Consider the following 288,358-nt stretch of genomic DNA (forward strand, 5'->3'; position numbering starts at 1 on the left):
ATTTCTGAAAGGAAGAAAATTGTTAAATTAAACTATGTATGTGATCGCTGTCTGTCAACAAATCATTCTAATAATTGCCCCAGTTCTTTTTTCTGTATAAACTGCAAAAACAAAACTATTAACGCAATGCATAATATTTTATTTACTATGTGAAGATAAATATATTACTAATCAAAAAATAAATTCTCCTGCAGCGAGCGAAGCGTCTGAGTCATTAGTGACCTTGGCTTCCAAAAGCGACTCTATTAGCAAAGGATTGCTTAATACCGCTATGATTTTTATTCATGGTCCAAAGGGGAGAGTAAATCTTCGCTGCGCTTTTGATTCAGCTTCAGAAAATAATTATTTAACTTTGAAGGCAGCAGATAAGTTAGGATTAAATAAAATAAAAATCAACTCCACCGTACAAGGTCTAAATAATTATCTTTCAAGAATTAATCATTTTGAAAAGGCAGCTGTTTCGAACTTTGATGATACATTTCACTTGAATGAAGTTGACTTTTTCCTCACTCCAGAGATAATAAAAATACATCCTTCAAAAAAGATAAATATTTCATAACTTACAATTCCTACAGGTTGTATTCCTGCGGATCAAGATTTTAATCATCCTTCAGAGATTTCTTGCTTGTTAGGAAGTGAACTCTTTTTTCGATATTTTTGGTCCAAAACAAATAAAATTGCCTAAATGTAACTTCAGATTAGTAGAATCTAAATTTGGATTTATTGTCTCAAGATCGTATAATGATGAATCTTGCTATCCAAATCATTGTTTCCTTTCAAAGGGTTTAAGTAACTTAGATGACACCGTACGCTCTTTTTGGGATACGGAAAATATTTCCGAAGTGCAAACTAAATTTAACGATGAACTTTCATACTGTGAAGATCATTTTGAATGAAAGCACATAAGGAAACCTTGTGGTAGATATTCTGTTTCGCTACCATTCAAACAAAATATCGAAGAAAATGAAAATTTAGGGGATTCTAGAACCATTGCGTCTAAACGCCTTGATCAATTCTGGAGACGTCTAGACCGTGATAACAAATTAAAAGTTCTTTACACAAAATTTATTGAAGAATATCTTTCTTTAGATCATATGGAAGAAGTTTTGGAATTAGATGAAATAAAATTTGACGATGAATTCTTTCTTCCACACCACGGTGTACTTAGATCTGGAAATCGCGCGCGTCCCTTAAGAGTAGTTTTCAATGGCTCACAAAAAACTAATCTAAAGATCTCCCTTAATGATGTTCTGAGTAAAGGAGGTACAATTCAAGAAGACTTATTTTCTATAATGCTTCGTGCGCGTAAACATCGATATTTCTTTAGCTGTGACATATGCCACATGTTTAGACAAATTGAAATAAATCCCCGACAGAGACATTTTCAAAAGGTTCCAAACCAACCAGTTTAAATTTATAAATTGAAAACGGTCACTTATGGAACAATATCCGCATGTTACCTGTCTACGTGAGTTCTAAAGCAACTTGCAATTAGGGATTGCAATACCGGTATTTTGAGCCATTTGTACAATTTCGTAATACCGGTATTCACAAGTTTAAATACCGTTTTTTCGGTATTTACTAGAAATTTTTAAAATTGTCTTCACTATATATTCAAGGATCCCCAACATAGCAAAATAGTATACGTTTTTATTTTTATATCTCCCTGACGGGCGAAATTAATTAGCTAATTAATGGCTTAATTAATTGCTTAAATTTAAATTAACGAAACATGGATTATCCCTGACTGAAGATATTGTATCCATAACGACTGATGGAGCAACAGTTATGAAAAAAGTTGGAAAGTTGATTGGTGCAAATCAGCAATTGTGCTATGCTTATGGAATTCAATTAGGAGTAATAGATGTATTACATCAAAAAAATAAAAGAACAGAAGAATCCAAATACTGTGGATATAGAAACTTCGGATTCCAACTTTGAAGAGAGTAACAGTGAGAGTGATATTGACAATGAAGATAATAATAATGTAATTGTTGAAGAAGATATTACTAATGAGGATGAAATATTAACCGATCAAGAATTGCTTCCTATAATTTATAAAGTTCGAAAAATTGTTAAAAAAGGACAAAATACTATAAATAATGACAACCCCTATAAAAATTGACACATTACTAAAATATATACTAACTGAAAATAAAACAGAATATATGTTAATATTAGATTCTAAAACACGTTGCAACAGTTCACTCCTAATGATGGAACGATTTTTGAAACTGAGAAATCCAATCCAACCAATAATCAACTTAAACCTGTAAATTAATTTTTCAGCTAGTGAATTCGACTTAATATCCAGAACTGCATCAGCTTTACTTCCAATAAAAGTGGCTGTTGAGGCATTATGTCGGGGAGATTCTAATTTATTAACAGCTAGTGCAACAATAAATTTCATGTTGTAGTCACTGAAAGAACAACACACATGACTATCTGAAGAATTATATATTACATTGAAAAATCGCACAGAAGAAAGGCATATCGAAATAGGAAATGTCTTATGGTATTTACATAATTATAATGATTTTAAAAATGAAAATGAAAAAGAAGAAAAGAAAATAACCAATTCAAATCTGATTAAGTTTATAGTAAATTTTCTAAAAATTTTTTACCCACAAACCTATCCACATTCAGAAGAATTCGGTTCAGTTATCGAAGATTATGATGACACTAATGCCGATAGTAGAAAGGAATTGTCTCTTGAACAAAAATTAGAATTAGAGATAAATAAAAGAAATTTCAACGAACCAAAATACAATACAGAAATCAGCTATATCCGAAACCATCCGACGAGAAATCGATTTATTTGAAGATGAGTGATTTAGAGGTAAATACTTGGAAAAAATATATCGCGTATTGCTAACAGCACCACCAACTAGCGTAGATGCCGAAAGAGCGTTTTCGACAGATGGTAATTTTTGCACAAAATTACTTTTATTATTAGGCTTAATGACGGTATTATTAGGCTTAATTAGGCTTAATGACAGTGCAATTGATGCATTATGTTTTTTAAGATCACATTTAAAAAATTTGTAACAGTACCACAGACTGAATAGTAATATTTACACTTTTTTTGTGATTTAAATAAATAAGATGTTCCTTTACTTTTTTATGATTCTTTATATAATGTTATAATTTATAGGTTAAAAATTATTTTTTGTGATATTTACGCTCTCTAATAAAACTGGCAAATAAAACAAAAAAAAAACCCTGTGTTTTCTTTCTTTTTCTAAAATTTCTAATACCGGTATTAAAACCGGTCAACTTCAAATCTTGTACATGCTTGATTTTGGAAAATTTGGAAGACAGATTACCTAAATAATTTACAAGAAAGGAGCAAATGGAAATTTACATAAATAATGTTGAAATAGGCACTCTTGTTTTAGTTAAAAATGAATCCCTTCCAGGTACCAAATGGATCACAGGTAGAATGTTTACCAAATGGATTACAGACGTTTTTCCTTGGAAAGATAATAAAATTAGAGTTGTGAATATTAAACTTCCTGATAGAAAAATAATTAAAAGAACTATCAGAGATGTTTGTATTTTATCTACTGTATAAAAAATGTGCTAATTATTAATTATCATTCTTGTATTACATATATATTAGTATATTTGGGAATTTTGAAAAAAAAATAGTTCCAAAATGTCCACCAAAGGGCGCCTTTTAAGGAAAAACATTAAATTTAACACAATAAACTATAAAAACGGAATACAGAAACAATATTAACAATCCAAAACAAGAATTATTAGTAATAAAATGTAAAACCGAAAAAAGGTGTCAATTCAAGGAAAAAAATGTCGAGATTTTCATGCTTGTGAAGAAGAGGAAACTTTATTCAAAACAGGTTAGGGTAAGAAAAGTTTGCAGTCGTTGTCATGTTTTATATTGATGTTTCCGGCTGTAATGATGACGATATCTTGTTGCGACATTGAATGACTTAAAGAACTCCAAAACGCTTCATGTGCGAAGCATCACAACTGATCAGGTTACGATCTGCTGTTAAACACACTGTCCATCGACTTGAAATTTTGCAGGTGAATGAGAGTGGTCACATGGAGCACCTTTCCTTAAATCATCCTGGACTAACAACTGCTCCTAATCTGTTCTTGCTTCTGAAAAAAGAATTGTATCCCGCCCCCTCAAACAGCGTACTGATTTTTTCTTTATGATCTTGGTATTTTTAGTTCATTAAAGAGTATTAACTCTTTAAACCACTCCAACCACCTTTCTACAATTTTGGGGGGTAAAGTTTCGTCCCACTTGATTCTCTTTTCCCAAAGTTCTTGGATGAGGCACTTGATTCTAATAGTAAAGGGCGTAAGTAACCCAAGTGGGTCAAATATTTTTCCGATTGCTTGCAAAAGGGATCTTTTAGTAATTTCATTGGCAGAAATAAATTCCAATAAACCTGTTGTATCCAGAGTGAGGCAATCATCTCCAGTCTGCCAAGCCATACCTAGAACTTTTGTCTTGTTACTTCCCCTTCCTAAGAAGACGGAAGTGTCAACGGGATAAATGTCAAAACTCTCTGCTACCCACTGACTCATCAAGGTAGAATCGTTGCTGATCCATTTTCTCATTTCCATTCCCGCTTCCTTCATAACATTCTTAGCTTGGCAAGAAATAAGATCTTCTTCTCGAGTGTCTTGACCCGTAATCCAGTCATCTACATACATAAATGAATCTAGATGTTTTACAGTGGTAGGATTCTTTTCTCTATATTTTTTTATGTGATGTTTCACTGTAGCTGCAAGAAGAAACGGGCTAGCATTTATGCCAAAAATCACTCGGCTCAAACGATAAACTTCAAGAACTGGTTTTTTCTCAGTGCGAGGATTATTGAATGTCCATAAGAAACGCACTGCATCCTTATATTTATCCGTGACGCAAATTTGAAGAAAAGCTTGGCGAATGTCTTGAGATATTGCTATTTTGTTGAACTTAGAATTAATTAACACGTCTAGAAGGTTTGGATATAAATTGGGACCCGGCCACAAACAATCATTCAAAGAGAGCTCGTTAGCTTGATGAGATGTAGCATCAAATACTATGCGTGTAGAAGTTATGACCCTGCTTTCTTTTTCACTACTTGATGAGGCAGATAATAAATTGGTTTATCTTTACACAGTCAGAAGTATCTACTTTTTCTATTATTCCGTGGTTTAGATAGTCCTGAATAATTCCCTCATATTTTGAATGAAGATTCGTATCTTTCAGTAACCTCCTCCATAAATTTTGAAATCGTTCTTTAGCTACAATGAGATTATCAGATAACTCTTTAATATGTTTACGGAAAGGTAATTCTACAATGTACCTGCCGTTGTTGTACTGCACGGTATCATTAAATATTTTTAAAGCCTGATCTTCATGAATGCATGGATCATCTCTTATACCTAACGATTCAAGACTAAAAAATGGTTTTAATGTGTCTCCTACAGAATTACCGTTCAGAAGAAAACACGATCCTAAAACATCGTTAGTTTTTGCTTCTTCTAGTCGTCCACTCGCAATCCAACCAAATTCTGTTTCTCTAAATTATAATTCCTCATTCACTCTGTAACATTATCTTTCATTATTCTAAAGAAAACATCCGCATTCAATAAAGCAAGAATCTCTTTTACCGCGAACAACTGAGGGTCAGATAATTCCAAAAATTTAGGAATTTTCATTTCCGAAATATCTAAAGTAGCGTTAGGAATAAGACCTGTTATTATTTCTGTTACAAGAAACTCAATATTTTCCATAAAACTTCCATTTTTATTTGAAATTAGAGTGTTCAGCTTTCCTTTTAAATTTTGTCTTGTTGAATTAAGCCCGGAAACTAAAGTTTGTATTTTTTCTAGTTTAAATCCAAGAATTTCGTTCATTTTCCTACTCAAAATATTCATGTTTGACGCCGAATCAAAAATGCAAGTACATTTTATTAATGCGCCTTCTTTAATCTGCAAGAAGATATTTCCGATTGCCAATAAAACACTTCTTTTTTTGACGAGACAAGCTATTTAACGCTGTGCTACAGAGTGCCGAAGGATTTTTGTTCTCCTGCGAGTGTTCTGTTTCTTTACTTTTTATTTCTGACTCATCGCAAGAAGTGGTCGGATTGTTTAGATTATCCGAAACATAAGGCTTTCGTTTCTCGTTTACCTCTCTGAAACAGATCGTTTTAGAATGCTTCGGACCACAATTGCATACGTATTTAGAATTGCACTAATTCTTTTTATGGTTTTTACGGAAACATAATTCACATAATTTATGCAACCTTACTAAACCAAATCTTTTTTTGTGGAGTTAATTCAAGGAATTTTATACATCGATTTACCGGATGTCGATTTTTTTTTTTCACAACAAATTGGACAGCTTTTATTTTCATCATTTTGTTTAACAAGCAGAGTTTTAGTTTTTGTCGAAAAATTAAAGAGATTTTTTTCATGAATGGTTTCGTTTCAACTGCACAATTTCTGATTACGGATAAAAGTACGGCTTCTCTTTGTTCTAAATATGTAATGAATTGTTCGAATGTAGGAACATCTTTTGCTTTAATTCAAAATTCTTTCGAGATTCTCTATCTTATTTCTTCAGAATAATATTAATTAAGAAAATATCAAATAAATCATTTTGTTCACATTTAGCACTTTTAAAGCTCGCAGGTTTCTTTGAATACAATCAATCATTTGGAGATTTCTCTAGGATTTTCATGTTCTATTTTCTTAAAATCTAATATTGACTGAACATGAATATCAATAATTAATCTTTTATTATCATATTGCGATTCCAGGGCTTCATATAAAGAAGGTAAAGGTATCAAATGAAGATGCAAATTCTTTGACTTCATTAGAAAGACAAGAATTCGAATAGTATAGTTTCTGTGACTGCGTCAATTGTTCATCCGATGTAATCAAATCATCGAATTGACTTTTAAAGTTACTAAACTGTTCGTAGTTTCCGGAAAATGTGGGAAATATTATCGGTGGAATTTTTATTGGTATATTCAAACATTCAGTTCCGTTTTTGAAAGCTGTAGTCACAGAAGGAGGTTTTCAAGTAGAATTAATTAAAGTTTTAATTCTTCCCTCCAAATCCTCGAGGCGAACATCACATTGCTCCAATTCTTCTTCTAGAGCTGTTAATTCAGCTGTATTAGCATCATCCAGTTCTAAATAAATTTCTTCTCTTTCTTGTCAATATTTTGCTGCAGCTGGTCGATTTTTTTCAGTTTTAAGTTCGTTAAGCTTGTGCCTTTTGACACTTTATCGGCAAAGTTTTCAATTCATGTAATAATTCTTTTAGGGAAGTTTTTGCTTTGTTTAATTTGATTATAGTATCTATGGTCGTCTTATGATCGACTGGACCAGAAAATGGTCTGGGTTAAAATCCAGTGTCCATTTCATAAATTAACGACGGACCAGTGTTGTCTTTTTCTAAATTTTTTATCGAGAACACACAAGACAACATAAAAACATTAATATAGATGACAATAATTTTTGTTATTGTGGGTTTCGATTTATACTTTGCACTGTGATTACCCACGTCAGTTATTGCCGAAATCCGTACGGCGTCTGCTGATGCATCTTTTCTTTACACTCGTGATCACATGACCGGTCGGGAGCGGGAATGCGCCAACAGTTATGAGAAATTAAAGGAGGTTTTACTCACATTATCGCATTTTGTCCAATCGATAAAGACATTCTATGCCTTTGTGCTTACTATATTTCATATTCAAAATGAGAAGTTATATAACAAATAAATAATTGATCCCTATCAGAGTACAAATTAAGAAAAAATGCGAAAGGATTGAAAGTGAGCCTATAAAGAGAACCAGAAAGGTTTTAATTTATGACAGCACTGCTGTTCTTCAAATTGATGGTTTGAAATTGATATAATATGCCATTTTATAAAAGCATAACTTCCATACTTTGGGCTTTCTCTAAGTCATTTATGGCATTTCAAAACAATCCCTTTAGCAATTATCCCTTACTTATAAATAATTTCAACACCATTAACTTCATGTAGCTGTATTTCAAGTTTAAGAAACGACTTTTTTTTTTTTAAGTGACCATAATAAAATATATTTTTGTGTTCGAAATAATTGAATTAAACAAATGAGTCAAGAAGAAATATGGCAAACGCTGATGAAACACAATAGCTTTTCATTAATGAAAGTTGTTATATTTCAATAAAGTAAAGAACTGATAGTTCAAATGTTAGTTATCTAAAATATAGAAGATATGATAATTGTTTCAATATAGGTATAATATTTTATGATAAGAAATATCATTCATTCTTGATTTTCTTCATATGTTTTTGTATAAATTCATTGGAAAAACATTCATCTCTTATAAAACATAATGTGGAAATTATTCAGATTGTATTAAAACTTAACATTCAAAATGGTCATTAAATATTCAAGAATGTATTAAAAATCATATCAAAGTTCGCCAAATCTCACTCTTATAGATAACATTTAAAATGCTGTAACTTCTTCCAGAACTAATTCTTATCAGTAACACAACCGGCTTTAGAAAGGCCATCGATTTGCAGTTTTATGATCGATACGGGAATGTCCTGTATGAAAAAATCATACAGTCGTGTAAAACATGAAATTTCTGTAAATTCATGGGGTGAAATTATCAGACGATTACAGTGATTTGTCTCGCATACGAGGAAATAAACATTTAATTCTAGTGAAATAAAGAGAAGAATGTTAATTCAGATATTTCATCATCATAAATATAAACTTATGCAGTTATTTTAACCAGATGGCATCTCCTTTGAATCGTCCTTTATTTCTGTACTTTAAATTCCTAAACTTGCTTTTACTCTATTGATCTGATTAAAATATTCATGAAATCTGTTTGAAACCGAAGTGTAATATCTTTATTATATAAAAATGACATTTCAGCTTAATGAATTTAATGTGTGATTGACAACCGCATGAAAATAAAATTTCTTCTTTCATATAAAGGTTAATAAATTCCTTTGTTTAAAACGCCATTTTCATTAATTTTTTTGTAAATGATATAAATTTTCACTTAAAAAAATCGGAACCAATGCCTTTTATTCACAATAAAAATTTCTGAGTAGTATTGAAATAATAATTCCGAATCAACCATAGAAGCGGATTCGAAAATATTTTGAGAAGTAATGAAATGCTCAAATTTCCGATAAAAAATCGTATATTAGTTGGAATTTGAAAATAAACGTTCATGCGAATGATCTGTCTAAATTATGTTTTGTGAATTCTTTGAAATCTCAATGAAATATATGCACTTTTTGCTTTTAACAATCTGAGATTTACTTAATATATGGTCCTTTGTGGGTTGGCTCTTTTCAGACGGAGTTTGAAGCAAACGAAATTAATTATAACTTAAGAACTACTGCTAATTTTGGAACGAAATTTGATATACATATAGGAAAAGGCACACCGGGTCGATTTATTGAAAAATCTCGATTTCCATAATGGGAAAATTCAGAGATACTAACTAATTAGCTAGATTAATCAGTTTTTCGATTTAAATAAATACTTCTTGAGTAATTTCCATTTACATCCATTTTGTGAAGATACGATAATAAATAACAAAATTACAGAGGTGTTCCATTATTTTTGTTGATGACTATACACGGAAAAATACAAGACAAACATTTTACTATTGATATTTTTACACAGTGGCAGTTGTATGAAAATTTAATTTTTTAAAAACTTTTTATTTTCCACATAAGTCAAAGCGTTTTCCTACAATTGCCTATCCTATTGTAATTGGAAATATAAGTTAAGGCATTAAAATGCTTGTCACACTTTTTTTTGAACATTCTGCGTACTAAATAGCCTTTATACTTATAAATTAAGTACAAATGTATTTCTTTAACAACAGGTGCTAAACATTGTTTTAATTTTAAACACTTGTTATAGAATTTATATAATTAAGGAAAAGTATTACCATCATTATTTAAATTTGAGATTCAAAATAGATACGATTAACAAATTATTCAAACGTAAATTTAATATAAAAAATTTAATTAAAGAATTTTTTGTTTAATTCATTCTATACGAGTTCATAAAAGTCTAAGTTTCGTATTTCAATTCAAAAATTTTTGTAAAGCACTGAAACTAAATTCATACCCCCCCCCCCCTTATTTTTCAATTTTCGTGTTAATAGCATTTCAAAAACTTTGGAAAATCTTAATTCAAAGATTAATTAAGACAATAATTCATGATAAATTATTTTTACCATTTTTATTGTTAAAATAGGCCTTTGTATTGTTGCAGGAGGAACCAAGGGGGTGAAGGCCACATCCCGGTAATAATTTTGTTAAACTTTAAATTAAAAGCCCTTTCATAATATATAAAAATATCTCATTGCAAGATCATAGACTATCAACAACTAAATATAGCTGTGATTTGAAGAATGATTGTACCATGGATTTTTTTTGGCTCAAAATTAACATTATTGATACCTATCACATTCTTTATGCAAGATGTAAACAAATGTAAAAAATAACAACACAAAATTGAAATTTTCAGATGCGCATTGAAGATTGAAACTTAGAATTTATATGAAATTGAATCTGATTATATAATACATTGGTGGTCTCTAAACGTTAAAGCACGGCTTTGTTTTTCTAAGCTCACCCACCATTAAGAAAACTTACACAAAAAAAAGTTACCATTTTTATTTCAAAGAAACGAATACTTATATAGGAGAGGAAGAAAATGTGCAAAAATCTAACCGTAATTTTGTGTGTAGGTTCTGTACATGGTTGTTAGTCGTCGTTATTGACAGTTTCGTTTAGAACACCGAGGAGTGTTTAGCAATGTACAGGTGAAGTAGTTAGCCCGATTCATAAAGGTGGCGGTCAGTCGAAAGGATAGAAATGGAATTGTCACAAGTTGTTGCTAGACGTCTCAACATGTCTCGTAGTGTGGTCAAACAGCTATGGGATCAGTTTCAATCCGAGGATTCTGTGTCTAGAAGTCATGTTTCAGGCTGATCATAAGTTACAACACCTTCGGTAGACCATTATTTAGCTCTTTTGGCCAAAAAGGAGGGAAAAAACTACTGTGTCTCAGCTTATGGCAGATTATTTCGTGACAACAGGGACAAGAATCACCGCTACTAAGTGAGAAGATGTCTTCACAATACAGGTCTGTATGCAAAACGATTAGCTATGTGCGTCTCCCCTTGAAGTCCAGATTCACACGGGTCAGTGATATAGGTCGTCAGATAATCTGGAAGGTACAACGCACCGGATACAACCAATCTCACCAACCACAGTTGCAGAAGCGGTGGAAAAATGGTGTGACCACCCTCTCGGTGGATGTGTTCCATGGAGGAACTTTGAATGATGTGAAATATTGAGATGAGATCCCTGATCCATATGTCCGCTGCTATAGGTAATGATTTTTTTTTGATGGACGACCGCACCGAGCTCGGCTTATTGAGGGCCATGGTATGGAGCAAATGAAATGGCCAGCTAGATGCCTAAACCTGAATCCGATAGAGCATCTACTTTGGGAGACAGGCTGCTGCTTGCAAGTCTTTCTCCAAGGTCGTTAGATGAACTTGAACAAGGATTACTCCATGTCTGGTCTTCGCTTTCCATTTCGGTGGCCGACAATTTAATTCTCAAGGTGAAAAATCGATGACGTCAATGCATTGCAGCTGGGGTGGACATTATCATTAGAACTTATTTTTATAATATATTAACGACATTTTTCTAAATAAAATTGTGATGTACTGCTTTTTCCAAGAATGTTCTCTTCCAATAGTGCATTCATTTTTTTTTGTTGTAAATCATGCTTGTATAAAACTTAAGAAAGTTTCTATATTGCACATTTCCTCCATTGTACCTTAACTTTGAGGTCAGTGTACAGGGTGAGGAAAACCTTCTTACTCACTCGAATTATTTTAGATTTCCCTAAAACAAATAACTGCATTATTCAAAATCATAAATCCCGAGAAATCTTTGAATATGCTTAAAAGATTACTAACTAAAATGCCAGGGATGCGATATCCATTCCTTCAATAATAAGCGAATTCGGTATTCATGCAGGTACACTGAATATAGCGCATCAAGAAAGGAGCATCAGATTGAAATGAAATTGAATGCGCATAATGATGCAGAGAATCACTTGATCCCCAAACACAGGTAATTAAAAATAGAGTATGTACAATTAGTCAAATACAGTGCAAATTTAATATATTCTCTTGCAGAAAAACCAATATTCAGCTAAATGCAATGCTGATGTTTTCTTTTTTAAAATTTTTAGTGGTATTCAGTTGGTATATTTATATATATTATCCTCTATATCAAGTTTGAAAAAAAAAAAAAAAATGGCGTATTTCATCCATACGAAGTTTATTTACTAAAAATACTCATGTTCCTCATATTATTGGTAAAACTAATACAAATTTTAATATAATGCTTCAATACTACTGTGCTGCATATACTAAAAATTTTTATATAATTAGAATGAAAAACTGTGTATTTTATATGCAAAAAAATTCACAAGAAAATTTAGGATTAAAAAAAATATTATCTTTCTGAATATAATCATTTTTTATGGAAATGTACATAAGTGTTGTTCATAACTTATAAAATCACTAACTCGCTTTCTGTAAAACAAGGAGAAGGAAAATCATTTTCTTCTTTAGTTTCTAGAAGATTTCCTAAATGCCTTCGTTAACAAACCTTCTAAGTAAAATGTGAAATGAAATACATTTATTACATAGTTGAAAATCAAAGACAGTTTATCCACTCATTCTAAAAAAAATGTGCACATCTGAAAGTATGCAGATACTTTTTATCATCTACTGAAAGTCATGAGTACATAACAAACTGTCTGTAATAATTTCAAATGTTTTTATCAATAGGAAATTGTTTCTCAACCTTAATTAAAAAAATATTTTTAAAAATGTAGATATTTAATGCAAATTTTTATCTTAACATCTTTATATAATCTTTTTTTTTTAAATTGAATTACTACTCTAAGTTGTGCGTAATGTATCTTGTAAATCTAATCTCAGCTGCTGTGTTACTCCACATAAACATATAATCTAAACATTGTTGTATAATATTCATACAGCAAGTTAGGAGTTTTTTCTTTTTCTTTTTTACACAAACACCCAATAATGACACATCAATGATGACGGAACTTTATTTTTCAATTTGGATTTCAAGAACTATGAACAGCTACCATTTTTTAAGGGGACTTGGTACCCTAAAGTGGATAAAAATGCCGATTTTGTGTTCAAAAATATTTTTTTCTGAAATCATGTCTACTATAAAACAAAACAAATTTTATTCAAATTTTTTGAAACTTTTTTCTGCGAAATCAAAAAGTCAACTTAATGGAATTAGGCATTGAATTATAAAAATATCAATTAGAAATTTTTAAAAAAAATTATAAAAGTGAAAAAATCCAATTTTTCAAAATATTACAATATTTTTTTTTGACTAAGCTATTTTAAATATCATTAGAAAAATTTGTACAAACAGCAAAAGCGAAAATATCAAATTTTCAAAAAATGACAAAAGTTTTTGAGTAAAAAATTTTTTTCTCCAAAACTAACACTAACACTAAACGAATACTAAATATCAAAAATTGGATTCCTAATTCCATTAAGTTCATTTAGGATTCTTTAAAAAAAAAAAAAAAAGTGATCAACAAATATTGCAAATTGAACACCAAGAAGTATTAAAAACTTAATTAAAAATTTTAATTTATGAGTTTACATTTTATTACAACAAAACAGAGCAGATTTTGTGAAAATTTTAGAAAAAAACTGGCGAACCAAGTTTTCTGAGAATCACAATAATCAAATAATTCTTTTCTGTGAAATAAGTAATATCAACTTTTTTGATAGCATTTTAAAAATATTTTTTTTTAAACACCAAAAGTAAAAAAAATCCAATTTTTCAAAACATTTTTGAAACACACCAACATTTTTGTCCCCAAAATTAACAATGAAAAAAGAGTACATATCCAAAACTAACAATAAACAAACACTAGATATCCAAAACTGGGTTCTGTTTGCCATTAAGTTCATTTAGAAGATTCTTTTTAAAAAATCGATTAATAAATATTGAAAATTAAATGACAAGAAGCATTAAAAGCTCAATTAAAAATTCAAATTTTAAATTTCTGAACAGAAAAATAAAAATATTTTAAAAATTTAAATTTCTGAGTTTGCATTTAATTACAACAAAATAAAGCAGATTTTGTTAAAACTGTAAAACTGGGGAATCAAGTTCCCTAAATCACATTAATCAAATAATTCTTTTCTGTGAAATAAGTAATATCAACTTTGTAGATCGATTTTTAAAAATATTAATTTTTTTTGAATAGCAAAAATGAAGGGGGAAAAAAAAAAAAAAAAAAAAAAAAAGACAATCCAACTTAGAAAAAATTATTAACATTTTTGCCATCAAGTTCATGTAGAGGATTCTTTATATATAAAAAAAATCGATTATCAAATATTGAAAACTGAATGACAAGAAGCATTAAAAGCTCAATAAAGAAATTAAATTTTAAATTTCTGAGTTTGCATTTAATTACAGCAAAACAACATAGATTTTGTGAAAATTGTAGAAAGAAACTGGGGAACCAAGTTTTCTAAATCGCAATAATCAAATAATTCTTTTCTGTGAAACATCAACTATGTTGACAGAGTTAAAAAAATAAATAAAAAATAAATAAATAAAAAAATAAATAAATAAAAATAAACAACAAAAATGAAAAAAAATCCAAATTTTCAAAAAAATTTGTCTTCAAAACTAACAATAAGCAAACACTAGATATCCAAAATTGAATTCTGAATGCCATTAAGTTCATTTAGAGGATTCCTTTATATATACACACATATATATATATATATAAATGTATCAACCAATATTGAAAATTGAATGAGAAGAACCATTAAAAGCTCAATTAAAAAAAATTAAATTTTAAATTTTTGTCCAGGAAAAAATATTTTTAAAATTTACATTACATTTAATTACAGCAAAACAAGTAGATTTTGTGAAAATCGTAGAAAAAAAACTAGGAAACCAAGTTTCCTGAATCACAATAATTATATAATCCTTTTTTGTAAAATAAGTAATATCAACTTTGCTGACAGAGTTTTAAAAATATATATATATTTTTTTAAACAGCAGAAGCTAAAAATCTAACTTTTCAAAAAGTCACTAACATTTTTGCCTCCAAAACTAACAATAAACAAACACTAGATATCCAAAATTGGGTTCTTAATGGCATTAGGTTCATTTAGAGGATTCTTTTAAAAAAATCGATGAACAAATTTTGAAAATTGAATGACAAGAACCATTAAAAGCTCACTTAAAAAAAAAAAAATTAAATTTATAATTTCTGAACAGGAAAAATTATTTTTAAAATTTAAATTTCTGAGTTTACATTTTATGACAACAAGACAAAATAGATTGAGAAAATTGTAGAAAAAAATTTGGGGTACTAAGTTCCTTTAATCACAATAATCAAATATTTTTTTCTGTGAAAGCAGAAAAATAAATAGAATTAGGCATCGATTCTCAAAAATATTAATTAGAGAAATTTTTAAAAATATCAAAAGTGAAAAAATCCCAAAATTTTTTTAACTAACATTTTTTTTCCTTCAAAATTAACACTAACAGTAAATGAACAATAGATATCCAAAAGCGGATGCCTTATTCCATTAGAGGTACTTAAAAAAAAAGCATTTAAAAATACCCTGGTAATTTTTTTATAAAAATTTAATAAATTTTGAACTTTAAATTTCTTAAATATTTTTCCTGTTCAGAAATTTAAATTTCGGAAATCAACATTTAACGACAGCAAATAAATTTGGGGTACCAAGTTCCCTTAATTACAATACTAATACAATACAGCTATTAATTGTCCGTCATGGTTGTCCGAATTGAAATTCTCCATAAGTGAGAAGTCACCTGGGGACCTCAATCACCTTGGGACCTCCATCGCCTGTGAAAAGAGTTTTTAAAAATTAAAAAAGAATTCACACTAAAACCTAAACAAGAATTTTATAAGTTTTCATTAACCATTTTTTTTTTTTAAAGCAAGCATTTTTTTAACTACAGATATCATTTTACGATGCATGAATATATATATATATATATATATATATATATATATATATATATATATATATATATATATATATATATATATATATATATATATTCACTCTTACAAATATAAATGCCTAAAAGAGGATATTTATTAATTATAAAATTTGATTACAATATAATCATTACAAATAATATAAAATAAATAAATACTCATAATTATAAACAAGTATCATTAACAATTTGAAAAGGAAGCTGCTAATCACAATTTTAAGCAATGAAAGAAATCTACAGTAATGGGACCTCTCCCTCTCTTTTTCAAAGAAAACAAACAGGAAAAATATAATTAACTAAAAGATGATTTGAAAGTGCTTGTCAGTGGAAAGATTCCTGGTTTTGATGGGCGTGAAATGAAAGATTTTACAAGAGATTTAAATAGAACTCCTCTAAAAGGAAAATACATATCATGATTACTTAGAGGATAACTCACATATTTAGAAAAGTTTAAACAAATTGTTCAACTGCAGAAGAATTATTCCTTGTAGATTATCTAAACTTGAGTGGGGTTTAACAGATGAATCTCATAATATCTTTTACAAAGATAAAATTAACAATGGTACATGATTCATCATTTATATATTTAAAACTTTGCAGAATCTACAAGCCGGGCCGGATCAAGCCATCTAGGTTCCTGCAGATAATGTAAATCTCGGAGACCTTTTTCCTATCAAAACCAAATTATTTATTAACGATTTTAATTTATCTTCATATACAAAGTTTTAAGTAGCAAATTTTGACAATGTGAAATATTAAAACACTTAATGGCAGGTCACTTTCTAAGAAGTTGGTTTCAGTATATAGCATGCAGAACTGAATTTAAACAAAATAGAAGAGGAGAAAAGACAATCTCAACTTTTCTCAACACATTTGAGCAATAATTAAAAACAGGACTGGGAATTTTTTGAAATCATAAACCACAAATATTTTTTTTAGAATTGTAAAATAACATAACATAAAACTTGCAGATGTTATTTAATTAAGTATATGACAAAAATAATATTGTGAAACTAAATCAATATATTATCCTAATTAGAATAAGTTTAAGTGCAAAATATACTGAAAAAAACACACACCTGGAATGCTTTTTAGTACTTACTTTACCTGTATATTAATTTGGCCCTGCCTACCACAGAAATAAGAATGCAGTTCATCCTTTTACTCATGACTCTAAATCATGCAAAGCACAATCAAAAGAAAGGGATGATCAAAATATATTAGCTAAATTTGTCAGTGATATTTAAATTAACAAATATTTTATTTTTTTGTTTAGATCCTGAAAATCCATGACTTTTTCTATATTATAATTTGAAATTAAATAAATTTTTTAAAAGTAACTTTTTAACGTTTTTATTATATTCATGCTTTGTGTTATTACAAATTTTACAGAAGTTGAATAAAAACAAAATATGGAATTATAACTAAAGTTTACATAGTAGAAATTTTATTTCACTATTTCAATGCCAAGTTAAATCAAAATTACATATTTTAAATATAAAAAAATATTTTATTGTGAAGTGATTTTCAGCTTACTTTCCCTACCACAGGCTCCAGTCTACCTCCCCAAAAATACCAACCAGGTGAAATTCGTCCTGGCACAGCTTAATTTAGGACTATACCACTGAAGAGTTTAGTCTTGTGAAAGAAAGGATTGTGGTACTTCGATTATCACAATAAAACGAGCAAAAAATGAAAAATTACAAAAGTATTAAAAAAAAAATTGAGAAAAAATAAATTTCATAAAGTAACTTTAATGTTTAATAAAAATGGTAGTTTCAAAACAATAATTCCAAAAGTTTTATAAAACTTAATTGGGAAAAGGATTGTAAAATGAATTGGCAAAATAGGCTGAAAAGTAATCAAATATAAGTTTCAGATTTTCATAATGACATTTTGTTGCAAGTTAAAGTTTTTAAAATTCAGAAACCTTTCACCTTTTTAGGAAGCATGTGCATTTAATAAATCAATTTGAAACTTACAATCAGTTCTCCCATACAATCTCCTGCGCCATGGTCAAATGGATCTTGTGCAGATGTCTGGCGAAGTTCTCCTTCACCCGGAAACGCTTCTCGCAAAACATGCAACGCATGATGTTGCCTTCAAAGCGCCCCACTGCATGATCATTCACACAGTAGATCATGCAGTGCCGTATATAGCAAAACTCGCATCCATACGGCTTCTTCTCCCTAGTCAGGCCTGTAATGATACAATAATCAAGAAAAACATATTAATTTTTTAAAACAGAAATGAAACTTAGATACATATTCAATATCTGAGTAATGTAATGTAATAATGAGTATTCAATATCTGAGTAACTTTTGTAAAATTTATTGGCATTTCTTCGTTGATAATTCTGGATTTTATGCAAATACAAATAAAACCACTGTTAATTACAACCTGTAATCGCAACTTCTGAACAGTTAATGTTCCTCAACGAAACATCAACAAGAAGGAAATTATCAGCAAAAGTTAAGCGAGACACACAACACTGAATAGTTCGAATTTTGTGATCACAAAATCATTCGTTGAGTGCGGAAGATAATAAATCACTTAATTGTCCTGTTAAAAAGTGCAAAAGCGATTCTTGACCATAAAAAAAAGAAATAAAAAAAAATCACAGATTGATTTTCTCTATGTTCCCCATTTTATCATTTATAAACTGCTTTTCTTGTTTTTATCATTTGCCTTATGATTTCACGAGAAAGAATAACTTCGACTGTTAATACAAATATTAAAATGTTTTTTTATTTCTCTTGTTATCAATAAATTAGGTATAAAAATTATCATAATAAGGGAAAATAAACTTGATTATAAATGACGACAATCCAGCAAAAATTAGATCAGGATAAAAACTACGAATTTCGTAGAAAAAAATGCAGAATTTTATCAAATTGATAAACACTGAAGAGGATTACCTTTTAAAGTACAAAATGTTCATATAATTCTAGTGCATAATTTTTTTTTCACGGAGTAAAATATTTTCCAACTTTTTAAGCATAAAATTCCAGTATCGTATTAAAAATTAGTCCCGCAGATATGAAAAGACGCGAATATTGACTGAGACCACTTACCAATACCTTCCAAGAAATGAAATTTATTTTAGTAACTTGTACTTCCGGATTCATGTTCCAATTCCAAAGACAAAGAATGATAGTGATAATAATGTTGCTAGTACATACCTATAAACTTTATAATAATATTAACTTCATGCATATTTTGCAAAGCTTGTTCAAAATGTTTTCCATCATAAAAGATCAGATAAATCCCTGTAGGATCCCTTAGGCAAGATAAGTCGTGACCTCTTTCCAACCTCCAAAACCACATATTTAATAAAAAGACATTTAATAGATCAATATTATATATGAAATGAAACAACTAATATTTCAGGACAGTTAATTTCAGTATCCTGCAATCAAAATTATGCTTTAAAACAATTTTAAATAACTAAAAGAATCACAAAAGCTTTTAATACAATTTAAATACACGTTGATTATGAGATTCGATATTTTTTAGAAAATAAAAATAATCATTTTTTAATTATAAAATAACATAATATAAAAATAGCAAAAAGTATATAAGAAAATTATCAATAAAAAGTTTTCAGAAATTTAATCCACTAAAATGAACCCCTGTTTCGTAAATAAATAACTTCTCTGAAATGTTCATTCTAAAAGATTACCTGGAGTTCAATACAGTTGAAAGAAAAATTGGTAATAATGAAATTCATGAAAGATAGAAATAAATACTTCCTAGAATTACATAGAGATTTCAATCATTATTTTAATGATTCTTTAGAAAGGAGTCTTTTTGTAATCAATAATATATATATATATATATATATATATATATATATATATATATATATATATATATATATATATAAGTATCTCGATAGTTTTTAACTGTTTTTTAAATCAATTGGATAATCCAGATTTTTATGAATGAAATTTGTCCTTTTCAACGTTCTCAACATTTAGCAACAAGTCTCTTCGACACCTTCATACTCTATGCACCTAATTCCGCAAACAATTTTGGAAAGTTTTCAAACTCTCTTAAAATTTTAGTTAGTCTTCCTTTATCGGTGCAGAATCTTTCAATTAATAATGCATGTAAGAAAAAGGTTCACATGGATACTACTTTGTCATGTCCAATTGAATTGTTCGCAACATGTAGGTTACAACTACCTAAATTTATAAACGATGTTGAAAATTCTTTGGGTATTTTAACATTCAATAAGTAATTAAAAATAATTAAAAAAAAACCCTTCTGATCTATTGATGGACCATTAATTGAAATAGAAAAAGCTTTTATCAAATACAATTTTTTCGTACAATCATGAGTCCCAGAGAATGTCTTCGGGTATGGAATGATCCATGAAAGCTGATGCCACATATTTGGTTTCAATCTCCGTCTTATTTTTTCATTCCAAAATAGAATGTGTAAATCCATTTACTTCATCTGCAAAGATTTCTTGAATACTTCACCAAACTTTATATTATACACATTAAGATGAATCAGATTTTTAAACACCTTTAGTCAACAGAACAATGGTAAATGAAATTAAGATCACACAGGAAAACTTTCTGGCAACCGTGTTGTCTGAAAACATTTCTCGGAAAACTACGAAATCCTCCAGCAAGAGTTATAAGAATAATACCTCTCCAAATTCTTCAAAAGTCATTTCACTTCTGTCTCTAAGCATCCTAAAGACATAATGAATGGCGTAATAGTATTCCTAATTGCTCAGTCTGTTGAAGATTCTCAAGCACTTAGGGTGGTAATCCAGCCACACTATAGTCTATTTCACCCTAACTTGGCAGTATTATAAAAGGCCGAAAATGTGACGCTATGCGCTGGTAAAGAGTTCCCCATCAATTTTGACTTTAAGTTAGCTAAAATGCGCAGAAATTTATCAAATAATATCATAAATTATAGAAATCCTTTTTTTATCAGTATACATTTAAAATTATTCTCAAGTTAGAAGTGTTTATCTGTTAAGTATTTTGTAAATAAAGCGAACGAATAAAACGAAATGGTTGACATAATGAATTCCACTTTGGCTAGAACCGGTCTTCAAGGTCAAACAGTTGGTGCGTTTTTCTTGTACGTTTCCGCCAACTTTGCTTCATTCAGTTCGCAACCGTTATTATCATAACTCGTATTTTTTTATTCTCGCCTTTTTACCAGCTGATATTTTTGATACTGTTAATTACATTAGTAGTTATTATTTTGATTGTTGAATATTTATTCAATTCGTCATTTCTATTCACTGCTGAAATGTCTGAAAAAGTGTTATCACCGAATGCGCTGTACACACCTTCAAGACAAGGGAGACCAACAAAAAGTGCAGCACGCAGAAACATGTTAAATGTTTATTCTTGACTCCGAGAAGAAAACCCTCAAGATTCTATCAATCAAATCGTCGATAAAATTTGGCATCTTACAGGTGTTTCGCAAGGAACAGTTTTCCGTTTGAAAAAAGAAATAAAGGCATCCAGTCCTTTAAGTATCCATGGAAAGAAACGACCAGGCTAAGTAGGTAAACATTCAAGTTTTTGTAAAATATGATGATTTTACATTATCCTGTATTTGACGAAAAATCCATACATTTTTTTCGGAGAAATGATATCCCAATATTACATAAAGTTTTAAAAGATGTAAACGATGATACAGATATCGTTTCGAAAAACATTAGCCGAGCTATGCTTTACAGAATATTGAAAGATTTGGGGTTTTCCTTTGAAAAACGATGAAACGAAATGAAATAACTTTAATGATTTATTAAAATAATGTATCAATAATATTGAACAAAATAAGGAAAAAAAATTTATTCTCTGATTTAAAATGATAATAAAGTTAATAAATATTTACTATTTGGCGAAAAAATTTGCGAGATAAAGTTTCGCCAGCGATCTGCATTTCTAGTAACTTTGTAGTTTAAAGTAACCCAGTTCCCCTGACGACGACAGTGATTCGGCATGCCTAGAATATACTCTATAGCCAAGTTAGGGTGAAACAGAGTATATACACAGAGCAAGGATTGGTGACTGACAGCGTTTCAATATTAAAACATTTTTCCTGTTGGTGAAATCCCAAAGCAAAGCGAAGTTTCAAATTGCTTTTCACTTCGCTCCCCAAATGTAATGGGCGTACATTTCACTATTTTTCAAGAATCCAATGAAAAATTAAAGTACTTTTTCTTGGCCCTGAATACAGCAAAATGAAATCAAGGACTTTCAAGAACAGTGATAAACCTAGTTCAATGAATCAATTAAATTTAAGTTGACCGAAATCGTGTTAACCTGTTAATCACGATGTTCATCAAATTCGAACGCAAGTGTCATGAAATGTACGCAGTCGTATTAAAATTTGAATTCTAGCAGAAAAATTGCAAAGCATATGCTTTCCTCATGAATCGAAGGATCATCGATATAAAAATGTCCACCATAACATTGCCGATACAAATGGAATGTTTAATTCTCCATCTCTAAAAACCAAAATGGTCATCGTGGCAGTGGCGGTTTTCTGAAAAGGTGTTGGGAGCGGTCGTCTTGAGATCTACGGGTCTCAAAATCTATTCGACATACGCATATCACAGTTAAGGAAACGACAAATTTCTACATAGTAGTATTGTTCAGAAATCCCCCCCCCCGCCCGTTATTTTATCTTAAAAAAGTAAAGGAATGACTGAAAAGAGCCAAAAGAAACTTAAGACAGAAATGTGAACTAACGAAAATATGGCAAATAATAATTTCAAAAGCAGTGATATTTAGGAAGTTTCTCATATAAAAATGATAAAAAAGTAAAAAGTGATATAATTAAATTAACAAGCATAGAAAGATTAGCAATCAGTACCTTATCTATCCAATGAAAGGGAAAAATTTTAAGTAAAATCATTTACACCGATCGTCAGTTTTTGGTATTCGTAGTGAAATTTCTCTTATTCGTTAGAATCAATGTTGCCAATATTGAGGAGATTATCTGTGTTTGCAAAATTTTGTCCTTTTTTTTTGTTTTGTGTTCATTTCTTTTATTAAACACTTCAAAAGTATCATTTTAATGTTATTTAATCTTCCATTTTTATTCACTAAAATTTTGTTTAGTTTCATTATATTATTTAACATTATAATTTCTATCATTATGGTTTATAAATATTTAACTTAGCATTATTTTCCAGAAAAGATGTTAATAGACCGAATTTAGGATACCAATATATTACATGAAACACTTCAGTTTAAACACAATATGTTGGAATTCACTAGTTTGTTTTGCATTTTATATTAGATAATATAATAACATTACAGTACCTTATCAATGAGAGAAAAAAGAAAAACTCATCTTTATAGAACAACTCTAATGAAATGTCCCTATATAAGGAATCATCACCGTTATTTTTAAACTAGTGACAGATTTAAAACCGAGGCAATGTCCCCTACTTTAATAAATTGGTCAAATTAAGTATAGATTATAACACATTTTTAACTTAATCAACATATTAAGATTTATTTTAATAACTTAGTCCAAATGCACATGTCCTTTTATTATTATTATTATGACTCATGGCTGTTTGGCATCCACATCTATATACAATTTGTAAAGCAAATGCTTGGTGACTAAAAATATTGTTAACAAAGTGAATATAATGAAATAGATAGGAACCTAACCAGTTGCGCCTGATGACTAATCTGACAATGTGCAAATATTTTAAATTCATAGAAAATGTATTTTTTACAAGTTTATTTGGCAACAAGGCTAATAACATTTTTTAACAGACCTACCTTTTCCCCCCTCCCACATACTAGTGGCCGAGTCGGAAATACGAAACTATTTTCAATCACAGTAATTTTTCACGAAATCTTCAATAGAAAAATAAATAATAGCTAGAACTTAGGATCAAAATCTAATATCTTTTTGAAATCAGTACCCAATCCAAGAACAAAAAGACATCTCTCATCTTTTTCTAAATCATTAAAAGAACAACTTTGCTGCCTCTTTCGATCATTCGTAAAAAGACTATTACTTTTTCCCTCGTCATAATTATATTCTGCAATATAATTTGCCAAACAATGGTAAATTCCACCTTAAATTATTTATGTATCCTAAAATCAGTCTATTAACGTATTTTTGTGATAGAGAAAGTAAGATTAAACAATCATTTTTTGAACGTAATGGTAGAAATGAAAATGCTACATAACAAAAAAACTAAATTTCCCAGGAGGGGATGCGCGACAGTACACATTAAATGCATTAAAATGATACTTTTGAGATGGAAATAAATAAATAAAAAATTTTTTTAATGGAATATTCTTAATGGAAAATTTTACGTACACAGAAGAAGATATTGAAAAACATTAAACTATCAATTTTCTTGCTTTTAACCGGGAGAACTTCATAATCTAATTCCTGTACTAAGTCAATATCAATATGTCAGAAAGAAAGTTCATTTAAATATGGCTAACTCATTTTATTTTGCAAATAGTTCTTGATGGGGTTTAGAACAGAAAATGATATACCTCCTGTTGCATTACAAATTGGTATGGATTTTCACTAGATTTTAATTTGAATGAAATTAAATAAGAAGTATTTAAAGAATTCTCCAAAAAATATCTAACTGCCATTTTTATAACTGTATTTAGAATGTTTCACCTATTTAGAAAAATGCTGTAATAATATTTCCATGATATTCTACAATAATTCTAATTTTAGTGATCTTACATTATTGAAATAGAAATATCCCACTTGAAACAGGACATGTAATAGGAAAGAAGACAAACAAATAGTTAAAAAAAAAAAAAAAAAAAAAAAAAAAAGGTCTTCATACATAATGAATTCTACCAAACACAAAAATTAAAAAGTGAAGTTAGTATATATATGTTCTTGCTAAGTGAAAGCACTCTCATATTATTGCTTATAGCTTTATTTAAATTAAATAAAAATTTTATAGCCTGTAAATTTTTCAAAATGTCAAAAAAGTTTTTCCGACAGCAAATTTTATTTTGTAGGATGCATAATTTCTACTAAATGACGAATGGTTTAAAGGCTTTTTTTAAAAAAAATCTTTAGCTATGGTTTTGCTAACATTTACCAAACAAGAGCTATTGAAAACGGTAATTTATTTCTAAAATTACACTCACAATTAGGAATTCAAGAATATTATTGATAGGCATTAAAGTAAGATGAGCGGATGTTATTGCTAGTTATGATCCAGCTCGGGCGAAAAAAAAAAAAAAAAAAAAAACAGTTGATAAAAAAAATACTTTATATTTATAGTAAATATCTTCTCAAATGCTCCTCTGTTATGATCACCTATTGCGCCAAATTCTCTTTTACCATAATAAATAAAGTTATTATAAAGCTACTTGAAACTTTCCCATAGTCATTAACATTTGATATACTGTCTCCAACAGAGACATATGTATCTTTTCTTCCAAGCTGTAAATAAATTCTTTTTCTAGACACTCACACCGGAATTTTATAATTTTTTTTATCAATATCTTGTAGTTTCGGACTATCAGAAACGACGGCCACTATCCTGACGATAGATCAATGATATAAGTGAACGGAAAATCACTAAAATGAAACTGAAATAACAAAAACAAACAAAAGAATGTTAAAAAGGATACGAAAAAAAAGGCCTCCCTTAAGGAGGGTTAATCTTTTTCACTTACTTTCAAAATTGCGAGCAGTTATTTCATTTCATTCCAGATATTACCCAATTGGATGAAAGAAAAGAATACAGCCTTAATTTATCCCTTCCAGAGCTGAACTTCGATCCCAAAGCACTGCCAAATCCTGTTATTTTCTACGAGCATCACTCGGATTGTGAACAATTTTCGGCAGGATTACGCAAAATCCTATGAATTCGAAACTTTTGCACTACAGCCGTATGCAAAATTAGCACATGGCATGCAGCATTGTCAGCATGCGCACCCCTCCCCAACAAAAACTGTAATGGAGATCTGATTCGATGATACCAAGAATGATAAAATTCGCTTCCGAACAGGCTAAAAACCTTGGAAAAGTGTCATATCTATAAATGACGATCACACCTTTGTCGAAGAGCAGAATCCTTTCAATAGCTGCTTCAATGCTGATTATTAATTTATTAATATAATTTTTAGAAATTACTAAATACCCCTGCTTTGAAATCTTTTATTAGTCTGGCTTGTCCATATCACTAATGAATCTTTCTCTCTCCCATTTACCATTTATGCCTTTTACAAGCTAAATTAAGTACTTACGACGAATCGCGGACTCGAAATTTAAAGTCTCATGCTATAAAAATTAATATTTAAAAAGTATTAATGACAGATTTAGCTTAATTATGCATTTAGAATTTAAACCCAATTTGTAGAGAAAATGATTACAACCAAAGAAGCTTGAATATAACATTTCCGAAATTAAAAATAGTAATTCCAAAATGTATATGAATATTAAGTATTAAGGATTATAAGAGCATTTAATGCAGAATATTCCACTACGTTAAAAGTTTCAAAGCAGGCTTTCAATTAAGGCAAATAGTAAATACATGCACATGGGTACTATCATAGGTCACTAAAATTTCATAAATTTATAATGAAAAATGATATGACATAATTAACTTCATATTAGTTTTGAAGCCAAAACATATAAAAAACGCATTTAAAAATCCTGGAAGAAGCTTTAGGAGATTTTAAAATCCACATAAGTCTTCTACCAAAATTTTGAAATGCGTTTTTTATATTTTTTAATATCAAAAAGGCGATATTGAAATGCATTATCTAAAAAATCATTTAAATTACAAATACAGGAAATTTCAGAGCCTAATAAGGGCTCCCCTATACTACTTGCTTTCAATTATTTTAAGGACAATAAAGTTTTTAAAGATTATAAATTCTTTAAATTCATTGAGAAATGCCAAAAAATTAACATATCTCCTGTGTACAGTAGACTTGCTTATTTTTTATTAAAAAAAATCAAAGAAGAATTAAAAGTCTAAATTCAAATAAATTAACTTCATTTCCCTTTATATATAAATTGTAATCGGGTTAATTAATTGAGCTGTTTAATTTCTTTTTCAGTTACTCCAAATTTTTCATTATTATATCGGTCCAAAAGAAAAATAGAAAATTGTATCAGTCTTAATGTACTAATCTTACAATTATTTTTTCACCAGGTTTTGTGATATTTGTATTATTTCATTTACAGGGTATTCTTTACCAAGTTCATTTTTTGTACATTGTAATTTTGAAAGAATCTGAGGCCTTGAGCTTTTACAAGATGCCAGTATTTAATAATTTTTAGAATGAAGAATAATTAATTTTTTAATTTAGAAGAGAAAAATTTTTAAGACTGAAAATTCTTTAGGTTATCATTTTTAGAAGTCTTCATTATGAATGATTCCTTTTGCATTGCAAACAGTTTCAAAACTAACAGTAACATTCCTCTAATATATTTAAATAGTTCAAAATTAGTAAATAAATTAGATCAAAATCTCTATTGTGTAGAAAATGAATATTATATAAATCCTTACATAAACCAGCTAAAGTGATGATATCAGCATCATGATAATCATCACAAAGTTTAATCATATAATCTCTGAAAGACTGCATTACATTTCATTTTTATAAAGTTTCTTAAGATCCAAAAAATATTTGAGAGTGTTTATATTCATTAAAAAAGCATATATCCTGTATATAGAAGACTTGCTTATTTTTCATGAATATCCTTTTTATTTTAAGGCTTATGACCCATTCAAACACTCTTTAGCTCTATACCATAATTTCAAAAGCTATGTACACTTTATTAAGCTCTACATCAAAAAATCTTAATTTCATCATAACTCCACAATCAGTTATTTTTTTCTATATGTATAACAACAAAATCAGAAGTGAGATTATTTTGATGTTTAAAAATTTCATTCCAATCAAAAGATTCATCGAGTGTTTCCATTGTATTTTCACTCATATTTTGATATTAAAATTCTAAGCAACTTTGTCTTTAAATTCTTTGATCAAACGTTCAGTGAGACTAGGACTTTCAGAAGCTTCCATTGAGTTGATATCACTCATTTACTTAGAAAATAAACTTTTAAAGTGAATACATAACTTTTTCCATTAAAGTCAGCCATCCTCCATAAACCTCTATCCAATTACAAAGCTGATCTAGTTTACAAATTATTATTCATTGATACTGTTTCTGTTTAACATTCTTTGTGCTATAATACGAGTATAGATTTAAAAAAAAATAGATATTTTATGAAATGTTATATTTTCTGTGAATAATTAATTAAAAATTTATTAAGATCTATTTTATTTGTAATTGCAAAATTACAAAAATCACATTCCTTATGCCTATTTTATATGAAAAAATTATGCATTTCTTTACAAGATTAATTATACAATAATCAACCTGTATATCTAAGATTTAGAATTTTATTGATACATTCCAAAATATTCATCTTTAATTTAAATGGATAAATTTTTATAAACATACAGAAAAATTAATACCAAAATATAAAAATGCATAAATAGTATTTGTGATATAATAAAGATAAATTTATTTATAATAGTAAATGCTATTTTTTTTGCACATTATGTATTACCCATCAAAATATTGCACTATAAAAATGAAATGTAATAAAATGAAGTCTTTCATGGATCATATGATTAAAATTTGTGATGATTATCATAATGCTGATGTAGTCACTTTAACTAAATTATGTAAGAATTTATATAATATTCATTTTCTATACAATAGAGATTTTGATCAAATTTATTTTCTAATTATGAACTATTTAGATACATCAGAGGATATAACTGAATATGATGAAACTATGCAAAATGCAAAACAAATTATTTGTAATGAAGAAGTCTTCTAAATTCAAAAAGTGTTTACCTTTAAAAAATGAAATGGAAGCACTAAAAAAGCTCAACACCAGAGGTTCTCACAAAATTACATATTTCAAAAAATTAAATCAATTTGAAACTGATAAGAAAATATTTTGTAAATGAAATAAAATGAATACCCACAAAAAATAGAGAAAAAAACATAAGAGTTAATTGATGAAGGGAAAGATTTTACTATTTTTCAACCTGACCAATGTAATAAAAAATTTGGGATAACCAAAACAGAAACTTAGCAACTCTATAAATTATCTGTACTACAATTTATGTATAAAGGAAACGTAGATTTTGGGAGCCGGCATCCTGGTATAGGGGTAGCGCACCTTCCCCGTGATCTGAGCATTCCGGATTCGAGCATGGTTGTTCTTCTGTGAGGGATGTGAATGTGCTCCCTGTAAAAAGGGGTTGTGAAAGCGAATGTGATGCAGGAAGTAACTAACTCGTACTCTTGGCCCTAATTGGTGCTACTGAAAAACAAGAGACGCTCACTCGGCTTAAATTGTGGACAGATAACTATCAATGGGTTTGTAAAGTTCCCATAAGTCACAACACAACAACAGATTTTGGGAATATAAATGAAGTTAATTTATTTGAATTTAGACTTTAATTTTTTGTAAAAAAACAACTATGTATGCTTATTTTTTTCACATTTTTTTTTCAATTAAAATTTTTTTAATGTCCTTGTTGGAAGCAAGTAGCATATGGATACCTTATAACACATTATAATTTCATATATTTGTAATGAAAAAATGATATTTAAATAATTTAATACATTATATTTTTTATACCAAAACATATAAAAATTTTGGTAGAAGGAGATTTTACATGTTTGGCTAATAAATAAATAAACCAAAATATGAAAAGACTGAATAAAGCTTCTTTCATGATTTTTACATGTTTTATTTTTAAAGAGATATACGAGTTATTTAACATTTTTCATTACAAATATATGCAAGTTTAATGTCCCATAAGGGTACCAATACACTACTTACAATATTCACTTGATGAAATATATCCAACAGGTACAATATGGAGATAGCAGAGCAAGACAAATAGCAATATTCAAAAGCACTGTTAACAACTGTAATTTAGAATTATTAAGAATAATACTTTATTCTTTATCATTATTGGCTTAAATAAAATTGCTGCAGTATTGGTCCTGCTTCTGGCATAATTATATGTCTCAGAAAACATGCAGGGAAAGCAAGGTTAAAACAATCATACTGTAGAAAATGATAAAACTCAATGTTTAAAAGGTTTAACACAAATTAAAATTTCCGTGGTAAATAATAATTTAAAATTATCATTTATTAAACATGAATTTGCAATCTTTTATCCCAGTTTGAAGAAATGCCATAAATTTAAATAAAATGACCTTTATTTTTTAAAAAAATTTAATAGGCCATATTAAAATTTTCTAAAATATTAAGCAGATTACATTTAATGTTAAAGAAATAGATATTACATATGAATTTTCCTTCTTAATTTGTATCATATAAAGTTACCCTATTCAAATTTATAATACCAATTTAATAATGTAATTTTTTCACATATTAGTAATTTTTATTATCAGACATGACACAGGCTTGGAATCAGAAAATCTGAATTTCTTAAAATAATGAACCAAGCCAAACATAAAAATCAAGAAGCAAAATATTATTAATTAAATAAAAAATGAATATTATATATATATATATATATAGTAATAAAAACAAGTTAATAGGAAAAAATGAAAATAAAAAAAGAATCCGGCCTGAAGACTTTCTGAAGTTTCACCCTCAGGCTTTTAGTTTGAATAAGAAATCATTTTTAGCTGCAATTCCAAAATTATTTAGTTTCATTTCCAAAATATTTCTAATTTTAGATATGGTTTCTATGCATGAGATATCAAAAATATTTTAGAATTATTACATAAAAGATAATTAATGAATCTCGAGAATGATAAAATTCAATTCTGAAAATGCAAAAATCTGTTCTGTAGATATGTACCATGTCTGTTTCAGCTGCAGGTTCTTTATAATACATGTTTTACATTTCATCTATGTATCATGGGTTGAAGTTTAGAAAATCTGGCCAATATGGTTATCTTCAAGAAAAAGCCACCTGCACATTAAATAAAATTCCATATCCACAAAAAAAAAAAAAAAAAAAAAAAAATCTTTTAGATTAATTTTTATGAATAATTTACCATTAAAAATATACATACAAGTTATAGTAAAATAAAGTTTGCATTTTGTCGAATTTATAGTCGGAAACAAATTCAAAAACATACGATTTTGAAATATTACCAATTATAATATTTTAAGAGCTATTTTCCAAATATAATAAAAATTAAAATATGTATTATTCTCTTTGCCATTCATGTAGTTGAGATTTTTTTTATCAGTTTTGTTTTGTTTAACAATTTTGTTATTTGCTTTCACTAAGTTTTATACTAAATTGACTTTTCCACTCACTCATGTAATGATATAATTGACTTTTCCACTCACTCATGTAATGATATACCCCTTGATATCTATAATTATTTTCACATCTCATTTTGCTTAAGAAAGTGAAAAACTATATTCACTTTATTTGAAGACACTAAACACTGTATTCTGTTTCAATACCAAAACAATCTGTAATTTTATTTATAAGAGAAATTTCTATTACTTCAACAGATAAATGCTTTAATAATATAAACCATCGTATTATATATTCTAATGAACAATGTATTAAGAATAAGCAGCTTTTAAAATATCAATAAATAAAAGAAATATTGATAAATCTGAAAAATTTCTAAAAGGACAAATATTTTTTAGGTAGAAGCAAATTTACATACACAATAATTCAATATCAATACTAATGAAAATGTAATTTTTCAACAGTTTTGAATGTACTGATATGATATGATGATTTTGAAAAGGTTAGAAGCAAATAATCAGAAGTAACCAGCCAGATTAGAATATAAATGTCAAAATACAATATTTAGGTTTTACTTATTATTTAATTAATAGATTATAACAAAAAAATTAAAGAATTTAAATTATTTAAACACAGTTCATAATTCAAATAAGATTTTAATTGGTGATTTTAGAATCTATAAAAGTATATTTACTTTTCACAACAATGTAAAATCTTTTATTGACTTCATTGAAAAATAAGAAATAGTAGCATATTTCAATAACCATCAGGCAAAAATTGATATTAACCTAATTTTTAAGAATGCAATTTCTATATAAAACTACTATTCATAACTTGTATCTTAAATAGTTTATAACTGAATAAAATAAGATTTCATGACTTAGGTCATTTTGCTCAAAAAGGTGACAAAAGCTTTTTTCTGAAGTTCCTCAATCAAAATAGTGAACAATATAAAAACACAAACTGTACTTTTTCTTCATTTCAAACAACCTCATTCAGGCTTTAATACATATATGCCGCAATCTAAATTATGTCCATAATTTCCTTATTAAAACCAAAATTTTTATAAGCAATCGATTCGTCGATCGATTAATGACCGCCATTTTACTTTTCAAGTAGAGTGTAGCTATACAAACAAATGTATCGAATAGTTACATAATTAATTCGAACTCTTTCAAGTTCTAAAACACGTAATGCCTAATATATTTTATAAAATATACAATCCTTACTCAGAATTTTTACATATCGACCAAGAATGATACACTACAATCTAGGATTGCTGTTTAACAGCTGGTATACAAACATCCATATTTAACTAAAAGTCAAGAAAATATACGAAGACCAAGAGCGTTACTTAAAAAAAAAAGCAGTACTGCACCATATCCATTGAATTCATAGGGAACAAACAGAACGAAAATTAAAACAATCTATATGAAATTAAAGACAGATTACACTAACCCATCGGCTTTTGAACGAAAAGGACTTTATCCAGAACTTTCGGCATCTTCGATATAATCAAATCTTCTTTGATACTCTCAAATTTTCTTGGATGCTTTCAAATATTCTCAATTCTCCTTTGAAATTCAATTTCAAATTACATACTTCAATCAACAACGAAATTACGAAGATAAAAATCAATGACCAGTCCTCTCAGTAAGAGGTTTGACAAGGAACAATCTCGGAACCAAAACAACACACTGCTTACATATTCATTCTCAAAACATATGTATTTCAGAACCACCTATCGGTAAAATTCGGAGTCTCTCGGATCAGTAATTGTAAAGAGTTATAAATAAATGAGCCAACCACAGATAAAATACAAAGTCATGTGATGGTATATGACCAATAGAATGCTAGGGATAGGTGTGCAGAGTATGTTCGGAACTAATCGTTCTGTTCTGTCAGCGCAGAAAAGTTTTCTACGAACGCCGCCATTTTGTTGAAGACGAAGGGTATCGGAGAATTCTGTTGTCATAATTATGAGTAAGATTTTGGCCTAGTCGCGTATTGATGACCGCTTTGGGAGATAGTGTAGTAAAACGTGATAGTGGATATTTTGTGTTCGTGAGTTATTTTTGTGAAGGATGGTAGACCCGTAGTTGAATCGGACATGCTATGCACAGACATACGTGATGGAGATCGGAGGGAATCTTATTCGGATTAGTATTTACACAACCTGAGTAGTGCCGCGGTATGTAACTTGGAGGAGCCATCGCAATGATTATTAGCCTTGTGTGCCTTTACTATGGAATTGAACATCGAAGACCACTGGCACTCATTGTGGCCGCTAGTGTGGTTAAGATTTAACTGCACATTAACTTCCGTTTTCTTAGTATCCTGACAATCTTCGCCATTTGTGAATTTCACTGGAGTTAGTACGTTTGAAGTTAGGCTTAGAGTCAACATGGCTGACCACTTGGTTGATGGACCGCCGAATAAGCGAACTAAACTAAGTGAGAATGCTATAACCGATAATTCAGGTAAAGTATGATGAGCGTAAAAATGCGCTGTATTATTTTCTGGTTAAATCTCATCCATCGCATTATTAAAATAATGTCCTGATCATGTTTCTGAAGATTTTTATTTGTTTGTTTACATCTCTCTTCCTACTTTTTTTGCATGATGCGTTCATACTAATACAGCTTTTTTAATGTGGAAATATAATGCATTTGGCCTGAGAAATTCATAGATGATTTAATTTACAGAGAAACATGAGTTTTGCCTATCAGTTTAGTATTTTCATTATTTTTACTAAGGTTTGCGCTTTCGTTTCATTAACAGCGAAAGCGCAATTCTTAGAAATAAATGTATAGCGACGTGAATTATGTTAAGAAAATCGGCAATCAGATAAAGTTAGTTTCCAAACCAGATTTGAAATATAACATACTGAAGTTAAGGTCATAGAATTAATGATATTCTCTTTGATATTTATTTTTCTGTTAGCAAAGTAATCAAGAATAGTACCATCCAATTTTGTATTAATCCATAGTAATACTAAACAGATTCATATTCTCTATGTATATGTTTGTGTAATGCATTAAAACGTGCAGAATTTTCCGAATGAATATCGTGTAGAACTTCATGTAATATTTATTAAGATTGTAGATCTATGTAATGTAAGTTTTTAGCTTTTTATTCAATGTTATCTTTTTAGCTGTTAGCTTTTTATTCAATGTTTTGTTCTCTGTTATCAACGGATTTGTGTAAATATCTTCAAAAATTGTAAAAATTTTTGCACTGTCATGCTGTTATTTGACAGTTATCATTGATATTGTTATAGAATTAAACAAGTGTAAGTATGGCTATTCTATGACATAAAAAATTATTTGTAAGAAGTGAAATTATGAATGGACATCTCTGCTCATTTTATAAGGTATCAATATGTTTGAAGTTAGAAAGATGCTGCAAATGATGAAATTTTATGAATAGGACTTGATGTTACATTTAACATGAAATCTAATAATTATATTGCATAGTATGCTGAGCTTAGTTTTTGGCTGCAATTATTAAGAAGCTTGTCTCTTGCTAAAAGCAAAAAATTGCAATGTGTTTATAGGGTCATGCTTTTTTTTTATTATAAAATTAAAGTGTCTATATTAAAATGTCACAAAACCTTTAATATATCAAATATCTTCATCAGATATTTTCTTCAAATTGTAATTTTGGATAATCGTTCATTTATATTTACATAATAAAGCAGCCTGCAGACCATAACTATGATATTCCTTAGTTTTTTTGTTTTTTTTTTCGTATTGTGTAGTTGAATTTAAATTTTAGTAACATAAACTGTAAGGAATCATTAACTATTTAAAATCATTATTCTTCCATTAAAATTTTTGACAGTTGTATTAAAAAAGATTTAGATTCTTCATTTAAATTCCGAGAAGAAGAATTATCAAAGATTTGTAATACTTTTTGAGTTAGTGTGAGTTATAATTTATTGAATACCACTGACCGACTTAATGATGCATTGCGCATTAGTAATTTTTAAGTTTCTTAGTTTTCATTTGTATTAGTAACTGGCATTAATAATTAGAAACATTTTACTCTATATATTTTATTCTGTGTACATTCAAAACTGTTATTAAGTGCTAAATGAAAGTAATAATGTGGGTTCTTTCTTCTTGAAAAGATAAATATAACATTCATTTTAAAAAAAAATATCATGCAAATGTTTTAAAATTTTATTGGGATTTTATTTTTTTCTTTTATATAGGTAATAAAATTTTCCATATTTTGCAATTTTTTTTCTAAGAACATATTTTTTAATAATTTTCAAGTTACGAAACAAGTTATATGTTTACATATGTCTTTTAAATATATGAATATGAATGAGATTATACCTATAATCATTCCATGGTATAGGCACTAGAACATTTAAGTATTTTAAAAGAAGCTGCGACCTTTTTGTTTAGTGTCAACATTTAAAATATTAAATAATGATACCTAGTTTTATAAATTTAAACAGCCTAATTCTGTCACACATTAATTTTTTAACTACTTTTATCAGAAATGTTTAATTCTGTTGTATATTTTTATCATAAAATTTCTTCCAGAAAATTTAAAAATAATTTTTGACATTGTTATAGAATATGTAAAAACTGCTTTAATGTTCAAAATTTTAATAGGTTAGTGCTTTTTATCCTTTCATTGAATTAAAAAAAAAATGAGTTCAAGGTGAGGTACCTTGCATGTTGGGAAAAAACATAGAAGATATGAATTTGATTTTATATTTTTAAATGGATAAGTGTTTTAAGTTTAAATTTAACTTAAAAATATTTATTTTCTAAATATTTCTTGTAATTTGAAAACAAGTACAGTGGGATGTTAAATTTGCTTATTTCTTAAGAATTATTTTTAAATGGTGATTTCTGAAATTGATGCTTTGTACTTCCCTTCCTTATACAGCATCAAGAAGCAATGAATTATCATAAAAGTGGAGTGCTGCAAATTGTAATGCAAATACCTGAAGTAATGAAAATTGTATTATTTGAGAAACTGTTTAGGATAATGAAATAAAGGGCTGATTGCAGTTTAATTATAATCATAGTTGACAGTGATTGGAAAAACTGAATTGGACTAAACATTTTGACAATACAGTATTTTGTAATGACTTCAAAAATTTGAATTTTATGGGAATGGAGGTTTTTATAATTATTAGAATTTCATGCAAATATGAAATAAATCACAAATGCTAATATCATAAAACTGGCATAGTAAATAAAATACATATAATGGTAGACATAATAAATAAAATATATATAATGTTGGACGTAATAAATAATATCTATATAATGATGGACATAATAAATATATATATATAATTATTAGAATTTCATGCAAATAGGAATTAAACCACAAATACTAATATCATAAAACTGGCATAGTAAATAAAAAACACATAATAGTAGACATAATAAATAAAAAATATATATAATGGTGGACATAATAAATAAAATACACATAATTAATTTACAGACATAAGTAACATTTCAGCTATAAATATCAGATACATTGTATTATTTGGTATGTAAATTATGTAAAAATGTTCTTTAGAAACATTTAATGGCATACTTCATATAAATTAAACAATATCTGTTCATTATCTGAATATTTTCATTACTTAAAAAAACAAAGATATTACACCAGAAAAACTGTAAATAACAGGTATAGGAAAAATTATATAAATTGTAACTTACCTATTTCTATTTGACGTACCGTCATCTTTCCAAAGAAATATTAGTTGGAAATATGCTGAAAATAAATTTCAAGGAAGTTGTTAAGAATAACTTTCAAAAAGTAATTCTCATTTAAAAAATAACATTACACTTTGAAATTGAATTACTCATATTGAAAATATAGTATTTTAAATATAAGTGTGCGGAAGGTTGTGCTTGTAGTAACAATTATGTGTAGCTGTTAATACATTGCCACACTTAACCCTTTGAAGTGCACAAACATAAATTTTCTGAATTTTTAAAAATTATGTAATTAATTTAGATACTTAGGGTCTGGGGAAAAGAGAAAGTACCTTTAAAAAATTTATATTGGATTGTACCACGAGGGTGGTGGTGGTTTCACTGGAGTACCACTGCGCACTTACGACATATTCTTATGAATAAATACTTTTCAATTCATTTTGTAACATAATTATTCATTATTTTTAGATAGAAATACTAAAACATACAATATTATCAATGGAAACTATGTATACAATCTTAAATATGAAAAAAAAAAATTATAAAAGAAAAATAAACAATTTTAATAACAAATAATTCTTAAATAAAGCTAACAATGGCAAGTTCTTTACGTGGCATTTAGACTTTAAATACAATCAACATTATATTCAAGTTATGAAGAAACATAATATTCAAATTAACCAGTTAAAAATTAAGAAATTTATATTATATTAGAAAATATATTTAACATCCCCATAATATGATTGCTTGCTAATACAAGAAGAATGCAAATGAAAAGTGAAATTTCAACCATCCTATTCCTATAAAACGTACTCAAACGTAAATAAATTCTTCACCCACAAAACACATGGCAAAACCCTCATAAATTATCAGCCACTTGACTAAGGGAGTCAGAAGAAGGAAAACAGATTTGTTTCCCTAAAGTGTTTCGAGTGGTAGAGAATCTCATGGTGAAGGTGGTATGTCTCTAAAACCACCTAAAAAAATGTCAAGTATGAAGAATTTTTCTTTTGTGATTTGATTTGAAAAAATTGTATGTTGTAGACAGCTTTCATACAACAAATTTATGAATGCATTTTGAGTTTATTTTTGCTTCCTGGGAAAAAAAAAAAAAAAAATGAAAGTATTGAGAAAAAGCAGTAAAAAAATAACATGGTTTGTTTTTGCCCAAGAGGGATATTAACTAGTGTGCTGACATCTACAGGCATTTATTAAAGTTAGAATATTATTTTAGAGCCTTTGGTTTCAATTAGAAATCGCTGCGTTTTTAGAAAGTGGTAGTTTCACTGTGGTACCACTGCGTGTCAAAGGGACATGCTTTTCTTGGACATGCTTTTTGATGGAAATTTGCACTGTTACCAAACCCATGTCTGATTACATGTTCAAGAATTGCTCTTGTAAATTATGGGAACTTTGCTGCTATTACTGATATGTTATCATTTTGGTTAAAAACGTTGAATAATTATTTGTACATTTTAGGATTCTATTTCGATTAAAATGTCTAGATATAAAATATCTATTTCATACTAGTATATAAAATGTTCAGTGCTTACAATGTCAGCGTCTTTAGTAAAAATGGACAAAGTAATTTTGCAAAGTTTTGTAATTTGATTTGTTAAAAAATGATCTGCTTTTGTTACACATGATTGTAAAGCAATGAAATAAATTTCAATAAACATATTCAAATTTAAAATATCTTGCAGCTATTCAGAAATTTGTGACAGTTTATTGTATCTTATTAGAAACTCGTTACATTTTTTAAAAAACAATTCAAAATGGTTACTTAAATATAATTTTACATTTATGGAAGAGGTGGAACTTTTTTTTCTGTTCAAATTTTCATCTTTATATAATTATTTGTAGGGTCTTCCCTTCCTCCCTTTACTGTAAAATTTTACGTTATTTATGAAAAACTAATAGAGGATAAAAAAATTTTCTCGTGAAAAGTTTCTATATCTACTGAATTTTAAAAGTAATCGAAGAAATATTTTTTAATGCTATTACTCATATTTTGATAGATCGCATTTATAAATTTAAAAAAAATCAAATGATCTGTAAAATATTAAAAAAAAGTTAAAGTATAAACAGTTGAAGTGCTATTCTACTGTTGGGGTGCAACTAGAATTTTTTCAGATCAAAATAATATAAATGGCTTAAAGATTCACTTGATTATTATTTACTGGATTGGTTGATTTAAAAATATTTATGAAACTAAATTTTATGGCAAAATAGTTTTTAGATTATATGAATACTATTTTTTATAATGAACTGGCTTGTTCAAATCTGGTTTTTTGAAGCATAAAGTAAAATGTAAGGCAAAAATAAAGCCTAATTTAGTGAAAATTAAATTAAAAATATCTATAGCTAGAAAAAATTCCTATAATTGGTAATTAATTTTCTGGAAGCCAAATTAAAAGTATTTAAATAAAAAAAAAACCTTAATAAAATCATTTAAATAAAAAAGTATGTAAATTTAAGTAATAATTTAAATAAAAATGTATGAAATAAAAAAACTATCTTATTGGTATTCTTTACTCCTTTATTAAGGAAAGTCCATGATTATCATATTCAGTATGCTAATTTCAGCCTTCTATATTTTGGCATGCATTACACTGCTTTAGTTTTGATTGCATATTTGTAAGCATTTATATTAGTAAAAAAATATATATGTTATAGAACTATATCATTACATTGATAGTGTTCTAACTATAAATAATGAATCAAAACTTGAATATTGATTAGAATTTTTTTTTCATTGTTACAAATAGCCATTCTAACTTATTTACAAAGATTGAGGGGGGGGGAGGTTAATTAAAATAATTCTTTGAATATTGAAAGAGACTCTAGAAATTATTTAAAAAAATGATTAGGAAATAAGCAAAATAAACTAACAAAATTAGTTCTAATGAATAATGATACTTATTTTCTAAATTGAGTTATGCATTCTAGGTTTCATCTGCTAGAAAATTCTGATTAATTTATTTTACTGTTCTTGGTAAAATTCGCTTTTATTAGTATTTATATTGCTTTTATTTTAATTTTCCACAATTGTTTTTTTTTTATTCCTTTAATAAAGAATTGCATTATGGACATAAATCTTTTTCAGATTTTATTAGTTTGGAAATTAAACAAAGCTTCCAAGTATAAAATCTTTTCAATAAATGACAGAGGAACATAATTATAAACTTTTATTTAAATAAGACATACTAATATCTTTTTTAATTCAAGGGATGCATCTAGTTTTGGATATTAAATAAAATAAAATTAACTTGCGTAAGTAAGTAACTTAAAAAATACTTAAATAATTAGTTTGACTTAATATTTGCATTGTTCATATGCTCGATGCTTCAAAACCTTTTTTTGTCCTAAGGTAACTTTTAAAAGTTTTATTGTATTCTTCTATTAAAGAATCGTCAATCTGCTTGCCAATTATTGGTATAAATGGATAAAAAATGACTAACAAATTGTAGAAAGCATTTTACAGCAAGAAATATAAAATATTCTTTGAATGGCAGAAAGTTAAGCACAGACTTTGGGTAAGTTAAACTTATTGTCATAGTTTATTTTTATCAGCTTTGCCTATTAAATGGGATGTATGTCTTATTATCTTTTTGAGTGGAAGTACTTGAAGGACATACTTTATAACTGATGTACACTAATGACAGTTATAACACTTCAGATGTGATCGAAAAGTTGAAAAATCCCAAATTTGTTTTTGCTTATAGAAAATTGAAATTATCTTATCTCTTCCCTAATTAGAATTTTAATTTTTAGAAAACACAATCCTGAAGGTTATAAATATTTTTTTTTCATAGGCTTTAAAAGAAATTGCATGATACAAACTTAAAGTTGACTTTAAAAATTCCATTTTTTTTTTTTTTTGATAATTAAAGAACAAAAGTGAATAAATATAAAGATTTTGGTCTTGACTAGTACTTTAACTTGAAATTTTTATTTCCTGTGTAAAATTATAAGAGAATCTAAATTAAAACTTAGAATACTTAAGCACATGCTTAATATTAAGTTTTTGTTTATATTAAAGCAAATAAACTTTACAATATGCATATTGAATTACTTAATATTCTCCTTTGTATTGATTGAATACAAGAATCGACTTAAATTTTATGTATAAAAGATTAAAACAGATTTTATTTAAAAGAAAGCTGTAACAATTTCTAAATATATTAGATGCAAAAAATTTGCATGAATTTTTTTAAAAAAATGTTTTAGTCTATTTATAAAAATACTGAGACATGGAGATTCTGCTGGAATTGAGTAATACATTTAAACTTGAACCCTAAAAAACTCAATTTCAGGAAAACTTGTTTGCCAGTCACAACTTAAATTTGAAAACCTTTTAAAGCAATGCTAAACTTCTTTATGTAATTACAAAAAAAATAAGTTACTCAACTAAAAAAATCAACCTATTTGGCAGTGGTTTGAATCTGAATAAACAACCCATTTTAATTCATAATAAATACCAGCGGAAAGAAGATACAAAACTGTCATGATTAGTAAAATAAAGATTTAAAAATGTCTCAACTTTGTGTGAATACTTAGGAATGAAAGTTTTTGTTGAACGTATTTAGTTTTTTTCCCACTACTTTTTTTTTTTCGTGTGTGTGTTAATTTTAATTTTATAAACTCAGATTGGCAGTTCATAAAAGCTGCATTTTGAAATAATTTAAAATTTGAGAAAATTTCAGCAGCCATATAATACATATTGGCAGCTTTTATTTTGAAAATTGTATTCATAAAATTTAAGTAACAATTTTATGGCAGCAATTAATTGACATATGCATAACAAAATTTTATGACAGCTAAATAATACAAGAAATTACAGATTGAGTATACTTTTTTTAGTTGGTTGTGTTAAATCAATATTTTAATTCAAGGGTTAAAAATTGATCAAAGTAAGATGCGAAGCATTCAAAAAATTGGAACAAGTATTTAAAACTAAAACCGATTATTATTAAGTATACTGTAGTAAAACACTTGTTAATCTTTATCTAATTTATCTTCATGAAGTCTAAAAGAGGTGGCACTAAAGACTGCTTCCTTAATCACTAATTATCCTGTTTTTCTTTTAAAATATAACAAGAAATTTTTGCTCTGATTATGGTGCATATTTTTACTAGTCTTTCTCTGACCACAGTATGATATTCCAAACTTTCGTATTTTCAGTCTGTTGATTAAAAAAAGTGGGAAGGGGGGGGGATCACCACTATCGCCGCATTAACAAATTCTAAATTACTCTCTTCTCCAAACATATAAAACAGTTCTAATCAATATTCTGGAATTTGCTTGAGTGTAATTAATTTGTTTCATTACATATAAGTTTTATTTCCTAACCTAAAGGATGAAATGATATTTTGATGCCTGTAATATTTTGGTATAAACTGATTAAAAATAAGGTGTAACTAATGTTGTTCCACACTTTTTGCCCAAAATTTTAAACCTATTAGTTATGAAAATATCTTTAAAATTTCACACGCGTTAAATCTAAATATAGGCTGTAAAGTACGAAAATGAATTTAATCTGAAACATTTTATCACTGAATTAAAATATCATAGCATATTAAGTGTTAATTTATGAACAATTCTTTTAAAAACTTTTGAAACACATATTAGGTTTGTGCCTGTAAATATACATTTATTATGTTGCATTTTCAATTTAAACAGTGGTTAGGAGTTAATATTCATAATTATTAAACGCATAATTATATAACGCATCTATTTAAGACATTCTTGACTAAATATCACTGCATGTCTGTTAATTTTTGGCATCTTATTTCACCTCAAATAATTCATAAACGTAATTAAACTGATAAAATAACATACAAAAAAAAAACCGCCATTTGGAAATTTTTTACTTTAAGCAAAAGTTAAATAAAAAAATAAAATCGAAATTTGAATTATGTTTTAGAAAAATTGAATATTAATTCGTTCATATTTCTATATGGCAAAAAATAACGAGAATTTGTTGTAAGGTTATTGATTGAAAATTTTGTTGAAGCACTTTGATCTCTCCTAAATGGTGATTTTTAATTGCTCATTTTGTAGGTATCGGCAATAACAATGTTCAATTCGCGCGTTCTGACAAAGCAATTCGCCGTCAAAAGGTTAAATTTTGCTGAAAAATTAAGCTTAAGATAAACATGTTTCTTTTGGAAGTTCATAGGTTAATGTCTTTAAATTTTTAGATCCAGTTTCCCGCGATATTTTTTTAATGCGCCATTATATTTTTAACCGAAATTATTAGCATAAATCAGTAATCGTTAATTTGCCATCTGTTATTTGGTGGTGCCAACGATGTGCTTCGTGCACGGTGTTGGGGTGGAATGCCGTACCAAATGTTATTTGGTGGTGGTGGATAATATCACAATTGAAAATTTTGAAACATTTTTAAAACTGATTGGAAAAAATTGATTAAATATTTTTGGCAGTTCGATTTTACTACGAAGTGACGTCATTACAATAGCAAAATCTCCGTTTGTTTGGTTGTGGATTCACTTATCTTTTCTCAAATAATCTTGGTGGAAACGCGTTTCCACATTCATATGCGATACGCTGTTTGTATGAATTTCGTATCGTTTCGGAAGATACTCCGATAAGTAGGATATATTCTACTTACTGTAAGAATACGCAAGACACTTGTTGTGGACCAAAAATTGATTATATTGTTCAGGAATTTATTCTTACTGGTAATAGTTTTTTCAGTGTTAACCCTGTTTAAAATGTCTAAACTCGCCAATATATTATCCGATCAGTTATAGAAAACAGTGAAGCGACAAAAATTTTTCGTCTTTAATAGGGGCAATGTCTTATAAACTGCAGTAACCCATCTTTTACACTTCAAATTAAAAGAAGTTTTTTTTTTTTTCAGATAAAAATTATATTTGATTTAAAATAGAGCACATCAAGAAAAGTGATATTCATTATTCAACAGCTTAAAGTATTTGTTTTTTATAACACAGGGAAAGTATGCGGCGATAGGATAATGGCTACAAAACGGTATATTCAGAAAAAATAATTCTCTAATAAAATCACTCTAAAATAATGAGAGTAAAAACTTCGTTTTAATATATTTAATACGATTTAATATATAATATTTTAGAGATATGTGGTATTTCATATATCTTGAAAATACTTTTCATTTAAATTTAACTTCTGAAAATATATTACCCCCTCCCTCCCATAAATAAAATTTAAAATTTGCGTAATATTTATAAATAATTACAGTATAAAATATCATGTCTAAGCAGTGACATGAGTTTTATTTATGCACACCTAATGTGAAAGAATATGTCTTAAGAAATATACGTAAAACTTTTTATAACCCATTAAACTTTATAACGGTATCTCGTTTACATTTTTTAAGGTTAATTTATGAGGTTTCGACTTGATAAACCTATACACATTACGTATTTTTGGAATCGGTGAAATGTCCCCTATTTTTAAGGGGCTTTCAGATCCATAATAAATATTTATACAGAATGAAAAAGGCAGTTGTCGTTTCCTACGTGTATAAGTAATCCAACGTTGATTTGCGTGCATCACTTATTCATCAAATCATTCAAATTTTTCGAAATTATCCATGTCCTACCTTCTTCTACGGATAAAATATTTGCGTAAAATTTTCACTTCTGCATATATTCAGCAGTGGTTGGCATCAGGTTTGGTTCTGCCAAGCGGACATCCACGAAGGAGACGGAATATACTGGGGGGGGGGGCGGCCTCAACAAAACGCTGGATTACTTGTATAATCCTTTTCTATCGCATATTGGTAACTTGCCTTTAAGAAAAATGGAGAAGCCGTAGCACGTGAATTGTGGCAGCTGAAATACACCACACTTAGTTTATGTAGAATGATATATTCAGTGTTTGTTTTTGCGATGTAAAACCGTGAAAATGAAATGTATCTGAAACATATTTTTTGCCGTGAATTTTACTGATGAATTAATTAAAAGTGCGCCTATTCGTTAAATTATCTTTGATTTACGATTCTTTTTGTGCGAAAATTTCTGGTATGAAACAGCTAGTTTAGAAAATGAGTAAAATTAATAATACAGCTGGGTTTCTCAAACTATAGTTTCATGACCCACTTGTAATACATTATAGTATTTCTGGTCATATAATTTTTACACAAAAATGTAAATGAATATAAAATGATGCTTCTTTTAACACCTTGATTAATTTTTATTATTCAGGTGTATACTTCGTATCTTCGGTCGGGGTGATGCTGCGTTGTGGTTATTCAGGTTATGCCCGTTATGGTTTTGGGGTAAATACCTTTCTGAAAACTTAAATAACGGAATCTGCTTTCTATTTTGGACGCTGTGCTAAATAATATTTCAATTCACGAAAAAAAGATAATCTTTTAGACATTTCATGTGACAGAAATCTCATGAATCAGTTCAAGAAAGATAACTCAGAAGAAAAGAATGTATGTATATTTCCAAGAAAATCTAATTTTTAGTGTATGTGAGCATGTTATATTTTTACGAGTTGGACTTTCAACCAAGCTATTATTTAAAAAAAATTATACATGACATGATTACAACTTGCTGACTTACGCTTGAAATTAATGAAAACAAAACCCGACATATCTAAATTGGTTACCAAAAATCAGGCTTATTCGTTGAAGCAAAGCCTAATCAATAATAAATAATAATATTTGCTGTTATGCATTATTATTAACCGCTAATTACTACAATATATATTTTAATTCAATGTAAAAATTTCATTTTCGGATAGAACAGATTAATATAAGTTTTAAATGTTTTATTCTTTGATTATAAACACCTCATTGAGAATGTATTGATTTTTGATTCTTATTTATGTGGTGAAAAATTAAAAGTTTGAGAAACTTTGTATTATAGGATAAGTGTGCGTCTTGAATTAAATGGCCCGATAGCAGTTTCGCCTCTAGAACCGAATCTGTTGGGCATCATTTCATAATATTCACTTTCTTGGTTGAAACGCCATTTATTTCAATTTTTTTTTCCCTCTCTCGAATTGCCTGGCGTGGTTTAAAAAGCAGGAACCACAAAATTTCATCAGCTTGCACTTTAATATTTTAATAAATTGCAAATATTATGGATTTTGAGTTCAACTAAAATTGTTCAAACGGAGATAAAACGTTAAAGATTGAAATGTAAATGCTGGATTGCAGAGGATAATTCAAGACCTGATGCATTTATATATGCACCTTTATGATATATCACCTGATTCAAAGAAAATTCGCGTAGTAATCATTTTCTATCTCAAATGAGCTGCAAAGAGGCACTGTTATTTTTCTCGAACAAATTGCTGGTAATGATTACCAAAGTACTTTCTACCTTTATTATTTGTCAAGAATAATTGCAATATCGGTTGTATGTTCATTGCTAATATATCTTGAAGTTAGGACTCAAGTATATAATACGGTTATAACGATTTAATGCGAAAACACTAAAACTTTCAAAGATTAAAGACAAAACTGATGTGAACAGTATACGAACGGCCACAATGTTAGCATAACTTGACTTTTCAATTTCAGTTCAATCTTGAGGATCTGAATGAAATGTATTCTAAAGGAGTCTTCATAGCTGTCATGAATTGTTTTGTTACTATTTTAGCACTCTAAAATATGTTTAATCATTCTGTGTCTGAAAGATATTTCTTCCTCAGTAATAGTTTAACTTTTCGTTTAACAAGAAACGCCACCTATCTCAGTTTCCGGAATTTTACAAGAGGAAGAATAAGCTGCATTTTTCAAATTTGATATAAACTATCGGCCTCAAGTTTATATCAGATGTGCGTGTATGGAAGGTATTTTCAGAAATATTCATTATTAAATACAGAGAAAAAAAACTTTTTTTTTTGTAGTGAAATTTGAAAAATTGAAATAGGTGATGGTGTTTATTAAGCGATAATCTGCTGAACGTGAGTAATATCTTAAAGGTTTTCAAGTGAATGAAGTTTCCCTGATTAACGGTTAGATTAATATTTAAACACCGAGAAATTCAGAATATTTCCGTTTCTAATTTGGAAGAATACAAGTTTTGTTGGAGTGATTTCTTTATTTCTGTTCTACTAGTAAGGAATATGTACAGCTCAATTTGGGACATAAAACTAAGTTCCACCAAACTAAGTTCCGTTACTTTAAATCATATCTCAATAATGAATTTCATTAAGTTGAAATATTTTTTTCCGGAGAATTTCTAGTAGAAATTGAACAGGCCAGAAATAAAATAAATATGCAGAAATTCGTCAGTTCTACCTCCATTCTGTTTTATTTTATTGCAGTTGTTGCATAAAAGAACAAAGATTTACGTAGTCAAAAGTAATTTGCACATTAAAAAAAAAACATTTCGTTTTAAGATATAGGAAAATTCCCGTTAAACCTTCATCCTTGAAAATGGATATAGTCATTTCGAGAGGGTTGAAATGACTTGTTTCAGAATGAATTTTTTTATAGACAGTTTAACTAGTAAAAATTTAATTCTTTAGCTTAAAGAAAATCAAATTCCCTATTTTCTCGTATTAATGCAATATAGTACATTTTTACAGTATACCTTATTAAAAAAATTGCTAAGGAGAAAGCTATAACCATTCCAGTTTCGTACTTAAAAACAAATAACGCGCGTGATCATATAATATATTAGAAAGAAAGAATTCGCAAATACGTTTTAAGTCTCCCCCCCCCCAGTTTTTTTTTTTTTTTTTGCAAGTACTTGAAATAAATAATTATATTCAGGACTAATTTTACGGAACATAGTAAAATCGTCTTTCATCTTCAAATTTAACATAAACATCGTTTTTAAAGGGCGTTTTTTCGGATATACCTGATGGCTTGGATAAGATTCGGATATTAAGAACCGTTCTGGTTCCTCTAATTAAACATTCTGAGTCCCGCTTGCCCAGATTTACAATATTTATCTAACTATATTTATGAAACAGAGCACTAATTAAGCATTTAAAAATAATCTGAAAAAATTTAGTACTTACCAAGAAAAAAATCCCACCAGATGGTTGTTTGAAGGAAGGATGTCAACAGACTACTGATTCCTCAATAATCAGGGTGGAAGTCGAAGCGAACTTTATCAAGTGATGTAGATCTCAGTTCTGGAAGAAAGAATATTTAGTTTTAGAATCGTTTATAATTTATTAATGATCGGTCTCTATCGTCCACTTCTTCAAATTTTCGGTAGGTGCGGCTATTGTATGCTTCGCATTAGGTGCAGAGTTTTTTTTTTTTTAATCCAATGTGTTTTAATATTTATAATTAAATGCCTAATATACATTATGTTTTAGCGTATTTTACTTCTGCAGTGTCGTAAAAGCATTCTGGAAATTTGCTAATCGTTCTCATCGCTGGAACTTCGTAGAAACCATCGTTAATCTACTGAAATTCGACTTCACATTGGAACGCTCCCCTTTCAGTGCTGTTGAAATCAAATGGACGGGAGATCCCGACAACGCCATCATTTGTTTTGTGCACTTCCATTTTATAGTTTAGTGAAATTGCACGATATTGTTTCTTACTTTAGCGAAAGCATTGTGCTTATTCAAAGATATATATAAATGAGACAAAAAAATAATTTTATTGAAATGAAGTTAAAATAAAAAGGCAATAAGTAAAAATATGTATTCTTTCGATATATACCCACATGCTTCATTTGGATGTATGTGCAAAAATCATGTATGCATCCAGAATCTTGTATGTTGCATCGATTAACGATATTTCGGATAATTTTTTATTGCTTACTATATATTCATTCATATGGTATATTCATTACTTAAATATTCATTTCAAACTGCTTTCTAACTAAATACAACAATTAAGGATTATAAATATATTAGTAGATATATAATATAGACACCTAAATAAAATATAAAATGACTCGTGAATGGCAGCAAAATGACTCGTTCCTTGTACCCATGCGCGAACAAAAACGAATGCCTTGCTTCGAGTGTTCGAGATTGATTCTGGTGAAAAACACTTGCAATTGCTGGAAGATCCAATTCGAATGTTCGACGCTTGTTATAGAAGTTCATGGGTCAAATTCCCGACACGTTACAAACTGTCATGTACCCAAAGATGGAAGAGTTTGATGCATCGTGTAGCGTCACCATTACACTATGCTGTGGCTTCACACAACTTTTCTTGCAAAATTATGTACGCTGTTCAATAAAGAATAATCATTAATTAATAAAAATAAATGCCAGTATTTATTTTCCAAATTTTGATGGTTCTCTGAATACTCAACATTACATTCGATGGGCTTATCCCTCCCCCTCTAGTTTTCAAACACTTGCTGGGAGCTATCTTTTAACAGGTCCTTCCAAATAACATCTGAAGTTTTTATCATTCTCTCTGATGATGAAAAAAAAAATTTTTTTTTCTTTTTTCTTCCGAAAGAGTTTCTTCATATCCAAGAAAAGAAGGGGAGAGAGGAAATTGAATGGTGCTAAATCAGTGCTAAAGATGATGGGAGTTATTCCTGACGTTTTTGAGGGATACTCAACAACATCATCAATATAGGGCCTAACGTTATGGTGTAACATTCATCATGTTTTTAAATGCGGTTTTTCACAATGTATTCTCACTATATATAGAGCTAAGTTTATGAATAGACTTGAAGGGAAAATTTTGATATCTTCATTTCATAAGGAATGTGGGGGGGGCGACTTTATATTCGAAACAAACGTGTCGGAAAATTTAATTGAAAATTGACATAAATTATGTTTTTGATTGAAAAAGAAAATATATAGAAAAAAGTAACTCTGTTAAATCATCAACATTTCCAACTTCATTAATCTAATTTACAATTTTTTTAAACAATTGAAGGAATAAAAAGTAGATATTACCTAAAGTTGACGCATGATTTCTTAATTTTATCACTTTCTAATTCGTCAAAGTGCGTGTTATCCATTTACCATTTTATTGTAATTGTTCAATAAACTACCTTACTTACACTTACAGAGAATATCCATTCTCCAATAGCTAATTTCTTATTAAAAATAAACATGCAACTCCAAATGGATAAAAAATGCATTAAATCCTATAAATTTTATTTTATCTTGCTTCAGTGTTAACCGTTAAAACTATTACGAAATTAAACTTTTATACATTCCCTGACTAAATTGTAAGTTTACTAACATTAAAAAAAAATTCTTTTACTATCAAAATTGATCAAGTTATATAGCCTTGAATATTCATTTAAACCAATTAACGATCGCCTCGAGTTAAGGGGGGGGGGGGTCCGTTGATTGGATTATTTTTCTTACTGCAGCCGTAGATATGGTCTCAAATATTGATATTCAAAGCTTCATGCCTTTGTCAGAGTTAGCTGCAAAGCAGTGGATATTGATTTTGTTTAATATAGCGAGAACGTTTAATTAAATTTTGCTAAAAAGATCGCTAGTCTATAAAAATTCAGATTTAATAATTTTTGGAGCAGTGCATTTAATAACTGAAACAACATAAAATATATTTTATGTCATTTAAAGCTTTTTATGCATTGAAATTATATGAAGAGTGTCCCAAAAAAGTGTATTTATTCCTTAATATTCCTTAAATATTGCGTCTATGCATATTCTTCCAATTAGAGTTTCATTAAATATGATGGGCAGTTACATCGATACACTTTAGCCTTCGCGGAAGTTAGTGATAAAAATTAAAAAAAAATACGTATTCATAATATAAAAATGGCAATTAGTAAAATTTTCTTTCCCTCATCTACACATACTCAAAGTTTCCCGCTTCTGTCAACAAAATTTGCTGAGATATTAAAAGGCAAGTTAGACAACTCATTCCTACCTTAGATGGATGTTTGAACACGATTCCTTGTTATCATTTTCAGCGTTAATAGATGTATTAAAAGGTTCCTACTAAGGTAGGTACAAAAGGTTATTAAAAGGGCGGAATTATAATGCATTTATTAATTTGCATTAAATTTTGAATAATGGTCAAATATATTTATTGAAGTGTTTTAAAAAACATCCAAAATGAACATCTTCGACATCTATTGGAAGTTATATTCATTTAATATTTGCTTGGCGTGAGAATTACAGTCCGCATTTCTAAACTTTTCTCGTTACTGAAATGCATCATTTCATAGAAAGTCGCACATAAGCAAAGAATTTTTCTTTTTTGTGTAGAATTGCACTACTTCTCTGCGATACTTTAAATCTTACATTTGTCTTTCTTTTAAAGTGAACTTGCAATGGTCTACCAAAGTGCACTATTATAATTTTTTTTTCAAATCATGATGATTGAATAAAATGCTAGTAGATAAATATTAGCATATAACAGGCTTTCTGTATTGATAAAATGTGCATTTCTAAAATAAACGTTTCCGTCTTAACTTGTGATAAATTTAGAAGTATGTATAATGTGTAAATTTTGTTGATGGATGCATGAAATTTTGCAAGCGCATAGATGAATGCAAAACAAACATTTTACTAATTGATCATTTTACATTAGGAAAGCCATATAGAAATGACTTTTAACTTTTTATTATCAACTCCACAGATGCCAATCTTTTTTCACACCATTGTCTTCTTAATGAAACTTAATATAATTAAACTCAAACTATAATTACTAAGTCCCGTTTGAAAGCAACACTTAATTAATCTCGATTAATTAATAGTGTTTAATAGGGATTAATCTCGTAATTTTGAACCCCGGTCATAAGACGAGGACGACACCTGATTGACACTCCAGACTTCCACACCACACCAACGGGTGAACCTTTGGCCCATGACGTCAGATTTAATGTGTACTGAGCCTGTATACACGGCGGATCTTAAGAGTGGAATCGGGTTTCGAACCTGGAGCCCTCCGGACCTGAGAACGAGATCTTATCACTAGGACACAGCGGCTTTTAATAAATGGAGCATGTGTCTATGTGTAATATTCAAGAAAATAAGCATTTGTTCCTTTTTTTTTCCTTAATGCATATGCACATCTTCAAAATTTTTGAAATTAGTTATCTGGCTACCATTACAGTGAACACCCTGTTTATTAAAGCGTAAGTTTTTGATTATTTATGAATACTTCCTCATTTATATGCAATTTAATGAATTACAGCCATATATCTTGATCTAAATCGCCACATTTGTTTCAGTTCCTCATATACTATTTTTGTTTCGGGATTAACTCTTCGCTTACTATGAATGTATCTGACGCGCATCGAATTACTGAATTTTTTGTTTTAAATCTACAATTAAGTATTTTAAAAATCACTTAGAAACGTTTCAATATATTATTCAATATTTTATTGTCGGAATTAAAATAAAAATGAATGCTCAAAATAAAATGTCTCATGTAATTAATTTATAGGTCAAGAAGTTAATTGAATTTTCTCGTATTTCTGCAAATAAATAAATAAAATAAAAATGAGTTTATTAATCGAATAAATAAGATAGAATCAAAAGGATTATGTGTGCTTATTTCAATCAGGGTGCGTCGCGTCATTAAAAATTGCTTATTTTTTATGGTCCTTATATAAGGTCCTTAAAAGTTCTTATCTTTCTTTCTGAAGATAAAATAAAATTTTCGGCAAGTTATATTTGTCCTAGTATAGGAATAAATTTTCTTTGTTTTGTCTCAACGTTGAATGAGAAGTACTGACCATAGAAAAAGGATGAGATGCTGGTTGCTGATTCATTTGCATTAATGAGTTCAAAGGTTGAAAAAAAAAGTTCTTCCTTATGATAGTATATATGTATGTATGCATGCATGCATGCATACATAGAGAAAAAATCTCTTTCATTGGCTCAACTCTTTTTTTTTTTTTTTTAAATGATCTTCTTTGCTTGCACTAATAAGGGGAAAAAAGGAGGGGGGGGATAATGTTTTGGCTGGAAATACGTTTTTAAAGTTGGTTTAATTGTGACTTAAGCACATTGTTGCACTTTTGCTCCGTGGTTACTTCTTTGCAGAATTTGTGTTATATTTTGCAAAGAAATAAAAAAATTATTTAAATAATTTATCAGTAAATTATTTAAATATTTTTTTCTGCGTGTAATTTTAATGTAAAAGTTGTATTTTTTTTAAATATGCCGAAAAAATGAGTACTCAATTCACTGTGGACATACAAAAGTGAATACACTGAACGGTTGAAGGTTTCCAAAAATAATTATAAAAAGGAATTTGCATGGTGCTCTAAAGAATTTGACATTTCTAATGTGGGAAAAGCAGCTGTAAAAACACGTATGATAAACACAGATGACTCATCTAAACTAGCTTCAATAAATTTTAATCTTACCCTAAACTTAGCTTATAATTACTATTCCAAATTATGATGTGGAGGTGCTCGTGACCACTTTGTCACACCACGGAACTCCGAAACATCACGATGTTACCGATTTTATTTTAATCATCTATTTTCTGTGCTATAATTCAAATTTGAATACTATTGACCTTTTCTTATGGATTCTGTTCAGAAAATTAAACTCTTTCATAATCTATCGTTTCTATATTTTTGACACTACTTTGCTTTTTAAAAATATTTATAAATACTGAATACAATATTTTTAAATCAATGTTAACCTGGGGAGATGCGCGTTGGGCACCTTAGATCCTAGGGCTTTAAATATAATACAAATCGGGTTACCAGTGGAAAAATTTCATTTTCATAGAAACAGCATCCTAGGCGACTTGGAAGCTGATTACAGATATTTGAGAAATTTCCCTCATTTTCTCATATTAGGAAAAAGATGAAGCGCAATGCATACGTTTGCCTTTCATTACTGGACGGCTTAGGAGGTGGTAAATAAGTTTTATTTCGTATTTCAATTTGAATAAATTTGCATTTCTGAAATAAATGTCACCATCTAAATTTGGAAATCATATTTCTGCGAATTTTGTAGAAGCAGCGGCATGAAACTTAATGCTTACAGGTGCATTTAAGGAAATATTTTACTTATTGGTCTTTTTTCTTTACGAAAATTTAACGTTTCATATTATCAACATCTACAGAAACTGAAGCATTTTTTATATTTTCCTATCTTATTTAAAGAAACTTAGCAACTGAAAGTGTCCCTACTGCAATATTTAAGGAAATAAATGATGAAATAGGATACCCTTTGTGTATATTAAAATATTAGCTAGCAAATTTAATTATCAAAGCATATTTCCCCTATTGTTTGATGCATTACGAATATTATAATATTAAAATGGAATCCAAATAAACATTATTAGATTTAAGCTAATAATTTGAATAAACCCAATCATGTCTTGTCCTTGAAAATCGTTCTATTAATATATATGTATATATATAAAATATAAATTTTATTATAGACACAAAGAATCGAGCTGATTTCTTTTCTGTACACACACACACACACACTGCGTTGCCGAATGGCAGACCCTTTTGAATTTTTAATTTCGATTTATTTCACTACGGGAGGCATTTTATTTGAAAGAAGCAATGACAAAACTGACGTCCGTTTACATCGCGACTCCAGAGCAAGAGAGACCGAGATTTTTCCCCTACGGTGGTTCTACTATGAGATTTTGATAGAGATTTCTTTGATACGTGTAGTCTTAGGAAATGAAAATTTAGGTATCTTTAAAAGAATGTGGTAAGCATTAAGGATTTTTATCCCTTCATTCGGAGCGTGAGAAAATGCTGAAATGAGCAGTTTTGTAGAGCATTTGTGGAATAAAGGAAATAAAAAAAGTAGAAATGGGATCAGAAAATAAGAAACTATTTTAGAATGAAGTTAATATGGGCTAAATTAGGATAACAATGTGAAAATTTAGATTATTCACACACACACACCTGACAGGGATTTTTTTGACATGTGCCGATTTAGAAAAGGGAATCTTAGGTATTTTTGAAACAACTGCGTAGGCGACAAAGTTATTTATTCCTTTGCTTGCGAGGGAAACAAAGAAAAGGCAATTTTTAGAGCGCGTGTTGGCAATAATTAAAAAAAAAAAGTAGGATTTGAATCAGAAAGCAAGAGAAAATTTTAGAATGAAGTAACATGGACTAATTTAGGATAAAAGATAGGAAATTAAAATTAAACTAAGCAATATATGCTAGTCGTTTAACTACTCTTTCCCCAAACAGATTTAAAAATAAATTAAAAATGATTTGAAAAAGAATAAAAGAAAGATTGTTCTGCTAATTGTCTGCTATAAATGTATTTTTGTGAAAGGAATTTTGAGTTAATTTTATTGATAAAGAATCGAGAATATCAGCATCAGCAGCCTATTCAAATTATAACCTATTTTTGGAGCACAAAGGTATAAAGAAATTGCTGCCTAGTGGCATAAAGAAAAGACAGAATCTGATTCGTCATTTTTTTTACGAAAAAATAAATTTCTCTTAAAAAAAAAAGGATATTGCTAAAATTGAATGCAATGCTATTGAACTCAACAAGCTGATTAAACCAGAGGATTTCCACTGCTAAAAAATCTAATGATTTGCGAAAAATTATTAATGAGAAAATTGAACAGATGATAGAGTTAATGAAATTTCTAAAAAGAAACGGAAACTTTTTTTTTTTTAAATTTCAGATTTACTTGTATTTGTAACCTTTTTTTCTGTTAAGTAATTGAAATGTTAAACGAAATATCAATGTAATATTTTTTATTCTTAATATAGACTGTAATGTAAATAAAGCATTTCAGATGTGGATTGAATTCCAATGCTTGAATTACATTTTCATAAGAAACTTGCAGAAAAACATTTTAAATAACTGAGCTTTAATGTCCATGAAAAATATGCGGTAGTTACTGCTGTTATTCTGTTTCTATTTTTTAAAAACTGAATAGTATTTTTGGTTATTTAGTGAATTTCGTCGTAACTTAGTTCCATAATCAAAACTACTATGTTAACGTTGGTCCTTGATTTTTTTTTTCTCAAAATAGCTTATAAACTGCTTATTTTTTTTAAATAAAATGTGACTACTCACCCTGTCTATACTTTGCATTGAAATATAGATTATATTATGAAATTATATATAAAATAATATAATTATACATTAAAAAAATTCCAAGATTTACGAATGCTCTGTTAAGCACATTTATCGAAATTTCAGTATTTATTAGGTTCGAATGATAGCCCTGCGATTTTACGCACGACTTAACGAGGAGAAGAGCGCGCGCATGTCGGAAAAGATTTCTTCCTCCGCGAGCGAATGGAAGCGGGGGCCCTTTGATGGCTGTGATTAAATACGAGACCGGTTAAGACGCGCATGCGTCTTCTTTGAAAGCATAATTTTTGCAGAAGTTGGCGTCTTTTCACGGCTTCCTTAGCTACGTCTGGAAGGCTAGTGAGTCGCGGTGTTTTGAATTCTGACTGAATGGCGATGCTTAAAGAAGGATCGACTGCCGAAGGATTGGGAATGGTGAGTTTGTATATTTAGATGTATGTATACAATCATCTGCGTTACGTTCCTGAATTCTGAATTGAATTTCGAGTATAAAATGTGTGAATTTCGTAATGGAATGTATCAAAACTCCAAACCTAGAATGTTATGTACTCTTACATTAGGGTTAGTTTAAACAGATTTGTTTACCTAAGAATTTCAATCTGTGTGTTCATAATGTATTAAAATGTATAGAGGAAGTAGATTTTATATAGTATCGACTATAAGGTTTTATAAATATTTGCTCTTGCTATTATTTGGTAGTGTGCATTTTATGATAATTCTAGGCATACGTGATTGCATTATATCAAAATAAATGAATGTATTATCTTTTGAGTAAATGAAACAACACATGATCTTTATATCTGCTTTCCGTTTTAAGATATTCTAGAGAATTTGTATTTATCAAAGTACAGATTAATTTTATTAGGTTTTAGCAAACTAAACACACCTATTTTTTATACTAATACTTTAATTAATAATTAGATTTATAGAACCTCACAATATTTTGGAAACATAAAAAGATTGATATATTGTATTTACTGCATCGTGTAAAAACAGTGTGAAAGAACCTTTTGTGATTAATTGATCAGATGCTAAATAAATGCCTTTTATTTCTTTTTTAGAAATATTTTAATCTAGAAGAATTTGTTTTAACTGTAGCTATGTAATCATATGTTTATGATAAAGCTAAAATTTTCTTTACATCTATTAAATTAGTGCAAATTAAGGAAGCATATATAAAGAAATTAAAGAACAAATTTAGGGTTTGCTGAAAAGTTTTTTGAGTGTTTAGTTTACATCTGATCAAATGTTAAAACTTTCTATACTTTTTTGATCAGCATGAAATGGGAAAAGGGGAGAGGACTCAGTTTTTTTTTTTTTTTTTGCATTTTCAATAATGAAAATGTTATCTGATTCTTGTTAAACTATAGCTTCAAGAATAAAATTTATATCCAATTAATACACTATTCTAAGCTCAGTCTTCTTAAAGGCATTATACTCATTTCTTACAAATTAACATAGCCTTGCTGAGGATGAAATATATTGATGCTTTTTATTAATGAAAATTTTTTCTCTCTAAAATCTTTTACTTCAAGGTTCTTTATATAAAAAAAATTAAGTATTTAGATCATTATATTCTAAAAACATTATAAAGATTATAATTATTGCTTAGCAAATCAACTGTTGATGACTATATATGAAAAACATAAAAGTAAAAATATATTTATTAACATTTGATAAAATGCTGACTGGCACATAAATTATAAATATATGAAACACAAAATCTTATCTAATATTAATTAAAATTGAAATATCAGTTTAATAAATTTTTTAAAAAATCTTGTCGCTTCTTAAAAAAATTAGACTTTAGGAAATGATTTTTAGGCTGATTTTTTTTCTTCTTTTGAGTTATTGATACATTAAAAAAATTATTATAGATGTAAAATGAACATTGTCGATGGTAGCTCCGAGGTAAATAATGATTTAAATTATATGCTAATATTTTCAGTCAATAGAAATGGCAATGCTAATGATAAAATTTTTTCTATATATTAAACATTATTTATAATAAAAAAATGAACTATTTTTCATTATGTATTCTCTAAAACTATCTTTGTTTTTCATAGTGAGTAAAATTTTGAAAATCTGTTCAGTAGTTGAAATTCTGTAACATATACATGATGGTCTTCACTTTTATTTATATAGATTTCATTTATCTTTCTCAATAAAATTATAATGTTATAGATAAAAGTCAGAAAAACACAGTATGCCTGTAATTTAATCTTGAAATGGTGTTTAAATTTTGGCGGTAATTTCTAGTAAAATGTTTTATACATAATGAAGGGAAGTTGATGCCTAGTACAGTTTTCAATCAAATATTAATACTTTAGCAGTTTATACTGGATATTTAGACTGTTTTTATTGGTACTTTTTTTTTCTTGATTTTCTCTATCTCCCTGATTGTAATTAGTATTTAAATTGTATATATTTATTAGGTTTAGATAAAGGTATAATGAAAAGTTTTTAGAATATGGTTTTTATAAACTACATCTTTTAATTTAGAAAAATACAAAATTGAAAAAAAATTTAATTAGTTCATTTCTTTCAATAATAAGACAAATTTAAAAATAAAATGGACTTATAAAATTTAGGTTATCAAATTGAATAAATTATTTTATGGATGTTAAATTTCTTTTTCTGATTTACATATTTAACTGTCAATCAATTCACTTGTTTTATTACAGTATTAAACTTTAGTTAAGGTAGCCATTGCAAAACATCAGTATTTTATAGTAGACCGTTTGTTTCAAAACTTGCATCTAAGGTGAATGTCGATTAAGTTTCTTGATTGATCTTTTAATTTCTGAAATTGTCACCACATTCTAAGATTTACAAGTGCTAAAAAAAAAAAAAAACTTTGACCCATGAAATTATTTGGTTAAAGTAAGTTATGCAAAATTATCATTCTCAAATCAACTTAAAATCAAAATTATCAACTTAAATCAAGCAACTTGTTCATGTCTGGAAAGGGGGAAAAAAAATTGTGGGAGCTACAAAATTATTTAAATAAAAAAAAGGAAGCATTTATTTATAACTATAAGATTAAATAATTTTTAGTGGCTCCTAGCTATGACCATAGAAGAAGTGACAAAAAATCGCCAGCGAGAATTTCAAAGCAGAGTTAAAAGTTACAGCTATTAGACTCTTAAAGGATTGGCTAGCCTGTATAATCTAAAGGTTAAAGTAAAAAGTTTGAAATTAGGTGGTAGAAAGAGGAATGGTTTTAAAAATGCCAATAATTTGAATGAAATATGCTAATTTTGTCTGCAAATGAAATACATAGATCTAAAAATTTAACATCAGTTTTGATTTACTGTTTGGCCAATTTATTTTTTATTACTAGAAGTTACCGCATTGTTTGTAATTATTACTTTAATTTTTTGAGCATCAATATTAATTTGTAATGAAAGGTGTGCAATGATTTTTTTTAATATTTGAAAAACGAGAATTAATTTTAATTATAATGGTTTTCAATTAGCTAATGTCTTGCAAAAAAAAAAACATATTGTGTGTAGAGCAGGTACATAATAAATCTAAAATAGCCCCTCCATCTCTTCATGTTAGTGAAAAATGTGAACAGTGTATTAAAGTAAAAAGTATCAGTGAAAAGTTATTACTCATTGTTGAAATATGAGATATTCTGAAATAGTTTAATTTTTAAGTACTAGCAATCATTTTTAATGGGCTGCTCTCAAAAAGTTGAGTAATAGAATGAAGGAGGAATAAATTTTGTTATATAATTTTTGATAGCAAGTCGTAACTTTTTTCAAAATTGCATTTTAGTTTCTCTTTTTGTTTTCCATTAAAAAAAAAAAGTCGGATTTTTCAATTTTTTTCCTGTTAACCTGTAATCTTCTAATTGAGCCACATTAAAAGTTATTTCCTTGAATACTGAAATATTTTTACTTGTACATCTTGAATATTTCCAGTTGTTTAGTTTCGGATAATTTTTTTCAACTACATATATACTTTCCATATTAACCAATTAATGTTCAGCTTCAGGCTTAAATCTCAGTAAATTTTTTTTTAAAATGATTTGGAAAATTTATCAAAATTATAACTGAAATAAAATAAAATTTGCCAGATATTGTAAATTTTTATAGAAAGACTGGGGAAAAGCCTTTTTTGTAGAAGAATATTTTTTGATAAATGTTAAAAAGATTTATATAATATAGTAATATATCAAAAATAAAAGATTACTTCCAACTTCTTTTGCTCTTGCCTTCTCGAAAATAAATCAAATTAAGAAACAAACAAAAAATCAAAGTAAAGTAAAGTTTTAAAATGTGTTTATGAGTGGTATATGCCAACTAAAAATTTGTTTAAGTGTTTAGAAAAATATATGGATTTACTAGACATTCTCATTTATTTTCCCTTCCTGCTAAAGTAATTAGTTCCTTCTATTTAAGCCTCTACTGGCCAATATTGTACACACACTGAAATGAGGTGCAACATCTCATTTCTTCACTACATCAATTCCACCTTTCAGTCCATTGCTGTTATATGCTACAAAGGGAACAAGCAATCCTCATTTCTTTAATTCTCTATTAAACGTTGGTTATCCATGGTTATTCTTATAATCAATTTAATTGCCTTTAAGCTTTTTTACTTTTAAGAGTGAGAATAAATATTTTTGGTATCAATAGTAACCCCCCCCCCCCCCTTCTCTGGCAGCACAATTACTATCTGACTGATTGCTATACCTAAAATTGCAACCCTTTTTTCATTTTTATATATGGTATTTGAACTCAAAACTGATGTTCCATCTTTCCTATCCCATTCGCAATCTGGTAACATATTTGGGTGCAAATTTAGAAGCTTGTTTCTTAGAGTCAACTCAATAATTTAATCTAATAAAATGGGTACGAGAAGTATCAAAATATGGAGGACATCAAAATATGTTTTATTTTTACATATACAGTGGCTTTAAAAAGTGTACATACACTTGACAAATTTTAAGAAAATATTGCTGTATTACTGAAAACTAATATTTCAGAGTGAGAATTTTTATAATTGTTTCTTTACAAAACTTAATTAACTATTTTAAATTCAAGCTTTTCTTTTGTAAAATTAGTAATAAAAAGAATTTTTCTAATCAAGTTTAGGTTACAACAAGCCCTTCTAGAACAAGATAAAGGCTTTTATAGATTTGCAATTAATTAACAAAAAAAAAAAAAGTGATTCTACTTTAATAAAACTGGAACTTTTGGAATAATGTGGCCTGCAAGTATCTAATAATCGAATGGACAAGTTTTCATCCAAATATTGGAAAGGTCAAAATGTTGTGGGGAGATTCTCATTATACAATCAAATGCTCATACTTTAAAGAAAATTTTTCTGAAGTAAAAATATTGAGGTTTAAATATGTTGCAAATTACTTGGTTTCAGATGAATAGAAAAAACTGAAATGGAGTAGAGAATTTTCAAAACAAAAAATAACTTATATATACAGAATTCCCATTATAAATATGTTGGAAAAATGGACAAGCAAAGATTACAATCATTAAAATGGTTGAAAGCATAAGAAATGGGGGAAAGAATGCATTGCAGATAAATTAATTAAAAGGATGAAAATTGAAGAGATGATGGAAATCTGTTACTAGTTGAAAAGGCAGAGAATTGGAGAGTTTCATTGTACAGCAGAATGAAATAGTTTTAGGAATATAGGCTTTAATGGAGTAATTTAAAATGTAAATTTACAATATTTTAAATCGCACTATTTCCGGTTCATTTGTTTGAAATGTAAATAATTTCTGATATTGTACATACCTATAGTATTTTTCCTTTAAAAATGCAAGCATTAGTCATTAGCAAGTTTAGAAATTTTTATAGAATTAACATGTCTTTTAATGAAATTTATTTCAGCTGAAATGTGTTTATTTTTGAATTCAACACTCTTTCTTAGTTTTGTGTGAATTTAGCATCTAGTAGTAGTTGTATGATAGTAGGTAATGGTAAGGGGTGCTTGCACTATGATTTCAAAACCCATTTTGAGCTACAATTTTTAGCTTATGAAATAACAAATGAATAAACAAGTATCCTTAGTGCTCATCCCTAAAGCATTTCGAAGTAACGAAGTATTTGAACATTAATAGTGCAAATGTTTTATTTAAATTTATTTGTATTTTTTATATCTAATGTAATTTTATTTGTATTTTTTATATCTAATGTAATTTTACTGCCCTTGAATTTCCTAAAAAGGGTCGTTGAACCCTTCTCTTCCTTCAATAAGAGTGGGGACCCTGTTGTATTTAAGAATAATTTAAATTTCAACATAAAAATTAAATAATTTATTCTTCTTTGTTAATTGGATCCTTCCAAACTGTAGAAATTGCTGAAAAAATTATGAAAATATTTTTAATTGTAGAGTATCTAAAAAATTCTTAAAAGTCCTTTGAAAGGAAATTTTGCTTGCTTATTGTTAGCTTTTGTACTATTTGGAGCAAAAATAATTTTTTTCTTCAATGGAAGCAAAAAAAAAAAAAAAAAAAAAAAATCCGCAAACAAAACTAATATATATAAATTTGATAAAATGAGTTTTAAACAGTTGACTTTTATGACCTAGTTACATTTAAAAGGGAGGGGGAGGGAATGGACATCAAAATAAAAGAAATTCAAAGGTAAATTGGAATTTTAATCCCATTCATAATTTAATTACTAAAAAATGTCTCATCTGATATTAATAGTTTAATCTGCTTTTTATTTTTTTTTAGTACCTCATTTTTGCTTCGATCTCAAGGTTTTTAATAAAATTCCTAAATTTTACTACATTAATTAAAACATGCTTTTGAAAAACTTTTTTCCAAGTATATTATACATATTAGTCTTAAAAATACTTTTAGTTTTCTTAGAATTTTGTGATCAATTTTTCTTAAATTTAGTTCCAAATGGTGTATTAGTTCCGTATTTAATCAAAACTAAGTAATCAGTTATTTGATAATAAATTATCAGATATTAAAGTTATTAACACTTTTGCCGTCCTGTCCTGTCCGAGAAAATTTCTCCCTACCGGTCCTCTGTTTTTTCTTGCATTAGAACAAACAAAAATAAAAACTCAAACAAGAAAACATTTTCAAGCGTTTAGTGTTTTAAGCGTTTAAAACATAGAGAAACACCTGAAGCATTACGGCTGCACTGCAGAAGTTTCACTTGAACGGGCTAAATACATTACTGACGATGAAGAGGTTAAATTGTCATTTGGAAAATATAACTGAAAAGAATTTCAGAACTTAAGGGCATCCAGAAGCGAGTGAAAAACAGATTAAAAAATTCATCTTTATAAACCAAAAACAAGACAAATGCATGCATATTCCTTTTTTTTATTAGGTTTAAAAAAAGAAATTAAAAGAATCTTTTCATATATATATTGTAATTGATTGTTTCAAAAGAACTAAACTTTTTTAAACACCGAAAGACTTATTATTTATATATTTTATAAAGAATTTAAAAAAATTAATTTTGGACTTTGATAAAAATAAAAATATTAGTGAATTTTCATGCAAAGGAAACAGAATAAAATTCTGGCAGCAGTTATATAATTCAGAAAGTTAATATTTTGCATTCTGAAAAATAATTGGTTGTATTATTGTTCATGAATGAGTGTTTTGAGAACAGCATTTTCCCCACCTAATTAAGTATTCAGTATATACAATTATAACCAACATTCCAAATTAAATGTTTGAAATTATTGCTGAAAGTTTTCTTGAAATTTGTTAAAAATGTGAACTAATTGATATATTGAAACATCTTAACAGTTATCATCCTCGTTTCCCAAGTAAAATTAGCCACTTGGGAGTGGTTTGCAGTTCGGAGCAATTTTTATTTTCGAAAGACAAAATCTTCCTTAAACAATAAAACAAGATCTAATTCATTATTTATGAAATGCTGAATTTTGAGATTTTTTTTAATTCTTTAATTGAAGGTAACTGATTTTTTTTTGAAAAAAAAAGGCAATTTTTGCTTTTATCTTTTTTTTTTTGTGTGTGATAATGTTTTCAGTTTTGTTTTTAATCCTTATTTGATCTATGACAGGTTTCAGAGGAATAGGTTGTGACACTAATCTTTTTCTAAAGCTGTTGAATTTATTTTTTTTATTAATAATCTCGCACAATTGAAAGTTTTTATTTTTTGTTTATTTGCTATTATCATATCAACAAATAGTTCTATATTCTGTCAATTTTTTTTTCTTTTTACGTTGGGAAAAGGATAGTTGATTTCGATTTGATTACTAATATTTTTGTTCATATTTATGGGTTCCCTTTCTTCTTAATATAAATTCTGTTATTCTGTAGATTTATGGCATATGAAAGCAATACCTTAGAGAGACAAATTGAAATTTTCTAAATAATCTTGTCACTAAAATTATGGCTCTGTGTGATTAGCTAAAAAGCGTATAAAATGCATGCTTTTTCTTCTTTACAGCAAAGTGCTAAACACTTGTGTACAAACTATAAAAATAAAAATTTAGCGCTTGTGGCTTTACAGCATTGCTCTGTGGCTCAAATTTTATCAGGAAGGAGGGATGATAACTTTTTTTGGAGAGTGTGCAAGAAAGTTTCAGATAAAATACTTCTGCTGTCTCGTGAGTTGTTGACCATATTAAGCCAATTCTTTAAATACATTGTGTGATTGATGATTCACTTTGCCTTTTTATGCATTTAATGTTCTTAAGTTAGTAAAATAATGTTTATATTTTTTAAAAGTTTTGAAAGAATAATTTCTTAGTTGAAACTATAGTAGGCAAGTGATAATCTGTGTTTTATGGAAAATGTATTTCTTTTAGAAAAGGAAATTGCTGGAATTGAATATAAAATTAATATACTTGTTCAAGAAGCCAGATTTCTTTACTATCAAAATCTAATGAGCTGGAAAAAACTGTCATTGAGAAAACTGGACAAATAGAAAGTTTAGTAAAAATGCCTTTAGAAAAATTATATACTTATTTAATAACAATTAGCATATTTTTTATACTCAAGCTTTATTTACTTATGTTTTCAGTCAGTCCATTATTCCCCCTTCCTTCCCCAAAGAAATTGAAATGTTATTGGAGTAGCAGTATTATAATTTTTCTGAATATTGACTGTAGTACAATAGGATTTTTAGAATTACAATAAGTGTTTTAATAAAATTTCAAGCAAACTTACAATAAGAAACATTTTAAATAATTTAGTTTCAGTGTTGGTTAAACATATTCAGTAATTATTAATGGTATTTTGTATTTAAAATTGGATACTTAAATCATTACATAACACATAGGTCTATAATCAAAAATATTAGTTCATTTCCCCCCCCCCCTCTAAAGTCTGATAAAGTACTTATTTTTTAAGATAAAATTTGACTACGACCGTGCTATATTAATTTGTATAAATAGTGCAGGTCTTTTTTTTTTTTTTTTTTTTTTTTTTTTGTTAATCCTTTGACAGAAGTCTTATTGAAAAATGACCTCATGTTCCTATATTTTTAAGATAATAATAAAATTTATATTGGTTAAATTTTTCAGTGCTAAAATTAAATAAAAGCAGCATCTTAAATGTGCAGCTGAAAATAGTATCTTAAATTGAATTTAGGCGTTCCATTTATTGATTGAAAATATAATTGAATTTTAAATTCACTTTTTTGATGAATAGATGTAAACCATAATAAATTAAATATTGTAGTGCAGAAAAGAGTTTAGGCCTAGATAGGGAGCTTTTAAATCAAGTTTTGAAAAGTTTGAGAATACATACATCAGAATTGGTGTTAATAAGTAAAAGTGACAGATAGGAACTGGAAAAATTGACAAAGATAATTCAAGAAACAACTGTCAGTCGTGCATTGTTTTTTTACTGTAGATATTTGAAAAGTAAATGCAGTAAAAATACATAACTGTAAAATTAGGAATTTCTGGATTTGATTCAATTATTTTTTTAAAAGTATTTCTTAGTTTTCAAGTTTTAAAACATATACTAGAAATTAGAAACGGGAGAAAATATCCTTTACGATATCATAATTATGGCCGATATAGAATCAAATTTCTGATTTAAAATAGATTAAAACTTTTAGATACTTATAATAAGATATATTTGACCAAAATACTAGCAAGAAAAGCTTAATTGCTGGTGTTTCGTTTTTAGTTGAACAAAACGAACATCCGTAAAAACAATAGTCTGTATGAAAGTTACCGATTCATAATAGTTACTTTTTAGATAAATATAAAACATAAAAAAGAAATTATCGAGTCAAAATCAGATTTAAAAATTGTTTTCAATTACTTATAATAGGAAGAAATATACTTATCCAAAATACTCGCAAGGAAAATGTAAGTAAACGTTTATCTATTTTTGTTGTGACTGTATGACATAGAAACAAAAGTCAGGTGTCTAAATTTCCTGTCTTTCAAAATGAGATGAATTGTAATTCTTATACTTAATATAAATATTAAATGAAAAATATTTACCTGGGTAGCTCAAATCTTGAGGTTATTATTCGGCACACAAAATGATGGTTCGCAAACTTTTGAGGCGCTGGAAGAGTTTGAGATGATGGTTGCAGTTAAGTAATTTAAGGTCACAATAATCAATCAGATGGTTGCAATTAATCACACATGGGATTAATAATTATATTATATTTCGAAAAAATTAATGCAAAATTTTCTGTTAGGGCAGCAGCTAAATTTTAGTGGGAAAAAAGGGAAAACCATTTATTTTTGTTAGAAAAATTGAAATATCTTATTTGTTTTTAAATTATCACGAATATAGCAATTTATTTGCGATTTGAAATTATGATTATTTTAATTTTTAACATCTTGAAAAGCAATGCGAGGAACAAATCTTTAAAGAAAGCCAATGATTTATTTTTAAATAAAAATTTAATTTCTTTTTATCAGCTTTGATATTTCTACAAATGAATGAATGAATGAAACCTGTATGATCTGTAATTTTAATTATGGAATTAGATTGAAACTTTTATCGAGAGCAATTCGGTATCTGCCCATCACTTTTCTATGCTGTCTTCATTTAGTGACGCTTTTACCTCTTTAATGCTGTCTTATTATGAGTCCAATGAGAGACACATTTGGTGCCGTATAGCCAGAGTTTATGTCGTTACGTCAGGTAATGGAGTTCGTGCTTTTCTTGAAATCACGCAGCATGAGTGTTTGTATATGAATGTAGAGGGCGCTTGTGGTCTGGACTTCATAAATACCTTAAACCTTCGTTTTCGCCCGATTTTCTTTTGATTGCTGCCTACGAAAATCCTTCAGATCGCAGCCTCCTTGCCTTGAAAACTTTACCTCATATGCGATGCGCGGTTAAAGGATAATAAATGCTTTTGGAGAAATAAAATTTTATTATAAAATTTGTATTCGTAAATTTTCTTTTACATTAGTGTCGCAAAACATTATTTATTGATAATTAATATTTGAAAATGCGTAGTTTAATACAATGTATTCGCATTTTTACGAACTCGTGCGAACTGACAATTTTTTAAAAGTTCAATAATACATGCAGATTTGTTTATGCCCCCCCCCCCCCGTGTGTGTTAGAATAAATTCAGTTTAAAGAAATATTCAGATCCCCTGGCTCACAGAATTCCTGTCAATGTTATGGCTAAGATTCTTTCTGTTTTCATTTTTATCCTCATATTATTTAGTGAGGAAAAAAAATTTCTCTAAGTTAATTTATTAATATATTGAATCATATACATTTTTTAGATTTGCTATAACAAAAGTTTGCAGAGCATATGATATAAGGGGTGAGAAAATTAGAAATTATTATTGAATAGAACATGAATTCAATTTTAAACTGAACTTTTAACTTCTTAATGTCTAGCAATTTTTTAAGAAATAAAAAAAATGGTTTCTAACTTATATTGAGTGATTAATAAAAGTAATCTAACTTATCACCTTTATTGCATAGTGAAACAGTTTATAACTGGTTTGGAGTGATAAAAATTTTTTATGCGTCTCCAGTTTAGATATATGCTGATTAATTTTTTGCACCACTTTCCTGTTATGATGTTTGTATAAATGCCTCATAAATTAAAAAAATAATTTATAAAATTTAAGGATAAAATGGTGTATAATGATTTGAGGGAAGAAGGCACAGTCAATCTAAGTACAACTTGGGGGAGGGGAATCCTCTTGGCAAGCTGGAAGGCAAAGGTCTATTACATCTAAGTTACTATCAGGCAACAATAATTGTTAATGTTAGAAAAAGTCCCAACATTTGGGCTTGAAAAATCTCTTTTTAGCCCCTAACTTCTGAGATATTGCAGTTATCAAAAAAAAACTTTAAATATAAAAGTTGTTCGTCTTAATTTGATGCTAATTGGACTAATTTTTCAATCTTCTATATTAGAAAAGTTAATGCAAAAAGAAAATTTCACCCTCCATTATATCCACCCTTTTTGAGTTAGATGAGTTATTTACAAACTTGTTTAAGATTTTACATTTTGGACAACATATTCCAAGCCAGTTAAAATCCAAACAAAATTACTCTAGTTATCCTATTAACATGATGACATTGGCAAAGCATTATATAAACTTTTGAACGAAGGGTGTTCAAAAGTTTATATTCTGTTTTGGGTTTATAAGGGTTTTTTTTCTAGGGACCATGATCGATGAAGAACTGAAGAAATTTTTCTGAAGTCTTGTCTTGAGAACAATTGCAGTAGGTAGTCTTACTACAGGATTCTACCTATTAATAATAATACAAACAACTGAGAGAAGGAAATAAGTGTGTATCAGTGTATTTTAATGGATATTTAATGCATGAAGTGTAATTTATACCGAAAGGAATTCAGTATAGCACATTCCAGTTTAATTTCAAAATTCAAGAATTGCAGCTTATTATGCAGAAAATAATTATTCAAAATTATAACTTCAAGTAATAATGTTTAGGAAAACAAACCACTTTTTTTTCTGAATACAGTAAAACCTTTTCTTTTGAGAAAGCCTTTATATTTATAAATGTACAGTTTATATCTCAAAATTGAATGTTAAGCATTTTAATTATCAGTTTACATTATCAACTCTTAGCATAAAAATATCAAATGTAGTTATTAATAAAAAACAGTTATAATGATTTAAATAATGTAAAATTATCTTTAAGATGTAATTACTGATAAATTGCAATGCACAGGTATGTTTATGTGGTGCCTTCAAAGAACCTACAGGAATTCAGCATCAGAAACATTTGTCTGCAAAAAACTTCATATGCCGTGGCTTCAGTGTATGGAGGGAGGGGAGATTTAATTTTGGCTCCCCTTATATTTTATCTGAATTTTAATTATTGAATATCAGTAATGTAAAGTTTTATATTTAAAGGGAAAAAAAAAAAAACATTGGATTTTGACAACAAAATGCAGTCTTGGGAGTATATTTGTATATGAATGAAAAATTCTAAATTTTTTATTTTAGGTATTTATTTTAATCTCAAGTGTATATATGATCATGAATGAAGTAAATTTAGAAAAAAAGTCAATATAGGATAATTTTTTTTTGTCACTGCAAATGTGAAAATAAAAAGTACTAAAATTTGTTATTTTAAATATAAAATGGTTATAGTTCTGAGAAATTTGGCAGTTTTAATTTCTTTTTAAATGAATTCCATAAAATTTTGTAAATGAAAAATACATATTAGTAAATAAACAATTCATTGACTGTTGTGTTAAAAACCTTACTATAGATTTCACATTTTTTAGATAGATTTACATAAATTTAAATCTTGAATAAAAATATTTACTGAAGAAAATACTGTATGAAGCTAAATGTAAATAAATAGCTTAATGTTAATGAAGATATTTCTAAACATATAATATTTATTAAAAACTGCAGAGCTGAATAATTTTGGAAAATCTGATTATGATAGTCCTGGCTGAATTAATTTACTGAATGCATAATTTTTTTGAACTATTCTTTTATCCCCCAAAAAAGAAAATTTTAAATGCTTTTTTTAACTTAATTATTTTATTTAATTTTACAAATACATTTAAAGGATTTCACAGAAATCATTAATTTATTGAATTGTCTTATTTGTTGAGGAACTTATTTTAATTTTTACCTTGTTTGTATAGCTATTCTATATTTCATAGGAAATAGTTAATTATAAATATGCATGTATCTAGAGAAATTGTGCACAGAGCAAACACTGGAACAGTGCCATACGTTTTAAATTTGCAGTCTACATATTCTTCCCTTCCATCTCCTGAAATGTTCGTCAGGAAAATTTAGATTGATATTGTAATATATATATATGATTTACATATTGTTGTTGACATTTAGCGACCAACTGGTTTGACCTATCAAATTGTTTTGATATTATTATTGAGCTTATTTAAATTTTTGTATTTAAAAAGTATTATTTACTGCAAGGAAAAAAGTAACTGGAAAATAAATAAAAAATATAAAAGGGAGGGGGGGGGGGGTTATTGATTAAATTATTTTTCAAAGTAAATTTTGATACATAAATTAAATGAAAATGTACTGAATGTTTTGCTGTGAATGATAATGAATTCAGTCATATAACTAGGGGGGGGACCCTTTTTAAATGAAGTATAATATTTTATTTTCTAAATTCTGTTCAAGAATAAGTTTAATTTACAATAATTGTACTCTAGTTAACGAATAAATTATGTATTTAAACAATTATAATACATTGTTGAATTGCAAATTATTGTGAATGGTTTTGTCCTAAAACCAGGCCAGTTTACCAGCTTATGAAATATATAGTTAAATCTATAAAATAGAAGAAAAAAAATCACAATTTATTTTTATAAAAAATATATTGCATGCCATATATAATTCTGAAAATAAATTATCATTGCTCAAGTGCAAGAGAGAACCTGTAGAATTCATTAACTTTATAACAGGTAAAGAATTAAATTCTCGGTGAAAAAAAATGTCTGATGTATATATAAAGATTTTTTTAGCTATAAAGTCGCATGTTTTTTATGGTTATTGTAACAATTGCATTTATTGAATTATAAACTACATATTTAATCTTACTAATATCATATATAAATAACATAAATTAATAGCTACAGATATTTAAACTCATTAAGAAATGAATCGATATTTCCTAAAAAGTGAGCATCTAAAAGTATACGTGGAAGTTTCTCCTAAATAAATCATGTATTCTTAGTAAATATTGCATGAAAAAGTCTTAATACTGAAATCAAGGTATACATGAGTGTTGAGTCTAAAATCATAAGGAGAAAGAAAAAAATACAATCCTAATATTTATGAAAAATAAAAATATTTCTTTTCATAGGTTAAGCATATTTCAAAATTCTTAGTTATCCAAGGTATAATGATGTTATTCAACATTTAAAAGAAAGTTTCAACCATTTTATAAAATAGGTTCAGTTTAAACCCGCATAATGAAAAGTACTATTGCAAATCATGTCTAAAAATATTTTGAAGAAAATTACATGTAAAAATTGTTTTGATACTATAAATAATTTCAGACGTTACCACCAGTTTTGCTTATTTTTTAATTAACATTCTTATGAAAGCTATGAAAATGTCAGATTCTGCACTTCGTTATATATTTGGGCAAAATTTGGTAAATTGAAATTAGTCTTGTCCTACCGTGCACCAAAGGAAAGACAGGCAGCAGATGCACACATTAGCTATTAGTGGGTGTAACTGTACATTGTGTAATGGGTTTTAAGTACGAATGGTATTCTACCAAAACTGCTTCATGAGGAGATAACTTAAAAATATTAAAAACAAATTTTATTTAAAAAGAACTTAACTAGAACTTAAAGTGATTTGTATATATTTTATCAAATAAATAAATATTTCATTTTATGTAATAAATGAAAAAAACTACATTAAATATATGTAATATAATTTTGCAGATGCGTTACCAAAAAGAAGACGGAATAAATTTCAGTTTATTTTTCCTCAGGAAGACACGATTTATATAATGAAATGACTGGTAAAAAAAGCGAAAAGCATTTAAAATTTTTTCTTTATAGCTTTTATTAACCTTGCTGTTCTCTTCGGGCCTGTATGACCCGAAATAAAATTTATACCTTCGTAAAAATATATAGTACAGGGATGTTTTCATGAAACTTCTTGAGATCTTTGGTAAATAATATAAATATGTATTCCTAGAGCAGGTGTGGCGAACCTTTATGGATCAACGTGCCATTTTTTCTAAAGAAATTAGTAATGAGGTATAGACATGCCGTCAAATGATTTTGACTTGTGATTATTGGGAAAATAATAAAACTAAATACTAACAACTCTTTATTTACCACGAAAAAATAAATTTTGCACTGTATAAAGTAAAGGTTTTAGTATACGTGTAATTCAAATTAAAGTAACATTAGTGTGACTTCTTTTGTTGCAGATTAGATTATAACTTATATTAGGATTGCAAGATGTTACTTTTCGCAGAATGCATGCTGAATTTGAGTCATCTGCCAAACAGTTTCTAAGAGAGTCTTTAATGTTATTCATCTCTGAAATTTATGACTCGTAGGTATAGATAGATGAAAATATGGTTAAAATAGCATGAGCCAGCTTCTCCAAGCAGTTAAATGTGTCTGGAATCGAATTCCATGTTTCCAAGATTTCGTTACTGGCATTTTTACGTATATTGCTTGTTAATTTTTCTGTTTCAATCAATTCCAATTTTTTCCTTGTTTCAATAAATTTTTGAATTCATATTGAACTAGACTGGAAATCAATCAGTTGCATTTCAAATTCTTCAATTTGCAACTAATCGAATTGAGACAAGTTCAGTTTATTAAATAAAATCACATCAGGGTACATAATAAACTTGAGCGTTTCCGATAATTTTTTTAACTGAGAAATCTGGCTGAAAATTCCTTGATTGATTCTTTCAATAACTTTTTCTTCGTCTGGTTTCTCAAGTACATCTAAATCTTTTGATATATAATATATTCAAATTTAGGAAGTACTTGTAGTTTTTTTTTAAAAAAAATATCGTTCCTAAAACATGCAATCTAGCGTCAAAAGCGCGAATGAAATCCATCGTGATGATAATTGTTTTATTTGTGCCTTGAAGCTTTACGTTCAATTCATTGAGCTATTGGCACATGTCTGTAAAAAACATCAATTTTGAGAGCCACATAACATCCAACAACTGTGGATATTGTTCAGTTTCTCCCACATTTTGCAGAAAAGTCTGATTTCTTCCAAGCAATCAACAAAACTTGGAAGTACGTTCTCGCGGCTCAACCAGAGAACATAGTTACACATTAGTAAGCCATTATATACCGAGTTGACTTCATCCAATGAAGCCTCAAATTTTCGCTTATTTAAAGCCTGCGACGATATGAGGTTGACTATTTTTGACTAACGCCATTGCATTATCAAGAGATGTTAAACACTCTTAGAACACAAGGCTTGTTAGTGAATAATGGAGTGGAGTTCAAGAATCGAATGTCGCACGTCTTTTTGAAATAAACTAATGAAACCATTTTTTCCCCCACCATATTTGGGGCGCCATCAATTACTGAAATAATTCTTTTCAAATTAATTTCTTTCTCAGCTAGCGAATTTTTAATAGCCGTACAAATATATGTGCCCTTTTTTAAATGGAATGGGAAACCCGCATTTGTTTGTAATACTTCATATTGAACTTTGTTGTTTTGAACTAAAATGCAAACCGTTTTGATCTGCGGCGTGCCCGAAATATTGCGCTCCGTGCCATCAATGGCACGCGTGCCAGTGGTTCGCCATCCCTGTCCTAGAGGGATTTCGGTTAATTCTTATTTCGAAGGAACTTTTTTCAATTTATACCTAATGTATCGTTCGGGTCAATATGACCTAATGCTAAAAATCAGTTATTTTTACTATACATGTTCACTTTTATTTGGAATAATTCAAAAGAAAAAAAAACAAACAATAGTTTTGTAATTTATCCGTTTTCGAAACCTGTTTCGTTGATGTATGCGTTTGGTCACATGACTAGAGAGCGCATGCGCAAGTCCAAAAGTTGATACTATTGGCAGGGGACCAATTTCTTTGCTCTCATTGCAACGTTTCTTTCTTTCTTTTTTTTTCCTGCTTATTTCACTTTCTGATATTACTGTAAAAGAATTGTGCCTGCGAATGTGAGGGGGGGGGATGGCGAATCGCAGAAATTTGAGTCATGCTGATATAGCTAAAATAATAGAAGCTTCTGACTGCGAAGAAGTATCGGAATATGATAAGCATACAAGTAACGAAATTGAAAGCTCTAACAACGATTTTGATCGCGATTTTCAACAAATGAACTATAAAGGGAGTGTTCTGTCCATGAATCGTGAAATAAAGTGGAAGTTGAATCCGCTGCCACATTCTTCTCAATGAACAGCTGCTAATATTATAAAAACTATTCCAGGGGTCACAAGATATGCAACGGCAAGAATATCAGACGTAAAATGTGCATTTGTGTTGAAATTCAATTCTACAATTGAAAACGAAATCATAAATATGACTAATATTGAAGGAGAAAGGGTTTATGGAAAAAAGTGGAAAAATATTGAAAGTAAAACTTTTCACACATATATTGGATTATTAGTGTTAGCTGGTGTTTATAAATCATATCGAAAATCAACAAAAAGCTTATGGAATAAAGAAACTGGCAGAAATATATTTCGTGTGACAATGTCCCTCGAAACTTTTCCCACCATATCGAGAGTTATTCGTTTTGACAATAAATCCACTCGTCAAGAAAGAGGAAATTTGGATAAATTAGCTACAGTGAGAGATATTTGGGAAAAGTGGATAGAAATTCTACCAAAATTATGTAATTCGATTGAAAATATTACTGTAGATGAACAATTAGTAGAATTTCGTGGCCTGTGTCCTTTCAAACAGTATATAACACGTAAGCCATCTAAATATGAGATCAAAATATGGACTTTATGTGACAGTAAAACTTCGTATGTACTGCAAACACAAATTTTCACTGGAAAAGAACAAGGGTCAAAGCCAGAGAAAAATCAGAGAATGTGAGTATTGCTCCGAATACTTATGGGTATTCGGAGCACAATATTACATGTGATAATTTTTTCACATCTTACAACTTAGGACAACTTTTTCTAAAAGGGAAAATGACTATACTTGGCACCATTAGGAAAAAATAAATAAATCGTAACTTTCTGAACAAATGCCAAACAAAGAAGTTCACAGTTCATTATTTTATTTTACAGAAGACACAATAGTTGTAAACTACATCTCAAAAAAGAACATGTTATTCTTATGAGCATCATGACAAAGAAGTTAGCATTAGACCTGACAAAAAGAACCATTAATGATCTTAGATTATAATTCAACTAAAGGGGCTGTGGATTCTCTTGATCAACTTTTAAACACATACACTTGTAAAAGAAAAACAAATCGCTGGCCCATGATAATATTCTATAACATGCTTGATATTTCTGCGTACAATGCATTTGTTCTATGGACTTCAATACATAGTGAATGGAACGAAAACAAATTGACTAAACGAAGGCTATTTTTGGAAGAACTGGAAAAATCGTTCATTTTTCCACACATTGAAGCAAGGCCTACCAAGAAGTGAGGATTCAATGAAAATAGCGGAATGAATACAGAGAAAAGGGGAAAAGTACCATCGTGATCTGCTGAGAATACTTCATTGTGTGTCAAATGTGTCAGGTGCAAGCTCTGTCCGTGAAGCAATGACAGTAAAACTAATATATTATGCTGCAATTGTAAGAATCGCATTTACAAGTCTCGTGTAAAATATTATTGTTCAAATTGTAAATAAAAGTAAGTTTCAATTTCCAATATTTTTTGTTATTTTTATAGCTGCTTTATATTATTAGATCTATTTTTAAACTTATATTACTATTGTTTAAACTGTTTCTTAAATGGTACCTATCAATTACTGCAAGAAAGGTTAGTTTTCCGAGTTGGGTCATGTTGACTTGAATGATACATTCATGAAAATACGAACAGAACAGCAGGGTTAAGGGATATCATTGTCACATGTCGATTTAGGAATGGGAAGCTTGGGTATCTTTGAAAAAAAATGCGTGGGCATTAGGAATTTTATTTTACTCGGAATATGAAAATCTGAAATGGTTTTCAATTTTTTACAGCACGTGTAGAAATAAAAAGTGGGGTTTGGATCCAGAAATGAGAGAGAATTGGACCATATTTTATTATAGAATAAAATATTATTTATTATATATATAGTTTAAGAATTAGGATTGCAATTAAATCAAGAAATATCATTACTTACATTAATTTTTATCTATTGAAATTGAATATTGACAATCTGTAATAAATTCTCTTTATATTTCACCGAAAAAATAACTTTCTTCCTGCTTTTTTACTATGCTCTTTGAAAAGAGGAATAAGTCTTTATTCTTAATGATTTGTCACTGATTTTGAATCTCGCTGTTCATGACTGTTTCTATAAAAGAAAAGTATTTGATTAAAGGAAAAATATATAATTTTGTAAAAGGAAAAAATGCAGCAATTTTGATTTACTTTTTTTTTTTCTTCTTATATTTGGTTTGACTTTGGTTAGGAAAATAAGTAGGAAAAATTAAGCCTCAGATTTGTATTTGCTTTGTTGACATTTATATCTGTTTTGTATTTTGGCTTTAAGTGATTTTAATCAAAAACAATATATTGGCATTGTTTTTTTTAAAAATGTTATTTTAATGTCTTTATCAGTGTGAAAGGCAAACTTCCATTTTACCCTTCTCTTTATCCTTCCAATTACTAAAACTTCCATTTACATCTCTTCCATTTTACCCCTTTTGGATTCTTGTAGAATATATGTTCTTTCTGGTAAATGATGGATAATATTTAATAAAAACATATGTTGAATGTCTCTTCTCCTTTCTAGATCTTCCATTTGGACTCTGGGATCTAGAAAATTCCTTACCTGAAGAGCTAATGGGGTCAGGCGGACTTGATCCGTCCGATATGCCAAGTCAAACATCGCAGACATCAACTCAACAAAACCTTTTGAATGGAACTGGTGATAGTGTTCCAGTAGAGAGCAATGCTGTTGGCAGTGCAACTACTCAGAGGCATCAGCAGCTCTCTCAGTTACTACAAACAAAGCCAAATGTTTCTCATAGTACTGTACCAACACCTTCATCTCATAGTGGGATACCCACAACTCAAAGGATACCAAGCCCTAGTGTGTCTTTAGCTTCGATGACTGCTGTGAAAAGTCCTCATGCAAATAATTTGACACCTCCTAATACCACTGTAAATAAAACTGGTACTGTTGTTTCATCTTCTACCCACATAAGTGTTAGTGATGGTAGTGCAGCTATCACAAATATTTCAAATAGTATAGCCAATAGTTTAAGTAATACATCTGGAAATTTGGGTATGAACAATAATATGTTGTTGATGCAGAATAAAGGAAGTGCTATCGGTTCTCAAAGTAATCTGGTGTCTCTCCCCACATCAGTGGCAGGGAACAGTACTGGGAATAATTCCCAGCTTCATCCACCACTTGCTGTTGTGCAACCTCCTCAGGTAAATCAACAGACTAACACATCACTTATCAATGGTAGTCATATGCCCCTTGGAAATACTAGCTCATTAAATTTAAACCGAGGGGTTAATCCATCTGTCTCGTCAGCTGTGACTCATAGTACTGTGATTGCACCGCATTCTCCTCATCAGAACATTTTAGGACATCCATCATTAAGTAATCAAGGTGCTAATTTAAAGGTACTCCAATTTTCTTTCTTATTGTTTTTAAAATGTATTATAAATTGTAAATATAAACGAACCTTGCTAGTGAACCATACTAATAAATCATTGTGTAATTAATAAAATATTTGGTTTTGTCTAATTGCACTTTTTAATTTTGATATGGTTTTTATAAATTTAAAATTGTTGTTAATATCTAATAAGTTATCTAAAAATATAAATTTTTTTTCTTAAATATTTTTGCTAGTACTTGTCAAAATTTAATCTCAAAATAATTTGTTGTTAATCTATAAAAAGAGTCTTTTGACACATAGTAATGAAGAACAGGAAATGTCTGTGTTGATTATATATCAAGAGGCTTTGGAACTATGATAACCAAAATAAAAAAGAGCTTTAACTTTGAATACTGACCTTGTGCAATTTCTGTGTAGACACTGTGGAATTGCTGTACACCTGCCTTTTTAAGTTTTTAGCTGCTAATTTAAACAATATTGTGCATAATATTAAAATTTTTTAGAATCTAATATTGTCTTTTAAATGCTTTTAATTTTCAAATGAAATATGAGGAGGGGATTGTCTCTTTTTGTATTAGGTGGAAATTTTTAAGACAATTTTATCCTTAATTAATGCATTCCATCTATTCAGCTCTATTATTGTATATTTTTTATCCCCAGATGTTTTTAATTGAAGAATCCTGCTGAATATCACTAACAAAAATGTTAAAAATTATTTTTTTCCGCTTTTAAAAAAGATTTCACAGATTACAAAGAAAAAAAAAAAAAAAAAACTACAAATAAGTTTTTTTTAATTGTAAACAAATTTGATTTTTATTTTTTTAGCAATCCAGATTTTTAAATTTTTTTACTTATTAAATGAAAACTTTGAAATTTTGAAAGTGCTACCTTTTAAACTCTAATATTCTGCACGATTTTTATTTGGGGTTGTGACTCCCATTAAAGAAGTCCCAGATAAAACATAAATTACTTCAAGGAATATTTCTTAAGGGGAAAAAAAATTAATTTCGCTAAATAATGCTGTTGCACATAAATGCTTAAGTATAAATTAACTTTTTTCAATATCAGAACAATTTGTTACTGTATTGGAACCTGAAATCTTACTTTCGAGCTTTAAAAGACTGGAATGTTTTCTGATTGCTCATGTGAATTGGGATAGGCAAGATACAATCACAATAATTTAAAGTGATAAAAACTTGTTCATATCTACATCAAGCTGAAAGTTTTTGATATTTTTGCTAAGAATTGACAAAAATAGATTTTTTCCTATAATTTGAATAAATAGCCATGCATATTATGTATAGATAATTTAGCATTTTTTCCAATGCTTCTTGCTTTCTTTGCATCATCTGAATGTACAGTAGTTGTAGGGAAAGAGGCAAATGTATGATTTTGACTGCATGATTGCAAGCCAAATTTCATTTATCTAAGTCATTGAATTTTTGAGTTATTGCGTTTCCTTACATATAAACGGTTTATTGTTGGCAGATTTGGTCCAAGAAGTAGTACATATTTACATTTTGTTAAAATTATGTACTAAATTTCATGTACATTTGCTTTTTTGCATAACTTTTTGACTTGTCATTCACGTGCATTTTAGCCAACGAAGCAAATTTCCATTTGACAGATTTTTCCTGAATTTTTATAGAAAACCACAGACTTTAATGTTCAGAATACACCAAATTTTATTTCTCTCTGTGTTTTCAAATTATACTGTTCTCAAAGATACAAATACAATTTTAAAAATGTTTTTTTGGACTCTGGGAGGTTTGAAACATAGGGATTCGTCAAAATCTCAATGTCAAATTTTTGGTCTATTAAAATGCTTTTTCTGTATGCAAGAAAATAAAAAAATTAATAAATTATTAAAGTATTCAAAATTAATGAAGGATAAAATATGGAAGTGGTACAAATATGTATCACTTTATAGTGAAGATTTAAGTTAACAATGACTTTACAATTGCAATTTGTCTGCCACTAATGTTAAGTATGAAATTGTAAAATTATAGTTTGAAACCTTTTTTTTTTTTTTTTTTTACATTTAATGAAATTAGACAATCTGCTATCAGATGTATCTGTAAATAACACATTAATTTTTTTGACAGGAAAATATTTCTAGCTTTCAGTTGCTAGCTTCTAATAGGATTCTAATTTGAAAATTTTCTGAAGAAGCATTTAAATAAATATTTTTCAAAGAAAAAAAGTGTTTTGTAATTTCTTGAGGTTGGTGAGTGAAATAAATGGGGCCTTTGCTTTTACAGATTGCAGTGCACAAAGTAAATTATGTATATGTATTTGGTTTACAATGTTTTGAATATATGATTCAAGAATTAGAGATGTAATGAAAATAATTCCTTTTCTTGCTTATCTTGAATAAAAAGTTTTCTATTATAATGAAATACTAGTTGAAGGTTAATTATTTATGAAATTTAATTTCTAGAATGCCTTATTTTTTAAAAAATTGTTAATGAATGGAGGGGAAGAGGGAGTAATTCAAACATCAATTTTAATTACACAGGAAAATAAGTGGGACTATCTTAAAAATTAATTAAATGTTTTAATGTCAATTCTCTTGAGTTCAGTGAATGGTTGTTTTTTGGTAGCTGGAGTAAGTAATCATCATCAAATAATCTAGTATGGTTCACTTAATATAGTAACTTATATAGCAAATATGTGAATGTTAGTAGGCATTTTTCTGGCACATATGGGAAAAGAATGCAAGTGAATACTTCAAAATGTAAAAATAATTTGATAAAATTTTTACATGTAGAAAATTAAGCATGTTGAAGACCTTTGATAAATTGTGAAGAATGGTGTGTGATCAGGAATATGAAAAACTAAATGATGAATAACTTTTAAGATTTAGAAGTCGCTAAAAGTGTCTTGTTAAAAATCTGTAATCTGGCGATTTGATTAGTTTAGAGATTGGCAACAAGTAAGACAATGAAACAAAAGAAAGATTTATTTTAATCAGTGATTTGGGGACAATTACTTAGTAATAATTGCTATAAGAAATGGACAACTTGTCGGTGAATATCATTTACAGTAGCTACAGAAATTTCACTATTCAGATATATCATAGGTGATTGGCTGAATAAAAGATGGTTCTGTGAAGGAAACCTTTGCATTTTCTTCCATTAACGCAGACTAAATCTACCAGGTCAAAGTAATGCAGACTTCATTGTAATAGAAGTGCCATAGGCTGAAACTGTTTCTCATTTCTGGTTATTCCCATTTTTGTTTGAAAAATGATTGTAATCTGATAGGAGCAAAAGATGCACAATAAACCAAAAACATATGATAGATGTGGTATAAAAATGGTGGGAAGATATGATTTGCATTTTCTTAAATTACCACATTTTTATGTAGTTTTTTTTATTTGTGCAGTTATAAATACTGAAATTATAGAAATTAGGTTTTTAGTTCTTTATTCTGGTGCTTGATTAGCAATAACTTCCTTCTCATGGACAATAATATACGTCTCCATCATTCTGTATTAGTAACAAATTGTATTGAGGTAATCCAGCGAATTAAGCAGTCCACAGAGTTCACAGTTTAAGTTTCCAAAATTAAATCTGACAGTAGTGTAGGATGTATTTGAACATATTGTATCTTTGCAATACCTACCTATCGTCCTCAAGGCATTGTTCATAATGACTGTGCTTTCATACTAGTACTACTTAATTGTTTAACATGTTGTCAGATAAAAAGTTGGTGTAACAACTTTTTCCTATTCCAATTTGCATCACATTTATTGTAGTCGAATTTATTTGCTGAAATGGGTAATCTATATTTTGGAGATAAGTCAGGGTTGACAAAATTTGATCTTGTGCAAGTTTCATATTTTTAGATATAAAATCATTCAAATTATACCAGTGTTTAGTTGCTCTTTTCATCTTTTCCATCAGAAAATGAATTTCAAAAAATTATTCTAGGAATCATTTTGTACTTCCAGAATAACTTAAAAACAGTTTTTCTATTGAATATTATGATCAGCCAAATGTTAGCTCAAATTTCAATTTCTTCAAATATTTGATAGGTTGTTTTGAGTATTGTGCTGGGATTTTTCATATTTTTGTGAGGAAAAGAGCATATTTGAGTATACCCATCTAATTCTTGTTAAATTATTTTTTAATTAATTAAATCTTTATTATAATAAATTCCTGTTATTGGAATGAGTCAAATATTTGATTCTTATGCTATGTATCTGGACGCCAAACAGCAAAGTTGCTTGCAGACATTTTCCCCAGATTTAATTTTTTCACACTTATTTCTTCTAGAATCTTCAATAATTATTTGGAAATTGATCCTGATTTGAGACATTTTAATAAAGCTTTATGAATTATTTTTAAATTAAAATTTTTATTTATTAATTTAGTAATTTTTTTTAATTCAAGGGTTAACAAATATTTTAAGATAAAAATCAAATTTACAGATGCTTTTTCTTGTAAAAGTGCCACAAATAGGGAAAATTTAGGATTGCTTATTCCATACTAAGAGGTTATGCCCCGTCCTATCTCTCATGCTATGTTGTGTTACTGAAGAAATACTTGTGAAAGAATTAACATTATAATAGCCATGATGTATAGATTCTATATTGTATTTATGTACTGTAACTATGCTTTAAATTTAATATTTTTAATAATATTAATTTCTCCTATTTATTTAATCAACCTTTCAGAGTTGTAAAAGTTTCTGCGATTTGGATTTAATTATATTTTAGATTTTTTATATATTAAGGTAAAATTCTTGCCTCTAACAGGAAATATGTAGTTTTTTGTAACTTATGGATTAAAGTATTTCACTTCTTCCTTATTAATGATCTTTTCTCATATGAGGGAAAAAAATTCACTTACCCTTTCTTATTTAATTATTTCTTATAAACCTTAAAATTAAAGATTAAACGAAATAACAATTTTTAATTATGATAAATAAGAACAATTAAACCCATTGTTCAGTACTTTTTAACTGAATTTTCTCTCTGTGCTGACACTTAGCCTATTGGTAACTAGTGTTGATATATTTATATTTAGTGTAAAGTATTATTAATTTTATGAAATATACTCCTTAATATCACCCTCTTAATTTTAAAAATGCATTAAAGCTAGGTTATTCAAGCTTATATGTGCATCATTAAATCTCCTCCACAAGCATATTCCATTACAAAACAAACATGAGTCTGAAAATGAAAAACAAATTTTATTACAATCATGTTCATCAAATAAAATTTGTCTTATAAACTCAAAAATTATTAAAAAAAGTAGAATTTTAATGAATTAAAAATTTTTTATTATACCGACCATAATCTCCATGTATAGTTACGAACTGTTAATTCAGACTAAATTTTCAATCTTTACTTTTCTTTTGAGACAGTTCCGAAGCATTTAATTTGGAATTATAGAAATAAGGTTGGAAATACTATCACTTATGAGTATTTAAACAAACTTCTTATTATTAAATTTCTTACCTGTGTTTATATATATAATTTGGTTTTAATTTGGAAATTCAGAGATGCTACTGATCTTTACTGTTTCTGTTGTATTTCCCCTGTGATTATTCAAAGGTATTTTAACGGAATATTCATCATTTAATACTGCTAAATTTTCTACCTATTAATTATTTTTTTAATGTGAATGCATGGAGTTGGCTTATATCATTGCAGAAGTGCTTAAGATTAGAACTATATCTGTCCACCCACTCTCCTTTCTCTAAATTCCTTGAGTTATGAAAGGTACGAAAATGCTTCGAAGTATTCATATGGACGAACTTGAGGTAGATTTAGTGTGGGTTTTCAAACTTTTGCTTTATAAAAATTAGCTCCATTGCCAATTTTCACATCCTTTATTGAAAAATTTTCTAAATAAAGGAAAAAATTTCAATTTTTTTTGTACCAGTTTTGTTATCTGTTTACTTGATAGAAGCTGGATAAATGGGATTCTGTCTTTTTTTTCATTTCAATTTAAAACTTTTGAAAATAGTTTCTTTTAGAATTATTAGAAAATTATGGAGTTTTTCCATTTTGTTTATACTTAGCTTATATTTGCTTATTTTTAAAAACAGGGTGAAATTTCTTCAGCTAAGTATTATTTGAATAATTTTTATAAAAATTTCAGAAAATTTTTGTGACATGAGTCTTTAAAAAAAAAATTTTTTTTAGTAGTTGTATTTCCAATGCTTTGCGAGTTTTGGTAATTATTATTATCCAATAATATTAAATGTTAAGAGAATTAAGATATTGTGCAAAACCATCATAATGACTCTTACATAAAATTTGAGAACTCCATTTAAGGTTTTGGCAAGGTCATCTATGTTTTTAAGTGGTTTATGTCAATTTCATTAAAATTTTCTTTGGTTATTTGTTATTATAAGTTTTTTTAGTAACCTTTTCTATAATATAATATTTAATCCTTAGAAGCCTGATTTTCCAAATTAAAAAAAAATATCAATTGTTTATTGCAGTAGTCAGATAAAAGGTGAAAATTATTTTAAAAATAATCAAAATGCGTATTTTATATATTTGGAAAAAAAATGAGAAAGCAAGTATAAATTTTGATACTTTAGGCATTAAGGCCATAAATATGTCACACTAACTGTTAATGTACTTAGTCATGAAATAATGTGAAACATTGTTTGTTATCACATAAAGAAACTTTACATTTCTTGCAAATCTAAGAGGTAAGTTTTCTACAAATCTTATATTTACCTTTATATCTCAAGTCCATAAATACTTTTTCATGCCCAACATGATCCTAATGTAGGTCAGTTGAGGTTAGGACTTGTACACTTGACTGTGGCCTTTTGAGGGGTTCTGGGGTCTCTTTTCATCAAGTATAGGTACTTGGTCTTCTCCTTTTAATTTCTGAATAATTTTGATGCCAGCCAGCTCGGTTGTAAAATCGGCTAACTTCATCTAAGTCAGGGTCAGTGGAAAAATTTGTGGTGTTATCTTGATCTTCTAGCTCCATCTGATGCTCTCTTAGACTCAAATAATAATCAATGTCGTCATCATTTTCACTGGTCTCATCCTCTGAAATATCACCATTTTTCTAGTTGTCGCAAAACTGCTTCGATATCATTCGGCTTCATTTTTGATAAATATCTGTAAATAGTCAAAGGAAATGTAATTCCGACACCAAATCCATCAGAGAGACAACAAATGCAATATAAATAAAAAAATATTATTAGCCAAAGAACAGACGGGTAGGTTTCATAAATCCTGGACTACCTGAAGTATCAAAATTGATACTCATAAAAATAGTAAGATTTTCTTCATGCTAAACAGGCCTTTTGCTAAAAAATGTTATCATAGTAAAAATTAGATACTCACCTACCTCAAAAATATTTTTATTTGTCGAAAGAATGAAATGCACTAAAGTTTTATTCCACTAAACTTTTTCTGAAAATATGTAACTCGTTTAATATGGTGGGAAAACAAAATGACATATTATTTGAACAATTTTGATGGCTGAAGTTTTTTTTTTTTTTTTTTTAAAGTGTTGTTTAAAAGAACATTATGCAATGGTAACATACATACAACCAAATCTTAAAAACAAACTAATTGTAAGTGTACAATTCGATTTAAAAGTCCACTATCAAATTTGAAACTTGCAGCATTTGAAGGTTAAATAGGTAAGTGGGTAATCCTTTTTCAGTAGTTGAGGGGTTGCTATTAATAAATTCATGTATTTTTATTATATATTTTGACATATGTAAAATATCATGTGAAAACTGAAGCAGTCAATGTAAGTTTAAAATTGACTCAAAGTATAGAGATCCAAATACAAAAGCCTAAATATTTGAAGTCATATTTTTTCTACTTTTTTATTCTATAATTTCATACAATATAAGCATTCTCTTATTTAATGTTATTATTATGATTAAACAAATTTTATGTAGCAAATGAATAATTTAAACTTATTTATTTCTTGCTTTGAACAAAGTAAAATTTAGGTATTGTTGCCTTGTTCTATTTTTTCATTGTATCTATATTTAAACTATTATTAAGTATTAGAATTGATTTGGAGTTTTTTAATTGCATCATATTGATTGAGCGGAAAGTCCCCCCCCCTTCCATTTTAATAGTATTAGAATGTAATAATTTTAAGGGAGGACTTTATTGGGAGTTAATTGTTTCGCATAACAGAAGGAACTTTTTGTTTTAATGAATATTCAAGGCGTAAAGAGTGTTTTCTGTTCAGCAGTATCCATTCTTTTCTGGTAGCTGGTTTGAAATAGAAGTTTAGTATTTAACAGAAGTGCGCATACATAAAATGGGACCCCTTTGAATTTTATTATTTTGAATTTTTTTGATATTTATAACTGTTTAGGATTTCAGTTAGATTATGTATCTATAGAGAAGTTGTTTGGTTAATTATTAAATGTCAAATTTTATGCAGCAATTAACAGATTATTTTTTAAGGATGTAAACTGTACCAGTATAACACCCTCGTAACCCCAGTGAAGAATTCATTTTCAAGCTCAACACTGATATAATTGGAGGGGAGTAGGGGTTCAAGGTTTCATTCTGTTTGCCATGATTCCAACTTACAATGAAATAAAATTGTTCCAGCCTCAGGTAGTTGAAAAGCATCCTATGAATAGCTCATTATTTTATGCATGCCTTCTTTCATCTCTTCAAAGGTCTTTTTTTTTGTTGTATACATTAACTGAATTTAGCTCTTATATTACCTAATTTTTCTCATTCAGTTTAGTTGATAACAATTCTTAACAATTTATTATCCATTTCAAAGCACTAATTATGTTTTTTACTGATTGATAGGAATATTCATTAAATAGAAATTTGATCTTCTAAACCTAAGTCCTATTCCACGTTGAGTCTAGTTTTTTCAAATACTACTTACATGATTAATTTTTATTATGATGATATATTGACCAGCATTCAGAACATAGAACAACATCATGGGAATACTGTAAAATATCTTGTGCTAATTGCATAGGCTTGCACACAAAATTCTAGTGACTTGAATTTGGGAATTTTCAAGATAATTCAATATATCAAAATATTTATCAAAATATTAAATTGAAGGAAGGGAATTTTCATTTTTGCCTCCAAGAAGTTCCATTTTAATTCTGGAGATTAAGAGTTGAAGAAAACCAGTTAGATTTCTTCAATACTACTGATTTTTTCTACAATCTTACACCCTTTGGTAATGACATCTAGGGTACCTGCCCCACTCTAATTATGCAACTGATATAGTTTTAACTTGGATTTGAGAATGTGCGACTTAATGAAAGTTTTTTTACCCTTTAAACTTTTATATTTTCAGAGGTTTTATATAGACAGAGAATAAGGTGGGGCCATTTTTGTTTTAAAAAATTAACTGCATTTTGCATGATTTACATGAAATATTAGCTAGGAAATTTATAAGACCTATTTATCGAAAACAAATGAAATGAGGCAAAGATGATGGGTCAAGCTGAAAGCTTGATCACTTTTATCTAATTCAGGTGTTTTATCTCTTAAACAATGACATTAATGTTAGCTGGACATATACATGTATTTTGTTATAGAAATGGTATTATTTATTAATGTTAAATGGTCATATTTTGTGTTTAATAAAAAAATGAGAAATTTTTCAGTAGCTAGTTTTTAAAAATAATTGATCTGCTCTTTATAAAACTACCAGAACTCCAAATTATGCTTGCTTTAAAAGTTTTGTTATTAATTTGGGTGGAAGAGGAATATCATGCTAAAATGAAATATAATTAATTTCTAATTGTGCAGCATGCCAAAATTTGACCTTATAAAATATGAAACCCAAAATTCTATACTCTTAATTTACAAGTTTGGGCATTTAAGAAGAGTAATATTAAGGTCATAAAAAGTGGTTCTCTGCCAAGTTCTTAAACATTTATAAATAATAAAGACTTTTAATATTCCAATGAAATTTTGAATAGATTAAATGAATGTTATTGGATCATGAATAGTAATTCTAGTGACCCTGTCTGTAATATAATAACAAAAAGTGACATTTCAGTTGGGAGCTGTCCTTTGCAAATGTATGAAAAAGGGGATGCTTTCTTTATAAACCTAACTGCCTTCTGTTTATAACTGTTTAGAAATTTTATGATGTTTACCTTGCTATATGTAAGATTTGCTATTCCCATATTCATTCATTTAATCATTTTCTTCAATGTTTCCAGCTAGTTTATTTAATGTGTTAGAGGCATTTCAGAAGGTATATCTCTTAACTTGTGAAAGATTTTTGTAACTGGCAAGATTATATTCATTGATTTAGCTTCTTTACAAACAAAAGGATGCATTTATAATCTGTAAAGTCCTTAAAATTGCAAAAAATGTCATCGTATTTTCATATTGTTTGTAACCTGTTAATTCTTGCAACACTAAATGTTTATGAATATATTGGATATTTGGAAGATAAAATTTTAATTGGTGCTATTTTATTTTTCACTGTACTTGTTATTTTACTTCTTTTACTCTTTCTTTTTTATATATATCTATTTTATTATGCTTATTCTTTGCAAGGAGGGTTTTTTCCTATTCATTTTGTTAATGAGAGCAGCTTTCATGCTGCATTTTGCTATAATATGGAAAATCAATGTCCTGAATTCAGATGAAATTTTTCTATTTTTCTCATAACTTAAAATCACTTTCTCAGCGATTTAAAATTTTCTTTCATTCTTCTTTCATTCTTATTTATCTTTTATGTGATTCCCAATATTACTTGGGATGAAAATATTTCATGTTTTTCATAACTTATCTTTCATAGAATCTTCATAAAACCTTTCTTATATTTCAGTATCTGGGAGAAAAATTTGAAGTACTTGGAATAGATTATAATAACGTAACAGGTTATAGTTAGCGTTATTGATAGCTATGTAATGTAAATATCTTATGCCAGAAAGTAAAAATGCATTTAAATTTGACTCTTAATAGAATGCTTATATACTTTTAAATAAATGCAGTTGAAAATATTTTCGCATTATATAAAGAGTTTTTGTTTATTGTACACCATGAGTATTTTTATTTATAATTTCAAGGAGAATATCAGTTGTACTAAATGATTTTTAAAAACTATTATAAGCTATTTTGTTTTAGATAGTTAAAAATAATTTTAAAGAATGATAATAAAGATTTAGTTAAATAATACAAGTAGCAATTTACTGCAAATGAATTTAAAATATAATCAATATTTTCATTAAATTAAGAGGACAACACTAAAAATAAAAATTTTTATATGCAGAAATCTAATTTTTATTTATAAAAAAATAAATCTTTAAACTGTCACGAAACCTTAATTAAGTTTTATTTTACTTCATAGTATCATTTTACATGTTTTGAAAAAACATCTGTTAACTAGTTGGGATATCTTTAGTGTATTAACTATCTATCCCTTTGCTTTTTAATATATTAAACTTATTTGATGAAAAGATTTTGTTCTGTAATAATTTTGAAACTCTTAAATGTTAAAATGCATATTTAAATATTTACATGTTGATATTCCTCCAAATGTATTGATTTCCTGACAGTAGAAATTGTCATTTTGTCGAAAATGTCTAAATTTGCTGCTTATGAAGAATTGGAAATAAAAGCGACATGTAATAAAATGAATAAAAGTAACTGTATAAAATGTGGCTTTTATATTTATATGGCTTCTGGTTTACTGGACAATCTTCAGATTACTCTCTTTAACTCTACCATTACTAGGCTACTTTTAATCCTTTCTCTACTTATATGGTCCAACTGACTATGCAAATTCTATCTTGGCAAGATGGTTTCTGTTTCAAATGAGGGGTACAAGATGTAAAATGAGTTATAACCAAGTATATCCTTGCTTCACATCCTGCAACCCTTGTTTGAAACAGAAACCGACCTGCCAGAATGAAATTACCACGGCCAACTGGGCCGAGTTGGTTGTGAAAGGGGTTTAAAGTCAGTTTAGATTCATTCTGTTTCTGCTTTTATTACATATTTCATTAACGTTATTTTACAGTGTACACATTCTAATGTAAGCTCAGAAATAGATAAAGAGGGGACAGCTTTCACTACAGATAAAAATATTGAAAATAGAATGAACTTAGATGTATTATATATATATATATATATATATATATATATATATATATATATATATATATATATATGTAAATCATATTTGTGAAAAAAAGTATAAGCAATAATTTGAAAAGGATGCAGTTTGGTTAAATGCCTTGATTTGTAGGAAAACTGGTATTTCATATTTGGTCTTCGGCAAAAATATATTGCATTTCATTTCTTTCCTGTAGTATTGTTTGTATTGTCTGCAAATGAGGGAAATTTTTTATGATCCATTCAGGTATTTTCATGGAATTGCAGAGTATTTATTTCTGCTTGCAGAAAATGTCTAAGGTAGACTTAGAAAGGTGTCAGACTTGCAGTCTAGCAAATAATGTATAAGAAAGTCTTCCAGTTTAATTTTTATATTTCCAAAATAAATTAGAAACTGCGAGGGTAAGATTAGATAATTACAAAGATAGGTGAGCAAGATTAAACATTCAGTTTAACCTGATTCTTTCAGAAAATAGTTAAAAAACGAAATTTTATTTCTTTTTTTCCCTACATGAAAAATAATCAAAGTATGATTAAGCAGAACCATGCTGTTTAAAAAAAAAAGTTTAATCCTTAACAACTGAATTCAAAACAAGTTTGGAGATTTTAAATCCTTGAAAGATAAGTTTGATTTTCTCCATAGATATAGAATTGGGACCTAACCATATGTAAATTGAGGTACCAAGATCTAGTGCTATTCAGATTTGAAGACAAAAAATTCAATGAAATTGAGATGCTTGCATTTTGGAAATATTGCCAGCTAAGTTTGAAAATACTTTGCATATGAAAATTTTTTCTGTATTTCAAAATATTTATCAGTGCAAACAGTGATTTCGCTTATAAAAGAAAATAAATTTCCTTTCAGTTTTAGAATTACTTAATTTCATCTTAGATCAGTTTTAAAATGAGTAACTGCAGACTAGATGTCATCTGAAGTAGAGAAAGGTGGTTGTAAAGCAGAAAAGCCAAGCGTTTTTTTGGGGGAAAGTATTAATTTTTCTGTTGTCCTTGTACTTATTCATACTGTTTTTCCAAAATAAATTTCTTTCTATTAAAAAAATGAATGCTTTTTTTTTTTTTTTTTCAATTTATATTAAACTTTGTTGAAATTTAACTTTTGCACTTGTATCTTGAGTTATTTTAGTCGACTTCATGTACCATTACATTTCAAAGCATGATTAAAACCTAGCGAAATCTTGGTTAGTAATGAATTGTTATTTAACAAAAGATACTAAGTAAAACAGAGAAAAATCTTTTAAACACCAACTGAAACTTAATCTCATCAAATTTGGGTTGGCAGGGGAAATTATTTGAAGACTCATTTGTTCATGAAGATCTCCACCCTTATACCTATCTTTTCAACTCATGTTTTACAATTTATGAAATGCATTTGATATTTTAGGTATTTCTTAATTTGAAATAAACAAAATATTTTCCAGAAAGATTTTTTTCCTCCTGTATAAAATTAATATCTGCTTTTAACTGAAAAGCTAAAATGAAACAATCATTTCATAATTGATCAATCTATTTGTTTCGAAGCATATTGGAAGTACTTAAACTATGTATATTTCTATGTGTGCAAGAAAATAATTCATTTTTTAAAAGTATTACTCATACTCCAATATTGTATATATATATTTAGGGATATGGTTATGGTCTTTAGGGATGAAGGGGTGTTTTCTCTTGATATGGTTTTGGGATATGGTTTCTTGATATGGTTTTGGAACATTTTTATGGAAATAATTTATTACAAACGCATTTGAAAACACAAATGATTAAATACCAACAAAAATGTTTCATTTGTATGAACATAATTCGAAATGAGACACGTCTGCTACTTCACAAAGCATTTAATAAAATGTAAACAATATCTGATTTCATAGCAATATATTTAAATGTAGACACATTTTATTGTTTACTACTTTCAAAATATTGGATGAACTTTTCTTACATGATTGTATGAAATTATTATTTTTTTCAATATCAGAGTAACAAAAACAGAATTATAGTCAATGGTAACTTATCTTTTCTTTCCTTATGCAATAATGTATAAAGATGAAGTATTACATCCATGAAAGCGTCAAAATATAAATTTCAAGGAAGAAAGGATTGTTTTAAATGATAGCTGATCTGTCTGTTCCTGTGCAAGTGACCGTACAATGTATTTTTCAATATTCTGAATTTAGGATCGAGGATTAATTAAAAAAAATTATATTAAATAAAATAAAATTGAAATTGAGAAACAAGTTAATATGAATGCTTTTCTTTTGCAGAGATTAACAAATCTTGAATTAGGTCCAAGAAGCTTTGGATATACAATATCAGTTTATGTCCCTCTTGTCTGAATCTTTCTATTTAATCATAATTAGTTTAAATATATTAATATACCATTTGAAGCAACTCGAGGCCCATATTGGGATGGACCACTTTATTTTGTACTATTGTTTGATAATCTGGATAATTTTGTCAACACCCCTTCTTCTAATTTCTGCTTCTACCAGGATGACCTTTGTTGTCAGATTTGGCATGTGCCAAAGCACACATAAATCATCATAAATCATACATCATAAATCAACATAAACATAAATCATAATAAACAGATCATTTGTAGAATTGAGTTTTGAACTTCTGATCCTCGGTTTCAGAAGCTTTGGTAAATTAAAATCATAGTGAATTTTTGAAGTTAGTGCATCTGTTTTGAAAATATTTGTCATTTCTACATTAGCAACACATGACATTTTATCAGTCTGAAATGCATATATTTTTTTAGTTCTTAAATCAAATCTACTGTGATGACCTCTTAAGCAAAAAAAAAAAAAAAAAACACCCGTTATAAGAGGTATACATTGAGGTTCCGAAGTCTGTTGTCTATGCTTTGTTACTATAAGAATTTCTTTTAAAGTATTTTTATTGTTGCATAGTTGGTAATGCAACTACCAATGGTTAGGGAATCGGAAGTTTCATTTAAAGAGGCTTATAGTACTATCATTTACATATTTAATTTAACTTTTTGCCACAAGTTTTAATTTTTCCAAGTATTTTTCATTGGGTTTGACATGAATGCTCATTTCTACTTTGTAACATTTAACAATTTCATTATTAAATAATTTAAAGACACTTGTTACAAATTTTTATCTTGCTGAGTAGAGCAACTCGTTGGATTTAATGTTCCATTTAGATAGTAGAGGAGGCTGTTGTAATCTTGAACTATGGTAGAATGATGTTTGATGTAATACTCCCTTTCCAAATTTCAAACATCTCACCTGTTGGAAAGCATTTCATCAAACTAGGCAATGCTGTTCCTGCTGAATGAAAGTAATATTTTCATGCAGTGGCCAATTATGATAAAATTAAATTGTTATTTAGATTTATAATTGAAAAATTGGATCTTAACTTAGAATAGTGTAATGCTTCTGTGCTGCCATGCTTTGATTGATAAATAATATTTAAAGTTAATTCATTGTTTCAAATGCAGATTCAATACAAGGCATGTAATAACTATGATTGCTAGAGATACAGTATACCATAAAAAATTAGCAAATGAAATAATTTTTGAGATTTATTTTTGTTACGCTTTTCTAAACTGATATAAAATGAAATTCTTTTAGAAAAAGTATGTATTTCCAGCAGCTAAGTGTTAAAGGGCGACAAACTGTACCTTTTCTTTAAAGTTGGCAAAATATGAATTGTATTTTTTTAGAATTAGTTTTCTGTTGTCAAAATAAATGCAAGATTTTCATTTAAAATTTGGGAGAAGAAGTTACAATTAACTCATTTCCTGTGAGGAGCATATACTTACAACTACAAAAATGATTTTTCTAGTAATTTGAATTGTCTGTATTCATTAATTCTAATTTTTCAATTCTTTGCCAACATTTTATGCCTGCTGACATAATTCATATGTTTTAAATGGAATAAGAGTTCGTCATCAGACAGTAAATTAATGACCATACTACACAAGCATTTACCTTGACTTTTAGCTTATCTTTAACTTAGTGAGATATTTTTAGTATTAGTTATGATCATCCTTCACATATACCACCATTGGATTGAAATGCATTTCTTATAAGAATTTCAAAACATTTTGAAGTATCAAATCTCATGTTTCAGTGTGTGTTCAAAATGTCATTCCATTTATGCATCGGAATATTTTCAATATTAAAGGCATTTCCTTTAGAAGTAAGCAAACTCTTAAGACACTATAGGGATACCCCTATAGGAATTTGAAGTCAAACTAACATAATGACAAATGTTATAGGTAGTAGCTTCATTGAGCACAACTTTTTCTGATGCTAGGGTGGGTTAAACACTGGAGGGGGGGGGTGTTCTGAAGAAATCGTGTTATGAGCTTGTAAATTTTTCAGATATATTGTTTTAAATTCACATATTTTAATTCATAATAACTATTTTTATTTAGCAATAATTTCATTGTATAATTTCTCTATCTTAATTGCTTTGTTGATTAGTTATACATTAATTTTTGTTAATAATTAATATATTTTGAAATCAATAAATTTATTTATATCTGTTATTCACATATATAAATATTTGTTAAGTATTAGAGATATAACTTGCTATTCATTGTATAAAAAAAGGCTTTTTTTAGTAAAATTTTGATTATAATTGTCAAACAATAAATATTATATTCACCAAGTTATTAAGAAAAAAATGATAATCAGTGCAATTCTATAAATACTGAAATATGATAAAGTAAGAATGATAAAAAGAATTGCAAGATTTAAATTTTCAAATTATCATAATTGGTGCATATTTTTTCTTTTCCCGTTGTTCTTCTTAAAGGGCCACTGTCTAAAACAAATAATTTTATTTTTCCTTTTATTAGTTATCCAAATGTTTTAGAACTATAAAATTATGAAAAAAAAAAGGTGTTCATAAAATACTTTATAGTGAATGGAAGATTGAAAACAAATTTGGATCATTTTGAAATTTATTCAGATTATTAGTGTGTGTGTGTGGGGGGGGGGAGAGAATAAGTGATGCTCGATTGTCTTGTTCAACTTGTAAATGAATATATTTTCAGATACTTAAAACTTTAAGGTGAAATTAATTTAACATCTCACAAGGGGCATTTTATTTACTCTGAGTGAGTGAAATTACATGATTTAATGGCTTGTTTCAAAGGCAGCATTAAAAAATGTTGCATTAATTTAAATATTTATTTTAAACTGAAAGTTTCTCATATGAGTTTGATATTTTTATCGCTTAGCATTAGGGCATAATTAACAAACCAACCTAAGGGTGATCTCCAACACCTTAACATTTTTATTAACATTTAAATAACATTTTTATTACATTTAATTGTTTTTTCTGCTTTGTAATTCTAAATAGGTAGGCAGATAAAATGGATATAGATTTATTTATATATTATAATACTTGGTATCATCAATGGAAAAAGGGGTGTTAGAATTTTTTTTCCTTGGTAAAGGGACTACTAGACCAGAGAAGATTGGGAATTTCTGGCCTAGAACCAAATATACACTTGCACATTACATGCTTACATGTTTTAACCGAATTTTCAAACTTTGCCATAATAATGTTTGCAACAATGAAATCTGCAATTTTTAAATATGTTTATTTGAAAAAATGAGTAAACAAGTGATTTTGCTCTAAAGTTTTTATATGCTCTTTATTTCAATAGTGGGCCTTCATAAGAAACCTATAAATGCTAATTGTCCTTACACTGGAAAAGTGGTAAATGATAGCAAAATCAATGCATAGATTTTAAAATGTGGACTAAAACAGAAATAAATTAAAAATTGATGCTGAATATTAACTGGGTGCAGGTTCATAAGGCCATAGGTGATTAATGGTGATATCTTATGCTCTTATAATTATTGGAGACATAGTTGCTCAGAATGAAGGAATTGATTTTCTTTCCATTATTTTAAAGATATGGTCTTAGACTTAGGCCTTATTTTTTATTATGAAGGATTTAAGTTTTATTTTCTAATTGCTTTGTGCAATTTTAAGAATAAAAAGGTGATATTTTTCATTTGTATTACTTATGTATTTGACTTCTAATCTTATAGTATCTCAAAAAATGAAGTTGTTTATAGTTAAGTAAGTCCAGAGCTGGGAAAAAATAGGATACACATAAGAGTGTACCAGTCTGTCCCTAGTATTCTACAAAAGTAACCTGCATGCAAAGGGCTAAAAGTATAAATCTTCTACAATCATTTTCACTAGTTATTTCAATTTTTTCTACTGAAACTTTTATTTAGATTACTTTAAAGTTCATGATATAGGTATACTAGCATAGTAAAAATAACTAAAATTAATTAAAAAATAAATTTCATATTTATAGAATATTACAAATCTAAATTGCAAGCATATGAATTTTACAATTTACTTATTTTTTTATTGATCACTTGTATGGTTTCTTCAATGGAATTACAATCTTTGCTAGCATGTTGAAAGCAGTGAATAATGGAATTATTTCTGTCTCTGTATCTCAGAATATTGAAACTTTCATTTCAGAGAGTATTAATGTTTGATGTTTAAAATAATTTTCTATTAAAGCACATAAGTCATTCTTAAGTGCATTATGAGGATATTTAGAACTTTTTAACCAAGAGTAATGGTATGCTCCAATATTTTGGTGCGAGTTATTGATTATAGAAGAATTAATTTAGTGGAAAGTTCTGAGCAATTGAATTTGCTGAATTGTGTGTGTGTGTATTGTGCCAGATTTAGTAGGTATTTTTATTTATAAAAAATACCATATTCATTAAATCTGTGTTGTTAAAAAGAATTTTTTTCTCCTTCTTGGTTTTCATTATGATGTGCCTAAGCTAAACTAATTTTACTATCAATTCATTAAAGATATAGAACATTTACATTAATTCCTTGTAAATTCTTTGATTTTCTTTAATTTTGAATATAGTAATAATAATGTTCGTGCATGTTTTGAAATTTTGGCTCCAGTTATTTTTCATTTCATTTCATTTCATTTTTTTCTATTTTTTTTTATTATTACAGGCTCCTGGTGTAACACCATTAGGCCAAGCAAATAATGCCCCCTTTCATGTCTACAATGCTGTATCAGCATCACAAATAGGATTGCCATCTTCCATATCTTCCATCTCTATAAGTGGGCAGCGACAAGCAGTTACAAGTATTGCACTGAATGTACCTCCTAGATATACCACTCCAGTAGATTCAAATTTAGGAAATGTAAGCGTTTTATTTTCATTTTAAAAATTTTTTCTTGCATTACACATTTTAGATTACATTCTCATGACACTCAATTGCTTTAGTATTTGAAGGCCAAATATTTCATAATAAATAAGGCTGTAAATCTTGTTTTAAAAGGATACAATTTTACAAATTTCAAAAGGAATATTTATTGGAAATTCCATATTCAAATTATTGTTCATTTTGTATTCAATTAATTTAAGACTTTCAAATTTAAAGTCGTTAAAAAATATTATTTTAAATTTGTGTTATCTTTTTACTTCTTGAATTTCATTTATGTTGTTTAATTATGAACCTGTAACTTTATAAAAGGACTGTGTATATTGAATCATTCCTTTTTAACACTCTTCTAAGTGTTTAATTAAAACATTTTTTTTTTTTAATGTTGCAACACTATTTTATTCTTTAAGGCATACACTTGAATAAGAGGTTAAACATAACCTTCAACAGCTACAATTGAAATTTACGGAGTTATGGTTTTATATAGTGAAAAATTATGAAATTACTTCTTCCTGAATCCTAACTCGCAGCAATGTTGGTGGTAGTGGCAGTTTTTTTAGCATGGTTAAAAAAAAATATATATAAAAAAATAAAGCAGAATTTTTTCCCAGCATGAATATGAAAAGAATAACTTGCAAGAAAAAAAGAAATTTTACATCATCATACTTTGGTTATAAGGTCCTTATGGTTTTCAATATGAAACCATAACCTTTGAACGGGATCACACTGATTTCTTTACAGTTCAGAATGAAAATTAAATTAAGGGTGCTTTAAATCATGCAATTCATGTCCATACAATCAAAATATAGGTTTAATCCAGATTTCTTTTCCTGTGATATCATGTCTTTTTTGTAAATTTAGGACATTTATATACATACACTCAAAAAAGTACTCAGTGGAAGCTCACTTAAAACGAAATATGGTCTAACAGCACCAACTGGACAAGACCTTACTTTCACATTTTCAAACTCTCCCCCATATTCTTATTTAGTGACCCACATGCTCAAAGAAGTGAATGCATTTTTATAAGAGAAAGTAAAGTAGGGTTGTTCTGATACTCAATTTTGATGTATCAGGTACAAGTTAATACTGATACTCAATTGCACCTGATAGTTTCATCTGACGCATACACTCCCATACACATCATTAATAAGATATTATGCTTCTTAGTATGAAAAGCATATAGTTATAGTTGCCAAAAATTTCTTTTTCAGTGGAAACACACTTCTAAAACTAATTAAGTACTATGACTGAGAAATTTATAGCAAAGTTAACTGGGTATGACGAAATATTTCAATGTGAAACACATTGAAAATAAATTGATTACCCAGTTAACAGGTTAATTGTTTAAATCAGTTCCCATTCTTCATACTGTACTCTAATAATGAATTATGTAAGTAAAAATAATAAATTATGTGAATGAATTTTACTGAATGCTTAGTGATTCAAAATTTAAATTGCTTAATGCCTTAAATTAAGAGATGATTAACAGCTTAGTTTAGGGAAGATTCTAAGTAATGAAAAGACTATAGTGTAAAAGAACGGTTAAGCTATATTTTGAGTATATGGATACATTAAATAATTGTTGCCGATATAGGTAAGCAGCCAAGACAATTTTAAAACAACTAAATAAAAACCTTTTTTCGAGAAATATTAGGGTCAGATTTTAACAAAAAATAAGATGTACCCAATGAAGTTAAGGGAAAGTCTTTTTAAGTAGTGTCATTTTTCAGTGCAGAATGTTGAGTATTCATATTTGAACCTAACTTTTTATAAAACTTGTTACTTTTTAAATACACCAAGACACTATTTAACTGAGCAGAATAATGCATCTTGTTACTTTTTATTTTTATCAACATCGATTGGCACTGATTTTGAAATTAAAATCAAAACTGTTTTTGTGGTTGAACGTTTCAAATACTGGATACAAACACATAGATTAACTCTAAAAATGAAATATTGATGCATTTAGTTTTATTAATTCTGAAGCTAGAATTTATAAATAAATGTATATTGAAATAATTTGTGCATAAAAAGTTAAATGCATCTTTGTATGATTTCAGTTTCATTTTTCTGAATAATCATTTTAATATTTTATTTCTACAAGGCCTTTCATGTTTTCTTCTTGGAATTAATTTTTATTCATAATGATTCATTTTGGCATTAATCGCGTTTTTAAGCGGAAATTTTATTCTGTTTTTGATTTTTTTTATTGCTTAAGAGCTCCGTATTATCCATGCTATAATTTCTTAATAGAACAATTACAATATAACTAGAAATCAGCTGATTACTGTTTTTAATACTGTTTATGCATAATTTGGTGGCAGTCTATCTATTATATGTGCTAATTTTTTTAACTAATTGCAATAATTGAGTTCTTTTATGGAAGTATAAATATATCTAATGTTCTTAAGTGTGATTGTAAATAAAAATATAATCTTATTTCACTTCAGAAACTCATTATTTAAATTTTTTTTATTAAACTGCTAAATTAGTTCGGTTATAATTTGTAATACTATTTTCCCTCCATTTCTTTATTTTGTTTGTGTCACATAATCATTAATATAAATCAATATCTTATTTTTCCATAATTTCTTTTCTACAGTCAGTGCCACAAATGTCAGTTTCTAACCATCCTGTTACGCAAAGTCCTGGTCAGCAGAGCTCACCAGGCACAGTTAGTGTAGCTCCATCTGTTGGAGCACCTGCACCTACTGCTGATCCTGAAAAGCGAAAACTTATTCAGCAACAACTTGTTCTGCTTCTTCATGCTCATAAGTGTCAGAGGCGTGAAAATCAGTCAAATGGAGAAGTGAGACAGTGCTCTTTACCTCATTGTCGGACTATGAAACATGTGCTTAGTCACATGACAACATGCCAAGCTGGAAAATCTTGTGGTGTACCCCATTGTTCTTCTTCTCGTCAGATAATATCTCATTGGAAGAATTGTACCCGTAGCGATTGTCCTGTATGCTTGCCATTAAAACAAGCATCTGATCGTAGGCAGCAGCAAGCAGGTTAGTTCAGTTTATTATGGTATTTTCCCCATTATTTTGTTTCTCTTGTTTTGTAATATATATTTAAGGACATGGATTCATGCATTTAAAAATCTTCAGCAGCTGCTGTTCAGACAAGTCAGTCAGGTCAAGTTCCAGCACCAGCTGACATGCAACGGGCCTATGCAGCACTTGGACTTCCATTTAATGCTGGCAATGGCAGTGCAAACATTAATCCTGTGATACAACGGAGTCAAACTGTTTCTGTTCCTCATGGTAATAATCTCTCTTTTATTGTTTAAATTAAAAATAAAATTTGTCTTGAAATATAACTGAGACATTGTTTCTTTACTGTTTTCTTGTACGTTTTTTTTTTTCTTTTTCTTTTCTCCTGACTACAATAAAGGAATTTTGCATCCACCCAAAATGTTAAATACTTCTGTAATGATCTATTTCATTAAATTATTCATAAGGAATTTCTTTTAAAAGAGTTCAAAACTAAACATTTATTAAAGACCTACTGATAGATTGAGATACACATCATGACTTACATTTCTACAATATTATTTTTTAGTTCCAAAATATCTGCCTATTGCCTTATTGCTGCATACATTCTCTCCCTAATAACAATAAATTGAAAACTATCCTGCTTTTGTCAATTACAAATACAATATAATTCGGCCATCTTAATCTCTCAGTTAGATAAAATATTAATATAATATTGAGAAAAAAATGCAACATTAAAAATACAGTTCTGTCCATCCTGTATGAAACTTATGTGAATTAAAACAGGAACCTCAGTTCGATTTGATAATTCAAAATTTTCAGCAAAATTCATCACTGATTTATGAAATGTGTTGCAATTCTCAAGATGAAAGCATACAAAAATACTACAAAAGGGGAGGGGTAATCACTTTTCATTATTGATATTATTATTTAGATAATATCATTGATATTATTAACAGTTGCCATTATTGACATAATATCAATAATGGTAAGTGATTTTTTGTGTGTGTGTGTGTGTTTTTCTCTTGGAACTTGTTGCAAAGAGGCTTAAGGTGATTAAGGTGAGGTGATTAAGATGCAAAGTAGCAAATAGGTTCAGGCCTGGTGAGATTGAGTACAGAAGTTTTTGCCTCTTTCTTTCTGGAACTTTATTCACTGGACATTTGAAGCACATTGATATATGATAATGAGAACAGAAGAAAAGAAGAAGTCGGAACTATATTTCTTCATAGTAGGAAACCAATAAAGTTCCTTGAATTTGGACACATCCTTCATTAATTACATGAAGTAGCTTGTTACCTTTAAAAGCATAATTCTGAACTTTTTGTTTTTCTTTTGTTCAGTTTTTAATTTTTTTAAAAATCATTATAAACTCCTTCAAATTATCATCTGCATGCTACATCATAAGAACTTTGTCCTCAGCACTCAACCTGAGACAAACCTCTGATTTATTTTCTATCAGGTTATCTAGTGTATCTTAAAATTGAAGTTCTGCTGACTGAATCAGTATGAGACACAGAGGCGGCGGCAGAGATTTGCCGGCGGGGAGGCTAGACAAAGCCGACAGGGGGACAAGCACAATATATCTCATTTGACTTCAAAATAACTCATAATAATTAATTTTACATTTAATTAAAGAAAATCAAGTATTGTTTAGCTTATTTTTTATTTAGATTCCGATCCTTTCTTTGATTGTTAAAATTTTACAAAGGAATTTGTAAAAAAATGTTCTCTGTTTCTTTTAATGATCATCAAAAAATCGTCAACATTTGAGTCTATTTCTTTATAAGACTGTTGAGATTTAATTTCTATGAGATCTAAAATTAGAAAAAAATATGTTATATTCCTCTAGATTGCTGAATATATATAGAAAACACATATTACGCCAGAATGACGTGTCATGCTAAATGAACAAATGCATGCTGTTATTTTATATCAGAAGCTATATAAAAAAGAGTTCAAAGGAAAAGTTTTTTAAAAGGCGACGAGTCTGATCTAAAATAATAAATAAAAAATATTCGATGTTTTCACCAAAAATCGATTTTTCAGCGTAGTTCCCCCTACCTAAAATATTTGTTAAATCAGGATTGCAGCAACGAGCAGGAATTCAGATGTTTTTCGAATCCGAAGATAATAAGTGCGCTACAAAAATACAATAAATTACATTTAACACAACAAAAAATTTACCATAGTTCTGACACGATCAATATAGAACGCTGAAAAGATTTAATAATGCCGTTTCTTAAGAGTACTGGAGAAAATATTTTGTAAATATATGTATAAATTTACTATTTTACGTAAGATATGAAAAATATTCTTATGAAAAATGGGTTGCTTAAACATTAGATCCCCCATGTATTTATTTTTCAATATATATTTAGGTTTAAAAAACCAGTGAATTTTATTAAGAAACAATTAGATTTTGAATATGAATTCACCTATCTTCATTTTTAGGCATGCGTTCTTATGGTTAAGTACTTTTTAAATCATTGCAAGCTAATATTCCTCAAAGTGAGTTTTGTCCCCTCAATTGCATGCATTGCCTTTTCTTAACCCATTTGTATACAATGACGAGTCTGATTCGCTATGGAATTACTAAATTTTTAATCTGCAATTTAGGAGTAATTTAAAATACAAAAATCACTTGAAAACGCATCATTACCTCAAATGCCCTTATATTATTCTAGGGATTAAAATAACAATTACCCCATTTTTTTTGTCGTCAGTTGTAGTCGGTAATACCTCTTTTGTGTAATAATTGTAATTTGATAAATTAGATTGCGAAAGAAAACAGATATTTTACTGTAAATAAACCTAATTTGCAATTGTACAATTTACTTACTTCAGTAATTGATAATCAAGCCACATAATTTCGCTACAGTAAAGTAACTTTCTTTTAGCATGCATATGCGCAACCGTGTAAAAAAAAAAGTGTTTGTTGAAATTTAGCTATTAATTAGATTTTAGTCTGGCAATTCTCATAGTGAAATGAATAAAATAAATTTACCAATTCATTACCGAGGAAGTAACAATTAGATGACAATTAACGACGTTTTGATAATAATGATGAATTATGGAAAACAATTCTATCGTCCTATTCATGAATAATATAAAAACTTCAATTTCTCTAATTATTCCACTGGCAGGTAATCGAAGTGCTCGATGAAAATAATTTTTCCCATAATCTTTGATGAAATCTTAGCTGAAGGGGAAAAGATTAGTCGAGAAAAATGTGACGTCTTATTCACTTGCCAGCTTATTGATTATTGTGCTAAATATAATATAAAGTATAAGCTGAATGAACATTATAACATTTAAATCAGATGACTGAGAATTTGGATTTAACGTCATCGACATTCATTGCGTTGAAGTCTTAGTCGACCGATCAAAATATTTTGGCAAAATGCAACATATTTTATGTTTTATTCGCATGTCACCTTGTCGGATATATATTGCCAAAAGTAATAAAAAAAAGCTTGATGAACGATATTTGAATCAAATGTCTGAAAATCTGCTGATATAGTTTTTGACATTCATCACATTCAGTTCACAGTGGGCCGCCTTAAAATTGTCGGCAGAATGCGGTATCGTATTCAGTAGGATATATTGCCAAAACAAGTGTAAATTATAAGTTAAATGAACGACAATTCAATCAAATGTCTGAAAATCTGCAGGCTTAACGTCTTAGACACTCACCGCATTGATTTCATAGTCGGCGGGTTAAAAATTGCCAACAAAATGAGCCTATCACCTTGTCGATATCTAATTCATTTGTTAGCTTGTCGGTTATATATCAAAAGTACAAATTATGAGCTGAATGAACGACATTTGAATCAGATGCCTGAAAATCTGCCAACTTAAGATCTTCGACATCCATTGCATTCAGTTCTTAGTTGGTCTATCAAAAATTGTCCGCGAAATACGTCATATTATTGACCTACCACTCTATCGATTATTTTGTCAAATATAGTCAAAACACTTTAATCGTTACTTGGATATTTCGACTGTTTACAATATATTAACTTCAGGGCAGTTTTTAAATAATCATATTCGATAATGCGCATCTCTCTACAACCATTCTGAAGTGGTGAACATTTTTACCGACGAAACTTTGAATCTCCCGTCAACAGGGGGGGGGGGGGCATGACACTGTCGACAGGGGGCAATTGCCCCCCTGCTACCGCCGCCTCTGATGAGACATTTTAGAGCTAGGTCTATGACGAATTTCAAAATCAAATTCTTGAATGAAGAGACTCATGCGAGCAATCTGGAAGTCACTTAAGTTGTTTTGCATTCGTGTAATATAAAGCTTGGCATTCAGTTACCATTGTGAAACTGATGTCTAGCAAAAATTGTGCAAGTCGTTCTATTATCCATACAATTGCCATTAACTCCATTTGCTTGAATGACATTTTCAACTCTGTAGTCGTTTTATTTACAAACTAAATGCTATTTGTTATTTCCTAGTGGAAGTAGCTCCACACAATAATCGATATATACTTCAGTATTTATGCAGGATTGGAGAACCAAAATCGTTTGATTTCTTTATTCATGTTTTAAGTTTTCGTGGCTCTTCCTAAACTTTCTCCCATTTAAAAATTTCATTGTTTTTTTTTTATAAAACTGTCTTTCTTTAATGGCATAATTTGGAATAAATCTCCTAAAGAAATTTGTTAATTCAAGAAATCTCCGAACGTCACATATATGTTTTGATTGAAGAAATTTAGATATAGCTTCTAGTTTTTTGGATCCTGGCATGATTCCTTATTTTTAATGATAAATCCTAGATATTGTATTTGTTTTCCAAATTCCTGTTTGGATAATTTCAAAGTTAAATATATACAAAGTAATCCTCCGAATATTTCAGTTCGTTTTTCTATCACCTCTTCTCTAATATTTGCAAGGAACAAGCATTTCGTTCAAGTAGCCAATTGAAGGTACATCAAACGTTGAAACTCGATTGGAACATTTGTTAAGTGAAAAATAGTTCTCTTTAATTGTTTTGTTTCATTAGGTGTTATGATAATAATTTTTTTCTTTATCTTTTCTCCTAACAGTATATGTAAATACCCATGTGCAAAATCCAGAATTGTGAGAAAGTTACAACCGTATAATTGCTTCAATAAATTATCAGTTTTAGGTAATGGACATTTATTTTTTATAATCTGACTATTAAGACTTTTACAGTCAATATTTAACTTGCTCTCACCAGGTTTCTTCTTAACCAGTGACAGGAATAAAGTCCATTTTCTCTCCATTCTTTTACAAATTCTTTAACTCTTCAACTGGCTGGAACGTAGAAAGTCGCTCCAACGAGTCTCTTGAAAACCGGCTGGAACGTTGAAAATTGCTTTCTGAAAAGTGCTTTAAAATCGGCTGGTCCTTAGGAAGTTGTTTTCCGGAAACTGCTTTAAAACCGGCTCCGACGTAGAAAGTCGTCGATGCTTTCCTCCTTAAATATAATAAACGAGGTGGGTTATCGGCTTGTTAAGGTTATTTTGTGGTTTTCACTGAACTTAGGTGGTCCCTCCAACTATTCAAATGAAATCCCGAAGAGGAGAAATAACGTTCTACATAAGAATTCGCGATTTCAGGATCGATTGGTGATATGAGCTGTATATTTCATTATTGATTTGAATATTTCATTGTTTCAACGCAAATTTAATATCCAAGTAAAAACTATTATATTTATTAAAAGGCAGGGAATACCTCATTTTCTATAACGGTTAGTGATTGTGATTAGTTCGCAAAAAGGGGTTTAGATTTTCTGTACTTGGTTGAGGAAATATTAAAAAAGTACGTTTGAACTTTTAATAATACATTTTTTTAAAATGTAGTAAAATATAAAAAATACTTATATAAATTTTCAAAATTTACTTTCATTTCAATTATTAATGTGGTGCCAGGTATCTCACTTCCCGCCATTGAGCGACGCCTCTGACCTCACTTCCCACCACTAAGCGGTGCCACTGGTGGAGGAATCAAGATCGACGTTCAGTTGACGCCTAGACGAGGCGAGATGATTACGATGTGTTTAAAAAGACAAAGACGAAATATTATGGCGTATTGTAAAAAAAAAAGGCGAACTTGCATGTTATCGTCGAACTTGATTATCCATTCCATTCTGTAAATTAGTCATCATCATTTGTTCATCATTTACTTAATTTTATTGTCATCCATTAAATTCTAAATTATCATCTGGACTTGTTATTGCTAGGCCATCACACCCCCACATTAAGATAGACAAATATTTATTTATAAATGTAATCTTAACTATTGCTTAAGTTTTGTATATAGATTTCCCCCAATAATTCATTACGTAATGAAAGACAAATTTGAAAATCTTTGAATCTAATTATTTATTTTTTACTTTTTTAGAGTGAACTTTGGTAAAAGCGTTTTTAATTATTTTTATAAACCATTTTATTTAAAGTATCTTGATAAAAGTAGTTGCTATTGTTCTTTTTCATTGTTTAATTTTTTTCATTATATTTTAATACAAGCATTATTTACTGCTTTTTGCATATCATCTTTCTTTTTTTTTTTTAATCAGACAGGGGGGGGGGGGAAATCCTTTCTATAAGAATAAAAAATATTTTTGTAGAAATTAGATTTTTAAAATGTATAATTATATTATAAATATATATTTGAATCTATATAAAAAAGCCGTATTCAAATGGAAAGACGTTTTGTTATTTGTGTAGGGCTGCGAAAAGCGCAACTGATAAAAAAAATTACATAGTAATAATAAAGACTATTAAAAAAAGTTCAGCATATGAAAGAAAGAAAATATATTTAATAAAATGGGAAACTATTATGGAAAAAAATTATTCATATTGAACAAAATTGGATGATGAGAAAATTTAATTGACATTGCATTGAAGAATGGAATGAATAATGTATCTGTGCAATTATAATTATTGCCTTGCATTAAAACAGTATTAGCTATTTAATGAAAATAAATAAATGTGTTAAAGGCTGATACAATTGCTAACTTTTTGAACTTATCACAACTTAACGTTGTGAATTCAGAACTTCATAATGAGAACTGATTTATGTATATATACTTTAAAAATGAATGCCCTTATAAATGGAAGTTACTTTCGAATAGGTGATACAATTTTCTATGTATGTGCTGCATAGTTGCTGATGAACTGTAGCATATAAATATTTTAAAATGTCTTCTAGAAGAAATTTTAAGTGTAATGTAATTTATAATGATAATAAATATAACACATAGAGTACTGCATAAAATCTGATTATATTTTACTAGAAATATTTATAAAAAATAATTAAATGATTATTAAACGTTTTTTTTATCAGAAATAGTTTGTATACTTTTTTTTGTAAAGTGACAAAAATAGAAAATTATTGCCGAATTCCATGTAGCATTACCGCATTCTTAAAAATTAGAATATTAGCATAAAACTATAAATACTGAAAAAAAAATTTAAGTAATGGCTCAAAATATAGCAAAACTCTTTTATGAAATTTATAAAAAGACATAAATTCAGTATTTAAAAGATAAATGAGCTTATGTGGAGGTTTACAAAATTTCACCCATTACAATTACATGTAAGGCAATTTAAATAACAGATTTCGTATGATATATATGAAAGCATTCAAAACGTTTCTATTTTTACTATCTACTGTCTACTCTCAATAAAGACATAATAGAATCATTCCTATTTATTTGTAATAATGTCGAAGATTTGGCTCCATGTGGTGTAAATGTATAATATTCTGTTTTATTACTGCCATGGTTCATTTATCATTTTACTGTGCAAAATGTTTTAAGAGAAACTTCCCACAGATTATCACGAGTAATTTTTTTTTTTTATCTATGGATCTCGGTTCCATTCAATTGTTAGTATTTGGTAATAAAGTGCATGTAGTTTTTCAACTTGTTCGCATTGTTAATAGAAATCGAATTTTTATTTACGATCAAATTAAGCAGCAAACTGTCGGCAAGTTTAGTGCTAAAAGTTGTCCAGGTTATGTTACAAAGAGAATCGTCACATCTGTCGACAACAGCCTATTCAAGAAAAATTTGTGTCGCAAGATGGGTTGTATAGAACATGTGCCAGGCATATTGTACAACAGAAGTACGAATCTCGCATTGATAGGATGGATATGATGGATATTCTCTTTTGCTTGGCATTCAGCAAGACACAAATAAATGCTTCTTATCAGGCTGGGATCCAAAACGGTAATTTATCACTTCTGAAAGTTCTATTCTATTTATAGAATAAATGTGTGCATTGTGGCAAAAAACTATGGAAAAAAGTATTTTGAGCTTTGATCTACAAATTTATTATATTGAAGTATATTCTTTCATACAACATTTAAAGACGACTTCTTAATATATTTAATAATAATTCATGACTGAAAAGTAAAATAAAAAATTCTATTTCCTTTTTCACTAATATTAAGCAATTATTTTTTATGCACTTTCTAAGGCCAGCCCTAAATGGGCGAACTTTAAAGAATGTTCATGAATGCTTGATCCTGCAATTGAGCTTTAACTGAAGTATAACAAAACTTTTAACAAAAGCAAACCCCTGAAACATACTCAACATTAAAAAATAAGGTCGATTCTTATCTTGATATCAACAATGAAAAAAAAAAAAAATAGGTTGAACGGATAGAAGCAACAAGGAAGACGATTTAATTTCACTTCATAATGAATTATATTGATGTAAAATATACTTAAATATGAATTAATATAAATATTTAAAATTAATAATTTAGGAATATATTGGTTCTTGGTTTTTTTTAAAAACTATTTGTAAAGCTATTTTTGTCTTGATAAGAAAATAAAGTTGCAGATGATATGAAGATTTTAACATCATGAGACTACAACGAGTCTTCTGTGACTAAACTTCCAATAAATTGCTGCTTTTGCACACCAACCTTATTCTCCGACCCATCTTTGCCAATTAATTCTATAATGTTAAAAATTCATACTCCTCATTGTTTTTCTATTTGCTTTTTGTTTTATATATATATATATATATATATATAATATTAACTAATAACGTGTTCAAATTATCTCTGATTTTGCATAACCTTCTTAATATGTAACGGTATTGTTAAGCCACTTTTTTTCCCATCCAATCCAAGCCACTCCCGTCCTATTTTTATGATCGGAGGATAAGACCCTTTAAATGAAGAACTCTGCTTACCCTCCGCACACTGGCAAAACCATTTAGATTCATTAAAAATTTGTAGCAAGGATTTTTATTGTTGCAATGAAATAAAAAAAATTATTTTCTAAGCGTTGCTAAAGTATGATTAAAACATACTTACTCTAGATTGTTTTTCTTTAATTCTATTATACATTCATCTTTTGAAATTCACATGCAGTGGAATAATTTATAAATATTGTCTATGAAATTTATTCGAATTGTTCAGACATGAAGTGCATGAAAGCAACGCTCTGAAAGGGGTAATTCTTGATTGCTAGATACATGCAGATAAATCTCATTTTTATCTACAAGATTCCTCAAATTTTCGCACAAAAAAAAAATCATAATATTGCAACTTAATAAAATGGCTACAATCGAAATTTTGATTTCACTGAGGGAATTAAATGGAGGAAAGGTTAATTGTAATATTTGTATGAAGAGAAATGCATGGATTTATGAAAATATTTCTGATGCTGACTATGAGTCATTTTTACGAAAATTTGCGATAAGTTTATAAATGATATAAAAAATTGTTATTTAAAATATTCACTTACTAAAAAAAGAATGATAATTTTGATCAGAAATAAGCTTTGTGAGTAACATGTTTTCTTATTTCAGCATTTAAATGAACTTTAAAAACTTATTATCATGAATTAACTTATTATTTAAATTATTTCAAAATAGGATAATAAGTCAAAAATATTCAAGTTGCTAATATTTTTATAAAATATTACTATTGTATACTATATACCTTACAATATTACTATATTAACAAAAGATTGTTTTAATATTTTCAGAACTTAAAACAAGAATCTGAAACAAACAAACAAACAAAAAAAAAGCTCCTACAAATTTTTTTATTCGAATATTTTTAATAACAGATTATATTTTTTCGAAATCGAAGTAATATTTTTATTATTACCGTATTATTAAATAATATTTTTTATAATCTGTTTTAATCAGAGAACTATATATTCTTTCATTATATATATCATGCTATTTTTATTTCAAATACTAAATATACGACGCTTAAAATTAAAAATTAGAAGAAATTGGAAGTAAAATTTTCTGAATGTAAGTAAAAAGAATGTATTATATTTGTAATGCATTTTGATGAAGGAAAATTTCTCCAAATCATTTAATAAATAAATTTTTCTATCGCTCATGAAAATTTATAAAATCATATTACGCGATTTATTTTTTTGATTTTTGATTTTTATTTATTTTGACAAATTCTATTTTCTGCAAATACCTTAGACTGAAAGAACTGGTTGAAAAACGCAAGGCAATTCCCTATGCTAACAGATTTATTACTTGATTGATTTCTCAGTACTATTCAAAATCCCCTGTGTTTAGGGGGAGGTGACTGTCGAGACGCGTGAAAGTTTACCCACTGTTGTTAATGGTCGGGGTGAAGAAAAAACATACCAAGCCGGTTTACGAACGTTCTGCATATTATTTTTTTTTCAGTAAATTGTGTTCCATCTTTTTCTTGACTGCGGCCGTTTTAAGAACACCCTGAAGCTAGATAGCCGGTGCTCGATGGGTTAACAGGAGTTCTTTCAGAGGCATTCTTCTTATTTGGTTTCAACATATGGACTTCAACTTCTTTTTTATACATTTGTATTTAATTGGTCCAACTTAGTTCATAAATGGTCAATGTGGAACAATTTCTACATTAAATCAATAGCTGAACCAATTTTTCCACCCCTTTACTTTCAATATTGGAATCAATTTTAATTCATACAAAGTTATGGGAACTGTCCTAAAAATTACTTGAACTGCAAGAAGAACTTGTGGGTTTTCTTTTAACATCAACATGTGAACATGACTTGAAAACCTCAACTCTGTCAATATATTTATCTTTGACATTTTTGTCTCCCTCATTCGAAAAAGGAATGCTTGTTTTTCCATTTTAAACTTCTGATAAGCAACCACTCCCTTTAGAAAAATTTTCAATTATAATTGATCCATTGCCGATAAGCTGTACTTCAGAACTGACAAGATTAACAGTAATTTTCTCTAATTTAGTGTTTTCAGAAACTTTCAAAGTTATTCGATTTATTTTTTCATCAGTTTGGAAATTATTGAATAGAACATATCTATCATATTCATTGGGAAATCCTTTTCTTATTCTGGTATAAGCAGTATTGGGAAAAGCAAGCCATGTTCATCTGTTAAGATTTGCTGGTTTCGCATTATCGAGGACCACATTATGTGCTTACACATTGCCTTTTACATCATCAATTTCAGTATTGGCATTAATCCTGCCTATAGAGGTCACTGCATGTATACTTTGATTTCCAAAATCCGGAATGAATACATTTAGTCAATGTAATTCATTGACCGCGGGTTTGGATTTCAGTTTTAAGTTTCTGAGCAATAGAAATCCTTAGAATACAGCAGGAACTCTCTGTATTAATCAAAGCCCACACTTCATTTTCTGTTATTGTGCTATATACATTCACTATTAAAAATAAGTATAAAACTATTCTGCTTTTGTCAATTACAAATACATTTACGATCATATTTAATACAGTGTGCATTTTACATTCACTCAAAATGATGAAGATATTTAAATTACGAAAAAGGTTATAAAATTAAAGCAGTTATTTCTTATAAAGTATTTTCTAAACTTTTATTACTAAGTTAGGTTATCAGAAAATTCTTTCTAAGAATAATGAACTAGAATTGACTTTTATTTCAGATGTTATCAATTCATTTACATATTTAGGTATTCCAAGCCATCAATTAAAGACTTTCTGGGATTCTGTTTTGTCAAATGTGTTTCTGCAATTTTGTTACAAATTCATTTTCTTTCCACCTTTCTCTCCCCCTCCCTTGCATTATTTTTATCAAGTCACCGTGCCTCTAAACTTCATCCCTTTTCTGTAATTAAACTGTTAACTATTATGATACAAATTCATTCTTAATAATACATTTTTTTTCAGTTCTCTTAAAAATTCTAAAAAGGTTGCATATGCATATTTAGAAACTATTACGATGGGGCGAAACACATGCAGCAAGTTTGAAGTCTTCTCTTTAAAATCCACATGCATTTCTTGGGCACAGTTTACTATAAATAATGCAGCAGTCATATAAAGTTACAATATAATTTGAAGTTTGAACCGCGGAAATTTTGACTTTATAGTTACCCAATGTAATTCATATGAAAAATGTTTAACTCCTGAGTGTTCTAGCTCCAACTTTTTAAAAGATAACTTTGAATGCTTATTCATAACTCTTTTTCTATCCCATATAAGCAGAATTGTGGCTGAAGACAGGGAAGGCACTTTGAATTTTTTAAACTTCATTTTATTCTCTCCTGGGAGGTATTATTTATGTACAAGCAGCGCTGACAAAACACATCCGCACACAGCGTGGCATATAAGCGAAAGAGAGCGTAAAAAGAGGGGTAAATACTTTTCCCAGTGTTTAAATACTATGAGATACCGATAGGGATTTCTTACACGTGCCGATTCAGATAAGGGGAATACAGGTATCTTTTAGGAGAATTTGTTTAGTTTATCAATTTTTTATCCCTTCACTCGGAGCCTAGGAACCGCTGACGAAAGTATTTTTACACAACTTTCTGTTGCATCAGTTAAATAGGAAAAGTGGAATGGTATCAGGAAATAAGAGAATATTTTAGAATGAAGTTAATATGTGCTAAAAATTATGAAATTTAGTAAGTTTAAATTAGATTTTAATATATATATATAACATTGTATTTTTAAAATGAATTTGTTTACTTTTCAAGAAACTAGATATTAAAATATTTTCTAAGATTGTTTAATGATCAATGAGTAATAAGTATATTTGTGCTTATATATTTAGAACCAAACGACTATCTTTCAAATTTTTAAAAAATGAAAAAAGAATGAGATAAATTTTTTTATTTAAAAAATGTTTAGTATTTTTTTTTTTTTTTGTCTGTAGTATTTTTTTTCATCATTGTTCTTTAGATATATTATAGTAGTTCTTGTATATATATTTGTTCTTAATATTTTCTTCCATCTTTAATTCCCTTCCAGTAAATGAACAAACTCAGTGTTCTCCACAAAGCTTAAACCACATCCAGACACCACAATCTGCTCCACCAAATCAACAACCTCAAGTTCAGCTGAGGCCTCTCATACAGAATAGTAATACCGGAACAATTGCTAATGCTGCTGCACAAAGTTTCATTATAGGCGATAATCTTCAATCTAAAGTAAAAGCCACGAATGCTGCATTATTGAATTCTGCACCAAACCAGGTAGCTCCTATTGTTACAGGGGTAATTCCAGACAATCCAACAACTTCAAAGGATTGGCATCAATCGGTAACTCAGGATTTACGGCACCATTTAGTCCAAAAAATGTAAGCATCTCAAAATGATTTTAAATTCATATGTAGATATAGAAATACTTTTGAGTTTTTTACGATATTGTAACTAAAAACTTATTTTCTCATTTATTGCACAAACATTAAACAAATTTGTAACTCAACAATTAATATCTTCAACCCTTCTTTTGGATAAGTTGCCCAACAACCAGATTGAACATTCAATAACTGATGCATGTTTATTTATTGAATCTTTGCATTTAATGTTTTTAGTTCTTGAAAATATTTTGTGATTTTTACATTCAGTTTGACAAAATCAAAAGAATTCTTACTGTATATTTTTATCCAAGGCATGCAAATTGTACTATTTTCGTTGTGCATTTTGTGTGGATGTTATAATTAATGCAGATAATGTATCTAATCTAGTGTTGCTAGTACAATTTATAACCTATGTTTATGTGAGAACTCCCTACCGTATCTGGGTTTTCCTACAGTTCTTCATGGGAAGTGATAACTTGTGATAAACAAATGTTCTTTTCCTTTATTAACCAAAGAATTGTTTCACTCTCAACTTAGATTATTCTGTGACATTTTTTTCATGTATATCTATATTTTTTAATTTGTAATTTTTCTTGCAGAGTACAAGCCATATTTCCGACGACTGATATATCAGCATTGCAAGACAAACGGATGATTAATCTAGTCGCTTATGCCAGAAAAGTTGAGGGTGATATGTATGAAGCTGCAAATAGTAGGGTATGTGTGTTTCAACTAAAATATAATATATATTTGGAATATCTAGTTATGATTTTCATTATCACACTGATTAAGCATTATATGGCAACTGTCTTTGTTCTGCTGATATAAAAGTATCATCATTTTTCTTTTCTTCCCCTCTCTCTTGAGAAAGTTTTATATTAACAACATAAATATGATAGGCCAAAATTTAACTATCTATATGAATAAAATTACAAATTATTTAAAGTTATGGTTTCTATGAATTTTTAAATGATTACAATACATCACTAAAATTAATTTTTTCATAGTTACTGCTAAGATTCATCAATAAAGGGGCGATGGATTGTTTTTTTTTTTTTTTAAATTGTTTGTTCAGCTTACTGTTGTCTAGATTGTTGGATTTAAAAAGAGGGGGGGGGGGCTGCACAAAGGGGTCCGATTGAAAATTTTTTGCTGCAGATTTTTGAATCCTTAGTTTTAGCATGTTTACTTATGCCATTTGTAATTAAATTTCGTAATGGTTGATGAGTATTCTTTTGCAAAATGTAAAAGAAAACTGTTACCTTTTGAGTTGCTTCTAATTCTTGTTTTGAATAAAAAAAGAGAAAGAGGTTTTTATTTTTGCTTAGTTATTTAAATTTAAAAGGGATATTATAGTAAAACTTTTCTAAGCCCAAATATTATTAATATCTCTTTACTGTGTGGCTGAGGTAACTTTGTTCAGGTTTTCTCCAATTTCAGTTGATGTTTATTTTATGCCTTCTAACAGCTGTTTTAATATATGTATTATTTTTTTCAATTCTTACAATTTTTTAATACCTAGAATTTTCTTTTCTATATTAGGAAGAATATTACCAGTTGCTTGCTGAAAAAATTTATAAAATTCAAAAAGAGCTGGAAGAAAAACGCCAGAAAAGAAAAGAGATGCAAATGCAACAACAAGTAGGGCCTGGGCTAGGACCTATTCTCAGTAATAATTCTTCAGCTGCCACACCAAGTAGGTTGCAAGCAGTTTTATTGTTATATTACTATTTTTGTGCATACATTTTTTATTCTTCATTGAATAATTGACAGTTGAGACTAAGTTAATACAAGTGACATTGAATATTGAAATCTTGTGAGCGTAAAGCTTCTTATTCTTATTTTGGATAGTAAAACATTTGTTTATTGTTGGCAAGCTAAAAATGTCACAAAATTTCTGAACTTAAATTGTTGCTGTCATAGAAGAAAAACCTTATTGCTAATTTTGAATTCTTATTAAAATGACCCTATTCTTGAAATTCATATAAATCTTGAAAAAAAAAAAAAATTTAACTTTGATTGAATGTCACTATTTTGATAATCAGTTTACACCACATTGCAGGAAAAATACTTTGCTTAAAGAAGGAGAAATGCTAATACTGTAGTAGTTTGTTTGCTTTTATATAGTGCTATTTAGTGTGTGTGCCCAAAGACTAAATAGCAATAGTATAAGGAATAGGAACAACTGGTTTAAATTCTTAATTTCTGATTGAAAATGTGTTTCATTGTTTTATTACATAATTAAAATATGCCCAATAATCATATGTTCTGTCATTCATTTCAGAAATTCTAGATAAATGACAAACGTTAGGATTAAAAAGTAAATTATCATTTGATTTTGTTGGGTAATTAACTTAATTTAGGCTTGCTTAATATAAAGTTGCCAAGATAAGCCTTTTTTTCCTCCCCCCCCCCCCATGTTGAGAATGGCTGCTTATATCGGCCATGATCTCAGATTTTCTTCGAATCCCCTTTCAGTTCATGCAAAATAGAACAATTCAAAGATCTACTTCATTAGTGTTAATGGTAAAATTAAAAAGGGAGGGAAAAAAAAAAAAAAAAGGGCATCTGATTTTTGATTACACTCCTGCACTTTGAAGTCCGTTTCATTATATGCCATTACAGTGGAACTCAATTTCACTGAAATCTGATTATTATGCTTATTAGTTTATATTTGAATTTTCAAATCATATGCGTTACCAACAAAGTTAATGTTTGTTATTATTTTCAGAACTTCCTCTTACAGGTGCAATATCACTAACACATTTGCCAAGTCTTAATGTACCTGGTAGTCAACAAAGAATGCCTCCACCCAATATAACTGTTCCTCCAAATACTGCAGCAAGAGGCCCTGAACTCTTTTCCTCTCCTGGATCTCAATTATCAAACTCTATAAACGCCAATATTAACATGAATATAAATCAAAGTCAGTTCAGTCCTGCACAGGCTCGACGGAGTCCTCTTCCTCCTGTTAGTTTGCAACAGCAGCAGTTGTCCCAGGCGCATTTTAACAGCATAAATACTTCTGTGACAACAATTGCAGGTGCTCCTGTAGATTCATCAGTTATGCCTTCGACACCAAGTGGAATTTCAGTATCTCAATTCAATTCATCTCTTCAACAAAATCATTCTCAGATGTCAGATGGCTTTAAAACCAGGCAAATGGCTGTAAGTTAAATTTTCCAAATTGTATTTCAAAATGTGGAGTGAATTAAAACTGAAAGCAAATATTACTCTTTGCATATGAATTAAAACATCCCTTCTCTTTGAAAATGAACTTCATCCTAAAGTGACAATAGTTTCTGTTCATTTAAAATTATTATTATTATTTGTAAAACCCTTTCTATAGGTAATTTTATTTATAATTAGATATTTTGGTGATGAGAAAAGAAGTCTTGAAAAATAGCAAATAATTTGTATTTAAAAATGAAAGAAATTATTTTCATATACATTGATGGGAATTTAATTCTAAAGATAAATCATATGGGCAATCTATTGTATTTAGAATAATAAGGAAAATATGAAACAGTCGTTCGGCCTCAACTACTGAACAGATTTCAATAATTTTGATTGCATGTGGAAAACTCATAACCTCTAGATATGTCATCAGTGGTCTCTTGCCCTGTATTACCCTGCATTTTTGTAAGCAACCGGAAAAACAAAACTTCATAATATATTTTCTGTGGGTAAATCTTGCGACAGAGTTCGCCACTTGCAACTATTGAACCTGTTTCGATCATTTTGATTTCATATTAAAACTCATGATCCCTAAATATGGGATCAAGGCCATTTATCATTCGCTGCTCTTCCCATCGGTAAATATCGAAAACGCTAAATTCCATTGAGCACACTTTGTAGGAAAATCCTGTGAGTGTTCACCAGCTCCAACCACTAAAATGATTGCAGAAAAGTCGCATCACTTAATGAATGTTCATGACCCCTTGATACATCACCAACGGTCGCTGAATCCTTTCCTTTCCGAGAGATTTTGAACAATCCTTAGCCTTAACAATTTGATGATTTTGCCACTTTTAACTATAGCTAACCAGTCGGAATGCTTTATCATTACTGTGCGGCTATTACGTAAATTACAGTAACTATTCTTTTATACCTTTGTTGCAATTAGTTAAAAAAGTTGGCTGCCATGAATAAATTAATCTTACTAACCTAGGTTCTTTGGCCACCATATAAATGACAGTATTATAGTTATGATAAATTTTGAAGAAATAAATTTCAAAAGGAAATTATTGCATAATAATCGTAGAACATTCTAACTGGTTAGCTACGCTTGCAAAGTGGCGACATTGTTCCAATTGTTGAGTTTGGGAGCTGTAGGTTTTATTTTGCAATATCTCTGAGAAATGTATGTATAGTAGACAGTAAACACTTGATAATATATCGAAGTATCATAAACTGACATACAAAATAAAAATTGGCAAAATTTACTTTGCATATTTCAGATATTTTATTTAGTAATTGTGATAACTCTCTATCTGCAGCTTTCCAAATACAGAATGAGCAGTGAAATAACGTCTTTTGAAATTTCTCTAGGAAATGGGGGAGAAAGGTACCATTGATTTGAAGGGAAATTCATATGTACATTGATAGCATATATTTAATTAGAAATAAAAATTGGAGGAATTGGTACTGTGTGTATTTAGTTCTTTTGTTTTCTCAGTTATTTTAAATGTCTTTAGCTTTTAAAAAGATAATAAATATTTTATTTTAATTTGAAAATTGAAGTAATTTCTTTACCTTTCAAATATTTCATAATATTTTCTTCTTCCGGTTTCTCAGTTCTTTTATCCACTGAAGTTTTAGCTCCAAAGCAGTATGTTTCACATTTTTTCCCTTGCAATCTCACTTTAATGAGGCGGAGATTCTCAGTTAATTTATTAATTATCTGTTCCTGCACTGGAACACTTTCCTACACACTTTTGAACTAATAATAGTCTTGAGGTAGAGTGACATAATCCTGCTCATGAGTGAAATGTCGGGTAGTTTTGTTTTAACCAATCTTTCTGAGTCATCATTCAGCTAACTAAAATTACGTTGTAAGTGTGTAATCCGTGTGGCATTTTCAGAGAGTTCTTTGTCGAAAGTGAGAAACTGCACCATTAGTCAATCCACAGGCTATCCCAGGGATGCGCAAACTTTTTCGGTCGCGGGCCAAACAATCGGGGGGAAAAAAAAAATGTTTGGCGGACCAAGATAAATTTTTCTAAAATTTTAAAAACAATATACAAATATTACAATTTAAATATGTTAATGGGATGAGTAAAATTGCGATTTCATTTTTCAAAGTTCCTTATATTGAGGTTCGAAGTGAGATGTACTGATTCTAAGGAACGAGGGAGGCTAAATGCTCATCTATCAGTCTACTTCTGAAGTAAATTTTTCAAAGGTTCATAGTTGAAGACACTTGTTCACATATATAAGATGAAAACAAACATAGCACTGATTTTCTGGGCGTAAGATATTAAATTTAGGAAACTTCCTTTCTGTAATGATATGTAAAATTCTAACTTTGGCATATTTAGAAACAACTGCTTCAGATGATAGTTAGATTGCAACTCAATTAATTCAAGCTATAAATCTGACCTCACTGCTTCACAATTTACGTTGAAAGGCATGGTAAAAATATATAAAATATCGTTCAGATATACCAGATATCGTCGATAGATTGATTTTTCCCTTGCATCTTGACATTCAATTTGCTCATATAATAAAGAAGATCTATGAAAAATGCGTACACGTACTGAAGAAAATCTCGAAATTTCCAGTGAGTAAGCCCACGAGATTGTATAATATTTACAAGCTTCATGACTGCATCAATCACGGGTTTCATATTCAATGCAGATTTACATAGAGAATCTTGAAATTTACAATGTAGAAAAAACAACATTGTTCCCGGGAAAGTTTTGATTAAAGAGTCCAAGAAATCCAATTTTTTTTTCATGTCATATTTGGTACTCCATCGGTCGTAATATTACATATATTTGTTATAGACAATTTCAAAGTTAAAAGCCCTTCCTGAAATTCATGAAAAATATGGCATCCCTTTGTAGTTCCCTTTTAAGAACGCATGCACGCCAGTTCCTCGGTAATTTCAAAGTTCTCATCAACACCTCTTATAAATAATACTAATTGAGCAGTATCATTTATATCTGTGCTTTCATCCATAGTTATGGAGCAAAATTTAAACTGGCCAATCTTCGACTCTAATTGTGATGTCAAATTTTTATCGATGACTTCGATTTTAGAAGTCACCTTTTTTCGAGATAAGCTTACAGTCTCAGAATTATTTTTCTTGTCTGGACATAAAACATCACAAACTCGGAGCATGCATTGTTTAACAAACTCCCCATCACTGAGAGCTTTATTATTTTTAGCAATATTGTTTGCTGCAATGTAATTTGCATGTGTAGCTGCTTCTTGGATATTGCTGCTTCCCTTATTGAAAATTTTTTGTCGGCCTGATAATTATTTACAAAGACTTGTTGCATTTTGTTTTCTTTCATATTCGGACATTGTTTCGCAATTTAAATTCTTATGCTTAGATGTAAACTGATGGGAAATGTTATATTCTTTGAAGACTGCTACAGCTTCATTGCAGATGAGACACACTGGTTTATCTTTTACAACTGTAAAAAATATTTCGAGGTTCATTCATCATTAAAAGCACGGCACTCTGAATTAACTTTACATTTTTAGTAGCCATTTTGGGGTTGAAATATTTTACGAATAACCCAAACAAGCACTAGCTACGGTATACTTTTAATAATTTCACCACTATTCACAATGATGCTGTATGTCCGCTGTCTTTCCATACGTAATCAATAATATTAGAACTCGCATCAAAAGAAAAAGCCACTGGCTGGAGCTTAAAATGCGCACATTTGAGGTCTAATTCACCTATATTGGATTCCCATATGTCTGCTCCCCGAGAAAGAGATAACGCTTGTTGGCACCAATCTACAGCTATAACTGACAAAGAACTTCCTCTTTTAACACTTCGCCGAATGAAAGATGTTTGTGCTTGCTATTTCCGTCGATTTATGTTTTGTAGAACAAAAGTAGAGAAAGTAAAAAGATTACCAGTCCTTTTTAAAAAAAAAGGAATAAAAAATTAATATTTAATCAAAATAGAAAAGGAGATCAATATGTAATATATAAATATATATTCCTTTTAATTTGCCTCGGAGGCGTTTAGTTGAATCGCATGTTGAAGCTAATTCAACATTCGTATTATTGATACAACCAACTAATATTAATTGTGCCAGCTCATCGCTTTTTCTAAAAGCTTTAGAGTTGCTTTCAAAGCTTCCCTGCTGTTCTGTTGAAGCAGCGATTCCTGGATCGTTAGGCCTAACACGATCGCTTTTCATCAGATCCAGAACATCGTAATGCATAAGCAAAAATTCTACCTGTCGCTTCCATTTCGTCCAGTTTTTGGAACTTCCCTAATTTTTCAATTTGTGTCTACTATAAATGTTTTTTGAAAAGAAAACGAACAAATACAATTAAACTTCCTTTCACACTTGGACTTTCGTGAAATAGCGAATCTAAGCCGACATTGAATTCAATTAACTAGCACAGTTTCATAGCTCTGAGCCCATAACCTATAATTGTACGTCTATTAAATTCCTTATTATAAAGCAAATATTTTAGAAGCCATTCAGATGAATATTCAACTCACAAAATAGAATAGAATGAACAGCTGTCAGGCGAACATATTTATTGTTCTAACATAAGAAGTTACAGTTACGAAAAAGGTATATGTGCGTATTTAACTGTTATAATGGTTACTTATAACTCTTATTAGTTTGTGATATTCTGTATGATGTATTACTAATAAGAATACAGTCAGAGCACGAATTTAATTTGTGATATTATGTGATGGATTTATAATTTTTTATGTGATCTGTTATAATTATATAACAATATTATAAGTCCCATGCCTTAAGTATTTTTGAACACATTAGTTTTGTGAATTGTCAACATGCAGACTGCGTCATTTTTTATTCATATTCTTTAATTTTGGTCAGCAAAAATAATATTAAATACCCCATCGTTATATGAAGTATTTATTAAATTCTTTTGAATGAATGTTTTAAATTGAATATTTATTTTCATATCCTGTATTAATTTTATTTCACAATTTAGTTGTACTTTGGGACTTTGTACTTTTGTTGGGATTTTTTTTAAAGAGGAAATGGGCCACCAGTGGTTAAACTTTAAGAAATGTTGATCAAAATAAGGATTTTCTGTGCATTATGATTTTTTTTTTTAATATTGACCTTATATGTTAATAGTGTAATTCTGAATTTTGCTATATGAACGGAAATGACCCTTTATTTGTTGATATTGCAGATGTCTCAACAGCACCAGCCTCAAGCTTCTAGGTTATTAAGTCAAAATAATCAAGGTCAATTAATAATGACACCTAATATAAATGCCCAGGTACGTTGAATTATAGTTTGTTCTTTTGTTGCATGTTGAATTTCCTTTTAGGGATATACTAATTTATAATTTCTTTTAAAGATACATTTGATAAATCAGCAACAGCAGCAGCAGCAGCAACAACAGCAGCAGCAGCAGCAGCAGCAACAACAACAGCAGCAGCAACAACAACAACAACAACAACAACAGCAGCAGCAGCAACAACAACAACAACAGCAGCAGCAGCAGCAACAACAACAACAGCAGCAGCCACCACCTCCTCCTCCTCCTCCTCCACCGCCACCGCCACCACAACAGCAATCAATACAACAATCTAATCAAAATCAAGTACCTCAAGGGGCTCAGCAACAGAATCAAGCCCATGTGAATCAGTTAATACCAAAATCACAACCTGGTCTTTCACCTCAAATGTCCTCTATTCCAAATGGAACCCAAATACCCCAATCTTCGACTCCTCAACCACAGTCCCTACAGACACCAGTTCAACAGCCACCCAGAGCTGCTTCAGTGCCTGGAACACATCCTCAAACACCATCCACACCACAACCTCCTCCCCCTCCTCCTCCTCCTCCAGTAGTACAAACTCAAATGCAAAATCATAGTCAAGCTCAGTCTTCTAAACCTACAGTACTTAATGTTGAAGATAGTAATGAAGATTTTAAATCTGTTATGTCTGTCTCTCAAGAGGGTGTTTCTTCTGTTAGCCAAATTGATACACAGCAAAATACCCCTGTATCATCAACCTCAGATCAAGGGTCAGTTCAAACTGGAGGTAAAGTTTTTTCATTTGCTTCTGAAAAGTCTACTGGAGAAAACAGCAATAGTGAAAAAATGGAAATAGAAAGTGACAAAAATTCGGGTGGAAAGCAGGAACCCATTGTTGATGTGAAGCCAAGTGGTAAACCTGTTAACCAAGATGCTAGTATGGATGTTAAAGAGTCAGCTGAAGATGGTTTTTCTGCTAACTCCTCAATCAAAGAAGAGCAAACTGTTGTAAAAGAGGAAATTGCAAGTCCTGCTCCAGTTCCAAGTGTAGGAGAAAACTGTGTAGACACCAAACCAGATTCATCTAGTGAATCAACTCAGCCTTCCAAGCATAAGCCAAATAAGAAAAGTAAGTTCTACAGAGAAATATGCTGTTCATCATGTTACAAAAATATTCAGAACTTTCAAATATATAAGTGGTCAATTATAGTTTTTATATACCATCAGCAATTCTTTATACTCAAATAAAAAGACATGTTGCTTATTTGAATTTATGTGCTTTTTTTAAAAAAAATCTTTTCAGTTTAAAAATTTCATGGCCGTCCTAAATTTATGAATAGTTAAAATTTTACCTTGTAGTGGAATAACAATGTTTTTTTTTTCAATTTTTTTTTTCCCATTTTTGTTTCTTAATACTTGTAATTTTTTTGTTATCTTGAAATAATTGTTGAAAGAAAGAGCAATTTTTAAAAATTTAGACAAAATGACAAGTTTTTATGTAAATGGGTTTATTTACTAGTTTAATGATGACAGCTGAGTTGAGTTTTGATTTTCTGGTGTTTGGTGATGTTTTTACTTAAAAAAAGAATACAGGAATATAAAACACCATAATAATTTTGTTTTCTGATTTCTTAGCATATTTTTTATATTATCCTTTTTTTGCACATGTGTTACAATCTGTAATAGAACTCCATTCATATGTTTCTCCCCTGTACCATGTTTATTCATCTTGAGAATATTGGACCCTTCTAAGATTTTGTTGTGATTTTTCATTTGGTTTTCTGAAATCATGTTATTGCACATAATATTGATAAGTTTCATTAAAATAGTACAAACATAATGGAACTTTAATTTTATGCTTTTTAAAAATAACTTGCTGTTATGTGAATTTTTAAAGCTGTTTCTTATGATAATAGGATAGTTGAGTGTATTATATTTAGCTAAATTAGCCCTTGTGCTACTAAACCAAACCAAACTAAAATTCAAAATGATTTATATTTATGTATTGTAATAATGCTGTTGTTTCTTATTGTTTAACATTTCATATAATCTGTAAGAAGTAAAGAAACTCATTTTTTAAGCGTTATTATTGTACTTTAGTTTTTAAACCTGATGAGCTGCGCCAAGCTCTGATGCCGACATTAGAAAAGCTGTATAAGCAAGACCCAGAATCACTTCCATTTCGGCGACCTGTTGATCCTCAACTTTTGCTGATTCCTGTAAATATGAATTTTTTTGTATTAATTTATTTTTATGTAGGGTATAAATTAATTCTGATTAAGTTATGAAACATGTCACAATCAGGTATAAGAAGAGATTTTATTTGTTGAACATATTTTAACAGAGTTAATATGATTAAGTTTGTTTTTAAATGATAGAATTAATTTTATAAAATATATTTTTATGATGAATATTCATATTATTTGTTTAAATTGAAACTGCATGTAAATGTGTATATTGCATAAATGTATACCTAGTGTGCAAGATTGAATATTTAAATTAAAAAGAAAGTACTGTATTGAGAGATCTTGGGCTTAGTTTGTGTCACAGCTAAGTCCTAACCTCTGTACTTGAAATTCCTGGTAATGATAAATTTTTAAAAATTGTGGAAAATACTGTGTCATGTCATTTAAATAAGAGCAAAAGGTGACAGGCAGCTGTAAACATGTACATGCTCATTTTATTGATATCATTTGATTTATTAATTGTTGTTTCTTAATAATTTATAACTGCTTCATTTGCTAATTAGAAATCCAGAAATCTGGCAAAGTTTCTGATCATTAGTTATTTTTCAGCTGATATTGATAATTTATATGCCAGGTATACATTTGAGATAATTTTGCAATAAAGCACACACACACATAAATGTGACGTGCATGTTACCAGTTATGTAAGATTAAAAATTATAATTAAAATTTAATTTCAGTGTAATGATTGTTAGTTTTTATTTTAATATTGTTTACTGATTCATGTTTTTTATTCATGTGTAAAAGTTGTATGATAATAAATGAAATATTGAGTTCATAGAATTTTGAAAAACTGCTTATCTCTTGGGGGGGGGGAGAAATAAAAAGTTGTTTTGTATTTAATATTAAAATGTTCTTGTGAAATTATTTTAATGTGGAGAAATACCATTGAAAATTATTTATCTTAAATTCTTTTAACACTGCTTATAGTCACTATGTACTTGAAAGAAAATAATAATAATAATTAAAAAAAAAACATTTATTTTTTTTCCCATTGTTTTCCGGCATGTCCCAGTAAACATTCAGTTTCAGCGCTGCCTTTTGTTTTAAATAATGCCTAAGTAAAATATATACTTACTTCTGATGGGCAGGAGATGATCAAACTTTATAATGCAGCTTATAAGTGAATCTCAAATCTAATATGGTACTTTAAATCTTTAATTTTTACATGTTGCAAAATATAAATTTGCTGTTTTGTAAGTTTCTGTGAATATAAAAGTTTAAATAAATTTTGTGCGGTTTGAGTAAAATAATGTTCGAAATTTGTATTTTCATTTTGAAAAAGTATATTTTGAATTTGTAATTGAGTTTCTTAAATTTTTTAGCCTATTGTGTGGATGGCAGTTTGTTTTATTATATGGTTCTTTTTTTTCCCCCCAATCATCCAGAGGAATATTTTTAAAAAAAGTGTTTAGGATGTAACAGATTTATATTTTGTAGTTTAGATATTTTTATATGCAATTTTCATAATACCTTTAAACCTTAACTCGTCTGTTTCCTGATGGAAATAATTTCTTAATTTATCTAACTTATTTTCATAAAATATTTACATTTTGTCTATGTTTTTGTTGTTAAGCATAAAGTTAGGTATTGTAACTAACTTTTCTTACTCAGATTTTTTAATATATTTTAATTGGACCCATTGGGCATATATATTATTCTTTAATTCTTTTTTTCATTTCTTCTAACTTGTTTAGCTGAATTATTTAAAATCTGTTATACTCTAAATTTATACATGTAACAACGTTTTTTATGTGTGTGTGCACTACTAACTATTGTATTTTAAATTATATATTAAGCACATAGTTACAATACTATTTATTATTAGCTTACTTTTATTTAAAGGCCCGTTATGGTGCATGTTTTCTATTATTTCTTGGCATTTAGAGTCTTATTTTCTCTTTGTGTAGTTGCTAACAATTGTTTGTTAACTGACTGTTGTTTTTGGAAAGCTTATAAAGTCCTTAAGTTTTAAACACATGGAAATTTGATGAAGACTAACCAAGTATAAGTCTTCCTTTATGTTATTGTGATTCAGAGAATTCTAAGAATAAAACATTGTTTGAACAAATTGTCTTTATAAGCTATCCAAAATAGCTGGGAATTTTCTCATTTACCTCCCTATAACCACATTATAGTTTGCTGCTTGAATAACTTAGTAATATTGCTTGATAATGAATGCATAATAGCAATATCCTTCCATTCACTGTCTGCAGTCCTAATATATTTACATAATGGATAAATTTCGCTTAATTATATTTTGTTTTTATGATGTGTAGGGATTTCAGTAATTATCAAAAAATCTTATATTTATAAGTAATTCACTTACTTATTAACAATTTTGATTTCAAATATTTATCTCTTTTAAAGAACAGCTTTAAATAAACTATTCAAGGTTAGATTTTGAGTAATTACCTTGAAATAGTATACTTTAAATCTTGTAATTATTATAAGAGTGTTGTTTAAGAATTATTTTAAAAATGCATTTTGCTACATGCAAGAAACATGGATGTAGCTTTGAAAGGAAGGTATAGCTATTCTTACAGTGCATTAGCACTTAAGATATAGCATCCATGTTTTATAAATCTATATCCAAATTATGGTCTCTCCTCTACTAGACTAAAGGCAAAGAGTCAGCATCAAATGTCAAAAGACAAGACACAATGGTACGAAAACAGCCTTTATACATCTAATTCATGGGAGTATTAGCTTTTTATAAAAACACTATTCAGGTTCTGTTTATTAATTTTCTTTTTAATTGATTTTTTTTCTCAATTTTTTTCAGTGAATTCTAAACCCTTCATATTTATTTGAAATGCTTTGTTGAATACTTTTTTTTCCCTTCCTTTTTTTCTTTTCTTTTCTTTTCTTTTTTTTTTTATTTACTTGTTATGCTTTGCATCTTAATTAAATCCTCTTTGTACCTGAAAACATTTCCTATTTCCCTTCTTTTTCTTTCTTTCTTTTTTATATATTGAGTTTTGCAGTTTTTCTTATGTTATATTATAATTATTGAAATTCTTTTCATTATGTATTTGCTGCATGTATAGTATTATTTAATCTTTTATGTATTTCTTTTATAAAGTTGTCTTAATAAACTGTATAATAGTTTTATGATGATATATTTACTGTGAGATTGTTCATGATATAAATGTATATCTTTCCTTTTAATCTAATTGTTTAACTTACTGTTAAATTTCAGAATAGCACTATTAAAACTGATTGTGGCATGTTTGTTGTTTCTTTGACTTATTTGTTAAATTGTGTAATCTCTTTCTCTCTCTCTTTCTTTCTTTCTCTTTCTCTTATTTAACATTTCTGACAATTACTTTCTGATCTTAATAAACTTTCACATAATTTTTTTAACCCATTTTTCTTGCATGGAGTTATGCGAATGAATTTATACAATTATCATTCTTTGCTTATTTAGTTTTTTTAGTTAATTGTTTTTCTCTGTTAACTTATTTATTGTGCATTTATTGTTATGCATTGTTTGTATGGCATGAAAATAATATATATATATATATATATATATATATATATATATATATATATATATATATATATATATATATATATATATATATATATATAAGAACTTCATAATTGTGTTGGCTGTTAAATGTTCTGGTTATATGATATAAGAAGTAAAAAATAGCAAATGATAAATGTAATTTCAAGTTCAAACAATCAATTGCCTTTTCCTAATATGAGCATTCTGCTTCATCACAATCATGAAAGCAGGACTTAAATTGAACAAATTAGTTTTGATTAAAACCTTTTTAAATGTCAACAGGACTTTAAATATTCACTTTATCATTTATGTTTCGTTGGGTTATTGGTAATAGATAATCTATTTTCTTCATATCGTATCCTGCTCTTGGAATCGTCTCTGTTCTTGTCCTCTCAATCATATTAAATTAAGGTAAAATAAATAAAAATATCATCCTATTACCAGCTAAATATTCATTATTACCAGCTAAATATTTATCATATTTTGTGTTATTTTGCATATATTTTCCTAGCATGGCTTCTGTATTTGCATTTTTATCAAATATATTTTTATGCTGCCTTTACCAGTCATAATTTGATGAATGCTATGCATGTGTATGTGATCTATATTGATACTTTTTTATACCAACGTGTGTATGAGTAGAAGTTTTAAGTGCTTCTATATCATGTACATTCATTTAATGAAAGGTGATGGGAAAGGTGATTAATGATGGGAGTTTTTTTTTCTTCACTAAATGATTATATGTTGAGCTCCCCCCCCCCCAAAGTCTTATTTGCAGATGAAATTAACTTTATAAGGTGCATAAAAAAATATTTTAAAATATATTTAATTTAAATTGGTAAGCGAAATAAATTGTTATTCCTATTATTTTTCATCAGACAGCAATAGAGAAGTAATTTTTAAACAAATTTTCGTTATCTTTTGTTTTGTGTTATTGAAAAGGTTTGGGCTGAACCTGCTTAGAATAAATCTGTATTATCAATATTTCTGGTAGTAATGTTTATTGATTTCTGCATAAAAATTTCTTTCCTCTGATTGTTTTGATTTTATGAATTGGATGGATTCTTGAAAGTCTTAGTAAACATCGAAGGATTGCTTTATGTTTTAATTTCCAAACATTATAATCTATGTGAAGATTTTTCTGTTTCTCTTTTTACCTTTGAATTGAACTGCTTGATCCTTTATTGTACTATTTTGTTTTATTTTTCCCAGAGACTTCATCTGTAGTGATTGTTGTTGTATATAGATAAGTATGAGCAATTTGTAGGTACATGAATACACATTTTGGGTTTTTTGATAAAATTGAAAAGTTTCAAGTTATTTTACTTCTTTTGAAATCAAATATGACATATTACTATGGAAACGCAGGTTGTTGCGTTTTTGGCAAGCATTTATTTTTATCGTTTTTCAAATTGAGAATTCTTTTACTTTCTTTTTATCTAAAAAAAAAAAAAAAGTCTTTTGTATGAATTTTTATATCTCAAGTACCTTTTGTATGAATTTATTCTTTTTATTGTTTATTTAAGTATACTTATTTTGCGTCTGGGTGATTATATTCGGCATATTTCATTCTTTCATGAAGTTCAGCTTTTTATTTCCCAAGACTGTGTCATGTCTGTTAAATGCCTTCATGGAGAGGCGAAAGTGACTGACACTGATTCTCAATTATTTAATAGCAATAATTTAGGTGTTAAAACAAATTTCAGAACTAAGAGATACTTGAAATGTTATTTGCTTACAATTTCGTATAATTTTTTTTATTTGATTGGTTTGTGAAAATTGGCATGATGTAATATGTATCATAAAATTCAAAACTCTAATAATACTTTACAAATGCGTTGATAGAGGGTGGCGATAGAGCTGGGATGACAAGGATATCGGAAAAATTGGGAAATTTTATCAGTCTGAAAAAAGCAAGGATAAGATAGGATTTTTTTTTTTTAAATATCAAAAAATCAATAAAAATTGACGATATTATGACATTTCGCGTCAGCATGCGTGCAATCGGCGATTTTGCACTCTCATTTCTCTACAGCCGAGAAAGTGTGAGGAATTCACGAGCCAAATATGAAAAATATAAAGAGAAGAAGCAACAAGAAGGAAAGAAATCCCGCGAAAAAATTTGAAAAAAGAAATTATAAAGTATTTAAAATAAAAATAAAATTCCATTCAAAATTAAAGTTTTAAGAGTAAAGAAAAAAATTGCATGCCTCATACTCTTACAAAGAAGCTTTACAGGATTAATTGTTTTCAAACAAGTATTTTTTTATTAATGCTTTAGTAATTGATCTTTTAATTTTGAGACTAATAATTGATTATTATTTTGTATTTTGTGCGTTTCAAGTGTAATAGGCAGGCAGTAGTTATTATTGGATTTATTATTTATAAATTAGTATAGTTTTTTTTTTTGTCATAATAAATGGAATTAAAGAAAATTTTATTCAAATATAAGGGCAAAGGTTTTTGATTAGAACAATTAATTTCTCATAATTTGTTGAAGAAAAAGGATTTTAAGCAATATTTTGGCAGTGTGTAAATCTGTACTAATGTATTATTTGGCACATAAATTTACACTATTTTTGTATTTATACAATGCCATTGTTATTCTGGTACTAATGCAAAGAAAAGTAATTAATTATTGAACTGTTTCAAGTTTCCCTCAAAAATCGTAATAATCTTTACTGTTAACATGATCTCACTTGTATTGCAAAAAGCAGTTTTAAAGTTTCTTAGAATTCTTATTCAATTTTAAAAGCTCAATAATTTGTTAAAATTTCGAGTATATATAAAGAAATGTAATATACTGTTTTAATTGTTTATATAGAATGTCCCGTTCCTTTTTTTTTTATAAATTTCATAAAAATAGTATTAAATAACTGATAAAAATGTTTTTAATAATGTATGTTGCACGCATACAATGATTCTTAATAGGGAGAAAGAAAACCAGGAAATCAATATAATTAGTAGGTGTAAATGAGGGAAATGCTGCGAAGTTGGGGAAATTTTTTCACATTTTCTTTAGTCCTGCTATATGCAGTACATACTTGCTTTATTATCAAGATAGCTTATAAATTTTAGAAAAGTTCTACTATAAAGTGCTTGCTTAAACCTTTATAAAAAAGTTTATTCTGAAATCAGAAAAAGGTTATTATTATTTGGAATGGGTAATTATATAGCTCTAATATTAATATTCTAATTTTAGTAGATATTTAACTATACCTCTGACGTTTCATGCAGGCTAGACTGATATTAACTAGTATTATAATGTGTTTTACTAATTGCTTGATTTACATAAGCCTTTTGTGGTCGATGGTTATTTCAATCATCTGAAAATTGATATTATTTTTCAGTGTTTTGCATCTCTCTCTCTCTTTCTCTCTCTCTGTTTTTAAAATTTTAAATTGATTTCTGTAGATCCCTTCCGAATTATAATACGACTTGGTTTTGCTCTTAACGATTAATTTACTGTCAATTTTTGAATGGTTTGTGTAAGATAGTCTTGCTTTTCCGTAAATGTCAAAGTTTTATGTAGATAATCTGAAATTAAAAATATTAGTATTTTTTTTCCCACAAGATCATTAGTTGTCTTGTTTCCATAAAGCTTTTGAATGCTATCGGTTTCTGAACTCCTGTCATTTCCCCCTTCCCCTCTTTTCTCTTTACAGTTTCTGCTTAGCTGTAAAAATTTAGACTTTTAAATTTCATTTAACAATTGTAATTCTATATAATCATGTAATTTCAAATCTGGTTATTTCTCTAAATATTTTTACTTAGAGAAATGAATTAAAATTAATTAAAAATTGCTAAATTAATTGGGTTCATACTTTACATCAGTGTGGGAAAAGAAATTAATTTGTATTCTTTTAATGGGGTAATATAATTGCAAAAGCAAGAGTTTATCATTATGTAACCTATAAAACGTTGAAAATAGTTTTTTTTTCCTCTCTTTTGTTGTATTTGTTCCACCTTATTGATGTCAAATTCAATTTTAAATTTATAAAAGTCTTCATTGAAACTATCTTCGATTCTGTTTGATCATTATTTTATAAGAACTTTAAAGGAAAAATTTGAAAAACTCATTTATTTATTTAAACAAATTCTTTAAAAAAAATTGAAATACATCATGCTTAAATGCAGAATTAATTTACAAACAGCCTTTTCGATGATAGTAAACTAAATTTTTTAGAGTAAAAGTTTCTTTTTATTTAACAAATGCTTCATTAAAATGTTACTAAATATGAGATGGAGGTGCATTAAAATTTTATTTCCTTTCCTTCATGTTTTCCTACTTGCCATTTTAAATAACTTATGCCATCATTTTAGGATTATTTTGATATTATAAAAAGGCCAATGGATTTATCGACAATTAAACGGAAATTAGACACTGGACAGTATCAAGATCCTTGGCAGTATGTTGATGATGTATGGTTAATGTTTGATAATGCGTGGTTATATAACAGGAAAACATCTAAAGTGTACAGGCATTGTTCAAAGGTGAGTGGTACAGGTTTTTGTGTTAATTGAATCTTAAGCTCTTTGAGTTTCATTTGAAACTTAGGTTTGGGGATTATTTTGAAGAATTTGTTGAAATAAATTTTTCTTTTTACGTATGTTTAGCTTGCTGAAGTATTTGAACAGGAGATAGACCCTGTAATGCAGTCATTAGGTTATTGTTGTGGTCGAAAATATGTCTTCCAACCTCAAGTTTTATGTTGTTATGGAAAGCAGTTATGTACTATTCCTAGGGATGCTAAATATTGGAGTTACCAAAATAGGTATGTATGTTTTAGCATTTCTATTTACAATGCTTTTCTTTTTCAGTCAGTGTATTCAGTTCTTTGTATCATTAATGACTATTTTAAAAATGTTATTTAAATACCCAGTTTTAATCTGTAGTCTTTGTTACTGCAAAAATTAATGACACTTTAAAAAAATTGTTTGCTTGAAATATTTTATGATAAATCAATTTTGAAACTACATTTATGTATGGTGAGTACTTGTGATGAAATAATGTATTGAAATATTTTTTTGGAATTTTTTTTGTGGTCAGATATTTGATGTCTGTACTCCAATTTTTGTTTTCTTCTGTTTATTTGCATCATTTCTTTTAAGGTGTCATAAGATTTTGAGTAATTGGATATATATGAAACTTGGTACATTTTTATATATTCCAACAATATATATTTCTGGTAATGAAAATTAATCTTCCCTCTAGTGACAATTTTTTAAATTTTAAGTCATATTTAAAGATAAGATTTGAATTCCTTGAGTTAGAAAGTTTTGAGATTGTTTTCTTGGTGAAATAGTACAATTTTTTTGCTGGAAAAAAAGTGAAAGAAATTATTTACTTAGTAAATATATTCTGACATGTGGCTTTTCATCCATTTTTGAAATATCCATATATGATTATCCATGTTTTTGAATCTCAAAATATTTTTTTTAAAGAATATCCACTCACATAATGGACGAAATGTTTTAATACCAATGAACAAAGACTGGCTTGTGTGTGTGAAAAAATTTACCAAGTACAGATATCTATTTATGAAATTATAATTGCATGTGTAAGTGTCCCGCTGTAGGTAAAATCCTTTGAAAATAATGTTATTTTATTATTTGTCTTTTTTCGGTTATTTTACTGATTGTCCACAGAATTTGATTTTCTGCTATTTATGCAATACTTGATTTTGCAGATTATCGGAAGTTTAGTGCTTTTAATAGAAATGACACATATTCATGCATTTTATGGCATAAATTCTATTTTGTTTCTCCTTTCATTTGAAAAGTGCACGCTCTCTACTTGTGAAATACTCATGTGGTGAAAATTATAAATGATTTGAATTTTTATTGGTTAGTGTTATAGTTGTAATTATCTTTACTAATATTAAGTCTTTAATTGTTTTTTGTTATATATTCTTTTTTCTCTTTGCCTATAGGTATACTTACTGTCTGAAATGTTTTTCTGAAATACCGGGAGATACTGTTACACTTGGCGATGACCCATCTCAGCCTCCTACGTAAGTTTATTTCTTTCTTCTATATATGCATAACGCTCAATAATAATCTTGTCAATCTTAAATGGTTTTCCTAAAATGATTGGCAGTTATAAATCTTATATTAGTTGGAATATGACCAATTATTTTCAGGGTGCGTAGTGTGCTTAATTTAAAAGTGCTTAAATTTGAAAACTATTTTTAAGCACCTTAAAAGTGCTTAGTTTTTTTGGGGGAAAAAAAGTCCTGAAAAGGGTTTAATTATTTTGAGAAGTGCAAAGAAGATATTCCGTTTTGTTTTCGCAGACGGTGAATACGATAAATCGAAAGCAGTCATAGATCTTTGTTCACTGGATACATCATAAAAGAAAACCGACGAAAGGAAAGCATTTGGAGAAGGGATACAGGAGTTTCATCCCATGTTAAGATAATGCTTAATGAACTTTTTTTTTTTTTTTTCGCTCCTTTTGTTCAACAGTGGGCACCGGCATATATTGGAATGGTTATTCCGAAAGAATGAAATACGAAATATGCCAAACTGGTTGCAACTCGAAAAAAGTTTGAACTTCTTTTACAATTAGTGTTTTAAATAGTGAATAATTTATTTTAGATATGCCTGGTGACATTTGTTCAACACACTACGACGACCGATCGACGAAAAATAAGAATACAGTATGGCGCGTAAAAGAAATGGATACATCAGAGATGGAAGAAGTTGTTCTAAAAGTTTCCTTGAAAGATCTGATTACCATGAAGTATCATTAGACATTCAATCAATCATCATTCTCGTTTATATATTGCTTCGAGCGATCTTTCGAACGACTACGAAACGGATATTACTGTATGATTATTTATTGCTATTGTAATTACTTTAGTCGACTACGTAAAATCCATTGAGGTGAAATTTTAATTTTTCAATCATTTATTTTCTTTTTACATGTCCCCATTCCTTTGTAAATTATAATTTGTTGAACCAATCTTGACAAATGTTAGTTTTTATTTTTTTAAAAATTCTTCTAGTTCTAATATTTAAAATTTAAAAGAAATTTTAAAAAAATTAAGAAACCTTTATGATTTAGATTATATCATTCTTAAAAGTTTTTTTCCCCCCTCTCTTTTTGTAACTTACACGATTTTTGGTTTCGCAGCAAAATGTTTCTAAGATTCTACAAGTTTAAAAAAATGTATTTGAACTGGAGTGGATGAATAAAAAGTATTTTATTAACGATTGGAAATTTGAACAAGATATGTAAATATATATAGGGAGAATGTGAACTAATAGTAGGAATTGAATGAATTAGGCAAGTCACGTTTTGTGTGCAATTTTTTAAAAAATTGTACACATAATTAATTAAAAATTATTAAGAGGTAGAAGTTATTTAATTATATTTTTTCTAATTTTTTTTAAAAAAAATTAATTTTGAATTTAAAATTATTCTGATAAATATGTCAGCATTATATAGTATTAATATATTATGTTGTCTGAACTAATATGTAACTGATTATAGTTTTTTGTATAAATAGTATAAATCTCCCTCCCTCCCAATATCTTAACGATTGGAAATTTGAACAAGATATGTAAATATATATAGGGAGAATGTGAACTAATAGTAGGAATTGAATGAATTAGGCAAGTCACGTTTTGTGTGCAATTTTTTAAAAAATTGTACACATAATTAATTAAAAATTATTAAGAGGTAGAAGTTATTTAATTATATTTTTTCTAATTTTTTTTAAAAAAAATTAATTTTAAATTTAAAATTATTCTGATAAATATGTCAGCATTATATAGTATTAATATATTATGTTGTCTGAACTAATATGTAACTGATTATAGTTTTTTGTATAAATAGTATAAATCTCCCTCCCTCCCAATATCTTTTGAAAATAATTTTATAAACTCATTTTTGTTGAATTTACCAAATTTGAAAAGTTGTTTTTAATCAAAAATTAAATAAAATTTAAAAATAGATATTTTTAAAAAATGTTCTATAAAAACTGCAATTTATTATAAGACAAAAAAAAAAAAAATCGTATGAGTAGAAAATTCTTATGTATTCATGCAAGTACGAAAGTGCTTAATTTTTTTCACTAAGGTGCTTAGTTTTTGCATCCATTTCACACTACGCACCCTGTTTTGATTTACACATGTTTTGAGAATTAAGTGCTACATTTGATTTATCAATATTGTTTCATTTTTTTCAGATTAACTACATATTAGCAGGTTTTTAAGATTAAAAGCCTGAAAAGTATTCATTATATTTGTAATGTTTTGCATTATTCTACTGTATGAATGTTACAGTAACTTGTTACTACTCTGCTGAATACCATTTGTTATTATCTTCTATTTTTGAATTCTTATTTTGGGAAATAAATTCTAAGTTTTATATGTTTAGATAAATGATATTTTTAGTATTTTCAAAATGGCGGAATTCTTGTGTATTTCTTAGTATTAAAAACTTACATCATAGTCCTTTCTACCACCTTTGGATTTTTGGCTATATTTATTTTATGAACAATGTGGCTTAACTCTCGTTCTTAGCTCGCAGTTTGAATAGTAGTAGTAATAACTCGTAGTAACAAGAATAAACTCCACTTACGACAAACAAAACATTTATTAATAAGACATTATAATCTCGCACGCAAACAGTTGTTGTTACAAGTGAGTAAAAAGTAAAAACGATTCGAAGTTGATGCCACATTATTTATATAGTCAAGATCATTTCAGTTCCAGTTTACTTCAGTTCAGTGATTCATACAGTAGCGCCGCCAAAAACAATACTTACCTTTGAAGCATTGTTTGTTAGAGAATTATTTGTTTTGAATTAGTCTTTAATATATTGAAATCTCTCCTGTTATTCTTTTGTTGTTTGTTATATTCTTGCACTATAATTAATTACTTGCAAAATTAAGTATCTTTTGAATGATTAAAATGATACACAGATAAATGATACAGAACATGGCTTACATACTATGTTTTTATTTTTTAAAGACTATTTGGTATTACAATTCAAAACGTATAATTTTGCCTCTTGATGCATTGTAGTAGAACAGTGTTTCCCAAACTTTTGACATATGTGTACCTTTTCTATATTTTTCTTAACGCTGAGTACCCTTCCTCAAAAAAAAGGGGGGGGGCGGGGGTTCATTTTAATAATAATCAAAAATATATTTAATAATAATTACAACTCGAAAAAGCAGACATCCACTAAATATAAGTCTTTAAATATTTAATAGAAATCTACAAATTTCTACATCGATATATATTTTCTCCGCCGAGTTCTAATCTTTTTTTATCGCGCTCAATGATGGACAGATAGACATAACGCGAAAAATGTGTTCTACAAACGCGGGGAAATTTCAAATGGGGACATTCGTCAAAATTGCGAGATCGAAAATTCGTTGATTGGACAGATTATGTATTTATTTATATTGTATTTAAAAAATTCGATAGCCTTTTAAAATTTTAACTCAGTTTTGTTGACATTTAATTAATCATCAAACTTTGTCTAATTTTTTAATATGGTTTTCTGTTGGATTAATTTTTCATTCATGTTATTTGAGCAGCTTTATTTTTAATTTAATGGATTTATTTTAATTAATAACATATTTAATTAATATTTCTTAAATTTATAGTCAGCTAGTTTTTATTTTTACTGGTTAATTAATAAATATGTATATCGGTGGGTTTGTTAGCATCATTCGAATTAGATCTAAAATGCACGATTCACATTCTGGTCAGTTACACAGTATGAACTCGGGATTATCAAGTGGAAAAAGTTAAATGCTTCGTCAGTATTTTTCACATTATTACAATCAAAATTCTAAATATAACATTCATTTTAAATTTGCTTTTTTACATCTGTAATTTTTTTTTTTTATCAAAGTTTGTTGTGCAGGATTACAGTTCATTGGGATTGCAGGCCCTATCGTCTGTAAATCAAGAAGGGTGAGACTGTGGAACATTGAAATTCAGCTTAATAGTTAAGAGATGAGCTTAATAATTTAGATATGGAAAGTTTATAATCAAAGGATTTTAGTTAATATGATTATTGTTATTTAATTATTGATATTATTATGATCAACAATTTATTTGATTATAATTTATTCTGTAAGTAATTATTCGAAGAATGCGTGAGGTATGATTATAATACTGGCTAGTTGAGGTAGCTGTGGACATTAGAGGATGAGAGTTTAGTGGAGTCTGCGCTTCTTTGTTTTGTCATATGTCATAAATTGGTAGATTTTCTAGGGCTTGGTACTCGGTGTTATTTAACGATTAATAAAAGACTTATGCTTATTTCCGGATAAAAAATTTGATTGGAAGAATGACGAGAGCAACAGTAATTACAGTATTTCTGTGGAAGTATCTGGCATAGGTTATTATCCTGAGTGTTTTGTTTTTTTAGTGCAATAATTCTCTTAAAATTGGATTTCGCAGTGGCGGTCCGTATCGGACAGGCATACATTAAGATGGGTGTGTGATATGATAAATAAATTAGAACCTTACTGTCGAGAGATAGGCCTGAGTTTCTACATTTTTTTGAATATTACTTTCTAAAGACTATAGTCTTTTATTGAACGTTGTGTTTTGAGAAATTTAAAAGTCATTCAGGAACAAGCTGTTGATGTACAGCACAGTAAGCTTTGGTGGCGAGTAGCATTCTGTAGATATTAGCATTTGAATACTTTTTGGGATAAAATCGTATTTACGGGATATAAAGATAAAGAACTAGCAAAGGTCATTTCTGGAATAATACTGCTCCCCCCCCCGACATTTTGTGAAACAGCCCCCCCCCCTCCAAAAAAATTCCGTATCTGTGTGGTGCAATACTTGAAATGAAAATATCTATAGTCATATAAAGACACTTTGGAAACTGATAAATACTATTGATAAATTTAAACTGAGCTGTAACTGTTCTAAAAAAAGCGATTGTATATTTTCATTATTATAAATACTAAGAGAATGTGGTTCATGTCATCTTATGTGATTTTCTATTTTTTGATAACTTTTAATGATAGGGGTATGCAGTTTTTTAAAATAATGTTAAAGTTAATGATTTGAAATTTTCTTTTTTTACTGGTGAAGTAGTATAAAAATGTAAAAAAGTGTAACTTTCTTTCATTTTGATTGTTGTGCTACTTAATTAACATAGTCATAGTCTCATTTCGTATCTTATTTAGAACACATTTGCAGTCTACTAATCTCCAATAGGTAAAAATATTAACATGCATTTCAGCCTTTCAACCAACCCAGTAGATGAGTTCCAATTAATTTTTTTTAATTTTTCTTAGGATTATCAAAAAGGATCAGTTTGTGGAAATGAAGAACGATCATTTGGAACAAGAACCGTAAGTAAAAATTATGTAAAAGGGAAAACTGCTTATTAAATAAAATATGCTGAGTTTATAAAGTTCTATCTGTATAGCAGTAATTTAATGTTTTGTTGACCTGCTATCTGTATAGCGTAATTTGATATTTTGTTGGCCTACTATCTGTATAGCGGTAATTTGGTGCTTTGTTGACCTGCTATCGGTATAGCAGTAATTTAATGTTTTGTTGACCTGCTATCTGTATAGCGTAATTTGATATTTTGTTGGCCTACTATCTGTATAGCGGTAATTTGGTGCTTTGTTGACCTGCTATCTGTATAGCAGTAATTTAATGTTTTGTTGACCTGCTATCTGTATAGCAGTAATTTAATGTTTTGTTGACCTGCTGCTGCTACTAAATGTAAATGTTCTTTCAAATGTGTTAGTGTATTATTTGAGACAGTGATGTGTCATGTAATAAATTCTTTCATTATTATATAAATATTAGCCCATAAAAATAAATTGCATTGAAGTATAATTTCATGCTCATGACCTTAGCACAAGAGGGTTGTTACTTTTTCTGATATAAAATTTTGATATTGAAAATAATTTTGATATTATATTTGTGTTTTTTTTTCATTTAATTTTGAAAACAATTTATTATTTTCTCTTCTAGTATGGTAGAGTGCACAGATTGTGGTCGAAAATTACATCAAATCTGTGTTCTCCATTTTGAAGTAATCTGGCCTGAAGGGTAGGAATATATTTTGATTTAAAACTTTGTTAATTATCCTTTGTAAAATGTATATTTCTTCAATTGTTACATAATTTATTGTCATTTTACTTTTCTTAAATTATTTATAAAGTTTATATTTTATAGAGTTTAATTTTTACTTGGTTTTCTTGAAACTGTAGGTTTACTTGTGATAATTGTCTGAAAAGTAAAGGAAAAAAGAAGAAAGAAAACAAATTCACTTCGAAAAGTAAGTGATGCTATGCTTTTAAAGTTTTTGATAAATCAATTGTGATATCTAGTTTCTTAAACATGAGCTGCTAGCATTATCTCAGCTAGCATGATTTTATTACTTGCAATCTCTTCCTTTTGTTGATCACCGTTTGGCTTCTGACAAACTTTATTGCTTAATGTACATTTTTTGCATAACCAAGAAAATTATCAGAAGAGTACTTATTTTTCTAATCAGATTTTTTATAGAGTATATAAAGAGAGTTCTTACATTTTTGTGTAACAGTTTTGAGCAGTTTAGTTGAAAAAGAAATGCAGGATAAATTTCAATTTATTACTTTTGACTCATTTATCAAAGTTTATTTCTTATATAGTACAATTATATAAAATGTCCATTACAATGAAGGACCAATATCAGCCATTAGAGCTGTTTAATTACAGACCTCCACCTCCCTGAAATTATAAGAGCTTGTTTTTCCATTTTTAAACCTATTTGGGTATTTCTCTGTATTAAGGTTTGTCAAAGAATGAATGAATAGTGGCAAATATTCGACAAAACAAAGGAATATAATAAAAATGAAGAAAGAAAGCAGGAAATGATTATTTCGTACCAGGTTTTCAAGTTGTTGTATGGAGGTCAGCCCTAGAAGGAATCAAAATTCAATTGTCAACGAAAAATTGAAGGCGAAAATGTAAGATTGGTCAGATGACTGGGAGTGGTTTGGGAATTCTTGAAGAATTCAGGGGATAATCGAAAACTTATACTAAAACGAATTTTTTGATGATAATGAAATACCATAGCAGTCAGTGAAAAATGGTCATTTACTAATAATCAGAAACGGTGGTCAATTGTATTTCTGACCACTCACTTAGCTGTAGGATGTTTACTGTTAAATTTGCAAGGACCAAAATTTTGTCTATGTTGGATCATTAGCGGCATAGAAAAGTTCTTTCAAGTACTGCTGCCATGCATTTAGTTTATGATTAATTCTACCTCAAATTGTGCTGACCAGTTTGAATCTACTAAGCAGTTAATTACTTATCTTACTTTTATATTCTATTTATATGATTTTAAATTTTTTTTCTCCTTCACTGCAATTCTTTGTGTAATTTATGGTATTACAATTATAGTCTGATGGAATTTTCATTTTTTTTTATTCATCATTTTTAAATCGAGTCCTTGCCTTAAAATGATAGCGATTAGTTGATTCTTAATGATATTAATTGTAAAACTTTTTAAATATGCACCAATTTTTGTATTTAATTCATCACTGTAGAAGGCAAGTAGGAAATGGGTAGTAGGTGTAGGTAGGCCCTCTTCCAACTTCCACTACTGTTTCTCTGCCTCGAGATTTTTTTCCACCAAGTGTCTATATTGATGGCAGTCGATATAGAAACATGTTTGTTGGGGACGAACCATTTCGAACAGGAAGAATTCGACGGGAGTCCGGAGCGCGTTTTATTTTTAAACCAGTTTGTAGCGGTAAAAGAGCTGGTGATAATTTGTATTCTCACTGTTGTCACAATTGCTCATACGCTTGACTTCTTTTATAAATATTAGCCTTTTTTTTCTGGTTAAAATTAATTTCTATTCTCTTATTTATTATTTCTTGTCTTATATCTTGATATTTTTAAGATTTAGAATATTAAAATCACAAGCACATAAAATTATGCATGATGTTGTAGAGATTTGCTTGAGGAAGCTGCAGTGAAATCGTTGAAGGTTCCTCTTCCGGAACCTACAAAAAGAGCTTCTCGAGCAACTGGAATTTTGTAATTAATAATTAAGTTTCAGCCATGTTGACAAATTAAACTCATTGGAGAAAGGAGTCGCCGAGAAAATATTGCATTTGATGAGTTTTCGCTGGACGGAATGCACGAATAAAGGGAAATTGTTAATTAAAATACCAGATAATTGCACATTAAAATACCCTATATTGGCATAATTATCTGCGAAAAATGAGACAATATAAAAAAAAAATTGGATGCCACACAGTGTTAGTGGAGAAAACGTAGGTCAGCAGTATGAGTTATGATTAATTATACTATCATTTTTATGCTAAACTGAGTTAGCCGACGTTTACTTCTGAGTAGTTGTATCTGAATAGGTTTGAAACAGGTTCATTAACTTATCATAATGCATATCAAATTTCTAGTAGATGTACTTAACTAGTAAATGTGCCTATCTACATGGGCTGTTACCATGTTAACAATATCTAGGATCTGATTATAAATCACATTCACATTGGAAGAGTACCTAAGAAATCGAAGGAAAAAATTGTAGTACATTTTAGATGTAAATATATAATAGTATTAAAAATTTTGATTCTTTACAGTAGGATCTTCTCTGCCTGTAATGTTTGCAAACACTGAAAACAAAACTAATTGCAAAATTCATCTGGAACAAATAGTAATCCACTAATACACAATTTTTGATGCTAATTAAAATAATCCTGAAAAAAAAATATTAGCAATAACATGCAAATTTAGGGAGAATATTATGAATCAGTAGACTTCAGCTCATTAATCTTTGCTATATTCCCTTATTAGAAATTTTAAATAAATTTGAAGTTTACAAACCCACGAGTAATTTATTCTTTTTTTTTCTTGCCTTTCTCCATCTTACAAATTTTTGCTTACTAATCTTTGTTTTTTTGCAGTGGGGTCTTTTCTATACATGATGTTCACACACATTGAAAAATAATCACAAATCTTTTTGATTTGGTAAAATAATAAGTATTTGGTAAGCATTTGATCAATAATATTAATATAATATGGCAGGAACAATGGCAATGGCACCAGATTATTATTAGAATAAGAATTTAGTCAACTTATTTCTGTTTTTCGCACTTTTTAATATATATACTTCCTACAACTTTTTTGAATTCTATATAATTATCATTCTCCATTTCTTTTGTTTCTTGAAAAGATATTTCAGACGAGCATTTATCAATTTTATTGTAATTAATTAATTTCAAATAAAAAATTGTGATTAATAATGGATTAAATTCTTACTCTAATAATGCCAATCTGGTGCCATTATTCCTGCCATATTATATTAGTATTATTGATCAAAGGTTTACCAAATACTTATTATTTTACCAAATGTTGCTTACTATAACAAAAAAATTTGTGATTAATAATGAATATGTATTTGTATTATTTTAATATTTAATATATATAAAATCAAGAGAAAACATAATAAAGATTTCTCTTTAGTTCCTTTGAAAGATTCCATTTTACCTTTTTATTATATCTATTATATATTTATTTTCAACTTAATGACAATTATAATAAAATATATTATTTGCATCTTCAAAATTTTCATATTCACTTATATCACAATGTTTAAAGTTTGGTTTATTCAGATTATGTATGGGGTTTTCAAAAATAAAAACTATAAAGCCAGCATATGATATTGGAGTTTTTATGAAATTTATTATTATTATTTTGTCCATATAAAGGGTTCTTAGGTGAATGGACTGATGAACTGGGATATAAATATATGATATCTAGAATATCTGCAGGAAGCATAGATTATGAATATATATTGAATGATGGAACTGTAAAATCATTCAAAATGTCTGATGAGAGTGAAACAAAACTTGGTTTCAAAGAACGAATTAATGTTATTACAGGAGAAATAGATTGTATAGATGGGGAAATAAATCAGTGATGAAACTATGATCAACTATGAAAAGGTGATAATATTAAAGTAAATAAAACCAATAGAAGGTATGATTTTGATAGAAGAATGTTAGATGATTTTAATACTGTACCACTTGGATATTGAAACTTATTTATAAAAATAATTTTTAAAAAAAAATAAATGGACGATTTTTAGGTGATGTTAGAACTCTAAATTATACAAATCATGAAAAAAAAAATTATTTAACCTATCTTTGTCAAGATTTGTATAATCTGTATGACACATATAATTGTGATCATACCAAAAAGTTATTATCCGAAAGTTTTCAAAGAATGACTGAATTAATTGAAAATGAAGATATTAAATTAAGTGGATTCGGTATGTCATATCAAGTTCATAAAAATCTATTTTGCTGGTGAAAAATTCTGTTGATTTTAATTTATCAAAGTGTGTTAGTAATCTTGAATGATGTGATTATATTCTATACATTAATTTCATGTACTGATTTTGAAAACTGAAAATGCAAAACCATTAAAAAAATGTTTCTAAATAAGTTCAATTTCTTAGGCTCTGTGGAAACTATTCCATTCAGAAAAATAAATGAACTTGAAATTTATATAAAATATTCTGTAAATCAAATAAAACAAATAATCATGGAATATTTTGAAAAAACAATTGTAAAATTAAAAGATAAAAATCAGAATTTTAATATTTTTTTACCAGAAAGGTGTAATAAAAAATTAAAGGAAAAAGAAATAAAACAACTCAATGAAGTTACTGTCTTGAAATTTAAAGGAAAAAAGATTGTGGAAAATCAAATGTAGCCCATTTGTTTTGAATTCTTTTGCTGATCTCTCTTTATTATTATTATTTTTATTATTATTTAGTCAGTTGAAAACTGATAATTTCTTTATTTGTATTTGTCTGTAATTGTATTAAATTTGTATTTATATTAAATTGATCCTTTTAAGCTTTTTTTTCAATGATTTGTCTTATAAACCATCCTTTCAATTTTCCGTATTTATATACAATGAAACCATATTAATTGAAGTCATTTGGATCTCATTCATTCTTAAAAGTATTGAAATTGCCTTGGAAATTAAAGAATTGAAAGGCATTAGATTCTTAGATAATTGAAGACATTTAGGTCTCATTAATTCCTAAAATTAATAAATTTGTCTTATAAATTAAAGAATTTGAGAGGCTTCGTGCACAGCATATGGGTGTCCTTATAGAAATCTAAAATTCACTGTAAATTATCTCTAAAATCATATAATATATATATATATATATTTGAGCCAAAAACCCTTTTTAAAAAACTGAATTTTTCAATTCTTTTCCCTGATTTTTTTTAGGGTTTGTGTCTCAAATGTGAGATGTTTAATGATATTTTATATAATTTAGTGAATATTGTAAATTTTAGTCTCCTATAAAAACACCATATGCTGCTTTTTATGTAATGAAATTCAACAAGAATATGTAGGCATGCTTTATTATATTATTTGAAAAAAATCTACATTTTTAAAGATATATATTAGGCACATATAAATACAAACAAAATTACATATCTAAAAACAATCTTATTCTAATTAAAAGAAGGGGGGAAAAACTACATACATAAAACAAGAGTTGAGTTGTAAAGGAATCGCTAAATTTGGAAAAATATTCACCTACTCCATCTCATAGTTTTCAATAATACTTATTTGTAAGTAAGTATACATAGTTGCATCAGTACTTATTCTTGAGTTGTTTAAACCGTCAGTTCTTGACTATCAGTTTTGATAGGAATTATGACTTCAATGAAGTTATTTTCATTTCGCTCTTCCAGAAATACATCACTTGCATATTCACATGCTGTAATCAATTCTGACTCCATTGTTGACAAAGCCACACGTTTTTGCTTATTGCTTCTCCAATCAACATTTTCAATAGGTTTAAGAAAATATCCACTGCAAGATTTTGCATCCATTGAAATACTTCAACTCGCATCTGTACAAGCTTTCAGTGTACAGGTGTTGAGTGGAAATTTTAAACAATGATCCAGGGCTCCTTTTAGATATCTTAGAATTGTAAGAACTGTCCAATGAATTTCTCTAGAGTCTTTATTATACTGCAATAATTTATGCTTTATTATACTGCAACGTATGTAATGTTGGGTCGAATTGGAGTTTCAAGGTGCACTATGGATCCTATAGCCTCCTGATAGTTCTTCGGTGGTAAGATCTTAATCATCATGGTGATCTAAACTTGTACTCCCCATAATGCCAAGTGTTTTCATTGGATTACAGACAATCATATTAGATTTTTCTGTTATTTTCTTTATATAGTTTCTCTGAGATAAGATTATACTTTCTTGATTTCCGCTCCTAAAAATATATCTGAATCCATGTTCTCTAACTTCTATTTCTTTCTTCATACTGTCAATAACTTTGTCATTTCTGTTGAACCTGCGGTTACTGAAAAATCATCAACATATATTCTTATGTAAATATATTCGTTACCTTCTTTTTTGGTATACACAGAAAGATCAGATTTTATTATTATTTTTTTTTTTCATTCCTGCTTGAGTTAGAATTTCTCCGAGCTTATTGTACTGGCATCTGCCAAATTGTGGCAAGCCATGTACTTCATTTAATTTTGAATACTTTGTTGTTTTTTGGCTCATAGCCCCCTTGATGATTCCATATATAATTCTTCATTTAAGATTCCATTCATTTGTTCACTTTTTTTGTTTTGAGGTTTCTCCACTTCTTTTCATACATTATGTATTGTTACAAATGAGTTGATTTCCTCGTCCATGACATCTTTCCATTTGAATTTATCATGTGAAATAATTACATCATATGTTTCTGAAATAATATCATTGGCGCTATAGAATTCACAATCTTTATATTTTGAAGGCAATCTTCTTTCTCCCTCTCTCTAACAGGTCTGTTTGAACCACTCTGATTCCTATTTTCTTCACTATCAGTTATTTGTTTGTTTTCTGTAGAAATTGCGCTGTCTATTTGTTCTTTAATAACAGGCTCCTGAGTTGCTAGTTCATTTACCCTCTTATTTTCTATATTATCCTATTTGTACTCGGTTTGCTAATAATTATTCATTGTCTTCAACAATTCCTTTGAGTCATAACTATTTTTGGTTTCATTGAATATCATCTGAAATGTTTCATGAATTTGTTTTTCTGCTGTATCATATATCCTATAACATTTTCTGTTTCTGAGTAGCCAACTAACAGTCCATTCTTTGGTTTTGACTGCAGTTTGTCTTTTGTTATTAAGTACTTCATAGAATGCTGTACAACCAAAAGATTTTAGATGTCATACACAGGATTTCTTCTTGTTCCGCAGCTCCTTAGGTGCTTATCATTACTTTTAGTAAATGTCATATTGTAAATATACTTTGCTGTTGCAACAGCTTTGGCCCAAAACTTGAAAGGAGTCCACAGTCTATCAAGAGAGTTCTTGCATTTTCTAATAAAGTACTATTGGCCCTTTCGCCTCATTACTCTTTGGTGAATAATAAACTTTTTTTGTGTGTTTGTGCTTTATTCTTTTTTCTTATTGATTAATGTTACTATGAATAAATTTTAATCCATTGCCCCTTCTTTTTCTTTATACTGTTGAATTCATTTTCTTTCTTATTTATTTTTTATACTACATTGGAAACTTCATCATTGGAATTTATAAATTCAAGAAATATCTTCTAGTAAATTTGTCAACGAATGTCAGAATGTATTTCTTGTCACCTAGAGATGTTAATTTTATTGGCCCACATAAATCAATTTGCTAGAGTTTTAATAGTTCTTTTATATAATTTCTGAACTTGAAGTTTCATATGGACAGCTTGTCATCTTTCCTTTGATACCGGAATCGCCGATTTTAACTTTCCGTTCTAATTTCTCCAAATCTCTAACCATCTCTTAAATATTCAAAGTTGATGCGACCTAATCTTTTGTGCCAAATTTCATATGCATTTTCGTTGGCTTTAAAACTTGATTCATTTCCTATTTCAGTTTTTCTAGGAATCAAATTTTTGATGAACATATTTTCCTTCAGCTTTCTTGTGCAAATTGATTCAACATTTTCACTATATATGAATGGTCCTCTCTCATTCAATACAACTTCATTTCTACTTTTCACTGCACTTTGTATTTATAACACATTGCATCTTAGCTGTGGAGCGCATAAAACATTCATTAAATCGATATTTTTTGAAGCTTTATTTGTAGTGTTTTCAACTCGCTTCGACATATTGATTCAATTTTTCTTTCTTTCTCAGTAACACTGATAATTTTATTTTCTACATTCTTTTATTTTCTATTCAAGTTTTATCTAGTTATTATGTGGGAAGTGCAAGCAGAATCAAAATGCCAATCAGTTGGAGTATCATTTGGACATTTTTCATATAAAGTGAAGGAAACGTTTTTCCGTCGGACTCTTTAGAAGTTTTTGCATGTTCATTGCTGTGTTGAACGTAATTTTTTGAATTGAATTTATTTCTTCCTGGATATTTCTTCGTAATGGAAACCATTTTGAATTTTTCTAAGTCAACAATCCTTTAGCAAATGTCCAGGCTTGTTACAAGCATAATGGGGCTTGATTTTATGCCTGTCACCAATTTTATATGCTTAAAATTCTTCGTTTTTCTTTTCAACATAGTCTCAAATAAATTAATAATATGTCTCTATTAGTCATAAGAGGTAAAGAAATCGCTTCAAAAGTTTCTGGTAACTTTCTATAATATATCGAACCAGTTCTCATTATGTAACTGTTTTTCGCAATTCATTCATTTGGCGGCATATCCCCTAAGCTCTTGTTAATTACTCATCAATACTTTCGATTTTTAATTTTTTCAAGTCTGTCTTTTTACATGATGCTTCACAGAAATCATGCTCTGCTACCAGTTGTAGGCTTTGGTTATATTAATTGAAGAAATCGAATTTTAAAGATATACAGGTGGTTGTAATTAAAGTTGCACTTTGAAATGGTCATAAAAGGAAAACTGCTGGACCAAATGTTATCAAACTTGGTAATAATTTAAAAAAGGTCATAAAAATTTTTTTTTCTGACAAAAAAAAATCATTATCAGGGGGGAAATGGCGCTGTATCAATACTATTAAGCAAAATAGGGTATGAAGACACCTGTTTAAAATGTGTTTAATCGTTTCTGAAACGTATTGCAAAGCATGTTCATTGTGTGTTATCTCTAAAGCACGTTTATGATGAAAATCTAAACAAGTTGGCGGAATTGAAACATATGATGCACCGACACGTGCGTAATATTCCTCCTGATATGCTATAGAGCTACTGTTGAGAATGCAGTAATGCGATTTAACTTGCTTTCAGAAAATGGACGCCATATTGAACATGCTTTTTAACACGTTTCAGAAACTATTAAGCACATTTTAAATCGAGGTCATCATGTGCTATTTTGCTTAACAATATTGCTTATAGCGCTATCCCCCCCCCCTGGTAAGCTTTGCGAAAAAGAAATTTCTATGACCTTCTTTAATTTGTTACCAAATTTGGTATTATTTGATCCTGTAGTTTTCCTTTTATGATCATTTCAAAATGGAAATTTAATTATAACCACCCTGTATATATTTAGACACTTATAAATACGAAACAAAAGCGCATCATAAAAAAAAAGAAAACTTATTCTAACACAGAAGAAAAGACTACGTCTATAAAACAAGAGTTCAGTTGTAAAAGAATCGCTAGTTATTGGAAACTATCGAACTGAATTTCTTTTTAATTTGTGAAACTCTTTCTGCACCCCTTAAACATGTGGGAACTTAAATTACATAAGTTGGCTGTTATTTTCTTCCAAAATCTTCCTGCATATTGATAACTTGTATTTGATTATAAACTATTGACTTCCCATCCTATTCCTGTAGTTGCCTTTCCACATGAAATGTAACTTTTGTTACATAATTATTTGTTAGAAAACCAATTTAGGGAAACATTTATATAGAGAAAGAAGAGTGAATGACACCTATAACTCACATCCTTGGTTCTTCTCCTGTTGCCAAATTTAAAATTTGTCATTTTCAGTTTTTTGTGATATTAAGAAATTCATTGATATTACAATAAAAAGATGACGGGTTTATAAAGAATTGGTCTCTGAGGGTGGGAATCTTAATTGCTCATTGTAATATTTAAAATTGCTAGATCAGTTTTCTGTCGAATGATTTTTTTTTATTAATGTTTGTTAAAACCAGTAATAAAACAACGAAATTGTAAAAACATTTTTGATCTTTTGTTTAAACTAAATAAATTCTATTAAAATTTTGGTTAACATTTTCTAAAAAACAAGCCAATTTTAAAATTTTGATACTTTTCAAATTTGTATTAACTCAAAAGTACATTGGTGCGGAACTTCCTCCACCAAGTCCGTAAAGCCAACGGGTTCGATTTTTATGGGTGTATGGAGTAACACAATCAACAGGCTTCGGTAACAAACGACGACTTTTATTAACACGAATACTCAATACAACAAATACACAGCCGAGACACAAAAACAATACACGGCAGCACACTTATTAGAAATAGTAGCCCACAAGTAGTAATCGGTAGCTATACTCTGTTTCACCCTAACTTGGCAGTAGTGTATATTCTAGGCTAGCCGAATCGCAGTCGTTGTCAGGGAAACTGGGTTACTTTAAAGTACAAAGTTACCAGAAATGCAGATCGCTGGCGAAACTTTATCTCGCAAATTTTTCGCCAAAAAGTAAACATTTATTTACTTTATTATATTATCACTTTTTCGGAGAATTAATTGTTTCCTTATTTTCATTATTTTTTCAATATTATTGATACATTATTTTAATAAGTCCTTGTTATTTCATTTCGTTTCATCGTTTCTCAAAAAAAAAAAAAAAAAAAAAAAAAACCTAAATCTTTCAATATTCTGTAAAGCGTAGTTCGGCTAATGTTTTTCGAAAAGATATCTGTATCATCGTTCACATCTTTTAAAACTTTATCTAATATTGGGATCTCATTTCTACGAAAAAATGCATGGATTTTTCGTCAAATATAGGATAATGTAAAATCATCATATTTTACAAGACCTGAATGTTTACCTACTTAGCCAGGTCGCTTCTTTCCAGGGGTACTTAAAGGACTGGATGCCTTTATTTATTTATTTATTTACTTTTTTTCAAAAAGAAAACTGTTCATTGCGAAACAACTGTAAGGTGTGAAACTTTATCGACGATTTGATTGATAGAATCTTGAGGGTTTTCTCGGAGTCGAGAACAAACGTTTAATATGTTTCTGCATGCTGCATTTTTTTGTTGGTTTCACTCGTCTTGAAGGTGTGCACAGCGTAGTCGGTGATAACACTTTCTCTTTTTCAGACATTTTAGAAGTGAATAAAAATAACGAATCGAATAAATATTCAACAATCAAAACTAATAACTACTAATGTGATTAATAGTATCAAAAATATCAGCTGGTAAAAAAGCGAGAATAAAAAAGTACGAAAGATTATACCGGTTGCGAACTGAATGAAGCTGAGTTGGCGGAGACGTAAAAGAAAAGCGCCAAATATTTGACCTTCAAGACCGGTTCTAGCCAAAGTGGAATTCATTATTTCAATCTTTTAGTTTTATTCGTTCGCTTTATTTACAAAATACTTAACAGATAAGCACTTCTAACTTGAGAATAATTTTAAATACATACTGATCAAAAAAGGATTTCTGTAATTTATGATATTGTTTGATAAATTTCCGCGCATTTTAACTATTTTAAAGTCGGAATTGATGGGGAACTCTTTCCCAACGCGGAGCGTCACATTTTCTACCTTTTACAATACTGCCAAGTTAGGGTGAAACAGAGTATAACAACAATTGCAGGGCACAAAGCTGCCGGACAGAATTCAGCAGGAGGAGGGAATCTACGTAGTTACTCTCTACGGTCTCTCCAAATGCCTGCATTTCTCCACTCTCATCCTGCTTTAGCCGTATCCATCTGCTGACTAACTACTACACGACTTGCTACTCCTCACACAACTCGATGCTGCTTGTATAATAAAGTCCAGAATTCGACACACAGTTCAATACTTCAATCACTTTAGCTCCACTCAACGCTTGTGCTTCGCTGGCCTGAACCATTTCGCCGTTGACTCGCTGTGCGACTCTAAACCTCTAGTCTTCTGTACACGACTGTCTTCGGCGTGACCTACCGGCCCTTTATAGTATCCGGAACAGGGCAGAGAAGGTTCTGTAACAATCAAGCATATCTCAATTTCTATTGGTTCTATCGCCAAAATTCTTGAAGATTCTAGTGTTATTTATATTGTCGCCAATTTCGACGTCAAATGGTCGCCAAGTCCGGGGATCACTGATCCGGCATCCCATCAGCATCCGATAGAGCTGATCGTACTGATTCTTTCCAGTGATTGAAGTAACATTACGGATTTGTAACAATATTAAATATGTCACAGATATTGAAACTTCTGTATACATTGTTTTCTTCAGGTAATAATTCATTCATACGAAGATTATTTATTCAAAATGGTTTAAGTGTATTAATAGCTTTTTACCTTTATTTTCATTGTATTCAGCAAATTAAGAATATTTTTTTGTCGTTATGTCAATAGGCAAAAATGCAGGCTTGTGTTGTTATTATTTTGTTTCATGCAAAATAAGATTTGTATTCGTCATACAATTTGTCGAATATTATACGAATTCGGAAAGGCAACCTCTAAAGTAATCTAAAATTCTGTTTACTTTGTCAGGTAACTCTAATGACTCTTATAAAAACAAAACAATTTAGAAAAGAAAATCTTGCTTAAAAATTTTTCACATGAAATGTCTTGTCATTCTCATTTTACGATGAACAGTTGCGCTTTGAAATGTCAGATATCTGCTATTGACTAATTTTTGAAGAAATGTAAATGAATTCTTTTCCTTTGTATGCACAATATTTGTTGTCATTTCTTTATTTTCTCTTTACTTCCTTTCAAAATGTTTATACTTTAGGAGTGTAGTGTATCCATTTAAAAGAAATTCTTCAACTTTTCCAATATTTTTAAGCTATTTCTGTAACACTTTTTCTTCATTTAGTATACTATATGATGTAGTCAGTTGTAGAAAATCCTTTTATAAAACCTATTTTATTATATATAAAGTTGGCAACATGCGCTTTTAATCAATTATGGGTGTGACCTGTTTTAGAGAAAAATGATTGAGTGTTAAATTATTAGTACATTTTAAGGTAGAATCTGGTAAAAGCCTAAAAGAAAAATTACAGTTCTTTCATCTTTTTCTTTTAATTATTTGAACTACCTCCTTATCTCCCCCCCCCCCTGAAGTGTTGAAAATTATGTAAAAAAATTTATTTTTTCTTGCCATTTGTGTATGTGTGTTTTGTTTATTTTGGTTTATTTTCAAATATTTTATTTAAATATGTAGGATTGCAACAGTCCAAACTTGGAGTTTATATTGAGAATCGTGTTAATGGCTTTTTGAAGAAAAAGGATTGTGGTGCTGGTGAAGTTACGATTCGTGTGGTATCAAGTTCAGAAAAATGTGTGGAAGTGAAGCCTGGCATGAAAGCGAGGTAGGTTTTCATTTAAGAAGGGAGAGGAGTAATATGATTTTCTCTATAATTTATTTGCACAAAGCAATAAGAGGAAATAACCTTCAAGTTTACATGTTTTTTGAAAACTATTATAATTGTTTTAGTTAATGATGTTTATAAGTTATTATAGAAAATCGTAAGTAATCACGCATTATCTTGGTTTCCAAGTTTAAAGTATTTTGCTAGTTTTTTTTCTTTGTTAATTAGAAATATTTTAATTGCTTCTAGATATGTTGATACTGGACAGTGGCCAGAAACCTTTCCATACAGGGCTAAGGCTTTATTTGCATTTGAAGAAATTGATGGAGTCGATACCTGTTTCTTTGGTATGCATGTTCAAGAATATGGTTCAGAATGTTCGCCACCAAATACCAGGTAAATGTTTGATTTTTTGTGAAACCCGAATTTTGTACTATTTGAAGCAATACTGTGTAATTTCTCAATATGTTGCTATGAAGTTCAGCATAGGTACGTTAATTTCCTAAACTTCCAACTGCTTGCCATGTAATTACCATGCTAAATGAATTCATACCAATTTTTAAGATTCTTTTTGTATAATCTCCAAGTTGATTTCTATTCTAAGGCAGTTATTGATGTGAATTTTCTTTTCTGTGGCTGCAAATCAATTCTTCATAAAATACATTTATTAAAATTAACAGCATTTTTTTTAGTATTTTGTCTTCTTTACCTTTTGTAATGAAAAGGGAATTGGGTGGAAGAAAAGATTTTAAGAAATCCTTAATTTGTGATTTTTTTTTTATATAAATTGAATTAAACAGTTCAAAACAATAAGACTATGAGTTCTAATATTTGTCTGCTGCATCGCTAATAGGCCTAGGTTTTTACAAATTAAACTCTTCAACATTCTACAACGCAACTCTTAATATTAGATGAGAAATATGAACCATCTATATCTTCTCCCGTGTTATTCTGTACACCACATCATAATTTATGCATTAAGCTTTTGATTAGTTGTGACACTGGATGCGAGTGTGTACAAAAGATGTGTATTGTATTTCTGTTGTTCATCCATCCATTCATTCTTTATATCCTTTAGTATGTGTCTTTATTCCTCTTGATAACTCTGAAGTTTGTTATAGTTAACTTTTTTACAAATTCTTAGATATTTTTCTTGGGCCTTAAATCCACTGAACTTTGCATAATTCTTCCATCAAAAACCTCTGTGACTTATAATTAATTGGATTTTTAATTAACAAAAATAGATTAAATTTGTTTAATGAAAGATAGTGGATTGGTGTGATCAGAAAACTCTTAGATTTGAGATATATTAATTTTCTAGTGAAAATGAAAAAAAAAAAAAATAAATATGTAAATAAATATTCTAAACTTATTCTGAGGAAGGATAAATTTAAAATGGCAGAAAGGATCGTAACACTAATGTATGATTTGTGCAGGAATGCAAATTTTACTATTAAGAAGATATTTGCAACAGTAACACTGAAAGTGGAGTTAAGAAGAAGAGTAGAAAATAAAATTCCCAGCAAGTAGTATCTGATTCATGTTTACAGTGGAGTGAAACCTAGACTGTTTCAAAATAGTAGATTCAAATGTCAAATATTTTTTAAGAAATTTGAACTTATTATACAAGATTGTATGTGGTATTGTTATGAGTTATAGAATGAGAAAAGAAAATTATATTTTTTGCCTTCATGTGTTACTGAAAAACATCAGCATGTAAAGTAATGTGAAAATTAAAATTTATATGATTGTGCTTCATGTGCGTAGTTTTATAACTGGAAGCTTTATCGTAACCATTTTATCAATTCAAGAAAGGATTCAGATGACTCAGCGCTAATTCTGGCTGTATGCCGAGTGATCAAATAGATCCATTTATATTGCTGTTGAAGTTGCTGGGTCACGACTGCACTGTATGAACAATGCTAGGGTTTTTTTTTTTTTTTTTTGCATGATACTTTACATTCTTCATTAATAAAAATAGTTCTTTTTGGATCTCTATAAATCGTAGCCCTAATTTTCCTGTAGATAAAGATTTATTTTGGTTTCATCAGTCTGTTTACGAAGTTCTAATGCATCAATTTTTTAAATTTTTATCTTGTTTCTGGGTCTATATACTGAATCCATGTTGCTTTGTCCCACATTAAATTTTTTTACTCCATTTACATCGAAAGTCATCAAAGTTTTCACCATACACTTTGATTCTTGAGTGAATTTTTACCGCACTATTCCTTCTGCTCTAAGAATGCGAATTGCACCGCGATTCTTTTTTGGCGGGAGCATCCATTTTACTAGTCGTGTTTATATAAGGACAGCTCAGCTGAAATTTGCATGCTGTCATGGCCAGTAGTAAAATTTATGGTTACAGACATGCTTTGTTGTCTACTATGCACCCTACCTATCCTACCACTTGTTTGCCTGTTTAGTGGCTCGAGCAAATGAGGTTGGTAAAGGGATGAATCTCATATCTTTACAATAGATTCCCTATTATGTATATAATTATCACATTATGTAAAGTAATTGTTTGTACATAGATTGAATTTTTGTGTTGTATGTGCAATTTTTATGACATATTTGCATAACAACAAGGCTGAAAAATATTAATTTGTCTGGTGACCAATTTGACTTGTAGCATTACTATCAGAACTGAATTCGTTCGCAAGTCTTAGGGACCTTGTACATTTATATGCAAATATAAGAAACAGCATGCAAATTCATTTGAAAACTACTGACATTATAGTTGACATATGACTTCCTGAAATTATTTCTCGAACCCACATTCTGTTACCATTTCTGTTCCCATGAATCCATTGTTCTAAATTATCTGTATATGCTTTATTTGTAGTTGTGTAAAATATGAAATTTTGTCAGAAAAAAAAAAAAAGAATAATCCTTGGTGTGATGTGAATAAATTTCTTGTTGATTTTTGTGCAGTGGGGGGGGAAGCTGATTTAAATCAGTTCATTATGCTTTTTTCTTAAAAATGAGTAATTAATGGAATGGAATTTATTTGGTGCAGAGTATAACGTTTTTATCTAATTTTTCCTCTATTATATTGCTTTGAATGCATTCAATGTTTTCCCTTTTTTTTTCATTTTAGAAGGGTGTATATTGCTTACTTGGACAGTGTTCACTTCTTTCGTCCGAAACAGTTTCGAACTGCTGTTTACCATGAAATCCTTCTTGGTTATCTTGATTATGCTAAGCAGCTTGGGTAAGTTGGCCAGTTAATAGGAATGTTAAAAATGTTCTAACATTAATTACACAGGCAAACATGAATATGGGGTTTCATGATGTTAAAAGAAATTTTTTGCTACTAAATCGGATGTGCTGATCAGAAAAATGACATCTCTTTTTATCATCTGCAGAGTTTTTTGCAAATAAAAAAGAATAGGGACTCTTTAATAAAATTAATATAAAATATCTAATAACTTACATTGTTATAATTTTACTGATTTCTGAGTAAAATAACGGTAATATTTTGTTACTCTGAGAAAAGGGAAATTATGAATTCAATGCGTAAATGACTTAGTATTTAGTTTATATCTTTTATAGGAAAGTGCTCGAGTTTTAAACTTAAAACTTTAATGTTTATAGCTTTAGGAATAAAATATTCTTTATATGATAATCAAGAAAGACAATTATTTACCAGACATTTCTCTCAAGCAGAATCGCTGGTATATTGTGTATATATTCCTGGATTTATAACTCATTTGTCTTGCGCTGCTGATCATGAGCCATTTCAGTATAGATTCTGCATTCATTACTTTAAGAGAAATTTAAATGGTCTCTTATTGGATTGTAATTCAATTTTATTGTCTTAAAATAACAGATTGTGGGTTGAAATGCATTGAAACTTGTTTTAGTTGATTGAATTTAATATCGGCTTAGGCGGTTATTTCGGGAAAGCCCAAGTCTGAAAGGAAGTTCAGTTGAATCTGTTCGTTTGTGAATTCTTTTTAAAGAACATTTTTAATGGACCAATTATATTTACAGAGCTTTTGAATTTATAGCAAATAATAAATTTGCCAGATATTAGAAACAAATTCTATTTATGATCGCTGATATTTAAACAAAATAAGGTTTCTAGTATCTCCTGATCTAACTTGGAAACTGGTTCCTTATTTTTTCAGATATACAATGGCACACATTTGGGCTTGTCCACCTAGTGAGGGTGATGACTATATATTCCATTGTCACCCTGCTGAACAGAAGATTCCTAAACCCAAAAGGCTTCAAGAATGGTATAAAAAGATGCTTGACAAAGGGATTGTTGACAGAATTGTTCTAGATTATAAGGTATGCATCTTTTTAATCTTTAATTTGAATATTTTGAGATGTTTCCATACAGTTTTAAGTTTAATGTTCCGTTAACAAATGAAGATCAAATATAAAGTAAGCTGTTATTTCTGTTTTCGAAACGTAATTTTGAGTAAAGAGCTTTTCATATTTGGTCAATGAAAAATATAATAATCATTGCCATATTGTGTCCAACTATTATCCTATGTGAAGTTAATACCCTTTCTCACAGTTTTGATTCTTTGATTCGAGTTATGCTTTCTTAAGTTAGTAAATTTTCATTTCTAATCATATGAATTTGTGTCCTGTGGAACATTACCTTTATTAATATATCAGATTTGCGTGACATTTTTATTTTTGTGATAATGTGTTATTTTTATTGTCTAGGATATTCTCAAACAAGCTACTGAAGATAATTTGCAGAGTGCTTCTGAATTGCCGTATTTTGAAGGTGATTTTTGGCCTAATGTTCTGGAAGAGAGCATTAAGGAACTTGACCAGGAGGAGGAAGAAAAGAGGAAACAGGAAGCCACTGCAGCCGCTGCCGCTGAAGCAGCTGCAAGAGCTGCTGCTGCTGCTTCTTCAGATGCAAATGGAGAAGGAGAAGATAGTATGGATGTGAGTTCCTTTCTTAAATGAGAAGAATTTAATTAATCATTGTGATCTTAATTTTACAATGAGTGTAGTGCAAAATTATTTATTCCTGATGTTAAGGCATTGTGAGTTACTTATATATATAATCACATAAGAACTTTTCGTAAAGTTATCATTTCTTTATTTTAATGATGGGATGGGAATCGGTATTCTATATAAAACTTACCGCCTTTGGCGACCAGCCGGTTCGCTAATCTTAATGCTCGTTAAAATATTAATAATTAAATATTTTATGTAATTCCTACTTTAATAGTTTCTTTAATAATATTTTAAATAATATCTTAATATTTTAAAACTTCAAATTTTGATAGTCATATATTTCATTCATAATATTAAGGCCTTCAGCCATAACGTAATATATGTCACTAATTTTTTTATATCCCATAGAATTTATGCTTTAAATTAAAGTGTAAAGGATTAATATGCAATTAATATAATAATATTTTTACTGAAACAAATCTTCTGATTATTGAAAACAGAGTAACTGAGCATTTAAACCTTATAGACACTAAAGAATATCTGTCTTAATTTATTAATATCTCAAGAATTTGTCAACAAAATTTTCTCAGATTCATCTTGAGCAGGTCTATTAATTAACAATGTTTAATTTTAAATTATTGAAACTATAAGAAAATAAACAGAATTGTTTGAAATAATTGGACGAAAACAGGTAAAAAAAATTACTTAAAAAACGATGAACTTCAACTAACATAAATACAATTTAATTACAAAAGCATACAATTTACCTTAAAATAATTTAAGTCTGCATCCGTTGAAAATAGTTGTCAACAATCAGAACACAATGCACATGCGTGAATTTCTCTACGCCAGGTGGGGTAACGCTGTGCAGATTAGAAATTTTTAATTTCCTTCATTCTGTTTTCTTTTAATTTGAAAGTACTTCAGAATGAATCTGAAATATCGATTAATTAACAATGTTTAATTTTAAATGCATCAAGCATTAAGAAAATAAACAAAATCGTTTTAAATAATCGGGCGAAGAATGTTAAGCCTAATTAGCGTGGGAAAAAAAAAACAAGCCTTACTTATTTGGCAGTGGGGAAATAAAGATTGTTTGGCGGGAAAATTAGTTTTTAATTAATAATTAAAATTTAATTAAAAATTTAAGAAAAGGGACCCCAGGTGCACATTCCCGACCTCCAAAGTATACATGTACCAAATTTGGTGGCTGTAGGTCAAACGATCTGCCCTGTAGAGCACCAACACAGACACACGCACGCACGCACATTGAGCTTTATTAAAATTATAGTTTGCTAAATAATCTGTTTGACTATGTGTATATTTATCAAACAAATTTCCAGAATTAAATTTGAGCTTCTACTTGCATTTGAAATATCTTCTTGCAAAATTTGATGTATAAATGTAATTCTTATTAAAATAACTATAATATTAATTTTTAATAAATAAAAAAAAATTGTACTTTTACTAAATGAATTTTTGCCTTACATGTTTTTTTACATGGAAATTAATTATTGTGCTAATTATTCATGCAACTGTGCATTTAAGAAAAAATTTCTTGTAATATAAAGAAATTTAAAACAAAATCAGCTAAAAATTTATTGTGGATGAATTGTAATTTTAAAATTTTTTTGTTATAACATTCACAAATTTATTATTTTAATATTTTTCAAGCTGGGCTTTTAAAATGTAACCATTGCTTGTGTTAATTCAACAGCTCTTATTTGTGAAACATTGTGTCTATAGGAGAAACTGAACTATTTTATCTTTGTAATCAAATTTGTTATCCAGTGTCCGAATTAGAATGAAAAAAATGTTGCTAGAAATTTGCACATAATGGCATTAATTCTCTGAGAAGTTCATTAAATCTATTTGCCAAAGAAATAGTATTAAAAAAATAATTAAATGAGAAGTAGGCAGGAAAATAAACTATTACTTAAATTGATATTTTTATTCTTCTAATTTTGTTTTGCATATTGATCTATGTACGTGCATGAATATTAAAGTAATTTTTGTTGTTGCTGATGTAAATGGAATTATATTTTTATTATTGTTTATTGAAACTTTGCTTGAAGTAACTTTTCCCATGGCGATGCTAATATGTTCATTATGCATATTAATCTGCTTTTAAAATATATTAACCCTTTTTTAGGGTAAAAAGAAGGGCCAGAAGAGTGGAAGAAACAAAAAATCTAACAAAAGTAAAAATAACCAACGTAAAAACAATAAGAAGTCAACTGTTCCTTACACAGGAAATGATTTATCTGCAAAGATATATTCTACGATGGAAAAACATAAAGAGGTAAATTGTTTTTTGTTTTTGAACGTAGGAACAAGTTTTTCAATGTGAGAAAAGCGTATAAATACAATTTATATGTTTTATGTGATTTTTAATAACATTTTCTTATAATAACTTCAGATTCTTTTTTGAAAATTTTTTTAACTTGTCACTCACATATAAAGTATGGATATTACATGGAATGACATTTTTTCTTCTTTGTTGCCAAAGTTCTTATCCAGTTAAACTAATGAGAAAGCTTAGTTTTTCAGTACTCTATTGCAGATCTTGGTATTTACTGATTCTGTATTGTGCATCAACTTGTTGATTCTAAATGGTAAATTAAACCAAGCTTATTGCTTGGAAAGGTTAATTTATTTTTCCTGTTTGTTGTGAAAATTGTATGTGTTGTTTTTAATTAGATCATCAGTAATTTATTTTTACCACTTATTTAAGGGAAAAAATGAAAATAATTCCTGTATAGTATATACCTAAGCACATCTTCATAAAGTAATAGATTTATATTTAAACATTTCATTAGCCCCTATTGCAAGGTAAAAGTATCCAGATGTAAGTGATATTATTTTTATCCACTTTTATTTCACGGAAAATTAAAATTTTTAATGAAATTCAGCTGATTTAGGAAAAAATTAGTTTAAAACGAGTGAGGTCAATGTTATTAAAGTCATATGTTTGGACCCATGTAGCACTAAATGTTTAATTTTTTCTCTACTTATATTTGTAGAATATGAGAGGAGTATTAGAATTTGTTAAATTAATATGAATTAAAATCATATCCGAATATGGAAGTATTCGTTGATCAATAAGTTATCTTTTTTCAATCTTTGATTTGATGAAGCTTGGACAATGACAGATTTCCCTGCTAGGCCTTGGGCCGCTGGGCTGAGAAGGGACGATAATGAGTTCGATTAAAAAAAAATATCGAAATTTTGTGAATTGTAACATATTGGCGCAATTTTCACGTTTTGTTAAGATCATATTTGTTTCATTATGTTCTTTTTTTATTATATTTATATACAATAAGCATAAGTAAATGTTTGCTTAAATATAATTGTTTACAGGCGTAGATTTTGTGCAGTTATGAGTTATAATTAATAAGTAACATATACATTTTCAAAAATGTTAAAATAAAATGTTAATTTAAAATCATTAGCAATTTGATTAAGTTAAAATTGTGTTGAAATGTGAAATAAATTGATTGTTTTAAAAAAGAGGGCCTCATAATGTGCTCTGGCAATGGCCGGAAAAGGCCTAAATCCGTCACTGAGTGTGAATGTAGTTGTTTTACTGCAAATAAACGTTTCCTGGAAGGATGAAGTAAGTTACAATAAAAGCAATGATACTGGAATAGTATTGGAGCCTAGTTCAATAGCTACACATCTATCATATGCATAATTCTGTCGGTCACTTTTTTTTAGTGTTATTCTCGATTGCTTACATTGTATCAATTTTGTTATGTGTAAATTCATTTGCACTCCCAAAATGCTATTAATTCTTCTAAGAACTAAAATTTCTTTAAGCATACTTAAGTTTTTACCTACCTATTTATCAAATAAAGAGAATTTCTAGGAGGAATTAATTTTAAAAATATAGGGTGTAGGCTCATGCTCTAATTTTCTTTTATGTTACCGTTTTATTTTTATCATTTGATCAGATGCTATTATTATTGAGAAAAAAATGCTTTAATAATATTTATTACTTTACTAAACACCAGGGAGTGTTAAATGTTGACCTATTTATTTCATATCCATTATATATATAAAATGTAAGCATAATTTTTGAAGCAGAGTCGTGGCCGAAGACAGAGAAGAAGACTTTGAATTTTTAAAGTTCGTATTTATTCCATCCCGGAAGGCACGAATTATTTACAAGCAGAAGCAATGAGCACAAAACAAAATGAGAAAAAGCTAATGAAAATTTTATCCCTGTGAATATATACTGTTGAGATTTTAATAGGGATTTTTAACACGTGTCAATCACAAGTAAGGGCATCATAGGGATCTCTTAAAAGAATGTATTTAGCTCAACGGTATTTTATCCCTTCACTCGATGTGTGGGAAACACTGACTAAAGCATTTACACAGATCTTTTGTTGCATTAAGGTGTACGTACACACTTGAAACTTGGAAAATCGTTCAAAATATAAAATATTTTTTTTATTGCTTCAAACTGTTCTCTGATCCTTTAGCTTTCAAACGGTACCAAGATGTTGTAAATATTCGGAATATTTCTCGAATTATAATTATTTTTCTTGAGGTACTTTCACTAAAAATTCTAGTTCCGGTTTTTTAAAAACTCATTTTATGAAGAATTATATTTTTCTACTATTTTGCTTCATTCAAACAATCGTAGCTCAACAAGAAATTAACCAAATACGATTATTTATATATCAAAATAATCTGTATGTAACAGTGGGTGTTTTGTGCCTCAATCAAAGTTATATTTATAGAAATTTTTAATAGCTATTTAAAAGTTAAAATTACAGAAAAAAAATCTCGCTTTTTCTATTCATCGTTGATGAAAAAATTGTTTAAAAAAACTATACATTTTTATAATTTGATGGAGGCAGACAGCATAAAGACTAATAGGCATACTTCTGACTAGAATTGTGTGTTTGTACAAAGAATTTAAGATATCATGTTTCAAAAAAATATGCTAATTAGCTCGTTAAATATTAATTAATTAATAATTAGTTTAATATGGTTTTTTTCTCACTGAAATGAATTTAAACATATATTAATGACCTACTGTGTAAAAACTGGATTTTTAAAGTTAAAATTAAAAAAAAACATCTAGTGTGTACATACACCTGAATTAAATAGAAAAAATGCAATGGGAAATAAGAGAATATTTTGGAATGAAGTTTATATGGGTTGAATTACAATAAAACCTTATAAATTAATTAAAATTTAAATTAGAGTTTAAAATATCATTAAAATCCCCCCCCACACACACACACACGCCGCAAGACGTGGAAGTGCCTCGGAGCCCTTAGACGCTCAACCATACCTTACAGTGGTAACCAAGTAAGAAATAATTATTTAAATGTATTTCAAAAGGGGTTCCTAGGTTTCCCTTACCTTTACATTAATACAGAAATTATTTTGAATAAGATTATTGAAAATATAAAAAAAGTAATATTTGTGAAAATATTAGATAAACTTAATTATTCAACAGCACCAAAATAATAATATTAAAATGTGGAATATAAAAATGGTTTTCTGCAGAAACTCAGCTGATTGTCTCTATTTTAACAGTAGAAGGCTCACCAAAATTATTAAATTGGATGTAACACAATGGAGTAATAAATTGAACGTATATAATAATAAAATATCAACATAGTTCTGATTTTGTATGAAACGCTTGAATATGATGATAATATTAGAGTCAAAATACTCTTATTATAAACATTAATACTCAAACAAATGGCATAACAATGTGTAATTTAAAAAATATGTATAACTTTTAACCCACTATTTAGCCAATTAGTGGTGACTAGTTAACTCTTGTTCACTAATTTCTAGTAGTGGGTGAAACTTAATCACCTAAAAATTAGGACATCAAGAAGGGGGATATAATTCTTATTCTCTTTCTACTCTCATCCAGGAATATTTGTTTCCAAAGAGGAGAACAAAATATCCAGGATAAAAATAGAAAGAGATAGAAATTAATTGTGAGGTTGACCCTATACTCACGTCTCAATAAGAATTTATGTTGAATTAAGTTATGAATTTATGTTGTGTGGGCACCTATCACATCATCATGTAGAAAAGGGGGAAAAAAAAAACGAATTCTTACATGTGGAGACAACAGGCCAACCTAAGTTGGGGTTTATGTGGAAGAAACATGGGAAATAAAAGAATTTTTTAAAATATAAATTAATATTCATGACTTAATTTTAATTTTTCTATTGGGTAATAGATTCTTAATTTTGATGCATGGACAATATCAGTAGGTTTGTTTGTTTATGCATTTGGTTCAGTTATTTCATAATTTGCATCTGAAATTTTAGTTACTATTTCATATGGACCTGAAAATAGTGGAGAGTAAAGCAGGAGATTATTATATTGTTCTGATAATATAATACACGAGTGATCTAGATGATTCAATTTGGCACAGGCAAGGAGCTTCCAACTTCTTGAAGATATGGTAAGGAGCACAAACACAAGGGTATTGAGCAGCAGAGCTGGATTGTCGGATGAGGTCACAGGTTACTAAAGGTACCAACGGCGATGCGGTAACATGAATGGAGGCATCGGCAGGCGTGGAACCTCAGCGACGTGAAACGGCGTCGCCGGATCCGAAGGCAGACAAGAAGCTATGCCATGTGGAGACAGCGTGGCCGAGCCAGCACGGAACCATCTTCAGAGCAACGGCGAGTCATGTCCTCTCTTCCCGGAAATTTAATTATAATTCATTTGACAATTTTGCGCAGAAAACTATCCTGTCGACTAATTAAAATGTAAGCATAATTTTTGAAGCAGAGTCTTGGCCGAAGACAGAGAAGAAGACTTTAAATTTTTAAAATTCGCATTTATAGCATCCCGGGAGGCACGAATTATGTACAAGCGACGAGAACGACACAAAACGAAATGAGGAAAAGCTAATGAAAATTTTATCCCTGTGAATATATACTGTGAGATTTTAATAGGGATTTCTAACACGTGTCAATCACAAGTAAGGGAATCATAGGGATCTTTTAAAAGAATATGCTTAGCTGGATAGTATTTTATCTCTTCACTCCGTGTTTGTGAACCGCTGACTAAAGCATTTTTACAAAGCTTTTGTTGCATTAATTAAATAGAACAAATGGAATGGGATGAGGAAATAAAAATATTTTAGAATGAAATTAATATGGGCTGAATTATGATAAAACTTTATAAATTAGTTAGAATTGAAATTAGAGTTTAATATATAATATTATATTGCTCATTATTAACTTTTAAATTCCTATCTTTAGGTCTTCTTTGTTATCCGTTTACATTCTGTTCAAGCAGCTGCAAGTTTGCCACCAATTAATGATCCAGATCCTTTTATTAATTGTGATATGATGGATGGTCGTGATGCATTCCTGACTCTTGCTAGAGAAAAACATTATGAATTTTCTTCCTTAAGACGAACAAAGTTTTCTAGTATGGCCATGTTGTATGAATTACATAATCAAGGACAAGATCGATTTGTATATACTTGCAATAATTGCAAAAACAATGTGGAAACTAGATATCACTGCACAGTATGTGATGTAAGTATTTTCATGAAAATTTGTTTAATTAAACAGAATCATAGAGTGGAAGAGTTTAATGGGATAAAATGAAATTGGCTGTGAGTGAAAAGAGTGCATTGAATTCCTTACCTCTTTTCCTCTAAATTTCTTTCTATTCATATAGTGTAATTTTCCAGTATTGTCTTTTTAAGTGATTAAACAGACATGATGGAGAAAAACTGTCCTGAAATTCAAGTTTGAAATCTAACTTGATCCTATATTATTAATAAATGATTAATAAAATTATGATTAATAAATTATTACTGGATGATTAATAAAATTATTACTATATTTTATTAATCATCCCACTCATTTCATTATTGCCTTTATTTGGCATTCTTTTTGCAGTATTAATAATTCTTTTTTTTTTTTTTTTTGATGATGATACACGATCGAAAAATACTGGGAAACTAATAGTGGTAGTTTCATTCTAAAAGAAAAGAAAACTTTAAAACATCGGTTTGGGTTGCATAAATTATTAAGAGGATGCTATATTTTATTACTGGAAATGTGAAGGATTGATGTACTTAAGTTTTTAGGTGTGTTTAAATTGTTAAAAGAAGAATTCTATTTTCTGTTGCAGGATTTTGATCTTTGTGTCAACTGTTTTGACAAAGATGGTCATAACCATAAAATGGAAAAATTAGGCTTTGGATTAGATGACGATTCTTCTACCTGTGATCAGAAACAAACAAATCCTCAAGAATCCAGGCGATTATCCATTCAACGTTGCATACAATCACTTGTACATGCTTGTCAATGTAGAGATGCTAACTGTCGTCTACCTAGTTGCCAGAAAATGAAAAGAGTCGTTCAGCATGCTAAAAGCTGTAAACGTAAGACTAATGGTGGCTGTCCGATCTGTAAGCAGCTCATTGCATTGTGCTGCTATCATGCAAAACATTGTCAGGTGAATAACTTTTGATGTTTACATATTTGATTTTTATCGGCATTCAGCAACTAATCAGTAGGTTTAAATGTAGTAATTCCTTTTATTTCATTTATTATATCAGTTTTATTATTTTTTAATGAAAATGTATAATATGCAATTAAAATATTATTTTATTCTTTTAATATAATGTGGAGTTTTGACAGAAACTATGTCAGATGAGTTGTAATAGCAATGTTTACAGCCAAATTTACATAAGTAGAATCACTTGAAATGTTAAAAGTGTAATTCTAGTTGCATGCAAAATGCTGTTTGTTGTTTAAAATTTTCAGGTGTAATGTGAGGAGCACAGGATTTCTGTTGCAGAACCTAAACTATGTCATATTAATCCTTTGGAAATCCAAGCTTAGAGCTCCCAGGGTTGCAACAAAAAAAAAATCATTTTAGGAATATTTACTGCAAGATTCTGGATGTACCCTGAACTGGCAGGTTCTGATTCAAAAGGTTCAATGGCAGCGATTAATAAAATCAAGACTATTCATGGACTGAAAGATAAATTGAAGTATATGATGAGGAAATATTTCAGTTAATTAAGGATGAACCATTGATTCCAGTTGATGAATTTTCTAGTTAAGTCAGAGTTAACTCTTGGGGTGCAGAAATAACTGAATGTGTTTGGGTATCGAAAACATCTTGATATATGAGCTACACTTCAATCGACTGACTTGATCTTGCACAAACTACTTCATATTTGCCTGACAGTGTGAAAAGGAAGGAAAAACTATTTTTCAATTATACTTATGTGTTTGGTCACTTACGAGTAAGAAGTAGTTCTACAATTGACAATTCATCTGGCAGTTTTCGGTAATGGGGGCAGTAATAGCTTACTTAAACGATCAGGTTAGAATGCCTTGGATTATGGATTGACTTTCTTTCCCATTGGGCGTTGGTCATAAAATTTAAAATCAGGAAATGACGTCATCTGTGAACTGTAAAGATGTTCTTTAGGTAATCCTATGAACACAAAATGTCTATCAACATTGTTACGATATCTATCTACACGATATTGACCGGCATTCAGAATGTCGGACAACATCAACGCTATATCACACACTGTCTTCAGATAATATGGATATTAGAGTGCGCATTGCAACCGCCATGAAGATAAATTTAGGAATTGAGCAATTTGGGTCACCCATCTTCTATGCTCTTTTATCATCGCTGCTACCGACTTTCACTTATTCTTGTATCTACATAATCACTTGAGTAAGAGGTAACGAAATTCCTTCTAGAAACAAGGTTGTCAGTTTTCTCAATTTGATTTTTTTTGGTGTTGAAATAGGGATAATTGTATGTTACATTTATGGGCGTTTCCTGCTCTTTTTGCTGTTTCCTTTTACCAAAGCAAAATGTTTGGCAAATTTCTTTCCCATGTTATATATTCTGTACCTATTTACTTTTTTTAAAAAATATAATTTCTCTTCTTATGCATTCAGAGGGTTGGATGGCAAACCGAAAGCATTTATATGCTAAATAATATAAGAAAAATATAGTGCATGTAACAGTACCCGTAGAAAAATACGCTCCAATCTGTTATATTGAGGAAATGTATCTTTTTCCCTTGTAGTTATGCAAATAATATCTAAATTTAAAGATGAAAATTGATTGAAAAAGCAGGAACTAAGCATTTAACTTCATTTTACGTCAGGAAATGATATACTCTGAGGTCTTGCATTTTTTTTATTTGTTCAGACATTTTGTTCAGTGTACTTGAAATGTTTATTATGAAGGTTTTTTTTTTTTTTTTTGATTGACTGATTAATATCTTGTGCTAATAGGGTGAAACTTGTACTCCATCTAGGATGGCAATTTTATAGACATTTTCATTTCAATTTGATTTAAATAATTTTCCTCGGATCATTAATGAATTTGAATCACGATTCATAGTTATTGACAATAACTCCTACTACACCTGTATTTAATGTCTCTGGATGTCTAGACATTATTATTATTTTTTTTAACTAAGCTATGAAAAATGCTTAAATATCTGAATTGCATTATTTCTATATTGATTCCAATGAGTATTATTTGGAAGAGATTTTTAAATAAAAAAAAAAAAAAAAAAAAAAACTAAGCTGTGAAAAATGCTCAAATATCTGAATTGTACTATTTACACATTGATTCCAATAAATATTATTTGAGAGATATGGAATTTACATGATGCTATATGCCTATCCGCATAATCATTCCTTTAAATTTCTCTCTCATTTTGATTTGATTGCATCTAAAGCCTATTTTTCTACTTCTATAGGTACATTTATTCACTATAGAATAAGTGTTACATACATGTTTGATAATTTTACTTTGAATATTAACAGAAGACCGGTAATTATTCTGTTATTGTTTGTTTTTCTCTTTCAAATTTGGGTTTGTTTTAATTGCACTATTTTTTTCTTTAATATCTGTTCATGTTACATTACCTCTTTCCCATGTGGTTGCTGTATGATCAACACTATTCAACAAACAAAATTAGCCGTTCATTTTAATAGAAATTGCATTTCTAGAAGATTTACTAACATTCGTTTTACTATCCTGGCTGACTAACCATAATTTAATTAGGTAATAAATGAATGACCATTATTTCCATTGTTAATAGTAGTCATAATTGTGTCTTAAGCTGAAAAGTAAGTAAAAGTATAATTTTTATCTTCAATATATTTGTCTATCCTCAAATAAAATTTACAATTTCTTTGCAAGCTACAAATCAGTTAAAATTGTTACCCTGCGTTTTTCTTTAAATTTTTTTGTCTGTAGATAAAAAAAGACACAAGCTAGTAATTGTGTAATCTTGTAAAAACATTGTTCCTGTGTTTAGCATTGACTCATTACGGAATAAAATAAGCATTTGTATTTGCTATCACTACTTTATACTATATTATTTCTAGTTTCACTGCACCTCTTAAAAAAAATCTCTACTTTATATAATTCAGTTGCAAATAATAATATAAATTCTATGAAAAAAATTATAAAATAATTGTTTGCAATTATTTTGTGAACAATTCCTTTTTGTCATCCTTTTCCTAGTTTTTAACATTACTTAAAACATTTTAATTGCAGTGATAATTCTGTCTGTAATAGCATATTTTATTTGTTAAAGAATGCTGATAATTGAAATAACTTCTTTATTTTGTATCTGAGTTCTTCACAAAGAGCGCGAATGCATACATTTGAATTTTATTATGTTTATTTAACATGAATTTTTTAAATTCAAATTATTGACTTTCATTCAGCAATATGGACAGCATATAAAAACCATTGCTCTTATTTCGCATGTTGAAAGCACAGTCATTTGTGAATATTCTAATATGTGCATTTTCATTTTTCAGCACAATACTTAAAAAAAAATGAATTAGTATTATAATCCAATTCATTAGGCACTGATGGAATGGAAGGGGGGGGGACTTTTAATGACGATGATATTATCTAATCCAATCTTAATTTTGTTCTTTATTAGAAATTGTATTGTTACTTGAAGAAAATGTTTTATAAACTGTGTCAGAAGGATTCCTGAATTTTCATCTTTATTTTTGAAAAAATATATTAAAAACATTTTTTTAATGTGTGTTTTTTGGTTTCAATTTGTGTTTATTTTTAAATTATAGGAAGCCAAGTGTCCAGTTCCCTATTGTTTGAACATTAAGCATAAGTTAAGGCAACAACAATTGCAACAAAGATTACAGCAGGCCCAGATTCTTAAACGACGTATCGCAACTATGCAGAATCGAGGAATGTCTGGTTCAGTGCCATCATCCAGTCCTGGGAACTCTAGTACAACAAATCAGCCTTCTCCTGGTGCTCAGTCTCACACTTCACCTCATCCTCCACAACCAGGAGTGGGCATGAAACCATCAACTGGACCTCCGGTTGGGGCTTTACAAGCTGTTCAGCAAGTTCAGGCAGCAGCTGCCAGGCAAACAGCACCACATATGGTTACACCTGCAGTAAATTACGGTAAAGGCAATCCTGTTGTCAGTCCACCTACTCCAAATCCTAATTTAATTGCTACACAACAACAAATGCAAGCTCAGATGCAAAAGCCTATTACACAAATGTTACCTGGTGTGCCTAATCGTATGATAGGAATGGGAAATGTTACATGTTGGGGAGATAACTCTAATTACACTCAAAGTCCACAGCCTCATCAAAGTCCTCAACCTCAGCCTCCTCAGCCAATGGGTCTAAGACCACAGTCTCAACTTATGGGACCTAGTGGAATGACTAATTCCATGGCTAATACTGTGACAACAATTGGGCCACCGCAGGTTATGCCCAACCCACCTGGACCATCTTTAAACATGCCTAGGCCTACTACACAAGCATTGCAACAGTTACTTCAAACATTAAAATCACCTACTTCTCCTCAACAACAACAACAAGTGCTCGCCATTTTAAAGTCTAATCCTCAACTTATGGCTGCTTTTATCAAACAAAGAACTGCTCAACAGCAGCAGCAGCAACAACAACAACAACAGCAGCAGCAACAACAACAACAGCAAATGTTGTTAAATGACAACAGTATGATTGGACCTCCTCCTCAACCTAATGTTTGGTATAAACAGCAACAACATTTACTTGCTATGCAAAGGCAACAACAGCAGCAACAACCTAATCAGTTTCCTCATCCTCAGCCGCCTATGTATGCTCAACGTCCAAGGATGCCCATGCCAATGAATTTTGGTCACCAGCAGGGTTTTCAGACTGACAATACTCAATTCCAGTTCCAACAGCAGCCCCAACAGATTCTTATGCAGCCTCAAATAAAACAAATGGCTTCACCCACTCATCCTCCCATAAGTCCTCAACAAGGTATTCTTAATCACCCACAAGGACCAGTTCCATCTCCTCAGCAACAACTAATGCAACAAGTGAGATCTCCACCACCAACTGCAGCACAATTAGCACAAACTGTTCGATCACCCCAACCTATAGCATCACCAAGGACTCAAGCGAATACTCCTCAAAATCAACCAATTCCTTCTCCTAGGCAACAGCCCACGCCTTCACCTCATTATCCTGCACAAACCCAGTCTCCTCACCCAAGTCTTTCTGTTGGGGCCTCAGGACTAACTGGTCCTGATCAATTGACTACTAGCAACGACATGATGCTTACACATCTTGCAAATTCAGTGTCTTCACATTCTAGTATAGCCAGTCAGTTACAAAGTCCCTTAAATCAAGAACTGGGGCTCTCATCTAGAGACAATATAGACTTGACTCATTTGACTAGAGAAGAGCAACTTGATAAATGTGTTGAAAATTTATAACGAAATTCTGTTAATCTCTCTCTTTACATCATTTATCTTTTCATTCGGCTATATAAAAACAAAGAAACACCAGGTTTTTTGGTCACTTTTATATCCAGCTCTTAAGTTATTGCTTGTGAACTTGATAAATTTTCTGATTCTAAAGCAAATATAATTTTTGTATTTAAAGAATTTGTATAACTTATAACAGATGAAATGTTTTGTACAGTTAAATATGTTTTACTTTGCTTAGATATAAGCCGGCCTACCATATTTTAGTTGAATAATTGCGAACCAGCAGTGGGTAACTGGCTTAATTTTACCAAATTTTTTTTATTATTATTGATTGTTTATTGTGATCTCGCAAGGTCTTTTATATAAAGTATTTAAATGCTTTTTATTATGTTTGTTTGTACAGTCAATTGTGAACAAGTAAATTATATAACACGCACATCATATCATTTATTAATAAAAAACATACCTCCTATGTTCATAAAGCTATAACAGCAATGTTTTATTGCTAAATGGTAGTTGGATACTTTACTTTTGTGATATCTGAAGATGGAAGGGACTGACTGCCTGCTATATTTGTGATTTAAATATTTTTCTTAGAATTGTCATTTATCATCTCATCATTATTGTAACATTCCAAAAAGTTAACTGTATAATTTGAAATATCAATCTTTTTTTGTTTCAGAAATATGAATAAATTTTTAAATGTTCAGAAGTGTGTATTGTGTATATGTACACATGTATATCAATTCTGTATTCAAAGCTCTATAAACAGACTTTTGATTGCAAATAGAACTATAAAACTGAAATTTTATAATACATTAAAGGCCTTATATTAAGTTGTAATTTCACTTGCATTGTTTAATCGCTGTTGAAACTGATGAGATTAATTTAATTTGATCATTCAAGATGTTTCAGAAATATTTATCTAACTAGTAACAACTCAGACTTGCGCGTACTGGACATTTTAAATGCACTGTCAAACACGACATGCATATTCAGTGTACAAATGTGTCCAATCTATAAATTTCATCTATTACATTGTGCATTCTGTTCTTGTCCATACCTACTTCATTTCTCTAGCCAATTATTTTGACTTTTATCATTGCTTAGAGCTGTAACAAGAATGTGTTCTCTTAATTAGATAGTTTGTCATTTCTACTCTATTTTTTAAAAAATATTCAGAGTTTTGAGACACTTTGTGTATACATGTATATGTATGCTCTTTGCACATACTTAAAACTATGCATTGTAGATTAATTCACTTAACTCATAATCATTTTAATTAGAATTTTCATCCTACTATTTCATTAAAATATGTATGCATGTTAAGACTTGTTAAATTTTTTAATTGACAAAGTCATAAATTCTCAGAGCAATAAGTCATTAAGAAATATTTCATAACTTAAATGTAAATAATTCTAGACAGTCAGCAATAATATAACTTATTATTCGTTAATAAAAAAAAGTATTTGATGTGTTATGCGTTAAAGTTGAATTTTTAATGTGAAACATGAAAACTTTTAATATTTTGTTGGGAAGGCAAATAGTTTTTTTTTTTTTTTTTTAAATTTTTAAAGAAATTTTAGTATTTCATAGCATTATAGAATTGGCAATTGAACATTTTTTGATAGTGGACTAATTATTAACTAATTAAATATTGTTTAGAAGTGAGAATAAATTATTGCAATTAACTTTTTGATTTCTGTTACAATAAAACCTGCTATCTTGAATGTAACTTTTGAATCCACGATTTATATGCTTTGTTTTGTAAACAAAAATGTACAAAATTTGTCAGAGTATCTTTTATTTTGGGAGTTGGGTCTTCTACAGGAAGCTTATAGTTTTATATTTTTAAAATTTATTGCAGGTTCATTGTTTGTTGAAACATAAGAAATTATTTATTTTTTCAGTTTTAAAACTGATTTTTGTGCATTATTTCATTATTCATTGCAATCAGAATTTAAAGCAAACATTGATCAATGAAGTTATTTGTGTTATAGTATAGAAATTATATTTAGAACATTAAAAGAAATTAATTTTATTTATTGTATTTATTTTATACTTAAAAATTATTGTTGATGTTGAGTGTGATTAATCTGGATATATTTGGTTTCAGAGGAATCCTAAGACATAATTTATGGTTGCTTTTCCAAATGTATATTTTTTATTTAAATTGCTCACTGCTCAATGTTTATGTGCATCTGAAAACACTTATTTATATACATGTACTTGTAAATAAAGGAATGGTTGTGTGTACTTTGTTGATATTGTAATTCAGAGAAATGGAATAGATTAGAAAGAATTAATTTAAGGTTAGATGTACAAAATTGTAAGTCACGGTGAGAGAGAGACAAAATATTATTGAACCTCCCAAAGATATGTACAAATTTAATTATACCCACCTTTGTTAAAATTCATTGACATGCTTTTGACCAGTATACACAATATTACCTTGGTTTTGAAAGTGTGTATATTGGCCAAACATTTCACTGACAGATTATCTTTGGTTGGGATGAAATGTTGCCATTTGTTATAATGTCTCATAATCACATCTAATTGTACATAGCTATCTGTTATGTCCATGATATAATGTTTTTTGTAAATTTTGTAAATATTTGAGTCATTTTGAAAGAAATCAAGGAATGTTAAATCTTTTTACCATTAAGCTGTATTTTGTTTCTCTGTAAAGACCATTTGTGTAATCATTGTACATAGAGCATGTTCAATTTTACAAAGAAAGAAAGTCTTGTAAATATATAAATATATATTATATTATATTAGGGAACAGATAATTATCATGTTCAAGTGGTCTTTTACATATGAAAGTGATAACTGTATTAAGTAGCTGTCATATATATACATAAATATATATATTATATTTCCCCCCATCTGAAATTATCACTGCCAGGATGAAATTTTTGTACATAACGGACAACATTAATTATTCATCATATATCCTGCTGCAAGTGATACTTGAGCTACTCATACAGTTAATGACATGTAATAAACTATATTATGCTCTTACATTGTTGTTCAACTTATTGGAGTTTTGTGTCCTCTTGATAAAAATAGTAAATAGCAATGATAAAGATCTCATCTAAATATTTTTTCCTTTAAAAGAATTGACGACTATATGTTAAAGTTATTCAGTACGTTTCACTTTTTTTAAGGGAGCCAAAAAGTCATTTACACATGATTTATTTCATGGTAGAATATCTATACCATTTGCTATCTAAAAGGTTAAGGGGGAAATACGAAATTTGCCTCTTCTGTGCTGTAATTGAAATAGCATCTGACCTTTTTGCACTTGTCTTATATTTAGTATAACGCGGTATTGCTTCAAAATGCACCATAAAAATTAATTAAAAAGATAATAAAATTTTCATGACAAATACTTTTATCATATTTTTAAAAATGATTCATAATTTAAATTTCTGTGAACTGCTGAATGACAATTTGAAACTTACAAATTAATATTATGATATCGTTGACCATTATAACTTGTTATATACATTAAACATATCTTGCTCTGAGAACTTTCAAAACGGCAATGTATTTGTAAACCATCTAATCCAGAAATGGATAAACTAAGACAAATAAAACTCGAAAAAGTATTAAAAAATTCTTTAATTCTATTGCAATGAATAAAATTTGATTGCATTTCTAAAAGCTATGTTTTCTGTAAGTATAAAATTTCTAGTAACTAAACTTGTATTTTTAAATTTGCGCTTCTCTGTAATTTAAAGAAGAAAAAAATGCATGTTTTATCCAACAAACATTAAAATTCAGCAACTATGACTGAAGAATATTTACTTTTAAAAAATTGAGTTGTAGTAAAATCTTTTTCTAATGATTTCTTGATAAGTTCGATATTTTCATTATGTAGCTTATTGCTACTTAGAAATATTTCGGAAATATATTATTACATCGACCATTGTACTATTGATAACAAGTTTTCTTATAATGGAACTAAGCTTGCTTTGAAACAACTTTCCTTTTAAAACCCGTTAATATCTGCATTGACTTGCCAACCCTTATAAATTTTCTGCATTTTTTGATAAAATACTACCTTTTTTTTTTTAATAATCTTTCTTAACACAGGTTAAATATTTATCAAATGAATTAAATTTGTCAGAAACACTGAAAATTTTAAACTTGCTTTTTTTTTTTTTTTTTTTTCCCTTGCCTGTAACCAGTGTTGGATTTTGGAAACAATTTTGAAAGTCCGGTTCCCAGGTAACTTGCATTAACATTTGTAGAATAATTTTTTACATAAATATATCAAGAAATTGAATAAAAACAATTTTTAAAAATCACTTAATGCTGTCATGAGAAGTGAATTTTTTAAAAAAAGTTGTTTAAAAGAATGTTAAGTAATAACGATTTTTATCCCTTCACTCAGAGCGTGTGAAAATGCTGAAGTCATCAATTTTATAGAGTGTGTGCTAAAAATAATTAAATAAAAAGTTGGAATTGGTTCAGGAAATAAGAGAACATTTTAGAAAGATGTTAATATGCACTAAATTAATATAATAATAAGGAAATTAATTAGTATTTGAATTAGATTTTAAAATATCATTTCATATATATATCGTGAACACACATTGGAGTAATTTAGATTTTCAGAATATTTATTTCTACAAATTATGCTTTTATGAAAGAATCGTTAATGCAACAAAGCAAAATGAAATAATGAAAAGAAGTGAACTTAGCTTATTCGACGCTGACAGGGACAAATTAAAATTTTTCAAAAATTTGAATAAAAGCTTCAATTAGAAACGAGAACTACAAGAGAAAATAACACTTGAAACTGAAAATTCCGAGATTCATTCTCAGCATTTAATTTAATAGATTCATTCTTAATACTTAATTTTTCTTAGTGAATTAAAAAAATTAATAAATGAGGTAAAAATATGTTTTGCATTTTTAAAAAAAATCAATATTTTTAACGAATTTAATTAACTTGCTTATTTAACCCTTAATTCTTTTTATTGGATACAATATACCGTAATGAGTTAAGGATCACAAGAATTTACTTATTCATGATGACTGAGGGCACGAAATACGGACATGCACTGTGTGGCCAAATTATTATGACCACTTGACATTTATATAGAAATCAGCTAGAACTTCGTGTTGTTGCGGCTAGAGGGCGAGAGAGTTATAAAAAGGGAATGTGTGACAAGTGAAGCATTATTTGAGCTGTATTAATTGCGAAGAAATGAGCAAAGTACCTAATTTATCTGAGTTTCAACTTGTATCAGCAATATGCCTGCACCTGTGAAGCGTTCGAGAGCAGCGTTATTAACCTTTACGGAAAGCGAAACTATCAAGCAGAAAACTGGTCAACGTCAGGCTTGCGGTCCTCTCAAACTATTGAATGCTCCATCTGAAAGAAGATTTGCAAGAGTTGTTTAATCCAACAGAAGAGCTCAAATACGTCAAATTGCGAGGAATCTTAATCAAGCAGTAACTTTAAAGATTTTTGAACCAACTTTTTGCCGCACTTTACATGGTACAGCTGATGGAAGCCGACGACCTGCTCGAAAACCTCTTCTATTTGTTTTGAACAAGCGTTAAAGTCTCCAGTTCGCAAAAGAGTACAAGAATTAGATTGTAGGTAAGTATAAAAGGGTCATATGATCCGATGAATCGCGTTTTTAATTACACCATACAGATGACAGGGTGCAAAAATGGAGAAAACAGCACGAAAACATGGTCCCATTTGCATTGCCACAACATTTCAAGCTGCTGGAGGCAATATTGTGATGTGGAGGAGGTTTTCTTGGCATTGTATGGATCCTTTGTTTACTGTGGAACAACGTTTGAATACCAATATCTCGGATCAAGTATATTCTGATATGATAATGATGTCCCCGTCAAATGCATCCTGTCATAAAGACTTCATTGTCCGCAGATGTTTCGAATAGCATGATAAAGACTTTACCTAATTTTACTGCACATTACCAGATTTCAGTCCAATTAAGAATCTGTGGGATGAGATGAAACGGATCAGATTTTAATCCAATTGCGAATCTGTGACGTGAGATCAAACGGAGCATCAGGCAGTTGGATTCAATACCATTAAAACTTGAGGAACTGGAAAGTGCAGTTCATCGGATATGGTCTCAAATTCCTCATATCATCTACCAGTATCTCATAGAATCCATTCTAAGAAGATTCCAAACAGTACTAAGGGTAAAAGGTGGTCCATCACTGTATTAAAGGGTGGTCATAATAATTTGACAACTCAGTGCAAATAACCAATGAAAACAATTCAGAAATGTATTCTTTTTTTACAATTTTTATTTCTGATTAAGAAAACATTTTAAGATTATTAAAATTCAATATTATAAAAAGGATCAAATTAGGATGCCATTATGATAAATAATCAACACACACCAGAAAAGAACAGCTTAATATCGGATGTAGAACAAAATTATTGACATGCAAGTGAAATGCAAAGACAGTTTCAGTTACATTTATTCATTACAACCGTTAAATATGCAGTTATAATAGGAATTTTGTTTGTACTATGTAATATTCCCTCTCAAGCGAAGCTCTTTCCTTTCTGTCCTTATTATTGTCACAGTCTATGAAACTGGAAGCAGTCTGTAACTGCTAAAGGAGTACTTTAATCTGGATATCAGCAGTTGGATTCTTACTCTCCAAGTGTTCAATAAGGAACTTGCCCTCCTGAAATTTCTCTTTAATGAAGTGAAATTTCACAGCAGTATGTTTCTTCTTATAGTATTCTGGGTTTTACATTAATTTTAAAATTTAGCGTTATCAACATACGGAACAAGTACATCATTTGTTGCACCAATTTCACTGCATAATATACTGAACCAAATACATTCTTTTGCACCTTCACATGCTACAACATATTCAACTGCAGTAGTAGAGAGGACAGCAATCTTTTATTTTGGGCTTGTCAAAGATATAGCACCGTAAGTAAATTTATTAATTACACCAGTTCCTGAATGTCTGTTTATGCTATCACCTTCTTAGTTAACATCACTGCAGATTTTCAGTTGCCTAGTTGAATGATCACTTTTATATAGTAATTCTTAGTCCGAAGTCCCCTTCAAATATTTGAAAACTCGTTGTACAGAGTTCCAGTTTGAGACTTTTTCTGACAATATAATGTTTTAGGCACAATGTTTACTGAGTAAGCAATATCAGATCGGGTAGCAGTGGCTAAATACATTAGACTGCAAACGATAGAACCGTAACGATGCGTCTCGATAGAGCACTTTCTCATCAATTTTCACCTGAGTCATGTCTTTCACATGGAACAAGACGTTCATCCTCATAATTTACTACAAGAAGCTTACTTATCCTGTTTATTAGCATGAACAAACATGGATGAGAAACAAAAGATTTCATACTTTCACTTTGGATAAAATTCACAAATTGTTTGTCCCAGCAGTGTGGAGCTTGCTTTAAACCATACAAACATTCCTTGAGCTTGCACATTCTGCTAGATTCATCATTGTAGCTCTTCGTCTTTTTCATGTATACTTCCTCCTGTAGTTCTCCATATAAGACTGCAATTTTCACATCAAACTGCAAAAGTAGTGTAGATTTTCACTTGCTGCTATATTTATAACCTGTGCCAAACCTAGCTACAGGAGTAATTGTCACTTCACAATCAATACCATGTTTTTGTGGATATGCTTTTTGCTATTAATATGCCCTTATACTTTTCAATGGAACCATCACTTTTTCTCTCAATTCGCAGGACCCACCGGTTTGTTACAACTTTCTTGCATTGATGCAATTCAACCAGAACCCAGTTTAGTTTTCTTCCAAAGGATTCATTTTCTCATGCATAGTTTGTTTCCATTTGTCGGCATCATCTGAGGACATTGCTGAGGCATGGGAATCTCGAGTAAAATATTCTGTTATTAATATGTAATTCTGCAAGTACAATGGCTTTTAAATTTCCCTTGTCGCATGACCTTGCAATAATTCACTATTCACAGTGTTCTCACATTCATCTGAAATTTCTTTTTGAGTTTCTCAATCTGAAGATTCCTCATCATCTACAAGTAAAATAATATAAACAATTTTGTCTAATTTTGCATCGTTCACACTTGCAACCATAGTTTCAAGCATATCTCGACTTAAAACAACCTCATTATTTTTGGGCCATAATTTATGGTCGTCCTTGTCACTACAATCCAACCAGGTGATCTCTCTTATTTTTGGAACCCCATTTTCTCCTCTGTTGCTTTGGAACGTGGATGTAACATTCGGAGACAAAAATTCGTAAGTGGTAAATGCATGGTTTTTCTTTGATAAGTCATACTTCATAAGGGATCTTATCAGGTACAAGTGTTTTTTTGCACTTCTAATTAACATATAAATCAAAGTGTTAATTTCTTCAGCCCATAGCTTAATTGGAAGTTTTTTATTATGAACAAGACATCGAGCACATTCTACTAATCTACGATTTCTTCTTTCAGCAGCTCCGTTTTGCTGCGGTGGGTATGGCATTGAAATTCAGGTAATTATTCCTTTAGCTGCAAGGGAAGTTTTAACCTCAGAATTATTAAATTATGTCCCTCCATCATTTAACAACTCTTTTATAAACTCTTTAATTCTATGCCCAACTGTTGCAGACTCACTGATAAATATTTTTAGATAATTCACAATATCCTACTTTTTACTGATGAAAATGATACTCTGCGAAACTTTTCAAGTCATCTGTAAATTCATCATCTCATTCAGAAAAAAGTATAGAGCAACAGCAAGAGACATTTTTAGCATGGGACCGTAGATATCTACATATATCAGTTTACCACCTACAATTGTTTGATTTCTTCTGGTTCTAAAAGTATCCCTATGTTGCTTGTCAAGCATGCAACTCTTCCAGAGATCATTATTTGCAAAGAATCAACAACATGCTGTTTCATAACATTCTTAACATGATGTTTATTTTGATGACAAAGACATAGCTACATAGTATCTCCCATTTCTATTAAAACATCAGCTGATTCACAAGCATTACAATTTTCAACTTTAAACATAGAGTCCGCGTCAAGTTCTCTTTCCTTCTAAGCGAACATGGCCGTCTTTAGATAAGTAGAATCGTTTTTATTTACTTTGAAATCAAAGCCTTTATCAACAGCTTTACTGACAGAGAATAAATTTCTACTCACTCTGCATACAAACCAAACATAATTCAGATGATTATTTTCCCACTTGCTAGACATAAACATTTTAACATTGACAATTCCTTGATCAAAGGCAAATATAGTTTCTTTATTTCCTATTTTAATCTTCTTTGGTGATATGTTAATACGGAGGAAAATACCCTTTGTAAAAAGTCATGTAGCTAGAAACATCAGAATCTGCAACTCACATATCTTGTGCTTCTTTGAAGCACACAAATGAATCAACTTCAGCTCTTTTATTGTAGCTATTTAACACTGCCTTGTAAAATACTCAGGCCAGTGACACTTGAAACATTTCTGCTCTGTGTTTTCTTGTTTCGGTTTTTAATTCTCTTAGTTACCGAGGTTTTAGCTACAAAAGCAGAATGTTCACCTAGTTTTCCTGGCGATTTCATTTCAATGAGACGAAGAATCTCTGTCAATTTTAAAGTTGTTCTTTCTTATACTGGTTCTTTGTTGAAAGTGAAAAATTGCTCCATTTGTCGATCCAAACGCTGTCCAGAACTCAGCTCGTAAATTGAAATCAACTTGTTTCAAGTACTTTTAGCTTAATCGCATGTTGAAGTTAATTCAACATTCGCATTATTTATACTTGTAACAAATATTAGCTGCGAGAGCGCACTGTCTTTTTGAAAGCTTTATTTAGACTTGCTTTACCGCTGTTCCGTTGCAGCAGTGATTCCCGGATCGTTAGGCTTAACACAATCGTCGGTAATTAGATCCAGAACATCGTGATGCAGAAACAATATTCTAACTGCCGCTTCCATTTCGTCCATTTTTTGGAGTTAGCCAATTTTTAGATTTTCATCTTAAAGTCCACTACAAATGGTTTTTTTTAAAGAATTCACTAACGAAACAGTACAATTGAACTTCCTTTCTCGCTTAGGTTTTCATAAAGTAACCAGTCTAAGCTGATATTAAATTCCATTAACTATCACAGTTTCAACGCATTTGAGCCCATAATCTGTTATTTCAAGATTATAAAATACAATACTATAAAAAGGAATAAATTAGAAAGGCATTATGTTGAATAATCAATGCACACTGTAACAGAACAGCTTAGAGTCAGAGGAAGATCATATTTACTGGCTTAGAAGTGAATCACAGAAATAGTTATATTTATTCATTATAAAATGAACAAATAAATAGACAAATCAACAAATTCACAGAGGCGATATTTTAACATTATATTTGTAGGAAATTCAAGGTATCAGGGGAAAAAATTCAAATTAACTATGTTGCACTATAATGATACGGATTTAACTAACATTTTTCACTGCAGATTTAGGACAGAATTCGCTACATTATTCATTGTAAAAACTTTTTCGATGTCGCTTTACTTTCTAGATTAATTCCGCCTTAACTGCCCCCTCCCCCTCACCACTGCCATAATTCTAATTTATTCTTAGTAGGTCAGTTTACCTACAAATATCTTTTTTTCATGTATGTTACAATCCGATGACATTGTTCAATTACATGATTTCAGCAGTGGCAAATTTTGACAACTCGAGGCCACAGGTGCTCAGTTATTCTGAAGTCCCTCCTAAGTAAATTGTAGCGATGATAAGAAAGTAATGTGAACATATATTTATTTATTCTTTTAAACTTATCTTTATGTTTAATTTCCCTTAAATTTCATTTAAGGGAAATTAAAGTAAAGGCCGTCATTTAAAGTAAAGGCGATTCCTGTGTATGTATGTATGCATACATACATATGTATACACTATATACCAATAAGTAGCTGGACACCTATGATAAAAGAGATAAGCAAAAATTTATTCATATTCAATAGCTGGTAGGATCATCACCTGAGACAACTACAGCCTTAACCCTTCGAGGCATGCTTTCCCCAAGTGTTTGAACGATGGACAGTGGTTTTTCCTTTCTTCCACTTAGTTTGGAGAGGACACGCAAGTTCTTTCACCGATTTTGGACGATTGCTGCACCCTTTAATTCGGCGATCCAACTCGTCCCAAAGATTTTCTATACGATTAAAGTATGGACTTTGGGTAGGCTAGTCCGGTCGATAGTAATAATAGCGCGGAAAAATTGCCTTTTGATGGAGATAAAATAAATTATAAACATGAGAAATATTGGAGTAGGTCTTGAGGTGCCACAAGAATGTTAAAATTTCATAAAATTGAAATTTTTGCTACATTTTAAAGCTTTTTTTTACGAAATAATCTTTTGATTTTTAATTTGTAATTGCGCGGAAAAGTTTCCTTTTGGTATAGATAAGATAAATAAAAATTAAAAAATATATATTAGAGTATAATATATTAGAGTATAATGCCGCAAGGACATTAAAGTTTCATAAACACACACTTTTTGCAGCCTTTTAAGGATTTTTGTGTGCTTCGATTATGAAATAAAAAACTTTCATTAGGCATTGTCATATGAATAAAAGTATAAAAACAATTTTACTATTGCACTGACATGGCACTGAGTCGTCGCTGGAACGGTTGTTATTGAGGTAAGGCGGAGATTTATCTACGTCCGGTGACAAGGACAGAGCTGGTTTCAAATCAGTAACTTTGCTGTGTTCAGTTGAGTTGGAGTCTCCCTTCCGTCTATTGTGTAACTGATTAAAGTAGCTGATTTGTTAGTTTGTGCTTGTGTGCTTTGCTTTGAGTAAAAATGGCCCAGTTTAAATTAGTGAAGACAATACAAAATCGGAGTCAAATATATTTTTGGAAAATTTAGTGATTTTCTTGAAGTTGAACACACTACTGACGATTTTAGTGCTTCTGTTATATTAGAAATAACCTCAAAATTGCTTCAGAGAAGGATCCTTCTATAAACGAATATGACACTTTAATTCCCATAATAAAGCAAATATGGGCAAGAGCTTCTATTCCCGTTACTTCTAGCAAAAGAATTTAAAAAATGATAAAAGCTTATGATGCTAAATGCAGGAATTTATTAAAGTCTAAAAGTAGAAAATGTTCAGATAAGTTTAATTTCAACCTCACAGAATTTACAAAAGAAGCTAAACATTTATTTGATATTGCAAACTTGTATAAGAAAAACGGGCCAGTTATGGAATAAAAAGTTCTAAACGACCAATGCTCTAACAGAAAAATGGTTATAGGTAATATTGATATTGCTGCCACACGCGCTTTGAGGAAGAAAGAAGCAAGAAAGAGTAAAGAACTACAGAGAATACTTGAGTTTAATAAAGAATGGGTAAAAAATACTAGTGTATCAGAAACGATTACTGCTGACAATTACAACACTGAAGAACAACAGTGTTCTTTACAAAAAGAGGCAAGTCAACCAAATCCATCAAATAGACAAGAAGCGATAAAACTAACAAGAGTGTGCGGTTTTATATTAAGTTAAAACTTTATACAGAAGGCATCTGAAGCTGAACCAAATAGTATAGGGGACTCGATTATCGACTTTTCCTGGCTTCGTTGTCACATGCAAGCCGTGGAAAGAGCTGTGAGATTGGTGGCCAAATCGACTCAAAATGTTTGTGGCTCGATCGGAGGAGAAGGATACATAAGAGAAAAAATTGACTCTTAAATTTAATTTAAAAAACTGTTTAATGTGGCTATGAAGTAGAAACAAACATTTTGCAGCTGTAACATTTGTAATCAATAAGGATACAGAAGTAAGAAACGTAAAATTGAACATAAAAATGTTTTATTATTGTTATACTTTGTAATTAATAATTTTTTCCAATTGTAATGCTTATATATGTATTTAAAATCATTTTTCGTAATATTATATGAACGAAAAATTCATAAAAATATTTTATCAAATTTTATAATTTTTCATTTTTTTTTATTATTTTTTTTTTTTTTTACAAACTTTAAGCTCTTTTCAGCACATCGAAATATTCGAATTGCAACCAGAATTTTTTAAATTTCTTTTTGAACCTAAAAGCTAACTTTTCACGACTATTGCCAAACTAAAATCTAAGAAAAAATTTTAAAGGCCCTTTTTAAAAATTTCCATTTTTTCAACTTTTTTACAAATTTCAAGTTCTTCACGTCGGCTCAAGATAATGTAATATTGCAACCAAATTTTTAAGCATTTTTTTTTAACCTAAAAGGCAACTTTTCCGCACTATTACCAAACTAAAAATCTAAAAAAAAAAAAAAAAAAAAAAAAAAAAAGGCGGCCATTTTTGAACCACCCTACTGTCTATAGTGGACCTCTCAACATGACAAGTGGCGTTGTCATCCTGCAAATAACAATGATCCAATCAGTAAAATTTCCACTGCGAAGGAAGTATTTTTTGTGTTGAATAGTGGAGTAGGAATCGGCATTGAGCTTACCAGGAATTGATATCAAGGGTCCCAGTCCATACCATGAGAAACATCTCCAGATCGTAATTCCACTTCCGCCAAACTTTACTGTCGGTAGAATGCATTCTGGCAAAAGGCGTTCTTCATGCATAAGCCCAATCCAGACTCTGCCATCCGACTCGTAGGAATTGAATCGTGATTCAACAATCCAGAGAACCTGTTTTTATTCATCTACAGTCCGATTTCGAAGTGCCTTTTTACCATCTCAACCGAGAAGCATGGTTGGATTTTGTAATCAAAGGCTTATGGACGGCAGCACGTGCATGGAAACCAAGCAAATGTGCTTCCTTGCGGATGGTATTTATCGTAATAACAGTCCCGGATGCTTGTTGGAATTCCTGAAGTATGGGGCCTCGGTTTGGTGCGGTTTTTCAGAATTTCTTTGGGCAGCACTCGTTTGTTGTTATCTCTTAATTTCGTGGGTCTGTTTGGGCGAAGCACATTTTGTCAGTTGCCACTCACCTTCCACTTCTTAATCAAAAAAGCCACTGTTGATTTTGGAATGTTTGATTCATTAGATATGTTCCTTAAGGATCGGCTATTTCTATGATATCCAGCAATTACACCTTTCTCGAAGTCAGACAGCTCTGAATTTCGTGGCATCTTGCATGTGACTGATGCCGAAGACGTGATATAGATCAGGACCGTAGGTATTCTCATTTGCACGGGTGTCCAAAGGCTTTTTGGTAGATAGTGTATATATAGCAGATTCACTTATAGCTATTTTTCCTTCCCCCTCTACTAAGCCTCAAAAGGAAAAAAGAAAACGAATATGATGTACAATTTGTAGCGTTTTTGTCTCTTTTGTTTTCTCACCCGATTTTTCCACTAGTTACATATTTTCCTCTAAAAGCTAACTTAATGGCAGATATATCAAATAAATAAAGTTTTTACTTGTTTTTATTTTTTATTCAAAATTTTTTATATTAAAGATTCTTTCTGCTTTTGCATATTTTGTGAATGGGATAGTTTTTACAGTGTTCCATTCCCAAATTTTGATTTAAAGAGGAATAAAAAACAAATTGGAAAGAAATATTCTTTGCAAATTATTTTTTGTTTTTCTTTATTTATGTAAAAAATTGACTTGAGTTCATAAATCAACGACCTTTCATGAACTATAATTATATTTATTATAAACCAAAAATTATTAAGGGGAAATTAGTACTCTTTATATCCCTTCTGAATTTCAAATGGAATAAACAGTGTCAACATCCTTTGTCCTAAAGAATGAATAGCATTTTCTATTGAATTTCATTTTTGTATGTTAATTTTACGTGTTGATTTTTTTTAATAAGAATGCATATTAAAAATAGTTAAATTAATAAACACTTCATTTATTTTAAATTTATTATTAATTATTGATAATAATTTAAAATTAACAAACTCAGTAAAACTCTTAGTAAAACTCAGTAGTAAACTCTTGTAAAATTATTGACTTACTAAAATATGTTCATGAATTACTAGAACATGTTCTTACTAAAATATGTTGATTTTTAAGGAAAAAAAATTATAGAACAAGCGGAAAGTACTAAAATATTTTATTTTAAACAGAATAACGAGATGCAAAACTTTTTTTGATATAATGTAAATACTTTTTAATTATGGGATTGTACATTTTTAAAATTAAAAACAGTATTATTTCATAAAATTATAGTAAAAATATTTTATATTTATTTCTCTATAATTATATTTAAAATTTCATATTGTAACTTTCTTCAGTTTGTCTTATATGTATTCTGCTAAAGTATCTGGGAAATCAATTTTTTACTAATATAGGTACTGTTACCGTTCATCTTGACATTAGTTAAAGAGCGCTAACTAATCGCCTCCTTGAAATTACGTGTGTAAACCCTTTGTTTAGTTAATTTAAAACATTGTTTTTATGGAAGCAGTACACATCATTATCCTTCGGTGAATTATTCCACATTTGTGAATCGTGCTATATGATTAGCAAAAATTAATAATGGCTTTAAAAGTCTGTAGTGAATCTTGTATATCTGTGCATACAATTTATAGTGTAATTACTTCATCTAGTTTTAAAATGATATCGTATACAGTCCAGATATCAGGTAGTAATGCCTGTGCCTTACGTTCACTGGCTATAACAGACAGAGAGTCCAGGCATTTTTGATTTATCGACGACTTATAAATGTCTTTCATTAGCTTCCATTTCGTAAAACTTCGTTAATCGTTAACATTTGTAACCATTAGACATCTGTAAATTTTCAGTGCTTTCATTACATTTTAAAAAATTGATTGTACTGATTATCATGTATTGATTCATAAAAATTCATTGAAGGTATTATTGTTTCTTCATTTATTTCGAGAAATTGTGCCATGAAGTATCTAAAATGTACTATTTCATCATTAAATTTATATTCAATGTCTTGTGCATAGTAATTTTTAAATTGTTAAGGGGATTCCTTAATATCAACGTTGGTTCTTTTTGGAAAAATGACTAGAAATCCAAATATCGAATTAATTTTATATATGCTTGTGATTTCCTGAAAGTTTTGAGAATAGTATATTTGACACAGCAGATATGTTTTGACATTCAGTTTTTCCTTTCTACAACGTAGAATGTCCTTCGTAGTATCGACTTCGAATTGCCTCCCGATTCCCACTCCTTTTTTTTTATACGTCGGCCTCATAGCTGTAATGGACATCAATTACTTCATTTGACTTCATCTCATAACCATTTAATATTTCTAATTATCTAACTAAATTGACATCAGTTTTTATCAGTTTTTGCCACTTTTCATTATATAATACATCTTTCTACCGGAAAAGGAAAACATATATATTCTTTACTTTTATATCAAACACTTCAACGTTCTTTATCAAAATTGGTAATGAATATAATTAGAAGGAAAAAAAAGCATAGTAGAATGTTGGAACGTTAAAGGACCGATAAAGACGAAATTATGGGGGGAAAAAAGTAAAAATACTTTAAAATTTGATTAACTTACTTGCATAATTATGCAAAACGCTACAGCAATCAATTCAAAAAGATTAAAGATAAAACAGAATATTTAAAATTGATTATCTTTATAATTACCAGAGCAAAGCTAATAAGCAGCATTAACGTGTTATTTAGACAATAGATTATAAAATATGTTTATAAATATAGCAAATGCCAGATATTTCAAGACATGAAATTTCAGGTCAGCTAACAAAGCTTTCACTTGCAAAATTTTAAATAATATTATGGAAAAACATGCCATTTCGTATCAATGTTGACTTATTAGTAGCAAAATAGCAATCTATTCTGCTCTGTTTAGTAATCTAAATTTTCTAAAATATTCATTTTTAAAACACTCACTTTAACTTAAAATATTAGAAAGAGAAAAATTTTATGCGTATCAAAACATGATTGAAAAATGAATATTTCGCAGATTTATATCAAAATCTCAGTCATTATTTAATGATTGTTTGGAAAGAAAATAATACAAAAAAAAAAAAAAACAGCCTAAGAAAATAAAATAATGAGAAGAATTTTGCTCACCTCTTTTAAAGTAGGCTTAGTTTTAGCTTTACAAGTTGCGATATTTTTTCAACGTCATTCATTGAACGTTTTTACAGCTGCACTTAATTCAGTGCTTCGTATAATATTGGAACTATTAACTATTATTAGGAATAATTTGGAGAGGTTTAGCCATGACACCATTCAATCAAAGGAAAGAAGATGTAAAAGAAATCAAGAAATAGATGTCAAAAAGGAAATTTAATCTCCAGAAAATAGGCTTAACCGTGGGTAATCGCTTCGATTAAATTATGAAAATTGATTACTTATAACATAAAAATATTTTTGCATTGTCTCAAAACTCAAAAAATTACCTTTTTAATGATATCAATTTCATTTCCGCACATTTTTTTCTTTATTTTCACTTAATTTTTAAAATTTAATTTAATACGCCAGTCTATAACAATGTTTTTAATATTTTAATGTTTTCTAATGTTAAGAAGGAAAAAAAATGCTATATTTGAACGTTTAATCTAAAATAGGATTTTCACTTCAGATTGTATTTCACAGTAAATGCACTTTTTAATGTGCACCAACAGTCATTTGTAGCATATTAAATCAATTAAATTCATGATTTTCAGTCGTTTCAAATAAGATGTCGAAATTTGAAAAAACGCTATTCCATATTAATCGTTTAACAGCCCAAAAAATCACTAATCTGAGCTAATAAGTTGGTCATCAAAGGCAGTTAGTATTATTTTATTACTCCCATATTTTTTGCCGAAAGATGCTTGATTGTGTTAATATATCTTTATTTACTAAGACGTCATCGATAATACTGAACCGAATTAGGTATATGTATTGCCGCATTGAAGAAAGACAGTCGGATCTCCATGGCCGAATGGTCATGGCACTGGTCTCATGATCAAGAGACCTGGGTTCAAATCCCGCTAGAGACAATGCGATTAATAGTATATGTAAATACTTTATTCTATGATTTTATGTTTTCCTTTATTTCATGTTCCAGAAGATACTGGACATTTCTTTAGTTTACCAGACAAGTGTTCTGGACTTTCCTTACTGTCTCCAGAAGAGTATTCTGGAACTTTCTCTGCTTGTATAAAAGCAGATGATTTGTCAGTTACTGTATTCTCAGTTCTAAGTTCAGTTAATAAATTGGTTTAGCTCTACCCCTTGTGTATATCATTGAGTTCTATATCATAGTATCTACGTGACAGTATATTTAATGCTAACTTCAATGTTTAATGCTTATTTGCTAGATAATATTACGATAAAAATTTTAGATGGTTCGATAAAATGCTGATTGATGAAAATTGTAAGGTAACGTAGCCATTACGCTATAAAATAACCTATTTTCATTTACAAATTCGTATTATATCTCATGTTTTGTTCTATTATGATATAAAGCACTGAATCTTCTATGTTGCGTCATTACTTTGAAATCACCCCAGTTTACATTTTAATACAGCTATTTAATCGGAATCTTATTTGACTGTTGTCTATCCGTTAACCGCAACTGATCTGTAAATCTACTTATTCAAAAATGTTAATTAATTTCCTAAATAGTTAGGTATGCCATGGTTGCTCTTCTTGATGGTCTTAGCATGTGATTGTAATCTTCATCATTTAGTCCTATTTACCCACTACTGAACCCATTACTACCCCCATAGAAGTTTACAGTTCCCTCTTGGGAGGAGATATCGTCCATTAGGAATCAGTTATAGAGGTTTTCACATTTTGGTAATAGGTTTTGAAAGGAGAATCTTAGATCTTTTTACCCTTGAAATTCTGTACTGTTGTTCACTTGAAGCGAATGGTAAATTATAAAATTCTTCAATTTTCTGAGCAACCTTTACAAGAATAGGCATGATGAGAATTTATTTAGTCTCGTACAGTCGTCCTTTCGTCAATCATCCTATTATCTTTATTAATCTCAGACCTCATAAAAATTTATTAAAGTGCCTTAATTGTGGCAAGTCCTTTACAGATAAATTTGTTATAATCATTCGGATCAAGCCCGTATTTCAGACCAATCATCCTTGGAAATTGCTGGCAGAATTTGACATATAAGAAATTACTCCTAGAATGAAAATAAGGGAACATCATTTACTTGTATTTAAGATGCAAATCCCGACAGCTACTCTCTTATGCAGAAAGGTCAGAAATTAATCATTTTGTAGCTGGGGGCAAACATGGGATGTCAGTTTGGTGAATCGGCCTGTGTTATGGACGGGTTATGTTAAAGAAGTCGCCACAACAAATCTTGTCGATACTGCTTCGTTCAGTAGTGGTGGGGTGGTCAACTGTGCACAAGAAGAAGAAGCTACTCTCTTATGAAGCCATAAATTGCTTCGTAATTTAACTATACGGTGAAACTAAGCCTGCTGTTTAAATGTGGGTCCTTTTTGGTCTGGGCTTTGGGAGTTAGCACCTGGTGACTTAGCGTTCTTGCACAAACTTTTATTCGCTTCTACTCCCTTCTCTTTTCTTGAATCTTTTTTCCTCTCATACATACTTTCATTCACTTTAATTTTTAGTTCTAAAACGGTATCGGAATAACTAATAATGTTTCATATTTTTCAAAAATCCTTTTGAAAATTTGCATAGTACCATGGGGAAAAATGCAGTTTTTCTTATTAATTTGTTCGTCGTTACATTAAGACAAGACATTGAAATAGAATTTGAAGCTCAATATTCACTAAATATAATAAATATTGGTATTAATTTTACTCAGAATTTCACGTGCTACAACATTTGTACACCCAACGTTTTTGATGGCAATGATGCTTTGAGAATATTGTTATGTTAGTTAAAAAAAATTCTGTTTTTCGACTAAGAATTTATACGAAGCTGCTAAAGCCCACCTAACAGAAAAATTTCATCTGTTCATTCTAAATCTAACAGAAATGTAAAATATGTTCATTCTAGATCTAAGCTGAAAGGATTAAAACAATTTTCAATTCTCGACTAATTAATTCCAAATTAATTTTGTCCACTCTCTAACCACTAGACCTAGTAGTATTTATTTTTACTCATGTCATCTTCAACAGGAAAAAGAAAGATAATTGCTTAAGTATCATTATAAATTTGCTTTTACTTAAAAGTAATCAGTTATAATAATTATTAGTTGATGGCTTCCTTTTAACACAATATTTTGGATTATCTTGGGTATCATCGCTATTTCATAAAAAATTTCTCATCTGATTCGATTACACTTTTTATAAATATCCAGAAATTCATATGAAAATAAGAGAAGCGTATTATAAAGAAAAGAAGGTGTATTGTACAAAGTAATTGGAAATGACTAGTTATTTGCTTGCAAATAAAATTAAATAAACAATCTTCAAATGAAATTCCTGATTCTTTATCAATTTTTTTTGCATTATTTTTTAAATATTAACATTATTTTAAAAGCAGAAAAAAAGTATATCTATTTGCAATATTATTTTTTAAAAAAAAGATCGTGTTATTGAAAGCTAAATTTGTATCAAGTTAATATTATAACAAAAATGATAAATGAATAAATTTTCTTATGAATTATAATATAAGCTGTTAATAAAATTCAAACTGTAAATAAGAATGTTGTCCACTTTTGCGATTTTATTTCCAAAGTAATAGATAACGTAAAAACCGTCAAGCTCAGCTCCCCTCCTCGATTTTTTGAAAACTGAAAAGTATAGTTTTTCTCAGAATTTAAAAACCTATACCGTATTTCGGCTTTCAAAAATTCAAATGACTAGATCAAATATTTCAGAAACATTTTCATTTATAATCTCTCTAGATAAAATACATATATAATTTTCATGCTATAAAAATCCAAATTAAGATGAAATTTTCTTCAAACTTTGCTTCTAATGTTATTTTTCTTATACTTAATTGCATGTTATTATATAGCATATAATAATAATATATAGCATTAGGGAGGGTTTAATAATGACAATTAACTGAATAGCTATTTTATTAAATAAAAGCTATATTGCATATAATTATTCTTCATTATACCAGGTGGCACTGCTTTCTCTCACTCTCTCTGGTGATTTTACCAAGTGAATTTCAAATGCAAGATACCCTGATAGGGTAATCCCCTGGCGGCACCTCGAAATGAGGATGACATGCTTCCGGTATGGCGGTTGGATCTCGCTACCCTGGAGGGTACACAAATAGGTGGGGGATCTGACTCCTCCCATCGATGACGGGACGTACTTCCTTCGGGGAGGGTTGTACCGTGGCCGGTGATGGTCGTTAGGACTCAACCACAGTTCCCGCCAGTGTTGCTGTTGCGGCGGTCTGGTCATTCAGTTTTATGGTTTAAATCCGTGTGCCTTCATGGCGGGTCGGAGAGTCAGATGTATGACTACCCTGATGGGGTTGAAGCTTGGTGCTTAATTGCTTGGCAAGATAGTTGTTTATCTTACAATTTTAAATACCTGTAAATAATTTCAATTTATACAACTTTAACTAGTTATTTTACTTGATGGGAAACTTTAGTCATCGAACATATGTAACGTCAATCCTTTCAAGGAGTTCGTGTATTATGAAACATGTTTTTTATGAAGAATAATTCTCAATTTGCACAAAATATCCAACTGTGGTGGTATGTAGATTATTATGATCTGTGCAGGAAGCAACAGGACGAATGTTGTTGGAAACATTTCTTTTAATAATCACATTCACACACTTAAAACAAGCACAAACACAAAACATTCACGCGCGCGACTTCACAGTTCAGCGTCACATCTCATTCTAATTACAATCGCAATGCACTATGGGATGACATATGGGATGGCCTAAACAGGCATCGCCATCTAGTATCCAAAAGAGAAGATAAGAGTAATGCAACTGTTACATCCTCCCCCTCTGGCTCCGACGACGTCTCGGCAAGGAGACAGAATTTGAATTGTCTGGAAGTCTATTGGTTCCTGAGGAAAGGGAATTAAGTTTTGGTGGTCGACCTCTTTTGCGAATCGGATGCAGTGGTGTATCCGCTTCCATGTTTCGACTGTACGAACGTAGAGCTGAGGTATGATATGTTCCTAAGGAGGTGGATGGATCACTTGGGCTAGCAATTTCATAGGTAGTTGGAGAACGTTGCGTTAATATGATGTATGGACCATCTCGACGTGGTGCAAATTTCGACGTTTTACGTTTAAATTTGTTACTAATGGGATGTGATGTTACCCAAACCTTATCATCCGGAGAATAAAATACTTGCTTTCTGTTTTTGTCGTAATATATCTTCCTTCTGTCTTGTTTCATTTCTATTCGTTCCCTTAATTCGTTCATGATGTTTGCAAACCTTTTAAGATAAGGCGTTATCTCAGGTACAAAATTGTCATTCTCGACAACTGCTTTGAAATCTCGTACAACATCATCAACAGTCCTTAATTCTCTTCCGAATTGGAGGAATGCAGGTGTATGGCCAGTGGTATCACAAACTGCGGTGTTCATGGCGAAACGAATCATTGGTAACTTCGAATGCCAGTTTCCGTGATCATCTCCAACCAATATGGCCAGTCGAGGCTTTAAATCTCTATTCTTTCGCTCTACAGGATTTGATTGAGGAAAATAAACAGGAATGAGATTTTGGCTAATGTTGAGGGTGCAACACACCTGTTGAAGAACGGCACTGACGAATTGAGACCCATTGTCGCTAATGATTCGTCTGGGAATTCCATATCTCAGGAATATCTCCTCAATGAGTGTAATGGCGCACTCACTAGCAGTTGCTTGAGATAGTGGAAATAGTTCAACCCATCGGGTTGCACAATCCTCAATAATAAATATCCATTGCTTACCATTTTCAGTCTTTGGTAATGGACCAAAAAGATCGATCGAGATTATCTCAAATCTTTGAGAATAGACTGGGGTTCGCAGTAAACCAGCTGGCTTCTGGTTGTTTGCTTTATATCTGTTGCATTCTGGACAATTTTTTACATAATCATTTATGTATTTTCTCATACCAGTCCAATAGTAACGCTTAGCAATTCTTTGAAAAGTACCTTCTTCTCCATAATGACCGGCCATCGGATCATCATGGTGTTTTTCCATTATAGAATCACGTTCTGAAGAAGGAATTACCAGTTGTGCCTCTTCGGAATCAGCATCTGGCAAATATCTGTAAAGGACACCTTGATTCATTAAGAACCCACGTTCTGTCCAGTTGGCATAATCTTCTGTTTTCTGAGTAGATTCGAAACTGTCAATAATCTTTTTCAGATTTTCATCAGCAAGTTGAGCTTCACGCATATCTTTAGCACTTCTGACAGGCAGGTCAGCAATGGCTATGTTACACACTTCATAAGGAGTTTCTTTCTCATCACATACAGGTCTACTGAGCATGTCTGCAACTACATTGGCTTTTCCAGCAACATACAAAACTTTCAGGTTGAAAGCTTGAATTTCTAAAGCCCATCGAGCAAGTCGACCCGTCGGAGACTTTAAAGTTAAGAGCCATCGTAAAGGTTGGTGGTCGGATGCCACAGTGATTTCAGAACCTTCTAAATACCCACGAAATTTCTTTAAAGCCCAAACAACAGCCAGTGCTTCCCGTTCTGTTGTTGAATAATTGCGTTCTGCTTGAGTGAGCAATCGACTTGCATATTCGATTGGATGTTCTTCTGAACCGGTACCTTGAAGTAAAACAGCTCCAAGTGCATAGTGGCTTGCGTCAGTCCGGATAATGTATGGCTTGGTGCCATTAGCTTGCTTCAACACTGGGGGTGTTGTAAGGCACTTTTTAAGGGTTTCGAATGCGGTCTGCTGGGGAAATCCCCAATTCCAAGGAGATTTCTTTTTTGTGAGGTCACTGAGGGGTCGTGAAATCTCGGCAAAATTTTGTATGTATCTTCTGAACCAGGAACAAGTCTGTAGAAACGATTGGACCTGTTTAACATTCTGCGGAGGTGGGATACTCTGGATAGAGGCAATTTTCTCAGGATCAACTTCTATTCCTTTCTGAGTTATCCAAAAACCCAAATATTTCACTTTGCGGGATGCAAAGCAGCATTTCTCGCGGTTGGCTTGAAGTTTGAAGAGGATCAGTCTTTCAAAGACACACTGCAAATCTGAGAGGTGTTTTTCAAATGTCTCTGACAAAATGATAATGTCATCTAGGTAAGCGAGAGTAAAGATATCTTCCAGACCATTGCGGAAGTGGTCTATTAATCTTTGAAATGTTGCCGGTGCATTTCTGAGTCCAAATGGCATCCTTTTGAAGCGGTATGTTCCAAAAGGGCAAACAAACGCTGTTTTGTCTTGATCATCTGGATGGACCTTTACTTGATGATAACCGGCTTTCAGATCAATTGCTGACATGAAAGGGGTTGGCTTTGCCTCATGTAGAAGATCGTCCATTCGTGGCAATGGATAAGAGTCTGGAATAGTGATGGAATTCAGTTTTCTGTAGTCTATACAAAGTCTCATGGTACCATTGGCTTTTGGAATTAGGACCACTGGAGAGGCATATGGTGATTCGCACTCTTCAATAATTCCTTCAGCAAGGAGTCGGTCAATTTCTTGTTTCAATGTTTCTTTTTTAGTTGGAGACATCCTATACGGTGGTACGGCGACTGGGAGATGATCACCAGTGTTGATTCGATGCTCGATGAAAGGAGTTGGTTCTCCCCCTGGTTGGAAACATTTCTCGTACCTTTTGAGCAGGGAATTGAATTTCGTCCGTTGTTCGCCCGAGAGATGGGTACCCTCCTTTTCTCGAAGTTGACAGGGATGGGATGCAACAGGCACAGCCAGGAGAGACTTAATATCAGCCGGAGTTTCAATAAAGTTAAACGATTGGTGAGGAGCCTCTGAGAAATACCAAAGTCCTTTCTGAAGATCCAGGACGATACCTGCGGCTCTCAGAAAATCTGTACCCAGAAGAGTTCGGTTTCCCTTGGAATTCTTCAAGACTATAAGTTTCGTGGGGATAACTTTTCCTGCCACACCAATATCTACCGTCGTTGTGAGTATATCTGTTTTTTGTACATGCCCGTCGGCTAGGGCCATGTCAACAGTACTATTTTCGAATCTTAGTCCTTTATTCTTGAGGAAATGGTAAAGTTTTTCTCCGGCAACCGAATGTGTAGCTCCAGTGTCGGCACACACTGCTGCTTGGGAACCACAAATCGTAATTTCAATAATGCTTGATGGCTGAATTTCCATTAAGATACTATAAAAGTTCATGTGATTAAGGGTTGGAGGTTGAGTGCGGTCTCCTTGAACCATAGGATTACATTTCGCACATTTTGCCTTTACAACTCCTGGCTCTCCACAACCATAGCATGACAGAGGGGGTCTGTCTTTGTAGCTGGGATCCCGCCTACTTTGACTGGGGACCCCGGGATTCCGCCTACTTTGACTGGGAATCCATGGCAGACCCTGTCTATCATCTCTCTGTTCAAATCGGGTTGATTTATATTGATTTCTTTTTGGGTAAATAGCTTTTGTTTCATGTGGTTTTGAGGCAAACTTTAGGTTTACAGAGCGTAAGTTGTCATAACTGTCCAGTTTCTCCACTAGATCATTTGGGGTAACCCATTCACTCCATACATCAATAAAATGGTTCTTGACTTCGGGAAGAACTCGTTTCTTCATTTGATCCAGGATCATTAGATCTTTCAATTCTTCAATTTTCGTTATGTTCAATTCTGCAAGCCATGCTTCAAAATAGCTACGCAGTTCAAAATGGAAGTCTTTCCATGTGCTTTCAGGTTTTTTCTTGTGAGTTACAAAGAGTTGTCGCATCCTCTCAGCGCTTAATTTAAACCGTTGAAGTAACATGGATCTAATATAATCAAAGTTATGTGCTTCCTGTTCTGGTTCTCTTGCGATGAGCTGTGCCACACTATTAGGTAGTAGCCCTAGAAGATGAGCAACCCAGTTCTGTTTACCTATTTTTAGAATTTTCATTTGACGTTCGAATAGATTTAAGAATAGGGTCATGTCTCCATCCTGCGGGTCAAAGTCAGGGAGCAACTTTTTCAAGTTAAATGTAGCTTGTTGGTCTGCAGGCAAAAGTTCAAGACCAGGAGTCTGCTCCAATTTCTGAGATTCCACTTGCAGACGGAGTTTCTCCAACTCGTAAGCTCTGTCCCGTTCTATTCTTTCTTTTTCATCAGCGACACATTCTCGTTCCTCACGTTCTAATCTTTCAGTTATAATGTTTTCTAGGGTATCTTTCACAAAGTCTAAATCTTCTTTGTAAATCGACGTTTTCAATATTAATTCGCGTAATTCAATCACTTTAAGATCACCTTCCACCTCCTCACCAAGTTCTGTGGCAAGTTTTATTAAATCTTGTTTCCTGCCTTTAGACATAAATGCCATATTGAACGTTTATCTTTACGCAAACCAAATAAAAAGTTATTTTTCCTCTAAGCACAGTCAGTTGAAAAAAACGTTCAAATAAAAGTCAATGTTCCTCAAAAGTTCACTTTAAATTCAAAATACTAACAATAAAAGTTGCAATTAATAAAAAAAAAAAAATCAATATTAACATTTTACTGATACACAATTTCTAATTCACTTTTCAATAAGCAAAAATATGTATAAAAAATTCACGATTAACATTTGTAAAGCAAAATTATGTTTGAGATATATTATGGAATTTCTCAAAATAACAATATATCAAATCATATACTCATATCATAATCATCATATCTAAATCCTATACTCAAATTTCAAAAGAATAAAAAAAACGTAAACATTATCATTAAAACAAAACAGAAAATAAGATTTTCAGAATAATTCCAAGTAAAATTTAAATTAAGAAGTATTCTTAACCATAAAAATAACATTCTGAGAATCAGAAATAAAATTGCACATTTTATACGATTAAATGCTGAATCATTACTCTGAAAAAAATAATAATAAATCTATCAGAGCAGTTTTTCATACCAAAACACCATGCAACTGAAAAAAGAAAACATATTCAATACTTGTTTAGATTAATCACTTTGAGAGCGACTGAGCTTATGAATACTTAATGAGACTTGGCGCGTCACTCAAGGGCACATACAATGGTATCAGTAAACGAGAACAGCTTTGGTTTCGGTTCGCAAATTTACGGACCAAGAAATGTATCAAGTACGATAAATTACTTCGTGCTTAATTAAAATACAGAAATACAACAACTACTTGAAATTCACTATATAGAATATCTTAATATTTAAAAGATATATTATTACGCACTTTCAATGATTGAGATCAAATAACAAAACCATACAGATATTTCAATATGCAAACTAGCAACGATGAATAGGCTATAAAAACAGAGGTAACTTAGAAATTATTAAATAGTATGAAAACATTTCACAGAAGACGAAGCACTTTGGTGTATTCAAACATGAAAGAATGTTGTTAGAATATATTTCAACGAAACAAATGCTGGATGCTATTGAATTTAAACAACAACAACAAAAAAAAATGTACAAGTATTATGATACTTATCTGAGAACAGATACGGACAGGAACCACCAAAACAAAACTGATGCACTTTTCTGTGCTGTAAATTTGAAAAACAGAAACACACTTTCTTCACTGGATTTAAATGCAGATTTTTGCTGGATATGCGCAAATAATAAATTATACTCGGTACAGGGGTCGACGTCCCGTACGAGTTAGGATTTAAAACTGAATACTCCTTAGGACATCAAGGAAGCGAAGATGGCAGACGCTGGTTCATCTTTTAGAACTGATGTCTGGAACACAATGATAGACAGTTCTCGGGATGAGAATAATCACATGTGTCAGGATGACACGTTCTCGGGATGAGAATAATCACATGTGTCAGGATGACTTTACTTTCATTTCATCAGAATTTCTTTTCCGTTGGCCGCCAATGTGGTGGCGGGAAAATTTTCTTGTGATCGTCGGGACGACTTCACTTCCGTTTCATCAGAAATTATTTTCCGTTGGGCGCCAATGTGGTGGTATGTAGATTATTATGATCTGTGCAGGAAGCAACAGGACGAATGTTGTTGGAAACATTTCTTTTAATAATCACATTCACACACTTAAAACAAGCACAAACACAAAACATTCACGCGCGCGACTTCACAGTTCAGCGTCACATCTCATTCTAATTACAATCGCAATGCACTATGGGATGACATATGGGATGGCCTAAACAGGCATCGCCATCTAGTATCCAAAAGAGAAGATAAGAGTAATGCAACTGTTACACAACAATATTGTTACTATATCTTCACGATATTTTCCCGACATTCAGAATATCGAGAAACATCGTAGAAATATCGTTCAATATCTTGCGTTAATAAGGTCTTGTTTGTCTGCAGTGTTACCATTCCTATTGAATGAAAATATTATAGATATTTTTAACCAAATTAGTATAAATATTAGAAATAAATATTAAGTTTACAGCCAAAGAATCAAAAAGAAAGATAAAGATATAATGAATCCGGCCTGAAGACTTTCTGAAGGGTCCCCCTCAGGCAAGGATTCAAACCAGGGATTTTTTTCTGTGAGGGGTCTGACTTTCGTCCAACAAACTGACCCCTCGTGACCCGAAAATCCCAGGAAATTGAGGTTTTGGAGATAAGATTAGTATCAAAAAATTAAAGATAAGTATACAAGTAAAATCATTTGCAAATTTATTAATCCAAGTAAAAACACAGCAAATCAAACAACAAAAGACCATGAAAAAAATCAAAACCATTTAAATAAGAAAGCAGAACAAACGAAAATCAACTTAAAGCTAACTATTTAGATTTAAATATAGAAATTTCTAATGGAAAAACTTTAATAGGCATTTATGATAAAAGGGATGAATTTAACTTTAAAATAATTAAACTTAGTAATTACCATTCTAATTTAAACTCTAAAATTTTCAAAAATTTGATATTCTCACAATTTAATAGGATTTAAAAAAAATTTAATAATAAAATTTCTTATATTGAAGCAACAAACAATCTCATTAAAAACTTAACTACCAATGAATTTCCCCAAAATTTTTGCAATATAGAGGTTTTAATAAGAGAAAATTTATCTAATTTCTGACTTCCTCCGGTTTATTCACTTTGAATTTTAACTCAATAGATGGCGCTTCAATTATGATGACGATGCATTATGACGAAACGTCGTAGGCGTATATAGCTTTAAATACGCCGTTAATAAATTTATATAGCCTTTGAGAAAGTCTTCAGGCCGGATTCATTATATCTTTATCTTTCTTTTTGATTCTTTGGCTGTAAACTTAATATTTACTCTAATTTGGTTAAGTTCATTTGTAGCAGCATTAGCGCTCTCTAAATACAATTTATATTTTATTATATAGATTCAGGAAATTATATATAGGTGAATTTTCATTTTGATTATTTTGAATTGATAGTTTCTTATAGATATTTTTATTCATTTTATTTATTTGCCCCTCGGTTGCCACTCACAGCGCTAATGCAAATTGCATTTTGTACTATTGAAAACAATTTAAAAGGTGACTGAAAAAAGTTCACCTTTAGGATATTTTTTTAAATAAATAGTTTGATAAAGTCTGTAATTTCGTCTGCTTTCATCAAGTGTTTAAATTTAAATCTGTATAAATGAAAGTAAAATTCACAAAGAGTTTGTATGCTATTTAAATCGAAAGTTCTTAAAATAATTTTTTTACAAATTTTGCTCAAAATTGCTGTGAAAAATGGGGAAGATGTTAGAGAAAGGTGTTTGACAATTAATTATATAGTTAATCTTTTATGATTTAAAAACTTATCCTTCCAAGTATAGAAAAGATTATTTTAACTTTATTACTGCCTTCCGTATTAAATGATAATATTATAGAAATTTTTAAATATTATATTTATTAATCTATGAATCGCCATTCACAATTTTAACCAGCTTTTGTATCATTCTTTAAAATTTATGAGTAACTCACGGAAAAAATTAGCTTTTGGTAATTCTTAAAAATCGTTTGATAAAATCTAAATTTATCAAAAAGTTACGAGATATAAAAATCATTTAATACGACTTATATTCTCATTCCAATTAAAGAGAATTGTCAGTAAGAGAATTTTATGCATTATACTATTTTATACAAAAGCATTTTTACATTTAAAGTATTATATAATTATTTTTTTTTAAAAACGACATAGAAATTTTTTCACTCTGAGTAACTCTGGGCATATCATCTAAAAATAAATATTAACAATCATAAGAAGTTTTCAAGTATTCATGAATACCTAATCATGATTTTTGAATCGTCATACTTCTCACATAATTTTCTCTACGTCTGAAATAATTATAAAATGCAATCTATTTAATTTTTGTTTAAAATGTAATATCATTTTATGCGTAAGATTCTTTTTTTTTTTCAAGAAACACTCGAGTGCTTCTTGTCTATTATGAGATGTATTTTGACAAATTTGAACAATACCATGCAAAATAGTTTATTCATGGTTTTCAAATTAAAATCATAGATATGGATGGAATAGAAATTTTTAAAGATTGGTTGAAAGATTATAATGAAATAGGAGCTGAAATAGCACTATACTACTATGGGAAAGAGATTGATAAAGTTTTGTGAAATTATCGAACGATGCTACAAGTTTCCAGGCAGAAGTGCGAGCTCTAAAAATGGCCATTGAATATTGTGAAAGGGTGGAGGACGGACAGAAATGGTCAATTTTTTCAGATTCTCTGTCAGTCCTACAAGCCATACAATCATCTCACAATTGTAATAGGGAAATATGGTCGATGAAAGAAAAGATTTAAAAAAAAATGTAAAAATTAACAAGTAGATAGAGTTGAATTGGGCTAAGTCTCATATTGGAATATATGGCAAAGAAACAGAGAATCAATATGTAAAATTGGCGGCACAGAAAGAGAGTGTTGATATAATTGTTCCCAAATCAAATAGTGTCTTAAAATGGGAATTAAGTGAAGAAATAAAGCTTTAATGATTTGACAGATGGTATATGTCCAATAAGGAAGAGCAACTTATGACTTTATTCCTAACCCAGAAATAAAATTAAGAAGATACTATCCTTTGGTAAGCCAAATTATATCAGGACATGGGAGACGCATATTTCCAAATATGTGGAAGAATGCAGGAAAATAAATGCATCTGTAGAGGAATCAGTACTGCTTATCATTATTTAAAGGAATGCATAGAAATCTCGGAATTAAGAAAGAATTTGAAAGTTGAAAATGATGACTTAAGTACAGTACTGATGATATCAGATAATCCTAAAATCTGAAGGACATGATGTTAAAAATTGTTAGTTTTTTTCCAAATGTTTGAAAGTTTGAAGGTGTTTGGATTTCTGTTGCTGTGAAACGAGAATTTGGTGAAATTTCTTAAAGTGATGGCCTGTTCCTTGTTTAATAGGAAGATAGGTGTATGGGAAGATGAAGAGGAAGGTCAGTGATTGACCACTTTGTGGCTAAGGGCCAATTGCCTCGAAAGGGATGGTGAATATCGGTCAGTGTTATGAACAGACTATGCTAAAGATAGCAGCCGATCTCATCAAATTCGGTCGATACTGCTACATTCAGTGGATATGGGGTGTTCGGCTATACAGAAGAAGAAGAAGTCCTTTTTGTCTTTGTATGCAGCTTCTTTTTTCTGTGATCTTCCTCCCACTCTTTTACGAAGATGACTTTTTATGCTTGTTTCTGACCAGAGCTGAGATTTTAACAGAAATTTTTACAGTTGGCGAAGCTTATTTTATCCTTATTATTAAGAACGAAAGCTTATTGCCAAGAATGATAAAATTTTAAAAGCTTTTCTTTTGTCTGTTTCATGTGGCTGAATTAATTCGATTTCTTTCCTCTTGATCCTCTTTAGTACTAAAGAATAAGAGAAACTACTTCTACTTGAAATAGTAGAAATGCTTTATGTTTAGAGAGAAAAAATTCATAAACAATTATTTTTTATTTTCTTTTTTTACAACTTTAGTTTTTTAAAGAGATTTTCTTAAAGAAAATCCTGTTTTACAAATAAAAAAGTTTCCGAAAAAGTAAGTGGTCTATGTAGGCTTTTATCTAATATCATTGTCCTAAAATATTATGCATCATAAAATTTATTTTACTAATCTTGTCAATAATTGTTTAAGAGAAAAAATGAAACAGCATTTTGCGTTTTCTGCGGCCTATGTGCTTTTGTTTTTAAATTTTTTTCGAAGTTTTATTTGACAATGTTTTAAGAAGTATTATCAAAGTGAATACCAAGCAAAATCAATATTGCTTTCATTTCTTTAACTGAAGAGTGTTTTTACTAAATTAATATTTTAATTGGTAAAATCACTTTTATCCGAAGTCTCTGCTAATTTTTTTGTACACTTGTACATTTGCTTGCTTTCACTAGTTTTACGAGCATTCAGCAAGTATTTGGCTTGCTACAAGTACTGAGTTTTTACGAATAGCGACCATTAACTTAGTCACTGAACGGTAACAAGAAGCGGAACATTCGCAAAATCTCGTAAGTATAAATGAAAGCATTAAGTTAACGAGCATATAGGCAACTTTAATAAATAGATTATGTTGAAAAATTTATTAAAAGTGTTTAAATGCATGAATTAATACGATTAATATTTATTAAAAGTGTTTTACGAATGCATGAATTAATCCAGCATGCTACTTGTTGAGTGCAAACGGAGTTTATAGCAATTAATCATGATATTGTTAAAAGCGTGCCAAAAATATCAAAGCAGTTGTTTTAATAATCTTTATTCAAAATTTGACGCTAAAACTGAGCTGACAAAAAACATTGAATGAGGTTGTGCTTCACATTTCTTCTGTGTTTGGTACAATTTTTTTTCACATTTTGCCAAATGAACACTCAATGACGCAAAGTGTAGGATCGAACAATAAATATTCAAACGTTATTTGCTCACAGGAATACACTTTAAATTGCTGTAATGCAGAGTTCAAGTTCTCCACCAGAAGACGTTGGTATGTATCGAGTTTCTTGTGTAGTGACAGTTCTTGTCAAACTGGAGGAATTGGATACACCTGCAAAAGCGAACAATATTATAACTGTCAACAGGTTGTTTAAAAAGTGCTATTTTAGTTCAGAACAAATTAACTTGAAATCATTAAGAGCTATTACGATGTATTATATTAAGATGATTTGATATGTGTTTTAGAGTTATTCTTGGTTAAATACTAATTTTAACTTTTCTATTATTATATCGATGCGTTTCTTTAGAAGTTTCCATTTTATTTGCCACTGATTATAAAAAAGTATTTACATAACATACCTTTAATAGAACTATATCTGTTTCAGAATGACATTTAGTTATTTTTACTCTGCAGATAAAATGATTATAAAAGAATATGGTTGATTCTTTTTTTAACAAAAACTGTCTCTCTAACGGAAACGCTTAAATGCGAAATTGAGAAACGTTCCCACAATCATTATATGGTTCGATATTTTTTGATAAGATGGCTCAGGTCTAATTCAGACCTACATATTTCTTTCTTTAGGCATGAATTTCTTACACGCAATTTCTTTGGACAAGGAAATATATGATAATTTTTACAGTTTAATAGTGGATATCAATTTGAAGAGTGAACTAATTGTTCACTTCTTCAAAAGAACCCATGTGCACTATAAATAATCATAGAATGATATTTTGTTTGAACACACAGAGAATTTCAAAGCTATTGGCGTACAGAGGTACAAATAAGAATTTTATTTAATAATGAAAAATTGATATCAAGATCTAAAATAGCCGAAGAAATGTTCAGACACGCAAAACCCGACTCTAATGACTTATATACTGATAAGTCACTAGAGCCGGGTGAGATAAGTCATTAGAGTCAAAATACATATATATATATTTAAATGACTGGGGTAATGTGATGAAATATTATTTTCATTCGGCACAATGACAGCCAATGTTGAAGATCCTACCCTTACTGATAAAAATCAGGCACAGCTCAAAAAGTCAAAATTGGCTTTTAACATTTCTTGTGATAAACAAGGTTTACAATGATTTAAAAAAATGACTTCATACAGTTCTGATTGCTTGCATTCCGTGAATTTATCAAATTTTATTTCCGTTTACTGTCTATTGATTTTGTATAAATCAATGGACAGTAAAGAATTCATATAAAAGGCATATTCATATTTAAAATTTAAAAACAAGCAATCTTTTTTTGCTTTTCCTTTTAAATGGACCAATATATTGAAAAATAAAATTTCTTTTCCTGATTTTAACAAAAATAAAAAAAGATACACGCAAAAAAAAAAAAAAAAAAAAATTCTGAGATTGGAGGTTATACATGAAATCATAAAATTTCTGTCATGCATGAAATGCTTTACTTCTGTATTGACATTTCCTTAATTATTCTAATTCTAATGGCATAAGATTAAAAAAAATTGCAACTAATATCCATCAGCATTATTCTTCAACTGGCCTATTTTAAGTTTAATGGAAACATTATGTGAACAATGCATTCACGCTCAGTCGCCATTGTGATGGGTTCAGAAACTACAGCTTGATTTATCACAAGCGAAGGCTGATTCTCTATTGATGATGCAAGGTTTGCTTCATAAGTTAGTTTGCAAAAAACTACAGTGCTAAAGCAGTAGCGGAGCTATATAGAGCGGAAATTTGAATTTACTTATTTGAAGGCTTTTGATTAACTGACCTTTCTGTTTATCGGTATTCGGGTAATCGATGCTCTACGGTATGAACAAGTGTCCAGAACAGGGGTTTCCAAATGGGAAACACAAAATTTCTGGGAAATATTTAATGAAAATAGAAAAATCATTAAAAATGTTGACAAATATAAATTTTGCTATGTTTATGAAACTTTTAGGTCAATTAACCAAATTAGAAATTAATATTAAGTTTAAATTGCAAAAAAAGATAATAAAATGGAATAAAAAGTGAAGGAAATGATGAATTTGGCCTGAAGATTTTATCAAGGGCCACTTTCAAGCAGGGATTTTTCTGTGAGAGGTCTGAATTTCGTCCAAGTATTGACCCTCATTGTTTCATATGATGACGAGGTGCTTTGACAAAGCGTTGCAGGCTTTTCCTGGGTTTAGCGCGGGAAAGTTCAACTTAGATAAGTATAACTGTTTGCAGGAATAAGTCCAGTTTTTTTCTCCTTATAATTTAATTCAAATCCAATTGGAGGATATTTACCTTCAACTGATATGTTCTTCACTTTTATACTTGATATCAGTCTTATTGATGTTTATTAGCTTTATAGTTTGATGCTTGTCTAATTATCTTATGGAATTTATGCTTATCTCTTATCTAATGACTTATAGTATCTTATAATATTTTGCTGATTTGATGTGTTTAGTTCATCTGTAGTTTTGCTTGGGTTGGAATCTTGAATTGATTTGTTTGAGAAATTAATTGCTAATTATTATTAATTACTAAGTTACTTACTTACTAATTATTGTTTTTTAATGTCATATCTTTGTATATACTATTTCTCGTCTTCAAAAAACCTCAACTGCTTGGGATTTTCGGGTCATGAGGGGTCAATACTTGGATGAAAGTCAGACACGTCACAGAAAAAATCTGGTTTGAATCCCTGCTTGAAGGTGAAATTCGATAAAGTATTCAGCCCTCATCCGTCATTTCCTTCATTTTTTTATTCCATTTTTTTCTTCTTTTTTTTTTTGCAACTTAAACTTAATATTTATTTCTAATTTAGCTAAGTTTATTTGTATTTTAGAAGTAGCGGCAAAGACGCGCTCTAAATACAGTGCATCTTTTAAAAGTTTTTAACTCGGAAAGTATTTACTTTATAAGTTGAGTCCTTTATTTTATTTATAGATGTAAATTTATAAAACTGATTTGCATATCATTTTCATTCTTTACTGACAATTATTATGATTTCGTCTACGTTATGGGGTACCGCTTTTATATCTTCACTCTGAACTGTAACTCAAGAGAAAAAAGAAGCTAAAAAACACTGCTTTAAAGTAGTTCATTTCATACATTGAAAGTAATACATTCAATGACATTCACTTCATTTATGTCATAATACATACTTAGTGACATTCGTTGAAAAATGAAATGAAATTTCATAAAAGGATTCATATAAAAAATTGAAAGTACTTTTACTTGATTTTATTATGCAATCAAATCGTTGCAGCCATATGAAAGCTCTCTGCAGCCATCTTTCAATTTTCCTTCTGAGCTCCGTAGGTGCCGCGATAGTATAAAGGACTGGGTTTAAAGCACTATTAATCGGCAAGATGAAAACGACAACACATGCATATAAGTTATCTGGAATTTAAAAAAAATAAAACACTCAGAGAAGTCAAGAAACTCGAGAATACAAAAACCAAAATGAATGGCATAATTTCAATTAAATAATGAGTTACAAATCTTTCATTAATTTCAATTAAATTAAAAGAGTTTAGAAATACGTTTCTCTGAAGAAAAATTATTCAACATTAGACACAATGCTTATTTTCTAAGCCTTCGATGTTTTATTATTGCGAAATGGAGTTTCAAACATCCATAATAATGCCTAAACTTTCCTTGATCAGAAATAGTTGATTTCATTTCAACTATTGAATCATTTCAAAAATGGCTAATCAATTATTTCTGATTAAGAGGAGCTTGGACATTAGTCACAAAAAATATTATGCTTTCCTTTCAATTCCATCTCGCTAAAAATTAAAATTTTATTCACTCTTCCATGTATAAATTAGCTGCGACATTTGTTTAATGATAGCAAATAAATAAATTAAAATATATATATATATATATATATATATATATATATATATATATATATATATATATATATATATATATATATATATATATATATATATATATATATATATATATATATATATATATATAAAGAACAGAGCTATAAAATGACAAAAATTTTATATTACTATCTTCAGCAATTATTTCATACTAATGTTTTGTAATCAGGACAAAACTTCGTGTATATAAATATTTATCTAAAATCTTCGAACTTTGACAGTGAATAAGCATCTTGATTTTTTTATGTAGCTTATTACCTATCTTGCTGCTCGTAGGTTTCAAATTGTGAACTATATGCATTCAGCATGTCTCGTAAAAGTTTTCGTGAGACGTACTCAAGGCGTAGAATCAGCTTGCTTGACTACCAATAGTTCCTTTGTCACAATGATTCCGTAGTGGAAGTACACTGCTCCCATATTTTCCAGTGTGAAAAAGACTTTTCTGAGTAGCCTGACTTTAAAGTTTTTCTGTAAACTTTCAACTCACTTTGAATATGTGTAAATAAAACCGTTAGAACTACTGTAGGCATACTTTTTTGTATTAATGAGTTGATATCTGTATGATTCTCGTAACGTTATTGTTTTATATTAACGAATGAAATTCGACTCATAAAAATTAATCTGTAGCTATTATATTAACTGGGAGCTTAAGATTAAATTATCTTTTTAAAACCCACTAAAGGACTAATTGAATTTCTTAAAATAACGCACAAAATGTCACTCAGAAGCACAATAATAGAAAATATTTAACTAATATAAAGTCCAGATACTCACGTGAAATAGTAACTCCTGCGAGAGCCAAGAGTTTTATAATGACGATAGGAATCCAACAAAGTGAGTCAGTCAACACAATGAAAAAGAATCTAAAGGCCAAAACAGTATCTTCGTGCTTCTTAAGTATGACGGGCCGTGCAGATTCACGATCTCGCTTGATGGTGTAAAACATACTGGCATACAAAGAAATGATTAACATGACCTGTAACAAAAAGGTCACAATAAAAGGAAATGAAAATATTCGAATAATATTCGTTTCATTATCTCGAGGCTAGCATTTCTCGACGATTTATATTTCGCTGAGGGAAGGTACTCAGAAAGATGACAAGTTATTACAACTGATTTCCGCGAATAATCTGAGTTCATTCTCTAGATTAGTATTTTTCGACGATTATATTTCGCTAAGGGAAGGTACCCAGAGAGATGAGAAGTTATTACGCCTAATTTCCCCGAATAATATGAATTCATTCTATTGCTAAATGTAAACATCTCCTCCTTTTATTTTCCCATTCATCTCTTTTTTGACGAAATAAATGCCTCCTGACGCATGCGCAAAAGTGTGAAAGGTTTCCGAATCTGAGAATAAATAGTTTTTAAGTTTACTAATAAAATCATTTAGCTGCCAACTAAACTCGTATGCTTGTGTTCTATAGTTTTTACAAATGGAAGAGTATATTTGAACCCCATTATCTTCATATTTTTTAATTATTTCACTTCGGAACTCTATTTAGTTTACAACAAGGGTAGAAAAATTAAGGCACATGCGTACATACAAATAACTTTGAAGTAAAAACATAATTGCATTTATAAAAGTTTTAAATTCTTTATTACCATCATTATTATTTCGTCTGTTTTAGAAGCGGTGAAAAACTGCGAGATATTAATGCTGCTCCTCTGAATTAGTTTTAAATAGATGAATCTTTTTTTTCAAGCGAATGGCATTTTATCTTTGATCAACAACTTTGTTAACCTTTTTCGGCTATACACATGCGTCTGCATTCTCAATATCTACGTTTTCTAAAAAAGTCCTTAAATTTAAATTTAGGGGGAATTTTGAAGCGTGTTTTTTACTGTAAATGAATTGTTACAAACTTTATAAGGAAATGTATGCCTCTAGTTAAATTGAATGAAATGAATGTTTTGAGTGCTTTTTTTTATTTTAATACAAATATAATTAATATTTTTACCATGTTTCTTTAGTTTTTCTTATCTGTAAAAACATATTTATGGCTGTTGAATAGTTTTGAAATTATTGTGAAGGACAGGTTTGACTCTCTTCTGAATAATCTGTCGACCCTTACTGAAAAAAAAAATATGCACCAATCTCTATATATTCTATAACTCCTACTTACTGGAAAGCTATAACTTGCTTTTGCTACTACATGCTATTACATAATCTTCTTTTACATTGCGTTCCGTTTTGAAGGTACGTGATAATTATTAAGAACAGTCGTATTCATTTCGTTTTTAGTCTAGTGATCCAACATTCAAAATTTCTACATTACATTCTTGTTAAACTTTCGACTAGATCTCATGTGCATTACACTCGTGTACATAATGGACCTTATGAGCGGAATCACTATGCAGTAGAAAGATTTTTAATAAAATAGTCAATGCTTTTACAGTTATCTTATTGTTTGATGAAGATAATTTCTTTAAATTACTACAAGATCTTATTTAACTGAATATAAACGGAATTTTGTAATTCAGTTTCACTCGCATTCTAACATCCTAGAATTATGAAACTTTCCACGCAATTATATACTCCTGGTAGCAATAGAAAAGTTGGATTTTTAGAACTCAATTATAAATTAATTTATTAATTTTAATTCCATATGATAGATAGGCATCTGGGTAGGAAATTCCTGAATAAAAAGTTGATTCAAAGATTTTAAAAGAATTTCAACAGTGAATTATGAAATACAATAGATGCTAGAAAGTAGAAAATAACTATTTATCAGAACTAAAAAAATGTCATTTTATTTGCAAATCAAAAGTAAAAAAATAAAGTACAGGGTGTCTATAAAAGAACTCCGGGGTTTAAAAAAATCATATCGAGTTAACGGAAAGAGTTTGGCCAGATCAATTCATTTTGAAAAAATCAGTAGATCATCAAATTTTATTCACGGCAATTTCAATTTTTTTTTCAACAACTGATAGCGTTGCGCGTCATTGACCTTGAAGTAACGTAATAGACGCTCATTCCATAGAGCAATGCGACGGCGACGCCACAGCAAAAGGTTCAGTGCTCCCTGTCTATTTTCAACGTGTACAGGAGTCAATGGATATTCGATTCGGCTACAAGTGGATTGGAAGGCCAGGGCCTATTTCTTGGCTTCCAAGAAGCCCGGATCTAACTCCGTTAGATTTTTTTCTTCTGGGGACAGGTCAAGAATCTCGTTTACCCTGAAAAAATTCAGGAAGTCAGGCAAATAATAATCTCTTGTGTGGCAAACTTCACTCCAGACATGCTGGCCAGGACATAGGAAGAGGTTGAATACCATTTGGATGTGTACCGTGCCACAGATGGGGACATATTGAAATCTACTAAATGGTAAAAATTTTGATACATTAACCTTTAAGTACATACATAATATTAACATAATTTTATAATTGAATTAAAAATGTGCATCAAAACCCCGGAGTTTTTTTATGGACACCCTGTGTTTACCAGGAGAAAATGCATCACGTGGTTAAAATGCTTGAATAAAACACAATAGCTTGAGACGATGGAAACAATGCTGTTAGAAAATTAAACCACAATAAATTTAATAGAAAAGAAAATTTTATAAAATCTGAAATGCATTGTAAATTGATTATAATTAAGTTTTATTGAAGTATGTTTAGTGTCATATGCTTTAACAATTTCTATTTTGGCCTCTAGTTTTTTGATTAAAAAAATTATTTCTATTGAAGTCATATGTCAAATACAGATAAAGAAACCTTGTATTCCAACGGCAAAGCTGCATTTTTCTCTAAAAATTGTTTTAATAGGTTCAGTTATTAAAAAATTATCTTTTCGTTTTTTTTCTATTAACGAAATGGGTTATCTTCTAGATTTTGTGATTATTTTAATACAAATAATTCTGTTCAAACATTGCATATAACTGCTTTATAAGTTATTTTCCGAACGGAGTTAAACGGAGCGGAGAACGGAATTAATAAGGAATGGAATTTAGTCTGAAAATCATAAAACAAAATTAGATTTTCTAAAAATTACTTATTATTCACTAAATTTGAGGATAGGCAATTAAAAAAACAAAAACTCGCACAAAACAATAAGTTGATTCCATCATTTTCCCTATATTTACTCAACATAACAAACGTGCACAAATCTCACTCCAAAATCTTTAGTATGTCTGTATAAAATAATAGTTATGTGTGAAAAATGACTTCTCAGGTTATTTAAAATAAAAGAAACAAAATAATGAATAAGAAACACTTTTTTTCTTATAACTTAAAATATCAAAATAATAAAACTAAAGAGTATGCACTTATTCTCTCAGAAAAACTTCTCATTTTCGATAAAATAATAAAAGTAATAACATTTCCTAGTTATAAAAGTTCTTAAATTTCCTTAATAATTATCCTACTAATAGTAATAATAATTCTAATAATATAATTTCCTTAATAATAAGTAACTCGAGAAAATCTTAAGAAGTATTCGCGTATTATTAGGTTTAAATTTATATAATACCTTGAGAAGAAAATATTTCGCTTATAGCGATAGTTAATGGCATAAAAATGGGAGAAGCTCTCATATTGATAAAGAAAATGTATTTTATGCCGTTGCTGTAAAAGATCTTCATGAAGAATTCAAATTTCTTTTATTAAATACTTTGATATTTTTATAAGAACTAGGTTGTAACAGCTGGGTCTCCTGGTTTATTGACTTTTTAGTCTGTTCAACTACTAATATAGAATGTATTTTTTTAAAATTCTCCTAGTTATTTGATAAAAACAGAAAAACGTGAATTTAATTGAAACAGCCTAATACAATTTATTACGCATGCAAATTTCAAAGTGCATATACTACAAAATAAAAGCAAAAATGAAAACCTACATGCGCTGAGTTATGTCCGAAGAAAGCAATTTTGTTTTCTTTTATCTTAATTTCAACACTAGCAAAATCACGCAATTGATTATTTTAATGGATGACTATGAATTTTATTATTCCTTTAAAATCATTGTTAAAGATTGCGTATAAAATTTAATCTGAAATAATGATTAAATATGGAGAAAGTAATTGTAAGGAGATGAAAATAATATCACTGAAAAGGTCGAATGAAGTGCAGCCATAGAAACGTTCAAAGAAACTCTCCGAAACGTTCGTTCTGTTTATATTTGGCTGTTGTCATTCGGCAATAAGTATTAAAAAAGATTTCATTGCCACTCACGTTTGAGTTTTATCCATTTTTCTTAGTTAGACTAAACTTAATTTATTATTTTGTAATAATGTCATACACATCAAGATAAGATATTGTGTCTCAAAAGGATTTGACATTGAAATGAAAAATTATTCACGCTGAAAATTAGATAAGGAATAATATAATTACAACAAAATATTTGTTTATCAATTTTTTAAACATGATTAAATTATTTCCATTATCAAAACCATTACTTACAAAAGATGACTGTACTAGAAGGTTCTTTGTTAGAATAGCACTCTTATAATATCATTTGGGAAGTGCTTATAAGATAATTTTTGATACTCATTGTATAAATTATGCAAACGAGATGATTCTGATTAATAATATTCAAAGAGTTCAGGAATACAATACCAATCAAGAATAACAAAGAATCTTAAGGGTGTCAAATAAAAAAAAAGTCGTGATATAAAAAGGGCAAATCTAGACTGATTTTACAGCCTGGGTATTCTTTTTAATGAATTTTCAAAGGATGGTATGGTCACTATGCCTAATCTGCACCTGAAGATGTGTGAAAATCAGGGGCTACACAAGGTAGCACAATAACTCTTTAGCCTCTTCAACTTCTCCGAAAACTTGGACTGAAATTGTGGGCTACATGGTTTGATGTGAGAACTAATTAAATGGAAGCGATGTTCCAAGAATTACATTAATTCAGTAAGATAATGGTCTATTCCATTATCATAACGGCCTTTGTAAATTATTATTATTGTTTGGTTTTGTATTTATTGTAAGTTCTTGTTCAGAATTATCCTATATAAGGTAATTTTTTTATTGAATATAGTTAAAATATGCGATTTCTTATTTTTGTTGAAAATTAAACAAAATAATATTGTGAAATTATAAGGATTTAGGGAGGAGTTCTAGAACTGGCCCAGCTCCTTTTTTAAATTTGATTTTTCCCATTTAAATAAATTAAGTCTTAATAGTTATCGGGACGAAATATAATTTGGAACACACCTTTATATCTTACTTGAAGACATATCTTCAAGTAGAGTATAAATGGATGGTTTTGCGACATTGATCTTAAAATTTAGTTCTTAGGTATGTATAAAAGTGTTTTTTCGGTGGTTTTATATATAAAAGTGTGCAAATATAAAAAATGTTATATTTATTAAATAACAAGTTAATTCGTTTTAAATTTGATTGAAGCAATTTTACAATTCAAGCAAAGTTTTATTAAACGACACTTTGAGTATTTTCATATTTTACGTTTCATTTCTCTCAATTGGCTTAATTTATTGAGAACTTTAAAAAAGTCAGAATATTGCATTATAATGTTGTGCTAAAAAAAGTTTAGCTTATGTCATACTAAAAATATAGCTTACAAAGTCCAATAAAATGAATATACAAGTAAATAATCTCTTGATCATTCTGAGCACCTTAAATAATTAGAAAAGATTCGTCACTGTAAAAATAACGAGAAGCGAAAAATCGCAGTGCTCTAAAATTTTACCAAACAAATTCTACTTTATTTCGAATACCTCTATAGTCTTATTTTCAAGTCTTTATTTTCCAAAAATAGAAAGAAATCAAATTATCAAGACTATCATTTTTCTTGAAACACCATGCATAATTCATATCAGAATTCTTAAGCAGCGACAATAACTGATGATAACTTATTGCGTTTCCACACAAATTTATTTTTCTCTGAATACTGGAATGTGTATAAAAAAGGTTTGATTGATACTTACTGCTGTGAAGTTGATACCAAAAAAGATGAATGCTGAATACTGATATCCAAGATTGTACGCATCATCAATGTGCAACGGGAAACAAAGTCCGTTACTGGAATAAAAGCCTTTTTCTTCTGACCATTTAAAAATTGGAATGAGTGCTAAAGTAAAGCCAATAATCCAAACGATGGCCAGGCAGAACCTAGCACCAGAGACTGTTATCACTCGGACATTGGTTCGGATGCAGCGATGCCTGTAAAAGAAATGTTAAAGATTTTTCAGCCATTCAGATTACTTTTTTCTGTCTTTTCCTTTCTCTATCAAAACAGAGAGAACAAAAGAACAACAATAAAAGAACTTGTTTTCCTACAGCTTCGGTAACTGTCCTCAGAATTTGTATTAAAATTATTCAGAATCGGTTAAAAATATTCTCGATAAAGAGATTTTATGACTTAAATTTTTATAAAGCCACTTTTTTAAAAAAAATATAAAAGAAAAATTTTATTATCATAGAATAAAATCTTTATTGTCATTCGCTATATATTCTTAGAAATATTGTATCTCTTTCAGTATTTCTAAGAATACATAGCCAATATATTCTTTATTTATCAATTTTAAATAGTAATTTCACCTGACTTAAATGAAAATTCTAATTATTTATTTAGGAAGTAAAAAACTTCATATATCTACTTTCTGTTTTCTGGATTTACAATCGGGGATTTATTCACTGTTAGTACACCTGACTCTGAAAGAAACTTAGAAATTTACCTGGCACAGAATACCAAATATCACAAGATATATGACATTAAGCGATAATGTACTGCAACGTACTTTATTCTATAACACTGCAGAACAATGAGATTATTGTGCTATATTTCTGCAGGTGGACACCTCTAATCTTTTCTTGAAAACGAATCTGACGCTACAATGAAGCATAAAAGCAGCCATGCAATAATATATATATATTTAGTACTTTAATTACTAATTTTTACCATTGAAGTTAACTGAAAAGGATAATAAAGCTTCCCATTTCTGTGAATATTGTCTGCTGGATATAAGATAAAACGAAGCCGACAATTTTGTGAATTTCCTTTTAACTTCGCTTACATTTTAAGATCGACACAAATTGCAAGAATTTATATGAAATATGCTTCTATATCTATCTTGCTACATGGATAGCCGATACGACAAAGAAACGTTGTTTACAGAAAAATAATTTTAGAATGTAAAATACTGTAGAGGAAACCATTTAAACTTTGAAAAATAAAGTTATCTTTCCTATAATGGAATATTAGAAAAAGCAAATACATTTTGCACTCAAAAACTTTAAATTAAAATTTTTTTTAAAGAATTAATGTATAATCTTTATACTACTCAAAAGTACAATTTCTGAAGATTATAGATAATAGGTTCATAGAATTCATTACTACAAATCAAAAACTTACTGGTTGGTTGAAAGTTTTGAAAACGTTTTGGATCATTTGTAAAGATTTACTAAAATTTTTCTATGGTTGTGAATGGAACAGTAATTTTCTTTGACAGTTGTGAATGGAACAATATGGTTGGAATTAACAGTAATTTTCTTTAGTTGTGAGAAATATCCTCCTAACCATTTTTTTCGTGATAAAAAATGGTGAAAAGAATTTAACATCCTTTTTTACTTTCTTGTATATGAGGTAAGAGGAAGTATTATAATCGTCAAAAACATCCAACTCAAAAGTTTGATGAATCTCCAAGATTTAGACCTCTCTGAGTATGAAAAACACATTTTTTGACCTTATATGCTTGTATGTGAATACGATGACTTAAAAGCGCTTTGATTTAGACGGACGAAGTTTGGAATATGAATTTTAGACCAAATTTCTTAATATATCTAAAATTTTATACAAAATCTTTGCAGATGAAGTTCTAGCTGGTTGTTTGAGTAAAACTGAATTCGTCCGTCTAGATCAAAGCGTTTTTGAGTCATCGTGTTTACAGACAAGCAAATAAGGTAAAAAATAATGTGTTTTTCATACTCAGAGAGATCTGAATCTTGGAAATTCATCAAACTCTCGAGTTGGATGCTTTTGACGATGATAATACTTCCACTTACCTCATATACAAGAAAGTAAAAAGGGATGTTGAAATCTTTTCACCATTTTTTATCACGAAAAAAATGGTGAGGAGGATATTTCTCTTTACTGTTCACAACTAAAGAAAATTACTGTTCATTCCAACCCTATTGTTCCATTCACAACCATAGAAAAAATTTAGTACAAAACGTGAAGATCAAGAGAGTTAAATTTTGTGTACAGGTGTAACATCTAAAATGTAGATACTTATCGAATTTTGAATCTAATATGTAAAAAGCTTGACTGTTTTTTGATCTGTACTTTCACATATATGTAAACGCAATGACTTAAATCAATGAAATTCGGTATGTGATCTTATGATGACAACTATAGTTCCATGTCAAATTTGGGTTTCAATCGGTGTAAAAGGGTGCCCAAAATACATATTCGGTCGTTGGATGTAGTAAAAATGATGTATATGGCTTATATTTTGTAACTATTGATCGCCAAAGACCACAATTTTCATGTGCGTGTGTGGGGGGAGGTAGGGAGAGGAGAATAAGATTTTTATTGGAGAATATGCAAGAAAGTTTCGAGCAGATCACTCGAAACTTTCGGTGGTTATTGCTCAGATTAATTATTGCTCAACTCATCAGAATAAATTCTCGCTTTGAACTCATTGTTTGTTTACTGCCATGGGAGAGATATCTATAGGAGTGCTATTATCATTAGCTGGCCACAACAAATCCTGTCAATAGTGCTTCGTTCAGTGGTGGCACAGTGGTCGGATGTACACAAGAAGAAAGTATCTTGCAGGAAGAAAAAGGATGGGGCAAAACACCATGTGTTTCGACGCTAGATAGCATGTACAGTTATGCTTGCCATACTACCATGCTGTCACATGATTTGTCACCACGCTTGTGATGAATACAATATCGGATATAAATAAACAAATTCAAATATATTTTTGTTGAAAAAACTGTAAAACAAACTATCAAATTTCAACTTCAAAACAGATTAGAGAGTTCACTTCGATTTCATTCTGGCATCTCTGGGTCCTAATTTTTAGAATTTCAGGTTAGAAAATGGCATAAAAATATTTAACACAAAATGAAATAGGTTCGGGAAATATAAACGGACTTAAAAAGATACAGGCTTATTATATAGAAATACGAAATGAGATTCTCAAAAATCAAGTTTTTGCAGAATTGAAATCCCGCTCATTCTACCGAAATAGGGATGAAACAAACTCGGTTAAACTTTAAATACCCGCTCTATACTTCAGTTTTTAAATGAAATAAAATAAAATTCCATTGTTTTGAATTGTTTCAAAAATTTCATTTAATGAGATAAATATGTTATGTTCCCACATATTCTAATAACTATGATTTTAAATCAAGCCTTGGCTTTATAATCAACTATAAAACTTGTATAGCAGAGAAAATAATTTATATATTTTTTCAGTGATTTCTATTTCTAATATTTAAAGTTTACTTTTTTTTTTATCCCGAATGAATTGCAGAACTTCCGAATAATAAATTATGGAATAGAAAACAAAGGTAAAGAACATTCTGTTTTTACCTTTACCTTGTCTACCTAAAATATTGTGACATTCTTATTATGTACGATAGTCCCATCGATACAAATCATTTATTACAAATATTACTTGCAAGCTGTCATCACAGGATTATTTACTGAATGTCGTTTGCAGATATCAGGACACATCATTACTTATCAGTCAGGATGCATCTCTTTCTGCTCTGTTTCATCAACAGTGTTGCCAAGTGTGTTCGATGCATTTTTTTTGTTCAAGGTCATTCCTGTTTTATTTTCCTACGAAAAAGAATTTATGTCTGCTAATCGGAATATTACGTTGTCTGTGAGTTGAGGTAGGTGAATAAATTGAAAATTTGATTTTTTTTTTTGAGAAAATATGAAATTATTTTATTTCATATTCCTAATGTTTGAACAATATGTTTTATAAAATCGTTTGGGTTTTGTTTCTAAGTCTATTTTTTCAGAAGTTACACTGATTTTTTTTTAATTTTTGCATTTATATGGATTTTAATGCTATTTTACATCTTTAAAAGTTATTTTCTAGAATTCTAATCTTCGTTAGAATTTTCTAACAAAACCCCTCATAAATTAAAATCTAATGCATATTTTTTATTCAAATTTGGTATAATAATTTCTTAATATGTTCTGAAATTCCTGAATTAAAGAATAAGTTATCTATCCATTTATAAATATTCTGTAGTTATTTTAATGTTTCACATTGCGAAGAAAATTGAAAATTTCGTGTTATTTAATCACCCCAATATTTAAAAATGGATAGAAATACAGTTTAATTTACAGTTTCAGGAACTAGGTAATATATTTCTTAAGATATCTGCAAAATATTAAACAAATCAGTTGTTAAAGTTCGAAACTAAATGATTTTTGCTTTATACTTCTTTTTAGCCCCCCCCCCTCCCCTGAAAAAAAGGGAGAAGATTTCAAATTAAATAAAGGATTTTTTTTTGTCATTGAACTGGTATATTTTGATTTCATGCATGTTTTTCAATCTTTTTTTTATGCAAGAATTTCAAGATATAAATATCTTAAAGCATTTTTCAAAAGATTCATCCTGAGCGTAGTCACATACCTTAAGTATTTGAAAAATTCTTATACAATTCTGTTTGTTGGAAACTAGTTTTATAAAAGTAAATTTTGGAAAAAACTTATGCATCAAATTTTATTAAATTTCATAAATATTTCTGAAATGTAAGAAATATATTCTAGTAAAAAAAACATTTCTGTTTTTTCTATCGCTAATTTGATAAATAATTAAAAATGTCTAGAATTTATGGAAATATAAAGCATTATAACTAATTATATTGTAAGAAGTTTCTAACATAGATTTTTATAACTGTGCATTCATTTTTATTGATTTCTTACTTTACAAATTTTAGCGGGATAAATAAAAAAATGAACTTTCCCCCAAAACTTCCAAGAACTATATTTAATATTATTCTGAATTCCTTTAAAAAATTCTTAAAATTTTCATTTATATTAAATAATAAGCCGCATTGAAAGAAGAAATGCTCCAAGTTATCGCGCAAAATCACATTTCAAGACATGAAATGTGCGATGATGTGCAATGCTCCCTAAGTTCAACACACACACACACACACACACACACACACACACACACACACACACACACACACACACAAAAAAAAAAAAACAAACAACAACATATTTATTATTTACCAAGCTGATATATTGGCTTAAACCTCCTATATAAAGTAAAATGTGCTGAATTTATAGTCGGATAATCTCTAACGCTAAATATTATAAGAAATATATTCTAGCAAAAAACATTTGTTTTTATTTAATCTCTTATTTGGTAAATAATTAAAAATGTCTTGAATTTATAGAAATTTAAGGCATTATATATAATTATATCTTATAAAGTTTCTAATATATTAAAGGTTTTTTCAATAAAATTTATTTTTATACATGAATAGGAAAATGCATTGAAACGCTATATCAAGCAATCATAAAAGTAAGTGTGTTTGGATGATTATAATAGATTAGAGATAGTTAGAATGATTATAATAATTTAATTGCAACTATTGTATTTAATGGATTAAACGGTCAGAAAATTTTGAAATCTATTTCTTTGTTTAAAATTTAACGAATTCTTCTACTAACGACGTATTATAGGAGGAAGTACAACCACAAATGAATTTCTTCGTTTTTGTAATAAACATGGCTACTCAATCTTATCGAAATCTTTTGTTAGGGCGGGCTTCGACCTAAGGTAATAAACATCCCTTCATAAAATTCTCTTTGATGACGATGACATATTAGCTAACATCTTTTTTATTATCTCTATATTGACCAAAGCTTATTTTCTATGTCTAATAATACTGTAATAAACTAATTTACATAAAAAAAAAGATTGTTTTGGCATGTAGAAATCTGAACTTTTAATTTTATGCATAGAAAAAAAAGATTTTGAAAAATATTTATTATATTGATTGGTTTACAATGATTAACATTCAAGTATCAAGATGAAATAAAATTAAAATATAAAATTTCGCCATTAAAATTTCAATAAGATTTTTAAACGGTGCAACATTTCCAAAGGATTTTAAAGCAACAACTTCTTCAATACAAACTGGAAATAAATCTTTAATACTCTCTCATTATAAATTATAATTCATTATTTGTAATGGTAGTGTGGCTAAGCTTTATAAGCTAGATAACAGCTCCTAGACACGAGTGTTAATTTTTGTATAGTGGTCATGTTATTCGGCTACGAACCCAAACGTTGCGAGTTCGGCCCTCGCTATAACCAAATGGCTACAGACTACCTATTGCAATGATTCTCATGACTCGACTTTATGAAAGTAATTTCGTTTGGATTTTAAACTTTTTGGAATATGTTGTTAGAGATGTAGAAACCTCGGATGAGTTCGTAGATGAACCATCTAGTTCAAAGGGGGTGGAAATAATGGGGGGTTGAAATTTTCATTTCGCTACAACTTTCTTAATATTGAAGATGGAAAAATAAATCCAATTAGCCAAATTAGCACCTCATTAAGACGAACACCTTTTGTATTTAAATGTTTCGATAACTGCAATAACTTAGAAGTTAGCGGCTAAAAGTAATTAAATTCATGAAATATTAACTTAGATTAAAGGAAGATTACCTCTGCCTTCCAGCTTGCCGAGAGGATTTTTTTTTAACATTTGGATAACATTAAAATTTTCCCGAAATGTAAGATTTTTTTTCGAATTTCGCTATGTCTAATTATTTATCTTTGATAAAATTCCATTTTAAAATAATTTTTTCGGATAGTGTATATTTATTTAATTCGCTCTTCTTTAAAAATTAACTATTGCAAAAAAGGCACTTACCGACCTAATCAACCTAATTCGGAGTTGATCTGATAAAACTGATAACTTTTTATATTTTAAGTCAAGATCTTGATGATTAAGTTAGTTTATTTTTGAATACAAGAAATGATACAAAGCATCTGAAGCTATACAAAACGCCTCTCTCCATAATAAAAGAAACATTTAAATAACATTTCTTCACTCTCTTTAGCTTCTTTTGAGAGCAGCATTCTTGGGATGGAATTTTTATTTAGAGGAAGGTTTCTGATCGAGTTAGGAAGGAATTTATTACTGAATTTTCAAATGGAAATATCATGTTATAGTAATATTACAACGTTTATAAAATTTATTTAAAAATTTTTTTCCTTTTTTTAAAACACATGTACTGAAACTGCCATATTTCTTAAATTCTATTATTTTCATTTTCATATAATGAATATACGGGAGTTTTGTTTGTTTGTTTCTTATTGTATTCAACAATATGTCAAGGATTTATTCCCTTCTTCTGTTGTTTTCTGCTGCTCACAATTTTTCTATTTTTGTTTTGGCCCACAGAATGTTGATAAGAGCAACCTGAAGAGAATTCGGACTTTTCCCAAGCCTTAGCTGAGAATCACATAATCGTTGTAAAGCCACACGCAAAACACCATACTAAATCAAACGGGGTTCTTCTGATTTTTTAAGTTTAGTATTCTAAACAATTTAGTTTGATTTCGTATTCTAAACAATTTCATAAAATTTCATTTTGAAGAAAATTGTTTTCTAATATCTTTTTGATTTCTTAGGATAAATATTTTAATTCGTACATTATACAATAATTTTATATTCTATTAGAATATTAAAATACTCTAGTCCTCATTAGGATTTTATTTTAAGCAAAAGTATATCGATTTTTATCCTCTTATAATATTCTTAATTATTTTCCTTTAAATATATTTTACGGATGAAAAAATAAAATAAAATCTTACGATTTTGATCGAAATATTCTTAACTGAGCTAGAGTTCCGGAATGTCCGGAATTCCTTCCTCATATTTTCCCTGCAAGATTTTCAAGAATTTTTTTTTATATCCAACTTTTTATTAAACTAACGAAAGCGTATTTAAAAACCTTTTATTTTTTATTATTTTCTAATATTTTGCTTTTAATATATTTAACAATTCATAATTACAAATATGGAATTTAAAATTTAACGTTTCTCAAATTAGTTTCTAGAAAGCGCCACATCTGTGAAATCAATTTTGTAGCTAAATTAATATGTTCTAATAATAATTAAGAGCTCTAAAATTATTCAAATATTCTATTATTTTTCGGGAATCAATAATGGGTAAAATTTTAATAAAACTTTAGTGCATGAGACAATGAGTGGAAAATCGATTCCAAAATTTCATCCTTATAGGCATGAAATATGTGAAGTTAAATAAAAGTGCTTAGTAACAAATTAAAGTATTTTTTCTTCTTATGAGTTTTAGTGGGAATCATGTTAAGAAATGTTATTTCAGTTTTACCACTTGTGACCGCTCAGTTCTCAAAGCAAGCATACTAAGCTTCTTAGAACCGACATTCACATTAATATCCGACTCAAAATGTAGAAAATCTTTATTTTGCGGTAGAAGATTTTTTAAAAAAAGATTTATTATTTTTATTATCGATTAAAAAATAATCGAATTGAATGTGAAAAAATAATAGAATCTAAATAGCAAAATATTTTCTCCTTAATACGGTCATGACACTACTGACATTTGATATTCGGACCATCTATATAATTAGATGACCTCTTTTTTGCTGTCTTTTAACTATAATAGAAGAGAGACCATCTAATTAGGTAGATTCAGTACAATTAGATAGTAGATGTGACTCACAGTTGAGTCACACGGCAGTCAATGTGAGAGCTTACATATCATACATATAATGCGATATGCTATATTTACTTGTTTGACAAGATAGTTAATTGATTTTATCTTTTGCCGAACTATCAAAGCAACTATGAAGTATCGAAGATGAAAATAAAAAGTGTTTTCTGTCCAAAGATTTCGTATTAAGGAGATTTGAATTCGCTTCGAGAAATATGCCTACTTGCCTTTCGATTGTGATTAATGACAGGATGAGAACTGACACTTCGCTGGAAACCATAGCGAGTATTCCACAGGCGTTACATGCATTGCTGGTCATCCATGCATGTGCGTACTTATTATAGCTATCTCTAAATGACAAATCTTGAGAGCCAATAGCTACAAGATAAATACCCATCAGGAGATCAGCAACTAGAAAGAAACACATTGAAGGAAATCAGTGACATGTAATAAATATATTTAAGAATTTTCAATAGCTTTGAAATAATTTTATAACATAAGAAAAAAACTGAGTGGGATTCTATCGTGAGTTCTGTGATCAATACAAATAAATCATTAATAATGAAAAAAAAAAAAAAAAGAATAAAAAAAGACAAGGATAAATTTATTTACAAAATTCGACCGCATAAAAGACTGATTTGTCTCTAATTGTCCCTTATAGCAATCTAATGAACATAAATAAATCATTGCAGCATAAAGTTACACATTCGAAAGATTCAAAACATTACAGATCATCACGCTTTAAATTCAAAATAACACTCATTAACAATTACTATCTATCCATCAAACTAAGCCAAGATTTTTGGTAGTTATCTTCTCACCTCGGTATCATTCAAAAAATAAACCTTGGTGAATTTATATGAATTTACAAAAAATATTTAATACATTTCATCATGGTTTAAGTTTTCATTATGGAACTTTGGGAGTGTTTTGAAAGTTTGGTCAGAAACACACCTGCTTTCATCATGATAGTAAAATCATTCCTCATTAATATCTTAACAAAAATTTCTTTAAATACACATGATTAGCTTTGGAAAGTCATATCACTGACTTTCCGACCCCCCCCCCCGGAGGCATACTGATAAAAAAACTGAATAACCGGACCGCCACTATAGCAACACTGGCGGGAATTGTGATCGAGTCCTAAGGGCCAAGGGTACAATCCTTCTCTAAGGAAGTAAGTCCGTCATTGATGGGCGGAGTCAGACCCCCATCTTTTCGTGTACCCTCCAGGGTGGCGAGAACCATCCACCAAGCAGGAAGCTTTTCATCCTTATTTCGAGGGTCCCCCAGAGGGGAGATTAGCTTTGGTAAGAATAAAAATAATTAATAATTAAGGGTATAGGATAATTTAAGACAAATAAAATTTCAAATTTAAAAAGTCAGAATTCATACGATGATTATTTAAATATTCACGAAATTTCTAACACTTACATGCAAGATTCTTAATAAATAAGCTGAGGACTTTATCTTCTTTCCTCGAAAGAACTCTCCATGAAAGAACCAGAGTATTGCCAGCACAAGTCATCAGGGCAACAAACCAAACGGACATACGCAGTGCTGGAAACACTAATAAGTGCTCTGTGGACGAAAGTCCGTCAGTCTTAGGAGTGCAGATGCGAACGTAAGGAGCATAACTGCAGTACAGAAACTTCTTGAAATAACTGGAAGAGAATATATTTTGATACTATCTTTATAACAAACAAATTGAATTCAATATTATGCAGTCTATTACAATCATTCAAGAAATATTATAGCCACATTGATCATCTGACAGAATTTTAGCTTCATGATCCGTTGCTAAAGGAAAGTCTGAAATATATTGTGGAGACTCGATTAAGTTCTCTGATAGGTATACCAGAAAATTTTGGAGGATAAAGTTTTGACTAAAGTGCCTCATTCGTTATTTGATAATAATTTAGAATATTTACTAGATACGTCTGAAATAGATCTCATAGGCCTCAAACAAAAAGAATTAAAACTTTAGCATGCCTTGTTAGCACGTTGACTGCCGCGTGACTCACCTGTGATTCACATGAACTATCTAATTGTACCGAACCATTTATCTAACTAGATGTCGCCATATCTACTATAGTTAAGCGATAGTAAAGAAGGAGTCATGAAATTAGGTAGTTGGTCCGACTGTCACACGAAAGTAATTGCGGCTAAGATGAGAGATAGATGATATTTAAGAAAATTTATTGTGTAATTCATTAAAGTGGATTTTGGATTCTGCTTCTTCGAGTTATATGAAAATTTCGCATTTAATCGAAATAATATTTAAATATGTGCATTAAACTGCTTTGTTTTACAATATTATTTTATATTTTGTTTTAAAATGACTTTTTCTATGAAAAGCGAGTTTGGACATGAATTATTCTTCGTTGTCTTTTTTACTTTTGAATTGGTTTTGGTTATTTATAAAGATTTGTCGATTTGATTAACAAAAACAATGGGCTGATTATTGCACTAAACATAGAGTTTTTTTTAACAATCTAAATCTATGAGAATGCAATTTCTTGTCGTTACAAGAAGCCAATTCTGTTGCTAGTTTATCCTCCATCTTCTCCTCAAAAAACAGTACCCCCCCCCCCCCTAAAAACATTCCAAGAGAACTCATGTGTGAAAATATACAATACATAAATTATAATTAATAAATACTGAATAAAAAGAAATTCCATAAAGTTTTTTTATATGATTTAAAGAAATTCTTAAATAGTTTACACAAGTATGTACGACTGAACTTCCTAATATCAAAAATCAGTTATTTCGTTCCTTAAGGAGTCACGTTCTATCGGATCCTAATTCTTATGCAATATTGCTGTAGATAAAGCATCCTATTTGTTATTTAGAAAGAATTTCTTGATATTTCAGAAAGTTCCCAGTTTGATTCTAGTGCGATATTAATTAAGAAGGGACCTTCTTAGATTGATGGCTCACTGTTCAAGTTGTTCTCGAAGCTCTCCAGCATCACCTTTAAAACAAAATGGCATCATACTACAATTGATAAATTAATTAGATGAATTAAAAAAACTTCTAAAACAAAAGTGCACCATACTACAATTGATAAATTAATTAGATAAATTAAAAAATACTTCTAAAAACTTTTTTTAAAGACTTTTCGTGAAATATGTATTTATATATAAAGCCTACTGATATGCATGTCCGGAATTATTTTGTTTTTAGCGTTGATTCATTTATTGAAATGTATTCACTCTAATTTCTTTTGTTCGTTTGCAATATACCCAATAATACCATTGTTTTTACTTTGATAAATACTGTGTACAGAATTTGCAGAATTAATGGCAAATTAATTCAAACAGAAATTCCGTTCAAGTTACATGTTATAACGCTTTATTGCAATTTTTATCTAGATATTGTTTTTTGATAATAATCTTTTCAAAGTAGCTCGTTTATCGTTTAAGAAAACTCAGTCTAATTCACAAAATAAATCCCAAGTACTTGAAATCGACTGAAAATATTCCCACAATACCTTTCTAACTTTATTGCCAAAATACAAATGTAAAAAAAATCTCTTTTTTTATATAAGTATATATTTCTCAGTTTAAAAGCTATTTTAATGACATTCGAATTGAATTTATGATTTAATTAATTTAATTTTTAAGCCAAGTTATAAGAAAAGAAAATCACCCATTGCACATATGAAATATACGCCATTATTTTTATTAAAAAATGAATACTAATATTTTAGATTCTTAAAGTATGTAAAATATATCATATTTTTAAAGAAATGACCAAAACTCCATAATATTACATTATGAAAAAGACAGCTGCTAAAATAAAGTGATTTAGTAATAATTAAATGAGCATTTTATTTTAGAATGACAAAAATTAAATACTTACATAAATTTGAGCTCTGTCAGTGGGTGGAACATTTGTATATCAATATTGTGAATATCTAAGCCTTGAAGGTCTCTAAAAGAGTAAAATAATAAATAAAAGTTTCTTTAAAAGCTATGAATCCTCTTTTAAATTAATTTGAATTCAGAAGTACTTACAAAGATTTCAGCACGTCCAATCCTCTGAAGATTCCCATTGGTAAAGAGGTAATAAGATTGAATTCTAGATTCCTGGAGAAAAAGCAAGAATTTAATTCTTGCTAAAATTCTTCGAGAATCTAATTTTATTAAATTAATTAAATTTCGAGAATCTGATTTAAAAAAATTAATTTGTCTCAAAATCAATTGACTTGAATAAAAGTTGAACATTATTATTCTTATTAACAAAGTGGGTATTTACTTACTATTAGATTATTATAAGCCAATATAAATTTCATTAAAAATCCTCTTTAAAGCAAATTTAATCAAATTTTACGTTTTTGCTTACTTAATGAGAAAAGTGTTTAAAAAAAACTCTTCTGTTTGATGAGACAATTAGTACAAATTTTTTTAATTTTCTATTTAATGAAAGCATTTGACAAAAATGGAAAGCATACTTACAATTTATTTAAATTCCTCAACTTGTAGAAGAGCTTTGGTTTGAGATACTTCAATCGATTGTGAGAAATGTCGCTAAATGGAAAGGAGAAATAGGTTATTTCACAGTCACGGTAACAGTTATAATTTCAGACACGAAAATTGTACAATAGAAATTTCTATAAACTTTTAATATTGACTTGGCGTAGGTCTGTGTTCAAAACCGTGCATTCAGCCCCCTGTGAAAATTGGTGGATTCCTGATATGCCAAAGAGCATCAATAACCAAGTGACAAGATCCCATGGGAGCGCATTCAGTATTTTAATTTCGTAACACAGCATAAAAGCACTAAACTGTAACGCACTAAACTGTAAAAATATCGCAACTTTATCTGTAACAATCTAATGAAATTTATCAGTAGGTAGCGACAACAATCTTTTTTCTCAGAATATGAAATTGCATCCTTGGATTAAATATTTTATGACACCAGTTAATAACAAAAATGATTTGTCATGAAGGAAAGGCTCTACGACCCTTGTAGAAGGGGTATTTTAATACAGGGTGTTCCCATTCCCTACATACAAGGAGTCAACTCTGATAGTAGCTTAATAACTAGTTTCTAAATTGTTAATGAAAGTTACATACTTCATCTGAAAATATACTCCACATCATTTACAGGAATATACACTCATGTCCAAAATTAAAGTCACAAAAATGTTTTTCAAAATAATTCTAAATGGCTACCAGTAAAGTTTAAACAAATTATATTTTATATATTGTAAAGGACCGGTAACACGATATTTAAATTTTTTGTGGGAAAATTTTTTTTGTTTAGCATTAGTTTTTGAGGAACTACTGAAATTAGACCATTAAGGCATCTGGGATTTTTGCCTGCAATTTTGTGAATACTGTATTAAAACAAAAAAATTAACCTGTTTTCAGTGAAAATGAGTTCTTATAATCGTTTAGACGATTCCTTGAGATGGAGAGCCGTAGGCAGGCTTAAAGTTGGGCAGTCTCAAGCGGAGGTGGCTCGATGGTTACAAATGGCACCGAAAGTGATATCCAGGTTGTGGAATCAATTCCAAACAAGTGGTACTGTAACCAGGAAGGCCGGCCAAGTCCGTCACAGAGCAATGACGCCTGCACAGGATCGCTATTTGTCATTAAGCGCACAACGGCATAGGCTGATAACGGCTCCTGAACTTGCTCGTGACCTTGCTGCTGCGTCTGGAATAAGAATTTCCAGACAAACATTATACAGACGTCTAGCAGAGAGGGCCCTTTATTCCCGGCGACCTATTGAGTGCGTCCCTTTGACTGCATCCAACAGAAATGCCCGGTGGTTGTGGTGCCGAAAACATCAATCGTGGGCACAGCAAGAATGGGGCGTGTTCTTTTCAATGATGAGTCGAGATTTACCACACAGTGTGACACACGTCGAATCTTCAGCTGGAGAGTGCGAGGAGCTCGCTATTATCCCTCCTAGGTAAAAGAAATCGACAGATTTGGTGGAAGAGAAATCCTTGTCTGGGGTGGCATAATGTTGGGCAGTCGTACAACACTGCACGTCTTCGATGCGGTTACTGTCAATGCACATCGCTATTGGGATGAGATCCTTGAAGCCTATGTGAGGTTGTTCCGGGTGCTTTTGGCCCAGACTTTATGTTTATGGACGATAACGCGCGTCCACACAGAGCCCAGATCGGTGATGATTTTCTTGAGGAAGAGGATATTCGACGTATGGACTGATCCTCGAGGTCTTCGGATCTTAGTCCTATTGAACATGTTTTGGATGGTCTCAGAAGAGCCATTTCACAGCGTAACCCCCCTCCTAATACCCTCCAAGAGTTTAAAGCCGCGCTTTTGGAAGAATGGGCTTTGTTGCCCCAAGCATTTATTGACACCCTCATAAACAACATGAAAGCTCGTTGTGAAGAATGTATAGCAGTACACGGTGGTCACACTCCATATTAGACAGGCTTTCCCCGAGATAAATGCTTTATCTCTGATTCATAATGTAACACTTTTTGATATACCCTGTTTCTTAATTACCAATTAAAATCTTTTATATGTTGTTATATATCTATGTTCTTTCTTCCATTGTAATGTACCTCTGTGCCAAATTTCGTGGCAACACAGTGAATAGTTTTTCATTTTTCGCAGATTTTATGTTTGTGACCTTAATTTTGGACATGAGTGTATTTTATATTATATGAATCCGTAAATATGACGCTGAAAAAATCCTCGTCAACTAAATTTTATAAAATTTTTGATGTACTAACAATTTTTTAAAAAAATGTCCACACTTATGGAACTAGAATTAATCGAGTTATGAAGTTATAAAGACTATTTTCGACATTTAAATGACAACTTTGAGGAAGATCTGCTAATCAATGGAAAGCGCATTTTTCAGATGGGCGTTGATTCCCTTAAAATAATAAAATTCAGAGTTTCGTAACACGGTCAGTTTTAGACGTAAGAGAGCGACATTTCTTTTATTTAAAATTTTAGTATATCAAGAATGTTTTACTAAATATCTCCAATCGGACCGGAGTACAAAATAAAAATTTAAACTGTAATTTTTTCAGCACCACATTAATTGACTCTAGCAACAAAAAATATAATTTCTTTTGTCATTTAAAGCATTTTTTAATTGGAATTATATGCTTATTTTTAATATTTTACAAATTAGCTATTGGAATGCGATTAAAAAGAATTCTATTTGTATCTTTTGCATTTTTTACACACTTTCATTTAATTTGATTTGCTTCATGGTTGGGAGAAGAGGAAATTTTGGATTTGATTTTTCACTAATTTCCAGATGTACTACTAGAATTTTTAAATTTCGTACACTTGTGTATTCTTGATGATAATGCAATATTTAAAAAAAATGTTGGCTTTAATGATCACTTAACCGATTAATATAATTAAATTTTAGTTCCATAATTATTTTACCACATGATAGCAATTTGAGAAAAGTTATTTCCAAGACCATAAAATATTTATGGTAATAAGATTTAAATTAAAAAATAGAAAATAATTGAAATGAAAAATTTTACTTTTCCAGTATAATAATAAAATGTGTTTTTAAAAACTTTATTTTATTTTAATTTATTAATCAATTAATAAAATGTATATTTAAAATTTTTATTTTATTTTAATTAATTTATTAATTAATAAAACGTGTTTTTAAAACTTTATTTTATTTTAATCTGATGCTGGCTACATTTGACACTTTCGAGGAATGCAAAAAAATAATTTCAATTATGTATATATATATATATTAATTGTTTTCTAATTTGTGTATTTTGCGCTTTTTTCTAAAAAAGTCCAAGTCCAAATGCTTGCGTCCCTATGGTAACAGGAGACATTAATAGCTACACACTAAATATCTGATGTTCAACGGGATTTCATCTCTACTCTAGAACAATAATTTTGAAGCTGAATGAAGACTATTTTGGTTGCAGTAATTTTGAACAGTGTTCAGATTATCAGACGAAGCCTGAATTCACACGAATTTAAGACGACACGAACGGTGTTTGATTGCAACGATTAAATTTGTTAAAGCCTACATGCACCGCGCATCTTTGGTGGAAACAAAAGCATCAGGTTATTGATACTTATCTATGCAAAAACAATATATATATATATATATATATAAATTCGGAAAATTTCGAAAATAAAAAAGTACTTACAGTTCTAGCAGTGTTTCTAAAGAAGAAAATGCTGTTTCTTCAATTTCCTCTATAACATTTTCTTTTAATATCCTGCAAGATATTGAAAAAAAAATCTGTATTAAAATTTGAAACCGAATGAAGATATAAAATATGAGGTATGATTAATCTTCTAAACAAACATAGTAAGCTTCGGTGTGCATTTGTCAATTAGGTGAGTTGTATTTGCCAATAATATTTCTTGTAACCAGATTTTCAAATAATACCTATGAAAATTAGATTCATCGTTTTTTTATCTTTTACCAATTGGTACAATGTATTTATCATATTGAGAGACTACATAAGAAGATTTTGTTACTCAACTCTGCCGCATAATGCTTTGCATCGTGTGTTAAGTTCAATAAAAAAAATTCTAAAAACCTTTTGGAAAAGATCCAAAAAAGTATCATCGTTTGCATTTTATATTGATATTATGCAGAGTAAAAACTGCATTTAGATTATTAATAATTGAATATTTTGCCCAAATTATTGTCAATACGCCCAGTATTTTGGTCAAGTTTCTCGTGACTAAATTAATTTTTAATTTTACAACCAAATTCTTGCAGGTTTGCACGAACTGAGGGAAAACTGCAAGAATTTGGCTGTAAAATTTTGTAGCACCCACCATACAACCCTGGATTTGGCACCCATAAATTTTCATCTGCTTGGACCCATGATAAGACCAAACATTTGACGATGACCTCAAACGTGCCGATGGTGTTCTATGAGACTAGGATTTTCAAACGCATTTAGCGGTGGGACAAATGTCTCAGCATGAAGGGCGGTTATGTTGGAAAGTAATAAATTGGTAATACAGTACACTCGCGAGTATCCGGCTTCCGTACTATCCGGTCTTTTATCGTAATTAAATGAGGAAAGTAAGGCGTTCCATTGGCAACATTGCCAAGGTATTGGAAGAAGTGACTGCTATGATCCTTCAACGTGTCGTTTGAAAAATACAAATTGTGACAGGAAAAGAGCAAAGTTCTGCTGCTATTAGGCCTACGATTTACGTTATAGTTTTGATATATTTCCTACATTTAAGTTAGGCATTACAAAATTTATGATAAAATGTGAACAGTTTATGTCTTTTAACTTACTTTTTCTGTAATAATTTCGTGAAACGTACAGTGCAATGTACAAACATATATAAACTTCCAGTATAGAGCCTTCTATTTTAATTCAACACGTTAAAGGCAACTACTTTTATGATACACCGGGCCGCGCCCGCGTCCACATTCTACGTGGCTTGAAATAAATGGAGGGTTTAGTACTCAATAAAAAGAGAGAAAATACGTATTATAACAGTGAATTTTGGTATAAAACCTTTGTCTTCTGGTATTGGTGGGCAAAGAAATAAGTTTATAGAACTACGGCCTATCCGGCGTTTTTGCTATTCTGCCTGCCCTTCCGCCACATTAGGCCGAATACTCGGGTGTGGATTGTAGTTTCATTTCTGTTTCATTTTCTCATGCATTTCAATTTTTTATTATTGTGTACAAAATTATGTGAATTAAATGCCGATATCCCGTCATACCTAGAATGTCCTTTCTCCATACTAATATTCACTATGCATGTTACAATTTTTTCAAAAAGAAAATCCTTTATTTCCCAATTATAATTATCATATTATCCATGCCTGAGTTTTGCGCCATTAAAATCCAATCAATCAATCATAATTATCATATGTACAGAATTTGGGTTTCTTTATTTGATTTAGTTATAAATATTAATTTTTAAAAATATTTTTTTGGTATAGTATCCATTATCAACTGCACAATATAATTCAAAACTAAATATGAAATTCAAATAATTTTCGAAGAGAATATTTTTGAAGCACAAGTACTATGATTGTTGACATTACGTATTTTTATAGGTGGAATATCTAAATTTCGCCTGAAAATAAATTTTATTTAAAACAACTCAAATAATTATCTCTTCATTTAAAAGGGCATTTCAAACAATGTTATATTTGTTTTGATTATATTTGTTGGATAAGAAGTGTTGTTTCCAGGGAAGAGGAGAATTTTCTTATTTCATGAAAACGCAAACTCTTGAAATAAAACATTAAAAAATGACTGATTAAATAAAATATAATGAAATTTAATCAAAAATAGTGTATAATAATATTTCTTTAACCTTTTCAGACTTGAATTTTTTTCTCTCCAAAAATTGAACTGTGTTGAATATTAAAATTTTGTATTCAGAAATTGAACTTGAAAAGGTCAAGATATGTAAATATTCTTTATTAAATAAGTAAACATTTTATGTTCATATAAAAATAAACATTTACTTACAACACTTCTAGGGATGCAAGTTCCTTGAATGTTGATTTTGCTATTCTTTCAATTCTGTTATTTCCCAGACCTCTAAAAAGGGAAAAAAGAGCCGGAATGTAACATTAGTACATTGATTAAGGACATTATAATATCCACTTAGAAGAAAAATGGGAAGCTTAGAAAATGATAAAGAAGAATATCTAAAAATGTACTTGAAAGCAAACACATCAAGGACGCATGTTTGAACTTGTTAAAGCATGCAATATATTATATGTACTATATATTTCATTTTTTTTCTTCCTTTATCGATCTTTATCTGAAAGAAATCAATATTTTATTTTCGGTTATATGTTCCAGAATGTCGGAAAGTTAGTTTCCAATTACGTCCCTTATCCTCGTCGAATAGTTTCAAAGCAGAGCCTCAATACTGATTCTATGATAAGTTTATAGGTTTAATGCATATCTATGAGGTCAATTTATTTAATATTTCGAATCGATTCAAACCAATATGTAGGATTATTAAACATAATTTGTTAAGTAATTAAATAACATCAATAATTAAAAAATTAACAAGTAATAAAAAATTTATATGTGAAGCTTCAATATTCTTACATCATGTCCGTTGAAACTCTTTATATGATCATCATGCTAGCTTTTGAAAAACATTATGTTTGGATTCCCACTAAGTTATTCAATGAACATTTAGAGGCATCCATATTTTGCAGAAGGCATTGAGAGATAACCTTTGAGTGCTTTCCATTTTAACCTTTTCACTACTGATTCCGGCCCAACTGGCGGTACAAATTTTATCCTGGAGGGCCGGTTTCTGTTTCAAACGAAAGATGCAGGATGTGTAGCGAGAAGATTCTTAGTGATAACTCGTTTCGGGGCCTACATCCCTCGTTTGAAACAGAAACTGACCTGCCAGGATAGAATTTACACAGCCTGTTGGGTCAGGTCAGTAGTAAAAGGGCTAATAAATGCTTCTTTATCAGTGTTATTGTTTACGATTTGAAGAACAAGAGTTTTTGGTTGTGTACGAAAATCTTCTACCTTATCCATTCCATTGTAAGTAAAACCAACTGGTTTTGCTTAGTACAATTTGTATTAACCTTTCAGAATTACTTTTAAATGTTAATTTTATATTACATTTATACTTTACCTGCAATGTTGCACCAAAACTCTTGACGAAACAGCATTCCCAACATAGAATTTCACCCATTTCCCAAATTCTTGCATGCTTTTCCCCAAAACTTTAGATTTCCTTATTTGTTCGTTCAGATTTCAAGATTAGGAAATGAATTTTTTTAGATGTAGAATCAAGTTGGGGGTCACATATTCCAAAATTATGATGATACTACGCTGCAACTTGCCTTTTCTACAATAATTAATAATGGAATAAGTGGTGCAGAAACACCTGAAAGGTTTAATATCCCTCGTGAAGCAATTGAAAATAAAGCGAAATGGCTCATTTCAAAGATACCAAGACCCCGGAGTGCATCCAGCAATGAAAGGGAAGAGGAGATTCTTCATTAATCATTTGCACAAACGGGGAAAACCTCTTAGTACTCTTGATCTGATTGTACGTTTTCTTTACCTCAGAATCAGAACTTGAGTAAGATGCAGAATATACTGAAGAGCTTGGACGCGAGTAAGTCGCTCCTGTTGTTCTCGCCTTTTTCTGAGAAGATAAGCATCATTTAGCTGTTTTTCTTTATCTCAAAATCAGAACCTGAGTAAGATGTAGAATATACTGAAGAGCTTGGACGCGAGTAAGTCGCTCCTGTTGTTCTCGCCTTTTTCTGAGAAGATAAGCATCATTTAGCTGTTTTTCTTTATCTCAAAATCAGAACCTGAGTAAGATGTAGAATATACTGAAGAGCTTGGACACGAGTAAGTCGCCCCTGTTGTTCTCGCCTTTTCCTGAGAAGAAGAAAGATGCATTCGATATCGGCCTGGGGTCTCGTACCTGGTGTGATTGTTTGGGCAGCCATTGGATACACGACACTCACATCTCTGGTTCGGATCGATGGTAATTTGAACACAAATCGGTACATTTCTGACATGTTACGTCCAGTGGTTGTGCCCAATCTTCGAGGCCTGCCAAACGCCATATTCCAATAACATAATGCAAGTCCACTGTTGTACGTCATGTTCTGACTCTCATAGATTGCTGAGAGATTGGCCCCCACCCTTCTCCAGCTAATACGGTTGATGAAGTGTGACATAGATTTGAAACAGCTTGGAATGATTGCCCGTTTCTGTCATCCAAGCCCAGATCCACTCCATCCCTAACCAGGTAAAGGCCGCTTTTGTTGCCAGGTGTGGTAACTGTTTCTACTAATATCGCATCCGATAAACCTATAAACTGCTTACAAATTTAACCATTTTGTCTTCTTGGTATACTGTTTACGTAAAATAAATATCTTTTTTGTATCTGCTCTCCTTCATGGGGTTGCATTTTTAATGGCCAGCAGTGTATTTTAGCTTTCAATGAATTTCCGAAAATTTCTCTTTTATGATTACATTGCATTTAATTTCTTTATGATATTGATATTCGATAGAATAGTATATTTTCTGCTTTTTATATGTAATAATGTATTGATCTTTTTTATTCATTTCAAAATTCATCATTAAATATATTATGGAATGTAAAAATTAATGTTTCACAAATTAATTTATGGAAAAACGCCACCTGTGTGAAATCAATTTTTAGCTAAATTAATATATTAATTGATAATTAAGATCTCTAAAATAATTCATATATTCCCTTATCATTTGAAATCAATAACTCTACGAAGCTTCAGAGCTCTAGTGTATGAAAGAGTGAGTGAAAAACGAACTAAAAAAAATTCTATCTTTACAAATATGAAACATGCTAAATTTAGTAAAAGAGTTTGATCATTTTGTTTTTGTTAAATTTTGTATTTTCTAAAGGTTTGGTAATTTTTATTGTTTCCTCTATTCTTGACACTCTTTTTTCATCTTACAAATATTATTGTCGTATTGAAGCTTAATTTTGCAAAGTGCTGCCATCAGCAACGAAAATAAACAGATTATATTTTTAGACCTAAATATTAGTTGTCAACTTTGGATGGAATGCGGAATCGAAAGATATAGGCAGATTTCAGTAAAAAAAATTATTAATCTTAAGAAGTTGACAGTTTAGCAGCTAATAACATAATAAGCAAGTAAAGTTAAATTTAAGAATTCTAAAACTGGAAAACACTCGATTTTTGCCACTTTTATGGCCCATATGAGACTAGAAAATATGAATCAGTTATGCTGCTTTTTTTCATTGCTTTAGTTTTCATTAAGTCACAACTTTTTCCACAACATAATTACAAATAATGGCATGAATAAAAAAAAATTAATATGATTAAATAACAACATGAATAAAAAGTTACTTTTTTTCCGCCCACCATAATATATACATAAGATGACTGAAGATATATACAATGCATATATCTTCAGTCATTTTTATTGTCAAGTCCTGTATATTATGCATGACTTGAAAGAACTGTAGAAATACAAATAAAGTTTTTATTCGAAATCTTGTAAGTGATGGAAGAATTTCCAATGAATCCGAGTCATGAAAATTTTTAGAGAAAAGCAGCTCAGGGCGAGTTGTATTGTAAATAGAGGGCGTATGAACCTCACTCACAGGTTTTATGCTGCATCGGAAAAGAGTTTAATCCGCAGCTTTTTGGGGTTATCGAAAAGTGACGATTCGTGCTGCTGTTTCAGTTAAAGTAGTAGCGCTTTTATCTTGGAATAAAGTAGATGTGCGTTTATTTTCAAGAAAATTAAATGGTGTTAAAAAAAGAATTTATTATATTTATCACATAAAAAGAATTTATTATATTTATCACATAAAAAGAATTTATTATACTTATCACATAAAAAGAATTTATTATATTTATCACATAAAAAGAATTTATATATTGATATATATGTTTTTGTATGTGATTATTATTTTCTGTGCCGCTTAATTTTACATTAACTTATGAGTCAGGGAACAATAAGCTTTTTCAAGCCTCATTAAAGCTGTGAAATTAGTAACTTCTTCAGTTTCACTTCGTAAATTAAGAGGTTTTCCATCTTCTATTTGTATGAAAGCTGCGAAGGCGTTTGTTACGGTCTCATCCATCTTTGCTTCGTAATAGAGAGAATGCCATGTTGAATTTTCAGCATGGATAAACAATATATCTTCAAAATCGTTTCTAAAATGAAGATTTCTGATAACCACTAAAGGAAACAAAGGATGTTCTCCAAGTGAAAAAAACTCTTCTTGTTCTTCTATGTTACACACACACACGCACACGCATACGCACACACACGCGCACAAACACACACACACACGCAAACGCACACACACACACACACACACACACACACACACACACACACACACACACACACACACACACACACACACACACACACACACACACACACACATTTCAAACAAGTTGAATCGAGTCTAATTTGACAAAAAGAAAAAAAAAACTGCATTATTTTATGAAATAAACAATTTTAAGTGTTCGTGTTATGCATAAAGACCAAATAGTTGTTTTCAGTCATTATAAATTATTTTAACATTGGCTGTGAATTACTTTTAGTTTTCATGCGATATAACAAATCTTAGTGAATTAGTTTAATCTTTAAAAAATCTGGATTGAAGCTTTATGATGACCTTATAATTTTGAGTTTAGCAACATTGCTCTAGCTGACATGAGTTCAGAGTCAGGTTTATCATGAAATTTAAAGAAAAGAAAGTCTTGGCTGAAAATACATTGAAGATGATTGTACTGAAGTACAATCATCTTCATACATTGCACATACATTGAAGATGAAAGTACTTAGTTAAGAAAGGTTCAGATGAATTGATGCAACTTAGATAAAAAAAATTATAGTTCGAATACTTTTTTTACAATAGTAACGCTATTTTGTGACTCTTGATAATCTACTTTATTGAAGCATCTAGATTTTGTGAAAACAATAAATCTGTTCTATTTATGTCCTAGCAAATGATTACATGGAATAAATTATAAAATGACAAAATCAACTTTACGTTTATACTTACAGCCAAAATAGCTTGTCGAGTGGTGGAAACGTTCCAAGCTGAGTCAATCTATTGTCCGTCAAATCTCTAGAAAAAAATCGTAATGGTGCTTTCTGTAAATGGTGCTGTTTTAAATATATTCTTATTTAGTTCATCAGATAAAATCAGAATATGAAATTTAAAGAAAAGAAAGCTAGTGCTTTGAACCGAATAGTTGGAAAATGATCATGTGAAATTTTGTAAAATGGTTTCCAAAAACTCATATACTTTTGCACATTCGAGTAAACTTCGCCGATCTAAAATATTGCAAGGAGAACACCTGACTTTTTGGAGATTATTCAGTTAAATACCTAAGCGCTCTCGTTTATTAGTTTTTAATAAAATGTCTTGAAAGTTACGAAATATCCTCGAACTTTCTTAATATGAAACAAGCTACAGTCAACAACATAAAAATCTTCCTTTTTAATTAATTTAATGCAACGAGCTGAAATCGTCCAATTTGCTTAAAAGAACTCAAAGTATTCGAAAATGTTATTCCTGCTCTCAAATGTGTAAGTTGTGTTCATACAAGTAATTAACAAAGCGTTTTTAATTGTTACCTTGTTTCTAATTTAGATTGTAATTAAAATCGAAAGATCATTTTCAATTTTTAAGATGATTAGAATACTTACAAGACTTCAATCGACTGTATGTCTTCCAAGACTGACATATTCAGTTTTTTGAGGTGGTTGTTTTGCAGGAGACTAAAGAAAAGAAATTTTGAATTTATCAATATTCTGATGTGGAAAAAAACAGAATTTTATCAGAAAAGTTATTGATACTTACAGCCAACGAAGATTATCAAGTCCTTTAAAAGCTCCAGGCTCAATTATTTCAATTTGATTTTTCATTAATTGTCTAAAAAAAATAAGAACAGCAATAAAAAAAACGTAGGTTTTTTAGAGGTCTTCTTTAAAATCTCCTATAAAGTGGAATTCTAAAATTTTTAAATGCATGTGCAATATTTATGCTTCTTCTTCGAGATCTTTATCAAATTCAATTGTTTCAAGCTGATTGTAAAGAAATTATATCCTGTACAATCAAAGACTAGCAACCATTGCAAATAGTCAAAATGAATCGAAGGAGGAAATTGAAATTAAACGGCAGCAATATTTTTAGAAGAAAATTATGATACGTTTGACATGTGTTTTGTGAAATAATGCCGTAAGATAAAATATATGTTACACCTAGTCAATGTTTCATATTTTAACTTACACTTTTTATTATTGTCTTATTTCTGTTTTAACGAAATTTATCAAAAAAGGAATCGACAATTTTAAATTAATGTTCAAATTCCACCTCAGTTCTAAAATTGTCGTAATTTCAAATCTGTCCCCTAGATGGCAGTTCTTTTATACGATTCTTGATCGGCAGTTTCATCGGAAAATGAAATTAATTCTCAGGGATAAACGTGACGCGTAGCAAGCTAAACAGAACTCAAAGTGAAAAATAAAAAAATTAAATACTGACTTAATAAGTAAAATTTTTATAAAAAGATTAGCAGAGTTTAATTTGAATTAAAGTTAATTTGGGATGTACTCGATCTTTTGAATTGTAGTCAGATGACTTAGTAAGTACCCCAGTCTTCAAGCATCTATGAAATGCCAAATAAGAATCCACAGTGATGGATTTAACACATAAAAGAGTGGAATTTTGATGGAATTTAGTGCTGAATTCGATCCTAAACACAAGATTCTATCTTCAGAACACAGACAATTAACAAATCGATAACATTACAGGGAAAATTAGAATTGAAAGCTATTAAGAGAAGAAAGTAAAACCAAGCGTTTTCTTCAGAAATTATATCGACAATGAAAATGTCAAAAATGATTATCAGTAATGCCTTTAGCTATTGCGAAATAGCAAAATCTGAATTTTTATGCATTTATTCTGAGATCTGATCCTTCTGAAGCAAAAATATATTTTTCAACTACCAAAAGAAAGAATGCAACAGCTTCATCGGTTGCTTCTTTTTTAATATTTTTATAGGAGTAGTACGAAAGGCATAGTATAATAGTATGTAGTATGAGAGGGTTATCCATTCTAATTATAAACCAATAGTTAATTTCAAACCCGTTAGAGATAGATATGCGATTAGTAGATAGACGCCGATTGGGAGTATTATATTCTATGCTGTTTAAATTAATGAACATGAAGTGTGATCATTAAATAACTTTCACTGTTTGGACACACAGCTAAAATTAACGAACAGAATGAAACCAAGTACCTGTACAGAATGAAACCAAGTACCTGTACAGAATGAAACCAAATACCTGTACGGAATGAAGCCAAATATTTGTACAGAATGAAACCAATTTCCTGCGTACAAAGCTACTTACGGTCCATTTTTTACCCGAATTTGTTTCTTTATTCCACAATCTATGTTCCGAACTCATATTCCACAATATATGTATGGCATATGAATTCATTCTGATCATTATTTTAAGTTGAACATGTTTCCAAATAGGGGAAGTTGTTTTATGTGTGGAACTCTGTACTTAAAAAATTTCAAATTTTAAATTTTTGTCCAGCTTACCCCCCTCTTCCCCTCCAGGTCCTTATTAATCATCAATGGCTGCCTCGAGGAAGCGTTGTGAGCTGATTGGTGTATTTTTCTCGAAGGGGCCATTGAAATGGTCGAAAGTCATCCTAAATAGTAATATTCAAAGCTTTAAAATTCAACGAGTTTTGGCGCAGAAGAGTAGACTTTTTTAAAATTTAAAATCTTTGATGGTCAAAAAATTTTATGACTAATAAGACCAGGGGATGTATAAAAATTTCAAACTGCGTGATATTTTCTGAAAAGCATTTATTGACTCAAATAGCACAAAAGCACTTACGTCGTTTAGGTGAATTTTTTTTCATTCGAAAGTATATACCTTCTATATATCGATTTAGAAAGTAGTTATTGGGCCACAGCTAGAGTGGGGGTCACTAAATATATCAATACTTTTTTACTTTATATATTATGTTTCAATTATAATTTTTTCAAAGCCAGTTTTTTATGGTTAAGCCAAAAAAAAGACCGAAGAGTCCATTGGGTTAATATAGTTCGAATAGTAAGTTTTACAGAAACATTTTCTTTACAAGCTATTGAAAAAGAAAACACATTTTAAGATGTATGCTTAGCATTATTAAAATGATGATGATTAAATTTTAAATTAAAGCAGTGTATTTCAGCCTTTTACAATTTGAAATAACCGAACGACCAACATTATTTTAGAAAATATGAATTCAAAAATAAAAGATACTTACAAAAATGTAACATTTGACATTTCTGAAAAAGGTCCAGGACTTAAAACTCGTATGACATTCCCCTCGATATGTCTAAAACAAAATTGGAAGATTATATTTCATTTTCAAAATTCGTAAGTTATAAGTTATTAAGTATAGAAGCTCATAAGCTATTAAGTATTCATAATTTAAAAAATGAAACTTATGGAAGTAAAAAAATATTATTAAATGTGTGCATGTAAGGATTTTAATGTAAGTGTAGCATTTTTTACTTCAGTAAGATAATTTCTGAATACATAAAATAATAATAACAAAATTCCAATTCAACTCTATATGGGTAGAAATCCTCGCCGTTTTTAAGTTTCATGTATCATGCATAATTTTTAGGAAGAAATTAATGTTCAGATGAAAAGCTTACTGATTTATGACGAAAATTCTTATGTTATAATCATTTCTATAGTAAAAAAAATGTATATATGTAATTATATATCTTAATTTAATTTAAATCCTAATTAATTGCCTATTTTTTATCTTAAATTAGACCATATAATTTTTATTCTAAAATGATGTATTATTTCCTGATCTAAATCCCACTTTTATATTTAATTATTTCTAAAACGCGTTCTGTAAAATTGCTGTCCGTTACAATTCTTACTCTCCGAGTGAAGGGATAAAAATCCCTAACGTCTACGGCGCACCTTCCAAAGAAACCTAAGAATTCTTTTTCTGAATCGCTTTTATGAAGAAATTCCTATAAGAATCTCTTAGTAAAAACACTAAGGGAAACATTTCCCAAGCTTTGCTCTTGTGCTCTAGTGAGAAAAGACATATTCCGCATATGGTCCCCATGTACAAACCATGCCCTCCCGTGGAAAAAAAAAAAGTTGAAAATAAATTCCAAATTTCTCTTCTTTTCGCAATTGATCTGCAAAACTTTATTACATATATTAGGCATTTTTTCACTTTTTCATATAAGAAAGCATGGTCGCTTAGGGTAATTCGGATTTTTTAGATTCCGTCATTTTTATTGGTTTGAAATTATCATATGAGATGGAAAATAAGCATATAGTGGTTAATTATGTAGAATCAGATGAATAGGTATATAATTCATAATTTTGTGAGGGCATAATCGTGTTCTCAAGGCTCACTGAAGAATGCCATTTTCCCCAAATTAATTTATTAAGTAACCAGTCACAGTCACAGCGACTTTCATAATCACTCCAGTATGCCCTCAATCACCCTAGAGACTCTGGAGTAATTGGGAAATATCTATTTTTGGCTTCTGACAACAGTAATAAGCTTATTTGAAGAGAATATATTTGAAAAAGACATGGAACCATTGCTTATTTCATCAGAATTTACTTTTTTGACCATTCCCATCTACTCTAAAGTACTGTTTTTCAATAAAAATATACTTCATAAAATATTGCATATAAACTATCAAATGGGTATGCTTTCAATTTGGAGTCATTTATAATAATTCTATTCCCAGTTTTGTCTGCAAATAAATCTGTATAAAAGCAGAAATGATTGAATTTTATGAGACACGAGAAGGAAATATCTAAGACCTAGAAATGCACTTTAAAATGAGTAAAAACTAATAGTTCAATTTAGTAGTAGAAAGGACAACTCTCACTTCGTGTAGTATCTTCAGTCTCTTAGGATAAATTGAAATCACTTAGCGTTGCAAGGAAGAAAGCGTCATCATTACTAGTTGGCATGCCGAAAAAGCGAGAAATAATTACACGTAAGTGAGTTTTATTACTGGAATTTGCCAAATAAGCTAAGGTAAAGGTTTCAATGGCTGCAGTGAAATAAATCATGAACATTCTAGAAAAATCCTGGCAAATCTTAGAATGATGCCTTATTTTCCAAGTAACTTTATAAAAAGTAATCAAGATTATAAATGTCCAGGTAATGTTCTATATAATGCAATCCAGATATCCCATTTTGGAGTTCACAAAACACATGGGTAAATAAGACGAAGACCCTTGGTACTGGAATTATAATACCGCAGAGATTGTATTGTACTTGCATTATATGTTGTTGTGGACTTGTTATATACATGGCAATTGACGACAAATTTTTTTCTAGAAATATTCTATAGTTTAGGCACTCTAGGCTAAAGAGAGATACACGAATAGCCTAGGCTCTATGCTGTTCGTGTATCTCTCCAGTATCAACTCCTTTGAAGACAATGTTTCCGACCATGTATGCCCGTATGATTCTGATTCTTCTGTCAGCACTCGCAGTAATGTACATCAATATTGAAAAGATCAGCATGATTTTCATTATTTATTTAAATGCTGAAATATGATTGTTCGTTTCCGTGTCTCAAGACTACCACCTTTCAACGAATTCTACTCCGCTAAGGGGTGAGAAGCGGAAGGATGAGAGCATTTCTGGAATTCTTCCTCATTCTTTTGACCTTTATTTCCGCCCCATTAGATACTTTTTAATTTAGTGTTTTTCTTCTCGCTTATGTGAAGTGTCTTGTCATTCCTGATAGTACCATTTTATTTTAACTCAAAATTGCGTATTGATTTCTTAAATAATTAGATCAAATGGCAAAAATGGCACACATAATATTTTAAATAATATCATTAAATGGGACTGAAATTATCTACCGTTGTTAATCTCAAAATGCAATAAAAAATTCGATAACAAATAAAAAAAAGGCTTTAATATAAAATGTTTTTATTTTGTAGAAAGGTGAATTGCTAAATTTTGAAAACAGAAATTCTGCGTTTATTCATTGTAATTTAATATTTAGGCCATTTACATTAAACAAAAATTGATTTATTGTAAAATAGTATCTTTTTCCCACAATGTTCCGATTTATCCGCAGTTTTTACGCCTTCTAAGTTCACCTTTTGAGAAATGTAAACATTTCATAATTTCATTTTTCCTCTCACCCCTATTTTGACTAAGTAAACGCATCCTGACACATGAATCCAATTCAAGAATAAACTGCAACTCGCATTGTCTATGCTCTTTATTTACTTTATTGTATACGGACTTTAGAGAGTATTGTCATTGTCCAAAAAAATTCGAACTCGATATCCACATTTTAGAACTCCCCGAGTTCGAAAAATACACTTTTTGGCATTATATCTGTCTGTCTGTGACAAAGATAACTAAAAAATGCTTTGAACTAGACGTTGAAATTTTGTGTATAGCCTTTACGCGAAATTCATACATTTCTAAGAAATTTTGAACCAAATCTATTCTGAGGAAATATGTGTGTCCTTCTGTATGGATATAATTTAATATGATAACTACAAAACGAAGAGAGCTATATAGATAAAATTAGGCACACAAATTTTACACCTATCAAATTTTCAGTCAAATCCAACAAAGGGTTACACATGTATCGTTTATTTTCAGGAGCATGTAAACGCGATAATTCAAAAACGCGAAGACTTACTTAAATGTATGAAATTTGGTATGTGATTCTATGACTGCAATTGTAGTTATGTGTCAAATTTTGGTTTCAATTGGTGCAAAAAAATTGCCTCTAAAACACAAATTCATCTTTATTAATGAGCATGCAAGAAAAGTTAGTTAGGATAGTTGAATGCTTTAAACTCATTATTTTATATGAAATGATGAAACTGTATTACTTAATTTTCTTTCCGAAACGCTTTTGTTTTTATGAAACAAAAAACGTTTTTGAAAAAAAAAATGAACATTTTGAACTTACATTATTTTCAATCCTTTGTATTCCGAAAACGCCCCTGCCGGTAATGATCGGAGTGAGGTATTGGTCAGGGCCCTATAACGAATGCATAAAACAACAATTATTATCAAAATTATAAGAAAGAAGTTTTAATACTTGTTAAAAAGTTTTAGCAATTAAATTCACTAGAACGTTTTTTAATATCTATTAAATGATTTATATAAGTCAAATATTTTGAGAATGGTATGTACACTATGAGCTTAATAAAGCAAATTGAATTTTTCTGTCATGATCTCTTCACTAGAAAATTGCTTGATTTTTTACAATTTTGTAATGCAATTACATAGGGAACAACACCAATGTATTGGGCGTCCCTTATAAATATGGCCAAATAGCTTATTTCTAAATTGTTTCAGATAAATCTAAACATTCAATATAAAAGATATTCTAAATCGCAATGCCGTTGAATCAATAAATAGGCTATTTAAAAAATTACGAAGATTGAATTTTGAATCAATCCTTCATCTTATTAGTCAAAACAATTTTGATCACTAATCTTTTAGAAAAAAAAAATCCACTCTTTTGTAATTAATGACCGATTTTTGAAGCTTTGAATTTCATTCTATTAGGCCATTCACCAATCGCCTCTAGGAAACGTAATGCATTTATTGGCGGATCTTCCTCAAGGTGGATATTGAAATAGTGTGAAATCTTTTAAAATAAGGATATTTAAAACTTTATAACTTAATTAGTTTGGGTTGCAGAAAAGTGTAAGTTTTTAAAATTCAAACCTTAGTGAATAAGAAATGTTATACAAAACATAATTTATATAACCGGAAGACAGAATAAAATGTTTTGATTTAGTCATTTTTTGAGCACCCCATTTATCTATTGAAACATAATTATTGGCGGATGAAGTGATTTGAAGCAATTTTTCAGTTAAAGTATATGCTTATTTCTAACAGTTTAGAAATTAGTTATTAGATCGCAATTAGAATAGACACCTAGAATATGACAAATTAGTATTTTCTTGGAATAATATAAATATGGAACTTTCCTCAGTTTAAAACTTCTGACAAACACAATAGCTTCCGTTTAGTTTCAATAATCCATGCCTTCGATAAAATGGATTATTAAGATATTTCTTTAAAAAGTAACAATAAGCTTTTAAAATAATTCGAATTATTTTTAAAGAAATTGGTCTTGTATACTCGTAACGAAATCTTTCCTAAAACCCATGATCTATCTTATTTTTCCTGTCTTCTTAATTTTTTTAGAAAGATATTTCAAAAAATAAGCTGTAGTAGTGAAACCTTATTTAATTTTACTTTCTTATCATCAAAATTCAATTTTGTTTTATCTTGCCATTTTCGTTCATCATCTGAAATTGTACAATGATTGGAGAATCATAAGCAACGTACGATCCGAAAGATTATCGAATAGTACGAACGTGAAATATAAATATTTGCATCTTTTTGATATTTCATTCATTTTAGACTGATAAAAGATAATATTTTTAACATTTATCAGTACTTTGTATTATATTATCTCAACTCAAAATTCTAAATACAAAATTACAACCGCAACACAAGAAAATCCCTTACAATTTGGTAATGGAATTTCCAATGCCTTTAGGAACAGATGTCAAGTTGTGGTTTTCGCAGAACAAAAAAGTGTAAAATCTGCATTCGCAAAATGGTGGTACATTTTCGCCCAGGCCTGAAACGAAAAGAAAGAAACAGATAGACATTAATCGGCTACAGAAATCAGAAGAAAAAGAAATAAAATGAATACATTTGATGTATTAGAGGATTTACTAGAAGGAAGATAGAGCGGATGGACTTTTTTCAGGAAAATTACTTTGCTACCTTTGAGTAATCAAAAATTAAATAGTTTTACTCACTGCAGTTATCCAACGATTTGTCGAATATAACATCTTTAAGTTCTCCGTGTTCTTTGATTGCTTTGACGAGAGAATCCAAGCTTCCGTGAGCATCCGCTGGATGGAAAGGAAAAGAAAAATCGTTTTACAAATTGAGAAACAGATTACTTTGTTTATTTCCATATCAGTACGAAGCTTCTGTTCGATTTGTGATTCATCGAATTTAAGCTAGTATTTCTATTTACTTTGAAAGCAAAATTTATGTACATTTTATGCAGAATTATGTAAATTTTGGATGAAATGAACTCGCGTACTTCTGAACAACTTAAATAGTTACAATGCATTTTTGTTTTCCTTAAATTGAGCAATTTTTTCCGTTTCACTTACGAGTTTCATACATTATTATTGCCTAGTATCCTACGTAGTGTAATGTTTTTAATAGATATTGTATTTAATGATGTTGTTCACATTTCAAACCATAATTTAGCAACTTGCGTTTAATACAGTAAGTTTTTTTCCCCTAATCTGCGTATTTTACGCATAAGGCAAAACCCCCGGGGGGAGCACCTCGAAATGAGAATGAGATGCTTCCGGCATGGTGGTTGGATCTCGCCATCCTGGAGGGTACACTAATAGGTGGGGGATCTGACTCCTCCCATCGATGACGGGACGTACTTTTTCTTTTTATATAATCTTGTAGTTTATTGTTTTTCTATTTATTTTACATTTTTTTCTTTTCATTCCTATTTCTTATTCTTCCTTTTATTTTTTATAAAAACCCAGCTATATCTATATCTATATAGGAGCCATATGAGACGGTGGTGTGGTGTTCAAATGATTCATCAAACGCTCAAAAGTTCGCCCACGAACAACAATGCAATATTTACTGAGACGTTTTAATAAAAGTTCTCAGGTTTTTTCAGCCCCAAGTGTTACCTGGCAACTACGATAGATTTCCGGCCTAAATGGAAAAAATACATGCTGGCCAAATCGATCCGATCATTATTGTACAGAAATCATTCAATCCAATGAAGGCTGTAATTAGAACTGAGGTAACATCTGATGCTACTCTAGAAATCAGCTTCCTTCAGATCGCTGGTGTTTGGGCCAGTCTATTGTATTAAATCTAATGCTGTACTTTATGAATGCAAAACTGCTGTTCTGGATCAAATGATCACGATCTTTCCACTTTCGATGGGTGAGCAATTGTACTCTATGCTTTTTCTCCCCACCGGAGTGGGTTGAGTCACGTAGCATCATTCTTGTAATTAATCACTGCGCATAATCAGGTCAACGAATGTAAATTTCTTTCTTCTGTTTCAATAAAGTGCATGTGTCTACTCTTGGCCTTTGTTGGGGGTATGTACTCTTATTATCTTGTGGGGCTAAGTCGTGCTTCTTTCGTGCTGATTGGTGGAAAGCCTGCCAAGTGAACCTTTCTAGCCTTAAACGCTTTCTGGCACGTTGTGGGTATAAAATTTTCTTTAAAAAATAAAGGCCGTAATTAGCATCGAGATGGCATCTAATGTTATTTTAAAAAATCAGCTTGTTCTATCAGATGTTGGTGCATTCCTCTAGTTAGCATACTCATTGCGAACTATAAGAAGGACACTGGAAAGAAATTCCAATACGATATTGTCTTAAGATATTTTGCGTGTACAGTTATTCCGCTAACTTGAATATATGGCTGTGCACCCTACTCAATCATCCAACCAAATATCACTGGAGAATACCTGGTAGGTGTGAGATAGGTCTGGAACTGTGTGAATTATCATGCACCTTGGTTTGGTTATATTAACGTCCCGTTTTAAGCAACACTAGGGCTATTTCGGGACGGACCTCGTTATTTTGAACCGCGGTCAGATGACGTGGACGACACCTGAGCTAGCACCCCCCTCTCCACTCCACACCAGTGGGAGGACGTTTGGTCATGACGGATTTAACGTGCAACAGACCCCCTTACACGGCGGTTCTTCGGTGGAATCTGGTCACGAACCTGGAACCCTCCGGTTCCGAAGCCGAGATCTTACCACCAGGCCACCGCGGCCCTTATCATGCACTCGAGGTAAGAATTGGGGTTGTTATACTTACTCGAATATGAAAACATAACGTACAGACTTGGTCAACAATAATATTCGGTTGTGCACCATACTCAATTATCCATCTAAATATTAATGGAGAATTCTTCCTGATAGATGTGAGATCTGAGACTGTGTGAATTATCACGTTCTTAAAGGTAAAAATTGGGACTGCTACATTTATACATGTAAACGTAATGTACAGCTACTTGGTCAACAGGAATATTCGGTTGTACGCCATACTCAATTATCCATCTAAATATCAATGGAGAATTCTTCCTGATAGATGTGAGAGCTGGAACTATGAGAATTATCATGCTGCCAAAAGTAATAGTTGGGGTTGCTACATTTACTCAAATATGTAAACGTAGCCTTATCACCATCCTCTTATCAGTACAATGCTCCATTTCTGACTATTCATTGCATTTCAAAATCTTATATCAGCTGCTTTTACTTGCTTTTATACTTTTGCAAGATGTTCTAGAATTACCATGCATATCTAAATATGATATTTTGTAACCCAAAAATATCATATTTAGCTGGAGTAAGAAAATATTATGAGAATATCACGTTGAATTATAAATATGTCGTCGAATCAAGTCGAAATAACATTTTAATACAAAAAATAATAAAAAAATAGATATAGATAATTGTCGCAAAGCGTATAGACAATGCTTGAAATTCTTGTGAAATCAACTTATTTACAGAATTTTCTCATTGAATCTGTGCAAGCAATTCATTTTCTGAAATTATTTTTTTAAATAAAAATTAAAATACACTTCTAAATATTAAAAATTATTTCCCAAGTATTAAATATTTAATCAATAATGCGAATTTCTGAAACTTTTAAGAAAAATGACGGCTGTCGAATTTTTAGATTATTTAGAATTCACTTCACATTTTTTTGATAAAATAGCTTAACCTTTTCATTTTGGAAAATATTTAGCAGCAGAAAGACAAAAACGGACGATATTACTGCTCAATTTTCATTTTTTTTCAAAACTGTCAAAAGGAAAAGGATAAAGAAATAAAAATAGCCAGTTGAAAATCTGATAACTCAGAAAAAAGTTTCATACAATTCTTTTGAAGAAAATGAAAAGTCATATTTTGCAAAAGAATTAAATTTATTCTAAGTTTAATATACGTGAAAAAAAAACTACCTCTGTTTAAAAAATTTCCGGGTCAAGCAAGATTGAATATGATCACTTCTCCAGAAGAAAATTTAATAAACTTTGTGAAGACGATGTGAAAGGTGCATTTGATATTAGAAACACGAAATATTGATTGAACTTCTGAATTTTAACTGGTAACCTCTGGCAGGAAATTGAATCAGGATTTGAAGGTTGCGTTAAATTGGTCAGTGAGGATTCAAACATGCTTAAGTCGGTTATATAGTTATGTGTTGCCCAAGAGTGGTTCGTGTTATCTTACGACAGTTTAAAATGACTTGGTCAATCACCGATGGTCTTTGTGTAGCTTTGAAATATTACATTAATAAACAAAACCAAAGCGCATAAGGAATTAAATCGTTCCATTAACATGGTGTTTACATAGTGACTGTAGTCCCACGGGGGAAGCGGGCACCTCGTAATTGAGGATGAGAAGCTTCCGGCATGGTGATTGACTCTCGCCACCACTGTAGGTAAACGAAAAGGTGAGTGTCTAGCTCCTCCCATCGAAGACGGGACGTACTTCGTTAGGGAAAGGTTGTACCGTGGCCGGTGATGACTCTCGGAACTCAACCACAGTTCCCGACAGAATTGCTGCTGCGGCGGTACGGTCATTCAAGTTTTTCCGTGTGTTTTCGGGTGTGTCGGAGTAGTCAGTCTATGATGATTATAGTTACTGTAAATAACTTATCTTTTTATGGTTGTGTAACATGATGATAGATATAAGAGCTAATATTCCCATCTGGGAGGATATATCATACGAATGAACATTCATCACAGTTTCTTGATTAGGGCCTCGGTGTTCTAATTCAGAATCTCAGTCCATATCTCAAAAAATATATTTGCTTGAAAAAGTCAAACTTACAAAAAGGCATTGCTTTGAGATTCCATCCTACAATATCATAAATGACTTCCAAAAATATAAATTATACAAATGTATCAACAGACAATTTTTTAAAAAGTGAACAAAAAGGAGAAAATAAAATAAACGGAGCCTTGTCAGGAATTCCAAATTTTACCGTGGCAGGATAATGACATTATCAGACATCATATATAAGAAACTTTTTGAAGTAAACCAGAGAACGATTCACTCTTTCATAGAAATATTCTTGAATCCATATTCATTTTAAGTGGTGTAGAAGTCTGGAGAGTGAAGTTCTGCCTCCAGCAGCATCTTCTTCAATGGTCATTCAATATTGTGAAAGGGTGGAGGACGGACAGAAATGCTCAATTTTTTCAGATTCTCTGTCAGTCCTACAAGCCATGCAATCATCTCACAATTGTAATAGGGAAATATGGACAGTAAAAAAAATATAAAAAATGTAAAAATTAACAAGTGGATAGAGTTGAATTGGGTTAAGGCCCATATTGGAATATATGGTAAAGAAACAGAGAATCAATATGTAAAGTTGGCGGCACAGAAAGATAGTGTCGATATAATTGGCCCCAAATCAAATAGTGTCTTAAAATGGGAATTAAGAGAAGAAATAAAGTTATAATGGTTTGACAGACGATACATATCCAAAAAAAGAAGAGTAACTTACGACTTTGTTTCGAACCCAGAAATAGAAATAAGAAGATACCATCCACTGGTAATCCAAATTATATCAGAACATGGCAGATTTCCAGGATTCCATGATTATTTTCAAAGATTTGTAAGAATGCAGGAAAAATAAATGCATCTGTGATGGAATCTGTACTTTTAATCATTATTTAAAGGAATACATAGAAATATCGGAATTAAGAAAGAATCTGTAAGTTAAAAATAATGACTGTATTGATACTGTACTAAGTACAGTACTGATGGTGACAGATAAACTCAAAACTCTGAAGGACATGATGTCAAAAATTGTCAGTTTTTTACCAACTGTTTGAAAGTGTTTGAATTTCTGTTGTTGTGAAACGAGAATTTGGAAAAATATTGAAAATTTTGGGGAGATTTTTTTTTAATTGAAGGACTGTTCCTTGTTTAATAAGAAGATAGGTGAACAGGAAGATAAGGAGGAAGGTCAGTGATTGATCACTTTGTGGCTAGGGCCAATTGCCTCGAAGTGGTTGTAAATTTTTCGAATTGGTTAGTGTTATGGACGGACTTTGCTGAAGATGGCAGTCCGCCACAATAGATCTTTTAGATACTGCTACTTTTAGTGGCGGCAGGGTAGTCGGCTGTACTCAACAAGAAGAAGCCTCTTCCTCATGTCCTCAAGTTTCCAAATTACTACTCGATGGCTAAAAAGGTCTTACCTCCATTAATCACACTGCATGACCTCATAAAATATAATCATTTCGTCGCTTTCGCATTCCATGAAATATCCAATAATATTCAAGGTATGTAGTATTTCCGAGTAAATGGCTATGATTAGATATTAAATAAAGGACATCCGCCCTCTCAAAAAGCTATTTCATTATGGATAATCTGAAGCAGTTTTTAATCAAATAAAGAAGAATGAAAATATTGTATAAACTTGTGAACAAAATAATATACAAAAATAACGTATTACACAAAGCTTAGGGGAAAAAAAGGTGAAGGTGGAGGGTTAATTGCTTGCGTGGTTGTTTCCATGAAGAATGGACAAGGAGAGTGATTTTAAAGATTTAAATTTAACGGTTTGATGTATTTGTTCTAATAAGGTTGCTTTTGAAAACAGACGAAAACAAATTGGATTAGAAAAAGAACGTATTTTAAAATATCGTGCAAGAGTTAGAAGAAAATCGAATTTTATAAATTCTTCATCGAAGATGTTTGGATCGAGATTTCCTTTGGAGAAAATGATATTAATTGAAGACAACTTTTTCAGAATGGAAATCTTGGATTTCCAGAAAGTATATCTATTAACAATGCAATTAAAATGCACTCTTTTGTCATGGATGCCAATTCATTGGTTTTCTAATATTTCGATTTTTAAATCCGAAATGCTTTAACAAAAAAGCATGAACGGAATGTATAATATGTATTGAGAAACTTTTCATCATTACTTATGTAATTATTAAAAAATACCTATTTATATTTTTATGATATTTTTAATGTTTCCTTTATGATCTTACCAGAAATCGAAAAAGTAACACTTTTAAAAACAAATAATAATTTTAAGTCTATTAGATGCAGTCTGTTCCTAATTCAAATTTCCTTATTAAGAACGGCAGCTGTAACAATTCATCAGAAAGTTGGGAAATTCTGTGTGTGGAAAAGAGAAAAATAGCCAGAAAATTATAACAATAAAAAATGTTATATTCAAATATGACCACGAGCAGACAAATTATCATAAAAGCTTATCGAGCACATCCATTTTTTAATAGTACAGTAGTTGTTATAAAACCCGAACACATTCATGGATAACTTAAACAGCGTTCACACGGGGCCAAATATTGCGCGCAATGGAAAGTCTCGCCTACCTCACGAACATCACGTGATCCCACTGGAACAATGGCACATGGTTGTCTCCTCCGGACAGCTATTTGCCATTGTCCCATTGCGGTCACATGATCTTCCTTCATGGCCTCCTATTGCGCGCAGTAGTTGGCCTCGTGTGAACGCCAATTTATTGTGGGCATCTAACTGACCTTGAACCACCCTGGCCTTGGACAAACAAACTTTCTTGAAAGTTTGAAGCCCTTTCTTTCTGTATTTCATTAGCTATCTATTCAATTACTCACACAGGACCCCCCCCCCCTTTTTATCCCTCTTCCAAGATGAACAGGCAACGATTCTGTTTCCTTAAATTTCATTACCATTTTTAGTAGTGACTGCACCTATTCGATGACCCATAACATCCTCAAATTAGCAGACCTGAAATCAAAATTTTTATAAAAATAATTGAAATAATATTGCGCTGTCAACTCAAAGCAATTGTGGGTGGTAAGTAAACTGAAAACAAGTTGATCTCGAATGTTCGTAGTTTTTATAACAGATATTGCATCGTCTAAAAATGCATTTGTGACTAAGAATTTTCAAGGTAATACGCCCATTGGCAACCGTATTTTAAACGAATTTTCTTTATTCATTGAATACCCCCCCCCCCGCACACACACCATTTCTTTATTAAGCCCACAAGGTTCAATTTTTTTTTTTTTTTTTTGATGAATGATTGCAGACCTAGGCAGCTCTGAATAGATGAACTTTAATTTAGCAAAAAGTAAATTATATAGAATGATCCAAAAAAGTTCCAAAGATCTTTTTTTAAACTTATTGGAGGTAAGTAAATATTGTAAATTGTAAAAGAATGCAAAATAAGATAAGAAATTTGATACGATCTCCTAAAACAAAATCGGCTATTAGGAATAACTATTCTTTTCATACAACAATATAGTTATGTGAAAACTTCATGCTTACAGTTTTATTTTAAAAACTAGAAACAAATGCAATAAAGCTGAAAAAAATAAAAAGACCAGCACCTTTCGCATAGACTCTCCATAAATTTCCCAATTTTTTATACTTTCATATTTAAATATACTATTTTTTCTTTAACAAAATACATGTTTGCATTTGGGCTGAATCACAAATTCAAGAAAATGAAATCCTAACTACAAACCACAAACTGGCTATTCCTTCCCGCCGAAAGGCACAAGGAAAAATCTGAATGACCGGATCGTCGCAACAGCAACACCGGTGGGAACTGTGATTGAGTCCTAAGGGTAGTCACCGGCCACGGTATAACCCTTCCCTAAGGAAGTACGTCCCGTCATCGATGGGAGGAGCCAGACCCCCACCTTTTTCTTTACCAACCACGGTAGTTTATCCTCAATTACGAGGTGCCTCCCTCCTCCCCGTGGGACAGATGAAATCCCAAAGAATGAATTCACGGACGAATCTTTCTTTTAAATAATAGAGTTGACTTATACTCGCATGGCAAATAGAAAATAACAAGCAATGATGCAAATTTCGATTTTAAGTTCTGTGGTCATTTATTATCTTCAAACTTTATTTAATTTCTTTAATATAATTTTTTACTTATGTTGGAATCATTTGTTTCGTTGACATTATTGGAGTAGTCTCATTTAAATATGATTTACATTATTTTAATTAATAATATATTTAATTAATTTTACTTACATTTTTAACAGACTAACTTTTATTTTTGAAAGTTAATAACTAACCGTGCATACCAGAATATTAGCCAACGCTATCTGTGATTGGCCTAAAAGAGCACAGTTCACATACTGGTGTAAGTCTTAGAAATTATTTTCGAAATTTTTTTTATCTGTATTTACTCAGGAATATTAAATGAAAATTTTTTCAAGTTTTCGAATGGATTTTTTTTTTCTTTTTTAAATCCGAAGTGATAGCATATTTTCCCTTTATATAAAAAGATTATTCAAAATTCAAAAAAAAAAAAAAGAATAAAAAATGCCATTTATGCATTATTCGTTGCCTACGCGATTTGGCTTCAAAACCCCCTACCAAAACAACATCATGTTCTCACAAAAAGGAATACCACGTTTGGAAGCTGAATAACGAGTGTTTCCGTTGCAAGGCGATTTCCAAATGATAAACTATTTACCAAAATTTTTTTAACCATATTAATTTATATCGAATTTTTATGAAAACAATATTTTTGTAAACAGAAGCTGCTATTTTCTAATTTCTGAGATCATAAAACAGTTTCATAATAGATTAATCTTAGAACAGGAGTCAAATACTTCTATGTTTCCCACTTAAAAATCAATGAAGTGATAGTTGCCCATTGGGAGAAAGAGAAAATACTTTTATCAAAACTGTTATTAAATGCTAGTTTAATTGTTATTAAATTTTTAATAAATAACTGTTATTAAATTTTTTGAACATATTATAAAAATTAAATTATTTAATTTCATCCGAAAAAAAAAAAAATCACAATATTCATTGCCTACGCGATTTCGAGCTTCAGTATTAATTGCCTACGTGATTTCGAGCTTCAAAGCCTCCAAGCCAAAACAACATCCTGTTCTTACATGATAAAAAAAAAAGAAAATGAAAAAGAAAAACAGTAGGATAAGGACAATCACACCAGGACTTAATGGTGTGTGTGCATTGGTTCAGGATGTGAGCAGCAACATTTGCCATGGAAATGTGACGTCAAATGAAATTGCACTTTGGAAATCTGGCTATCTGTGAACACGATAATTCAATGACTATTTGAGCTAAACAGATGAAATTTGGTTCATGGTCTTTACACAAAATGTGCAGATTTATATCAAGTTGTGAACAAACCCATTCAGAGGAAATTTGTTTATCCGATTGCTCGTGTACAAATGGACACGATAACTACAAAACGTAAAGCGCAAGAAAAATAAATTATAGAACACAAATTTAGTATTTAAAATGTAAATCCGAATCAGATTTTAGAATCACATCTGTCAAAGAGCTGAGTGTATCTGTCTGTACTTTTATATTCGTGTAAATGCTATAATTCAAAAACGCAGTGACTTAAATAAGTGAAATTTGGTTCACAAATGAATTAAACTTGGTTTGAGGATCCTGTGACAGCTCTGCGTCAAATTTTGGTTCCAGCTGATCAGAAAAGGTGTCTAAAATATTCAATTTTCTGGTTCGGTTGACAAAGCTCGTTAAGTTTCAAGAGGTCATTGTGATCTAATACATACTCTGACTTTCGTTTAGGATAAAAATCTTGAACCCACCGAACATTTATTAAGTATACAGAATCAGTATGAAAAGGATCTTTGATTGTGATTCAACTCTTCAAAATCTTCAACTCTTACAATGGAAATCTGCAGAATGGAGAGCCTGTTTCTTTCTCATGTTTTTCATTTCATTTGGTTTTGAAATTACTTGCAATACCACTGACGTATTATTACGTATAGTTAAAAATTGTTCATCAATTTTTACGAATATCGAATTTCGCCATATTCAGAGATTGAAGATGGAGCTTAAGATATTATTAATTTTAAGTTTCTGCAATAAGTTAAAAATTTCTTTCATTTAAGGCAGATTTAAAGCACAAGAGGGCTTTAAATCTGGTTATTTTAGTTAGTAAGGCTATCTTAATCTTAGTTCATTCAAAATACGATATTATTTTGAACTAAGTATGACTCACATTCATCTGAATCCATTAAAAAAAACCTCCATTATTGAGATACTTTTTGAAATTAAAGAAAGGAAAAATAACTAAGACTCGCGTTCATCTGAATTCATTAAAAAAACCTCCATTCTTGAGATATTTTTTGAGATTAAGAAAAGGAAAATAATTAAGACTCACATTTATCTGAATCCATTAAAAACCACCATTCTTGAGATACTTTTTGAAATTAAAGAAAGGAAAAATAACTAAGATTCACATTCATCTGAATCCATTAAAAAAAAAAACCTCCGTTATTGAGATACTTTTTGAAATTAAAGAAAGAAAAAATAACTAAGACTCGCGTTCATCTGAATTCATTAAAAAACCCTCCATTCTTGAGATATTTTTTGAGATTAAGAAAAGGAAAATAATTAAGACTCACATTTATCTGAATCCATTAAAAACCTCCATTCTTGAGATACTTTTTGAAATTAAAAAAAGGAAAAATAAATTTTTGAATAAAACATCAAAACAGCATAAAAAATTGTTAGAGAAACCACATCAAATGATTATAAATTCTATAAGATCCCTAAAAATACATTTATATGATCGAAATTCAGAAGAATCCCGTCACTTGCTTCCTTTTCATAAAAAGGTGTATGAGAAATATTGGAAAAAGAATTCAAAATAAATATCTATATTAGAGCAGAATATTATGTATATTAAATGCATATAAAATTGCAATGGGAATGTTCTGAATTTGCATCTAAAAACGTAACGGTTTTTTTATATTATTTTTCCAAAATATTGTTTGAGAATGTTTTTAATAATTGTTGTTAGCTAGGTATCTCAAAGCGAAAAGAAAATTTTTTTAGCTTGTCACTGCTGATATTAATTTAACTATTCTCTACTTTTTATTCTTGCATAAATGAAAATCATTACCATACATGAATATTAAAAAGATACTGTTTCATAAAGCTGTATAGCTAACTTTTTACAAACTATATAAAAAGAACGAACGATGGTTTTCAAAGCCTATCAGAGTGATTATTTAAAAGAGTAATTTCTATAATGTTTGTTCAAAATGTGGCATTGCAGTAAAAGAATATAGCAGTTTCTCAATTTGAGCTATATATTATTTAAATTACTTACTATGAATCATTTTCGAAGGACGTAATTTCGCTTTGTCAATTTGTTGTTTATATTCTATATCTAAATTTATTGGATTTTTGTAGTGTCTTCTAGAAACTTCACGAAACAAAGAACAGCAGTTAAAGCAAAATATTTGTGTGTAGTTGTTTATAATGGCACTTGCTATGGACAAGCTCTCTGACGAAGTCAACGATTTTAAGTCAAGGGAGCGTCTCTTGCTTTAGTAGCGCCAACTAGGGCAAAGAGTACGTCTTAGCTACTCATGCATCACATTCGCTTGCACAACCCCTTTTTACAGGGGGCACATTCACACATCTTACAGATAGAACAGATGAAGAACAATCATGCCCGAACTGAGGCTCGAACACAGGACGCCCAGATCACGTGGAAGACGCACTACCCCTATGCCTCAGGCCTATGTGTAGTTTTTCAGTGAAAAATTACGAAAACGGAATTAAACTATTGTCACTGATACAACTTGTGCAATATAATAACTTTATTTTTATAGATAAAATGTATTTCAATATTGCACATATTTTTGTGCAAAATTCTCTTAACAGTTGAAATTTTTTAAAAAAATATTAGATTTATTTTAATGAAATTTGTTGTGAATATATAGTTTTATGAAAGATGAAATTATACCACACAATTATGATGAAATTATACCACACAATTTCATAATAGTAATCCCTTACTATTATGAAAAGGTTTATCAGCCCAGGAATAGCCAAAACCCACTCTGCTATTCCAAAACCAAATGATTCTAATATGATATATAATTCTATTGGTGATTATATACTGTTATAAATGTTCATTTTAAACCCCTCCAAAAATATGAACTATATTCAGGCGATACAATAGCTCATCCCATATTTTTTCAGTATCTTTGATGTGACGCTTTGAAAGACTGCAGATATCACGTCTTAAGTTCGTCAAATCAATTGGTAGCGGTGAAACAAACACGAGCGGTTTGATGCAGCCCAATAATAATAATAATAATAATAAAATTAGATATTGCCTTAAACGCATATCTGCATTCTTTCAAAGCTTCACACCAAGCATGCAGAAAAAATTATGGAATGAGTTATCATACCACTTCGATATACTTTGAATTTTCGGAGAGGTTCACATTGAACTCCATTGAACTTAAATTGAACTTTATAGAATTTAAATTTGCAATTGTTATTTTTGATTTTCCATGAACAACAAGGCTGTATTTTGTTTTGTTTTCTTGTAACATACCTAAAAAATTGGGATATTCATTTATAATCACCCTGTAATTCAGATAGAGCGGCTTTGGACTGGAAGCAACGTAGTTCCATTTCATTTCCTCAGATATTTGAAGTCAGGTATCAGATATCAGATTCTCTCCAAATGAGAAAGGTTGAGGATCGGTGGCTAAACTGAATGGCAACTAGTCTATGTAGATCTAATTCAGCGAGTTGTCATTATCTAGGTTCCATATTGGGCAGACATATATTGTTTGACTAAGGCAAGGGATACAACTCTATATTCGATTTTCCATAGATGCAGTAAGCACCCACAGAAGCGCCCACACAAAGGTATATATCATTATGAGCGCCCACATAAAGCTCATCAGGTAAAACATGACCGTGAAAGTGAGAATATTCGTCAGATAGAATGGCCAGCTTGATATCCATGAGGGCTGGGCGACATACATATGTTATTATCGTGATATACTGTCAAATTAATATTTTCCGACATATTGTAATACTAAGTTAGTCTTTAAAGAATTTCATCGTTTTTTGACATCATCGCTTATCATTGTGGTTCTTATAGAAAGACAGTTTCAATTTTCAGACTTGCGCAAGAAAAACTATTGGTTCTACTTAATCACTGCCACTATTTTCAAAAATTCGATTTTGGTATGAAGACGATACATTTCGATTGATTTGAAATTTCATCGCATTCCTATCTCAAGAGCATTTCCGAATTTTGATTATTTGGCAGAATACCAAATTATTTTTCTATCTGCTCATCCCCAACCCCCATCCACATAAATAGAAGAAAAGAAAACAGTTGCTAAGGTGATTGATGCCAAATGGTCTAGTATTCTGAGGTTTAAGAGAGAAAGTATAAACATGATAAATGGTGGCTGTTTCAAATGATACTGGATTAAATTCATACTATGAATTAAAATTTCAATTTGTTGAGAGTATTTATAACTGGTCCTCACGCTTATGCGACTTCGATTTTGGCCTTTAAAATGTTCGCAAAATAATAATAATAATAATAATAATTTTCGACATTTTAATCTATTCTAATTGGAGTGATTTTTAATTTTTATTAATCTTTATTGAAAAAAATTGGCAGATCTATGCATGAGATGTACATATTTCTCAGAGCCTATGGTGTTCTTATGCGTTTCCGCTCTATTCTTTGATTTGGCTATAAACTCCCTTTAAGGATCAAACGTTGATTTACGTAATGGAGCAGATCATTCTGTTGCAACTTTCATTTCTCTTTGAAATGAAAATTTAAGTACTTTTTATAACGTGCAAAATAAATCTTTCGTTGATATTGATGATATTAACAGTTTCAGTTATTGTAGAAAAATGCCAGAGAAAATTACTTACAAATGTATACATACCTTTTATTCTATCAGCGATATACTTACAAATGTGTACAAATGTATCTGTGTGTGTAAAGTAAAATAAATGCTATGCCAAGAAATTTTTTTAAATATATATCCTTGTGCTTTTTCGCACGATTTAAGTATAACTTCCTGAAACATCTTCTTTTATCCATAACGTTTTGAAAAAAAAAAAAGAAAAGAAAAGAAAAAGATTTGCAAATAATAAATGTTTATGAATTGCTCTGTTTTATCATCGCTTCTCAGACAATAAGCATTTCAGTTTCGTATTACTTTTAATCACCCCATTTGCACAAACTATAAGGCAGTGAATAGTTAATACCACAATGCCATTTGTATTGCTTACATGCATCTACCTATTTTCACGTAAGAATTCTTCTTGCATTATTAGAATGTATCTTTTTCATTTGTATTTTCTCGTATAGAGGTTATTGAGGTTATAGAGGAAGAGAGTTGCGTTATAAAGCAAGTATTGTAATCGTCAAAAAATTCGAACTCGAGATTTTGACGAATCTTTATTTCTTAGAGATCCTTGAGTTCGAAAAACTCAATTTTGGGCATTATGTCTGTATCCGTCTGTCTGCGAAAAAAAAAAACAAAAAAAACCCAGAAACTTTTTGAGCTAGACGAATGAAATTTACGGACTTAATACCACATTTTCTGATTTCTATCGAAGTTTGAGCAAAATCTATTCAGAGGAAATCTGTCTGTCTAGATGTTCGAATATAAGTTAACACCATAACTACAAAACAAAAAGAGATAAATGGATAAAATTTGGTACTCATATTTAGCATTTATAGTATATACACATATCAAATTTTGAGCAAAATCCAATAAGGACTTGATTGCTTGTCGGTCTGTATTTTCAGAAACATGTCCCCACACAGTTTCGTGAATCTGTTTTTATCTATTTCTAACAGCATGTCAAGCATTAATCGCCAATTAACTTGCCAAGAGATTAAGTAAGAATGATAATTTTGCGCCAAAGTTTATTATTTTGTAATTATTGTACGCCAATGCCATGCATGGCCTTCTCTAGGATAACACCTTTATTAGAGAGTGTACGAAAAAGTTTTGGGGAGACCACTCTCGGTTAGTTTATTTCAAAAATTTCTTTTAGAATCTATTTCTCCCACACAGTTTCGTGATGCTGTTTTTATCTATTTCTAACAGCATGCCAAGGATTAATCGCCAATTAACTTGCCTAGAGATTAAGCTCAAACGAATGAGACTTATTGGAATAAACGATGACTTGTAATTAAATGATGGCGTTTGTTAAAACGCATTCATCTATTGAAATAAATGCATAATTTAACCCTCCGTTAGTTACATTCCAGTTAAACTTAAGATTACGGTACAATCTTGTCGCCAAGTGCACAAAGTTCACCAGTTATTAAATTGCCTTTCAAACGACCGCTATTCTTATAAAGTTAAGATAACCTTTGAATTTCATTTCGTATGGTTGCAACTAAAATTCTGTGGATTGCTACATTTGTCCTGTCATTGCTTGAAAAATATTATGTCGTATTATAGTGCGTATCTTAGATATTGCGATCAGAAATTTGGTTAAGTATATAAGTGGTCTAAAAATGTATGAACAATCGGAAATTTTTCTCTTCAAACTGCTTCTGTTATCTAGTAAATCATTTCAATTCATGGCAGTTATAAGTACCATAATGATTCTTAGGCATTACTTGAAAATTGTTAGAGTTACTACACATCGCAAATTTACAACCACCCTTATCGGAACAAAATGCTCAACAACATTGTTATGGTATATTCACCATATTGCTCAGTATTCGGAATATCGATCAACATTGTGGGAATGCCATGCAATATCTTACACTAATAGGGACAGGTGATATGAAGACTATAACCACTTATCGGTGTCCGTGCCCGCTATAAAATAAATTTGATTATGCCTCTTGGAGTGATCCCACTAGTGGGTAATATGAGAGCGGGAATGTAAATTAATTCAGTTGGTTTGCCACAGAGGAACCTAGACCTCGGATAATTATACTTTTCCATCTAGTAATAGAAAAAGGAAGGGGGAAAAAAGAAAAAAAAAGAAACATAATAAACTTTAAAAAATTGCTTTTATTTATGCATAAAATCGCCTTTTTTTCTTATAAAAGCTTGAGGTCAAAATAAAAATCGCAAATGCTTGAGGCGTAGATAGAAATGCTTTACGTAAATTGGAATTTTAATCACATTTATAATATATTTTAAATCCCAATGAATACTCAGAAATTTCTTATGATATTCATCATTTCTTAATTTCTCTATAACATTTCTTAGTTTCAGATAAAAACTATTATTTACCACCTTTTATATCTCCAACAAAAATGCGCTTAAAAACTTTTTTTTAGTATTTTCTACGTTTGTCTTTAAAAAATTTCACAATTCATGATTCAATGATAAATATTATGGAATATAAAAGTCAATATTTCTAAAACTGTTTACTATATGGGCTACTTATATGAGATCAATAATGTATTTATTAATGGTTAGAAGATTTCTAAAACTATTAAAATATTGTATCATCATCGGAATACAAAAATGTGTAAAATTTAGAACTCTCGTGTATCAAAAAGTGGGTAACAAATCGGTTATAGAATTACATATTTGAAAACATAAAAATCTCAAATTAAATGAAAGCATTTAAGAATTTTATACTTATATAAAATATATAAATTTACCGCATCCATCTTCATCCTCTCCGTCATCGCAATGCTTGATCCCGTCGCAGTGCTTGATGCGTTCTATGCAGCGGGTCGTGTTTCCACACACAAATTCTTCAGCTCCACACACTACGTTGGAACGCCCTAAAATTCACAAGAAATATTAGTTAAAAATGAAAAGGGTCTTAAATTAAAAAAAAGCAATATTTGGAAATGTAACTAAAGAGCCTTTGACAAAATCCGCAATTTTTATATTATCTGACAATTTTATACATTTTTACAAGCTTATACATTGTATATGTTATTATACAATTATACAATTTTAACAGTTTTATACATTCAGATGGAAATATTTGGTTATTCAAATTCCCTAGAAACTTCATAAATAATGATTTCATTTCATTATACTTTCAGGTATTTGCTGGGGATATTGATGACTTGCAAGCAATAAAACGATTGATCTTTCTGATAGTAATATTTATAAAATTTCATAAAATGCAAATTTTTTCTAACAATATTCCCAATTAAAACAAGCATCTATAAACATCAGTTTATGTTGGAAAAATGTCTAATTCTATTGAAATTCCAAACAGATGAAATGTTACAAGCAAAATGCCTATTTTCGTTCTAGATTTCTTAAACTCCAGATGTGTTTCTTTGTCATTTTGGGATTATATTCATTAAAAAATGACAACTTTTCAAATTGCTCACGGTAATATCGTGGCTTCGTAATGCAAGGGACGAGATTAAAAGAGAGATCGAGAGCAATAACTTGTAGTGATTTAAGAATCCCCATAGGAATAAGTTCCAGGTGACTACTCGTTTACCACTTATTAGTGCTGCATCACTTGAAACGATTCCAGATTTGGAACTTTATCTTAGTAAAATGCAACTAGTACTGATGGGACTATTCGATCCTTAAGCAGAAAATTTAAGGAGGATTTGCCGAAGTCCAAAATATTAAAAGTCAGAAAAGTGGTTACACGCAGGAACAGAGCCGATTGATGGTTATTATGAACGAACTCCTCTTAAGATCTGAAAATACTCAAGGAAACTTCTCTTAACTTGTTTGATAGACAACAGGCGTATCTTATTTTGCTTTTATTTATTTATTTTTTTGTTATAGATTTATAAAGAATTACATTGTGTCTCTCAAGGTCCCCTCTCATGTTCTCTTGTTAAAATTTAATTTTTAACAAGAGAACATACATAAATTCGTATTCAGCATGCATATTTCCATTATAATACTTTCTTTTAGACAGACAGAGTATCAGAGTAACATTATTTTGGGATATCACGTAGTAGCATCCCAAAATATTTACCAGTGAACTCTATTTTATTGCTCTTTGACTAGAACGTCATTTCTGAATTTGGCAAATGAATTCATCTCTTTGCAAATGATATCAAAGCTAAAATTAACTCAATATTTTGACCATTTTAATTCGTACAGCTTTCTTTATCTTACATTTCTGAACATTCCTCATTATGTAAGAAAATTTGGTCATTTCTTTATCATATGTGTCCCCTAAATTATCGATATTTTCCCCTTTTGGATAATTTCTTTCTTTTTTGTAATACAGTGAAGTTATTAAATATCTAAATAAGAAAGAATAGATTCAACAGAATCATGCAATTATAGAATCTAAGAGAATTTGAATTTAGTTTATACTAATTTAAGTTTCCAGGTTTTTTTTGGTTTGGTATATTTTTGGTTTTATTTTAAATATACTTTTGCACCTATATAATATAATAAAGTAACTTTTAATCCCGAATTTATATCTTTCCTTTTCATCTGTGTCGTGGAAGTCAGTGATGGCTAATTCGTCTTACTATTCATTTCAACACGCATCGAAGTTGGAAAAGGGCGCAAATCAGTGACGGAGAATGCCTAATTTATGATAAAAGCTATTCGCAAATGAATGATGATTATCTCAAATCATTCATTCTATGCTAGATAATTTCTTAAGAATAATTCTGTTTGGGTGCCATTCGCAACATTATTTCTGATGCTACAAATGTTTCTACGAAAATTCAGTTCTGTTGCTTATTCTATACCTAAATATTCTCAAACAGAGCAAAAGTTCTCAGGTTCATAGAAATCATTGTCAGTTTTTTAAAAAAAAATATCGATTATTTAAAAAAATTCTATTAAACAGCTTTCTTAATCAAATAAATTTCCTGATAATAATTCGTAGATTATTATTATATAGATAAATCGTAGATTTATATCCTTGCCTTGTTTTACTTATAAAGAAATTCCGTATTTGGTAAGAAGAAAATATGGAAAAATGATTTAATAGACATTAGAGGAAACTTGATTGAGCAGCTATTAAACTGTTAAATATTTTGAAGGACAAATAAACGTCAGATAAAAAATAATTTAAGCATAACTAAACTATTACAGATTTTGTCTTAAATAACCGAGGTAGGAAAAAATGCATTTCATAGTACTGATAAAAAAGGTGTATTTCTTATGCATCATCGTTTATTTTTCTTTTCGTTTAATAAAAGTTTTTTTTTTCAAACTGGGTGTTTCATACAGCGAAAAAAGTAATACCATAGCACCAGAAGACCAGATTTAAAGATAAAAAAATAAACTGCAGTTAACCTATCCATTTTCAGGTTTCTGCGAATAATTCTGAAAAGAATAGTTTTCTTAATTTTTACATTCAGGTTTCCGAGTCTTAATGTTTATTATAATTTTCAATTAGTCATACTTAGCAGAAACAATTTCTGAAGTATATACCAAAATACAAACCACAAGAATTTAAAAATACATGATGAGTTTTACAGGAAATTTAGATGAAAATATAAGAAATGATTTCAACAACGTAATCTCTACATAAACTATAAGAGTTTTAGCTATGTTTGCTTCTCTGAATGAATGCATCAGAGTGATCTCTCCACCTCATTAATTTTTTTTAAGTTGTAGGCAATACAATCTTCTAGCACAGCACAGTTCTACATTGAATGGGCTATAGTACGGTGCTGATTTAAAAACCCATCAGATTTACCTATTATTGAGATGCAATAGAAGATTAATATCCAGACATTTCCGGATTTATACATTTTTTGGACTTTCTCCAGAAAAGTGGATGAACTTCCCTTGAATCTCAAACATGTAAAGAAAATTTTTGAACTCACACTTTTTTGTGAAGATTCGGTTCCGAGAACATTTAGGGGAACGCCCGAAAATAGATGAAGAAAACCATTTGGGCTCACACCGTTTTCCAGAAAGTTGTAATTCTTGGAAACCTACATCAATGGTTTTGTTTGTTGTGCGCAACACTCGCATGCAGTTTCGTAAAAATATCAAACATATTCAAGAAGATATAAAGTTTTTATTTTAAATCCTTGATTCCAATAAGGTTCAGAAAGATATCGACATTTCAGAGAGCTATTCAACAAGTTGATATAAACTTGAATACTCGAATAGTTATTCTGAATTGCAGAAAAGTTCAATATATGCTAAATATATCTGCATATTTATAAATTTAGTAATAATAATTAAATGTACCGGTTAAGTAATAAAATGTAACTAAATGCATCTGTACACTTTTATATTTCTTTAATCTCTCAAGTACGTCGATTACTAATATAAAATGAGATCACCTTTTGTGGCAATGACAGCAGCTACTATATGAAGTCTTTACGCTGGTTTTTAGAATGTTTCTGCTGGAATGAAATGCACACCTTTTGTAAAGAAACTGGAAAGCCCTGTCACTGATGTAGGAATTGTGGTCCATGTCGAATTTGACGTTCCAGTTCGTCCTATACGTGTTTAACGGGATTGAGATTCGGAATACTAGAAGGTCTGTAAAATTCTCATATATAGGTGGAAAGAATTGAAAACTCGAATTCATCCTAGACCATAAACTCTCATATTGATGAGAAAACTTAAGAATTTTTTTTATAAGAATGATGAGAAAATCCTGCAGAGACACTAAGGACTAGTGGATAGCCCTCTTCGTAAAGAAGAGGCAGTCACTATAGCAAAAGTTCTTGTTAGTAATTGATGCATCTATTGGATAAACAAAGTATAAAGATGTGAAAAGTTTTAAATATATAGTGTTATACAGTATTAAAATTAAATTTTTGTACTAATAATGTTAATGATATGATAAATTTCACTGCTGTAAATTATGCTTAATTTACTGTAATTTAATTTCTAAGTACGAAACGGTATATACAAGATTTTGAACCATCATACAATATAATTATTCGAAGATCAAAAAATATCAATACATGATTTGCTACCTTTAGAGAACAAATGAAATTCAACTCGCCGCAATGTCAAAATCCTTTTGAATCTTAAGTGTATTCAACATGAATCTTTATTTTTAGCTTTGAAATTATGAAGCAAAATATACACTAAGTTTCGCACATGCACAGTTAAAAAAATAATTACTTCAAATATTATATTGCCTTGATTATAGAAGGTATTTACTTTAATTTTAGTAAAACGATACATTTGTCACGTATTCTGTAAGTCTTGAATAATCTGTATGAAAATTTTGCTTATAATTAATTAAAAACATGCAGAAAATTCGGGATTTTTTTAAAAAATAAGTGTATATTTTCTAGAATATGCGTGCTATTTTCACGAAAATGCACTTATAAATTGCGCACAATAAACAAAATCATTGACGAAAGTGGCAAAACATTATCCGTATAATTAGGTAAGTCCAAATACTTTTCTTTTTCTTCAGTTTTGGTCTGTTCTCTAAATGCCATCACAAACAAATTTTTACTTGAAAATATGAGTTAAAACATGCTATTTACTGATTGAATTTCAAAGGCATTTTGCTCAGTTTTTCTTGAGACATTGAGGGAAAAAAATCTGTAAATTCAAAAATACGTGTCTGGATACTTTTCAACATAAAATATTCTAAATATTTGATATGAGCCCCATTTGAGTATCTAATTAGTATTTAGTATTTACGGAATAATTAAATTCGCGGAATTGCTTCGGCAGTGTAGAAATGATCGCTTTGACGGGTAAGTTACCTTTTCTTACAATTTCCGATAACATTGACGGGTAAGTTCAAATTCCTAACAATCCCCGATAGTGAACCCATTTAATGAATGGTTTAGGGACTTGCTACGCCTTACTAACAATGACGAAGGGAAAATTTTCCGAGTTATTTTTAAAATCACAAACTTGCAGGGCTGCAACTACCATCGGCGCATTACCCTGCATTTTCAAGCTTAGGAATCTTCCAATGAGAAACAGACTTTTTTATGCTGTATAATTTATTTTAAAGAATTAAAAAATCATTCATTGATAACAATATTTATATTTTGACTTTTCATGCAGAGAAATTATTTATCTATTTAGAATTACAGTGTATTCGATATGGATAAAAAAATGACAACTGCGGGCGCATCGTTGTTTAAACGTCAGGGTTTTAATTCAAAATATCCAATTTTTTACTTCAGAATGGTTCATAGTTCTCTGACCTTTAATAAGCAAAAACCAAGCCTGAGCCTGCACTCAAACAAAAAGAAAAGGAATGGGAACAAAATGCTCCCCAAAATCATTCTACGACTAAAAATAAAACATGTTTTTGATGTTTCTGCTTCAATTCTTTTCCGTTTAATTTACAGAATTTACTGCCATTGGAAGACCTTTAAATGAAACCGAAATGTGATCCATTGCTTGTAAGAGAATGTAAATTTAATAAAGAAGTCTGTCAAAGAAGCTCTTTTTCGTAGGTGAAATTGCATTTGGTCGGAGTAATTTTGTTTCTAGAGATCAAAGGTAAAACATTTATGCACTTTTGTTCAGATTTGTTTCTCACGTAATTGAAATTTTTTTCTTCCTTAATTGCATGAATCCGACATTTTACCTAATGTAAAAGAATCCGACTATGTCTTTATGTTTTCCATTGCAACATCCTCAATCTAACTTTGAATTCGTTTTCATTTGATTTGCTTTTATACTTTCTAATCCACTTTTCGGTATATCTGTTTCATTTGAAATCATAGTTTCGTTATGACAATCATCTGTTAATTGATTTCAATAAAATATTGTACTCACATATTCATTGAAGGCTGGATTATTGCCACAAAATTTATTGCATAAAATTGGACATTGGCTGCAGAAGTTTCGACTCTAATTTTATTTTAGTTAGATTAGCGTGCCATTTTAATAAGTTTTGGTGGTTTTCAGCGTATACTCAATAAAAAAATATATCAGATTTACACGCCCGAGAGTTATTTTTATTTTTAAAACTATCCTATTGTGCAACATGAGGACGGCAGGTTTAATAGTTTTGTTTGGCTTTATCACAAAATTTCAGATTTAACAATCCGTTAACAAGATGCTTCCTTTGTTTATAATCATCAAATAGTAAGTTCATTTGCACTATATTATAAATAAAAACAGAAAGCAACTCAGTTTTTATAACTCTTTCATAACCTATTTCTTCTACTATTTGCAACTGAAATGTATAACCTTTATAGCATTCAACAATTAGAAATCTTGCACTGTAAAATTTCAAATTACAAAATGGCTAGAATTTATTATTTATCTTCAATTTCGGAATATTACTAAAGTCAGCATCATTTAATGCATTCGAAACATTTTGGATAAATTTCAAAGCACAAAATGAAGAAAAATTTAGCCATATTTTGTACTGAAATCACTACGAAATATTTTGATAAAATCCCAGACGTAATTAAGTAACATTATATAGTAGCAATAAAAACGTGGGCAAAAAAATAAGGTAATTATGATATCTATAGATTCCCAGCATGCGTAGAGTACAAAAAAGTTTCTTTTTTTTCTGTACACTACTTAAAAATAAATCAAATGTAACAATTCAGAGTAATCATTTAGAATATTTTAGAGAAAAACATATTTTATTTTGATGCTAATATTTTAATGAAATTAATAATGTTTGTTAAATTTTAAATTTCTTTTAAGGGATAATAATGACGTTATTACAAAACCTTTTGATAAATGAGATATTCAAATAAATTATTTCTTTCACCAATACATATGAATTTATATATATGCAAAATGAGCAATTTTCCATGCATTCTACACTGGCTCGGTTTCTTTTAATTTTAATCTTACAAAATAAATAACACTCTCAGAACAGAAAGACACGAGTTTTCAGTTGATCAGAAGAGAGAAAAAAGTCTCAGTAATAAGAAATCATACCCCTTTACTTATTAATAAAATGCTATTCAAATAAACAATTATGACCATACATGAAAGAAAGAAATCATGTCTACGTAGTTTATTTCATTTTTTTACTCCATGTATTATTTTGAAAATGAATATATAAATAATTTGAAATCATAATGTACATAATTAGAGATCATCTTGAGAAGCTTCAGAAGAAGATCAATTGAGAAGCTCTTGGGGTTTAGGAAATTATTTTTGGGTTCTTGTTAGAAAAACGTCAGCATATGATTTGCACGTAGTGATTTTTTTTTAATGTTTTTACTTCGTATGTTTAATATTTGTAACGATAGAACGATTGATTTTTTTACTTACTTCCACATTTTCTCCAGCTATCAAAATTTGCACAGTAATTGGTTCCTGATGATAATGAAATATTTTATTCATTTAACTAGAAATTAATTTCACACAAGTGGCGTCATCTAGAAATTAATTTACGAGATATTAGTTATTCTATTATATATATTTCGTAAATATGGATTAGGAAATAGATTAACAACTGAAAAGTATAGGCAAATATTAAAACAAAAAGGTTTTTAATATGGTTTTAATAGTGTAATAAAAATTAGTAAATTATCTTTTTTTATCAAAAAGCTAAAATTTATTATAAATGGGAATAAAATTTCTATTTCATTTAGCGTATTTCTATCGGAAAACTCATAATTTTAAGGATTTTATTTAACATTTTTCATTTTCATTTATTACATGTTGACGGTTACTGTTTTTTGTTTGGACATATTTTGAGAAAAAATAAATATTTAATTATAGTAAGAAATTAATTGCAATTTAAAAAAATAAAAATTGAAATTTTAATATTAAAACATATGTATTAGAATATTTACTGCTCTTTGAATATTAAATATATGGATTATATGCTAATTAGAATATTTATCCTAAGAAATTTAGAATATAATTAGAAGGTAATTCATTAATCTTCACATTGCCATCCTCAGTGTTTCCGTCTTTTAAATGTTTCTGAATAATGAGAAATAATCAAATATAAAATTTTAGATAAAACCAGAGATGATATCCAAGAAAAAGATTTAGGTCTACATAGAGAACGTAGCGAAAACGGTCACTCTATTAATATTTTCCTTCATTCAAGCTTTCATTTCAATTCTTATAGTACAATCACTTTGTTCTAAGAAAGTTCATCGTTAGAAGTGAAGAAGCATGACTTAAAAGCCTTCTAAGAACATGATTTTAATTGCATATTTAATTATAAATAAATAAATAAATCTATATACTTATAATAAAGCTCAATGTGTGTGTGTGTGTGTGTGTGTGTTGGCGTTCTACAGACCAGACCGTTTGACATACAGCTACCAAATTTGGTACATGTATACCTTGGAGGTTGGGAATGTGCACCTGGGGTTCCTTTTTTCGAATTTTTAATTAGAATTTTAATTATTATTTAAAAACTAACTTTCCCGCCAAAAAACTCTTCCATTTTCCCCACCGCCAAACGAGAAAGGCTTCAGTTTTTTTTTCTTCCAACAGTAATGAGGCTAGGGTTAAAATTTTTCGGCGGATTATTTCAATCGATTCTGTTTATTTTCTTAATGTTTGATGCATTTAAAATTAAACATTGTTAATGAATCGATCTTTCAGATTCATTCTGAAGTACTTTTGAATTAAAATAAAACAGAATAAAGGAAATTAAAAATTTCTAATCCGCATAGCGTTACCCTAACTGCCGTAGAAAAAAATCACGTATTTGCGTTACGTAACCGGCGAAGAAAATTCACGCATGCGCATTCTGTTCTGATTGTTGCCATGACAACCGTTATCAATGGATGATTTAAATTATTTTTGGGTTAGTTGCATGCTTTTGTAAGTAAATTGTATTTATGTTAGTTATATATTTTTTGTATATGCTTATAGTTTTAAGTACATCGTTTTTTAAGTAGTTTTTTTAAAACCTGTTTTCACCCGTTTATTTTAAACGATTCGTTTTATTTTCTTAGTGTTTGATGCATTTAAATTTAAACATTGTTAATGAATCGATCTGCTCATAATGAATCTAAGAAAATTCTGTTGACCAACTCTTGAGATATTACATAAATTAAAAAAGATATTCTTTAATGCCCATAAAGTTTAAATGCTGAGTGACTCTATTTTCAGTAATCAGATTATAAAAAAAAATGCTTTGTTTCAGTAAAAAATATTATTATATTAATTGAAGATTAATTCTTTCCACTTTAATTTAAAGCATAAATTCTACGGGTGCTAACAGAAAATGATAGAGATACATATTTCGTTATGACTGAAGGCCTTTATAATATTATGAATGAATTATATGATAATCAAAATTTGAAGTTTTAAAATATTTTGATGAAGAAGCTATTAAAGTAGAAATTGCATAAAATATTTAATTATTAAAATTTTAACGAACATTAAGATTGGCGAACCGGCTGGTCGCCAAAGGTGGCTAGTAATAAATATTATCGTGGCAAATCGTTTAAAATAATCAAATATTTTTTCCCTTAACAATTTTTTATAATTGATACATAAATAGCATAATGCTGTTGATTTACATGTTCAAGCTTCCACCAAACGATACTTTAAATATTTTTTCTTTAATTTTTTTATGCAAGTTTTCCATTAGTAAAAGCGAAGCCTGGAGGCGAAAATAAATTCATACGCAACCATTTCTCTAAGAAATAAAAGTAAAATAATTTTATTACTCTATAAAAAAGATTTGAAAAAGTATTTCAGAAAAAATAAAAGTGTTTCACAAATAATGATTAGGGATTGCAATATCGGACCAAAAGTTCAATACCGGTATTCGGTATATTTTAGATTTTAATACCGGGATCCCGGTTTTAATACCGGTATTATAAATTTTAGAAAAAGAAAGAAACACAGGTGTTTCTGTGTTTTATTTGCCAGTTTTATTAGAGAGTGTAAATATCACAAAAAATAATTTGCAACTTATAAATTATAACAGTATATAAAGAATCACAAAAAAGTAAAGGAACATCTTATTTATTTAAATCAGATGTAAGATGTAAGATTTAGTCAGAAGTAAATATCACTATTCAATCTGTGGTACAAATTTTCGAAATGTGATCTTAAAAGAAATAATGCATCAATTGTACTGTCATTAAGCCTGGAACATAATTTTGTGCAAAAATTTCCAGTTGTCGAAAACGCTCTTTCGGCATCTACGCCAGTTGGTGGTATTATTAGCAATGCGCGATGTACTTTTTCCAAGAATTTACCTCTAAATCCCCCATCTTCAAATAAATCGATTTCTCGTCGGATGCTTTTGGATATAGCTGATTTCTGTATTGTATTTTGGTTTGTTGAATTTTTTTTTTAATTTTTATTTTTCTCTAATTCTAATTTTTTTGTTCAAGAGACAATTCCTTTTCACTATCGACATTAGTGTCACCATAATCTTCGAAAACTGTGCCGAATTCTTCTGAAAGTGAATAGGTTTCAGGGTAGAAAATTTAAAGAAAATTTACTATAAACTTGATCAGATTTAAATTGGTTAGTCTCTTTTCTTCTTTTTCATTTTCATTTTTAAAATCATCATAATTATGTAAATACAGTAAGACATTCTGTATTACTAATGATCTGTAATGTTTTCGTCTCATAAAACCGTGAGTCTTCATTGTTAAATGTAAACATCTCCTCCTTTCATCTTTTCTCTCACCCCTATTTTGCCGAATTAAACCCATCCTAACGCATGCTCAAAAGCGCGGAGGCTTTTACAATCCGTTGTCAAACAGTATTTTATCACTTCTCTTGATTGAACAATGCAACTTTGTATTCACAGTCTAATTAATTTCGCCCGTTAGTGAGACATAAAAATAAAAACGTATGCTATTTTGCTATGTTGGCGACCCCTGAACATATAGTGGAGACAATTTTTAAAATTTCTAGTAAATACCGAAAAAACGGTATTTAAACTTGTGAATACCGGCATTACAAAATTGTAAAAATGGCTCAAAATACCGGTATTCGGTATCCCGTATACCGGTATTGCAATCCCTAATAATGAAACACATTCAGTCATTTTTAAATAAAATAATTCTTCGAAGATTGGTATGTACTTGCGCCTTGGACCTACATTTTAACTAAGAATGTAGTTACTGCATTAGTTGGTTTCTTTTTACTCATAAGAGAATTTAAGTTATCAAAACTTCATAAGCTAACAAACATTTGTAAACTGATAAAAAAATTTTTTTCTGAAATGCAGAATTGCAACATATCTCTGGCCGTAGAAGTCTGGATATGCGAAGAACTGTTCGTGTATCATCTTCTTTATTTACCTAAGGTTCAAAACCACTAAATCTGCTGTCTTTACCAGAGTCATGTATTCAAATGTATATAGCAATAAACTAAAGAGGTAAATAACACATCGAAAAGTAAGATTTATGTATAAAATTAAGGTAAAAACCATTAAAATAAGCTTCTCTGTCATCATAGAGTTTACATATTTATAAATTCTAGTCTGATTTGTTGATGTCTATAATACCGATAAAAACAATTTCATATCGCAGCAAAAAAAAAAAAAAAAAAAAAAAAGTATATATGCTCTTAAGACGCCATAAGCAAGAAAAAAAATACTAAAAGTGATATAATGTATGCTTTGATACCACATTCCCTATCCCAAGATTAAATTGATTTTTAGAAACAACTCTCAAAATACTTCCAAATATTAGTTGGAGCTGTGGTGACAGAATTTTTATTTTAGTTGTTGATAGACTACGAGTTCGATATCCAATTTCACTGCAGTTCACCTCGCATGTGGGACGAATGCACGTAAAATCAGACTTTGGGATCTTCTAAATTCGACGTGATGTAGAAGTTTGGAGAGCAGGATGCCAATTCATTTATGGTCTTTCCATTTGGAAATGGCGGGAAAATACAAGAATCTGTCCCAAGATTATTTTCGTTCAGTTTCAAATAGAGTATAAAATCTAATTAATTCAAGTATTCGTTATAAAATCTAATTAATTCAAGTATTCGTTATAAAATATTAGTTACTTAACTGATATGTCTGTACCGCTGTTAGTACAAAATGGATTGTCGTATATTAAATTTTTTAACGCAGATTTTAAGTCACACATAAAAATTATAATTCTATCTAAAATGTGTGCAAAATTCATCATTATCTCAAGCATTTTATGGAATCTTAGTTAACTCAAGAAATCAACAAATTTTCAAACCCGGAGGTGTCATCTTATTAGATAATAACGAAAATGAACCACTTAAAATGTTAAATGAAATGAAATAAACTTCGAGGTATTTATTTTAAATTCTATAGCTTAATTTCTAACAAATCGATTCGCAATGTTCGTAAGGAATTTCATTGTCTTCTAATCTAAGAGAACCTTAATGAAAGGAAATCTAGCTAAGTATGCAAATTTGTCAAGTTAACTCAAAGCCATGTAGATTCAGAGCTTCAAAATTCAATGTTCCCTTTACGGTGGAGAGTTTTCTGCAACAATGATTCAATCACAACTAAATCCTCACCAAATGGGAGTAATTCTTAGATAACGGAGAGTTACATTTATTTGGCGGCTTACAACCAGATCCCAAGCAGTTGAATAAACTTATTAAGAATAAAATAACTCTTTCCTGTGAGACATGTATGGAAATGAATGAAAATTGGCTGCAATAATTTTCAGGTACAGCTTCTGGCACAAACTGCTCATCAGTATAATAAAATCCGAATAATCAATTTTAAATGACAAAATCTGTAAATGCGAGCAAATTGTACATTGCTAAAAAAAAAAGGGAAAAATTAGTTTGTTTAACCCTTCTTTGCATGATATTTTCTTTTTTTTTTAATAAATCAGAGTGATATAATAATCAAGATTATCAGTGTTTAAAAAACCTTGTATAAATATATAATATAAAATAATTAAAAAACAATATCATGGAAATATCCATCATAGTGCAAATTTACATTTTAAGATCAGTACAAAATCTTCAACGTCCCTTTCTTCTAAATTTCTGTATTCATTATCGCTTTTATTAGAAAAAAAATCTCAGATCAGTTATAAAAAATATTCAAGAAATCGCAAGTTTTTTTCCAACCTCAACAAACTGCGGAATGACAAGTTCAAGCCGGCTATAATGATTGTGACATTTGCTTTTTTTGACAACTACGTTCTTTATTACTCAATAGTCGTGAAAAAAAGTTGCCAGCAACAATCAATTTACAGTACACCTGTTTTAAGAATAATTTTTTGTTCACTAAATATTATGATGAAAATTTCCATCATCATGCAAAGAATGATTAAGAAACATAAATGTTTCTGCGAGGTTTTTTAAGAAAAGTTGTTATTTGGATGTTTCTATGTAGCTCTCCAAAAATATATTTTCGATGGACTACATAGAAACTCATTTGACATCGTTACGAATTACGTTATTTACAAAACATAAATATTTCTGACATCTTTTTTATGAAAAATTGTCGTGTGGAGGTTTCCATGTTGTTCTCCAAAAATACGTTTCGGAGGACGACACAAAAACTCATTTGACATCGTCAGTATTCACAATGTTTGCACAAATCAATTCGTCATCTTTGTAATATTTGAATGATCCTTGTAATTGCAAAAATGTGCGTCTTTTCTTTCTCAGGGAGGCTTAAAAAGCGGAGAATCATCAAAATTTTGAGACTGAAATTTTTTGTTGTTATTCAAAAAAGTAACTGACATATTATTAGTTATTCCAAAAAGTAATGACTCAAAAGAGTAACAAGTACCCTATTTTATCAATGGAGTGAATTTTGCAAGGCAAGCAAGAACAACGATGAAACAGAGGCAGATGAAATCATTCATCAGGCAACTGAGCTGGCTTTTGAGATTTTAAAATAAATTGATGTAACGCAATCATTAGATTAATAGAACTGCTCATGTAATTGAAGTCGGCTTTGACAAATGCTGTGTATTAAAGTCAAGTTCTTTCACTTCTAAAAATAGGTATTTAGTACCAACATTAAACTGATGCATTGCATTTGATGAGCATAAATCCTCCAAGTTAACGAAAAAAAAAAAAATTCAAATACATCAGTAATCAGTTTTTCGAAAATTAATCAAATATTCAATAATTAATTTCAATCAATTCAATGATAATCAATAATTCGATAATCATTTTTTTTATTTCTAATAACCTCCTTAATCTCCATGAATCATCTGATCAATGAGTTATTACAATATTTTGATGTGCCTGCATATTGAAAGGTTATTTAGGTATTTTGATTGTATTCTGATGATTAGATGTGTGCAAAAAGTAGCGTTACACCGGTAAAAAAGCTCATAATTAAAATAAAAAATATAATTTAAATAGCTGTCAAAGGACTAGCCACTCAAATTTTTTTTCTTACGCATGTGTAATAGATGCAAAAGAAGCTAAAGACGGCCAAAGAAAAAAAAATAAAGGAGTAGGCATAAAACGAAAAAGTAGAGAAGGTCTAAATGGCTGAAGTAGAAGTTACACACATAATATTAGCTACATAATATTCCACAGTAACAGTATTTAGGTATATATAAATACACCCTCATTTATTTCTTTGTTTATGGCAAATAAAGTCGAAAATCGGAAACAAATCATAAATCTAAAATTCGAAAACAGAATATAATTTCTCAGCAAGAAACGAAAGGCAGGAATATTAAAGTAACATGTACTTAAGTATAAAGGGGCATCAGCTATTAAAACATTTTTAATGTGATCTTTTTATCAGATAATACTTAGAAGTTTGATTGATGAAAGAACTCGGACATTACTATTCTATTTGGCGTTAGCTCCATCAGATTTTTCGCAACGCTTCTTATCAGTTCCAAGCTTTGGATTTTGTGGCCCTTCCCTTCCCAAATAAATTTTTTATGTAGTTTGAGGAGTATGATTCATCTAGAAAGAAGAAAAATTGGAATATTAATGTATGAATCAACTTCCCTTTCCAACATCCTCATATAAAACCTTGCCTTACAACCAGCCTAATATAAAAATATCAGACACAATTTTAAAAATGAATTTTTCAATGTTGCGACTTTTCCCTAAATTGATGCTTACGCTTTCATTTATTATAAACTAGCCGCCTTTGGCGATCAGCCGGTTCGCCAATCTTAATGTTCGTTAAAATTTTAATAATTAAATATTTTATGCAATTCCAACTTTAATAGCTTCTTCAGCAAAATATTTTAAAACTTCAAATTTTGATAGTCATATAATTTATTCATAATATTATAAAGGCCTTCAGTCATAACGTGATATGTATCTCTCTAATTTTCTGTTACCCCTCGTAGAATTTATGCTTTAAATTAAAGTGTAAATGATTAATCTGCAATTAATATAATAATATTTTTTCCTAAAACAAAGCATTTTTTTAATAATATGATTACTGATAATAGAATCACTGAGCGTTTAAACTTTATGGGCACTAAAGAATATCTTTCTTAATTTATGTAATATCTCAAAAATTTGTCAACAAAATTTTCTCAGATTCATCATGAACAGATCGATTAATGAACAATGTTTCATTTTAAAGGCCTTAAACACTAAGAAAATAAAACGAATCGTTTAACATAATCGGTCGAAAACAGGTTTAAAAAAACTACTTAAAAAACGATGTACTTAAAACTATAAGCATATACAAAAAATATATATAACTAACATAAATACAATTTAATTACAAAAGCATGCAACTAACCTAAAAATAATTTAAATCATTGAAAACAGGCTAAAAAAACTACTTAAAAAACGATGTACTTAAAACTATAAGCGTATACAAAAAATATATAACTAACATAAATACAATTTACTTACAAAAGCATGCAACTAACCTAAAAATAATTTAAATCGTCCGTTGATAATGGTTGTCATGACAACAATCGGAACAGAATGCGCATGCGTGAATTTTCTTCGCCAATAACGGGAATGCAAATGCGTGAATTTTTCTACGCCAGTTGGGGTAACGCTATGCAGATTATACATTTTTAATTTCCTTTATTCTGTGCTATTTTAATTCAAAAGTATTTCAGAATGAATCTGAAACATGGATTAATTAACAATGTTTAATTTTAAATGCATAAAACATTAAGAAAATAAACAAAATCGTTTGAAATAATCCGCCGAAAAACGTTAACCCTAGCCTCATTTCTGTTGGGAGAAAAAAAAATGAACTCTTACTCATTTAGCGGTGGGAAAAATGGAAGATATTTTTGGCGGAAAAGTTGGCGGTGGGGAAAATGGAAGATTTTTTTGGCGGGAAAGTTAGTTTTTAATTAATAATTAAAATTTCAAAAAAAGGGACCCCAGGTGCACATTCCCGACTTCTAAGGTATGCATGTACCAAATTTGATAGCTGTATGTCAAATGACCTTGCCTGTAGAGCGCCAACACACACACACACACACACACACACACACACACACACACACACACACACACACACACACACACACACACACACACACACACACACACACACACACATTGAGCTTTATTATAAGTATAGATATACACCTGTTCTTTATTTGAAATTGTAGAATAACGCTTAGTCATCGGAGCAATTTTATTATAATTTTAAAGCAATATTTTAAAACAACAGTTTTGCAGTTCGAAAAATAAGTGAAACAGATTGTTAGCAAAGAAGTTATTGGATTGAAGATCAGTGTTCCTAGTCCTGAAGAAAATGCTCCTACGGAAGATTTCATTTTAATATTAGATGATCAAAGAACTGTGGTAATTAATTTTGAAAAATAGAATTAAGATTTTTAATTCAATTGTGATTTAACTCATTTTAATTAAAACTTAGAAACATGAAATAGGGACCACATTTTCAGCAGCTTTTTTACAATTCCTTTTTAAAACTAATTCCTTCTATGTAGAAGAATTTGAAACCTTAAAATTAGTTTAAAATAGAGTGGCGCTGTTGTGATCTGATAAAATATATTCATTTAAGTTATAAGTCATAGTTTTATTTTAATTCGCGAATAAAAAATTACTTGCAAGATCCTTAGAAAAGTAATATTATACGAAATGAAATATTTTGCACTGACATTTTGTGTAGAATTTATATTTAAGGATAAGGGTTTATAAAGTCAGTGCTGATTCTGTTATCTATTAATAACAAAACAACCAGTTGTGATATCTAAGATAAAAAAATCTTTTATAATTGCGACACTCAATGCACATTTAATAATGGTAGCGCAGAAAATAATTCGTACTAATATATCACTTTACTTATAATGAATCGGAGATTTGAATAATAGAATAAAGTACATTGCAGTTGACTTTGAAACTTTTTTGAAAAATGTATTTTTTAACTAAATTTATTCTTTATTCTTCTAAACTTTTGAATTAATTTTTTTTCAATTTTTTTTTCTGTGCTAATCAAATAACTCGAAAGAAAAACATTTCACCGAGCTCGCTGTAGTGGCATAAAAAAATAAGAAGAATAAAGGTCGTCACAGTTTCCTCCGCAACTCTTCTTTTAATTTTTTTTATAACGGAAAGTTAAAATGATATACTGACTTTCACATTTTGGTATTCTGACGTCAACTGCAGAGTAAAAAAAATCGCAAAGAAAGTTAAGCATGTACTAAAGGCAGGGCCCGCCTTTCAGAGCTGGTCACCCTAATTGTTTAATCTTGCTTAAGGGCGTTAAAACCAGAAAGATGTGAACACTATTCTGGGTCAAGCTTTGGCGGGTCGAGACTATTACGAGCAACTCATATGAAAACAAAAAAATTAATTGGATAAAATAATTCTTTTGGTTTTTCTTGTGAAAGTATTTTGCTCACATTTTTCAAGCAATGATAGCTCAGAATTCTTGCAGTTAATCATTTTTATAGTTTTTTTTTTGCTGTTTATGTTATCCCTTTCCTTTGGAGGTAAATTTTTTTTCTTAAATAGAGATGTGCAACTTCTCTTTTTTTTCCTGGAATTTTTTTCAGAGTTTTTGTTTTCTTCATTTACACGTAGGCCGATTTTATCAGGTCGCTCATGTTTGGAAGTTCTCGTATGTGTTTCATTCTTTCTTTCTTGCGTAAACAAATCTATCTTGCGGTTAATATTTTTCTCCTCTGTCTTCTTTTATTGTCTTTGTTACATCAAAACATTTTTATTTTGTCAAATTGCAGTCTTAAGATTAAAAAAAACTAGGATACAATTATCTTGCTTCACTTGCTCATACAGGTTGCACAGGCACGATAATGTCTATTTTAGCAACTTTCATATAATTTTTTCACAGAGCATGGAAATTTTCCTGCCAGCTTTCTGAATGTAATTGATGTGAAATGTGTCGTTTTCGCTTTAAGTATTAAAAGACCATGATTACAAACTGCAAGTTTTATATTTAAAATGTCTGAAACAATTATCTTGCTTCACTTGTTCACATAGGTGGCTCCGATATGATAATGTCTATTTTAGCAGCTTACATTATAATTTTTTCATAGAGCATGGTATTTTTTGTGTCTGCTTTCTGAGTTGCAATTGATGCGAAATGTGCCGATTTTTTTAAAATACCATGATTGCTCATTTTTCACAAATGAGAGCTCATTAGAAACGTATTTTTAACAAAGTACAACATTTCTAAATGAAAGTTGTCTACTAAAGACAATATTAAATGACTATGAAAGCCATATTCAACACAAATTAGCTTTATCTCGGCGGCGATACACATCAGAGAGTGCGCATATGCATTGGACATTGACAATCTTCATAGTAAATATGCCTGTTGTATTTTCAATGTTGTGCTAGTGACCACGAAAACGGATCATGGAAAAATTAGCTTCCATTCAAATTTAGAGATATTTTTCTCGTAGATGTCAACATTTGTTTTGTTTAAAATGTTTTCTAAAATATCTTACCCGAAGGTGATTCATACATTGATATTTAAGAGAAGTGCGTCATTATACAGTTTCTCGTTAAGTGCTGTTTTAAATTCATGTCGATTTCAAAGTTATAAACTTACATGGAGAACTGTATAATGCAAAAAGTATGAAGTAAGAAGCTTGAAATAAAAAGTAAAAGTACAGAAAGATTAATTTAATCTTAATACAGATATAAATTATAAAATTCTTGAAAAATGTACAGGAATAAGAATTTTTAACCATTGCATAAAAATATGGTAAACTTGTTAATTGCGGATGAAAAATAATTGAACATTCTTTCGCTACTTAAATATTTATGTGAGATAGTTAATAGAAGAATAATTTTTCTTGGAGGAAGGTAGTGAGAAAGTGCCTTGATAAGGCTGTCGCAGTTATTGTATCTTTGTAGAGCACAAATTGAGGATTTCTAATGAAATAAAGCAATATCTCTGGAAATAACTGCTTCAAGTAACTATGGGATACTTTTTAATTTCTCAGTTTTCTCCTAGGAGTCTTTATATTTCTCTGGGAGGCTTCACTATTACTAAAATCTTTTCGTAAAGGGAAAGTTGTGTACGAAACTAGGAAGCTTTTTAAGTTGTTACAAATTATTGAAAAGAAAATTCTTGAATTTTCAGTGTGGTTTACTTTCTGTGTGAAGAAACAACTATAACAAAACATGCTTTGGCCATGAACCGAAAAGGACTTTTGAAGGTCAAATTTATTCACGCACTTCGATTTCTTCTTTCTTAGGAAAACATTCTTTTCATCTTCAGGCTTATGTGGCGTTATATAACTTTTGAATTAGAGTAGTATTATATTATAATATTCCAGATTAAAAAATAACTGTTTTGTGAAGAAATTGATTTTATTATTATTAAAGCAAAAGAAATTTAAGAGTTTTATATTTGTATGCAGGTTCGGTAAACAAATGATTCTATTTGATTATGGTATATATATACATGCACAGCATCTTGAAAAATTGTAATATTTAAAATTTCAGAGAACCAGATGTTTTAAGAAATATTCTTATCCAAATTTCGCTCAAAATATTAAAATGGAACAAATAAGCAAATTTACTTATTCGGAAAATAATAAAATAGCTTTATTTTCCAAATTTTGATCTTTGAATAATTCTTTTTCATTTTTAAACAAGAGATTATATTTAGGATGTCCACTCAGATCATGGCTCTAAACGAGTTGAAATAGACATACACTTTTAATTGAAAAAATGCCCCAAATCATGTAATGAATTATATTTTGTGATGTTTGAGTCAATAAATGTATTTCTGGAAAAATTGCGGCATCTAAATTTCTATAGTATCAGTCGGTCCTATTAGCCGTATTTAGTAAAATAATAACACACTAACATTTTATATTACTTACATTCTTGATACACTAACATTATTTACATTCTTGATATACTAACATTTTATATAAAACTCTTCTAACTATGACATGTCATACAAAAAAACCGGAAGAGCCACAGAAGACCTCTGCCAATGTATGGAATTTTCAATCATAGTTACATTTTTTCACGACAAAATCTTTTGTTACTGTTAGACTCGTGCTTTTTCGTATGTTTTTTAAACCGATGTTTTATATTTGATCAAAATTATATATTTCTATAACATAGGGCAATACACATTTTGGTATCGAAGATTTTTCACCTCATTTTCTGTATTTCATCGACTGAAAACTAATTTCTCTCTAATTTTTACTCTCTAACTTTCGGCTTGTAAGATATAATGGCAGAGTTATTTGCATTTGGCACTAAATTAAAAATACTTTTCCTTAATAAATTATAAAGAATGATTTTATTGAAAGATCAAAAAAATTGTAATACCTGAGCAAATCTGTAATAACCTAACTAAAAATTAGAAATGAGACAATAAAGGCAAAAGAAAAAATTATTTTTCCTACTCCGATAGTTTTTTTTGTATGACATTTTTGAATGAACTTTGTTTATGTAATGTCTTTTCAAGATTCAACAATTTTCTACCATCATATGGGCAATCTATCTGCCTCCATCGTCTTCATGTCCTTGCGAAATCGTTCACCTTGAACTTCGTTAATATCATCGAGATTTTCAAGGAAACTGTTCAAATGGCCGAATTTAGGATTTAGGCGTTAAATTAAGACACTTTTCCGTACTAAATTTTGTAATTTTTAAATTAATTGTAGAAACTCACAATAACACTCTCGTGAATTTACAATAACTCAATTAAAAATTATAAATGAAAGGAATCAAATAAAAACAAAAGGAATACCTATTTCGTTCCACTTCGAAGACTTCCTTTGTTTGAAATTTTTGAATGAACTTTGAATAATCAATTTCTATATTCCAACAAATAATTTTCTTTATCATGCAAGTGTCTCATCTGCCCTGGTATTAGTCTTCTGTTGTTCTTATGACCTAGTAAATTCTTTCCCCTTCCTCTTCGCTAGTACAGTCATGAGTTCGAAGAGAATAGTCTAAATGACTATGAGAGTAATAAACTGTTTTTCTCGTATTATATCTGAAGTTGTTAAGCTTGCTGTTAACTAGATAAAAATAATTTTCAGCCTTGTGCCCGAAAGCTCTTGAAAACAAGGGCAGACGATATCCCTACTCTTCACTGTGCCTCATTCTTGGAATCCACAAAATTGAGATAATTTATGAGCTGAATATCCAGCGGCCATAAAAATAATTCCAACTCCAATTTTTATTTTGTGCTTATTTTTTGTATATATAAAGCAATGATTCTCTTGATTAACAGCTTTCATAAAACTGTTGTATTAACCCCAGCTATCATCCAGATGAAGCAAGTTGAGGTTTATCTCGTCAAGCTTAGATTTCATGAATGACATTTTTTTTCTCTACTAACCATGTTCACTCTGGTAGATCATTTTTTTTTATCCAATGGTATCTTTGGCTTTGCTATCATTAATTAAGGAATTGCAAAAATTAAGGATATTTCATGGGGTCCTCTAACTGACCAAAGAAATATTTAACCTTATTTTAAATCCATACAAATTACCCAATGAAATTCGTAAACTTAATCGTCTCTATCATCGAGTCTATGGTATCAGATTGTTTATCTTTTTCACCACAGGAATTTCTATTTATCTTTTCTTATATTCTTTATCCCCCTCTTTCATATTCTTCTTCTGTTCAAAGAGTAAGTTGTTTAAATATTTTATTATTTAGCTACACTTACTCTCAGAAAGTAGAGCAAATGAAGCAGAATACGAAACATCAGTTTTAATGTTTCCATATTAGAAATATTACACTATAAAAATACTATATACATTCACTATACTGTTTTCATATTAGAAACCAGCATTCCAAATACAGCCAAATACAGTAGAAAAATCCCAGGACCAAAACAATATTTTTTTATGTTGACCTGTGTAGTGAATCAAACTGATGAAATAATCGAACTTTAGCTTACATCGATGTCATCAAATTCAAACGGTTTATATACTTTTCTACCCAAATATAAAATTATGGAAGAAAGTCTAAAAGCAATAATATTTCTATTTATTGCATCTACTTTTCTAGTTTTAATAAAATGCAATTAGAGCACCTATTTCACATTAGATTTAAACTAACTAATTGTATAATAACTATAACTGTTATAATAACTAACAAAACTAACTGTTATAATGCGCATTTTCTCACTTCTTATTGAATACTTAGCTCTCTATTTATTTCAAGTCACGTAAAATGTGAACGAAGCCCAGTGAATCATAGAAGCAGTTACCAGTAAGGTGTAGAGTTAAAATAAAAGGCTCTGTGATAGTAGTTTATATACATATATTTATATACTGCACTGCACGTTTCCAGAATTTAGTAGAGAAAAAGTAAATTAAAAATATAAACCGTTTGCACTTTAACATAAATTACGTAACGTCTAACTTAAATGCAGGAAACATAAACAAATCATTAACGTAAATCGTAAGCATACTTCTTAAGAAAATTGACTCAAACTGATTTCATTTTTCACTG

At 29.6% G+C, this 288,358-nt stretch overlaps 2 protein-coding genes and 1 long non-coding RNA gene across 9 annotated transcripts in view; 1 reads left to right on the top strand and 2 right to left on the bottom strand.

The window, feature by feature from the left end:
* Positions 1-13,151: 13,151 nt before the first annotated feature.
* On the bottom strand, positions 13,152-33,160 carry LOC129959105 (uncharacterized). The gene is made up of 3 exons (XR_008783399.1): positions 32,893-33,160; positions 18,127-18,343; positions 13,152-15,986 (listed from the first exon to the last, which is right to left on the bottom strand). It is a non-coding gene; the product is annotated as an uncharacterized LOC129959105 (long non-coding RNA).
* A 160-nt stretch (positions 33,161-33,320) lies between these two features.
* LOC129958661 (histone lysine acetyltransferase CREBBP-like) lies at positions 33,321-174,987 on the top strand. 6 transcript variants are annotated; one of them, XM_056071280.1, is made up of 28 exons: positions 33,321-33,914; positions 76,895-77,739; positions 96,805-96,999; positions 99,626-100,037; positions 100,137-100,292; positions 113,245-113,572; positions 114,175-114,292; positions 115,118-115,271; positions 116,307-116,743; positions 121,949-122,038; positions 122,120-123,152; positions 124,124-124,242; positions 126,888-126,935; positions 132,107-132,277; positions 132,401-132,558; positions 133,717-133,797; positions 139,069-139,125; positions 139,763-139,840; positions 140,002-140,069; positions 153,118-153,265; positions 153,515-153,661; positions 156,363-156,476; positions 157,396-157,561; positions 157,949-158,179; positions 160,347-160,496; positions 165,454-165,735; positions 166,340-166,666; positions 170,308-174,987. In XM_056071280.1, exons 1-28 carry the CDS (start codon positions 33,839-33,841, stop codon positions 171,967-171,969), a joined length of 7,851 nt encoding a protein of 2,616 aa, XP_055927255.1. In that variant the 5' UTR covers positions 33,321-33,838; the 3' UTR covers positions 171,970-174,987. The 6 variants fall into 6 exon arrangements, with proteins under 6 accessions (XP_055927255.1, XP_055927257.1, XP_055927258.1 ...); XM_056071282.1 differs by having other exon boundaries at positions 160,356-160,496; XM_056071283.1 differs by having other exon boundaries at positions 116,322-116,743.
* Positions 174,988-204,642: 29,655 nt separating this feature from the next.
* LOC129958692 (relaxin receptor 1-like) overlaps positions 204,643-288,358 on the bottom strand; it is a 154,064-nt gene continuing 70,348 nt past the window's right edge. The window contains exons 2-20 of one of the 2 annotated variants that reach the window (XM_056071339.1): positions 265,357-265,482; positions 248,671-248,766; positions 248,372-248,486; positions 246,792-246,863; positions 243,110-243,181; positions 240,641-240,712; positions 240,487-240,558; positions 239,837-239,902; positions 234,769-234,840; positions 232,454-232,525; positions 228,780-228,851; positions 228,339-228,410; positions 228,184-228,255; positions 225,754-225,983; positions 224,547-224,730; positions 215,546-215,780; positions 209,425-209,626; positions 207,989-208,153; positions 204,643-204,905 (exon numbers count right to left, since the gene is read on the bottom strand). In XM_056071339.1, the coding sequence (XP_055927314.1) occupies positions 204,799-204,905; positions 207,989-208,153; positions 209,425-209,626; positions 215,546-215,780; positions 224,547-224,730; positions 225,754-225,983; positions 228,184-228,255; positions 228,339-228,410; positions 228,780-228,851; positions 232,454-232,525; positions 234,769-234,840; positions 239,837-239,902; positions 240,487-240,558; positions 240,641-240,712; positions 243,110-243,181; positions 246,792-246,863; positions 248,372-248,486; positions 248,671-248,766; positions 265,357-265,482 (2,174 nt within the window). In that variant the 3' untranslated portion in view covers positions 204,643-204,798. Of the gene's footprint in view, positions 204,906-207,982; positions 208,154-209,424; positions 209,627-215,545; positions 215,781-224,546; positions 224,731-225,753; positions 225,984-228,183; positions 228,256-228,338; positions 228,411-228,779; positions 228,852-232,453; positions 232,526-234,768; positions 234,841-239,836; positions 239,903-240,486; positions 240,559-240,640; positions 240,713-243,109; positions 243,182-246,791; positions 246,864-248,371; positions 248,487-248,670; positions 248,767-265,356; positions 265,483-288,358 lie in introns of both variants that reach the window. The other variant, XM_056071338.1, reaches the window with a different exon arrangement.

This window comes from Argiope bruennichi, chromosome X1 (genome assembly GCF_947563725.1).
Source record: "Argiope bruennichi chromosome X1, qqArgBrue1.1, whole genome shotgun sequence".
Lineage (NCBI taxonomy): Eukaryota > Metazoa > Arthropoda > Arachnida > Araneae > Araneidae > Argiope > Argiope bruennichi.

What these genes read in the sequence shown, in the direction of transcription:
- LOC129958661 (XM_056071280.1), top strand. Translation starts at nt 33,839, where the DNA reads ATGGCTGACCACTTGGTTGATGGACCGCCGAATAAGCGAACTAAACTA. An exon ending in TCGTAGGCAGCAGCAAGCAG is followed by an intron (nt 100,038 to 100,136) that starts GTTAGTTCAGTT and finishes AAAAATCTTCAG; the next exon opens with CAGCTGCTGTTCAGACAAGT. An exon ending in ATCACTGCACAGTATGTGAT is followed by an intron (nt 165,736 to 166,339) that starts GTAAGTATTTTC and finishes TTTCTGTTGCAG; the next exon opens with GATTTTGATCTTTGTGTCAA.